The sequence below is a fragment of the Salvelinus namaycush genome, chromosome 8, assembly GCF_016432855.1.
Source record: "Salvelinus namaycush isolate Seneca chromosome 8, SaNama_1.0, whole genome shotgun sequence".
NCBI classification, from domain to species: Eukaryota; Metazoa; Chordata; class Actinopteri; order Salmoniformes; family Salmonidae; genus Salvelinus; species Salvelinus namaycush.
The window spans coordinates 48846474-49093859 of record NC_052314.1 but is presented as its reverse complement, the minus strand read 5'-3'; the positions used below and the strand labels follow the sequence as shown (position 1 = coordinate 49093859).

The window sequence follows — 247386 nt, the reverse complement described above, 5'->3', positions numbered from 1 at the left end:
CCCCCCCCAGCTACCAAATAAAAGCAACATGGTTGACAAACAGCTCGAGAAGAAAATGTTTACTCTGTGAGCGTGGAGTAAAAGTAAGATGTCGCATTCTCATACCACTGAGGCATTAATGAGAGAAACATTTGTATACATTTTTTATTCATTTTTAAAAGCTTGGAATGACATCTCATTGTTGTGCATGATTTAAATGTACCGTCTCGCAGTTACTAATTTCACCTACAAGTACTTATAAAATATTAGATATGAAGGAGGTGTTAAACCTAATTGATAACATAGCATTGTCCTTATTTGAATACAGTGTGTACTTACAGTATTTGTTATAATCATTAAAACGGGTTACATGAAACCTGTACAGGAAGGGCACCAGTACTGTAACAGTTCCATGGAGAACTCATTAGAACAGTCGAGAGCGCTTCACTCGGTGACCATAGCTCACCTTCAGCCCTTATCGAAACCATGTGGAACATCCCCTCTATGGCTTTCAGATGTTTGACAAGTGTGTGGGGAGATGGATGCCAGAGTGCGTGGCAGTGCCCGTACCTGGGAGTCTTGAGGAAAATGAACACAGACGGGATACGAGTTGGAGAAGTTTGAAAACAGTGAACATGCTAGAGCTGGAGTTCACGGTGTTTCACCGGGCAGTCATGGCCTTTTTTTAAATCTACTGACTAAAGCAAGATGGATTTTCCAACTTGAATAAGTGTCTGGGGGCCCAGATAGTTTGCTACTATACGCTTCACGTGTGCCGCTCGCGTGGGGTGCAGTTTCCCTTAAGCACTGATCTGAGGTCAGTTTCGCTGGTTTACCATCTCATACTAATCATTTATTAGGTTGTATGGGGCACTGAAAAAAACATGCTTAGAGGCAACTTGTTCAATGAGCCCAGCAAATACTGCTGTGACCAATTCAAAGATGTTGATAAAGGGACTCTCGAACAAGACTGTTTGGGAGAGGGAGTGAGAGGTGTGGGTGGGTGGGTGGGTGGGTGGGTGGGTGGATGGATGGATGGATGGATGGATGGATGGATGGATGGATGGATGGATGGATGAAGCATCACATTTGCATCTAATCACCCCAGTGATGTTTTTGTTGGCCACCGTATGTAAACAGATGTACAAATAGATGGAGGGGGTTCTTCAGTATGTAGCCTCTTTTTAGAGCACAAGCAGTTAGATGTATTGAATACCCTGGTCTCTTTTACTGATTCAGATAATATATTGCTTTGCTGCTTTTCTGGATCTGAATATTCAGTAGGATGGTTTGCTTTTTTCACACACTGTGGAATAGCGGTTGTAATCTTTTTAAATCATTTACCCTCTTCTAAGTCCCAAGTCTTTGACATTGGATCGTTTTAAGATCAAAATAGATGAAATCTGAAGATTCATATTGATCTCTTTTGCGTTGGGTCTGCAGAATGTGTGGCTTTGCGGTAACCTACCACAAACTTCGTCCGTTTCTCTACGCCGGCCTAATGGATTAACCACAGAGCACCAAGTGAACGTGTCTTAACGTGAATGTCGGACGTGCCGAGTTTTCCTGACTTTGCCTCCCACCCTCCACTGTGGAGTTGCCCGACTCCCGGGCTTTACTAGAGGGGGCTGAGGCCAGGAGCGGGGGCTAGCTGAGAGGTGAGGTCCCCTTAAGGCAGGTGTTCGATCCTGGGTGTTCTCTTGACAGCTGCTCCTCCAGTGACGGATGAATCTGGCTGGGGACGCCTGGCCCCCATGTGGCGGGATCACCCAGCAGGGGAGGCCTTCATCTGGGAATAGAATGTCAAGGCTGGCCCTAGAGGGAGATTTACACCCCCAAGCCCCCAATCTCCGGTTCAAATGGCCGTCTGTGTCACACCATAGGGAGGGTGACACCGACGAACCAGTCCCTACGGGCCAACCGTAGGGCCTGGTTCTCTTTCGGCTCTCTCTCTCGCTCTCTCTCTCCCTCTCTTCCACACCCAAAAAAGAACAAAGAGGACATCCATTATTGTCTCTGGGTGCATCTGGAGGTCCACGGAGATCAAACATCTTGGGGTCAGGTTTTTCCAACCCCACTCTTTGCTACGAAGCAACAGACGTGAGCCATCAATCTATCAAGCTATAGTAGAGAGACCACTGTTTATACATGTCTAGTGTAGCTAAATTACTCTGCTCTCTGACTATGGTTGACAGTCTAGTTGAGAGTCGATTTAATGGTTGTCTGATGATGCAGTACGGCGCAAAAGTATAAGGTCAGTGCTCTGCACTGTACAGTGTCTTCATAAAGTATTCACAACCCTTGACTTTCTCCACATTTTGTTATTACAGCCTGAATTTAAAATGGATTATTTAGAGATGTTGTGCCACTGATCTACAGTACACACAATACCCCATAATGTCAAAGTGGAATTATGTTTCTTAGAAAAGTTTACAAAAGCTGAAATGTCTTGTTATGGCAAGCTTAAATAAGTTCAGGAGTAAAAATGTGCTTAAGTCAAATAAGTTGCATGGACACTCTGTGTGCAATAATAGTGTTTAACATGATTTTTAAATAACTACCTCATCTCTGTACCCCACACATGCAGTGCAATGGTCTGTAAGGTCCCTCAATCGAGTAGTGAATTTCAAGCACAGATTCAACCACCAAGACCAGGGAGGTTTTCCAATGGTTCGCAAAGGGCACCTATTGGTAGGTGGGTAAAAATGTTAAAGACATTGAATATCCCTTATTCAGTTGCCAGAGAGGAAGGAAACCGCTCAAGGATTTCACCGTGAGGCCAATGGTGATAAGAGAACTGAGGATGAATCAACAACATTGTAGTTACTCCACAATACTAACAAATGACAGAATGAAAAGGAAGTGTGTGTACAAAGAAATCTACTGAATACACAGAGTTATGTTTGTGGCAAATCCAACACATCGCTGAGTACCACTCTTCATATTTTCAAGCATGGTGGTGGCTGCATCATGTTATGAGTATGCTTCCCATCGGTATGGACTAGGGAGTTTTGTAGGATAAAAAGAAACGGAATGGAGCTAAGCACAGACAAAATCCTAGAGAAACTTGGTTCAGTCTGCTTTCCAACAGACACTGGAAGACAAATTCACCAAAAACACAAAGACAAAAATACACGAGTTGCCTACCAAGACGATGTTGAATTGCCATAGATTTAAGTCAAAACTGTAACTAAGCCAGACTTAAATGGCAGTCTAGCAATGATCAACAACCAACTTGACAGAGCTTGAATAATTTAAAGAAAAATTGGCAAATATTGTACAATGCAGGTGTACACAGGCTCTTAGAGTCTTACCCAGAAAGAGTTTGGCAGCTGTAATCGCTGCCAAAGATTAATATTTTTAATTACATTTTTACCCCTTTTTCTTCCCAATTTTTGTGATATCCAATCTCTAGTTACGGTCTTGTCCCATCGCTCCAGTACGGACTCGGGAGAGGCGAAGGTCAAGAAGGCCATGCGTCCTCCGAAACACAACCCTGCCAAGCCACACTGCTTCTTGACACACTGCTCGCTTAACCCAGAAGCCAGCCACACCAATGTGTCAGAAGAAACGCCATGCACACTGACACAGTCACCAGTTGTATTGCGCCCGGCCCACCATAGGAGTCGCTATAGCGCGATGGGACAAGGACATCCCGGCCAGCCACATCCTCCCCTAACCCGGACGATGCTGGGTCAATTGTGCGCCGCCACATGGGTCTCCCAGTCACGGCTGGCTGCGACACAGCCCAGAATCGAACCAGGGTCTGTAGTGACGCCTCAAGCACTGTGATGCAGTGCCTTAGACCACTGCGCCACTCGGGAGGCCAGCCAAAGATTATTTTAACATGTATTGACTCGGTGGGTTGAATACTTATCTAATCAAGACACATTAGTGTTTTATTTTCCATGAGTAAAATAAAAATGTTAGAACAATGATAATTAAATGCATTGTAATCCCAATTTGTAACACAACAAAATGTGGAAAAAATTGAGGGTTGTGAATACTTTCTGAAGTCAATGTACATGTCAACGGATGAAGAGACCTATCTGGAGACTTTCTTAACCCCCCCCACACACACACACACACACACACACACACACACACACACACATATATATGAGCATAGGACCCATGCAGTGAGTGGTCGTTCCCAGAACCGTTCTCATACATTCGACAGCTTGCCTTTCCCAATCCACCCCTCCTCGACACACACCACACCCCCGTGCCAGTGGTGGAAAAAACCCAGGTGGCGAGCGGCACGAGTTCAGAACCGCTGACCAATGAAATTTCCCATTGGTTAGCCCATGCTAACGAGACTCTGAGGCCTCTGCGGTCTTTGAAGGGCCTATTAGTGCTTTGGCTGCACTGGGAGGTTGGCGGGAGAGAGGTATCAAACAATTAGGGCCGCCGACCCAGATGTGGGTAGAGAGGAAGAAGGAGAGAGGGGGAGGAGGAGAGAGCGTTGGGGCTTCACAGGCCTGAAGAGTGGCTTATAATGGGGCTGAGAGCATAGCTAGCTTTAGCTTCATGTGGCACTCATTTTACTCTTTCACTGTTCTCTCTCTCTCTTAGAGTATCTGCAGGCATCAAATGCACAAAACCTGGGTGTATTACCAATGCAAATGTGGCATATCCTTTGAGGCCCCAGTTTGGCCCTCATACGGCTGTTAAAGAGTGGAAAAGTGTGTGCTACTGTATGTGCTATTGTTCCAATGAGCTAGCTACAATGTTTGTGGGCGCTAATTGTGTTTTGATAGAACCAGTTGCGAGCTGTTTGGGAAGCCTCTTGTGACAATGACTCTGTAACAAACGGAGCACTTTTGTAATTAGCATTTGATTAACAACCGAGAAGTCTTTTTACTAATATTTCAGCTTTAGCTACAGAGTGATAATAGCTGGTAATAACAGTTGACTGTAAACAAAAGGTTTTCAAAGGACCAGAGGAAAGTATTCCCTCGTCTACTTCCCCTGACGTGAACTTCCTCTAAAGTATTGATTTGTAAACGTATTTGATGTACAGTACTGACATTGGCTGTTACTCACCTTTCTCACATATTCACAATACTATATCACTTCCACTCTAAATTGACAATGAGTGGTTGAGATATCAATGAGATTAGGAGAGTTTGGAATCAGTAAAGACCATAAGTGTTCTCCCCTAAGATGAGAGACCCAAAGTGAACCATGGCTTTTTGTTTTTGCGTTGTTCCCTCGCCACACCATCTACAGAAATACAAACAATACCTCAAGATTCCTGCCTCGCTAGCAGCGAGATCGGGTTTCTGCTGAACTATGTCCACTCGTTCTTTAATATATTGTTTACGAACAGAGATACTTTCCATTGGAATACGACTGAGGCGCCTGAGACGCTTTGCACAACAGATCATAATTCTCCCTTTGAGAATAAGGCGATTGGAAGAAAGCCCTATTTGTCTTGAGACTGAGTAAGTTTGTCACTTGTTATTTTCAATTTTGAGCAGCCCTAAAATTCAGACACAGTCGTGAACATGGAATGGATTAAGATAAAAACATGCGTCAGAGCTTTCTGTAAAATGGTTATGTCATCTTGAGAGGGCAACTAGGGTCTCCCGAAGGGTAGTGTCAGGGAAAGTGTTTGGTTGGGGCCATCGTAATCTAAACATTATCATGATGTCATGTATTGTACAGTAATTCCTTGGATTTGAATATAAGTCCAATGTTCTGATCATAGTCATAAGGTTTGTTTGAACACCAGTTGGAGAGAAGCGGGCCTACCACAGCCTAGCGAACACTGATCACATTGGTGCTGCTTACCTTGACTAGCGGTTACCAACCCCGGTGCAGGTTTTTGTGTGGGCCTACCCCGGGTTTGGCCAGGGTTGGCCGTCATTGTAAATAAGAATTTGTTCTTAACTGACTTGCCTAGTTAAATAAAGGTTACACAACCTTGATCTTAGCACAGAACAAATCAAGATTAGTGTTATTTCAAGTGTGTTCTTGGTTGGAACAAAAGCCTGCACACCCTGCAGCACTACAGAATCAGGGTTGATGACCAACTAACCAAACGTCATAATTAGACAAAGTCAACTTAATTGGATTTCATTTATTGTCGAAAAGAAAATGGTAAAAGCAAGCAAACAGTACTTAATTGTTGTTTAGAGAAGCCGAGCTACCGTCCTACCTCTTTAAAAACAAGACCAAAATGTCAAACAATTAGCTCGTAGGGACTTTGGAGGTCGTCTCATCAAGGTTTTGGAAATGCCTTCAGCGTTTACAGGAGGCCATCATTTAGTTAATGTGCAGCGGCGTGTCTCCCAAATAGGTTAAGGCTAATGCCTGGTCTCTTTCTGCTGCTCCCAGCAGGACTCTGCAGGTATAATGTGCAGTGCCTTGGGCTTGTTCCATCCAAGCACAATTCCAAGTTGGCACACCCTCCTCTTGGCACGGTGGATGAAGGTAAAATAAAATGTACTGTAAGTCAATGCAAAGAAGCTGTGCGGTGTATTAAGAAAGGGTGGGAATTTGGGCTATTCACCTAAAGGTTTATGCTATCTTTATACTAGAAAGCAAATGGAATTCATTTTTGTGGTTTATCTGCAGACAATGTTCTCCACTTACTTTGAGAGGTACAAAAATGTCTTCATGTAATCAAATGGAGTTGAAATCAATGATATATTACAACTCTATATCAAACATTGTTATTGTACTGTGGACCAGGAGGAAGGTAATCTCCTTTGGAACCATATCAATGTTTCAAATGTCAATGTATCCCATGCCGGGTGAGACAAAGACCTTCTTTATCCTTTAATGTAGTGCCTTGCTTTGGTCCATAGGTGCTAAATAATGAATAATGATTCATTCCCCAACTTTGCATTAAAAGTAAGTCTTGCAGACATGAAGACACTGGGTCTTTAAATCCATTTCTATTTGTTCCTAATGAAATACTCAGGCATTTGGATAAAGGTACATTTTGCCTGGCTCTATTTAAAAGTGTAAACTTGGATGGTAAAGTGTATTATAAAACTGCTATTTTCGCCATTGGAATTTAAAAAACACAGTAAAAATGGCAGGGGAAACCACTTTTAGCCATGGTTAAAAAGCCTAAGCAAGCTGCGCTATGGAAAGTTCTCTTCAATATAAAGCAAAACTCCCTTTTCAATATAGACCGTATTCTGACAATAGGAACACCCAACCTTTACAGCAAAACAGTACATGCGATCCCATGAAAATGCATCTTTCCAAAATGTTTAGCTAATTCATTCTTGTGGTCACAATGGTCCAGTTCTATGAGGGGAAAAGGACAGGATGTTCCTCAAATGAGATGATCCAACTCGCCAAGGGAATTATCGCATTGGTTTCTACATGCTCTAGGACTTATTTGAAGTGGTTACACACAGTCATCCTTCAAGCATTGTCAAAACAATTGGACATCTTGGTGAAAAACGTCAACGTACCAGAGCATGGGGGTACTGGTGAGGAACGCACACTGACTGCATAGTGCGGTTCAGTTAGCAAATGGGCAACAAGTGGATATTACCCTCATAATTAAATTCCCCTTAACAAGGTTGCATAAGAGTTAAAGGACATTTTGACATATGGACATTCTGGTGCAACTTTTTGTCATGTTAGACTACAACGCCCAATTGTCCCATTTGAAACATGGATTCTAAATGGAAATTGACCCTTTCCCGCACGTAGCGATAGTATTCGTGAATACACACGCACACACACAGGTTCATGTCAACACCCCCCCCCCCCCCCCCCCCCACACACACACACACACAATAACACAGGTTCACGTCAATACCCTCATGTACTGTATGTAACTAACTCCATGTTAGATGAAATATTCAGACATTATGAATAATTTGATTTGCTGCAATCACATTTTCGCTTGTTTCTCATAGATTCTTATCGAGTGGTTTGCGTTCCTACTATTTCCATGTTTCCAAGAAATCTGTGTTATACTGTATGCTCTGTTTACATTCCTCATACCTCAACACAATCTGCTTCATATCAATCAATGGCATTTCAATGAAATTACCTTCAATTAACTGCTTACAACTAGAGTAATCTTATCACTGATTAATGCAACGAAATCTGGAAAATCCAAAACCATTTCAAACAGACAGAAATGGAAACAAGACCTTATCACAAAATACATCTGCAAAAAAAAAATACAAATAATTACCTAGCAAAAATAAATGTTAGCTTGTAGGCCTACTGTAGTGTTCCTTTTGGATAATTATATTTTGATAGTGACTTCAGAGACGTACTACAGGTCACTTTTCACGTTTCACATTTACGGGCTGGCGGGGGTTTGTGATGTGATGGAGGAGAGGTTCCGCAATGGTTGCTCTCACGTCTGTTTCTGCTCAAGTGAAACCTAATGGGTCTCAGCTGATCCCTGTAAACGAATTCCGGCCTTGTCGCAGTGGCTGCGACTTTCCGAGTGGGAATGCCGGAGCTTTATTTACACGAGTCTGCATCTGGTATTCCGGGGTCACTCCAGGTCACTTATAACACCCACAGTCATGTTGGCAAAAATTAAGAGGGGGTGATGAGGGTTTGTGGAAACTGTCAAATGACACACAATGTCAAAATCCATGACTGGTGCAAGAGCAGTCATTTGTTCATGTCACTGAGACTACCGGTGCTTGTCTTGTAGCACTTGCTTTTAGATAAATACTTTATGGTCCATATTTATGTTGCCTGGAAAAACATCCTGACTTGTTTTATGAGCTAAGAAGTATTTTTGTTTTGGGGGAGTATTTGGGATTTAGTCTCATTCCTCTAGAACGCTTAATCATTGATAGAGTCTGGATCATTGATATCAATCAAATGTAGCTGAAAAAACAGCAATAGACTTGTTTTCGAGTGTCCATCTAAGTAAACCGAGTGATATCGCGTCTCTAACAGCTTCAGAACAAAAAGGTACACTGTCCACGTCGGAATGTACCTGAGGTCTTGACGTTTGATAAATGTGGCGCTCCTTGCCGACCTGTGCATGATTTCAAACTTTTTTGAGTCAGTTAATTAGATACCAAATGCAATCTCTTTATGAACCTCTTAAGCTACCTTTCTGTTTGTTCCAGCATTTTACAGATGGAGCTAAACTCAGACCCTTTCCCTTATCGCTTATGGAGCTTTTATACAGACTCCTTGGCTTCGTCAAGCCAACAGGTTGTCCAAAATACAGTACACAGACTACATATCAACTGATAGGCCTCTAATTTACAGCTAGTCTCGTACCCATCTTTCAACAACAAAAAATCAGCACAGGCCCATGCTAACTCACAACTAACTATGTACATCAACTGAAAGTGCCACTAACTTAAAAAGTTAATAGTTGGTTTCCAAGGGCATAAACATGAGCGAAATGTCAGGAAATGACCCCACCTTTGAGACAATTTTTACAGTTGGCCATAATGGACATCCGGCAGCCACGCCATTTTGTTTAATTGGTTAACGTCTCATCTGTGTTTTTCCAAGCCTTGCTAATAACGATTTAGAGCGGTAGGTAGGTCAGTAGCCCCCTCTTTCTCCACAAGGACTGACTTAAGTAAACGCCTATTGGGATGGAATGCGTCTCAGTCAGGGAGGGGGTCTGGGGGGGGAGGGGGTAGCAAGAACGGGATGGTGGTGCCCTTCTCCGTATGCGATGGAGATCAGGTCTGGGTCATCCAGAGACAGTGCAGTAACCCCAGGGCTGCTCGTTGCTTTGGTGTGTGTCGTAAAAAGTCCCTCTAAGCCCCTCACAGTGTGAGTCTTCCAGCTCCAGTGTCGGTCAGAGGTCAAAGAGCAGGGCCATTCCGAAGCATCCGCTTGTCGTGGGTCGCGGACATCCTGTGAGAGTAAACCTGCTCGGCTCAATGTTTTACGCGCTGCTCTTTATGTTCTGACGCTTTTCTGACATTTTCAAACGGCAAGCTGTTGACTTTTTTTATTTTAAAAATGTACCCCTCCCTTTCGGTCGAACATTAAAGCGTGCCAAGGTCGTTCCCAGAAATATAATCATCACATGACCGTAAGGCTAGTCAGCAAAAGCATGTGGTTTGAATTTCAAAACCACAAAATGTGTTTGTTAAATTTACCAACGCAGAACATTTATGACCATTTCAATGGTAGTCATAATGGTTGACTTTTATCCGTGTGTCCCAACGTGCCTCGCTGGCGAGTTACTCATCTGCCAAAAATGTGTAGCGCCCAACACCTACGTTTATTTGATCCCAACACAAAAACACTTTTCCAGCTCGTCTGAAAGGGGAAGATATCATGTGTACTAACACAGTCATTCATGTAGACATTGTTCAGTTGAAGTAGCTGAACCCTTTATGGTTCTAGGTAAAACCCACAAAGAACCATTTTGGAAGCCTTTTTTCTATATATAAAATGGAACCCTTTTCATCCGGGAGGGGTTCTCCAAAACAGTCTCCATGGGAAAAAACGTCTTTAAGAGGGTTCTTTGTGGGCAAAATGGTTTTACCTAGAATCATAACGGGTTGTTCTACAGGGACAAAACTGAAGAAGCCTTTTTTTTGTACCAAGCTGCTGACTTTGACTCACACAGTATACAAAACATTAACATAATGTTTGAACATTAAAACATTTCCATGACATAGACTGACCAGGTAAAAGCCATGGTCCCTTATTAATGTCACTTGCTAAATTCACAGCTTAAATAAGGATTTTTAAGCCTTGACAATTCAGACATGGATTGTGTGTGTGCCATTCAGAGGGTGAATGGACAAGACACAAAATGCAAGTGCCTTTGAACAGGGTTTGGTAGTAGGTGCCAGGCGCACCAGTTTGTGTCAAGAACTGCAACCCTGCTGGGTTTTTCACGCTCAACAGTTTCCTGTGTATCAAGAATGGTCCACCACCCAAAGGACATCCAGCCAACTTGACACAACTGTGGGAAACATTGGAGTCAACATGGGCCGGCATCCCTGTGGAACTCAATATTAGGAAGGTGTTCCTAATGTTTGGTTTACTCAGTAAAAAAAGAAACGCCCTTTCTCACGACCCTGATAACTTCAGATCTTCATTGTAAAGGGTTTAAACTTGTTTCCCATGCTTGTTCAATGAACCATAAACAATTAATGAACATGCACCCGTGGAATTGTGGTTGACACTAACAGCTTACAGACGGTAGGCAATTAAGGTTACAGTTATGAAAACTTAGGACACTAAAGAGGCCTTTCTACTGACTCTGAAAAACACCAAAAGAAAGATGCCCAGTGTCCCTGCTCATCAGCATGAACGTGCCTTAGGCATTTTGCAAGGAGGCATTGGGACTGCAGATGTGGCCAGGGCAATAAATTGCAATGTCCGCACTGTGAGACGCCTAAGACAGCGCTACAGGGAGACAGGAAGGACAGCTGATCGTCCTCGCAGTGGCAGACCACGTGTAACACCACCTGCACAGGATTGGTACATCCGAACATCACACCTGCGGGACAGGTACAGGGTGGCAACAACAACTGCCTGAGTTACACCAGGAACGCACAATCCCTCCATCAGTGCTCAGACTGTCCGCAGTAGGGTGAGAGAGGCTGGACTGAGGGCTTGTAGGCAGGTCCTCACCGGCAACAACGTCACCTATGGGCACAAACCCACCGTTGCTGGACCAGACAGGACTGGCAAAAAGTGATCTTCACTGACGAGTCACGGTTTTGTCTCACCAGGGGTGATGGTCGGATTCACGTTTATCGTCGAAGTAATGAACGTTACACCGAGGCCTGTACTCTGGAGCGCGATCGATTTGGAGGTGGAGGGTCCGTCATGGTCTGGGGCGGTGTGTCACAGCATCATCGGACTGAGCTTGTTGTCATTACAGGCAATCTCAACACTGTGCGTTACAGGGAAGACATCCTCCTCCCTCATCTGGTACCCTTCCTGCAGGCTCATCCTGACATGACCCTCCAGCATGACAATGCCACCAGTCATACTGCTCGTTCTGTGCGTGATTTCCTGCAAGACAGGAATTTTAGTGTTCTTCCATGGCCAGCGAAGAGCCCGGATCTCAATCCCATTGAGCACGTCTGGGACCTGTTGGATCAGAGGGTGAGGGCTAGGGCCATTCCCCCCAGAAATGTCCGGGAACTTGCAGGTGCCTTGGTGGAAGAGTGGGGTAACATCTCACAGCAAGAACTGGCAAACCTGGTGCAGTCCATGAGGAGGAGATGCACTGCAGATACTGACTGTTACTTTGATTTTCACCCCCCCTTTGTTCAGGGACACATTATTCAATTTCTGTTAGTCACATGTCTGTGGAACTTGTTCAGTTGATGTCTCAGTTGTTGAATCTTGTTATGTTCATACAAATACTCACACATGTTAAGTTTGCTGAAAATAAACTCAGTTGACAGTGAGAGGACATTTCTTTTTTTGCTGAGTTTATGTAGATATTGTTGAAATAGAATTTGAGCATTGTACAGATGTGTAGATCTAGTTGAAGTAGAAGCTGGACAGGGCCATAGCTCTTGGCTAGTGTTCATCTGATTATTATCCCCCCCTTAGCCTGAGAGTTGACTGTGTCACAGCTGCCTGAACCGCCATACTGAAACAATTTTACCTCTATAATGGGGGCATTTCATAAATTACACTCAGGAAGCATTATCTATATGACTCTCTGGAACTTTAATGAGATGAATACATTTTAGATGTCAAAGTATGCGGAGGGATTACTGCTAACGAGCTCATTAGTACGTGTGGTCCATGTGGACTTCAGTACATATCCTGGACTATACGTTGATTCTCTGTTGGGGGTCCCGTGGTGGGCTCTACGTGATAAGTAAAGAGTAGAAGTTCTAGTGGAACAGCCTTGTTGATCTCACGAAGCATCGGTCTAACTGTCACTCAGACCATGAATCATGTCCATACAGTACACTGTGGATCTATAATAGATCATACAGTGCAGATCTAAGATACATCTATGATAGATTGGCACTTGCCGACCACTATGGCTGCGTTCACACAGGCAGCCCAATTCTGATCTTTCTTACACTAATTGGTCTTCTGGCCAATCAGATCTTTTTCATAGCTGATCTGATTGGTCAGACGTGAGAAACTTAGAAAGTGCTTAAAGGATTGTTTTATTTTTTAAATGTTTTTTTATTTACTTTTAAATGTATGATACAGTATGTACCCATTGTTTTTTTGTTTTTTTAGAAAATAACTTGGAAATGCCTCATGAGCTAAGTTCAACAGTCTTACTCCATCAGAACCCATAATATAAGATTGTTTTAATACATTGTTTGTAAACAATGTATTTGTAAACAAACACTGTATAACCTTAAAACATAGATGAAACTATCATTTTGATTTCATGGATGGTCATTCTTTTCATCCATAGCTCTGCCAGCGGTTTCATTTCTCGAGCCACATCCTTCAGCTCTTTACCAAAACAGTGGTGTGGTGACAACTTACTTGTTTGAACTGCAGATTGCCGCTTTAATGACAAGCATTTGTAACTGCTGAATTTTAAACGTCAATCGGCTTTAACAACACCCCTTAGTTGTGATATATTCACAATATTGTTTAATCACTGTTTAACTAGTATCTTTGAACATTAAGTCTTTGTCAAAACTTACACCCTTCATAAAAGCCCTTCTCGAAAGCCATCAACAATTCTTCTGGTACCGTGATTAGAACAGAATGGTGTATCATAATGATGAAAGAGATTGGCTTACATTTTTTCACTGACACTAATCCCAGCTACTATAATTAGAAATATGTCACTAACAACCAAATTACAGTAAACATAGTCCTGACTAGTGAACTCCTTACCAAATAGCAAACCTTTAAAAAAAAATTGGCGTAAACTGCAGACGGGAAAAAAAGAGCTTTCCGATCAAGGAATAGCGACTTTGATGTGAAAACATGAAAGAGAAATCTTGTTTTACATTCGAGCGGGCCCGATGGTCCAAGCCCCCTTCACACCGCAAGGGACTTTATTGACGCTCGATGAATTGATTCCTCAAAGGCTTCCAGTGGGGTTTGGGTTTCTCTTGAACCCGAGGAAACATTCCCTCACTAATGGCTTGTGACAGTAGTCCGGCCTGCGATTCTCAATAAAAAAATGTAAAGAGAGGGTGGGAGGGATGGAGAGGGGAGGAAAAGAGAGGAAGGACGGGTTTCCAGCCTACAGATGAGCGAGTCGCTCCAACAAAGCTGCGTCTCATTTTGATACAGAGTCGTAATGAGAACCTGCTGGTACTTGTTCTGGGGAGATGTGGCCCCTTTAAGCGCAGGTCTAGGAGCAGCTTCCCGATTCCTGACTATAACCTCTAACCATAAAGTAGTCAAACTCCAGACTGACCTGAGATCTATGCTTTGTTAGGGAGCATCTCCCTTGGCTATGGAGGACAAATATGGGCCAACACAGATTGTGCTGATTTGTATGACACCGTTATGCTCTGTTTGGTGTTCTTGGTTGCAGGGTACACCGCTTTACATCACCCTTGTGGTTTTGTGGAACATTGCAATGTTGGTGACACACTGTACTTGGCACAGGGGAGTCCGACAGTTGTGGTTGGAGGTGTGGGGATCACACTAAGAATCTTTTAAAAGGCTCTCTTGAAAATGACCTCTCTTTTACTTGAGGCTTTATACATTTGAGTAAAATGTAAGAGCAGATGCTCTTATCCAGAGCAATTTACAGGAGCAATTAGGGTTAAGTGCCTTGCTCAAGAGGACATCCACAGTTTTTTCACCTAGTCGGCTCAGGGATTCAAACCAGTGACATTTCGATTACTGGCCCAACACTCTTAACTGCTAGGCTAAATTATTAAAACCCAACCACAATGTGCTTTTCCTTTCGCCTAGGTCATTTCACTCTGACATGGGCTTTGTCTCTGGTGCTTTTGAAGAGGTTCAGGATGATGTACAGGCAGTGTGTGGTGTTCTGTGCACAGTGGCGTGTATTCATAGGTGCCAAGGGAAGCCAAGCTTCCCCCAAAAATTGACCTAGAAAAAAAGAAAACACATATACAATAATGTATCTTTCGTGTCTCTGTGTTTTATAATTTTCCTTCAATTCCCAAGAATTCTCTCGCCGGAGAAAGCATCCGAGCGAGCGAAACAGCGCCCCTCTGTCTCTGTATGTCTAGCCTCTATCTGATGCTGTCTGGACAAAAAGAGTATGACATTGTTGCTGTCCGTAGAATTGAATGCAAGGGAAGCCAGCGAGCATTTGGTCTCCCTTGATAATTAAAAAAAATTAAATGATAGTTTAGCTCAACGTTGATTGGCTGAGCGAGCTCAACTGTGAATGGTCCTAGCGGACCAAAAAAAAAAGTTTCAAGGGAAGACAGTTTGGATTTGGCTTCACATCAATGACATCAAAAGCAAATTGTCAAAAAACGTGAATCGTTGCATCTCGTGGTTTCGTTGTCCTCCGGTAGCTAGCTAGCTAGATAAAATTGTCCCTTTCCTAAATTAGCGATGGATGGAGATAACGATTTGGTTTTAATTAATTTTCCATACTGGCCAGTGATTATATAACTGCGATATAACTGTGCCCCTAATGTTAACTAGCAGACTCATTGTTATCCATGAAGGACATAGACTAGCGAGCAAGCATTTTAGCCAGGTAGCCTAGGAGGACAACAAATACTAGGAGTGTAACGTTACTGTACGACCAAGTCACAGACCGTTTCGGTAACATGAAGGAGAGGATGGCATTGGCGTTTCTCTACAAGTAGGGTGAGTCAACATGTTTTTTCTACTTGCGCACACACACACACACACACACACACACACACACACACACACACACACACACACACACACACACACACAAATCAGTACCATGGAAAGCCACATATTTAGCTTGGACTAAATAGTTTTTTGTATCTTTTAGTTGTCACTGTATAAGACTAAGCATAGGTGATTTGATCATTTTAATCTTCAAGTTAAAATGGTGCTGGTGTTTTCTTAGCGACTTGCGGTAACGCTCCGTGGTTCGAAGTCAATAGTAGTTAGAAAATGACAAACATTTAACTTGCTTGACCATGCTGTAGGTTATGTAACTGTTTGTTACATCCAATAGGCTTTGTGGACTTCACTGGACAGATGCTGCTCTCTGGTTTTGTGATGAAACAAAGGTGTGGTTGAATTTATTCTGCCACTGTATCTTCTTATTGTCTCGGCCTTAGGCCTACAGTATATATCACGGTGGCAAGGCATATGACCTAATAGGTTATAGAGAAAACAACGCAATTATCACAACACATACAGGTTGTAATATGGCTTTTTTTCTGGCTTCCCCAGTGATTTTACCCACTCCCCGTGGGCCTGTGAAGCCTCAACGCATTCTATGCCCCTTAGCTTTCCCATTGAATGGGTCCACAACCATTCTCTGGGCCCGTATTCACAAAGCTTCTTAGAGTAGGAGTACACTGATCTAGAATCAGTTTTCCCTTTCAGATCATAATGGATAAGATTATATGGACAGGGGGGGACCTAATCCTAGGTCAGCGCCCCTACTCTGAGATGCTTTGTAAATACAGGCCCTGGTGTAGTGAGAAGTAAAGACTCCCCAGTATAAGCCGTACTCCCGTTTGTAGCCTTTAGATCACCTCGGTAGCCCAACAGAGGGGATTGTCACTTGAACTATCAAACCTTGGGTTTAAACAGTGTTTAAATAGCTGGGCTCGCTGCGTGGCTTAGCCTCAGGACCCTGAGGTTCAAGGGAAGCCCAGTAGTGGGTTAATAGGGCTTTAGTGAGTAAATACGACCTCACAGGTGTCTCCGCAGAAGCTTTTTGTGGAATTTGCACGCTACGAAGAGGAGCGAGTTTGAAGGGAGAAGCGTTGCCCCATAAAAGCATAACACTGGGGGCACCACTGGACTCCACTGGGGTGTAGCTAAGTTACTCTCGGGGACGTGCGCAGTTGACACTCAGCGAGGAGCGGTCTAAATGTTATTGGAGGATGGTTAAAATGGATGTGCCTATAGTCAGTTTCACATTGTCCCAACACACAATTGCCTTGCTTTGACAGCAAATTCATATGTTTATGCATTCTAAATGTGCTCTAGGTGATCTGCCTTCCTGAAATGTGGGCGTAATAGGTACAATTATTTGTTACAAATCCATACAAGCCTCTATAAAGATAAAGAGATTAAATGTGTGACTCAGTAGAAGGTATGCCATCTGCTCATGATTCATGAAATTTCATGAAGATTCATGAAAGTTAAAGTATTTTATCATGGCTTGAGAACAATAAAACACCTAATTTAAGGGAATGGGAAAATGCTCAGCTATTAATTTGGACTGAAAGACAGTTTACTCATGCCAAACACTCCTAGTCGTTTATATTATATTATATAAGTTCTGTCTTGTTTTACCACAGAATAAAAATCCCAAACGTGAGGCATTTTCCCAACGTAACCATCCTCTTTATCCCTTCCTGCTGAAAAATTGGCACACTTAAAGCTATAAACTTTAATGATGGGTTTAATTCAGACACTGTAAACTACTCTCTTGTTTTCAATTGACTTCCATTCTCCTCCCTCTTTTGCCATTTACTTATATCAACTTCTAGGGCGAACGAAGCGACTGCTGTACAGACCTGGTTTTACCTTCAAATACTATATGCATTTGCTTGAGCCGACTGGAGTGCCACTGTGCCAGGTGGGTGGGATTTGAACCCAGATCTGCTGCTGAGTGGTGCTGGAAGGGGGTCTTGAGAATTGAAGTCGAGATTGCGAGACCACAGCAAAATACATATTGCACTTCCTGTCCCAGAAGAAATCTTTAGCGAGGAATCATGTTCATTGCTTTTTCCATCCAAAGGTGGTGAGGGGGGGGGGGTCAATTCTTGGCTTGTTTGTCATGGATGGCACACGGCTAAAAAGCTTTATGGGCCTCATAAAACAGCTTTAGGACGTTTGATAGATTACTCATAGAATTCTTCCCTCTGATTCTTTTTTTAATGTAGTATAATGTTTTCTATGGTAAAAACCCATATAGTACTTGCACATAGGTTGTGTACACTTAGGCCTATTATAGCCTACATACTGCATTATTGTCATGGTAGGTAACATGTCAACTACAAGGCAATAACATCTTTGTGGGACATAGAAGGGAAGTTACAAATCCAATTTGTGCAATATGTTACAATTTCTTGTGCTTAAGGTCCCTGAGTGCATCTTTAACATATCATACAAATTGCAAAATCCATAAGGTATCACACGAAATGGATGACGTAGTACACAATTGATGACATGATACACAAAAAAATGGGGACCCGTTTTTGACCGTGAGCATCATTTTCAAAACTACTGGCTGAAATTCTACAAAATTTGAGAGAACACATTTTTGTTGCTTTTATAAAATGTAAAATTCACTAGAACAATGCACATGCTTCCTTATGTTCTTATTGTGTGTGGCTGAAAATCAACATTCTTCTCAGAGTACTAGCTTTCTAGTAAGGAATTGGAGGCTGACCGTGTCAACTCCAGCGCTCCCTTTTTACCCATTGATCTAGTTATACTTGTCGGAGCAAAGACTCCTGCGAGCATGAACAACATCAACCTTGAAGATAAAGCTCTCACCATCCTTTTCTTTCTCTTTTTTCCCCAAGGAGAAAGTAGGGCAGGATGTCAAGGCTGAGAAGAACCATTGGGCTGTCTGAGCAGACTCCAGCCCAGGGGGTGTTGAGTGGGATGGGAGCCAGGCTAGAGCTGCAGCCAAGGGGGAGATAAAGTTTCACCCCTGGGTCCAATGCGCCAAGCTCTGGTTCTCACACTGGACTATATTTCACCATGTGGTGTATAAACCTGAGGAATGGGCCAGAAGGTTTAAACCCTGGTAATGATGATAAATTAACACATGGATGAATTGAGTTGTGGCACTTTCAACATAGCTCTCCTAACTCCATACTTACTCCCTAAAGACAAGCTGTAGCTTATGGGTTTTAATTAGTTAATGTATTACTATTGTTTCTGGCAGCTGACTCGAAAAGCATAGGAGACTGGAAAGCCTAAATTAAGTGATATAGCTCTACCTAGTAAAGAAAAGTGCAAGACATCGTTTTGTAGCATGTGTGAGGTATTTCTCCCATTCTGCTGGCTTCAATTGCAAATAGGTGTGCTTGGTAGTGAAATAACTTACCATGTAGAGTATATTTAGCTAATTTAAGAAATGAAGAACATTGTACATTAGAAAATATCTCAGTGCACTGCCAGTCGAATGTTTACCTGACACCGAGGAGTGAAACTGGACCAATGGATGAGATTACTTCGCGCCCTTGACTCCTCCCAAACATGCCCACAAGAAAACCCCATGTTAAACTACTACATATTCAGAACATTGTCAGTGGTCCTCTACTGATGCTGAAGAACACCTGAATGAAGGCATTGCAGCTTGAAGTTTCGATTTTTAAAAAAATTACTATTTAGCTAACTATGAATTGCTACATTCTGTCCTTAATATGGGCGATAACATTACCTGCGTGCATGGCCATCCACGGATTATACAATTTCGGTCAACCCGAGTTATTCTACAAAAAGAATAACTGCAAACCCATCCCGGCCAATCTTCTCCTGTGTCATGACATCGAATACACCGAGATGCGCCTCCCGAATCTTCTCGGGCACGAGACCATGAACGAGGTTTTGCAGCAAGCCTCTTCGTGGATTCCACTGGTCCAGAAGCAGTGTCACCCCGACACGAGGAAGTTTCTTTGCTCTCTCTTTGCACCGGTGTGTCTGGACGATTTGGACGAGACTATCCAGCCGTGCAGGTCGTTGTGCGAGAGCGTCAAAGACGGTTGCGCGCCGGTGATGTCCGCGTTCGGGTTCCCGTGGCCAGATATGCTTGACTGCGAGCGCTTCCCGCCCGACAATGACCTGTGTATCCCTCCAGCGGGCATCGATCATTTCATGCCAGTCACCAAAGAAGGTAAGGTATTGGCATAATCCGGCTAGACACTTAAGTTTTTCACAGAATAAACCTCAAAATCGATGATCATTTATTGTAAAACCTGTTTAACTTCCAGTTCTGAAAAGAAAATACAGGGCTTTATTATGGCAACATAACAAAAAGTACAAGGTTTATCTGATATTTACAAAGTACTATATAAAGCAATATTTTACACACACACTACAGCTGCATTTTATTGGCATTCACCCCCAAAAATATACTGATCAAATAAATAAAGTCAAGGCAAAATATGTCTTAGCCTACAATAAACAACATGAAACTACTTTAAACGGGAAACAGCCAATGATACATTTGATGTAGGTGCCTAATGAGATCTAATGCAGTAATGTAATGGAGTCATTTAATACAACGTAATAGCCCAATAGCCATGTTCCTGGAGCTCCATTCCCTCCTGGATTTTCACAAGAGTGAACATCAGGTTAATAGTGGGGAGTCTTGTGGAATCTCCTCCTTTGGGCAGGACCTGAGTTTACTGGGTTGTTCCCTTAATAAGGGGATGTGTAAACTCCACCGGTTACTCCTGACATCCCTCTCAACAGTGGAATGTGAGAAAGAATGCATTGAATAGCTTTACTATTTAAACTGTAATATGCTGCGTTATGTTACAGTCGATAGAACACCTGTTTGAATTTACAGTGGGAGTATAATACATCTGCTCTCGTTTCTCCTGTAGTGCCCAGAGTGTGTGACGCCTGCAAGGAAAAGGAGGAAAACGACAATGAAATAGTTGACAACCTGTGCAAAAATGACTTCGGTAAGTTCTATTCCTGAATTCTAAGTAAATCCACTCTTGTCTTGCTTTATAGATATACAAAAGTTGGCTATCTACAGTAGGCTTATTAGCACTCGGTTTCAAGTCCAACAAATCCAAACATGCACCTCTTCCTTTCACCCCTGGCTGCTTTGCGTAGCCCTGAAGATCAAGGTAAAGGAGATCTCCTACATGAACGGCGACACCAAGATCGTGCCCGAGACCAAGAGCAAGACCATCTACAAGCTGAGCGGCGTGACTGAGCGCGACCTGCGCAAGACGGTGCTCTGGCTCAAAGATGGCCTGCAGTGCGTGTGCGACGAGATGAACGACATCAACGCCTCCTACCTGGTCATGGGCCAGAAGATGGATGGCCACCTGGTGATCACCTCGCTCAAGCGCTGGCAGCGGGGCCAGCGCGAGTTCAAGAGGATCTCGCGCAGCATCCGCAAGCTGCAGTGCTGAGCGACGCAAGACTCAAGATCAGATGAGTCTTATCTAAACTCTAGGAGTCGGATCTGGTCTGATCCGGATGCAACTAGTTCTGTCAGAATTGTTAAACGTCCTGTTTTTAGTACCACGTGTTTAGCACTGCCATAGGCTACTTTTCAACAATTGCATGGTTTATTAGGATCTCATTTGAGCCATCAAATAGTTCTTAAGACAAATCACATACAAATTACAGTAAAATCAAAGACAAACAGGTGCGTCTGTTGTAGGCCTACTACACAGTCCCACCTGTAATGTTGTCTGCATTTTTCAGTGTTTCTGAAAAGATTAAATCATTAGTTACCAGTCATTTTTTCATGATTTAAATGCAGTCTGTTAGGCTACACTTATCCAGACTTGATGATGAGGCTGGATACATTTAGTGCATAGGCCTATCATTAGGTGAGAGGAGAGGTGTGGTTTCTGTGTGCATGGTGTGGTATTTTTCAGATGTATTCTTTAAGATGATGATAGCGAGACTAAGGTATGTAATGAAATACAATGTAATGTGCTTTTTTTTACGTATTATTTTTCTCAAGCAACGAGAGATAGCTGGCTATATTCTCTGCCTTTTTAGATACTACTTCCAATGTACCCCTGGCGTTGGAAGTTCAACGGGCCAAAGCAAGGCCCATATCATTGCAGTGACGACGATCAATTATTTGACCCTCTGCAGTCAATGGACGGTCAACTTTTTGTACATGAGCCTCAATACTGCACTGTTCCTATTTCCACCACAATTATTGATTTATGAAATATGTTTCTGTTTCAAGCTTTTTTACGTAAGTTCCTTTGACATGCCATTTCAGTTTCAACTTTTTTATGACATTTATTCTCACTATGACAGCGTGTCTTAGGTATGTTAACTAAGTATATCAGGATTGTATATTAGTGGTCGATTTGTGTTTTCATTTCATGGGGTGAATGCAAAAAAAAAATGCAGCTGTAGTGTGTGTGTGTATGTGTGTGTGTGTAAAATATTGCTTTATATAGTACTCTGTAAATATTAGATAAACCTTGTATTCTTGTACATAGTTTTTGGGAGACAGCAGAAGTCGAGACAAGTGTGAATTCAGATGGTGATAACTTTTTTTAAATTACAACACTAAACATATATTTGTATAATATTAATCTGAGAAGTGTAATTCTTATAAATGATCTGTTACTGCATCTTTTGGTCCCTCTTAATTAAAGAAAACAATTCAAGGAACCTTAAAGTACAAATCAATGGCATGTTTATTAGGTTTGTAACAGATATGAAGTGAAGACCGGAGTCCCAGACGCAACCTCTTCAGAACCATTCCAGACCAAGACCCAACTTCTTGACAACCAGAGCTAGATTCAGCTTATTGACACTATGACAAGATCTGTTGAAATGTGGAAAAACAAGACCCAGACCAACCCTCTTAAAGTATCCATCTTCCTAAACATTAGCATGCCAATACGGCCTCCACATTTAAAACAAGGTGCCAGGGCAAGAGATGGTACTCAGTAGTCTCATTTATACCTGGTGCTACTGTAACATGCGTCCTTTGCCCTGATTTTGTCCACATCCTGATTATGCCCACATTTGTAGACCGGTGTAGATGATCAAAAAACACATTGTGATCTGATCTTCCTGACCACCTGCAGAGGTAGCAGAGCACGCATTGTGTCTGGATACCTCACAAGTGTAGACAGATCTGGACTATAAAAACATTTAAATCATCATTATCCGCCCTCTAAAGTTAACAGGTGGCACCATTGTCTTAAAATGAATACATTCATATTATTTTGAAACAATATCTGTCAAATAATTTGCATACAGAGAGGGATCAAAAAATCTGGGCACAATGCAGAGAAAGTGGACTGATAAAATACACTTTAATGCCAAAGTATAGATGTGTGAAATTGTGACTGGATCATCTTGATCAGATGAAGAAAACCACATGTGAGCACCAGGTATAAATTGGGCTAGTGATGTTCTGTATCTTGACCACATCATGAGCTGAGACTACAAGCCAAGACCCAGACCAAACCAAAACTTTGGGCACTGAGGCCCTGACCAAAATATCTCTTAGGATAAAATGTATCCAATAATGAAGAGCTCACTTGAGTAATAGCACCATCTGCTGGATATATTTCAAAAGAATACAGCTTGTACTGCATTCCTACATTTATTTTCAAACTAATTATTAAGGAACAGGGACAACGTGATGGTTATGGGGATTTTAGTGTTACCACTATCAATTTATATTTGATAGTGGTATATTTTCAGAATGTGACCCATGTGGGGATCAAATTCATATTAATAAGAGTTAGGGAAATGAGTATTCAGTTTAGAGAAGGGAATGGTTTAATACAAATACTGACCAATCATGCATATCCCGAAAGAAGGAAATGATCTCACTACAATAAATGTTAATAGAAAGTTAGCAAAACTATATCTTACTACCTTGGAAAGGAAAATACCTATCTATTTGTGGAAAAATCACCCTGATTAACTTTTTAGCCTAACCCTAACCCTAACCCAGTTTACCTATTTGCTTATGGCCCTGCCTACGCCTAACAACTTGTTTTTAAAAAGTTATATGAGCAAAAAATATTCTATTTAATTTGGAATGGCAAGTCAGCCAAGATTAAACAGTCCTATTGATATAAAGTGCATTCGGAAAGTATTAAGACACCTAGACTATTTCCACATTTTGTTACGTTACAGCCACATTTTAAAATGTATTAAATACATTTTTTCCTCATCAATCTACACACAATACCACATAATGACAAAGCGAAAACAGGTTTGACATTTTTACAAATGTATTACAAATAAACATAAATACCTTATTTTCTTAAGTATTCAGACCCTTTGCTATGAGACTCCAAATTGAGTTTAGGTGCATCCTGTTTCCATTGATCATCTTTGATGTTTCTACAACTTGATTGGAGTCCACTTGTGGTCAATTCAATTGATTGGAAAGGCAAACACCTGTCTATATAAGGTCCCACAGTTGACAGTGCATGTCAGAGCAAAACCCAAGCCATTGTCCGAGGTCTGGGGAAGGGTACCAAAAAATGTCTGCAGCATTGAAGGTCCCCAAGAAAGCAGTGGCCTCCCTCATTCTTAAATGGGAGAAGTTTGGAACCACCAAGACTCTTCCTAGAGCTGGCCGCCCAGCCAAACTGAGCAATCGGGGGAGAAGGGCATTGGTCAGGGAGGTGACCAAGAACCCAATGGTCACTCTGAAAGAGCTCCAGAGTTCCTCTGTGGAGATGGAAGAACCTACCAGAAGGATCTGCATCTCTGCAGCAGTCCACTAATCAGGCCTTTATGGTAGAGCGGCCAGACGGAAGCCACTCATCAGTAAAAGGCACATGACAGCCCGCTTAGTGTTTGCCAAAAAGGCACCTAAAGGACTCTCAGACTATGAGAAACACTGGAGAGACCTGAAAATAGCTATGCAGCGGCGCTCACCATCCAATCTGACAGAGCTTGAGAGGATTTGCAGACAAAGGAATGGAAGAAACTCCCCAAATACAGGTGTGCCAAGCTTGTAGCATCATAGCCAAGAAGACTCAAGGCTGTAATCACTGCCAAAGGTGCTTCCACAAAGTACTGAGTAAAGGGTATGAATACTTATGTAAATGTCATATCAGTTTTTCATTTTATTTCTAAAAACCTGTTTTTTGCTTTGTCATTATGGGGTATTGTGTGTAGATTGAGGGAATTCAAAAAATATATATTTTTACAATGAGGCTGTAACGTAACAAAATGTGGAAAAAGTCAAGGGGTCTGAATACTTTCCGAATGCACAGTAATGAATATGAATTCGGAGGGCAAAAATGATTAAATATTAAAGTATTAGACCTCTCAAAGGCTTCAGTTATACAAAAACTATACCTAAATCCAAACTGGTTCTCTAGCAGATTAGTATGAATGGCTCACTCAGTGTTCAAGAAGGGCCTTTTCCCCTTCATTCAGATTACAATCTATCATTTTCGGTTATTTGAAAATGAAATCTCCAAAATATTGCTATTTCTAAAACAAGTCATAGAAAGTTGGTTGCAATTTCAGTTTAATCCACCAGAAAAGACAGAACAAATATTACAATAAATATACTAAATAATAAAAAAAAACTGGATTTGTAATTTGTTTTACAGTATAATCTTTGTAAATTATATCATACATAGGACTGGCGGAGTTGTCACACGAGCAGCTAACAAAACTATTGAAATGTCTGCTCTATCCAAAATTACAACAAACTAATTGCAGAATTTCAGTAAAAATGGAAGAGGCAAGTGGATGGGGGAGAAGGTAAGGAACTTGTCTGTCAGCCCTGTATTAAAGACCAAAACAGGTTAAAGAAAATTATAAATCATTTCATTTAAGGACCAAAACATTGACAGCTGTGCCATACAGATAGCAAAAAAAATGTAGTTGGGAAGAGATTTTTGATGTACCGATTCAATGGTACATGGTTTATGAACTGATACACAATATGACGCTGGATTCAAAACTTTTTTCTATTTAAATTATACCAAATTCTTGCAACCAGTAGAATGTTTGTGTGTATATATATACAGTTGAAGTTGGAGTCATTAAAACTCGTTTTTCAACCACTCCACAAATTTATTGTTAACAAACTATAGTTTTGGCAAGTCGGTTAGGACACCTACTTTGTGCATGACACAGGTCATTTTTCCAATAATTGTTAAGACAGATTATTTCACTTATAATTCACTGTATCACAATTCCAATGGGTCAGAAGTTTACATACACTCAGTTGGCTGTGCCTTTAAACAGCTTGGAAAATTCCAGAAAATGATGTCATGGCTTTAGAAGCTTCTGATAGGCTAATTGACATCATCTGAGTCAATTGGAGGTGTACCTGTGGATGTATATCAAGGCCTACCTTCAAACTCAGTGCCTCTTTGCTTGACATCATGGGAAAATCAAAAGAAATCAGACAAGACCTCAGAAAAACAATTGTAGATCTCCACAAGCCTGGTTCATCCTTGGGAGCAATTTCCAAACGCCTGAAGGTACCACGTTCATCTGTACAAACAATAGTACGCAAGTATAAACACCATGGAACCACGCAGCCGTCATACCGCTCAGGAAGTAGACGCGTTCTGTCTCCTAGAGATTAACGTACTTTGGTGCGAAAAGTGCAAATCAATCCCAGAACAACAGCAAAGGACCTTGTGAAGATGCTGGAGGAAACCGGTACAAAAGTATCTATATCCAGAGTAAAACAAGTCCTATATCGACATAACCTGAAAGGCCGCTCAAGGAAGAAGTCACTGCTCCAAAACCGCCATAAAAAGCCAGATTACGGTTTGCAACTGCACAGGTGGACAAAGATCGTACTTTTTGGCAAAATGTCCTCTGGTCTGATGAAACAAAAATAAAACTGTTTGGCCATAATAACCATCGTTATGTTTGGAGGAAAAAGGGGGAGGCTTGCAAGCCGAAGAACACCATCCCAACCGTGAAGCACGGGGGTGGCAGCATCATGTTGTGGGGGTGCTTTGCTGCAGGAGGGACTGGTGCACTTCACAAAATAGATGGCATCATGAGGTAGGAAAATTATGTGGATATATTGAAGTAACATCTCAAGACATCAGTCAGGAAATTAATGCTTGGTTGCAAATCGGTCTTCCAAATGGACAATGACCCCAAGCATACTTCCAAAGTTGTGGCAAAATGGCTTAAGGACAACAAACTCAAGGTATTGGAGTGGCCATCACAAAGCCCTGACCTCAATCCTATAGAACATTTTTGGGCAGAACTGAAAAAGTGTGTGCGAGCAAGGAGGCCTACAAACCTGACTCAGTTACATCAGCTCTGTCAGGAGGAATGGGACAAAATTCACCCAACTTATTGTGGGAAGCTTGTGGAAGGCTACCTGAAATATTTGACCCAAGTGAAACAATTTAAAGGCAATGCTACCAAATACTAATTGAGTGTATGTTAACTTCTGGCCCACTAGGAATGTGATGAAAGAACTAAAAGCTGAAATAAATAATTCTCTCTACTATTATTCTGACATTTCACATTCTTAAAATAAAGTGGTGATCCTAACTGACCTAAGACAGGGAACTTTTACTAGGATTAAAATTCAGGAATTGTGAAAAACTGAGTTTCAATGTATTTGGCTAAGGTGTATGTAAACTTCCGACTTCAACTGTGTATATATATATATATATATATATATATATATATATATATATATATATACACACAGTTGAAGTCGGTGTGAACCTGCTCAAAAAATAAAGGGAACACTAAAATAACACATCCTAGATCTGAATGAATGAAATATTCTTATTAAATACTTTTTTCTTTACATAGTTGAATATGCTGACAACAAAATCACACAAAAATGATCAATGGAAATCAAATTTATCAAACCATGGAGGTCTGGATTTGGAGTCACACTCAAAATTAAAGTGGAAAACCACTCTACAGGCTGATCCAACTTTGATGTAATGTCCTTAAAACAAGTCAAAATGAGGCTCAGTAGTGTGTGTGGCCTCCACGTGCCTGTATGACCTCCCTACAACGCCTGGGCATGCTCCTGATGAGGTGGCGGATGGTCTCCTGAGGGATCTCCTCCCAGACCTGGACTAAAGCATCCGCAAACTCCTGGACAGTCTGTGGTGCAACGTGGCGTTGGTGGTCCCAGATGTGCTCAATTGGATTCAGGTCTGGGGAACGGGCGGGCCAGTCCATAGCATCAATGCCTTCCTCTTGCAGGAACTGCTGACACACTCCAGCCACATGAGGTCTAGCATTGTCTTGCATTAGGAGGAACCCAGGGCCAACCGCGCCAGCATATGGTCTCACAAGGGGTCTGAGGATCGCATCTCGGTACCTAATGGCAGTCAGGCTACCTCTGGCGAGCACATGGAGGGCTGTGCGGCCCCCCAAAGAAATGCCACCCCACACCATGACTGACCCACCGCCAAACCGGTCATGCTGGAGGATGTTGCAGGCAGCAGAACGTTCTCCACGGCGTCTCCAGACTCTGTCACGTCTGTCACATGTGCTCAGTGTGAACCTGCTTTCATCTGTGAAGAGCCAGTGGCGAATTTGCCAATCTTGGTGTTCTCTGGCAAATGCCAAACGTCCTGCACGGTGTTGGGCTGTAAGCACAACCCCCACCTGTGGACGTCGGGCCCTCATACCACCCTCATGGAGTCTGTTTCTGACCGTTTGAGCAGACACATGCACATTTGTGGCCTGCTGGAGGTCATTTTGCAGGGCTCTGGCAGTGCTCCACCTGCTCCTCCTTGCACAAAGGCGGAGGTAGCGGTCCTGCTGCTGGGTTGTTGCCCTCCTACGGCCTCCTCCACGTCTCCTGATGTACTGGCCTGTCTCCTGGTAGCGCCTCCATGCTCTGGACACTACGCTGACAGACACAGCAAACCTTCTTGCCACAGCTCGCATTGATGTGCCATCCTGGATGAGCTGCACTACCTGAGCCACTTGTGTGGGTTGTAGACTCCATCTCATGCTACCACTAGAGTGAAAGCACCGCCAGCATTCAAAAGTGACCAAAACATCAGCCAGGAAGCATAGGAACTGAGAAGTGGTCTGTGGTCACCACCTGCAGAACCACTCCTTTATTGGGGGTGTCTTGCTAATTGCCTATAATTTCCATCTTTTGTCAATTCCATTTGCACAACAGCATGTGAAATTTATTGTCAATCAGTGTTGCTTCCTAAGTGGACAGTTTGATTTCACAGAAGTGTGATTGACTTGGAGTTACATTGTGTTGTTTAAGTGTTCCCTTTATTTTTTTGAGCAGTGTATATATATACAGTGGGGAGAACAAGTATTTGATACACTGCTGATTTTGCAGGTTTTCCTACTTACAAAGCATGTAGAGGTCTGTAATTTTTATCATAGGTACACTTCAACTGTGAGAGACGGAATCTAAAACAAAAATCCAGAAAATCACATTGTATGATTTTTAAGTAATTAATTTGCATTTTATTGCATGACATAAGTATTTGATCACCTACCAACCAGTAAGAATTCCGGCTCTCTAACCTGTTAGTTTATCTTTAAGAAGCCCTCCTGTTCTCCACTCATTACCTGTATTAACTGCACCTGTTTGAACTCGTTACCTGTATAAAAGACACCTGTCCACACACTCAATCAAACAGACTCCAACCTCTCCACAATGGCCAAGACCAGAGAGCTGTGTAAGGACATCAGGGATAAAATTGTAGACCTGCACAAGGCTGGGATGGGCTACAGGACAATAGGCAAGCAGCTTGGTGAGAAGGCAACAACTGTTGGCGCAATTATTAGAAAATGGAAGAAGTTCAAGATGACGCTCAATCACCCTCGGTCTGGGGCTCCATGCAAGATCTCACCTCGTGAGGCATCAATGATCATGAGGAAGGTGAGGGATCAGCCCAGAACTACACGGCAGGACCTGGTCAATGACCTGAAGAGAGCTGGGACCACAGTCTCAAAGAAAACCATTAGTAACACACTACGCCGTCATGGATTAAAATCTTGCAGCGCACGCAAGGTCCCCCTGCTTAAGCCAGCGCATGTCCAGGCCCGTCTGAAGTTTGCCAATGACCATCTGGATGATCCAGAGGAGGAATGGGAGAAGGTCATGTGGTCTGATGAGACAAAAATAGAGCTTTTTGGTCTAAACTCCACTCGCCGTGTTTGGAGGAAGAAGAAGGATGAGTACAACCCCAAGAACACCATCCCAACCGTGAAGCATGGAGGTGGACACATCATTCTTTGGGGATGCTTTTCTGCAAAGGGGACAGGACGACTGCACCGTATTGAGGGGAGGATGGATGGGGCCATGTATCGCGAGATCTTGGCCAACAACCTCCTTCCCTCAGTAAGAGCATTGAAGATGGGTCGTGGCTGGGTCTTCCAGCATGACAACGACCCGAAACACACAGCCAGGGCAACTAAGGAGTGGCTCCGTAAGAAGCATCTCAAGGTCCTGGAGTGGCCTAGCCAGTCTCCAGACCTGAACCCAATAGAAAATCTTTGGAGGGAGCTGAAAGTCCTTATTGCCCAGCGACAGCCCCGAAACTTGAAGGATCTGGAGAAGGTCTGTATGGAGGAGTGGGCCAAAATCCCTGCTGCAGTGTGTGCAAACCTGGTCAAGAACTACAGGAAACATATGATCTCTGTAATTGCAAACAAAGGTTTCTGTACCAAATATTAAGTTCTGCTTTTCTGATGTATCAAATACTTATGTCATGCAATAAAATGCAAATGAATTACTTAAAAATCATACAATGTGATTTTCTGGATTTTTGTTTTAGTTTCCGTACCTATGATAAAAATTACAGACCTCTACATGCTTTGTTAGTAGGAAAACCTGCAAAATCGGCAGTGTATCAAATACTTGTTCTCCCCACTGTATATATATATATATATATATGGGGGATACAAACATCCCAGTTCTGCAGATTTTGCTGCAAAGAGACAATCGTTAGATCACTTCTTTGGTACTGCCCAGATGAAGCATGTTCAGGAATGGTTGAAGAACTGCAATTTACCTGGAGCTAACTCTGCAAATACCACTGCTGGGTGATTTAACAAGTCATATTCAATCGATCAAAATAATATAATAAAATAATAGTCTCAGCCAATTTTTTTTGCTTTATTTACAATCTGTAGAAACTGTGAGAATAGAAAAGTTCAGAACTTTTATGAAACAGCACAGTTTAAAAATATATGGCAAATAGAAATCAAAACTGAATGGTGTTCAGAGATAGATGGGAGGGGGTGAAGGGAGCGCTGAAGGGTGGGACTAAAAAGAAAAAAACAAGATGACTAATGTAAAATGTGTCCATAAAATGTATATAGTGTGTATCAGCAGGAAGTTAAAGCCTACGTATTGTTGTCCATTAGTCGCCTCCAATTAGGGGAGGGATGGTGACAGCCGATAGGGAGGTGGTCAGAGAACTGGCAGTGTGGTGCCAGGACAACAATCTCAGTGTGAGCAATACAAAGGAGCTGATCGTGGACTACAGGAAACGTCAGAGGGGCTGTAGTGGAGTGGGTCGAGAGTTTCAAGTTCCTTGGTGTCCACATCACCAACGATCTACATGGTCCAAACACACCAAGACAGTCGTGAAGAGGGCACGACAAAACCTTTTGACCCCCCATGGGTCCCCCAGATCCTCAAAAATTTCTACAGCTGCTCCATCGAGAGCATCGTGACCGGTTGCATCACCGCCTGGTATGGCAACTGCTCGGCATCTGACCGTAAGGCGCTACAGAGGGTAGTGCGTACGGCCCAGTACATCACTGGGGCCAAATTTCCTGCAATCCAGGACCTATATAATAGGCGGAGTCAGAGGAAAGCACATAAAATTGTCAGAGACTCCAGTCACCCAAGTCAAAGACTGTTTTCTCTGCTACCACACGGCAAGTGGTACCGAAGGACCAAAAGGTTCGTTAACAGCTTCTACCCCCAAGCCATAAGACTGCGGAACAATTCATCAAATGGCCACCAGACTATAACATTAACCCCCCCCCCATTTGTTTTGTACACTGCTGCTACTCACTGCAGTCACTTCACCCCTACCTATAAGTACACATTTCCTCTAACCTGTACCCACGCACACTGACTGGGTACCGGCACCCCCTGTATCTAGCCTCGTTATGTTATTGTGTTACTTTTTATAATTTTTTACTTTAGTTTATTTGGTAAATATTTTCTTAACTCTTCTTGAACTGCATTGTTGGTTAAGGGCTTGTAAGTAAGCATTTCATGGTAAGGCCTACACTTGTTGTATTCAGCGTATGTGACAAAGTTTGATTTTATTTGGTAGGGTTAGGGGAAAATAATAAAGAAGGAAAATACACAAAAAGTATATATACACTACCGTTCAAAAGTTTGGGGTCACATAGAAATGTACTTGTTTTTGATTTTTTTTGTCCATTAATTAAAATAACATCAAATCAGAAATACAGTGTTGACATTGTTAATGTTGTAAATGACTATTGTAGTTGGAAACGGCTGATTTTTAATGGAATATCTACATAGGCGTACAGAGGCCCATTATCAGCAACCATCACTCCTGTGTTCCAATGGCACGTTGTGTTAGCTAATCCAAGTTGATCATTTTAAAAGGCTAATTGATCATTAGAAAACCCTTTTGCAATTATGTTAGCACAGCTGAAACTGTTGTCCTGATTAAAGAAGCAATAAAACTGTCCTTCTTTAGACTAGTTGAGTATCTGGAGCATCAGAATTTGTGGGTTCGATTACAGGCTCAAAATGGCCAAAAACAAAGCACTTTCTTCTGAAACTCGTCAGTCTATTCTTGTTCTGAGAAATGAAGGCTATGCGAGAAATTGCCAAGAAACTGAAGATCTCGTACAATGATGTGTACTACTCCCTTCACAAAACAGTGCAAACCGGCTCTAACCAGAATAGAAAGAGTGGGAGGCCCCGGTGCACAACTGAGCAAGAGGACAAGTACATTCGAGTGTCTAGTTTGAGAAACAGACTCCTCACAAGTCCTCAATTGGCAGCTTCATTAAATAGTACCCACAAAACACCAGTCTCAACGTCAACAGTGAAGAGGCGACTCCGGGATGCTGGACTTCTAGGCAGAGTTGCAAAGAAAAATCCATATCTCAGACTGGCCAATAAAAATAAAATATTAAGATGGGCAAAAGAACAGAGACACTGGACAGAGGAACTGCTCCTCAAGATTGCTCCAGAAAGTTTTCTTCCCATCCCTATGTCTGTTGCTGAAGGATGGGGCTGGAGAAATGTAACCACTCAAATTCATAGACATGAAAATAAGGATTTAAAATGGTTTATTTATAAAAGTGTAACCAATTATTCAGATTATAATAACTAGGTTGTAAAATATAATATACAGCTAGCTATACACTCGGTGGCCAGTTTTTTAGGTACACCCAACTAGTACCGGGTCGGACCCCCTTTGCCTCCAGAACAGCTGGAATTCTTCAGGACATGTACACATTGCATTTTTTTTAAAATCAAGGCACCTAACGTTTGCCAGGAAAAAACATTCCCCACACCATTACACCACCATCCTGTACCATTGACACCAGTCAGAATGTGGCCATGGTCTCATGCCATTTACTCCAAATCCTGAATCAACAGGAAGTGGGATTCATCAGACCAGGCAACGATTTTCCACTCAATTGCCCAGTTGGTGATGGTGTGCCCACTGGAGCCGCTTCTTCTTGTTTTTAGCTGATCGGAGTGGACACCGGTGTGGTCGTCTGCTGCAATAGCCCATCTGTGACAAGGACTGACGAGTTATGCGCTCCGGGATGCTATTCTGCACACTGTTGTACTGCGCCGTTATTTACCTGTTTGTGGACCGCCTGTTAGCTTGCACGATTCTTGCCATTCTCCTTCGACCACTCATCAACGAGCGGTTTTCGTCCACAAGACTGCCACTCACTGTTTTTTGGTTGTCGCACCATTCTCGGTAAACCCTAGACACCGTCATACGTATAAATTCCAGGATGTTTCTGAGACATTGGACCCGGCGTGCCTGGCACTGACGATCATACCACGCTCAAAGTCACTTAGGTCACTAGTTCTTCCTAATTGAACAGTATCTGAATGCCTCGATGTCGGTCAGCCTGCTTTATATAGCAAGCCACTGCCACATGACTAACCATCTGTAGGAGTGAACCATTTGCCAGAACGGGGTGGTGTACCTAATAAACTGGCCACAGTGTATTTACAACTATAACAATGATTTTAAATGATTAGAACTTGAGAAATGTAGAGCAAAAATAAACCACTGGGTTCCTTGTGTTAAATAACTTGATTTAAATAAACAAGAGTGGTCCGTATTCTAAAATGTGTTCTGAGTCCCCCTTACCGGTCAGTGATAATTTGACTGTCCCAAATCCCCTTGGAGCCTCTGTTCCTGCAAGCAATTTACTGTCCAATGGAATGGTTATCTGGCTAAATAAAATGTAGGCTAAACAGCATTTGTGAATCACCTTGTGTGCCACGATGCCATTGGTTTCTGGGACCAATCAGAACGGTTAGAATGTGTTTGCGTTCAAGAAATCGTTGGGGAGGTACTCAGATCCAGACTCATTGCAGAGAAGAAACTAACCGTCAGTGGCGTAGCAATTCACCGTAGCAAGGAGTTTGGGTAGCCAGGCAAACGATGCCAAATAGTGAGCATAGTATTTCCCCTTTCTCTGTCAAACAGTATTTATGGAACAGTCCATTGAGTCAAAAGAGAAAGTGAAGCCAGAGTGGGGACTGGTGTTATTTCTGATTTATACTGAACAAAAATATTAACACAACATGTAAAGTGTTGGTCCCATGTTTCAAGAGTTGAAATAAGATCCCAGAGATGTTCCATCCGCACAAAAAGCGTTTTTCAAAAAAAAATGGCATGAATGTGTTTACATCCCTGTTAGTGAGCATTTTGTCCTTTGCAAAGATATGCCCCACCTGTCAGGTGGATGGGTTATCAAGAAGCTGATTAGACAGCATGATCATTACACAGGTGCACCTTGTGCTGGGGACAATAAAAGGCCTCCACATAGTCTGCGACCAGCCACCGGGACAGCTGATGAAACTGGAGTATTTCTGTCTGTAATAAACCCCTTTAGTGGGGAAAAACGAATTCAGATTGGCTGGGCCTGGCTCCCAAGACAGTGGACTTGGCTCCCAAGTGGGTGGGCCAATGCACTCCCAGCCCCACCCATGGCTGCACCCCTGCCCAGTTAGGCCCTAATCTATGGATTTCACATAATGAATTTATTTAAATTGACTGATTTCATTATATGAACTGCAACTGAGTAAAATAGTTGAAATTGTTGCATGTTGTGTTTATATTTTTGTTCTGTATAGTTCCATTTGTGTTCAAAGATCAACAAATATCCTCATCCTAGAATCTTAAAAATGTCTTACTTTTAATTGATTGACATCAATTGTGCACAGTGATATTTCACTTAGTTTCACTGTATATTATTAGGTCATCACCTGCTGTACATTTGAATTCTGTGTCATTTTCTGGTTATAATTGTTTTTGTAAAGCAATTTAAACTCTGTTACTGCTAAATAGTTGTAGCGTTGGGGACAAAGCAAACAAGACATCAAGTACAAAACTTTTTAAATGTTTTAATTTTCTATGATCAAAACATCTAGAAAAATATACAACAAATGCTTAACCTTTCACAACATTGAACGTTTGAAAGAAAAAAAGGAACATAAAAGTAAAGGAATATTCACATTTTCCCCCCATTATCGATAAAAGCACATTCATTTCTTGTTCCTTTCTTTTATAGCATCGTTTTTGTTTGTTGTCGTCGGTTATGCCAGGTTTTTGTTAAATGTCGCCGCAGTAGCCCGAGTCGTTGGACAGCTGCGAGTTTGAGCTGCGGTTGGATGAGGAGTTCCAAATGTCCAGGTTCATATGGGGGCCGAAAGGGTTGAAGCTGGAGTACTGCTTGGGGCGGCACATGCCCCCGGGCTCCCGGTTGAAGGGGGCGTGAGGCGGGGTGATGGGGCAGACGGGGGACACCGGAGACATGGGGGCTGAGCGCTCGGGTTGGAAGTGGCTTTGGTACGGCTCACTCTGGGGGGTCCAGATGGAACCGAACAGACTGGACATTGGGGACAGGCTCCTGGTGCCGGGGAAATATGGCTAAGGGGGAACAGAGCGAGAGAAACAAAATATGGTTTAGAAAAGAAATGCCACCATTTATTTAACAAAAAAATTATAATATTAAATGTGGCTGGACACTTCAGTGATGGCAAAAATCTAAAAGTAAAGTTTATGAGAATTTCCTAAACACACAATGTTCCCTCTGGAACTGCTGCCATTTTTAACCACTTCATGTGTCTGAAGGTACAAACTCTGCAAATCAAGTGCAGTATAGGCCTACCACTGGCCAATCGGATGGCTCAGAGGACCGCGTTTGCACTAACGTAGCAGGCATAAAAGAAAGCTACAGTAAAGTTGATACTGTGAGATATCAAAACACTTAAAACCATGACTAGAGAGAGACTCAATGATTACAGCAAAGAGCTGCTGTTTTTATGAGTGAGTTCATGTTTAAGTTCTTAACTTAATATTCAACACTTTTATAAGCCTTAAAATACACGTTCTTCCTATTTCCACTCAGCGCTACAACAAGCACTGCAGCAGTAATGAATGAGTAGGAAAGTGCATCTATAAGGCTTCCATTGTTATTATTAGCGGCTTGGGTCTTTTATAATATCAAGGAATATTTCACTTTCTCTGTTCAAAGGAGTAACACACTTGCGCATGAGGCCGAAATAATGCGGTGCGACTCATCTGGAAGACCGTGTCAGTGGAGGAAAGGGAGAGCGGAATGAGGTTGAGAGGCGGACCCTCAGTCTGCTGCCCTCTCCCTCCGCTGAACAAGACCATCAGATGCAGGTACCATCAGCCCAGTAAAAAAAAATAAGAAAAGCTAATGATTTAAATGTATGCTCACTCAGCTGTGCTTCACACGTTCTGCCCCTGAACAAGGCAGTTAACCCACTGTTCCTAGGCCATCATTGTAAATAAGAATTTGTTCTTAACTGACTTGCCTAGTTAAATAAAGGTAAAATAATAAAATAAAAAATAATAATACAACAACGGATCTATTACCGGTGTGATTATATAGCCTACCTCAAATTTCGAATTTGAATTAAAAAAAAATGGCCCGAACAACAGCGCATTGGCAGGGCAATTCAAGCAAAGCCAATATTCGGTCATAACTTATTTGGCCTATAGTTTACTGCACAAACCTCATTGCCATGGTACTGTTGCAAATTGGTTAATGTTGCATAGGCTTAAGTTGTTAATGTCGAAAAAAAATCTAAGCTGTAGATCTCAGCTTGCATTTTGACTCAAATTGATCTCGACTCAGAAAAGGTTCGTGACCACTGTTCTAGAGTTCACTTAACACTATCAACATTTCCCTTTACTGTTGCAATTGTGATCGAATCAACACAATATTAGCCACTTTCAATGCAACATACCGAAACTATGCAAGCGATTTTGTTGTAGACAGAACGCATAGGAGTAGGATTCAATTGCATTGATACGCACTACTCCGCCCGTACTCTACACAGACCGGTGCGGCATAAACAATCAGGGCTGCAGTAGGCCGATATGTAAATAGACCATTGCCATATATGGATCTGTGCAATTTACTATGAACTGGACTTTGTTTACAGCATGAGCGGCCGTAAGTAGATGCGCTTGTTTTGAGATCAAAGCGAGAGCTGCATGTAAACATTTTGTTCATATCCTTTGCTAGTTAGTGAGTTATTAGCCCAGTTATAGATCATTTGTATTCAGCAATAGGGGAGTGATTGCTTCCTACAAGAGCACAAAACTTATACATTTCTATACATTTTTGAAAAGCGAGTTAGGTAAAGAGCTTTTTTTTGTCTTAAAGGGGCAGTGTTGTATTTGAGACAGGCTTGAATAAGCTAAGTGGCCAATAGGCAGAGGGTAGCATAATTTGTCTGATTCTCTGTAATGATGCATTTTATTTGTGAAGTGGTTTCTTGCATCAAACAACATTTTCAGTCACCTTGTCTGAAGGACATGTTGATAAACAGGATAATGTCAAGCCCAGCATGTTTTCTTTTGGAATGTAGACCTACATTGAACGCAACACATTGGCTGCTACTGTAGGCTGAATGATAGAACTGCTATTTCCATGTTAAAATGTTATGGGATGCATTATCTCCATTGTTTTTGGTAGGCCTACATTACGATCAAATAGCCACAGTAGCCTACTTGGCCACTGTTAAAACTGTAACTTAAAGCAGGTACAGCCTCAGTCTTCATAGTAAACGTGCACGGGAAGTTGCACCGAATTTTCACAACATTCAAGTTTGCACTCATCAACCCAGAAATTTGCTCAGCGCCCAAATAACTTTGAGGGAACATTCCATACAAGACATGTTTGATAATAATGGAAGTGGTCAGGATCTTGATAAAAACAAGCATAAAAGCTTCATGTTACAGCCCTGTCGCCACTAGTATGTTGGTATTCACTTCCTGGTTCTTGTTAGAAAATAATTCAATACAATACGTACCACTTATGTGACTTTTACCAAGAATTAGGAAAAGAAAGGTATCATAAATGTCATCAAGCAGTCAGTGACATTGTTTTGGTCTAAAGAACAGGTAAACAATGCTCTCTAAAATAAAGCCTAACCGAAAGACTATGATCTATGTTGTATTGAACCATGCTGAGGCCAGAACCATGGTAGTTTGTGAAAAGTGGAAGTTGTCCACGCAAGAGAAGCAGACAAAGCCTCACTCCCTAGATTCCCAATCAAACCGCAGAGGTTGCAGTTCCTATTTTCTGAGCTCCATTTGCTTTTTTATAAATCACACAGTTAGATTGTGATGTGAAAATGTGATAACCACAGACAGCACAGTAAAAGGGAAAAACAGAGGTTACAGAGGTCAAAGGGCGTTTCAGAAAACAGATTCAGATGAGTTACAATAATACTCACATTGATTATCCATATAAATAATTTCAAACAATCCTTTATACTTTATATTAATATCATAAATATATAACATTAAATACTAAGCTTTACTGAGACAGATTTAGTAAGCGTTTGGACATGGCTTTTTCCACAGGGCAAAATAAAAGGCTTGGAGAAAAAATAAATAATGTTAAGTGTAAACGAAGGCAGTTCCTTGTTTAGCTTCGTCTTTGGTGTGCAGAAGCTTAGTTTACCTGGCACAAAGCCAAGTGGTTAGGACTAAGGTCATTGACTGAGGCAGACAGGGGGTCAGTAATGATAGATATTAGGGGGATTAGGTTGAATGGAGCCAGCAGCGGGTCCCGGAGGTTTACCTTGCTGCCCACACAGCTGGCTGTATCCCAGGTCGAGGGAGCCTCCTGGGAACATTCCTCGCTCCAGCTGGGCTGGTGGCTGTAAGCTACCGTCTGGCTCTCTGGCTGGCATGGGAAATTATTGTGGAAGTTGGTGTTGCCTGCGGACCGATGGTAAGGACACAATGTTAAGTGTTTTTCCCATGATATTTCACCAGGTTGTCCCATTGAGATCAAAAGTCCTTTTTCAAGGGAGACCTGTACAAGACATTTTACACACAATAACACAGTAGATTTGACGCCTACCCGCTGACATGTAGTTGCCCTGGTCACAGTACACGTACGGGCTGTTACATTGGCTGTTGGCACTGTTCCAAGGGAAGCTGTTCGAGAACACAAATGAACAAAAATACAAAATTGTGAATTAGCTAATACACATGATTTCACAATTTTAAAAAAATCTATAAATTGACAGATGACAACATTACAGGGATAAACACATTTGAATTTAAGGATCCCCATTAGCTGCTACCAAGGCAACAGCTACTATTCCTGGGGTCCAGCAACATTAAGACAGTTGCATACAATCAAAAATATTACGTGACATTACATTTCATAACACTTTTCACAACACATTAAGTGTCTGCCCTCAGGCCACTACACTACAACCACATACCTACAATACACAATCCATATGTACTTCTGTGTAGAATGCGTGTGTTAGTACGTGTATGCGTATCTCTTCACAGTCACCGCTGTTCCATAAGGTGTGTATATATATATATAAATAATTCTACTGCTTGCATCAGTTATCTGATGTGGAATAGAGTTCCATGTAGACATGGTTCTATGTAGTCCTGTGCACCTCCCATAGTCTGTTCTTGACTTGGGGATTGCGAAGAGACCTCTGGTGGCATGTTTTGTGGGGTATGCATGTCCGAGCTGTGTGCTAGTATTTTAAAACAGACAGCTACTTCTTACAAAAACTAGTAGTGAGTAAGTAAATATCTCCTCTACTTTGGGCCATGAGAGATTGATGTGCATTCCGTTTACATCTTCTGAGCCAATGTTCCTAAGTCCATCTTTGTGGCACCTGACCACAGTAGTCCAGGTGCGACAAAACTAGGGCCTGTAGGACCTGCCTTGTTGATAGTGTTGTTACGGCAGAGCAGCGCTTTATTATGGACAGACTTCTCCCCATCTTAGCTACTGTTGCATCAACATGTTTTGACCATGGCAGTTTACAATTTATTTATTTTAATTTTATCTTTATTTAACTAGGCAAGTTTGTAAATAAGAATTTGTTCTTAACTATGACGGCCCATTTTTACCTTGTCAGCTTGGGGATTCGAACTAGAAACCTTTCGGTTACTGGCCCAACGCTCTAACCACGAGGCTACCTGCCGCCCCATCTAGGGTTACTCCAAGCAGTTTAGTCACATCAACTTGCTCAATTTCCACATTATTCATTATAAGATTTAGTTGAGGTTTAGGGCATAGTGAATGATTTGTCCCAAATACAATGGTTTTAGTTCTAGAAATATTTAGGACTAACTTATTTCTTGCCACCCATTTTGAAACTGACTACAGCTTTTTGTTAAGTGTTGCAGTCATTTCAATCGCTGTAGTAGCTGACGTGTATAGTGTTGAGTCATCCGCATACATAGAGGCATGCCATTAGTAAAGATTGAAAAAAGTGAAAGGGCCTAGACTGCTGCCATGGGGAATTCCTGATTCTACCTGGATTATGTTTGCGAGGCTTCCATTAAATAACACCCTCTGTTCTGTTAAACAGCTAACTCTATCAACAATATAGCAGGGGGTGTAAAGCCATAACAAATGTGTTTTTCTAGCAGCAGACTATGATCAATAATGCCAAAAGCCGCACCGAAGTCTCAAAACAGCTCCCACAATCGTTTTGCTATCAATTTCTCTCAGCCAATCATCAGTCATTTGTGTAAGTGCTGTGCTTGTTGAATGTCCTTCCCTATAAGCGTGCTGAAAGTCTTGTCAAGTTGTTTACTGTAAAATAGCATTGTATCTGATCAAACACAATTTCCCCCAAAAGTTTACTAAGGGTTGGTAACAGGCTGATTGGTCAGCTATTTGAGCCAGTAAAGGGGACTATACTTTGGTAGCGGAATTACTTTTGCTTCCCTCCAGGCCTGAAAGCACACTTTCTTGTAGGCTTACATTGAAGATATGGCAAATAGGAGTGGCAATATCGTACGCTATTATGCTCAGTAATTTTCCATCCAAGTTGTCAGACCCAGGTGGCTTGTCATTGTTAATAGACAACCATTTCTTCACCTCTTCCAGACTCACATTTCGGAAATAAAAAATTACAATGCTTGGCTTTCATATTTTGGTCAGATATACTTGGATGTGTAGTGTCAGCGTTTGTTGCTGGCATGTCATGCTTAAGTTTGCTAATCTTGCCGATGAAAACAAATCATTAAAGTAGTTGGCAATATCAGTGGCTTTTGTGATGAATGACCCATCTGATTCAATGAACGATGGAGCTGAGTGTCTTTTTGCCCTAAATTACAATTAAGGTGCTGTAAAAGGTATTACCATCATTCATTTATCTTTGTTTCATAGTATAGTTTCTTCTTCTTTTCATTCAATTTAGCCACATGATTTCTCAATTTGCAGTACGTTTGCCAATCGGTTGTGCAGCCAGACTTATTTGCTATTCCTTTTGCCACATCCCTCTAAACCATACAATTTTTAATCAACATAGGAATCACTACAAAACATATTGTATGACTTCTTATATTGTATGACTTCTTATATTAGGCCCAGCCTTTGGAACTGTGGTTTTCCTAGATATGGCTACTATATTGTGATCACTACATCCTATAAATTTTGATACTGTTTTAAAGCAGATTTCTGCAGCATTAGTAAAGATGTGATCAATACATGTTGATGATTTCATTCCTGTGCTGTTTGTAAAGGTTGATTGATAACCTGAACCAGGTTGCAGGCACTGGTTACAGTTTGAAGCTTTTTCTTGAGTGGGCAGCTTGATGAAAGCCAGTCGATATTAAGGTCACCCAGAAAATACACCTCTCTGTTGATACCACATACATTATCAAGCATTTCATACATATTATCCAGATACTGATTGTTAGCACTTTGTGGTCTATAGCAACTTCCTACAAGAATAGGCTTTAGGCAGATGAACCTGTAGCCATTTTACTTTAACAGTATTTAACATGAGTTCCTCTCTAAGCTTTACAGGAATGTGGTTCTGTATACAGACCGTAACATCACCCCCATTGGCATTTCTGTATTTTCTGTAGATGTTATAACCATGTATTGCTACCACTGTATCAAAGGTATTATCTAAGTGATTTTTAGAGATGGTCAGAATATGAATGTCATCTATTACAAGCAAGTTATTGATTTCATGAACCTTGTTTCTTAGGCTACATATGTTAATGTGGGAAATTTTTAAGCACTTCTGGCATGCTTGATGCTTGTTTTTATTGGGAAGGATATGAGAAGTAGGTAGACATGACAACGTTCTATTTGTTAAAGCTAATAGTACAGGGTGAGCACTCCCTACTAGGGCACACCGCCTCAGTGCTATAAACTCTGGTTTATAGGCACATGATTACTGTATAAAATAGCTGGATGATCGACAGACATTCAAAATGGCTTCCTAAGCTACAACATGACTGTACAAAAAGACACAACTAGTACATTTCGCCTTGGCGTAGTGACGTACCCGTTGAAGGGGGCGGGGGCTGAGGCTTGAGGTACGTAGGGCACGGCCTCTGAGGTGTTGTACCTGAACTCATTGGTGAGGGGCACGGAGGGTGCCGACCACGTCTCCTCAGGCAAATAGTGGCCCGCCACATCTGAGAGAGAAGAGGGAAACAATTAAGATAGAGCGTTTCTAACAGGGTAAGCTGTAACGCAGGCTTTATAGTAGGGTAGAGAAAAAGCCTGCGTACTTGGCTGTCCAGAAAGAGCATTGGCCATCCCCGATTTACGACACCAAACATTTACAGCAATCGCACTCATTTGCGAAACGCATTCAAGCAATGACAAACAATACAATACCCTTGATTTTATAGCACTTCCCTTTTTGAGATCAACGTTCTATTTATAATAGACAATACATTTTACACACGGGTTCTGATGTACTGGTATGTCAACATTTATTGACTGAGCACTTCACTCACCCATGGTTCTGTCCATGCGGGCTGCTACAGAAGCGAAGCTGGGGGCAAAGCTGGGGGGCACCGGGGCGGGCTCTGTTGGGCTTTGGCAAGGCTCCTTCCTGTACAGGTTATTCATGCTGCACGCCAGGGGACAGATATAGCACGTTGAGATTATGTGTAATGAAAAACACTTAAAAAATGTACATAAATGATCATCATTATTATTGGAATTTTGACTTCTCCATTAGGGTTGAAAATGACAAAAACACTTTGATCCTAAGGACTTTTAGAACGATAGTACACTTCTTGAAACACTAAGAGCGATACAGTTGGTTAGAGAATGGCCGTGCTTGCCACACTACAGTTGTGGGTTGAACTGTAAGTAGCTTAAAATAAAATAGTCTGCTAAATGACCATAAGAGTACGTCTTCCATTCTATGTGGTTGCTGTGTGTGTGTGTGTGTGTGTGTGTGTGTGTGTGTGTGTGTGTGTGTGTGTTTACATGTGTGTATTTATCCGTCTGTGTGTGATTACATCAGTTAATGTGTGCGCGCGTGTACCTCTGGGCCTTGTAGGTGGAGTTCATGGTCTGGTAGCAGTCCCTCTCGGCTGGGTAGACGCCGTACTGCATGGAGTCCCCTGTGGACACAGACACACAGCTACAAACCGCAACTCTGACCCTGCTTTCTAATGAAAACGTGGTAGTTCATTCATCCTTCTCTCTCCCATATCAGCGCCAGAGGGGGAGAGAGAGCGTGGGAGGAGTAACGTTCATGGAAATTGTTAAAAAGGTTTCAATAACAATTCAGATAAATGCAACAGTGAAAATACTGCAATACTTTTTCGAATGCTATAAATCAAAATCAGATTGACTGAATTATAGCACATAAAACATATTACTGGCACGGACAAATAACGAATGGAGCTCAGGCATTTTGGTAGGAATTCAGGCATTACATTTATTGTAAAACACCTTTTCCCCCCCAGGTTTAAAAAAAAATACTTTGTGATAAAATAAACAATATTATGTGCGTCATTTGCCTGGATGTATTTGCATTCATTAATACATGTTATATAAAGCGGTGGAACAGGACCACAACCAGCAACAAAAACATGCTCTGTCTCTAGGCCAACCTGCACTCCCCTGTGCTGTCTAGACAGCCTCATTAGTTATTCATTACTGTTGTCACATTCTCTTGCATAATTCAACAAGTGTGTCGTGAGGAGGATAACCATGCATTTTTTTAATCAAATGCTTGGCTCTAGATTACGCCCATCTATACATACTTACATTGTTTGCGAGATCAGACATTTTATCACTATACATTTTCAGAAGTACCTTTCATTTCAGCGCCTCTAATTTGGAAACATTTGAACTAAAGCATAACTTTTTTTTCAAATGAACATAAGTCTAAACCTACCAAAATAAGACATTTTTCTTGTGATGCAACTGTCGAGACAGTGTCTTAAATCCCAGACGTAGTGTTAGCGTTCTTATAGAGGCAACGGAAAAACAATGTATTCCATTGAGCCCATTTCAGCTATTACCAGAGTGTGTTTGACAGGTCAATATAAACGTTAATGCGGTCCTCGTGTCAATGAGAAAACACGAGCGGCACTAGCAAGTGTGAGAAAGAGTCACCAGAGTAAGAGATTTAAATGACAAGTGGATTTTGCACCCCTCAAAACACAGGAAATAGATGGCTGAGACAGAGAGAGAGAGAGAGAGAGAGAGCGGTAGACATAGAGAGAGAGAGAGAGAGAGAGAGAGAGAGAGAGAGAGCGGTAGACAGAGAGAGAGAGAGAGAGAGAGAGAGAGCGGTAGACAGAGAGAGAGAGAGAGAGAGAGAGCGGTAGACAGAGAGAGAGAGAGAGAGAGAGAGAGAGCGGTAGACAGAGAGAGAGAGAGAGAGAGAGAGCGGTAGACAGAGAGAGAGAGAGAGAGCGGTAGACAGAGAGAGAGAGAGAGAGAGAGAGCGGTAGACAGAGAGAGAGAGAGAGAGAGAGCGGTAGACAGAGAGAGAGAGAGAGAGAGAGCGGTAGACAGAGAGAGAGAGAGAGAGAGCAGTAGACAGAGAGAGAGAGAGCGGTAGACAGAGAGAGAGAGAGAGCGGTAGACAGAGAGAGAGAGAGAGAGAGAGCGGTAGACAGAGAGAGAGAGAGAGAGAGAGCGGTAGACAGAGAGAGAGAGAGAGAGAGAGAGCGGTAGACAGAGAGAGAGAGAGAGAGAGAGAGCGGTAGACAGAGAGAGAGAGAGAGAGAGCGGTAGACAGAGAGAGAGAGAGAGAGCGGTAGACAGAGAGAGAGAGAGAGAGAGAGAGAGAGCGGTAGACAGAGAGAGAGAGAGAGAGAGAGAGAGCGGTAGACAGAGAGAGAGAGAGAGAGAGAGAGAGCGGTAGACAGAGAGAGAGCGAGAGAGAGAGAGCGGTAGACAGAGAGAGAGCGAGAGAGAGAGCGGTAGACAGAGAGAGAGCGAGAGAGAGAGCGGTAGACAGAGAGAGAGCGAGAGAGAGAGCGGTAGACAGAGAGAGAGCGAGAGAGAGAGCGGTAGACAGAGAGAGAGCGAGAGAGAGAGCGGTAGACAGAGAGAGAGCGAGAGAGAGCGGTAGACAGAGAGAGAGAGAGAGAGAGAGCGGTAAACAGAGAGAGAGAGAGAGAGAGAGGTAGACAGAGAGAGAGAGAGAGAGGTAGACAGAGAGAGAGAGAGAGAGGTAGACAGAGAGAGAGAGAGGTAGACAGAGAGAGAGAGAGAGGTAGACAGAGAGAGAGAGAGAGAGAGCGGTAGACAGAGAGAGAGAGAGAGAGAGCGGTAGACAGAGAGAGAGAGAGAGAGAGCGGTAGACAGAGAGCGAGAGAGAGAGAGCGGTAGACAGAGAGAGAGCGAGAGAGAGAGAGCGGTAGACAGAGAGAGAGCGAGAGAGAGAGCGGTAGACAGAGAGAGAGCGAGAGAGAGAGCGGTAGACAGAGAGAGAGCGAGAGAGAGAGCGGTAGACAGAGAGAGAGCGAGAGAGAGAGCGGTAGACAGAGAGAGAGCGAGAGAGAGAGCGGTAGACAGAGAGAGAGCGAGAGAGAGAGCGGTAGACAGAGAGAGAGAGAGAGAGAGCGGTAGACAGAGAGAGAGAGAGAGAGAGAGAGCGGTAAACAGAGAGAGAGAGAGAGAGAGAGGTAGACAGAGAGAGAGAGAGAGAGGTAGACAGAGAGAGAGAGAGAGAGGTAGACAGAGAGAGAGAGAGAGGTAGACAGAGAGAGAGAGAGAGAGAGCGGTAGACAGAGAGAGAGAGAGAGAGAGAGAGAGCGGTAGACAGAGAGAGAGAGAGAGAGAGAGAGAGAGCGGTAGACAGAGAGAGAGAGAGAGAGAGCGGTAGACAGAGAGAGCGGTAGACAGAGAGAGAGAGAGAGAGAGAGAGCGGTAGACAGAGAGAGAGAGAGAGAGAGCGGTAGAGAGAGAGAGCGGTAGACAGAGAGAGAGAGAGAGAGAGCGGTAGACAGAGAGAGAGAGAGAGAGAGCGGTAGACAGAGAGAGAGAGAGAGAGAGCGGTAGACAGAGAGAGAGAGAGAGAGAGAGAGAGAGCGGTAGACAGAGAGGGAGAGCGGTAGACAGAGAGAGGGAGAGAGAAAGAGATGGAGAAGAGGTGAGGTGAAAGACGGGTGCAACATTTCCATGTCTGATGAGTGTACACTGAGGTGGATTCAGAGAATTTGGGAATCTCAGCCCTTGCCAAGACAGACAAAGTCCCTCAGAGCCAAAGGGCAGGTAAACATCTAACCTAACCCAGCACCACGGTGCTCTGTAGAGGCCCCAGTCCCACTTCCAACCCCCCCCCCCCCCCCAGCTCCAGAGCCTAGGTCCGGACCTACTATTCTGGGATGAAAGGAGGACATTTTGATGAGAAGCACCTGTGTGGGATGGAATGGAGACACATGGCTATGCTGACGAAAGACAGAGCAACAGAGGAGAAGGAGAGAACTATTGGGAATAGTAAAGGAGCAATATGTAGGGACCAGGGACAAAAACACATTCCCTAAAGTCAATCTGTGACCCTGTTCCTGTAGCGCTACCTTCCTGTAGGTTCACGCTCCAACCCCGGTGGGGCGGCTGCTAGCCTAGTGGTTAGGAGCGCTGTTCCATTGTTATTAACTAACCGTGGCGCTAGATTAGGGATAAAGTGAAAACTTAAAGGACGGTAGCTCTCCTGGAACAGGGTTGGAGAGCCATGCTCTATGGGCATGTTCCATGATAAGAGCAGTGCAGTGGTCGCTGCAGTAGCGAGAGAGGGGAGTGTATATACACCGAGTGTATAAAACATCAGTGTTGCAGTTCTTCACACACAAACCGGTCTGACACCTACTGTCATACGCCGTTCAAAGGCACTTAAATATTTTGTCTTGCCCATTGACCCTCTGAATGGCACACATACAGAATGTCTCAATTGTCTGATAGCTTGAAAATCCTATTTTAACCCGTCTCCTTCCCTTCATCTACACTGATTGAAGTGGATTTAACAAGTGACATCAATAAGGGATTATAGCTTTCACCTGGATTCACCTGGTCTGTCGGTCATGGAAAGAGCAGGTGTTCCTAATGTTTTGTATACTCAGTGTATAGATAAAAGTGTGCTTGTGTGCGTGCATTGTATATAGTGCAGTGTGTGTGTTGTGAATATGTGTGTGAGTGGGTATACTGCAGTAGTGGGTCCATACTTTTCCTGGCTGAGGTAGTGCAGTGGTGTGTGTTGTGTATACGTGTGTGAGTGGGTATACTGCAGTAGTGGGTCCATACTTTTCCTGGCTGAGGTAGTGCAGTGGTGTGTGCGGTGGTGTGGGGCGCTGGGGTCCTTGTCTCCCTCAATGCTGCTGGCAGAGCTCCAGCTGCCCCAGCTGCCGCGGCTGGCCCGCACGCTGCCCGACGAGCTGCCAGAGTCTGAGCCCGACTCGCACGCCACGCGCCGCTCCGCGCACTTCCGCCGTGGCCGCACCAGACACACACCTACAACAGGAAGGAGGGCGAGAGATGTTGAGGACTGGAGTAAAACCCGTGGCCTAGCTGTGACACTCCAGTCAAATACACTGCTCAATCCCTGCAATCCCCCATATCCACCCTTCCCACGGTTCTCCCACTTGCCTATCTTCCCTTCTGTTTCCAACTGTTTAAATAAAGTGTCAGGAAAGAAAGAGATACTGAGGACTGTCCAATATTCAATATAAAATGTCAATATATTAACTTTCACTCATTCACTCGCGTCTTTAGCCATCACATTTAATTGGGAATTCCAGTGTTTCTGAAAATGTGACAAAACTGGATATGTACTGTAGTGTCCACCACGGCAATGTGTTGAAAAAGAAAAGGCACGGGGGCAGATACTTGTGGTCAGTCAGGTGTAAATCTGCTTAGAGATGTCCGGAGCATCACAGACGCAGCAGAGGGCTTTTAACATGATTGGTTTAGGTGAGGGGTAGGGTTGAACTTCGGTCAAGTTAGCCACAAGACAGCGATAGCCACACAGGTTATCAAGTGGTTGAGGGGTGTAACCATAGATGTCGCAGCTTTTTGAGTGTGCGTCTGTGTGTTTGTCAAGTGTTTCCGTTATCCGGTAGCTGGCTTTTGGCCTATAAAATATGAAACCGCTCGCATGTGTGGTGACAAGTGTTTTCCTGCGAATTGCATTATGGAACGAACATCCGCGCGTAGTCTGAAACCTTGTGTAGCCTGCTGCCTTGTGTAGCCTGCTGCCTTGTGTAGCCTGCTGCCTTGTGTAGCCTGCTGCCTTGTGTAGCCTGCTGCCTTGTGTAGCCTGCTGCCTTGTGTAGCCTGCTGCCTTGTGTAGCCTGCTGCCTTGTGTAGCCTGCTGCCTTGTGTAGCCTGCTGCCTTGTGTAGCCTGCTGCGCTTATGTGAATAAATAATAGTTGAGCAACATTTTAAGCTAAACGTTGTGATCTGTTGCATCACATATTGTTATGTAGCCTATTAGGCCTACTGGATGTATGAATTAGGGATCTATCGTCCCACAACTGTCCCAGAGTCTGTTTGGAATAGGGGATTTCTTTCTAGACAAGGTGACCAATAGAATAGGTAAATCTTTCTACTATGGGGGATAGTAGATTGACAGGCTAGTGATTTTGTTGTTGGTTACTTGTCTTCGCTGAGGAAATGTAATTTCTCAAATGTCGGGTCAATTAAAAGGTTGCCGGTCAAATGTCCCCCGCCACATTTTCCTAACGGAAACCCTGGTGTGTGTATGTATAAGTACACACCGTTCTGTTTGAGGGGGCTGTCGGGGTTGGGGCTGGGCTTCGGTGCGTCTGGTTTTCCTGTGGAGCAGCGGTTCCGAGTGCGGGTTCCGTTCATATTCAGTTGTTGTTCTCCCATTCTCCACTCCGGTTCCCTCTCCTGCACTGATGTCACAACCACACTGTGTTCAGGTAGCCTGTGGGAACAGCGAAGACCAATGTCACTTTTCAATGTCTTCACCCGCAGCGATTCAACAATCAACAGGGTTACAGACCTGAACGTTCTACTATAAACGGCTGCTGGTGGTAGCTAATTAACGGTTGTTTCTTCAATTTAAATCAACCCCAAATCAAAACAATCAAATTCACATCCTGCCCAGTTAGAAAATATTAACGTAATTTTTTTAAACTTTTGGTCAATGAACAATGGCCACGGTGTGAATAAGGTGCATCACATCTGTGTGGGATGAAGAGGTTCTTCCCAAGTGTAAGGCAAGCAATGACTTATCGAAGATTGTCCTTTGAGTGGTGTCAATTTCGTTCTCTATAGATTTTACTAACGGAATTCTGCACCAAACCATTTGTCAAGAGTGAGCACAGAGTCTATCATCTCTATCGATTCGAAGATGCCACGTACCCAGAAACCCCCTCTGTGTTCTTCTTGCGACTCTTCTTTGCCTTGCTGTTCCCAGCTGGGACACCAGCCTCCGTCTTCTCTGCCTTCTTCCTCTGGATTTTACCATCCTCTCTGGTCTGGAGGGAGAGAGAACGAGAGAAATATTCAATTCACAATTCCACCCTGTACTGAAGTACTTATATTGCACACACAAAAAAAACATCTCTACAAAGCTATAGGAGTAACCAGGCTACAAGCTATCAAATAAAACCAAGTAATAGCCAATTGATCACCCTGTCTCTCTCTCACCTCTAGCTCAGAGTTGTCCCTTTTCACCGTTGTGTCCCTCTTCTCCGCAAACTGCGAATGTGTACGGAGGCCGCACCCTTTCTCTGTCACGGGGCTGCACAGCAGGAGACCCGGTCGGGGGCCTGGGCCCATGGTGACATTGTCGGGGAAGCCGGCCTGCGTTTCCACGGGAAACATAACCGCCGCCGGCCCTTTGCTGTCCTCCCGCAGGGCGGCGCTCTGTGGTGGGGCTTCCTTAAAGTGCTGTGTCGTTTTCTTAACGTCGATTTGACAGAGGAACGTGGGCTCGTTGTTGTTGCAGGCGTCCGTGCTCAGGTCGGGTTCCAGGGTTCCCAGGTCGGGCGTTAGGTCTAGTTCCCTCTCTTCCTCGGTCGCCGTGGCAGCCGTCGCCGCTGTGGCGTAGGAGCTGGTTTTGTACTTGCCGTAGTAAACGGACACCTTGTGTTTCTTCTGCGGCTGGGGGGGGGTGGTGGAGGCACCCTTCTTGGAGGAGGAGGAGGGGGTGGAGAAGGGCTGGGGCCGAGGGGTGGAGCCGTTGGCCACCGCCAGGGAGCCACGCCCCTTTCCTTTGTCAGAGTTGTGGCAGGTGTCCACATATGTCTTGCAGCTGCCCTTCATTTTACTGGACACGGACAAAAACAAACTAGTTAGAGAGACTGTGTAAATCCATAACAGTGCATTATCACCAGCTAATCAAATGGGTGACAAGCTTCATTTATAGAACAAAATCAGTTCAGATTTACGTCGATAACATACAGCTACTTTGACAACATTGTTGTACTGGAGTGTTATACCAAGAGTTAAATCAAGTACCACCGAAACGTCTAACTTTAATAACTCTTTATATTGGCAACTAGAGGTCGACTGATTAGGATTTTTCAACGCCGATACCGATTATTGGAGAACCAAAAAAAGCTGATACCGATTAAATCGGACGATATATATACACTGCTCAAAAAAATAAAGGGAACACTTAAACAACACAATGTAACTCCAAGTTAATCACACTTCTGTGAAATCAAACTGTACACTTAGGAAGCAACACTGATTGACAATAAATTTCACATGCTGTTGTGCAAATGGAATAGACAAAAGGTGGAAATTGTTAATTCGAAATGACACAACGACAAGGTTCCAGTTTAACAAAGTTTACTCTACTATATGAACACACTACAAGGTAGCCATTACACTCCAGGCTAGGTCCAACAACGAACAGACTTCCAGCGCATGCGCACTCTTGACTCCGTGATAGCCCCGTAATAACAGGAGTATAGGGATACTTAAAACATGAACTTAACAATCTCCCCCTTTTCTTTAAAGACAAATAAAACATCAACAACATAATTAAAGGTCCAAGTATTATTCAAGATCCCCATTACAAATGGGTTGTGTTACAGGCTGCCACTTTCCATTACTGAGAGCCTGTAGGAGCGAGAGCCTGTAGGAGCACAAGACCGGATGCTCCCTTTTTAGTCAGACAGTCAGCAAGCTGTTCCTTTGTGGTCGACCACAGAATCCGCTGGATTCTCTGTGCTTGAATAAGTTCCTTGATGCTGCTAATCTCAAAGTCTTTTCTCTGTGACAGACTTGGTTGACTTCACAGCATCAACTAATGAGTAGTTGTCAGTGACACAAACTACAGGTAGGAAGTGCCGTTTTGTCCCACCAGTGATAACCTAGCGAAGCATCACTGAAGACAACTAGTTTCAAAGAGTCATCTTTTCCAACATGCTGAAACTTTAACGTCACTTGTTAACGTCACTTGTTGTGATTCCAGTTTACGAACAACTTTGTTTGCCTCATGAATGGTTTGTACAGTGGCGTGTTTTGTGTTAGATGCCAAGTTGCAACCATCAAACCAGGTCTACTCTGTCTCGCAGCCCATAAAATTTGTCCCATCTTTGACCTCAATTGACCAGCTTCAATTCCACAGAGGGGAATTCCTTTGTACGGCTCTTGAAGAATCCATGTGGATAGGTTGAAGATTCTTGATATAGCTCTCCTGTTGCATCAGTATTTTTCCATCAACTGTAATAAACTCTATGCCAACATAACAAAAATGATCATGCTCCTCACGGCCAACCTAGAAAACAGCTTTGAGGTGTGGAATCACAGTTGAAGCAAAGGTCTGTGAGCCACCCCAGATAAAGTCATCAACATGACAGGCAAGTACTCCAGTCACATTGCAGTCTTGATCAAGCCAATAGAAGACTGCAGGATCCACTTGTGACATTTTTCCACCTGTATTCAGCATTGTTGCCTTGACTTTGTTGTACCAGTAGAGTGATCCATCTGCCAGTCCATACACACACTTTTTTAGTTTCCACAGTGTTCCTTCACTTTTAGCTTCGGGCGGAGGTCGGATGTGAATGTCCCTTGACAGCTCTGTTCCCTGCAAAAATCCAGATTTGATGTCTATGGAATTAAGTTTCCATTTTTTCTGGCAGATCACTGACATCAGCAATCTGAGTGACTCTGAGGCCCATGTCGGTGAGTCTTTTGGGAGTTCTTTAGCAGCCAGCTCCTCAAAAACTCTAGCCACTAGACGTGCTTTGGGCACTATTCCAGTTAAGGATTCTTTAAGGGTACACACCCACCTTGTTGAGACGCACTTTTGGCCAATGTCTTTGACTTCCTCAAACACTCCATTTTTCCTCCAATTACTGAGCTCATCTAGCTTAGCTGAGTCAAATGACACGTCCTTTGTTTCAAGTACATCATCATTTTGAATGTCATTCTGTTTTTCTCGATTTTCCATTGGTTCAATTCTGATATTATCTACAAGTGACAGGTCAGCTGACCCTGTTGTACCAGAAAGTGTAGCTGGTTCAGAGTACTGCAAGTTGTACCAGTTCTGGTGTTTTCCTTTGGCTTTTCCTGCTCGTCCAATGACGGTTGCTGTATGTGGAATACCACTTTCTCTGTCCGTGTATTTAACAGGTTGTCCAGTTTTCAGATTGGAACAACCATGTTCTCTTAACACATGTGGCTGTTGAATGTTTTCCTCATTTGAACGCTCAACAGTATTACCTGTGGCATGGTTGAAGGTCTCTGCTCCATTTCCTATGTCAGTTTCGGTGTCCATATCATTGGATGCGACATCTGGTAGGTTTGTGTCTGTTACTGTGTCCTTTTTGTCATTTTCATTAGGAGACTGATTCTCAGCAACAGCCCCTCTATCTTGTTGATCATTTACTTTCCGCAATCTTGAGTGATGCACCCTGACAATCATGCCTCCGTGCCTCACAAATATCACCACACCATCTTGACCAATGACTACTCCCGGTCCTTTCCACTCTTGACAGTCAACTCGTTTGTAGTACACTTTGTCTCCAGACTCGTACTTCTCATCATCATTATTCCCTGAACTGCTGAGTAACTTTTGAAGTCTGTTAACTGTATCATGTCCAAACTGTTTGTAAAGCTTTAACAATACTTTGTGTTTTTCTTTAGTGCTCATGTTCTCTGTGACTGTCAGAATCTTCATGTGCTCTGTGTCAGTCAGAATCTCATTTTTGCATGGACACTGTGTGATGTCTTTGTCTAAAATGTTTACACAATAGTGGCCTGAGGTAGTAAGTTCAAGAGTCACTGGTTGTTTAAACATCACTGCCTTGTCATTTTTTATGTCTAGTACAGCCTCTGCCTTCTTGAGGGAAGCTTTGCTTAATAGTAAGGGGATATCTGTAGGGACCACCTCTGTTTCAATGTGACACTTAGTCTGACCAATTTTTGCTGGTATCTTAACTCTCTTGGTAGAATGGACAATTCTCCCGTCTCCAAATTTGAAAGCTCTGTTGCTTGGTGTGTCAATCATATTTTGTACTTCCTTCATATTTAGTTCACTGACATAGCTATCAAGCCATTTTGCACCACACACTGTCCGTGTACATGCAGTATCAATCACAGCAGATCCTAAGGATTCAACTATAAAAATCTCAGTATCAGAAGCAGATTCATTTGAAAACAGTGTAATGTTACACTGCTCTATCTCTGTGTTTACATTTTCCTCTGTTAGTTTAACTTGTTCATTTTTATGAGGACAGTCTTTAACCCAATGGTAAGTGCTTTGACAAATAGCACATTTCGATCTCCTTCCATATGTGTCCAGTGGATTTGTGCCGGGAAATGGCGCCCTCTTCTGGTTATCTTGAGAACGTGACTTTTTGGCGCCTTTTCTGTGCTGCTCGGTGTAATATGCTGCGTCACTCACTTGCATTCCATCTGTTATTGGCGCGACAGACGTCTTTTCACCAAATATTCTTTTTAGTGCCGACTTCATAGATGCAAAAGTCAGCACAGTACAAGCAGTCAACGCCAACTGTTTCTCCCTACCATCTAGACAAGCAGTGTCTAGCAACTTGAACCCTAACACTGCATCTGGGAGAACCATGTCGTACTTGCGCATTCTATTGTACCTCTGTTCGAAATCAATGATGTAGTCCGCCATTGCAACCGAAATATCTCTCGTAACACTGTCAAAGTTTGAATATGCCTCGTAGGCACGGTCTTTCTCTTCTTTAAGAAATACAGAATCCAGTGCTGTGATCAAAGTTCCCATACCGTCATCCTTGTTCAAATCCTCAACGGATATCTCCAGTGCTGTATCTCTCGCTCTTCCCTCGAGCGATAATACCACCGCAAGTGCTTGCTTTTTCGCGTCCAGATTAGTAACGCGTGTCCAGATTCCCAGTTCATTTTTCCAACTTTCGTACGACCTCTTCTCGTCGAAGCGAGGTGGCACGTTGTAGTTAGAAGCCATCGTCTGCTACCAATGTTAATTCGAAATGACACAACGACAAGGTTCCAGTTTAACAAAGTTTACTCTACTATATGAACACACTACAAGGTAGCCATTACACTCCAGGCTAGGTCCAACAACGAACAGACTTCCAGCGCATGCGCACTCTTGACTCCGTGATAGCCCCGTAATAACAGGAGTATAGGGATACTTAAAACATGAACTTAACAGAAATTATAGGCAATTAGCAAGACACCCCCAATAAAGGAGTGATTCTGCAGGTGGTGACCACAGACCACTTCTCAGTTGCTATGCTTCCTGGCTGATGTTTTGGTCACTTTTGAATGCTGGCGGTGCTCTCACTCTAGTGGTAGCATGAGACGGAGTCTACAACCCACACAAGTGGCTCAGGTAGTGCAGTTCATCCAGGATGGCACATCAATGCGAGCTGTGGCAAAAAGATTTGCTGTGTCTGTCAGCGTAGTGTCCAGAGCATGGAGGCGCTACCAGGGGACAGGCCAGTACATCAGGAGACGTGGAGGAGGCCGTAGGAGGGCAACAACCCAGCAGCAGGACCGCTACCTCCGCCTTTGTGCAAGGAGGTGCACTGCCAGCGCCCTGCAAAATGACCTCCAGCAGGCCACAAATGTGCATGTGTCTGCTCAAACGGTCAGAAACAGACTCCATGAGGGTGGTATGAGGGCCCGACGTCCACAGGTGGGGGTTGTGCTTACAGCCCAACACCGTGCAGGACGTTTGGCATTTGCCAGAGAACACCAAGATTGGCAAATTCGCCACTGGCGCCCTGTGCTCTTCACAGATGAAAGCAGGTTCACACTGAGCACATGAGCACGTGACAGACGTGACAGAGTCTGGAGACGCCGTGGAGAACGTTCTGCTGCCTGCAACATCCTTCAGCATGACCGGTTTGGCGATGGGTCAGTCATGGTGTGGGGTGGCATTTCTTTGTGGGGCCGCACAGCCCTCCATGTGCTCGCCAGAGGTAGCTGGCAATAGGTACCTGCCAATAGGTACCGAGATGAGATCCTCAGACCCCTTGTGAGACCATATGCTGACACATGCACATTTGTGGCCTGCTGGAGGTCATTTTGCAGGGCTCTGGCAGTGCACCTCCTTGCACAAAGGCGGAGGTAGCGGTCCTGCTGCTGGGTTGTTGCCCTCCTACGGCCTCCTCCACGTCTCCTGATGTACTGGCCTGTCTCCTGGTAGCGCCTCCATGCTCTGGACACTACGCTGACAGACACAGCAAACCTTTTTGCCACAGCTCGCATTGATGTGCCATCCTGGATGAACTGCACTACCTGAGCCACTTGTGTGGGTTGTAGACTCCGTCTCATGCTACCACTAGAGTGAGAGCACCGCCAGCATTCAAAAGTGACCAAAACATCAGCCAGGAAGCATAGCAACTGAGAAGTGGTCTGTGGTCACCACCTGCAGAATCACTCCTTTTTTGGGGGTGTCTTGCTAATTGCCTATAATTTCCACCTTTTGTCTATTCCATTTGCACAACAGCATGTGAAATTTATTGTCAATCAGTGTTGCTTCCTAAGTGTACAGTTTGATTTCACAGAAGTGTGATTGACTTGGAGTTACATTGTGTTGTTTAAGTGTTCCCTTTATTTTTTTGAGCAGTGTATATATATATATATATATATATATATATATATATATATATATATATATATATATATATATATATATATATATATATATATATATATATATATATATATATATTTGTAATAATGACAATTACAACAAAACTGAATGAACACTTATTTTAACTTAATATAATACATAAATAAAATCCATTTAGTCTCAAATAAATTGGTTTAAATAATGCAAAAACACAGTGTTGGAGAAGAAAGTAAAAGTGCAATATGTGCCATGTAATAAAGCTAACGTTTAAGTTCCTTGCTCAGAACATGAGAACATATGAAAGCTGGTGGTTCCTTTAAACACGAGTCTTCAATATTCCCAGTTAAGAAGTTTTAGGTTGCAGTTATTATAGGACTATTTCTCTCTATACCATTTGTATTTCATTAGACCTTTGACTATTGGATGTTCTGATAGACAGCACTATAATATTGCCAGCCTAATCTTGGGAGTTGATAGGCTTGAAGTCATAAACATCCCTGTGCTTCGAGCATTGCGAAAAGCTGCTGGCAAACGGAGGAAAGTACGGTTTGAATGAATGCTTACGAGCCAGCTGCTGCCTACCACCGCTCAGTCAGACTGCTCTATCAAATCATAGACTTAATTATAATAACCACACAGAAATACGAGCCTTAGGTCATTAATATGGCCAAATCCGGAAACTATCATTTCGAAAACAAAACGTTTATTCTTTCAGTGAAATACGGAACCGTTACGTATTTTATCTAACGGGTGGCATCCCCAAGTCTAAATATTGCTGTTACATTGCACAACCTTCAATGTTATGTCATAATTATGTAAAATTCTGGCAAATTAATTACGGTCTTTGTTAGGAAGAAATGGTCTTCACACAGTTCACAACGAGCCAGGCGGCCGAAACTGCTGCATATACCCTGACTCTGCTTGCATAGAACGCAAAAAAATATACTTGTGTATTGATTTTAAGAAAGGCGTTGATGTTTATGGTTAGCTACACATTGGTGCAACGACAGTGCTTTTTTCACGAATGCGCTTGCTAAATCATCACCCGTTTGGCGAAGTAGGCTGTGATTCGATGAGAAATGAAAAGCCACCGCATTGATAATATGCAACGCACGACAAGCTAGATATACTAGTCATATCATCAACCATGTGTAGTTAACTAGTGATTATGTTAATATTGATTGTTTTTTATAAGTTTAATGCTAGCTAGCAACTTACCTTGGCTCCTTGATGCACTCGCGTAACAGGCGGTCAGCCTGCCACGCAGTCTCCTCGTGGAGTGCAATGTAAATCGGCCATAATCGGCATCCAAAAATGCAGATTACCGCTTGTTATGAAAACTTGAAATCGGCCCTGCCGATTAATCGGTCAACCTCTATTGGCAACCATATAAAACGGTTGATTTTATATACAAATATTTGACTGGAAACGGGTCTCTTGTAAAATATATTCCACAGAGTCTTACTTGACTCCGTTGGGGGTGATGTTGTTGACGGGGCCGTTGTCCCGGGACAGGGCAGAGTTGTGGATGCTCCGGGGGGTGGGGCTGGAGAACTGAGTCAGGATGTACTGGGCCTGGTGGAAAGCCATCAGACAAACACCCGCCAGGGAGAAGCTGAGAGGAAAGAGAAAGGATATGGCCGGTTATTCATTGGTGATACCAGTGCCAACAAATTGACAAAGTAGTAGACACTGCTAATCTGGTTGGGGAGTCAAAGTCCATTGTCTTTCAACCTGAAACCCTTTTTATATTTCTGGGGGGGAAAAATCATGAAGCTGTGTATGACATTGGCTTTTCATCACCCAAACTTGGCACTAAGTTGGTACTGGTCTATGCGTCTCGGGGTGGCACTGACCAGGTGAAGATGAGGGTGACCACCCAGAATGTCTCCTCCCAGCTGGGGCCGGGCACCACTTGGGCACAGAGGGGCAGCATGTGGTGGGGCAGCGTCACGTTGAGGGTGAAGGGGAACAATGAGCCTCGCGACGTCACCAGGGTCAGGTCCCGGATCACCCAGGACGACGTGAAGTCTGGAGTGAACCTGGAGGAGGGAGAAAGTGGGTGGAGAAAGAGGGAGATGGAGAAGGTAGAGTAAGAAAAGGAGAAAAAGAGAGAGCGAGCGATTAAGGGGGAAAAGAGGACGGTGAAAAGGAAGTGGGGGAGAGGGGAGACAACCAGAGAGGGAAGAAAGAGATAGAGAAAATAGAAGTTGAGACAGTGGGGGGAAAAGGCGAGAAAGAGATGAGGTCAATGAGCGTTACAAAATGTCAAAACTTTATCTTGATATGTCTCGTATCACAAGAAATGATTTACTAAACAATACAAACGTCATGTTTGCGTTCGGACAGAATACAAAAATGATAGATCTATTTTTCTTTCATTACTTTACTTCATGTACCCTTCACTTGAAAGTAACCTGACGCATGTACACTACTGCTGAGTTAGTACAAAATATGTTGACATAAAAAAAGGTTCAAGAACAATCTGCATCCATTCTTCCGACATTTGACTCACGCAATGGTGATCTCGGAGGAGGAGTTGTGGTCCAGGCTGAAGGACCTGCACTGCAGCACCTCGAAGCCGAAGCCCTGGCACTTGTAGCCGTTGATGTTCATGGACGTGACCGTAAGGGGCAGCTCCCCGGCGTTCTCCACCTTGAAGCTCTTCCAGATGGCAAACAGAGGCTTGTTGGTGCGTAGGCCTGGGAGGTAGATGGGAGGAAGTATTTTATAAAGTAGCCAGCCACACACTCTTAAGAACAGTAGAGCAAGACAAGGGCTGAGTCCCAAATGGAACCCCATTCTTTTTATAACGCACTACTTTTGACCAGGGTCCCTACTTTTGACCAAATACGTCACTATAAAGGGAATAGGGTGACATTTGGTATGTCACCAAGGATTAATTAGCCTTGGTAGGAGAACACACAAGATAAGGCACGCTTTATTGTCAGTTGAATAAATAAAAAAAATCTGCTTTGTGCCATTAAAAGGAGTTTATTAAAGGATATGACAGGTTGTACAGCAGAACTACCACCACTAATAGTAAGACAATGATTAAGTAGCCTAGTTTCAAATTTAAGGGCCTTATAATAGAATTTGAAGTGCAAATTACCCTGAAATGTATTGAATTCACTTTGCCATTACTATGAAGCACCATCATTTGCCTTGACTAATGAATTGTATTAGTAATGCATTTAAAAATTGACAAACATCGAATAAGATCTAGCTACATACAGTACATACTGTATACTTAGGGCGGAGCGGTACAACGTATTTTACGATATACTGTTATTCAACACAGACCGAGCCCCTCTTTCCCCGTCACTCAAGGAGAGCATTTGTTGCTCCTTGACCAGGAGGCACTTGCGTTTAGTCTGCATGCAGCACAGCAACTATGTTGATGACAACGATGCTGTTTTCACGTTGCTTCTTAATATAAATCCACTAGTGTTCTATAATTACACATAGTTTGTGTTTCTTACATCTGCAAACAGCTAGTTTGTCTTTTTTTAGCATGTTGGGCCTAAATCTTGTTAGCCACTAATGCTAATCGCTAGTTAGCTGGCTAGCTAGCTAATAAATGTACTGAGTCAGAGCAAATGTAATTAGCTATACAGCCTGATAATACCAGTGATGGTTTAGACCTAAATCAGCATGCTGTTTGTGCAACAGTATCTTCTAAATCAAAGAGGAATACGCAAAGCATGAATATCTTAGAAGTAACTAAGAGAAAACATTTAACATAGTCAAAGATTATAGGTCCCCCTAGGAAACACATATCAACACTTTGGTTCCTACCCTGTCACAATAACTCCTCCCTGGCATTTTCATTTGTTGTCATGTCAAACAACACTGTATTCAAAGTGCCCACTATTATATTCCAACTATAGAAATAGAATAATCAGTTGTTCACCCAAGTGTTTTGCTCTAAATCGCAATTGCAACATCTGATTAAAAATAAGGCCTAGATTGTTTGCCCATATCGTGCAGCCCTACGTGGCAGTGTGGAAATTATTTCAAATAAGTGCAGGAAATGGAGAAATGTATCAATTATTTTTGGTTGAAGTTGAATTGAACAGTATAAAACAAATCAGAATGGAGAAAGACCCATCGAAATTACTTAGAATGTATGTGTTGCCAGCCTAAGGTCACATATTACTCAAAGCAAATGTAGAACTTTTAATATTCAAAAACATATCATATCACAGTCTTAAAAAAGGATGGTATTTTATTTTGGCCACGTCGCCCAGCCCTACATATACCGCACATAGATTAAATATAATCAAACGCTATTAGAATTTTTATGGAGTAACTCATTGATTGTTGTGATTGCCACTAGGAGCACAAAATTGATTTTCATCTCAATGAGAGAAAGGTGGATAAATGACAAATATTAAAATTAACACAGTGGTTGGCTCACCATCTCGGCACTCCATGAGGGTGGACTGAGGGACATTAAAGCGTAATGAGGCTCCGGGGCCCGGCAGCTTGCCCCCCACCCTCAGCAGCTCCTTGGCCCCATGACCCCGCACCATCACCATGTCAAACACTGTCAGATTGTTCCTGAGACAGAGAGAGAAAAAAAGAGAAAGAGACAGAGTCAGACTGTCCCTAGACTCAGCTCACCGACTCTCACTTCCTCGGGCTCCAACAGTAGAGTGACAGACGACACTTGAAAATAATGGCAACTCGAGACTAGACGGTCACCAATGCTGAGAGTCACCAAAACCAACAGCACATGGCACCATACTCAAATCTGGCAAATGTCATTAAAATACCTGGTGCCATTAGCTTGGCTCCATTATTGACCAAAACAACCACAAACGTGGAATAATATCACGCACAAAGCTACGTGTTCGCATTGTACTGCAATAACTACTGTAATATCAGTGCTCATATCAAGATCTTGCAGGCACGAGAGACTACAACGACCAGTACGCAACAACTGGGGGGGGATTATTCACAGTACTGTTTATGTGGTCATTTTGCCTTTGTATGTACATGACAACATGAAAATCAGAAGACTATTTCTAAGAACGTGTCAAAATGTAGAGGTGTCAATCATAGTGTACCTGATGAGTAGGATGGTGGTGGTGGGTTTGTGTTCGGAGGGGGTGAACACCACAGCCACCTCCCTGCTCTCCCATGGCTGGAGGAGGAGACGCAGCGCTCCCTCTCCCCTCACACTCTCCCCGCCCTGCAGACAGCACACAGGGTTAATATATCACTGCATGAGCACACTTTATATATAGCGAGTATTATTCAACGGCGGTCTCCTGGACAGCTGAAACACTTCTGGGGTTGGCTGTATCAGGCATATCAAGAGTAGGAGTGCTGATCTGTGATCAGGTCTTGCCTGTTCATTCTGATCTAAAAGGGCTGAGACGCTTGATACATACGGCCCCCTGGCTTTCATTCTCTACTAATCATGGACCGATTCAGACCTGGGACACCAAAGCCAATGATTAAAGACTGCATTGGTTTCCCATAACTAGAGCAGTGTTTCTCAATCAATCCCTGTGGGGGGGGGGGGGGGGGGGGGGGGTGTCAGCACCAACCTGTATTCCCTAGGAGTGGATTGAGAAAATCAGAGCTGGAGTGTCAAAAGAACGGAACAACTAAAGTACATGCATCAAAATGCAATAAGGACCAAAGAATAACGCAATAAAAAGACAGCAAATGCTCAATGTTCGCTGCAAAGTCGGTGACTTACCCACCGTAGGTCAACATAATATCACACTTGGGAGCAGTAAACAATGAGCTCTCAAAAATGTCCTGTCATTTCATTGTAATCAATTGCTACGGGGTGAAATTTCCCCTAGGTACAGAACTAGGATCAGCTTTCCCTCCGCCATTCCTAACCTTAACCATTAAATGGGGGAAAGTGTAGACGCTGAACCAAGAGCTTGGAATTGTCAGGGACCTCACGAAACAATATTATCACAAAACACAATACTGTAAAGTGTATTTGGAAAGTATTCAGACCCCTTCTCTATTTCCACAACTTGTTACGTTATAGCCTTATTCTAAAATGGTTCATTTTTCCCTCATCAATCTACACACAATACCCCATAATGACAAAGTGAAAAGTTTTCCTTTAAATTTTAGCAAATAAAATAAAGAAAACCTTATTTAAATAAGATTCCATTGATCATCCTTGAGATGTTTCTACAGTCCACATGTGGTAAATTCAATTGATAAACGGAGCAAAGTACAGAGAGATCCTTGATAAAAACCTGCTCCAGAGCACTCAGGACCTCAGACTGGGGTGAAGGTTCACCTTCCAATAGGACAACGACCTGACCCTAAGCACACAGCCAAAACAAAGCAGGAACGGCTTCGGGACAAGTCTCTGAATGTCCTTGAGTGGCCCAGCCAGAGCCCGGACGTAAACCTGATCGAACATCTCTGGAGAGACCTGAAAACAGCTGTGCAGCGACGCTCCCTATCCAACCTGACAGTGCTTGAGAGGGTCTGCAGAGAGGAATGGGAGAAACTCCCCAAATACAGGTGTGCCAAGCTTGTAGTGTCATACTCAAAAAGACTCAAGGCTGTAATTTCTGCCAAAGGTGCTTCAACAAAGTACTGAGTAAAGAGTCTGAAGACTTATGTAAATGTGATCTTGTCTCTCTTTTTTTTTTACATTTGCAAACATTGAAAAAAAAAGTTTGCTTTGTCATTATGGGGTATTGTCTGTAGATTGATAAGGAACAAATGTATTTAATACATTTTCGAATAAGGGTGCAACGTAACAAAATGTGGAAAAAGTAAAGGCGTCTGAATACCTTCCGAATGCACCCTATATGTATCACGACTGTATTGAGATTCGATACTGTGATTTTATTGTGATTCGATGTTCCAAACATATTGCTCACGTGTTTGCTGCAGAGAAACGAGAGAGCCACGAGAAAACAAGTTTTAAAAAGAAGATGGAAAACAAGCTATAGGATGTGATATACCAGAGTTTTGGCGCAGGTACAGCCAACTAGCATTAGTTTATGTTAACTACCTAGCAATTTATTTATAAAAATCAGCAAAAATAATATCGCTTTATTCTACTGTATTTTCCCCCCATCCCTACCCTACACCTAATACATTACAGCAGCCCCAGTCCCATAGTCAGACAGTGGAACCGCCAACAAACTACATTTCCCAGAATGCACAGCATCCTTACCTTGTGCTCTGCATGCAGCAGAGTGAACTCTGTAGTGCTGATGTTGACAGAGAGGGGGCTGATATTGAACCTGGAAAAACAGGGGAGAGAGTAGGAGGCCAAACAGTGAGACGCCTCATCAATAACACCTACAAGGGACACTCAGAGCTAACTGGTACTAAACTGCAATGTTAAAGGGGCAGTTCTGTCTAAAATCAACGAATATTTGCGTGAACTGTCCCTTTAAGGAGTGGGAAACTAACGCGAAGGAATTTGTTACAATAGTCTGAAGTGACTTCCCATTCCTTCCTCTGCGCTGATCTCAAAACGCACTACAGGTGAAAGCAATATGGTCTAGTTGTTTCACTTCAGTGCAGATGAAGGAAAGGAGATGAGAGGAAGCCACTATAGACTATTGAGACGCACCCAAGGGAGTGCATCTCCTGTGCAACTAATGGTGAGAGGTGTCCTTGGGTTCGTACCATTTGGTGAGTAGGTCAAGGGCTTCCAGGGGGGCCGGGTACAGGGAGAGGGCTCTGATCTCCACACACACCACAGAGGAGGAGGGGTTCTTCAGAGTCAGCAGCTTAACCTGGGGGAAAAGTTCAAAGTTCAAAAGATGTATTGTACATTGACAATTGTATTTGGTTTCCATGGCTCACAGCTGGACCCATAACATAACAAGACATTGCAATGGAAAAGCATACTAAATGTTAAAAGTGTAGATGGTTATTACAAATATCTCAAATCCTCCAACTGCCACAGGTGAATTGTTGACTAGATGTACTACAAAGCTATTCAACTATTAGTGTGTGATAAAAACATGTTTGGGTTACTTTGCTTTCATTGACAGGGACAGCACCAAAGTCTAGAGGGGACGAGGTCTCCGCTGGTAGTCTTGGCCACCTTTAGTGAACAGAAGAAAATAGGAACTGTAAGTGTAGTGTGTGTGTGTGGCCCACCGCCATTATAAGTGATAGGTGTTAGAGTGACTAGATAATGTATAAGTCACTGAGGGTAGGAAAAATGTTGTGTGTGTGTAGGAGTGACCAGACAGAGTAAAGGAGGGAAGTGAACAGCCGTGTGTCTCACCTGCAAGGCAGCTGGTCTTTGCGGATTTGCCAGCGAGCGCAGAGCTCCGAGGCCAGTCTGCTGTCCAGCATCCAGGAGGAGGAGTCTGAGAGGAGAGAGCGCTGCCACTGGACACGACCTGGAAACACCCATACAACACAGCCTGAGTGGACCACACACCTGCACACATATCAGTCAAACACACACTGTACCAACAGCAGAGACCAATGACTCAAGCATGCACGCCACAAGCGTGTGCGCACACACACGTCTCACCTGCTTCTGACAATCTGAGAGGACATAGTCGGCCACACTCCCTCTCCGCTTCAAACACAACATTACCCTGCTGGAGAGGGAACACACAAACACACTCCCATTAGAGAACACACTCCGTTATTTTTAGCTGAACGAATGTCATATCAATATAATGACAGCTTGGACACGCACGCACGCACGCACGCACGCACGCACGCACGCACGCACGCACGTTTTTTAGAAATGTTTAAAAATGGGGAAAAAAATTACACTGAAATTTTACATAAGTATTCAGACCCTTTACTCACTATTTCAATTGGGTTCAAGTCTGGGCTCTGGCTGGGCCTCTCCTGTGTTGAACCTTCACCCCAGAAGGTGAACTTTCACCCCAGTCTGAGGTCCTGAGCGCTCTGGAGAAGGTTTTCATCAAGGATCTCTCTGTACTTTGCTCCGTTCATCTTTCTCTTGATCCTGACTAGTCTCCCAGCCCCTGCTCCTGAAAAACATCCCCACAGCATGATGCTGCCAACACCATGCTTCACCGTAAGGATGGTGCCAGATTTCATCCCAACGTGACGCTTTGCATTCAAGGCAAAGAGTTCAATCTTGTTTTCATCAGACCAGAGAATCTTGTTTCTCCTGGTCAGAGACCGTTAGATGCCTTTTGGCAAACTCCAAGCGGAGTGGCTTCCATCTGGCCACTCCCATAAAGGCCTAATTGGTAGAGTGCAGATATTGTTGTCCTTCTGGAAGGTTCTCCCATCTCTGTCAGAGTGACCATCAGGTTCTTGGTCACCTCCCTGACCAAGGCACATCTCCCCCGATTGTTCAGTTTGGCCGGGTGGCCAGCTCTAGGAAGAGTCTTGATGGTTCCAAACTTCTTCCATTTAAGAATGGAAGGCCACTGAAGAATGATGGAGGCCACTGTGTTCTTGGGGACCTTCAATGCTGCCGAAATGTTTTGGTACCCTTCCCCAGATCTGTGCCTCGACACAATCCTGTCTCAGAGCTCTACGGACAATTCCTTCCACCTCATGGCTTGGTTTTTGCTCTGACATGCACTGTCAACTGTGGGACCTTATATAGACAGGTGTGTGCTTTTCCAAATCATGTCCAATTAAGTCAATTTACCACAAGTGGGCTCCAATGAAGTTGTAGAAACATCAAGGATGATCAATGGAAACAGGATGCACCTGAGCTCAATTTCGAGTCTCATAGCAAAGGGTCTTAATACTTATGTAAATAAGGCATTTCCATTTTTTTTTTTTATATATCCGCAAAAATTTCTAAAAACCTGTTTCGATATGTCATTATGGGGTATTGTGTGTAGATTGATGAGGAAAACAATGTATTTAATCCATTTTAGAATAAGGCTGTAACGTAACATTTGGAAAAAGTGAAGGGGTCTGAATACTTTCCGAATGCACTGTGTACACACACACACACACACACACACACACACACACACACACACACACACACACACACACACACACACACACACACACACTAAGTATATCAGAACAAAGGCGTGAGAGCAGATGTTAAACATTAGTATAGAGATCAGAACAACGGACAGTGTAGTATGTGTAAAGTGTGGTTATTCAGGACTGTAGTAGTATGTAATAGACAGGTGTCTATGGCAGTGTTTCTCAGTCCGGGGCGTTTATCCACAAGGTATCACAGCATATGAGTGGTGATCTAGGATCTGTCCATATAATCGTATTCATTATGATCTAAAAGGCTAAACTGATCCTAGATCAGCACTTCTACTCTTTGTGGACACGGCCCCTGGTCCTGGAGTACACACCCGATTACACTAACAAACTCCTCATCAATCCTTTGATTAGTGGAATCAGGCATTAATCCTCCATACTCTCCTGGTCTATGGAGAGTATGGAGGAGTGTGTATGCAGACAGTCCCTGGGAGTATTACCTTGGCCAGGGTGGAGTGAAAGTGGAGGGGTAGTTTCAGGGCCAGACCCAAGCCAGTGGTCAGGGAGAGGGTGGATAGCAGGTTTAGGGGCAGGCTCCTGTTGAGGAGCTGCAGGGAGAGGAGCCGCCAGCAGCCACCCTGGGGCACGGACACCGCACCGCTGAAGTTGACCACCTTGACGCACGGGGGACAGACGGTCAGCACGGACATACTGATAGCAGGAGATTCAACTATAACTACGCAGATCTCATTCTCTCATATTTGAACTAGAGACTGATTTCAACCTGGGAAACCAGGCCTGTGAAACTTCGAGAGGCTGAGTTGTGCACCTGTACCAATCTGTATAAAGAAACCAAGGCAAACTACTTTTGCACATAGCTTTCGGGCTGAACTCTGACATTTCTATCGACCGTAAGAAAAAAAACTTCTGTTCGACTTCATAAAAATGCCAACGGAATTCATGGAACCACATTTGTATGACGTAGCCATCTTTTGAGATGCCCAGCGCAACTACAAAAGAAGACCACCACCCCTACCTTGAGTAAGCCCTGGGACTCCGGGGAGAGGGTGGCGTCCTGGACGGCGAGGGGGAAGTGGAGGGTGTTGGTCAGCCACAGGTCCACGTGGTCTGCCCCCCTCTGCCTCTGTCTCACCTGGAAGACACTAGACAGCTCCAACCCCCTGGAGAGAGGAGGGACAACCATTGAAAAGTGCTCTGGAGGAGTGAGAGGCACTCTGTCTCTTAAATTGTGTTGATGACGTAACACCCATTCACTACATTTCCTAGCGATTTGTTGTTATCTTGATTTTATACTTTGTAAATACAAACTGAAAACAGAACATAAACGTCGCCTTACACACCTTGAGGGCAGAAAATACAATCGACATCTCCTTTTGAGCAGAGTATGGTCTTACCTGTGTGTGATGTGGAAGCCAGGGAAAGTGTTCAGTGTGTGATTCCCCAGGACCTGTAGGCTAATATGACTGGAGCATCTTCTACCCTGACCTGGCAGAGACCCTGCTGAACACAGTCAACATTGGATTTTAAAAGTAGGAGGTTCCTCTCGGTAGATAAGTTACGTTCCAGCTAATACAGGACAGTTGTATTTTTCATAGTGATAGAAGCTAAATACATATCTAGATTGGAATTAAAAGCATATGTGCCTTAAGAAAGTACTCATACCCCTTGACTTATTACACACGGTGTTACAGCCAAAATTGATTAAATAATAACTGATATTGTCTTGACTCAATAAGTATTCAACCCCTTGTTATGGCATGCCTAATCAAATTCAGGAGTACATATTTGCTTAACAAGTCACATAATAATTTGCAGGGACTCACTATGTGTGCAATAAAAGTGTTTAAAATGATTTTTGAATGACTACCTCATCTCTGTACCCCCCCACCTACAATTATCTGTAAGGTCCCTCAGTCGAGCAGTGAATTTCAAACACAGATTAAACCACAAAGACCAGGGATGTTTTCCAATGTCTCTCAAAGAAGGGGACCTATTGGTAAGCAGACATTGAATATCCCTTTGAGCATGGTGAAATTATTAATTGCACTTTGGATGGTGTATTAATGCACCCAGTCACTACAAAGATATAGGCGTCCTTCCTACTGTAACTCAGTTGCCGGAGAGGAAGGAAACCACTCAGGCATTTCACAATGAGGCCAATTGAGCCCCAGAGTGGAAGTGTCATAATACCCATAAAACATAGCGGTCAAACAGGGAAATGGTACAAATAATTTCTTCTGCCATTCATATTTCCAATAGGGGATTTAAAAAAAACTTAAAATAAGGTCAGTGTTTTGTGTAGACTTACCCTGGTGAGATGTTTTCATAACCACGTAAATCTCTCTTGGACAAGATGACTTATCAATATATTCAGCTCTATTTACTCTCGGAGTCTAAAATGCTAATTAGCCTCAAAGTAGACGTAATGCAAAACTACAAATCAAGCTCCTGCATGTCATCTCTAGCTGATACCGTTGCTAACATGTATTGTGTCAAATTAAAACTTACAAGACAGCTCACAGAATTGTCCATTTCAAGAAATGTTGCAAATGTATTCATTACTACATTTAGTAAACAGATAGTTAATCCAGATTCTTACGTTTGCCTCGATTCGGCAGTCTCGTTCAGATCATCATGGTATTTTTTTATGATAGCTACATTAGCATCTAATTAGAGTTTCATTTTTAGGGGGTAAATACAGGCGAATATATTGATAAAAGTCACCTTGTCCTAGAGAGATTTACACAGTTATCAAAACATCACATCTGGGTAGGCCAACATGAAAAACGATTGGAACCATTTCCCTGTTTGACCGCTAGGTTTAATGGTTATTATGACTTATACTGTGGTACTCTATGGTGACTTTAAAAACATTACAGAGTTTAATGGTTGTAATAGGAGAAAACTAAGGATGGATCAACAACATTGCAGTTACGCCACAATACTAACCTAATTGACAAATTGAAAAGGAAGCCTGTAAAGAATACAAATATTCCTAAACATGCATCCTGTTTGTAACAAGGCACTAATGTAATACTGCAACAACAAAAAAATATGGCAAAGCAATCAACTTTTTGTCCTGAATACAAAGCGTTATGTTTAGGGCCAATCCAATACGGTAGTACTGTGTACCACTCTCCATGTTTTCAAGCATAGTGTTGGCTGCATCATGTTATGGGTATGCTTGTAATCGCTAAAGACTGGGGAGTTTTTCAGGATAAAACAAGAAATGGAACGGGAGCTAAGCACAGGCAAAACCCTAGAGGAAAACCTGGTTCAATCTGCTTTCCACCAGACACAGAGATTAATTCACCTTTCAGCAGGATAATAACCTAAAACACAAGGAAAAATCTACAATGGAGTTGCTTACCAAGAAGACCGTGAATGTTCCTCGGTGGCTGAGTTACAGTTTTGACTTAAATCTACTTGAAAATCTATGGCAAGATCTGAAAATGGTTGTCTAGAATTTTGAAAAGAATAATGAGCAGGTGTGGAAAGCGCTTAAAGACTTACCCAGAAAGACTCACAGCTGTAATCACTGCCAATGGTGTTTCTACAAAGTATTCAGTCAGTGGTGTGAATACTTATGTAAATTAGATGATTTCTGTATTTCATTTGCAAAATTGTCTAGCAACATGTTTTCACTTAGTCATTATGCGGTATTGTGCATAGATGGGTGAAAAAAAAGCACTTTAATTTTGAATTCAGGCTGTAAAAACAAAATGTGGAATAAGTCAAGGGGTATGAATACTTTCTGAAGGCACTGTACTACAACACCTTGGGCCTTATTGCTTAAATATACACACATGCTATCAACTCATCAGCAAAATAGGAAAAGATCTCACACAGCTGAGTTTGCTTGGTGCGGGTGTGTGGGAATAATTTGATGATGATATATCAAGAGCAATTTGCAGGTTTTCCTTTTCTTTTAAGATATCAACATTATTACCACAAACGGCAAACAGACCCAGTATTTCTCTACCTTGCCATTGAAACGTACCTCTGCAGGCTAGCGTAGCCACTTCTGTGAAGTTTGTCGCTGATGCTCTCAGCAGGACTGGGCTGAACTCCAGAGTGCTGTCCACTTTGGATAACAACTGTATTTCCTAATAAAAAAAATAGATACAATATAAACTCCTGCATGGGTAATACTGAATACATATTAAATAGACTCCATATGAGTACTCTGAGTACTCGCACAGAAACTTACCTTAACATAAAGTTTCTTTCCTCCTGAATTCAACATATAAATTCCTATTTTTGGCTCCCCTGTAGGACAGAATGAAGACATAATAGGTTAATGACATGTTATTGACAGGATCTAATAAATACTGTACTGCTTCCCAACAAAACACTGAAAATTGCACTTCTCTCTGTCGCCAGTAGGTGTCACTACGCACAAAAAATGGATACGTCCACCTTAAGACAGACAGTCAATAATCTTCAGGGCTACTTGACATCCTCTTAGGTACTGTGACTATACTCCATGCACATAATCTAAGAGTGTAATGCTGATGCTCTATGATGCCCATTCCAAGGTAGAAGGTAAATGCCCCATCTATCCCATTCATGCATGCCAATCACATCTGTTGTACACGAGACAAAAAATTACTGATAACACTCCTCACAGGAGGTCAGATGACTGTGACAATTAACTTAAAATTAGATCTAATGTTACTCACTAGGTGGTTTCAGTTTAGTTTGATCTGGACAGTAGCACTAAGTGAAAGGAGGTGATTACGTTTACAGTATGCTGTGATCATAAAAACCTGAGTGCTCTACTCTACAGCAGCAGTGCAGCAGTTTCGTGGGTGAAAGCGCTGAGCTGACACTTCAGGGCTGATTTCCTTGGCTCTGGCAATTCCTTTCAACCTCAGGTTTCTCTGCAAGTGAGACTGTGGATTAAAATTACCTGTGCTACCGTTCACGCTTCACCTCCATCGATTGCGTTGCATTGGCAAACCAATGAATGACCAACCGTTCACTGGGAGTCACTAAATTCACCGTTTTAGTACCGTTTCACAGAAAAAAAATGTTGTAAACTGACATGACCCAGATTAAGTCTACTATTAGATTAAAATGGAAATGGAAAACATCCCTTAGTTGTTTATGATGTAGAAGTCAGTGGACAGAAGAACAAGGAAAGAACATCTAATCACCCATGTCTGGCCCCTAGTACAAAACTGTAAACAATGGTTGCATCCCAAGTGGCACCCAATTCCCTATATAGTGCACTACTTTTGACCAGAGCCCTATGGGTCCTGGTAAAAAAGTAGTGGACTATGTAGGGAAAAGGGTGCCATTTGGGACAAATACAATGTTAATCTACCATCAATCTACAGGCCACATGCCTGGTGTGATAGGGATATTCTAGCAGGGAGATGTAGTCTACTCTACAGAGTATAGTCCGGCCTTGATAAGGGAGCACTAATGGTCCTGTGTATGTAATATGGGGTGTGGTGGTGATGAGGATACAGGATGAACTTGCACCAATGGGCTGATCTGAGATCAGTTTTGCCGTTTCCCCTTTAATAGTCAAGATGAGAATTTGGGGAAGGACATGTTTTATTCTACAACTAGCTGTGGTAATATGCTAAATGGCTCAGCAGTGGTAAGGCTCCCAAATCCGAATCAGTGTTTCTCCCAGATGTTTCTTTAGGTGGGGTGCAAAGGTCCCTAAACCCGCAGACTACCAACATTCTGTATTAAAACCAACCAACATCCTAAAATATTTTAAGTTATTCCTAACTCTCATGCCTTACCCCACCTCCACCCCCAAAAACTAGTCCCCTAGCCCCGACACCCACCGTTGGCAGAGCCGCGGCCCGTCGCTGGGGCGACCAACAGGACCAGGATGTGCTCGATGATGTAGGGCTTGAGCTTGTCCAGGTCAGCGGGGCGTTCTGTGCTTTCCGACAGCCTGATCTGGAGGTTGAGTCGCTGCTCTACCCCGGCCGCATGGTCCTCAACACTCTGGAAGCAGGACCCCTGGGGAAACGGCAGGAAAGGCATACCAGTTACACAGAGGGAGCAAAGAGGGAGAAAGGGGGAGGGGGTTGGTTGAATAGAGCAAAGAGAGAATGAAGAGGAGTGTAGAAAGAGCGATTAGTGGGAGAGTGGAACGTGGAGAGTGATAGGGGGGCAAGAAAGGGGGGACAGAAGGAGAGACAAATGAGTAAAATGGTGTAAGAAATGTAAACGAGGAAGAGATGAAGAATGGGAGTATACTAAAAGAGAGTGTGTGTGTGTGCATGCGTGTACAAACACACACACACAGTATATACATAGTCAGCTAGAGGCAGAACTATGGGCAACAAGCTGCTTCTCTCCAGTCCCTCAGCACTGTACCTAACCCGCTCACTAACCCTCCCTTTAATCTGACAAGATCAGTATCTGAGGGGTGCAAAGCCCGGCTCAAACCAGGCCTTGTCGTTTTAAGAGTAGGAGCAACTCAGGCCTGGACTTAAGAAACAGACAGCTATCTATCCCTGGCTAGACGCCACAGGGCCTGAGCCTACAATAACAAACACCAAGCCCCTGTGGATACAACAGACATACACAGACTACCGGCCACTTCCTGAATACGCCATATTAGTGCTTATCCCCCCTGACCATAGGAGTTGGCTATACCGTACTAGAAGTATTCACAAGGCATTATGAACAAACAAACAAAACAAAGTTGGGTTAGGTTTGAGAGATAGAGTGGTGTGTAGGGCTTGCGTCATGGTGGTGATTGCGCCACCTGTGTTTAGGGAAGCTCCCGGCCCAATTAAAGGTCTCGCGAGGAAGCAATTATGTTCCTAGCAAGTGGTCTCACTGTCCTTGGGGTTTCTTGTGGAACCAGACTGCAGTCAGATATCACAACACCGCAGCTCACTCAATAGATGTCCTGTACACATAATCCTTCAAACAATTTCATCACGAGCAATGATTCTGCAGTAAAGTTTAGAGCCACAATTCATGTGACATAGGTAATAACCGACTACAGGAGAATAACCCTTGTGATTATCGTGAAGCCAAGAAGATAGTGAGTACACACAGTTAAGGAGTATTCAGCACTCATGTTGACAATAGTTAGAAAAAAGAATAAAATAAACAGTAACGGCCATAAGTGCTATGAAAATGCCTGTAATATCAACGCTCAAAGTTATTCTTACAGTTTGCATGGAATTTAAACGTTTAGCCTTTAAAACGCAAATAGGTTGTCTCGAAAATATCAAGTGGTCATACACATGCATTTCTGTTAAGTCTGGCATCATTTTTGATTAGATTTTGGTCTTGTGTTCAATTTTGAACTAATATAAAGCATTTTTCAGTCTTTCAATTTACATAGACAACATTATTATAAAAAGTGATGAGATGCCCAGTACCTGCGGCTGGCTGTACATGCTCTTGGGTAAACTGCACTCTAGGAGTAGCCCCAGGATAGTGATGTTGGAAGAATCTTCCTGTAACAGCGTAACAGAGAACAGAGTCAATGGTAGAAACTTACAATCAAGGAGGTTGATAACTCAGCCTTCATTCCAATGCTCTTTGATGAGATGAATAGCTGGAAAGGTCATGTTGATTAGACTAAATAAACTAAAGACAGTTTCATTAATCCAGATTAAAGATCGAAATTACATCCACCACTCTTTTAGATGGAAGTCTAATGGGACTAGTGAAGAAAAAAATACAGGCATGTGTAGCATAACTAACAAACTAAACTAATTATGTGAGGTTATATTAAGCAAAACATTGGTAACATACAGTTGAAGTCGGAAGTTTACATACACCTCAGCCAAATACATTTAAACTCAGTTTTTCACAATTCCTGACTTTTAATCCTAGTAAAAAATTCCCTGTTTTAGGTCAGTTAGGATCACCACTTTATTTTAAGAATGTGAAATGTCAGAAAAATAGTAGAGAATGACTTTTCAGCTTTTATTTCTTTCTTCACATTCCCAGTGGGTCAGAAGTTTACATACACTCACTTAACAACCTCATGCTAATCGCATTAGCCTACGTTAGCTCAATCATCCTGAAGAAGTTTTAATGAAGCAGCCAATTGAGGACTTGTGAGGAGTCTGTCAAACTAGACACTCTAATGTACTTGTCCTCTTGCTCAGTTGTGCACCGGGGCCTCCCACTCCTCTTTCTATTCTGGTTAAAGTCAGTTTGCGCTGTTCTGTGAAGGGAAGAAAGTTATTTGGTTCTGGCCATTTTGAGCCTGTAATCGAACCCACAAATGCTGATGCTCCAGATACTCAACTAGTCTAAAGAAGGCCAGTTTTATTGCTTCTTAAATCAGGACAACAGTTTTCAGCTGTGCCAACAATTGCAAAAGGGTTTTCTAATGATCAATTAGGATTTTAAAGTGATCATCTTGGATTAGCTAACTTCTATTGGAACACAGGAGTTATAGATGCTGATAATGAGCCTCTGTACGCTCGTCGTTTCCAGCTACAATAGTCATTTACAACATTAACAATGTCTACACTGTATTCCTGATCAATTTGATGTTATTTTATTGGACAGAAATGTGCTTTTCTTTCAAAAACAATGACATTTCTAATTGACCCCAAACTTTTGAAAGGTAGTGAACATGACCAGCATTATTGCCCTCAGTCATTGAACCCTATGACCTTTGTGGTTCTAGACAGGGTTATTTACTGTAAAGTCCTTTGTGACATCTGTTGATGTAAGAAGGGCTTTATAAATGCAAAACTGATTGATTGATTTATCAACATGACCTGAAGGTTATCCCAACTACAAGGCAGATCTCTTTGACATTACTATAACACAAGTCTTCACTAGTCAAGGCCTTATACTTAGGTGACAGTATTCATACATGACAGTGTATTTGGATTGGTGCGTAGTGCGTTATTTCATATCAAAAGTGGTGGTGAGCTCAAAGCTACAGTACACGCTGTGAAATAACAGTAACCTCATCCAATGACTTGGTGTGAGAGAGAGAGAGACTTAATTTCAACCTCCCCACTAAAGAACCAGAGAGAAATAAAGATAGAAAGTGAGACAGAAATAAAGTGACAGAGAGTAAAGAAATAAAGGGAAGGGGGAACTAAATTTGAATCTGGCTGCCAAAGCTCGGTCTATATTTAAACCTGTTCATATGTTCAGCAGCTCAACAGGCCGTGATACAGCAACACAAACCACAGACACCGTACAGGAACGACTTTACTCACAACGCCTGTCTACCTCGCATAAAAGTACATCCGGATCAGTGAAGAAACTCTATGGTTATGTCCCAAATGGCACCCTACTCTATTTATAGTGCATTACTGCAGCAAAACCCTATTTTCTATATAGAGCACTGGTCAAAGGTTGTGCACTATATAGGCAATAGGGGGCCATTTATTTAAGACGCAGCCCATAAATTGTCTTGTAAAACTTCAGTGTTGTAACAGAAGAAGAGCGTGAATTAGTAGTCGATTATATAAGTAAACCATTCTGAGAAAAAACAAAACAACCATCTTGCAAAAAATGTTTAAATAAAGACTAGAAGCAAGTCTGAGTGATTGTGAGAACGCAGCCAGGCTGACATTTTGTAACTGCCACCCGCTTCCTGTTGCCGAGGGTAACGCTCATCCGAAGAAGCCTTGTCGCTTTCACTCCTTCCCTTGATGTTTTTGTGGGTGCGAGTGCGTGTGTGATGGGACTGCTTTCATGCTCCCTGTGTGTGTGTGTGTGTGTTTAGGCACAAGTGTGTGATTGTGTATACACAAATATGAACGTGATTGATCATGTGTGTGCATGCATGAATGTGTATATACCTTGTGTGTGTGCGTACGCCTCTCATGTAAGTGTGTGTTTATGCCTCTGTGTGTTTGGTTATCTCTGTATCGGGACTGGCAAAGAGGGGAAGATAGCTGCTGGCTATCAGATGTCAGACAATACAGCAAGGCCTGCACACTGCAGAGCAGGGCAGAGGGCCATGCTAGCAAGTTTTCTGTGGTAAATATTGTGGTAAATGTGTTTGTTTGTTGGTATGGCATGTGTGTGAATCTTTATAGTACTGTGGTAAACATATGTATCCTGTTGCCACATGTTGTCTGTTGACTTTCTTGCCCAGGAACAATTGCCTGTTGGGGAATAAATCAAGTGTATTGAGTTGAATGGAATGGACGTACCTGAGTTTGGCTTAGCTTGATGCTCTGGATGTGGGGGAATATGAGGACACTGTCCTTCCTATTGACCCCATTTACAGAGCCCCGGTGGACACCCAAACCAAAAACCTGGGTGAAAGGACATTACTGTTAAAGGGACAGTAAATATAAATGACAAAAATTACTTATTTTACCTTGAGAGATGTTTAATGTGTCAGAAGAGTGTGCAATCCAAAAGTGGAGTTTCATTTACTTGGCCATATTAAAGGGACTGATTAGACCACAGAATATTAAATCAAAGGGAGTGAATGAATCCAAGGTAGCATGCTAATGTTGCTTATGCTAATAGTGACCATGACGTATACAACACTGGAGAGTGGATCATCATAATATCAAAATCCCCATAGTTTATTTAATGGAAACTTAAGTTATTTAATGATTGGGTGTACTAAATTGTGCCTTTTCACTGATAAACAGAATATATTTAGGCCTAGGCACCCTTACCTCCCTACCAAGAACCATGAACTAATGCTTATTTAACTATTAATAGGGCTGTGGGCTTTAATGTCACTCTGTTAACACCCATCTGCTTTGATGCGTCTTTAAAAGGTCAGGGGTCAATGGTGCCAAATATCACATCACAGCCATTACTTCCTGTGTTTCAAAACGGTTGCAAAACTAACTTCAACATGCCTTCCACCAGGCACACAATGCTCTTTTTGAGTCCATATTAAAAACAGATCCCTGGTTGTGGGTCAGGGCATACGTCCCAAATATAACCCTAGTCTATAGTGCAGGAATATTTTTTAAACAATTTAAAGTAAACTTTTACCCCATTTTCTCCCAAATTTCGTGGTATCCAATTGGTAGTTACAGTCTTGTCTCATCGCTGCAACTCCCGTACGGACTCGGGAGAGGCGAAGGACGAGAGCCGTGCGTCCCCCAAAACACAACCCAGCCAACACGCACTGCTTCTTGACACAATGCCCGCTTAACCCGAAAGCCAGCCACACCAATGTGTCGGAGGAAACACTGTACACCTGGCGACCGTGTCAGCGTGCACTGTGCCCAGCCTGCCACAGAAGTCGCTAGAGCGCGATGGTACAAGAACATCCCTGTCGGCCAAACCCTCCCCTAAGCCGGACGAGCTGGGCCAATTGTGCACCGCCCCATGGGTATCCCAGTCACGGCCGGCTGCGACAGAGCCTGGACTCGAACCAGGATCTCTAGTGGCACAGCACCACTCGGGAGGCATAGCACACTATTTTTGACCACAGTCATACGGGCACTGGTGAAAAGTAGTGCAGTAAATAAGGAGCCGTTTGTGACGTAGACCGTAGAGCATTAGTATCATATGCTCATATCACTACTGACCTGGTAAGAGAGCACCCCGTGGGCTGATGTGTTTATAAATAATGAGTTTTCTACGTTGCCCTCCTCCGTCGGGAGGAAGACTAGTTTAAATGAGGCCTTCCCTCTGGGTGGGATTACCTGAAAGCAGAGAGAACACGGGGTCAGGGTTCGCTGAAAGGCAATGACTACGTTACAATGTCCATACTAGCATGGCTTCATACATGACTTCACACTCAGTAGTATGCTGGTGAGGGACACAACTTCCACCACTTATATGAGAATCATGCTGAGAATGATTTGTGGGTTAATTTCAGCGTGGAATCGTTAGGAGAAAAAGTGATATGCAAGGATGTAACATGCACTGTTGTCAGAGTGTGATGCAACGCTGTTGTGCTTGATTTATTTTCTAAGCAGAGCAGGGAAATGCTGTGGGTTTCAATGGCAGTTTGAGAGTTTAAATAGCTGTACTGGTGGCCCAAGGGACTGACATGAGAAAGAGGGGGGAGTGGAGAGAGGTAGACAAAGAGAGGAAAAACAGTGTGAGAGAGAGAGGGGGGAGTGGAGAGAGGTAGACGAAGAGAGGAAAAAAACAGTGTGAGAGAGAAAGAGAGCGCGCAAGGGAGAGAAACAGAGAAAGAGGAGAGGGAAGCAAAATAGAGATTGTAGCGAGAAGCTGGATGGAGTGGGGTGTGGTTGAGTGAGAGGGGGGGTGGGGGGGGAGTGTCCGAGGGAGGGCACACACACTCACCCTTCTGTGGAACGAAGGCATGTGAAAATGTCTGCTGGATGTAAACATTGACAGCAGTGTCACTGGGAGTTCCTGGCTGGGGTTGTGTATGTATATGGTTTCAGCTCTTGGCAGCCCCAGTGGCCTACAGAGGGAGAGAGAGATAGAGATGGACACAACAAGCACCTCTCATTGTTCTATCCAGGCATAGTAAACATCAAGCTTAACTGAACAAAAATATACATGCAACATGCAACACTATCAAAGATTTTGCTGCGTTACAGTTCATATAACGAAATAAGTCAATTGAAATTAATTCATTAGGCCCTAATCTATGGATTTCACATTACTGGGAATACATATATCTGTTGGTCACAGATACCTTAAAAAAAAAAGGGGCATGGATTAGAAAACTAGTCAGTATCTGGTGTGACCACCATTTGCCTCATGCAGCGCAACATCTCCTTCGCATAGAGTTGATCAGGCTGTTGATTGTGGCCTGTGCAATGTTGCCCCAATCCTCTTGTGCGAAGTTGCTGGATATTGGCGGGAACTGAAACACGTCGTACACGTTGATCCAGAGCATCCCAAACATGCTCAATGGTTGACATGTCTGGTGAGTATGCAGGCCATGGAAGATCTGGGACATTTTTAGCTTCCAGGAATTGTGTACAGATTCTTGCGACATGCGGCCGTGCATTAACATGCTGAAACATGAGGGGATGGCGGTGGATGAATAGCACGACAATGGACCTTGTCATGGCATCTCTGTGCATTCAAATTGCTATCGATAAAATGCAATTGTGTTCGTTGTCTGTAGCTTATGCCTGCCCATACCATAACCTCACCGCCACCAACGTTGACATCAGCAAACCGCTCGCCCACACAACGCCATACGTTGTCTGCGGTTGTGATGACAATCGGACGTACTGCCAAATTCTCTAAAACGACGTTGGTAGAGAAATGAACATTCAATTATCTGGCAACAGCTCTAGCGGACATTCCTGCAGTCAGCATGCCATTGGAAGCTCCCTCAAAACTTGAGACATCTGTGGCATTGTGTTGTGTGACCACGCTGCACATTTTAGAGTGACCTTTTATTGTCCCCAGCACAAGGTGCACCTGTGTAATGATCATGCTGTTTAATCAGTGTTAAATACTTTATCGCAATTGGACATCGACAAAGTAATATTTCTAAACTACTATGAAACTAACTTTTGTTTGAGTACAATTTAGACATTGTCACCTCATTTGCAGTTTTACCATGATTACATTCTAGTTACCGCTGTAGTTATAGAGTAACTTCAGGGCATACGAGTACGACTCAATGCAAAGTGTTTCCGGTTGTGTCAACACTGACATAGCATCAACACTTGACAATGAACTAGAAATGTCCCTTTAATAGTGACGTTTCCTCTAGGGACAGATCTAGGATCCACTTCCCCTCCCCTAATCCTAACCTTAACCATTAGCGGGGGGAAACGCAAAACTGACTCAAGATCAGTGTCTAGGGGCAACTTCGCCCTACACCATTTTATTGAGTACAAGTTAGCACTTCCTGAAAACGAGGAAGTCACTTTTGCTCCTCTGACACTTCTCTGGGGCCGACATCAAAGGAGAAACCGTGACATAGTTCAGATCAACCATAAAAACAAAGCGAGCGCAGCCTGCTATTAAAAGGTCTATGGTGACCTTTGGAGCTATGCTTAGCGCTCTCCATTTAGCATTTTAATATTTTGATGTGTTTGTAATAAAAAGGGGGCCCAGCAACAAAGGCAGGAGTCACCACAGTTCTGTAAATTGTCCCTCTTAAAGGAGAGGTTTGCAGATAAAGTTAATAGCTGCAGGTGCAAGCTTTCCTCATGCTAGTGTCAACATAACCATAAGCAAGGAATATATCAAATACACCTGCTAGTAACTTTTAGAGCTACTGTACAATGTGAAGTCATTGGATAGGTCAAACTCCATTTCCTAACGCGATTAAGTTACAGATAGAGGCGTTTTAACCTCGCCTATTTTATAATCTAGATGTTTCCTCAATTCAATGCTGATGGCAAAAGACAGCAGAAATTCCATCCTCTTTATGCGAAGCTACTGCCTGTCCTAGCCACTCGTATCACATGACTGGGGACCTGCATTGTAGTGGGGACAGGGGGGTTTGTTGTGTGTTTAAACAACGGGATGACAGTAAATACTGTGAAAGTAGTGCACTACACATAGGGAATAGAGTGCCCATATGGCTCTGGTCAAAGTAGTGCATTATATAGAGAACAGGGTGCCACTGGGCTCTGGTCAAAAGTAGTGCACTATATAGGAAAGAGGGTGACATTTGGGACACAACTTCGGTCAATAAAGGTCTGTTTGGGCATGCCTGGTTCCCTCTGCGCTGCCTGGCAAACGGAGAAAGAAGGGTGTGCTAATGTTGCATATCAACACTGTATATTGCCATTGCTGAAATTACTGGGCTGTTGGGTTAGCCTAGTTAGCGAATGGCTAGCAAGGCTAGGGGGTGGGAATGAGGTTGAGTTTAACACCTTGTGCTGGTGTTATGGCGGCTTTGCTTGATGCCACTGTAGCAAAACAAGGGCGTGAGATTTTATTGTTTAAACACTTCAGTCATATAGCAACCATTGTCCGTAGCAATAAGGTATGGACGAGGGTACATCCTAGGTCGGACCTAGTGTTTACTAGTTTGTTAGAGGTTGGGAATGGGGTATTTCTCAGATTTAGAAACAGAACGAATTAACAAATAGATATCTTGGATACTTGGACCAATAGATAAACAAAATGGGAAATAAACAGACCTTGGAGGGAAAAAAATGTGAATATGGCTCAAAATAATTAATAAATATGTCATAGGATACATTTTTTCAGCTGCAAATAGTAGCAGTGGTGACAGCCGTCCAAGCACAACAAAGAGTCTCGCTATTCTGGTGATTGTTTTGGGAGCGGGGAGGCAAACAGCAGAGTTCTAAACATTTCCCCTTGGGTCTGACCCTATTCAGTCTTGCGCTTATGGGAAGAGAGCTGAGCTGCTCATGACCTTATTTGGTCGTCATCTGTCTGTTCCTTTGGCTTCCTCTGCGTTTAAAAAGCCCCTCCGCTTTATACAGAGAGCTTCTCCACTTCTACTGCTTTTTATCATCACTTTCTATGCATGTGCTTCTTCTTGGGGGCTTCCGGTGACATAATCCAGACAAGGTTTGGTAAAGGTTACAGATATTTTGTTGATTTTGGCATACGACGCTATTCTAAATGCTTTTTCCACATTACTCTTATAACTGTCGGATTGTGATTTGGAGTCGGTGTCTTTTGCACCCATGTGTACGTCTAGAAATGAGGTGGTTGGTTATAGTAGCTCCAAACACAGGATTTATCAATGTCTTGACATTGGCTTATGTTTATGTATCCTTTTTTATGAATCCTTTTCTATGAAACCAGGTGAGAGTGAGAGAAATAAACTCACTGTGTCCCAAACTCCAGCGATGGCGGCTGGAAGCGCAGCGGCCTTCCATTCTCCGGCACGTAGAATGAGGAGCTGGCGAAAGAAAGACAAAGAGAAGAACACATTTATGTACACCTATCAACTCAGTGGAGTTCCAATAGGACCTTATCATATGAAACAAGCGAGCGCTCGGGCGACTTGGCAAAACGCTTACTCTCCTATCTAACAACACAGCCAGAGTGATGGCCAAATCTCGAGTCCTCTGAGACACTTGATCGTCCTACTCGTAAAAAACTAAATACATAAAAAATATAACAAAAGGCAGAGAGGGGTGTCAGAGATGATGAATTAGGGGGATTTAAACGGAAGTCTCCCGCTTGCCAAATCCATTTCACACCCCATTGGGGGGGGGGGGGGGGGGGGGGGGACTCGAGTTGAAACACGACAAAGACAATGAGAGTTCTTTATTAAAAGAGCTGCTTTACAGTGTCTTTGGGAAACTCAAGCGGCATGTGTTGGGAGTGTTGGGACTAAAACCTGCTTTCATCAACACCAATGTGGGTCCTTCTATTTGTGATTGGAATTGTACTCATTTCAATAAGGAAGGTATAACCTGGTTTCTGTATGTTTATTAGACACCAAACAGAAGAAAACTGGGAGAGACTGCCTGGACTAGTCCAATGAGAAATTAACAATTTTTTTCGTTGCAAAATGTTTTAGAAAGTTTTTCGTTGCTGTAATGAACATGCCCCTGCATTGCACTGCAAGCGAGCGTCAACGCACGCAGCAATACAACGCAGCCAATCACAAGTGACACCGTTACAACAGAAAGTGGTGGTTTCTAATTCTGAGCTTCAATAAGAATAGCTCTCGGACATCAGACATCACACACATCTACTTCAGTTTCATATTAGAAACTCTAAACTATCAGAGGTGTGAATCCAATGTTGTCAAGGAGATTTCAATGTTGTACAATTGGCGCATGTACAGTATATTCGTTATGCATCTTATTTATCAATAGTGTACAGCATACAGATACAGAGCCTTTGAGCGGAAAATCGGTCAGACAGCGCGAGAGCTGCGGCTACAGCATCTCAAACAGCAAACGCATACATTGGCAACGGAAAGCAGGCTTCATCACTGTCACACACCACTTTGCAATGAGCTGGAGGCAGTATGCATATACTTAATTGTTTGAAACCTGAACGTATTAATACATATTATGGAGGCATGTCTTACCTTGCTTCAAAGTAACCTCAGCCAAAAATCAGTCCATATCCGTGGAAGCAATCATTTAATATAAAACTTTATTTCACTGTCCAGTAGCCACAATCCTAGTCATATTAGCAACCCGTGCTAGTTGTTGCATATTAGATCTCCCCTCTTAAAAATTGTCTAAAGGATACTTTCATCTCGGTCACATGAAACCACTTGCATGTGCGGTGCCCTTTTGACAACGAGGTTATCCCGCTAATTGCATTATGGAACGAACATTCGCAAGTAGACTACTGCCTTGTATGCATGGCTGCGCTTATGTGAATAAATAATAGTTGAGCAACATTTTAAGCTAAACGTTGTGATCTGTTGCATCACATATTGTTATGTAGCCTATTAGGCCTACTGGATGTATGAATTAGGGATCTATCGTCCCACAACTGTCCCAGAGTCTGTTTGGAATAGGGAATTTCTTTCTAGACAAGGTGACCAATAGAATTGGTCAACCTTTCTACTATGGGGGATAGTAGATTGACAGGCTAGTGATTTTGTTGTTGGTTATTTGTCTTCGCTGAGGAAATGTAAATGTGGACAGTTATTCTAACATCTTCAAAGTGCACGTCAGATTTCTGTAAGAAGGACCGCACCTCGTTGCATCCTCGACTTGCATGTTCTGTTGACATTAGTTACCATAATCTAAATGTGATTTGTCATTCTGAGCACCATGGGTGGACGACCTAATCAGGTTACACATCCAATGCATATGGGTCCGATCATTTCTCAAATGTCCGGTAAATGAAAATCCCCCAAATGGAAACCCTGGCTGGGTTCTTGTGTTGATAAACATGTTTATTTGACACGTTGATTGTTGGAATGGATGGGGATGCCCATAAACTAGCTCAGTGTTTCCCAATCCTAGTCCTGGGGACCCAAATTCATGGGGGGATAAAATAAATAGATAGTTACATATAATTTACCATATATCGTATTGTTACGCAACAGGACTGTTAAAACGAGCTGCCTGCTAATTATCTACAGGCTGTTTCAACTTGTCAATTTCCAATTATTTTCTAACAGTTTGAATTGAAGTGTGTTCCGCCTCATTAATTAAAATAGAAGTAGCCCATTTCAGTGTTGAGGACAATTTATGTTTGAGGCTTAACTGAGCCGGACAAACTTCCCTCTTCGAGAAGAGCCCTTCCCCATTTTTTCTGCACATGAAGTATGCAGACATTTGCAGTCTTGCACAAACGGGCACATTTTCTGACTGGCGCTCACATTGTTGCATTGTTGTTTTCCTTATGAATAATATGTGGACATGTGTGCGTTGCTATCAAAGTAATTGCCTTATTTTCTGTATATCGTGTTGTTTCTACTGTAGCATACAGTATGTATGTATATATATATATATATATATATATATATATATGTATGGAGCATAATGTATTCACAGTTTTATTCACGTTTTCAAGTACTGATGACAAATAATGCATTCTGATTATTGCATAGATTGTAATGGACACCTAGGATGTGTGTAAAAATCTTTCTTGATATTTTGTTATACTGATTATAAATGAGCTACTGCTAAGATATTTGCCAGCTATGTGTGGCGCCATGTTTGTTGACATTATACAATGCATTCTGGGTGTCACGTAAACGTCTGTCAGACCAAAGATGTTATAATGAGGTGAAGGAATGGTTCACTTATCTTTCGAGTAAACTTCCAGAAGTGAATGAAGGAAAGTGGATGATCGTAGATGACACACCCCCTTGAACATGCATACTGCAAACATACCAAACTCATCTTATCTTTGGTTGACGCGAAAAAACTAAAATGGCAGCTCGCACATCGGACTACTTCTGATTTCTCGAAAGTGTTTTACTCAATTATTTCCATCAACTGTGAGCTCACCTGTGATGTGACGATTTATAAATAGTAACTGCTATTAGCTGATTCATATTAAAACGAGCGAGTGGTTTCTGTCAGCCGAAAGTTCTCTAAATACGTAAATCTTCCCTTAGTTAGCGCTAGGACTAATGTAGCCTACATTTTCCGGTTTAGATGATTGTGTATGCTGTCACTATTTCTGTGAATCTCTGAACATTACATCCAAAAATAAACTGTTCACATTCAGGACATAACTTTGTATGGACTGTGTTTGTGCAAAATGTTTGTGAAAAAAATTGTGTGGCCAGCTCAAATGCTGACTGTTGCGTCAATCGAAACTGTACGTTCTAATCACACTGGTTTGAGTGTACGCTGTAGAATGATCACACACGTTTGTTGTAGAGGTCGACCGATTCTGATTTTTCAACGCCGATACCGATTATTGGAGGACCAAAAAAAGCCGATGCCATTTGTTTTTTGTAATAATGACAATTCCAACAATACTGAATGAACACTTATTTTAACTTAATATAATACATCAATAAAATCAATCTAGCCTCAAATAAATAATGAAACATGTTCAATTTGGTTTAAATAATGCAAAAACTAAATGTTGGAGAAGAATGTAAAAGTGCAATATGTGGCATTTAAGAAAGCTAACGTTTAAGTTCCTTGCTCAGAACACGAGAACATATGAAAGCTGGTGGTTCCTTTTAACATGAGTCTCCAATATTCCCAGGTAAGAAGATTTAGGTTGTAGTTATTATAGGACTATTTCTCTCTATAAGATTTGTATTTCATATTCCTTCGACTATTGGATGTTCTTATAGGCACTTTAGTATTGCCAGTGTAACAGTATAGCTTCCATCCCTCTCCTCGCCGCTACCTGGGCTCGAACCAGGAACACATCGACAACAGCCACCCTCGAAGCAGCATTACCCATGCAGAGCAAGCAAACTACTCCAAGTCTCAGAGCGAGTGACGTTTGAAACACTATTAGCGCGCACCCCGCTAACTAGCTAGCCATTTCACATCGGTTACACCAACCTAATCTTTTTTTTTTTTTTTTTTTTTTTTGGGGTGGATCAGCTTAATATTGCGGAAAGAATGTTGCTTCCAATGTAATTGTCTGCATCATTTCCAATCCCCCATATTTTTTTGGGTAAATATATATATCCATACACGCATGCATACATATATACATATATACATACACATACCTATATAGACATACATACTTTTTTAAAGAATATACCTTTATTATTATTCCCCGCAACCCTACCACCGCTCCCCCAATTGGAGTAAACTAATAAACACTTCTGCTTTTACCTTCAATTTATACATCTTATACCTATTTTACAGACACAGACTACTTTATAATAGTTCTCTCTTGTTTGTTCTTAGTCCTTCCTCTATTTCTGTTGTCCATCCAATTTTATTTCCACTTGTAACTGTGCTATTTCACAAAAGCTCCGCACCTATACAAATTTCACAGATCCCGTATGCCCTACATTGTTTATCTTGTTATTAGTCCCACCCTTCAGTTCCACTCAACCCTTCCCATCTATCTTCCAACATCATCCATTTCGGATTTTTATTTGCCATATATTTTTCAACTGTGCTGTGATGCTTCACAAAAGATTTGAACCTTCCTATTCTCATAGCTTCTACAGATTGTAAATTAAAAATAAACATTTTTGCTAAAATAATTATTATATTATTGATTGATTGACTATGGCTTTTCAAATCCCCCAGTATTGCTATCTGTAGCGTTAGTTCTAGGCAAATGTTGCAATTCTTCAGCCATTCCTGGACCTGTGACCAAAAACGAGCTACATATGGACAATACCAAAATAAATGATCTAATGACTCTGCCTCCTCACAACAGAATCTGCAGAGCTGGGAAGATTGTATACCCCATATATATAACATTCTATTAGTTGCAAGAATTTTGTACAGTAATTTAAATTGAAAAATTCGAAGTTTTGAATCCGGCGTTGTTTTGCGTATCAATTCATAAACCATGTGCCATGGAATGGGTACATCGAAAATCTCTTCCCAACTATTTTGCAATTTATATGGCACAGCTGTCAGTTTTTTGGTCCTTAAATGAAATTGGTATATGTTTTTATTTATCACACTTTTCTTTAACCATTTATGTTCTTTAATACAGGGCCGACATACAAGTTCCTTACTTTTTTCCCCTTCTACTTGCCTCTTCCATTTTTGTGGTAATGCTGCAATTAATTGGTTGTAATTTTGGGTAGAGCAGACATTTCCATATGTCTGTGTTAGCTGCATGTGTGACATAACTCCACCAGTCCTATTTATGATATCATTCACAAAAATTATACCTTTTTTAAACATTTCTTCGATAAATACAGTTTTTTTATCAATTACTATATTTGAATTTAACCACAATATTTGTTGTACTATTTGTTCCGTCCTTTCAGGTGGATTAAACTGAAATTGCAACCAACTTTCTAAGGCTTGTTTAAAAAATAAGGATATTTTGGAGATTATTTCCTTTTCAAACAACCGAAAGTGAGCAGGTGTAATCTGAATAAAGGGAAAAAGGCCCTTCTTGAACATAGGATGAGACATTCGTACCAATTTACTAGAGAACCAGTTTGGATTTAAGTATAACTTTTGTATGACTGATGCCTTTAGTGAGAGGTCTAATGCTTTAATATTTAATAATTTCTGCCCTCCGAATTCATATTCGTTATATAAATAGGCCCTTTTAATTTTATCTGGCTTGCCGTTCCAAATAAAATGGAATATTTTTTGTTCATATAATTTAAAAAGCAGGTCACTAGGTGTAGGCAAAACCATAAGCAAATAGGTAAACTGTGATATGACTAAAGAGTTAATCAGGGTGATTTTTCCACAAATAGACAAGTATTTTCCTTTCCATGGTAGCAAGATCTTATCTATTTTTGCTAACTTTCTATAAAAATTTATTGGAGTGAGATCATTTCTTTCTTTTGGGATTTTTATACCGAGTATGTCCACATCTCCGTCAGACCATTTAATTGGTAAACTACATGGCAATATAAAATGTGTATTTTTTAGTGATCCAATACGTAATATGGTACATTTATCATAATTTGGTTTTAATCCAGAGAGGATAGCAAAGGTATCTAGATCCTCTATGAGGCCGTGGAGAGACTCTAGTTGTGGTTTTAAAAGAAAACATGAATCATCAGCGTACAATGACACCTTAGTTTTTAAGCCACGGATTTCTAATCCATTAATATTAATGTTTGATCTAATTTTAACAGCTAACATTTCGATGGCAATAATAAATAGATATGCCGATAGTGGACAACCTTGTTTTACTCCTCTAGATAGTTTAAAACTTTCTGAGATGTAGCCATTATTTACTATTTTACACCTAGGGTTACTATACATAATTTTAACCCATTTTATAAGAGATTCCCCAAAATTGAAATATTCTAGGCATTTATATATAAACTCCAGTCGTACTTTATCAAAAGCCTTTTCAAAATCAGCTATGAAAACCAGACCTGGTGTCCCCGATATTTCATAGTGTTCTATTGTTTCCAGTACTTGCCTTATATTATCTCCAATGTATCGTCCATGTAAAAAACCTGTCTGATTAGGATGAATAATATCTGACAAAACTTTTTTTATTCTATGCGCCAAGCATTTTGCTAGGATTTTTGCATCACAACACTGAAGTGTAAGAGGTCTCCAATTTTTTAATTGGACTGGATCTTTATATATACCACTTGGGTCCTGTTTCAGTAATAACGATATCAGACCTTCTTGTTGCGTGTCTGATAATCTACCATTTATATAGGAGTGGTTAAAACAAGCTAATAATGGTCCTTTGAGTATATCAAAAAAAGTTTTGTATACTTCCACTGGTATGCCATCCAGCCCTGGAGTTTTCCCATCCTTAAAGGCCCCAATTGCATCAAGCAGTTCCTCCTCTGTAATTTGGCCTTCACATGAGTCTTTCTGTACAGATGTTAATTTTACATTATTAATAGGAAAAAAATCCATACAATTAGTTTCAGTTAGTGGAGATGGAGGAGCCTGAAACGAAAACATATTCTTAAAGTACTTTACTTCCTCTTTCAAAATATCATTTGGTGAATCATGCGTGACTCCATCATTTGTAACAAGTTTTAATACATTTTTTTTGGTAGCATTTCTATATTGAAGATTGAAAAAGAATTTGGTGCATTTTTCCCCATATTCCATCCAGTTCGCTTTATTTTTATAATGTATTACACTGGATCTTTCTTGAATAAGTTCCTCCATTTCTTTTTGTTTTTCCTCTAACTTATTCTGTGCCTCTATGGTACCGTTTTTATTGCTATCTAACTGTACTGTTAGTCCTTCAATTTCCTTTGTTAATATGGACTCTTTTGATCTAAATTCCCTTTGTTTTATAGATGAGTACTGAATTGCATGGCCTCTAAAGGCACACTTAAAAGTGTCCCATACAATAAGGGGATCTGCTGTACCTATGTTATGTCTGAAAAAGTCAGTTATAAAATCTTCTGTCCTAGTTCTAAACAATTTATCATCTAGTAGACTTTGATTAAATTTCCAATATCCTCGCCCACGTGGAAATTCTGTAAGAGAAATATATATGCCAATTATGTGATGATCCGACCGCATTCTGTCCCCTATCAACACTTTTTTAACTTTTGGTGCCAGAGAGAATGGTATAAGAAAGTAGTCAAGACGACTAGCTTGATTCAGCCTCCGCCATGTATATCTCACTAAATCAGGGTATTTAAGTCTCCATATATCCACTAATTCCAATATATCCATGACATTCATGATTTCCTTAAGTGCCTGAGGGTGATAGTTTGTAGTGTGAATTCCTTTCCGGTCTATAGAGGTATTTAAGACCGTATTAAAATCTCCCACTATAATAATAGAGTCTAGTGTTGCTTGTAGAGTTGATAAATTCTTATATATATTTTCAAAGAAGCTTGGATCATCATTATTCGGACCGTATAGGTTAACAAGCCATATTTGTTTATTGTCCAATAACATATTTAAAATAATCCATCTACCTTGAGGATCTGTTTGGACAATTTGCACATTTGGATCTAAATTATTGTTAATTAAAACCATCACCCCTTTTGAATTTCTTTGCCCATGGGAGAAATATATTTTGCCCCCCCAGTTCTTTTTCCACAAAACTTCATCTAAAACTGTTGAATGGGTTTCCTGTAAACAATAGATATTATAATCCTTCTCTTTTAGCCAGGTAAATACTGATCGTCTTTTCTTATTATCTGCTAAGCCATTACAATTGTAACTGGCTATACTTATTTCACCACTTACCATAATGAGACACACCTTTCATTCTTTTAATCAGAATATATTTTTGTAAACGTACTATTAAAAAGTAACATAATGATTGAGTGTCTATATAGTTGTACCATGATATTTGCATTTCTACTAAGTAAACCTCCAATTGGTCCCTACTATTCCACCCGCTAAAAGGCCTCATCTCGAGATGGCTTGTCATCCCAATGCCCGGTAGACCACCCTCGACCCCCTGTATCCCATAGCCCTGAACCGACTGGGATCCATTCTTTGAAAAGAGCATACAGTGCCATTTACCGAATTGAAGAAGATCAATTACCATATGCATTTCCATTGCCCTCACCTCGATTTGTATTATATATATCTGTGGATCATCCTCTATTGTCCCTAACATCTTTTACTTCTTCCTTCGCAACAGTTGTGGGATACACACATACACCCACACACACTCAGCCCTTACCCCCACACAACCATAAGCTCACTTTCTCAACAATTGCACCATCCCAGAGCCCAACTCAAGATGGGTCATGAGTTACAAATGCACTTGCAGTTGCAGCTGCATGAGAAGGCCTGCAAGACCGCACAAAAAATTAGCAAAAATTGAGAGATTTATTTACCATTGTCATATCCTAGATAATGGAGGTCAAATGTACACCTTATTCCTGAAACACCCACAATACGGCCACCCGTCATGACCATGTCCCCACGCATCTCCATGCAGTCCGACTTTGATTTTGTGCCGCCAGGGCCACAATAATATACCCCCTCTCTGAATGTCCGAGTGTGACCCCCTCCCCATGGGTTACTGCAGCTAGTGTTGCCAGCACTGCCACTGCCTGGGTGGGGGCACCCCACCGGAATCCCCACCGGCTAGGTACAAGGTCGTCAAGGTTCTCATTAGCAGCTTTGAGAATTTCCTTGTATATTATGCTCTCCCTTTATGGGGCTTTGGCTTTGCAGGACCAACCCTGCCAAGCAGGCTCAGAATCTTGAGGGGGCAGTGCTGCTCTTGGTCTCTGACCTCATTTTAGCTGCATACAGACCGCTTACAGCGGGCACATAAAACAGTTAGGGACTTCTCCTTAGTATCTGTGTCATTCAGGTGGGTGTCTAGGGTATAGTGCCATGGACCGTACCATTAAAATAGGATAATAAATAATTAGATATAATTTATAAAAAAATAAATAAAAAATGTAGTTCTCCATGATAGGACAATAAATAAATAAGACGTATAATTCATTATAAAGGTATATCCATCATCTGAACAACATTGAAAGCCCTCTCATACCCGGCTCACAGCAATACATTGGCTCTGGGATATGCAACCATTTCATTACTCACTCACTCAACTTTCCAAACATAACAAATAAAATAAAAAATAAACACAAACCATACCATCCACACATACTGTGCCTTCTGTTTACTTAGTTTTTATCTTCACTATGTTGAATTAGTGCTTGTGTGTTCAATTAGTTATATGTGAAGATTTATAGAAAAGCTATATTTTTTATTGTATTGTTACAATCAGTAACCGGGCTTGAATTGTGTTTATTTCCCTCGTCTATGAGAACTTTGTAATTTTTAAAATAACCATGGAGTAGTCTTTGTGTCTCTGAACAACTGGTTATCAATATATAGTTTATCAACGACGAGAGCTACTCGTTTCGCTTTTAATCTATTTTCTTTGAAAATTGGATACAGAACTTTGCGCCGTTCTGCAATTTCCTTCGGAAACTGATCATTCATGCCAATTTTGGTCCCAGCAAGTCTTTTACCCAGGCTTTTAACCATTATTTTATCTTTAAATGAAGCAAATTTGGCAACGATTGGGCGTTCGTACCTCTGCCCTCTCTGTCCGAAGCGGTGAACGCGTTCAAGTTGGATTTTGTCGATAACTTCGCGTGGAATCTGAAGCGCTGTAAGGAGGAACTCTCTAACTATAGATTCAGGAACTTCTCCTTCTTTTTCTTGGATACCTGTAAGTACCAAATTCTCTCTCATGGATCTAGTTTGTATGTCTAGTAAGGTTTCCTTCAGAACGGTGTTCTCCTTTTTAATTCCATTCATTTCGGTTTCAATCTTATTGACTGTCCCTTTTAGCGCGTGTGTTTGCTTCTCCAATGTCGCAGCTTTTTCATCACTCATCTCTAGGCTTGCCTTCAACTCTTTTATATCCTTACTAACTAATTCAAGTATACCCAGTTTGTCATTTATTGATTTTAACAGATCGGTTTCGACCTTTACCATTCCCGGTGGTGAGAATATTAAGTCATCAGTGTCTGTAGAAGAGTCACGTTTTCGTTTTGTAATCGGTTCCCCTGTCTTACTCTCCGTCATGTTTGGTTGTTGCCTGTTTTCGTAATATTTGTCGATAAATGTCTCTAGTTTTAGGATTTGTTTTGTGTTATTGTCCAGATTGAAGGTTATCACTCACCAGATTAAGTAGTGCTAATATTTTAGTCTAATTTAGCAGATATTTCGAATATTATGTTTTATCTTGAGGTGCTCTACATAAATCCCTTCAGTCCGCCATTACCCTTACGTTACCTTTACGTCATACGTCAGCCCTCTTCTTATCCTCTTCTTATCATCTTATCTTTGGTTGACGCGAAAAAACTAAAATGGCAGCTCGCACATCGGACTACTTCTGATTTCTCGAAAGTGTTTTACTCAATTATTTCCATCAACTGTGAGCTCACCTGTGATGTGACGATTTATAAATAGTAACTGCTATTAGCTGATTCATATTAAAACGAGCGAGTGGTTTCTGTCAGCCGAAAGTTCTCTAAATACGTAAATCTTCCCTTAGTTAGCGCTAGGACTAATGTAGCCTACATTTTCCGGTTTAGATGATTGTGTATGCTGTCACTATTTCTGTGAATCTCTGAACATTACATCCAAAAATAAACTGTTCACATTCAGGACATAACTTTGTATGGACTGTGTTTGTGCAAAATGTTTGTGAAAAAAATTGTGTGGCCAGCTCAAATGCTGACTGTTGCGTCAATCGAAACTGTACGTTCTAATCACACTGGTTTGAGTGTACGCTGTAGAATGATCACACACGTTTGTTGTAGAGGTCGACCGATTCTGATTTTTCAACGCCGATACCGATTATTGGAGGACCAAAAAAAGCCGATGCCATTTGTTTTTTGTAATAATGACAATTCCAACAATACTGAATGAACACTTATTTTAACTTAATATAATACATCAATAAAATCAATCTAGCCTCAAATAAATAATGAAACATGTTCAATTTGGTTTAAATAATGCAAAAACTAAATGTTGGAGAAGAATGTAAAAGTGCAATATGTGGCATTTAAGAAAGCTAACGTTTAAGTTCCTTGCTCAGAACACGAGAACATATGAAAGCTGGTGGTTCCTTTTAACATGAGTCTCCAATATTCCCAGGTAAGAAGATTTAGGTTGTAGTTATTATAGGACTATTTCTCTCTATAAGATTTGTATTTCATATTCCTTCGACTATTGGATGTTCTTATAGGCACTTTAGTATTGCCAGTGTAACAGTATAGCTTCCATCCCTCTCCTCGCCGCTACCTGGGCTCGAACCAGGAACACATCGACAACAGCCACCCTCGAAGCAGCATTACCCATGCAGAGCAAGCAAACTACTCCAAGTCTCAGAGCGAGTGACGTTTGAAACACTATTAGCGCGCACCCCGCTAACTAGCTAGCCATTTCACATCGGTTACACCAACCTAATCTTGGGAGTTGATAGGCTTGAAGTCATAAACAGCAGAGCTGCTGGCAAAACACACAAAAGTGCTGTTTGAATGAATACTTACGAGCCTGCTGGTGCCTACCATCGCTCAGTCAGACTGCTCTATCAAATCATAGACTTAATTATAACATAATAACACACAGAAATACGAGCCTTAGGTCATTAATATGGTCGAATCCGGAAACTATCATCTCGAAAACAAAACATTTATTCTTTCAGTGAAATACGGAACCGTTCCGTATTTTATCTAATGGGTGGCATCCATAAGTCTAAATATTCCTGTTACATTGCACAACCTTCAATGTTATATCATAATTACGTAAAATTCTGGCAAATTAGTTCGCATTGAGCTAGGCGGCCCAAACTGTTGCATATACTCTGACTCTGCGTGCAATGAACGCAAGAGAAGTGACACAATTTCACCTGGTTAATATTGCCTGCTAACCTGGATTTCTTTTAGCTAAATATGCAGGTTTAAAAATATATACTTCTGTGTATTGATTTTAAGAAAGGCATTGATGTTTATGGTTAGGTACACGTTGGAGCAACGACAGTCCTTTTTCGCGAATGCGCACTGCTTATTATATGCAACGCAGGACACGCTAGATAAACTAGTAATATCATCAACCATTTGTAGTTATAACTAGTGATTATGATTGATTGATTGTTTTTTATAAGATAAGTTTAATGCTAGCTAGCAACTTACCTTGGCTTCTTCCTGCGTTCGCGTAACAGACGGGCTCCTCGTGAGGCAGATGGTTAGAGCGTTGGACTAGTTAACCATAAGGTTGCAAGATTGAATCCCCGAGCTGACAAGGTAAAAATCTGTCATTCTGCCCTTGAACAAGGCAGTTAACCCCCCGTTCCTAGGCCATCATTGAAAATAAGAATGTGTTCTTAACTGACTTGCCTAGTTATATGAAGGTGTAAAAAAATATATATATATATATTATTTTTTAATAATTATTATTATTTTTTTTTAAATCGGCAAAATCGTCGTCCAAAATTACCGATTTCCGATTGTTATGAAAACTTGAAATCGGCCCTAATTTAAAATCGGCCATTCCGATTAAATCGGTCGACCTCTAGTTTGTTGGTACATGTGAAAAGGTTAACTTCTTATGGCTTGGGGGCAGTATTTTGACGTCTGGATGAGAAGCGTGCCCAAAGTAAACTGCCTGTTACTCAGGCCCAGAAGCTAGGATATGCATATAATTGGTAGATTGATAGAAAACACTATAAAGTTTCCAAAACTGTTAAAAATAATGTCTGTGAGTATAACAGAACTAATATGGCAGGCGAAAACCTGAGGAAAATCCATCCAGGAAGTGGGATTTTTTTTATGTGGGTATTTTCAATTGAATGCCTATAGAGTATCTAATGGGTTAGGACCCAGATTGCAGTTCCTATGGCTTCCACTAGATGTCAACAGTATATAGACATTGTTTAAGGCTTGTTTTCTGAAAAATTATGAAGAATGAGACCTTTCTGTCAGTGGACTGTAGAATCATGCAGTGCTGGTTTGCACGCCCTTCGTTTTTTTTACCTTTCTATTGAATACGCTATTGTCCGGTTGAAATAAAATCGATTATTTAGACAATTAACAACCTGAGGATTAATTATAAACATCGGTTGACATGTTTCGACGAACTTTACCGGTACTATTAGGATGTATTCGTCTGCATGTTTTGACCGCCTTTGAGCCAGTGGATTACTGAATAAAAAGTGCCAACAAACTGAGTTTTTGGGATATAAAGAGGGACTTTATCGAACAAAACAAACATTTATTGTGTAGCTGGGACTCTTGTGACTGCAACCATATGAAGATCTTCAAAGGTAAGTGATTCATTTTAGTGCTATTTCTGACTTTTGTAATTCCTTTACTTTACTTGGTTGTAAAATGTTTGTATGCTTTTATAAGCGGGGCACTGTCCTCAGATAATCACATGGTATGCATTTGCCGTAAAGCCTTTTTGAAATCTGACAAAGCGGTTGGATTAACAAGAAGTTAATCTTTAAGCCAATGTATAACACTTGTATTTTTTATGAATGTTTATTAGGACTATTTCTGTATTTTGAATTTGGCACTCTGCAATTTCACCGGATGTTGTCGAGGTAAGTCCCTAGCGGAACGCCTGCGCCAGAAAGGTTAAATAGGGAGCCAATTTGTTTTCAGCACTTATTTCCATGACTGATCAATAGTAGTTTTTTGATGCTCTCTCATCTCTCTGAAGCAGTGAGCAAGAGAGTTTGGAACATCGAATCAAAGTATCAACCTGCAATACATCATGAGAAACACCAGCATCGCAATACAGGTCCCTGGCAATTCCCAGCCCTACTGGGAAACCGAATGGGTGCACACACCTGATTCCATTTTTCACATGTCTTGATGATGAGTTGAGAAGTGGAATCAGGTGGGTTAGTGTGCTGTGTTATTGCCAGGGCTAAAACTAAAATGTGCATTGTGCACCTCGTTGGGTCACCAGGACCAGGCTATAAGGCTAGGCTATAAGTAGCGGGCTGGTACATTGACAAGTCCATGTACATCAGCTAGGCTAGACTGTCTAGAGCCCATGGCAACATCCACTTGGCTCCGGGATGAAGTTTCCCCCCAGGTACAAATCAAGGATCAGCTTTCCATCCCCCAAGTCTAACCTTAACCATTAGTGGGGAAAATGCTAAACTGACCCAAGATCAGCATTTAGGGGGATGGAAAGCTTCACCCTAATCCATCTTCCTGAGACTGAGTGGGTTACATTGTCTTGTCACCTGCGACAAGACGGTCAGGTTTGCACTCTAAAAACAGCTATGTTACACAAATAGCGTTTAAAAAAAGAATGCACACCCCCCCCACACACATGCACACCCCCCCCCCCCCCTATCCCTTACTCTCTCACCAAAAATCAACCTGTGCTTTCTATCTACACTATATATGACGGCAAGTACGAGGTCATTTCTGCCACCCTGCTGTGACCAGTGCGTTGTTTGTGGTGGCCATATGTGTGTGTGTGATGTCCCATTCCAATGAGTGACGGAGGTCCGCACTGCAGGGAGCCGGCAGCTGCAGTGTGAGGAGGAGAACCTGATCTGGCCCTGTTGACAGAGGGCTGACACAGCTGTTCAGTGAGTTGACGGCAGAGACGGCATACTGCTTCTGAAGAGCCTAACTAGCTTTAACAATATACAGTGGCAAGAAAAAGTGTGTGAAACCTTTGAATATATTGCTGCATAAATTGGTCATAAAATGTTATCTTCATCTAGGTCACAACAATAGACAAACACAGTCTGCTTAAACTAATAACATGCTAACAATTAAACGTTTTCATGTCTTTATTGAACCCACTGTGTAAACATTCACAGTGCAGGGTGGGAAAAGTATGTGAACCATCAACCAAACGTTTTCTGTAGTTGCGGATCAGACCTGCACAATAGTCAGGAGGAATTTTGGACCATTCCTATTTACAAAACTGTTTCAGTTCAGTAAAATTCTTGGAAGGTCTGGTGTGAAACGCTCGAGGCCATGCCACACCGTCTCAATCGGATTGAGGTCAGAACTGACTGGGCCACTCCAGGAGGTGTATTTTCTTCTGTTGAAGCCATTCTGTTGTTGATTTACTTCCGTCTTTTGGGTCGTTGTCCTGTTGCATCACCCAACTTCTGTTGAGCTTCAATGTGCACTTTTGCAAACTTCAGACGTGCAGCAATGATTTTTTTGGACAGCAGTGGCTTCTTCCGTCGTGTCCTCCCATGAACACCATTCTTGTTTAGTGTTTTACGTATTGTAGACTCGTCAACAGATATGTTAGCATGTTCCAGAGATTTCTGTAAGTCTTTAGCTGACACTCTAGGATTCTTCTTAACCTCATTGAGCATTCTGCTCTGTGCTCTTGCAGTCATCTTTGCAGGACACCCACACCTAGGGAGAGTAGCAACAGTGCTGAAATTTCTCAATTTATAGCCAATATGTCTTACCCTGGACTGATGAACATCAAGGCTTTTAGATATACTTTTGTAACCCTTTCCAGCTTTATGCAAGTCAACAATTCTTAATCTTGGGTCTTCTGAGATCTCTTTTGTTCAAGGCATGGTTCACATCAGGCAATGTTTCTTGTGAATAGCAAACAAATTTTGTTAGGGTTTTTTGTAGGGGTTTTTGTAAGGCAGCACTAACCAACATCTCCAATCTCATCTCATTGATTGGACTCCAGGTTAGCTGACTACAATTAGCTTTGAGAAGTCATTAGCCTAGGGGTTCACAATTTTTCCAACCTACACTGAATGTTTAAATGATGTATTCAAGAAAAATAAAATAATTTACGTGTTATTAGTTTAAGCACACTATGTTTGTCTATTGTTGTGACAGATGAAGATCAGATCAAATTTTATGACCAATTTATGCAGAAATCCAGGTCATTCCAAAGGGTTCACATACTTTTTCTTGCCACTGTAGGTGTAGATTGCAGGGTTCACAATTATACATGAAGTTGGCATGCTCAAGTATGCTGAAGTCAGAAAAGGGAGATCTGTGTTTTAAGAATTTCATCAACATAAACGCCAATCATCACCTATAAAAACAGACCCAAGTATACATCAACTCCCACTAACATCACCAGAACACACAGGGAAACTCTTTGAAACCTCCCTAAAGGAGCACAAACGCAACACTTGGGCTGAAAGAAGACGCTACACACACACACACACACCCCTCCCTGCCTGATAACAATCAAATCAACACATTGAAGCCATGTTTTCACACTTTGGGATGGACAATCTCGCTCCATCAGTTCCAGATTGTCAGTTTCCTGTCCAAGCTTTCAACAGCTGGGATCTCGACTCACATACCCCGGGAGGGGCGCGAGAGAGAGAGTTGAAAGAGAGGCACAGTGGATGGCTACTACTGGGGGCTTATTGGATTGTACAGTGTGTACAGACGTAGGGAATGTTCTGGACCGCAAAGAGATTGTTGAACTGTATGTCCTGTTTGGTGGTGCCTGTTGAGGTGACTCATATCATCAAGCAGACCTGAAGCACTGCTTGCTGTCCTTTCAGTTTCTCTGTCCTGCACTGTCCCTCACTGAGTAACAGGCTACACTGGTCCCAACTTCCTGTAGGGCTGGGCGATATCTCGTGTGGGGTGATACACTGAGGAACATTTGGAATAGGAATTTGGTTTACTTTCAGAATTGACTGGAGTTGAAATAGAACTGATCCCAACCCTGCTAATGATGGAAGCCTTCAGTATAGGCTCCTAATGAGATAAAATGGATTTGAATGGACGCTGTATCAACTAAACTTGTCCAATAGAATTAAATCTGTCGCACTTCATATATTCATATTATTATAATATGCATCTTCTGCGATAAAACCCTAGTCCTACTCCAGACTCATGGTTCTAAAAAGACTTATGTTAAAATGTCTTATTCTTCAATGGTCTCCCACACGCACATAATTTTCCAATAAAATTTAAAAAAGACTGAACATATACCATCCCCGAAACACGCTAATCCACCTGCAGAGGTTCTGAATTTAGTTCAGACAGACACGTTGCGGGTGGTTACGAGTCGAGAGGCATTGTCTACTGGCAGCTTCCCCCGGTCATTAACGTAGAGGATAAAATAGCCTATGAATATATTCAGGCTAGGGGTGGTTATTCACATTATAAACAGCTTCTCATACCAGTCACTGCCAGCCAACTGCTACCACCGCTTATAGCATCCTAGGGATCTGCATCGCTGGGCTGCAATGCGGTGTGCTGTGTGGCGGTATAAAAAGACAACGGGATAGGGAGGGAGAGGTGAAGGAGAGAAAGTTCATGCTGTGGTCACAGGACATTGGGTACATGAAGGGCTTGGAAAGAGAGAGAGAGGCTGTTCGCAGTGGATGTCAGACACTGCTGGCATGAGGCTTGTGACAATTGTCTAAAAGCATTTAGAAGGACAAGCCTGAGAGACTTAGGCCTAATCCGTTCACACACAAAAAAAACAACTTTGATTTATAAACACATACAAGATGGCTGATCTGAGGTAGATAATTACCGTTAGCCGGTAATCGCAGGCTAGTGCCGTAATTTTTTTTGAAAAGCCAATAAATAAAATTGGTGCTGGCCAGTTGTCCAGGAGAAGAATAAAAAATCCCATTACGAAATAATGCTTTTTAGCCTATTCATTGATTGAAATACATTTGACTGGTCATTCTTATCGGTCTATAGGTTAATTAATATAATTTTGTGGAATTAAATTGGCAGCATACAGATACAGAGATTTTAAGTGGAAAATATCTATTAATTTGGGATCTATCATCTCACAACTGTCCCAGAGTCTGTTTGGAATAGGGCATTTTTTTCTCGACAAGGTGACCAATAGAATAGGTCAACCTTTCTACTATGGGGGATAGTAGATTGACAGGCTAGTGATTTTGTTGTTGGTTATTTGTCTTCGCTGAGGAAATGTAAATGTGGACAGTTATTCTAACATCTTCAAAGTGCACGTCAGAATTCAGTAAGAAGGACCGCACATCGTTGCATCCTCGACTTGCATGTTCTGTTAATATAAATTACCATAATCTAAATGGGATTTCTGTCGTCATTCTGAGCAACGTGGGTAGACGCCATAATCAGGTCACGCACCCAATGCATATGGGTCCGGTACATTTCTGAAATGTCCGGTAAATTAAAATGTTGCCGGTCAAATGCCTGGCGCCACAGTTCCCTAAACGAAACCCTGCTCCAAACTGAGGCAGGCCATGTCTTGTGCGAGCTACTTCCCTCAGAAAAACACTGACTGATGAGTACCCAGTGAGTCAGGAGGCTTGCCACAGCCAGTGTAAAAATATATAGCCTAGAACAGCCCAAGGCCATTCACTTTGCCAGCCTGATCCTAGAGATGAAATCAAAATGATGAAATCTACATTCTGCCCCAAGTTAACCCTCTCACAACTAGCTTGCGGCATCAACAGCTACATTAACATCAAGCTACATGTATCTTGTTGTCACTACACCCGTAGCCTACAAATCAATTCTAGAAAACAACACAATCAGGACTTACAAGTTTTGGTAACTCGGTACGACAAAATAGGCTACACTGTTAACTCGTCTTTAACATGTCCAGAATGTGATCCGATCAGAATCATGTTGAAGCTTTCTGACAACAACAAAAAATCCCAGGCTACATGTATGAAAGAGGAAACAGAGCAGCTTGTTGCTTCCAGCCCTCACAATCTAGGCTTATAGATGGCTGCAATAGGGGTGTCTGACACATACAGTCTTTGCTGAGACATGTTTTACGATGCAGGATTTGCATAGCATTGAAGGTTACAACAATTCATCTGTCATCCGGCGTGACAAGAAAGATCAGCCGTCTCCATTTTCACATTATCTGCATTTTGACTAGAAGGAAGAGACATTCGTGGGAATGAAGAGTTTTGGGGGAGAGAACAGTTAGGTCTTAAATAGCTTGCAGACACCTGAAATGCACCACGGACTAAATGTGCTTGAAAAGACAAGGCTCTTACGTAACTCAAAACCACCCATCTCCTTAGATACCGTGGTAAAAGTAGGGTATCTACACATTCACATGGACAGTGTGAAACTGTTGCTCAATATATACACTGAGCCAAAATATAAAACGCAACATGCAACAATTTCATTGATTTTACTGAGTTACAGTTCATATGAGGAAATCAGTCAATTGAAATAATTAGGCCCTAATCTATGGATTTCCCATAACTGGGAATACAGATATGCATCTGTTGGTCAGATACCATAACAAAAAAGAAATGGGCCTCACAACCTCGTCACGGTATTTTTGTGCATTCAAATTGCCATCGATAAAATACAATTGTGTTCATTGTCAGTAGCTTATGCCTGCCCATACCATAACCCCCCCATGGGGCACTTTGTTCAATGTTATCAGCAAACCGCTCGCCCACGCAACGCCATACACGTGGTCTGCTGTTGTGAAGCCGGTTGGACATACTGCCAAATTCTCTAAAACGATGTTGGAGGCGGCTTACGGTAAAGAAATGAACATTCAATTTTCTGGCAACAGCTGTGGTGGACATTCCTGCAGTCAACATGACAATTGCACGCTCCCTCAACTTGAGACATCTGTGGCATTGTGTTGTCTGTCAAAACTAAATTTTTCAGGCAGGCCTTTTATTGTCCTCAGCACAAGGTGCACCTTAGTAATAATCATGCTGTTTAATCAGCTTTTTGATATATCACACCCATCAGGTGGATGGATTATCTTGGCAAAGAAGAAATGCTCCCTAACAGGGATGTAAAAAATGTTGTGCATAACATGAGAAATTTGCTTCTGTGCGTATGGAACATTTCTGTGATTATTTATTTCAGCTCATGAAACATGGAACTAACACTACATGTTGCGTTTATATTTTTGTTTAGTGTAGTAACTTCAGTCAACTAAAATCTCCCTGTGTCACGAAAATGGTAATGAGCCTAAAAAGCATCTCCCTGAGAGAAAACGAGAGACGGAGAGAGCGTGTCTATAACCTGTACAGGTTTCAACAGGAAGTTGGGGTTAATTTGAATATTGCAGGGGCCCACTGTTTCGCTCTGCCCTTGCGGCCTAATTGGGCCCAAACAGATTTCATCACGGCGCAGACTGTTGACAGGGAACAGAGTTTACATACAGGAAGGTTTCTTCTGACTTGGGTTGTATTCATTAGGGCACGCAACGGAAAACGTTTGAAAATGTTTTGCAACAGGAAACGATATTGCCCGTTTCTTATTGGACAAGCCCAGGAAGTCCCTTCCCGTTTCAGTCGTTTCTTAAGTTTGGTGCCTAATGAACAACAACTATGCTAACTCTGCTCTGACACTGATAAACTCTGAGAAACTCTGAACCTTGTTCAGTGATTAATGTCCCGACCCGTGTGGTGCATTATAAGGATAAGCTGAAATTTGTCCTTTGGTTTCCTCTACAGCCAGACATGTACCCAGCCAAACACATTCACTAAAAATGCATGTCAGATGTCCAGATTGAGACCATTTAGTTGCATTTTGCTACCTTTGGACTGCGAGTAAAACATTTTATTGGTTGCACTGATGAGAGCTGCACATACTATCTAGTCACCTCAATCATCCTATTGTTTGGGTGGATGAAACCATGATTTGTTAAATAGTAAACTGCATTAACCTTCCTGCAATAAAAGTGTCTGGCCTTCCGCTGTGCCTGCCCGTTTCGATGGGGCCGGCTGCTGTAATGAGCACCTCGTGATTGTATAACATTTCAAAATGCAATTGCGGGTATTAAAGATATTTAAAGAACGATCATTGGGCTCAAAGCACACTGTTTTATAATCAAGATATCTGATATGGCTTTGAAATACGGAGCGAGCAAAATTTCACATTGGCCATCGTGAGTGCACTTATTTTATTTAACTAGGCAAGTCAAATTCTTATTTACAGTGACGGCCTACTCCAGCCAAACCCTAACGACGTTGGGCCAATTGTGTACCGCCCAATCCCAGCCGGTTGTGATATAGCCTGGAATCGAACCAGGGTCTGAAGTGTCGCCTCTAGCACTGAGCACTAAACTTAAAAGTTTAAAATAAGTCAATACATGATGTGTCCTCCTCCAGTGCTTAGACTGCTGATACACTCGAGAGCCACTCACTAGGCCACATTGCAAAGTTATTTTTAGGACATTACATTAAAACTTAAAAGTTTAAAATAAGTCAATACATGATGTGTCCTCCTCCAGTGCTTAGACTGCTGATACACTCGAGAGCCACTCACTAGGCCACATTGCAAAGTTATTTTTAGGACATTACATTTACTGTTAGATGAATACATAGGCCAAAATATAGTATTAGTGCACACAAAGGCAAAATCACCTAATGAAAAATGTAAATAACAAAAAAATAATCATAACATTGACAGTAAAATAACAACGAAAGCCATATTGTCAACCCAAAATTCCTGACAATCACTGCAGTAGGTCTCAAAAACCTGCTCAACTTAAACTCTACCAAAATTACACTACGCAAGTGCACATTCAGCAATGTATGATGATAGCCTTTTTCCCCTACTTGGCTATGGCAAAACTCGCCTACACCCCTTCAAACAAACAGAGTTGAAGATCTTTGTGGTCGGTCATACAGCATAACCAACTCGTGAAGAGAGTGAAGCTCAGAGATAAGAATTTGAGACTGTGGCAGTTGGCGAATTCTGTTGGCGACCGTCTTGTATCCAACTCCCTCATCTGTGCGAGCGCAATGATCGGGTGTCTGTTTCACGGCTCCGATGACCTGCCTGTAGGGGAGAGCTCTGGCATTAGCGCTGTGTGCTAGCTAATTAAAAGGGGGAAACCTAGTCAGTTGTACAACTGAAATGTGTCTTCCGCATAATATTGTTGTTCCTAACCCCTCTGAATCAGAGAGGTGCAGGGGGCTGCCTTAAAATCAAAAACCACGTCTTCGGCGCCCGGGGAACAATGTGTTAACTGCCTTGCTCAGGTCAGCTTGGGGATTCGAACCAGCAACCTGTCGGTTACTGGCCCAACGCTCTAACCACTAGACTACCTGCCGCCCCAGGAAGAGGGGAGAAAGAGAGCTAAATATATCTACGGTGAAACAAAGCTGTCATAAGTGTGCATTACAATATGAAAGCCCGGCTAGAGCACTAGTTATTAGCGTCCCTCTTGCTCTCGCCAATACAATGTGTTATTATGGTGAGACAAAGCTTTTTCCCCACCGCCAAAGGAGATGAGAGGTAGTAGAATAAAAAGGTGGTGGACGACGTCATTCTATCCTAGTAACCCCTAATGTTCTAGTCTGTAAGACCTCTGACACTGGGATCATTATGACACATCACCGCCAACGTGAATTGGGAAGGGAGAAACCATAAAAGATATTGAGGTTGAATAGCCTTAATAGGCCACTGACAACAAGCGGAAATCCATTTATACTGGAAAGCACCCATGTTTTTTTTTATTTCAATCATGTTGATACTTCAGCATAACTTGATTAGGTAAAACTACCTGCAGAACAAAATAATTTATTTTATACCCTTTTAACCCTTAAAATCTCAATTTGTACTGAGATTTGAAGGGTTAACCTCTGGCTAGTGGGCCTAAATACCTCACTGAGGGGCTGCTGGTGGTGGGTCTATCTGCGTCATGGTGAGCAATAGGAAGCTTGGCTGCCTCCGGGGATGCTGGAGAGGAGCAGAGAGGAGAGTGGGTGCAGGAACGGCAGGAGGTGTGAAAATTAGCACTCCCCACCGCTCATCTGCCAGCTTTGCACTGGGTCATTGCAGATAGGGAGCGAGAGAGAGAGAGGGAGAGACGAGAGGGCAGAAATAGGGGAAAGGGAGACTTGCACGCAAAGCCGCATACACACACTACCCACCCGCACATCTCCTAAAAAACGGTTTGATACAGCTCTATACATTGAGGCCCATCAGTTCAGATAGCGCTTTAGCATAATGGACTCATAGCAACTGCTGCTATGCAGAGAACGCCATTGGAGAACTGACCATTTTCATGCCAAAGCAAAAATGACACCGCTTCAGCACACTGAAAGCCACAGGTTTGACTGACGAGTCAATTCCTTTCATGAGAGAACATTACCATCACTCCTCAGCTCAAAACGTAAAATCACTATCCATTAGATTTAAAGTAAACATGGTTTTTGTTCTCCCCTTATTTAGGGCAATATTGGTTCCTTTTCTTTTCTGTGTTTCTGCTTGGTTTGGCATGAATTGGACATGATTGATTTAGCCACGGAATGATCTCACTCTCGGGTCGGGCGAGAGGAAGGGGGCTAATCTTACTCCCCTTACGCCTCGATCACACCGATACCGTTATAGCGGAAAATGGTACGCAGCGTCATCCGGATATGTGTGCAACAAAAAGTTCAACATTCACCTTCTGCTACCATTTCTGTCAAGCCGTCTACGCATAGTTTGATGCACACGTTCGATAAATCCAACGTACGTGCCACACAGAACGCACTGCAACGCAATGCTGCAAGGCAAACGCATCGTTCCATTGGAAACGAATGTACTTCTGGTGTATCAAAATGCAATGACGCTGTCGGTGTGATCGATGAGTTCGTCAGTGCTAAGTGCTTCTGTGCGTGGGCCTCTGTGCGTGCGCCTGACTCAGCATGCTAAATGCAGAGACTTCACACAGCTTCAATACCCTCTTCGCTGTAGCCGGGAGAGAAAAAAAACACAACCAACTGCAAAAAGGGGGCGATGTCATCACCTGCCTAAACGCTCCAAAATACCACACATTGAGGTTAGTAGTCACAGTAATACAGAGAATGAAGTCCTAGGGCGCTGGTCAAATGCAGTGCACGACATAGGGAATAGGGTGCCATTTGTGACACAACCCTTATACCATCTAAAGGAAGTGAATACAGAGTGGAGTGAATTAATACCCAAGTTAATGTTCATGTATCATGTTCATACTACTTAGATCATTGTTCACACTCTAGATAGATCAGAGGTGACAGAAGTTCACAGTTCATGGGCATTGCCAATGCCATGTGTGTATTTGAATTGGCAATGTATACAACAGTGTCATACACCAGGCCTAGCCTAAACATTAGGGCGATAGTTACAGTACTTATCGGGATCATATTTTTGACAATATATCATATTGCAGGGGTCTCCAACCTTTTCTAGTATGAGAGCTACTTTTTTTTTTTTTAAATTTTGTAAAATGGTAAACGTGTCATGAGCTACTCATCTTATTCTAGCTTTCAAATAAGTGTACAAGAGAACATAATAAACTATGTTCTGTCAATATACGTGGTAAAATAATGGTTCATAAACAACTAAACAAATATATTTTCAAAAATTGTGTTCAGTTCTGTTTTTCAATCTAAAAATGATTGCTCATATAGCGAGTGAGGAAAGTGCTGTCTAATGTGCCGGTCTAGTGATGGTTCTGTACTGCTGCTGCTCATTTCAAAATGTGCAAATAACAAATAATATATACAAATGATATACTTACTCATGATATACTTCTGCCAGGTAAGCTTCATTTGCAGTTAACATTTCATTGATAAGGTTTAGGGGAATGTATTTCTGTCAAGCCAAAAGACTTATCAGATCAACTGGCTACACACGGAGTGATAAACAAATGCACGCATCACATACACGGGCAATATTTCTGGAAAGTAAATGGCAGACATTGTGTAAGGTTTGACTTTTTAAGCCAATAGTGGCTAACAGGCGTGGGATAATGTCAAAGCTGTGTTGATTAGATAGTAGCTGGGAGCTTACGGTGTCTGATACTTGTGAGATTTGTTTATGACAGTTTGAGGTGGAACGCATATAAAATTGCATGCACTTTCAGAATTGTATGGCGAGCTACCTGTTGCTTGGCGATCAACCTGTTGGAGACCCGTCATATCGTATCGTTTTGACAATATCGCAATATTATTTTTGCTCTAGTTGGCTGTACCTACACCAATTGTTTTAGGATTTTTACATTTTAGTCATTTAGCAGACACTTATCCAGAGCGACTTACATACATTTTTGTACTTTTTCATACTGGTCCCTCGGGGGATTCGAACCCACAACCCTGGTGTTGCAAGCGCCATGCTCTACCAACAGCCACACGGGAGGACGGTTCTCCATCTTTTAGCACTTATTTCTATGACTGATCAAAACTTGTTTTCTCATGGCTCTCTAGTCCCTCTGCAGCAGACATATGGTGAGCAATATGTTTGGAACGTCAAATCGCAATAAAATCCATGTATCGAATCGTGAGAACTGCAATACATATCGTATCGGCACCTAAGTATCGTGATAATATCGTACTGTGATAATATCGTGAGATCCATGGCAATTCCCAGCCCTAATAGTAAGGCAATGATGGATGCTGATAGTTACAGGGATGCAAACTGTTGAGGGTTCAAAAAGGTGACTTTTTGTTGCATATAATTTGCACATTTTCAGAGAATAACAAGTACATAATACATATTTCAACAATCTCAATACTCTGGCAACGTGTTCATGGTAGGCTGGCATTGCTTAATTGATTACGTGGGTTGAATTTAATCCATAGAAGTGTATTGTGCCATATCACAAAGTGTTGCTGTACTCCTGAGCTGCATGATTTTCCATGTCTTTTGTTTGGCAAGACAGCTCTGCATGGCTGCTTCTCACTGTAGTAGGTTGTAGTCTATATTTTGGATCTCCATTCGCCTTTTGTTTACTGCGTTTGTTTACTGTTAATGTAACTAGCCTAAACAGATTTTGTCAAGCCTTCATCCATCTGATATTTTGCTTTCTAGGCCTACTTGGTACCACTTTTGTTCTATTCGCATTAATTTGTTCGCATTCGCAGCTGTGTTGGTATTCTAAGCCAAACTGCTATTCAGTATTTTTGTTTGCGTGCATGAATAACTAGTCTACTACTTTCAGCATTTAGTTTGCATTATTTTAGTAAGACAGCTGTGTGTATGGCTGCATTTACATAGGCCGTTTGTAATCTTGTAGCCTATATTCATTACCAAAACAGCCTTTCTATAGCGTGTAGGGCGCTGTCAATTCTGCTGATACAGCGCAGTGGAGATTGGCCTGAAATCTGTAGCCTAAAGCAATTAATTGTCTCAGAGAGATTTGAACTTTATGTTTATTGTGGTATAGTGTGATATAAGCAGAATTCAATATAATTCCAATGCAAGAACCCCCTAAAAATTGTGCCCCCTTAGCCACTTTATCCTGGCGCCGGGTCTGGAGAGAAGCAGATAAGTAGACAAATGGCTGGTTAGGGGATGCGGCTGGCTGCTCACACGCTCATTCAGATATGACATTGACATCACGCTCTGAAATCTGATATTCTATGTGTAGGACACATAGGGATGTTTTCTTTGTCCAGTCATTCATTTTGTAATGAGAAACATGCACCATTATTCATTGGCGGGTGGTAATGTTAGCTTGCCATCTTAGATGCTAATGTAGCTAATGTAGCTAACAGCTTTGTGTGAAATAATTTATAATTTGCTTCCTATCAACTATAACCGCAACATTATTTCTAACACAGGTTGCTTAAATCGCGTTGCATTCGAAATTTCCCAGTCAGGAACAAAGTTTCTTGAGTGGAGTGCGTGATGACACAGCCGCCATGCAACATAAAACATTCACCACCCCCACGTGCCAAGTCGATGAGAATAAGGTCTTAAGCAGCCTATAACAAAATCTTAAGGAACATCCCAGTCTTTTGCACAAGCACTTAAAATGTACACTAGGCAGCAACATCCAGTTGAGAAATAGCTGAAATCCACATTATGGCACACTCTTACGCTCACACTTCCTGGCTATGGCATCACTTCCTCCCACAATATTTCCACTTTGATGGTCAAACAAATGCAAAAAAATTGTGATGAGGGCATTTAAACTATACGGATATCTTCAACACCACAGAAGTGGTTACTATAACTAACAAAAATCTAAACGCAACATGCAACGATTTTACTGAGTTACAGTTCATATAAGCAAATAAGTAATTTGAAATAAATTCATTAGGCCCTAATCCATGGATTTCACATGACTGGGCAGGGGCGCAGGCATGGGTGGGCATAGGCCCACCCACTGGGAAGTCAGATCCAGCCAATCAGAATGAGTTTTTCCACACAAAATGGCTTTATAACTAACAGAATTACTCATCAGTGGTCAGGGTGGCTGGTCTCACACGATCTCCCACGATCGGTTGTAAGGCCAGGAGGACGTATTGCCAAATAATCTGAAACAACGCTGGGAGGTGGCTTATGTATGAGAAATTAACATTCAATTCACACATTTAGAGAAATAAGCTTTTTGTGCATATGGAACATTTCTGGGATCTTTTATTTCAGCTCATGAAACATGGGACCAACACTTTACATGTTGCGTTTATATTTTGGTTCAGTATAAATATTGTCTGCGTTGTGCCCCGTCTAAATTAACCTTTCAATATTTTCTGGTGCCTACCAAATATTGGCTAAGACTACAAAACAATATGCTGAGACTCAAAGCAGTATTTAGCAACAAACAATAAGGAACTAGCAGAGTGACCAATTCACAATAAGAAACACTGCTCTACAAATATTGGAGCTTCCTCCCCTGACCATGTGTAACAAGTGAAAACAAAACAAGGAGCCAAATGTCCCTTGTTTCAATAGAAGTGTAAGGGCTGTACTTCAAGTCGAGCCCAGGACACCAATCAATGTGAGTCAGGCCATTGTTATTCTCCATTACATAAGGGCTGCTCTCTACCTCTTATCTCCGTCCGTCCACAGTAATAATCGCTAGTTAGTTCATACCCTGTCAGATAGCATTAACCCCAGCTCTGTTTGTCAATGCGGAAGAGGTGCGTGCACAGGGAAAGTGAACTTGGGGGGGGGTACAAGCAAACCTTTTAGGATGACGACACTGCACGCTCCCTCACTCTCAAGACACACAGTCAGGTGGCTTTATATAGGTCTACTGTTTGTTGAAGGAGGGGAGAGCAGAGCTACCCTTGCACGAAGCTGCGCGTTTATTTTCAAAAAGCCACAGCCCCTTCTCAGCAAGCATGGTGTGTGCCCCAGACCTTGTTTTTGTCCACAGATAGTGCAGAAATAAGTTACGTTTGGTCATCATTTGATCCCTGGATCTACCTTGAATAAAGCAAACATTAGCGGTGACCTTATTTGTACCAGTTAAACCGTCAAACACGCTTCGAGGGAGAGAGGTGAGGACCAGCCGAGAAAATTGGTCAGCTGTTCATACGACACTCCACCTTGTGTAGAGTATAACATAGGGGGTTTCTCTGACCACGTGACCTGATCAGGAAGAACTCCAGGCCCTGATCAGGAGAACTGAAGAGAAACACTCCAGGCCCTAGTGATAAGACATCACTTGGGGTCAGAAAACTTCTGTCCCTCAGATACTGACACAGCAACATGCAACAGGTTGGTAAAGTTGGTCAAAACCACCATTCAATAATAACAAAACTAGCTAACAAACTAAAATCTTCCAGGCAATTGCAATATGTGCAATGTAGGAAAATAGCTGAGACTATGCATTCTATAATTTTTCTATAATTAACCCAGAACCTAAAATGATGGATGTGGGTTAGGGCTGACCCCATTTGATTGACTGGTCGATTGTTTGGTCGATAGGCTGTTGGTTATCAGAGATTTTAGTCGAGCAGTAGCAAAGTCTAAAGGACTGCTGCATTGTGGAAGCCATGGGGATGGCAGAGTCCATCACTCTATGGCATGTGCTACTGAAATTACATATGGTTACATTATGTAAGAACAACGGTGCAACACAAAAAAAACTGATATTATTTTATAAGAAATGCGCTTTCTCCCGCGTTGGATAGTGGTCGCTGTCGCGGTTCTGAAATGCATCAGTGCGCTGTTGAATTGGCCCCTTTTCCTACACCATTTAACCAGCATATTGGTGTTGAGAACAATGCGGTGGAGGTAGCAGCGGAGTTAGGAGACGAGAATACAGCCCTTGCCTTAATTACCTAAGAAAAGTGAGGAGAGAGGAAACCAACTTAGGTCTATAATCAATAGCCTAACTTAAAAAGGTGCCTGGATTTATAAATCATCCATATATATCTACAGAAATAACACAGATCCTGCTTCTGTTGCCTGTTTGAGTGTGTGTTTAATAGCCTACTGATTCCGTGAGCACCAAGCCTCACAAAATCACGTCGGATAAACAATTTCACAAATCTGGCTGCTTTTAATCTTTGCTATGCTGTCAAAGGCTGGACCAGACTCTGGTATTATTTATTTAGTATTGCTACACTGTTCCAAATAGAACAATTATATTTATAATAACCCTGCTTTTTCCTTGATCTTATTGTTATTATTATGATGATGACCATTATAATAAGTCATGTCATTATCATTAGTAAGTAGGCTTTAGTATAGCAGCCTTGTATAACCATCATTGAGCTGGAGGCCTAAGAGCACATCCTGTTTAGTCTTAATACCGTAACTTACTGAGGCCTATATTAAAATACTTCTACAGGCTACTGTATCAATCAATCATTAATTCGGTCATGTCATCACACAGCATACGAGTCATTCATGATTTGAAATGCAATCAAGCATTTTAGTAGTAAAATAAAATAAAGCGACCACTAAATAATTAGAGTAAACAAACAGGCCTAAACCGTTCCTTTCGGAAATTGTATTAACTTCTCTAGGATAGGGGGCAGCATTTTCACGTTTGGATGAAAAGCGTGCCCAGAGTAAACTGCCTCCTACTCAGTTCCAGATGCTAATATATGCATATTATTATTAGTATTGGATAGAAAACACTCTGAAGTTTCTAAAACTGTTTGAATCATGTCTGTGACTATAACAGAACTTATTTGGCAGGCAAAACCCCGAGGACAACCCATTCAGAAAAAAAATTTTAGGTCACTTTTTTCAATGGGTTTTCATTGGGAATCCAGATTTCTAAGGGACCTTCCTGCGGTTTCTATCGCTTCCACTGGATGTCAACAGTCTTTAGAAATTGGTTGAGGTTTTTCCTTTGAGAAATGAAGAAGTAGCCATGTTCAGAATGAGGTTCCAGTGAAGTGTACTGTTTGTTAGAGGCGCGTGACCAGAAAGCATGCTACACATTGTTTTCCTCCGGTATTGAACACAGATCATCCCGTCTTCAATTTTATCGATTATTTACGTTAAAAAATACCTAAAGTTGTATTACAAAAGTAGTTTGAAATGTTTGGACAAAGCTTACAGGTAACTTTTGAGATATTTTGTAATCACGTTGTGCAAGTTGGAACCGGTGTTTTTCTGGATCAAACGCGCCAAATAAATGGACATTTGGATATATATATATATATATATTAATCGAACAAAAGGACCATTTGTGATGTTTATGGAACATATTGGAGTGCCAACAGAAGAAGCTCGTCAAAGGTAAGGCATGAATTATATCTTTATTTCTGCGTTTTGTGTCGCGCCAGGAGGGTTGAAATATAATGGTGTGATTGTTAGCTGGGGTGCTATCCTCAGATAATAGCATTGTTTGCTTTCGCCGTAAAGCATTTTTGAAATCTGACAAGTTGGCTGGATTCACAACAAGTGTAGCTTTAATTTGGTATATTGAATGTGTGATTTCATGAAAGTTTAATTTTTATAGTAATTTATTTGAATTTGGCGCTCTGCATTTTCACTGGATGTTGGCCAGGTGGGACGCTACCGTCCCACATATCCCAGAGAGGTTAACGAATGAATGTGACTAGTATTTGCTGTAATAATAGCTTTACAAAAAAAACGTTACAGACTCTGGTACGCTTATAATTAGTGTTGTTCCAAACGGTCAGAAAAAGTATTGTAATCTAACAGCATCTGTTTGGCACACACAATATGCAGGCAGCGCTTTCTCCTTACATTTTTTCCCCTTCTATATCTCCAGTATTTTCCACAACTAATCAAATTTATTCGACATCTGACTTCCCCTTTACCTCCTGAGCAACCAGTAAACATTCCCCCATTTCGAGTTTGTCACGTCCTCTGCAACTATTTTACTGCCGCGTGTTACAGTGTTCAGAGTTTGTTATAACCAATTTATTGATGTGATTATATGCTATAGGTCAGGCCCTATTGGTCACGTGTATGTGATGCATGTGTGTCACTTAAAGAGAGCAAGGGTTGAGAGAATAGGAAATATTTTTTCCTAAACAAATTAGGGATTTCAGTAACAACTTTTCAGTCAGAAATGGCTGTAATTATGGGTAAGCTCGATTTCCTAAACGTGAGAGGGCTGTCTAGTGTAAGTCAGCTCTGCACCAGGCTGATAAGGCCTCTGTGTGCTTTTAGAGCCTTGTAAAACCACAGTGCACCACCCACAACACACAACTGCTATGAGATGATAGCAGGGTGGGAGTTTAGTTTGGTGTTCAGCTTTGAACCAAGGGTGGCTTTCACTGAAATAAGTAAGACTGCAAGGGAGCAGTGGGTGGCAGGCATATTCAATGCACCTACAAGATAGTCTTATACTAGACGGCTACCACTACTGCATTCCTTCTCGAGCTTTGCTCAGTGCTGCTATGTATGACTGTACAGACAAGACCGACCAAGGAGCAAGAAGGGAAGAAACTTTCTGCTAAGCCTGCCCTTCTCTAGAATGTTGATCAAAACCATGGAGACGATAGCAATGAGTTGAATTAAGATTAGGACGACCACTCATTGTCAAGGCTCTCGGTCTCTGAGCAACGGATGCTACTCCATTAACTGAATGAAGTGGATGGGAGGAAAGAGGACTATCAACATAACAATGAAGTGGAGAGAGCAGAGAAAGTGTCACACAGCTGGTCCTAGCTCGATCCCTATACTTTTAAATGTTTGCAGATCTGTATGGTGTAAGCGATATGGGTTAGGGCCAAGGGGAATGGGACCAGCTGACAGACAGGTAGACACACACAAACACAGTAGCAAGTGACACAGGGAGAGAGCTAGCAAGAGAAAGAAGCACACACACACACCAAGGTTTCCGTTAGGAAAATGTGGTGCAGGACAACATGACCGGGAAGATTTTAATTTCATGAAATGTCTAGATGAAAGATAAATCTAGATGAAAATCTGTTAAACTTAGAAAGAGGGGGAATCTAAAGATTCAATAACTAGAATGGGTTGCTAATATGACAAGGATTGTGTCTTTGGCTTCTGGACAACGAAAGAAAGTTGATATGAAAACCAACAGGAAATAGAAGTAAATGGAAATTAAATTTGCCAAAATTATATAATTACACCTGCATATAAAATCATTCAAAAGCATGATTTAGCAAGAGGATTCGAGGATCATTAGCTTCTTTTAAAAGATTGCTGTGGATTTTTCAAAACCTATGCTTATTTGGGAATCCCACAGTTTGAGCAGCGCGTGGGTCAATAGGCCTAACTGATTATTGAGTAGCGGCTGTCAGTGAAAAGCATCTAAAATATGTGTGAAGATAATGTGTCTTGAGTTTAATTTCAAATGTTGAGACAAGAAGGGTGAAGATATAGGCGACTCGCTCCAGAATCGATGAGCTGTCTTCTGCCAATTTTTCTGCATTCATTGTGTGAACTGTTTGCCCTTCAATTTTTTATCAATTCCCCATTATATATGGCACCAGTAGTATATGTACCGTTAATCCCCATAATTTGGTTAAATACAGTGCATTCAGAAAGTATTCAGACCCCTTGACTCTGACATGCACTGTCAACTGTGGGGAAGTATATAGACAGGTGTGTGCCTTTCCAAATCATGTCAAATCAATTGAATTTACCACATGGACTCCAATTAAGTTTTAGAAACATCAAGGATGATCAATGGAAACAGGATGCACCTGAGCTCAATTTCGAGTTTCATAGCAACGGGTCTGAATACTTATGTAAAATAAGGTTTTTATTTTTGTCATTATGGGGTATTGTGTAGATTGCTGAGGAAAATATATCAACTTTAGAAAAAGGTTGTAACGTAACAAAATGTGGAAGTCAAGGGGTCTGAATACTTTCTGAAGGCATTGTACATTTCTGTTAATGCGTGTATTAATTAGTCATTTACCGTTCGCATAGTTCACAACCTGCTACACTTGTGAGAAACAAGTTTTGGTTTATTTCATAACCATCATTTACGAGATTTGTCAATTTTTTGTATTATCTTTTGTTTGGAGTAATCATGTGAGTATGTGTCTGGTTTCACTGTCCTGATAATGTTGAGGGAGTGCGTGCACCTGAGCATGCATGGATGTACCTGGCTTGCTGCGTGGAAATGTAGGAAATAATTTTGTATTTTTTTTATTTTTTTCACATCCATTGCAAATTATATAGTAAAACTATTGTTCCTCACAGTAATCTATTTGAAAACACAAACAATCTCTCCCTTAATAATAACCAGTCCTTGGTGTGAAAGAGCAATGGAAGTTATAGGCCTACTGCTGCACTTGCCTATACGCTATGAGTACCATGTGCTCAATTCTTTTAGGCGCCAATGGATCACGGTGTATTATTTAGGGATGCACAATATATCGGTAAGCAAATCGGAATCAGTCGATATTAGCTAAAAATGCCAACATAGGCATCAGCTAGATGTCTAGTTTAACGCCGATGTGCAAAACTGACGTGCATACCTATATAACGTAGGCAGATGACGTACTGACGCCACGAAACATCCAACGCTACACAGAACAAAAGCAGAAAAATACTAATCGCACAATCCCAACAACTAAACAAGTTCAAGTCGAGCAGTCATTTGAAAAGAGTAAGAACATTTCAGCGAGACAACTCAAAGGTGAAATCCATTAAACACCAAGAATGGAATTCATTGCCCTTGACAATCAACTGTTCTGTCGTGGATGATGTTGGCTTCGCCGACTGGTCGAGTACCTCGAGCGCCGGTACACACTACCAAGCAAGAACTATTATTCAGATGTTGCCCTACCGGAGTTCCACAGTATTGTTGGAACGCACATCCATGAGCTACTTGCTATGGGCGTCACTGCCATTAGCTTCACGACTGACATTTGGACCAGCGATGTCAACCCCATGAGCACAATGGGTCGACGAGGATTTCGTACTGAGGAAAGCCGTATTACATGCTCAAGAATGTGCTGGTTCTCATACCGCTGCTGCCATTTCAATGGCATTTGAGAACATGTTTGAAACTTGAAAACACTCCTAGCTCCATTCGAACAACTGACTCGAGAAATAAGCTTGTCTGCAGCAGACGTGATACCCTCTGTCATGGCATTGAAACGCCTGCTCAACAAAACTGCCGACACAGACCGTGGGGTTAAAACTTACAAAAGTACTCTACAAGAGGCTGTGAACAAGTGATTCGGTGGCATTCTGTCAGAGCCTCGTTACTGTGTCGCCACCATGCTCGATGCTAGGTACAAGGACCGCTACTTCAATGCAGACAAGAAACATGGTTTACGTGAAATGTTACATACACAGCTGGACAAGATAGAAACGGACACAGTGGGAGTTGCGTACCGAGGAAGAGACGCCACGGACAGACAGTGATGAAACTTCACTGCTTGACCTGTATGATGAAATCCTGATTGAGACTGAACAAATGAACAACGAAGCAGCACAGCAAGTAAGTGAAATAAATAGGTTTTACTGGTAATGGGGTCATACGTAAATGCCAACAAAATAACTTTTGGGTCAGTGTGTGTGTCAACTATTTAACTGTACTAGAACGCTTAAAAGGCAGCTAAAATGTTAAATATCGGTTATCGGTGGGGGGGGGGGGGGGATATTTGATACCGGTATCGGCCAAAAATGTAATATCGGTGCATCCCTAGTATCAATGTGTCCACATGGCAGAGGCTGGTTATCTCACATTAGCTGACATTGAGATTTTTATCATTTTAATCCAGATATTTATGATTAACCACGTGACAATGATTTTGAGAAAGGAAAAACGTCATTATTGAAATGAAACTGTTCCACGAAAATGTGTATATGAAAATCATTATAACTGGTACGCAGAACGGTAGGATAAATTGTAAGCTTCACCAAACTTTAAACTCACATGCCGCCTAGCCTATGAAGTCTTTATACAATAATTACATGGTCGGAGTTTGCCTATAGGCTACTTTGAAGCAAGGTAAGACATGCCTCAAAATATGAAATAAAACATTCAGGTTTCAAACAATAAAGGATGTTTTCAAAATGCATATTCCCTCCAGCTTCCAGATCACCATGTAAAGTGTTGGGTGATGCACTGATAGCCTGTTGCTTGCACTTGAATGGGAGGGGCACTTCAATTACCAGTTGAAAAAAATAGTAGCTTGTTTTAATCGTTCACCAAAACTGTTAACCTGAGATTGCATTTAGAATTGTCGCGCAAAGAATGGGCTTATAAAAGCACGTTTTTTTAAACTCCAGCAGCAACCAACTGAGGAACTGCAGGAAAAATACCACTCAAAATAGGCTCTGCATGCTGTGCACGTGTGATAGTCATCATTTATCTTATTTATCCAACACAACTAACAAAAAAACACGGGCCAGTTTAAAACATTGACTGATAATACTTTTTATTCATTGATGGGCATATCTTGCAATGGTATTTTTTTTCTCCCAGGCATTTTGGCAGGCAACAGTTTTATTTATCAGCTTTTCATTCTAATTTTTTTTGGGGAAACCAGGCAATTGTTTGTTATCCCTGACACACACAAACAGCGAGGTCATTGGCCAAGACCCGCTCCCCCTATCTCCAGCCTATTTTCAAGGTGGGAGAAGAGTGATGGCACCTTGCGTCAAGAGGTACGATAACCCAGGAACAAGAGGCCCTGGAGCCCTGGTCCCCAGGTCGAGGGGATTCAACCAGCCCTGCCTGTCCCCGCTTTCCTATCACTTCTCTGGGCTCAGAGACACTTCCACACTGGGTCTGCAGGGAATGTGCCTAAGGAAATCAATCAACAGCTATTTGAAGTTAAAATCAAAATGGTGCATCCTGCTAGCACACGGTTAGCTCGTATAGCTACTGATAAGGAGATTGTAGGAAGTCATCAAGTGACACTTTCTACCAATGCGCTGAGGAGCGCGGCACTGTTTAGTATTAAATTCAGTGTTGTTGAATGTTAGCTCTGTCCAAGGACTCCACACCTTCCCAGTGTGTTTATACTGGGGGACATTTTTAGCAACAGCCTAAGATGTAGGCTAGGCTAGGTTAGCTACGTGTTAGCTAGTAAATCAAATGCCAACTTCCCATACAAAACATAATTCCCTTCAGGGATTTGTGAGCGAGCAACTGGGGCCACTTACAGTGCCACAGTGACAAGTTGAGTACACACAGGAGACTCAGGGCTCTGTTTCTTGACTGTCAGGGGGCTTTTAGAAGAAGCTGACACTAACCAGCAGCACGTAGCTAGCCAACAGTGGCTGCCATGACAGTCCCAGCTATATGTTAGATCAAAGAAATTTGATAGCAAAAGAAGTCGCAGTTCTGACTTATCATCTCTTGTAATGTCATTCTCTAGTCACTAGTGCTATGGCTAACCAGAAAACACAAAAGAATAGGCCTATATTCACAGTATGAATGTGCTTGAATGTGGAATGTCCTCACTCATTGCCAAACCAGTTCATTTTGTTATCTTAAACGCAGCACCAGGGTCAACACTTCAAATAAGCTATTGGCATCTATGCTTCCAGTCTTTCATGTAACAAGAACACATTTAACTGCCGTCAAGATGTATTACATATCAATGTTCTATTCGTTAAGAAAGGAGACTTTTCCCAATCTGGAATGAAACAAAAAAACTCTGGTCAGATGGACCTTGACTGCATTTTCTTTAAAGGAGTTCTAAAATTAGTCTGGAATGTATTACCGTGACGCTCTTTCGCTCTCTGCCACTCGTGTTCACGCCCCCCACACTCATACCAACATAAACACCACACCATATTGAAAAGGCCCCAATAAGGCCCTCTTAGAATCCCCTCTGGAACTCCAGTATCTAAAACATCTAGGCTAGGCATAGACTTCAGTACACAATGAATAAATGCACACAACATACATACAATTTATCGGAATACATACACACACTATAAAATTAGTGATGGGCCAATATTACATTTTTTTGGCCGATACCAATATCTGATATTTTCCTTCCAAAAAACCCGATACCGATAATTAAAATTCTAGCGGCCATTTAAGCATTCTAGTACAGTTCAACAGTTAACACACACACACAGATGCAGCGGTCTAAGGCACGGCATCTCAGTGCAAGAGGCGTCACTACAGTCCCTGGTTCGAATCCAGGCTGTACCACATCCGGCCGTGATTGGGAGTCCCATAGGAGGGCGCACAATTGGCCCAGTGTCGTCCGGGTTTGGCAGCGGTAGGCCGTCATTGTAAATAAGAATTTGTTCTTAACTGACTTGCCTAGTTAAATAAAAGGTTACACACACACACACTGACCAAAAAGTAATTTTGTTGGCATTTACATATGTCCCCATTACCAGTAAAACAATCAAAACCTATTTCTTTCACTTACTTGCTGTGCTGTTTCGTAGTTCATTTGTTCAGTCGTTTCATTCTCAACCAGGATTTCATCATACATGTCAAGCAGTGAAGTTTCAGCTGTTTGTCTGTCCGTGGCCTAACTTCCTTGGTGCGCACTGTCACTGTCTCCGTTTCCATCATGTCCAGCTGTGTATGTAACATTTCACGTAAGCCCTGTTTCTTGTCTGCATCAAAGTAGCGGTCCTTGTACATAGCATCGAGCATGGTGGCGACACAGTAAAGAGAGAATGCCTGTTGAGCAGGCGTTTCAATGCCATGACAGAGGGTATCACGTCTGCTGCAAGCAAAGTTGATGAGCTTATTTCCCCGAGTCAGTTGTTTGAATGGAGCTAGCTAGTGTGTTTATGTTTCCAAGTTTCAAACATGTTCGCAAATGCCATTGAAATGGCAGCAGCGGTATGACAACCAGCACATTCATGAGAATGAAATACGACTTCTCTCAGTACGAAATCCTCGACGACCCACTGTGCTGTCAGACTCATCATGCTCATGGGGCTGATATCGCTGGTCCAAATGTCAGTCGTGAAGCTAATAGCAGTGACGCTATTACTGTGCAACTCCGGTAGGACAACATCTGAAAAATAGAGCACTTGGTAGTGTGTACCGGTGCTCGACCAGTCGGCGAAAGCCAACATCACCCACGACAGAGAACGGTTGATTGTCAAGGGCAATGAATTCCATTATCTTGGTGTTTAATGGATTTCACCTTTGAGTTGTCTCACTGAAATTTTCTTACTCTTTCAAATGACTGCTCGATCCACACAGCAGACATTGTGGGCTAGGTTAGGAATGCTGTATTGCACGTGTAGCGCACAATTTTATGTGGCGTCATTACGTCATGTACCTACGTTATAAAGATATGCACGTCAGCTTTGACATCGGTTTTGCACACCGGCGTTAAACTAGACATCGGGCCGATGTTGATTTGGGCATTTTTAGCTAATATCGGCCGATTACGATATCTTCACCGATATATCGTGCATCCCTACTATAAATGCATCTGAATACATGTAGTCTACACATTACAGTGGATGTGAATGTGTGTGACAAGTCAAAATGATGCTTGATTTAACGACACAAATCTTATTCCACTCTGCACACCACCCCCACTTTTCTGTCTTTCGCCCACTTTGGTTCTCTCATCTGAAAGATACACACCTGTCACAATCCAAGCTTCAATTAAACTGCATACTGCTGCTGTGGTTTGTTTCCATAGTCCTAACTTACCTACACTTGGCTGTTTCTACATTTTCTCTCCCCTCAGAGATCAAATCCTTTCGGATCATGGTGGGATATTATTTATCTGCCATTTTCCTCACCTATGGTTGTTGTGGGGCGTGGTGTGAGTGAAACAAATGAGTAACATAACAAGAATGTTGGTTTGTCGTCGCCAAGGGATATCAAGGATTAGAAGATCTTACCTCTCTTCCAGTGGAAGACTGTCTTTGCTGCGCTCTTCCACCTACGTAGACAAGCAAACAAAACAACTAAATTACAAAACAACAACTAAACCTCCATAAAGACATAGCAGGTTAAAGAATGTATATTTGTCTTGTAATTACAGTTTAGCCTAATAGTTTCTATATTGAGTCATTGTATTAAAGTGCAAATTAGTATATGATGAGCATCATTAGTAGGATTTCAGCACTTGATAATGAATAAACAATGGACAAATATAATTAATCAAGAGTGTTAGGCTTACATAAACCCAAATGCGTCAACAAATTAGCTGCCGTCTAAGTTAGAAATGTTATAAACGTACAGTTTTGGATAAAAGGAATGCCGTATGAAAAAAAAGACGCAACAACAAAATGACTATCTTTCTAAATTCTCCTAAGGTGAATGGTGGCCCATTGTGACAACACTGATGCTCAAAGCAGGTGCACGGGTACATTATGTACTTCTTATACGGGTAGGTGTAATCTTGAATGCTGATTGGTTGAAACCGCATCCCAGCCGGTGTCTATTCCACAAGTTACCACCGGCGCAATCCACTGTCATCAAGTTTATAAATTGATTGGCTGATCTCCACTATAAAAAGCATCTAGACATTATCTCACATTTCTTTTAAACTAACCTTAAATTTAACAGTGGAGATTTAAATAAACCTTGCTGTCTGTCTCCCAGACATTTGCAACACGGTTTCAATATTCAAATTCGATCTCCAGCTGTCCCATAGTAATGAACGTGTCGGGACGAGAGACAGGCAGGCAGCGTTTCTCAGCCAGTCAAAATCATGAAAAAACCAGCTATAACAAATGCAAATGCGGCTACTTTGCGGTTATTCTGGCTGCACATTTTGACGTGACTAAGTTAGCCATAGTTGGCTAGCTAGCAAGGGATAAGAATGTTGCCAGCTATTAGGCAATGGAACATTTAGAACGAACGACTGTGTCGCATCCATAGATACAGAACGACTGGGTCGCGTCTCTAGCAACCGAACCGATAGAATGAACGACCAGCCAGCTTGGGTAACAGCCCTAGATGTGTGTCGGGACTTGTGGAAGATTGAAATGGTATGAATAAACTCATAAAAATAACATTTCTGAAAATGTGTCAATCATTATTTGAACATGTTGGTAACCCGTTGTATGACATTGGCGCAGTGGTCAAAGACACTGCATCTCAGTGCAAGAGGCGTCACTGCAGTACCTGGTTCAAATCCAGGCTGCATCACAACCGGCCGTGATTGGGAGTCCCATAGGGCAGCGCACAATTGGCCCAGCACCGTCTGGCAGGGGTAGGCCGTCATTGTAAATAAGAATGTGTTCTTAACTGACTTGCCTAGTTAAATAAAATGTTAAATAAAATAATAATAATGCCCTCGAAGCCAGTGTTACTAATACATCCTCTAAACATTGGATTCTCTGGCATTATCACTTAAATGTAGGAGCCACAGAGATAAAAAAAAAAAAAATGACATACAGCTTTGTAAACCGGAGTGTTAGCCGGACTCTTTGCTACCATTGAACAGCTCACTTCCATAGGAACAATCTGGGGCCCATGACACGAGTCACATTGGCGAGCTCTCAGCAGTACATTGGCTTTTTTGTGCAACAGGAGGAGAGTGGCTGTGTGGGGATAGTGGGTTTTAAAGTACAGTAATAACTTTGTGCATGCAGCCACCTTTTATACAATGGAGGCGTTGGTGTTGCCAGAAGGGGATTTTTTTTATTTTATTCTTTACAGCAGTGATCACCAACCTCCAAGCCATTCCTAGTCAATCACCAAAAATGTATGTAAAAACCCAACGATAAAGCCTTGCGTTCCAATACACCCCCCCTTTGTGCTGTTGACGGTAGGTGCACTTGATTCAGCAGCACTAGCGCCGGGAAGGCAAAGTGTGCTCATTTTGAACCTTTTAAATGTGTCTTAAGGTAGAACTCTGCCTACTCGGCAGGGCCAGAGAGCAAATCAAGTCCACCTATAGGCCTACTGTTGGCCAATCAGTTAACTGCAGACATGGTTATCGGAGCTTCCTCAAGCCATAGACTGTAAAAAGAAGCCTCGGACAGCAAAGTTGATAATGTGAGATTTCAAAACCATGACTAGAAAGAGAGACCCAACAAATTCTGCAAAGAGCTGCTGTTTTTATGAGTAAGTTCATGTTTAAGATGTTATTCAGCACTGTCAACACTTTGTTCAACAGTTTTATAAGCCATAAAATACTAGCCTACAACCAGCACAGCAATGAATAACGATAGCAAATTGTTTTGAGAAGTTTATTAATAGTTTATTATTTGCATCTTGTGTCTTTTTAAATATTGAGGAATATTTCACTTTCTCTGGTCATAGGAGTAACAACATTAATTGGTGCATGAGGCAGAAGTAATGCAGTGCGATTTAAGTTTGTTTCGCTATCAGCTGGAAGACTGTTTCCCCTTTCTCAGCGAAGAGAGGAGGTACGGTGAGTCGGGTTACTGGCAGCCTCACCGCTGATCCCTCCCTCCCCTCAGACGCAGGCTATCAGTCCAGTAAATAAAAAGTTCCATACACAAAAAAGCTTATTTCTCTCAAATTTAGTACACGAATGTGTTTACATCCCTGTTAGTGAGCATTTCTTCTTTGCTAAATTAATCCATCCACCTGACAGGTGTGGAATATCAAGAAGCTGATTAAACAGCATGATCATTACACATGTGCACCTTGTGCTGGGGACAACCAAAGGCCACTCTAAAATGTGCAGTTTTTTCACACAATGTCACAGACACCTCAAGTTGAGGGAGCGTGCAATTGGTACGCTGACTGCAGGAATGTCCACCAGAGCTGTTGCCAGAGAATTGAATGCTAATTTCTCTACCATAAGCCGCCTCCAATGTCATTTTAGAGAATTTGGCAGTACGTCCAACCGGCCTCACAACCACAGACCATGTGTATGGCGTCATGTGGGAAAGCGGTTTGCTAATGTCAACGTTGGGAACAAAGTGCCCCATGGTGGCGGTGGAGCTTTGGTATGGGCAAGCATAAGCTATGGACAACGAACACAATTGCATTTTAAATCGATGGCAATTTGAATGCACAGAGATACCGTGATGAGATCCTGAGGCCTATTGTGAGGCAATCATTTTTTTAAGGTATCTGTATTCCCAGTCATGTGAAATCCATAGATTAGGGCCTAATGAATTTATTTCCAGTGACATTTCCTTGTATGAACTGTAACTCAGTACAATCATTGAAAGCATTGCGTTTATATTTTTGTTCAGTATAGGTTAATCTACCTAGCCTATATGACGTTGCATGCATATACGCCTAGTCACACATGGATCAAACTCAATTTAAACATTTAACAAAGCATGGAAGTGGTAATATATTGTTGTTTCTTCGACTATTCACACAGGCAGCCCAATTCTGAGCTTTTTTCCACCAATTGGTCTTTTGTCTAAATCACATTAGATCTTTTCTCGTCAGATCTATTCAGAGTTGATTGGTCAAAACACCAATTGGTGGGAAAAAATAGATTTGGGCTGCCTATCTAAATGGAGCCAAAGAGACAGACCAAGTTGACTCATCTTGAACAGATATTACGACAATTACAATGGAAGTTAAGACTTCTTAAAATCGGATTAGGCTAGGCCAATCTATCGTAAAAAATACAGTTTGGACATCAGAGCATTTAGGCATAAACGCTATCAAGGAAACAAAACAGATGTATTTCCTTCCCATTAAGACAAGATCTTACAACAGATAATAGGTTGTTCCACGAAGTGCATTTTGCACCCATATGACATTTTATGAAGAAATTGTGCATCGATATTGAATTTAAGACTATTATATTCAATGAAGTTCCCTTTAATATTGACCATATGGAGAACTCAATAAATCAGACGTGCAATCTGTTCACCCCTTGCAATTTGCATACACATACTAACACAAGCACTCTACACACAAGTACATATGGATTGTGTATTGGAGATATGTGGTAGTAGAGTAGTGGCCTGAGTGTGTTGTGAAAAGTGTTATGAAATGTAATGCAATATGTTTAATTGTACAACGGGTGGGTCTAATCCTGAATGCTGATTGGTTAAAACCACATCCCAGCCGGTGTCTATTCCACCACCGGCTAAATCTATGACATTAAAATGCCCATTTACTCTGTTCCATCTGACTGCGCAATCCACTGTCTCATCAGACCAGCAAGGCAATTTATGAAGTTGATCGTCACTATAAAAAGCATACAGACATCATTTAATTTAGACTAACATTTAGTTTTCAACATCGGAGATTTTAAATAATCCTTGCTGTCAGTCTGTTGCCAGCTATTAGGCAATGGAACATTTAGAACGAACGACTGTGTCGCATCCATAGATACAGAACGACTGGGTCGCGTCTCTAGCAACCGAACCGATAGAATGAACGACCAGCCAGCTCTCCAACATGTGCAACATTGTTTCAATATTCAAATTTGATCTCCAGCTGTCCCATAGTAATGAAGGTGTTGGGACGAGACAGATTGGCTGAGAAACGCTGCCTGCCTGTCTAAATCATGAATCAGCTGGCATAATTTTTGAAGAGATTGTGTTGGCGGTGCTGTTGGCTAGCTCCTCCGAACAACAGTGTCCTGACGAGAGCGCACATTTTCAATGCCAGGCGAAACAGCTTAACCTCTTAAATGTAATGGCAAAATGAAGATTTCCATCTAAATAGAAATACCCCAAAATAACTGCTATTCATGTGTGCTTACATGATTCTGACATGCCAAAACTTGGTATATTTGGAAACACGACATCTGGGAGAATATGATCAGAAGATAGACAGGAGTTACATAATTCAGAACACACAAGATCAAGCACACACAAAAGAACCGTTTAAAAAATATATATATATTTTGTAAGTCATCTTTCATTGACAAGCTATAAGTGAATTATTGATGCCCAGAGCTGGAAACACATCAGATGGCTTCCACAACATCAGAAAAAAAATGGGATTGATAGACCTAACTATTAGAAATGGGCAGATGTTTTAGTAGTGTTCCTAAACCTCTCCAAATTGGCATATGTCTGTAAATTAGATAAATCCATTGCTATTACATATTTGCAATCCCTAATTGCCTTTTGTTCAGTATTAAAACATAAATTCTATCATATCAACCTCATTCAAACATTGTGGTGGTATGGGGTATCCAGGCTACATTCAACTGTCCTTTCAACCTCTCCAAAGTGTCCAAATGTGGTAACTGTACTGTTTTTGCACACTGGATGTGCCTAAAAATTATTGTTCACTATAAAAACAAAAAATTCTTACAACACCAGCCTCTCTCAAACATTGTGGTGGTGTCGGGGGACATACAGGGGATATTCAAGTGTTATTTCAACCTCTCCAAAGTGCCTGAACGTTTAGCCTATGCATATCCAATGTATTGGTTCTACATACAAATGAACTACTTACAAAAACAATATAAAAGCAACAGATATACAACAACAAAAAATATACAAAATTGTCTTCTCAAACAAACTTGGTTACACACGTGACATTAGCTGAAATAAGTTGTATTATTTACAAATGGCATTTGTGTTCATTTTACAACCCAGGTGTAGATGATTAGATTTCACTTTCACTGTAGCTTGTGCATGTCGTGATAGTCTGAAGCAGTCCCTCTCTGCCAGGAAACAAAAAGCGAACTGGCATTTCTGACAGAAGATCTGTCATTTCCCCCTTTCCCCCCCATGTTTTGTGCAATGCTTGCAGTTCTTCCTTTTGTCTTTTGACATGTGTGTTGGATAGTGGCACTCACCTTGAGTGCGGGGGGGGGGGGGGGGGGTCTTGTGATGGTTGTGTAAGAAGATTTTGAAGATAAATACACAACGCAGAGTATGATAGGTCAATAGAGTACTAACGATCATTGGAAATAGTGTTTTTTCTGTAATAGGGGATTAATGAGCAACGGGTCAGAGACATGGGAGGAATTTGTCTATACAGTGAGCCTGAAATAGGATACTTGTTAGTTGGCCATTGGCCCAGTTTTGTTGCAAGGAATTCTAACTGGTCAACCACAGGCTAGGGATGGGTTATAAACTACATCCTGTCCCTTTGTTCACTGGAGAGAATCACTCAGGGAGAATCACCTGAGGACAGGGGAGCATGAACATCTACCTCCCCACATGATTCGTCCTTTTTGAATATGAATAAAACCTATTTTCCTCCCACTGATTTGCTTTGGGGACTGTGATATTTAAGAGTAACAAATGCTAACATTTGGTGCCGTGACCCGGATGAATTGTCTGAACAAGAACAACTCAACTGTGTTGATCCAGAAGAGAGAAGGCTGAGCGCAACCCACTTTGGGAGTCACCTCTTAATCTCCTGATTGATGCCATAGTGCTGGCTGAGTCTAGACCAATACCATTTTAAAAGAACCAAATCAGGTTAAAATTAGTGCATGCAATGAGTGATACGTATCTGTGATGTATAAGGTTTAAGTCCTTTGTCTTTGTTCTCTATTATAGGGGTTCAAGTCCTCTATTAAATGGTTAGAGTCCTTTCTTTTTGTGAAACCCTGTTGCATAGGAGTTCCTAGTAGAGTAGCAATTTTTACACGTGGTTAACGTAAGCCTTCAACAAGCTTTTTGAAGTGAACATAACTTTTATGGGTAGCCAGGCCCTACAGAGACTGTGTGTTCTAGAAGAGATTTGAGTCCTCAAAAGGGGTTACACACACATCCTTTGGGGTTAAATTAATATATAAACAGAAATATATGATCCAACTTTTGAAGTTAATATAACGCCATTGTTAAGTGAGAAAAGCACTCTGGAAAAGTACGGAACAGCTCCTCCGGATGTGAGAATGAAAAAGATTTTAAATTCACTGTCTAGTGATATGAAGAACCATTTCAAAGTAGAGAAGTGTAGACAAGAGATAATAAAGAAATATTCTGTCATTGTTGACAAAGATGGAATATGGAATCTGATATACAAAAAGCTTGAGGAAAAATACAGATGTCTAACTCGTTGACTGTTATAGCCAAAGTAGGTTAACGGGATGAGAAATTCTTTCTGGAGAATCATGACAGGATATTGCAGAAAGATAAGGATAGTTTGAAAGCTCTTGGTGAACATATCAAAACCTTGAAAGAAGAAATTCAACAATTACAGGCAAGGGTCGTAAAAAATAGACTTGACCCCCACAAGTGGACCCTTTGTTCCCTCAATCTATCCTCAGGCTGAGTTGCGCAAGGATGATCGGGTTTCAAGCATCTGGTCAGCACTGCATGCCTTTGAGTCAACAGAATCTGACAGCAGTGACGAATGACGTCTTAGGCCAACCAGAACACAGGCTGTAACAGGTAGTGAAGACAAACCTCCGGTGACAGTAATCACACATAAATCAGCATCCCCAAAACAGTTGGACGAATGTTCAAAAACTTTGATGCATCCACAAGACATGGGTATCAAGAGTTGTGCAGGTTCCGAGTGAAACTACCAACATTATTTGTTCAGTAGAAGAGAAACCTGGTGTACAGTGGGGCAAAAAAGTATTTAGTCAGCCACCAATTGTGCAAGTTCTCCCACTTAAAAAGATGAGAGAGGCCTGTAATTTTCATCATAGGTACACTTCAACTATGACAGACAAAATGAGAAAAAAAAATCCAGAAAATCACATTGTAGGATTTTTAATGAATTTAATTGCAAATTATGGTGGAAAATAAGTATTTGGTCAATAACAAAAGTTTCTCAATACTTTGTTATATACCCTTTGTTGGCAATGACAGAGGTCAAACGTTTTCTGTAAGTCTTCACAAGGTTTTCACACACTGTTGCTGGTATTTTGGCCCATTCCTCCATGCAGATCTCCTCTAGAGCACTGATGTTTTGGGGCTGTTGCTGGGCAACACGGACTTTCAAACCCCCCAAAGGGGTTGAGATCTGGAGACTGGCTAGGCCACTCCAGGACCTTGAAATGCTTCTTACGAAGCCACTCCTTCGTTGCCCGGGCGGTGTGTTTGGGATCATTGTCATGCTGAAAGACCCAGCCACGTTTCATCTTCAATGCCCTTGCTGATGGTAGGCTTTGTTACTTTGGTCCCAGCTCTCTGCAGGTCATTCACTAGGTCCCCCCGTGTGGTTCTGGGATTTTTGCTCACCGTTCTTGTGATCATTTTGACCCCACGGGGTGAGATCTTGCGTGGAGCCCCAGATCGAGGGAGATTGTCAGTGGTCTTGTATGTCTTCCATTTCCTAATAATTGCTCCCACAGTTGATTTCTTCTAACCAAGCTGCTTACCTATTGCAGATTCAGTCTTCCCAGCCTGGTGCAGGTCTACAATTTTGTTTCTGGTGTCCTTTGACAGCTCTTTGGTCTTGGCCATAGTGGAGTTTGGAGTGTGACTGTTTGAGGTTGTGGACAGGTGTCTTTTATACTGATAACAAGTTCAAACAGGTGCCATTAATACAGGTAACGAGTGGAGGACAGAGGAGCCTCTTAAAGAAGAAGTTACAGGTCTGTGAGAGCCAGAAATCTTGCTTGTTTGTAGGTGACCAAATACTTATTTTCCACCATAATTTGCAAATAAATAAATTAAAAATCCTACAATGTGATTTTCTGGATTTTTTTCCCCTCATTTTGTCTGTCATAGTTGAAGTGTACCTGATGATTACAGGCCTCTCATCTTTTTAAGTGGGAGAACTTGCACAATTGGTGGCTGACTAAATACTTTTTTGCCCCAATGTATGTCATTATTGCAGGTTTCTGGTCACTGGCAACGAGAATGTCCGAAAAGAAACTGTGTTCTTATGAGGAATGGCCAGGAGAAGCAGGGTCTGTCTAAGGGAAAACGGAAACGGGACAATGATACAATGCTGATGCAGAAATTTAAGAAGCTGTCTGGCTCAGCAGCAAGTTTGCTGAATGCTGTGGAGGGCAACTAATAGACCCCTTCTAGGGAATATTTATGATGTAATTTCGTATTTCTGTTGACTCCAACATGGCGGAGAAAGGTTGTTAAATCTGAGCGCCGTCTCAGATTATTGCATGGTGTGCTTTTTACGTAAAGTTTTTTTTAAATCTGACACAGCGGTTGCATTAAGAACAAGTGTATCTTTAATTCTGTGTAAAACATGTATCTTTCAAAGTTTATGATGAGTATTTATGTTATTTGACGTGGCTCTCTGCAATTACTCTGGATATTTTGGAGGCATTTCTGAACATGGCGCCAATGTAAACTGAGATTTGTGGATATAAATATGCACATTATCAAACAAAACATAAATGTATTGTGTAACATGATGTCCTATGAGTGTCATCTGATGAAGATCATCAAAGGTTAGTGATTAATTTTATCTCTATTTCTGCTTTTTGTGACTACTATCTTTTGCTGGGAAAATGGCTGTGTTTTTCTATGGATATGTACTAAGCTAACATAATTGTTTGGTGTGCTTTCCCCGTAAATCCTTTTTGAAATCAGACATGTTGGCTGGATTCAAATCAAATCAAATGTATTTGTCACATACACATGGTTAGCAGATGTTAATGCGAGTGTAGCGAAATGCTTGTGCTTCTAGTTCCGACAATGCAGTAATAACCAACAAGTAATCTAACCTAACAATTCACAACATGTGTAGCTTTAATTTGGTGTCTTTCATGTGTGATTTCATGAAAGATTGATTTTTATAGTAATATTTGAATTTGGCGCGCTACATTCTTTCTGGATTTTGGCCAAGTGGGACGCTACCGTCCCACCTATCCCAAAGAAGTTAATAACTTTGCAGTAAATACAGGTGGTAGAGTCACTGTATTGCCCATATCTTATGCAAAATATACATGTCCTCAGTACACCGGCAAGAAGATGAGTGTGGGGGGGAGACATATGAAACAAACCGAACCATTATCAATATCTATTGATCCAATGAAGATTGATGCAGGGGTGTGGATAAGCTCATTTGAACAACCTATTTTAGGCCTGTTATTATGCAACTTGACTCTACATTGAACATTTCTGAAGGAAAATGACATGGCAAATTAGACAACTGCAGGGATCTACAGTTCCAAACCATCCTATTTGGACTACGAAGAAAAATGAGGGGCCAATCTCGGGTGAAGAAGCATAGTAACATGCTGACCAGACCGGACACGTTGCGCGAGCGTTGCAAAATAAATTTTTAAATCCATGTTATTCAATTATTGCGACAACGAGCATCTGCGATGCCATGGGCTAAAATAGAACTCCTTTCTATTTCTGATGCAGATCGCGCTGAAAGTCCTGCCTCTCCCATCTCCTCATTGGTTAATAGAAGCAGATACCTACGTGCCATCTCCTCATTGGTTATACCCAGGTGGGTGATTGAAAGACGAACTGTTTTGCCGGTCGTCGTGGTAATACTTTGAAAGTTTAGATGCCGATCACCATATAAGTTCAAAGATGAAAAAGCCTGGAAGGAGGAGAGATGACTAGAAAGGATTCGGTTGGCCATTTTATGTGTGGATTAATTGTCGGAGTAGAGGACCTTGTGCATTTCAGGTAAAATAACTCAATGTTTATATCCCAGGACAAATTAGCTAGCAACAGCAAGCTAGCTAAATAGGACAAATTAGCTAGCAAGTGCAAGCTAGCTAAATTGCCATATATGTTTAATGCTTTTCGACCTGTTCCCAAATTAATGTCATTGGTTCAGAGTTTGTTTTGATATTTTAACCTGCGTGTCGTGATCGCGTTTGGGTGTAGGGGGACAAAATAAATGTATGCACGATAGCGCACACGTGCAGCCGGTTTGGGTTCCGTGTAAAATGATCAGAACCTGATAAGCTTCTATGTTGTACACCGCAGTCATCATATTAGGGATATCTAGGTGAAATGTCCAACGTTTTCCTGAAAATCGGGACATGCTTACTTACGGAAATCTATGTGAAATATCATTCTTAAAACCAGGACAAGTTACTTTCACTTTTTTTGTTTCCTTCGTTACAGGTTATGAGAATCTACAGTCTGAAGCTGAAGCAATATCCCTTGATCCAAGGACTGTACTTGAAATGATACAAGATCACCGGTGAAGTGTTCATTAGAAAAGTCCTTATCAACCAGTGGAACAGAAGAAGAATTCCTCAGTCCTGGCAGACTGTCAGAACATAATTTCTAATAGTTATCTATGTGGGACTGATACCAGTGTGGAAGAGCTGGTCACTTTAAAGGACTTGGTGAATTGCCAATAGGACAATTGAATATTATTGTCTTGCAGACCAATTTTTTTATGTGAGTTTCCTCCTAATACAGGATGTGGTAGGAATTGTAAGGGACATTATCATTACACCTGTTAATACTAATAACTTTGCTTGAAATCTATTTCTTCTTGTAACAGCAAGCACAATATGCCCTTTGTGTTTTATAGAAATGCAAGGTGTTTAATGTGAATGATTTTATGCTTACTGCTAATGTTATTTATACTGTCTATTTTCTCATGTTTTCTAAAAATACCTTTTAAGTACAGTTCTTTTCAAAATGGTCTAGGGGAGAGTAAGAATATTTCGAAGATAAATACACAATGCAGAGTACGAGAGTTCAATAGAGTACTAATGATCAATGGAAATACTGTTTTTTCTGTAATAGGGGATTAATGAGCAACGTTAGAGACATGGGAGGAATTTGTCTATAAAGTGAGCCTGAAACAGGATACTTGTTATTTGGCCATTGGCCCAGTTTTATTGCAAGGAATTCTAACTGGTCAACCACAGGCTAGGTTATAAACTACACCCTGTCCCTTTGTTCACTGGAGAATCACAGGAGATAAATCACTCAGGGGAGAATCACTGAGGACAGGGGAGCATGAACATCTACCTCCAGACATGATTCGTCCTTTTTGAATAAGAATAAACCCATTTTCCTCCACCTGATTTGCTTTGGGGTCTGTGTTATTGAAGAGTAACATCAACTGCTAACAGTTGTGAGGTGGCTTTGGGTCCCCAATTCTGCCATTTCCAACACAGCTGCTCTCGGAAGGCCAACTGGGTGTGAGGGGTTTGACCTTTTGCTTTGGCATTTACTGTATCAATGTCCACAAAGTGGTAAAAAAAAAGAAGTCTTATACCACTTCCTGGTCTGTGGAGGACCTGGTAGTAGCCTATCAGAGCATCAGATAGGTTTGTACCACCATATTGGAATTGATAGTCCTTCAGAGAACCTGGGACTTTTTTCCTCACTCATGCCCATTGGCATTTTTCACCATCATTGAGACATGGTCATTATGGCCTTACGCTGTGTGGTGAGCATGGTTACTTTCCTAGTGTCCTTCCATTTCACAAAAAGCAGCTTGTTAGTCCTGATCCAACGCACTGTCCCCCTCTCCGCTGTATTTTTCATGTCGTTTACCTTGGTCTTGGGGAAAACTATTCTGTTGGGACGAATGGTGCCACAAGCCCATATTTTCTTTTTCAAGAGATCTATGAAAAGTGGATGTAGAACCATCAGACAGGGTGATTGAAACTGCAGTGGGGGGTGGTTGAAGACGAGTGGAGCCTTTGTTGAGTAGTGGATGTAGAACCGTCAGACGGGGTGATTGACATAGCAGCGGGGAAGCTTGCTGGGAGGGGTGGCTCCCAAACATCATCATCCAAATTATTTGCATCCTTCACTCTGCGGTGAATAAAATAAAGAGATATATTGTTGTGAGACACAGAATTACAGTTGACTAAATTTACAAAACCACAATACTGTAAAGTAAAAACACCAAGCCTAAACTTGATCTGGACAGTGACTCACATTAGGTGTGAAGCACACACACAATGCAAACAGTAACACTTGAGACAAAGAGAGGTGAGAACCACAAATAAACAATGGCCATGAGAGTTTAGTGGCCTCTCCAAAGTTACAAGGATGAAATTTAGAACAGCAAACTAATATTTAACATAGACAATAACTACTTTGGCATTACATAACATTGAAATGACTTGTTACATAGGCCTATGTAAACTAAATCCAAATCACAAAAAGCAGACAACTTATAAAAAACAATATAGTAAATTAGATATAAAGTCAAGAAAATAATTGACTTACATATCTTAAAATGGATCCAATCCCTCTAGAAAGCAATCTTCGTCGGCTGAGTCGGAATCCTCTTTGTCCGACTCCAGTATTTTATTCAAAGCTTCTATGTTCGGTATACCGTCTTTTTAGGTTCCTGTTCGATATGCTTAGTTACACCCCCCCCCCCCCGAGAAGCCATCTTTTATGCTAAGGCAATTAAATTAAAAGCAATGGAATCTGTTTACAATGTAATGTAGCGTGTTTGGTGCGTCTTGTCTCTGAGCCAGGTAGCAATACTTCACATAACGCATTGTCCCACCCAGGTCAACTGCATATCCCTGGAAAGCCTCTCATTGGCTACAAGACTGTCAAGGTGCCATAGTAGCCAATCCCATGTGTAATGGATGCCAACGGTGCCTAAGCAGGCAAAATTATATCTTTGCGCATCAAAAATATGATCACTCGTGGACATTCGATGTTACCATTAAGTTATACATCAGATATCTAGCCTATTGCCAATGTTTTGTTCCTACCAACCTAATAATAAATGTTATACCCCCATGTAGCTATAGCTCAAACACAGACCAAATCGAAGCTTACCTTGTTGGTAAAAACATGATCAATAACGGTAGGTCACAAGCAGACAAATAATATATCCTCATGATCTGTGGAGGCCCGGCTTACCCTTTTATCAACATATTCCTTGTTTATTTTGTTTATGCTTCACAACGCTAACCGGTATGTAGGATCGCTGCGATCTTGAAGTGAGGTCATGAGCTCGGCCTGGCCTTTTCAAATTTAACCTTTATTTAACTAGTCAAGTCAATTAAGAACAAATTTACATTTACATTTAAGTCATTTAGCAGACGCTCTTATCCAGAGCGACTTACAAATTGGAAAGTTCATACATATTCATCCTGGTCCCCCCGTGGGGAATGAACCCACAACCCTGGCGTTGCAAGCGCCATGCTCTACCAACTGAGCCACACGGGACCAAATTCTTACTTACAATGACGGCCTACCAGGGAACAGTGGGTTAACTGCCTTGTTTAGGGGCAGAACGACAGATTTTTACCTTGTCAGCTCAGGGATTCGATCCAGTAACCTTTCTGTTACTGGCCCAACGCTCTAACCACTAGGCTACCTGCTGCCTTATATATTCGTATGCCCATATATGGTAGTAAGTCACACCAATCAATAGCCAAGATACTCAGCTTTCCGCAGACACCCTGCAGATAGGGGCTACCGTTCAGACACCAGACTGAATTGGAAAATAGGATCCCCAAATATGGGGACTCCACATTTAAGAGGTTAAACAAATGCAAATCCAGCTACTGTTATTCTGGTTGCACTGTTTGACGTGACTAAGTTAGCCACAGTTGGCTAGCTAGCAAGCAAGGGATAACAACGTTGCCAGCCAGTATGGCAATGGAACATTTAGAACGAACGACTGGGTCGAGTCCATAGACACAGAACAAAAGACGGAATGACTGGGTCGCATCTCTGGCAACCGAACCAACGACCAGCCTGCTTGTGTAGCATCCTTAGACGTGTGTTGGGACTATATCTTGTCGAAGGATTAAGTAGTATCAATAAATTCATCAAAATAAATGTTAATTATGTCAATCATTATTTGAATATGTGGTAATCAGTTGTATAAAAGTGATCAATGCCCTCGAAGCTGGTGTTGAGGATATACGGCGCATTCGGAAAGTATTCAGAACCCTTGACTTTTTCCACAGTTACGTTACAGCCTTATTCTAAAATGGATTAAATACATTTTCCCCCCCTCAATCTACACACAATACCCCATCCATAATGACAAAGCGAAAACAGGTTTTTAGAAATTTATTACAGATAAAAACAGAAATATCCTATTTAAATAAGTATTCAGACCCTTTTCTATGAGACTCGAAATTGAGCTCAGGTGCATCCTGTTTCCATTGATCATCCTTGAGATGTTTCTACAACTTGATTAGAGTCCACCTGTGGTAAATTCAATTGATTGGACATGATTTGGAAAGGCACACACGTCTATATAAAAGGTCCCAAAGTTGACAGTGCATGTCAGAGCAAAAACCAATCAATGAAGTCGAAGTAATTGTCTGTAGAGCTCCGAGACAGGATGGTGTCGAAGCACAGATCTGGGGAAGGGTACCAAAAAATGTCTGCAGCGTTGAAGGTGCCCAAGAACACAGTGGCCTAATGCTGGGCGATATAGCCAAAATATTATATCACAGTATTTAAAAAAAAAAAATAATGGACGGTATGGCGGTATTTAAAAATGTTTTTATACTAAATTTGCTTTATGAGTAGTGAGTGATGCTAGGGTGGCAACACATATTTTAAGTGATTTCAAATGAGTCTCTCCATTCTTATTGAACAGTATAAAACAATTAAACTTCAACCAAAACAAATGTCAGCACTTTTATCATTTCTGCATTTCCTGCACTCAATTGCAGTGGTGGAAAAATTACCCAAATGGTCATACTTGAGTAAAAGTAAAGATATGTTAATAGAAAATTACTCAGGTAAAAGTGAGTCACCCAGTAAAATACTACTTGAGTAAAAGTATTTTGTTTTAAATATACTTAAGTATCAAAAGTAAAAGTATAAATCATTTCAAATTCCTTATATAAAGCAAACCAAATGGCACCATTTAAAAAAATATATATTTACAGATAGCCAGGGGCACACTCCAACACTTTGACATAATTTACAAAGCATTTGTGTTTAGTGAGTCCTCCAGATCAGAGGCAGTAGTTGACCTGGGATGTTCTCTTGACAAATGCGTGAATTGGACCCTTTTCCTGTCCTGCGAAGCACTCAAAATGTCACGAGTACTTTTAGGTGTCAGGGAAAAAAATTGAGTAAAAAGTACAGTATTTTCCTTTAGAAATGTAGTGAAGTAAAGGTAAAAAGTTGCCAAAAATAAAAAGCAGTAAAGTACAGAATCCAAAAAAAATGACTTAAGTGGTACTTAAAAGTATTTATACACCACTGCTCAATTGAGAATTTCCACACTGTAGGGCTTTACAATGTGGGCAAATAATATAGGACCTATTTTTAACCAAATGTTGCAAATGCGATTTGCCTTCCGAATTAGAGCAAAACTGTTGAATGACTATTCTAAATCTATAGTTAGAATATAATAGTGGGCACTTTGAATACAGCGTTTGAGATGACAACGAATTAAAATGCCAGGGAGTAGGGATGCACGATATATCGGTGAAGATATCGGAATCAGCCGATATTAGCTAAAAATGCCCATAGGCAACATTGCCTACAAGCCCTCAGTCTAGCCTCTCTCAGCCTATTGCGGCCAGTCTGAGCGTTCCTGGTGCAACTCGGGCAGTTGTTGTTGCCATCCTAAACTTGTCCCGCAGGTGTGATGTTCACATGTACCGATCCTGCGCAGGTGTTGCTACACGTGATCTGCCACTGCAAGGACGATCAGCTGTCCATCCTGTCTCCCTGTAGCGCTGTCTTGGGCGTCTCACAGTACGGACATTGCAATTTACTGCCCTGGCCACATCTGCAGTCCTCATGCCTCTTTGCAGCATGCCTAAGGCACGTTCACACAGATGAGCGGAGACCCTGGGCATCTTTCTTTTGGTGTTTTTCAGTCAGTAGAAAGGCCTCTTTAGTGTCCTAAGTTTTCATAACTGTGACCTTAATTGCCTACCATCTGTAAGCTGTTCGTGTCTTAAAGACCGTTCCACAGGTGCATGTTCATTCATTGTTTATAGTTCATTGAACAAGCATGGGGAACAGTGTTTAAACCCTTTACAAAGAAGATCTGGGAAGTTACTTAGATTTTGGTTATTTTGGTTTATTTTTTTGCTGAGTTTAGAACACTAGGGGATTTATATTAAGAAGCAAAGTGAAAACAGCATTGTTGTCATGAACATTGTTGCATATGCTGCATTGACCATGCAGACTGAACGCAAGTGTCTCGTGGTTGAGGAACATCAAATGCGCTCCTTGAGTGACAGGGGGCATGGCTAGGTCTGTGTGGAAAGTGGCATGGAGAGAAAGAGCGGCAAGAGATGATTCAAGTAGCGAAGTATCAAATGTATTTATATAGCCCTTCTTACATCAGCTGATATCTCAAAGTGCTATACAGAAACCCAGCCTAAAACCCCAAACAGCAAACAATGCAGGTAGTTGAGGAAGAAGTAAACCATAAAAATGTACATAACACATGGCGTATCACATTTAACAAACCAAACATTCAAATACCGGTATAGAAGGTAAAGTAAAAACCAAAACCTGTCCCTGCATCAATACCGGTATATCATAAAATACGGTATACCGCCCAACCCTACAGTGGTCTCCATCATTCTTAAAATGGAAGAAATTTGGAACCACCAAGACTCTCCCTAGAACTTGCCGCCCGGCCAAACTGAGCCATCGGGTGAGAAGGGCCTTGGCCAGGGAGGTGACCAAGAACCTGATGGTAACTGACGGAGCTCCTCTGTAGAGATGGGAGAATCTTCCAGAAGGACATCCATCTCTGCAGCACTCCACCAATCAGGCCTTTATTGTAGAGTGGCCACACGGAAGCCACTCCTCAGTAAAAAGCACATGACAGCCCACTTGGAGTTTGCCAAAAGGCACCTAAAGGACCCAGACCATGAGAAACAAGATTCTCTGGTCTGATGAAACAAAGATTGAACTCTTTGGCCTGAATGCCAATCGTCACGTCTGGAGGAAACCTGAAACCATTCCCACTGTAAAGCATGGCAGTGGCAGCATCATGCATCAGCGGCAGGGACTGGGAGACTAGTCAGGATTGAGGGAAAGACGAACGGAGCAAAGTACAGTGAGATCCTTGATGAAAACCTGCTCCAGAGTGCTCAGGACCTCAGACTGGGGTGAAGATTCAACAGGAGAACAACCCTAAGCATACAACCAAGACAATGCAGGAGTGGCTTTGGGTCAAGTCTCTGAATGTCCTTGAGTGCCCAGCCAGAGCCCGGACTTGAACCTGATCGAACATCTCTGGAGACCTGAAAATAGCTGTGCAGCGACGTTCCCCATCCAACCTGAAAGAGCTTGAGAGGGTCTGCAGAGAGGAATGGGAGAAACTCCCCAAATACAGGTGTGCCAAGCTTGTAGCATCATACCCAACAAGACTTGAGGCTGTAATCGCTGTCAAAGGTACTTCAACAAAGTACTGAGGAAAGGGACTGAATACGTAAGTAAATGTGATCAGTTTTTTATTCTTAATAAAAGATTTCTAAAAAGAAACATTGAACATCTAATAGTCAAATCAAAGTGTAAAAAGCAGTTGATCTGTTTCTACACTTTTTGGCCATTTTCTGGTGTTTTGTGGTGGAAAACTGAGCGTGTCGAGCATAACACGTCAACCCTGATACCCACAGATAGAGAGGCTAGTATTGTTTTAACAATTTACATTTTTTGTGAAGCTTGCATTCAATTGCCACTCCCTGTTGCACACAACACGCTTCCATAACCCCTGTCACAAGGAGATTTATGGTTGATTTAAGATGAAATCGTCAACCCTGTTACAGTCAACCATGTTACTTTATTTGGCACATATATGTGTGTTAAATGAAGTTGAACATGTGCTCTTTATGACAGAATGTTAAAATGATGTGAAATCAAGTTTTTTGGACCAAGTTACACTCAAAAGGTGGAATGACTGATCCTGATAATAAAAATAAATCTTTTTTTTTTTTTTTGTACTATTCCATTATAATTGTCACAACCAAGATCAACCAGTTATGGTTTACAGAGGGAGTGGTTTGTTGTGGCACGGTTAAAACAAGCTGTGATATCTTTGCACCGAATCACCTCAGTGAGCTGCTAACATCTTCCACCCAACAACAACCTTAAACAAGTACTATACTCATTAGGCACCAAACGGAAGAAAAGATAATGAAACAGGGAAGGGCTACCTGGACTTGTCCAATAAGAAATATTTTGCTAAACTGTGAACCTACTAAACACAGCCAAGTGCAGACAGATTACATAATTACTACATTTCACAAATCATAGTGCTGAGACACAGCTACTCCATTGACAGCACAGCCCTGCCTACCTGAGCCTAACAAATACTGAAGAATGTAAACAATTTCAGCATTCTGTCATTAACTTTAACCTGCTATCAACAGGTCCAAATAATTTGCAACCCTGACAGGATTACCTTGGTTCCCCATTGCACTGAGCAGATGTACGCCTAACTAAGTTGCAATGTACAGTACACACCCTTTTTTTGTGGGAATATGAACCAAAACAACTGGTCTAACTTAGGTGACATTATATGTCAGGGTATGGTTCTGAAATGTACACCCTTTCTATGTGAAAATGGAACTAGGCAAATTCTACTTCCCGTCAAATAGACAATTGAAAGCATAATGTTTTAGTTCTGCGTCGACTGTCAAAAGGTGTACACAACCTAAATGACCAGGTATTTGAAAAGGTTTCAAATATCTTTTATCCTAGGTTCAATTAAAATAAGCCTCTTATCTGCAGGAACATGACAGTCCGTCGTGTAACATGACAGTCCGTCTTAGCTTCACTGACAATCAGTAAAACAAAATATGTAGGATGTTCCTAGATTACATAAAAAGCCAAACATAACAGCTGCAGCATAAAATGCAGACAGGGCCAAAATGCAAAACACACTGCAGCACTGATAACGCATTACTTGAAATCCGGGAGGTGTTTGTGAGGTGTCATGAGAAAAACTTTTGCATCATAGTGCCAGTAATACAGGTGAATTAAATCATATTTACATCTATTTCGACAACTTCATTGATTTGACTAGCTAGGCTATTTTCTCTGTAGCATAGTAATGTTAGATATGTATGAGATGGAGTTCAAATCAAATCATATTGTATTTGTCACATGCACCAAATACAACAGACCTTACTGTGAAATGTTTAGTTAAAAGCCCTTAACCAAGCATTTTACAGTAAGGTCTACCTCTTGTATTCTGCACATGTGACAAATAAAATTGGTAAGATATGTATGAGATGGAGATAATTAAGACAGGGCTTTGCTATGCTGTTCATGGACACGCTATTATTGCACACTTCCGACAAGTAACAGGGCAGGCCACATGGCACCCTCTATTCCTCTAGCAGGTGGCCTTGGCAAATTCTTCCCCGTCTCCATTTGGACTCCTCGCTTCAAACATAAATCCTCACGTTGAGAACAGGAACACGTTTAGCTGACTACGCAAAATAGAACAATAATTAACAGTTCGACGAATTAGAGAATACACAAAAGTGATAGAATGTAGCAGTACCTAACTAATCTCCTTGATGTCATTGAGCTCCAAGGCACGTGCAAACATAAACAATGGGGTAATATACCCATGCACGTGGGAGGTGGTATGCTTTGTTAAAGAAATATAAATGCCTGCCTATCTTTATGTAATCTGCAATCAAGGTTTATACCAGCTCAATAAATTGTGTATTGCATTTACCTGAGTTGGGAGAACTGGGTCAGCATCCTCAGCTTGCCAGACCTCGACCACGCTGGACATTTGACTCAGGGCTTGGTGGGAGGAAGAGAGGGGGAAGAGGTGTAAATGTGAAAGCTTGAGCAGAAACACTCGCTGTCAAACACATCAGATAGCGGTCAAATAAATAATGTCTAGATAAAATGCTTTACCCAATGTTTATAACGGGGGACAGCGCAAACGGTTATTGGTCAACGTTTAGCATAAACTTGTGCAAATGCATGACTGACAAAGGCGTGTATTCAACTGTCCATGATCCCACTTTCCGAGGGTGGCTCAGGGAGAGTTGGGATATCACATTTTTCAATTCACACATGCAGTATTAATACACACTTGTACATGTGTTAAATAGGCCAATAAGCACCCACCAAATTATTATTATCACTGTTGCTTTTAGGTTAGCTAGCTTTGGCTTTGCTAGCTTGTAAACACATAGCTTTAACATTTATAAAAGCCGAACTATACATTTATAACATAACCAATATATACATTTAAACATTTAAAACACCCAACCAAAGTGAAAACAATGGCATCTGGCAAGCTAACTATCATTAAACGGAGTTCCCTTGTAGCTAAATTCGCTAGCTACTGTAACGCGACACTTCACTGAAATAACGTTATGGCTTGCATGAACCAACACAGGAAACTGTCCACTGATTTAAAAAATACTTCATAAAATAGTGTAAGCACTTATAAGTGAACAACGTTAGCAACATTTCTGCAGACATTAACATATTCGAAATTATCACGCAAATTATGCAGAATTTGAATCCACAATACGATGGTTGCAGTAGCACTCCCGTTTTCGCATAGCGACTTGTCCTCACTGTCAACTCAGTAACGTTAGCTGTAACGTTACTGGCAGTTCTCGCCGACATTTTCGCAATGGGTGGTTAACGTTAATTATTGAAGAAAAATGTACTTCACCAGACCTTGCAATTGAGCCCCTCCATGCTGTACGCAGGGCAAAAGTAGCGGTAGAATTCCGAGTATAATATTAATCCACGTTTTTCTGTGACAGCGGCTGCCTTGTTGGAACTCCCGTACCAACGCCATGCTGCCCTGTTCAGCTAGCAGCCTGCCTTGTGCTACGCTAGGCTTTCTCTCGCTGTCGCTCCCCGTCTAGCAAACCCTCCCACCCTGTTCTGTTCCTCGCCCTCTTTCTTGTTGTGTGTATGGAGAGTATGCGCCGACCACAGCCAAGGCGTTGGATTCATCGGCCTGCCTGCGTTGGCTGATTTTGGCACAATGGGGTGGACTTGAATGTGACGAACTAAAAGCACCAAATGATTAAACTCATGGGAATATCGCGTGGCCAGTCCAATACGCAAGTAAATCGTGCAGAAAACAAAGTTTAGGCGAAACATATTTCGTTTTTTTCCCGCGCGGTCAACCAAAGCAAATCTAGGTTATGATGATGCGCTTGTGGACCCATTGTTTTAAAATCCCACATACTACTGAGGTTGAAAAACGTGCCAATCAATAGATCACTCCAAAGGTTAAGAGATTCCATCATGTGGTTCCCATATAGAATAATCAAACTGCAATATTCATAGTACTAGAAGTCCCTCCAACATCCACACCAATGAAGTCCCTGCAAACTCAAATTATGCCATGAGAACCCTGTCACATAAAGCACATTTCTTGCACTTGATCTAATACTAGTTTTATAACTAAGAAGTTATAAAGGACATTGATATTCAAGTTCAACATTGAAACAGGCCATATGCTGTAGGCCAGTGTTAGGTTAGCAACAATGGCTGGTAGACAATTAGTGGAATACATAAAAGTCAATAGCCTATATGTAAATTAAGTACTTTTTGGACACTACTGCTCAAGGATGAACAACATTTTTTGGGGTGCAGACTTCGGGTCAACCTTAATGAATCATAATGGACAGGCTAAGCAGGTTCACGCACAAATATCACACATACTCTTCCATGGTGGGTGTGTCATTGTTCAAACGTTTAGGCCAAACATGTTTAGACAAGGTATGTTATGCTTGAAATAATATCTGCACACTGTAGAGAGTTCAGGTAAAGTATACTGAACAAAAATAAATGCAACATGCAACAATTCTACTGAGTTACAGTTCATTTAAGGAAATCAGTCAATTGATTTAAATTCATTAGACCCTGATCTTTGGATTTCACATGACTGGGTAGGGGTGCAGCGATGTGTGGGCCTGGGAGGGCATAGGCCCACCCACTTGGGAGCCAAGTCCACCAACTGGGGAGCCAGGCCCAGTCAATCAGAATTTGTTTTTCCCCACAAAAAGGCTTTATTACATACAGAAATACTCTTGTTTCATCAGTTGTCCGGGTGGCTGGTCTCAGACAATCTCGCAGGTGGAGGTCCTAAGCTGGCGTGGTTACACGTGGTCTGAGGTTGTGAGGCCAGTTGGACGTACTGCCAAATTCTCTAAAGCGACATTGGGAGGCAGCTTATGGTAGAGAAATGAACATTAAATCCTCTGGCAACAGCTCTGGTGGACATTCCTGCAGTCAGCATGCCAATTGCACACTCCCTCAAAACATGAGACATCTGTAGAATTGAGTTGTGTGACAAAACTGCACATTTTAAGTGTCCTTTTATTGTCCCCAGCACAAGGTGCACCTGTGTAAGGATCATGCTGTTTAATCAGCTTCTTGATATGCCACACCTGTCAGGTGGATGGATTATCATGTTGCATTCACCCTGTTGCTTGGAAATTCGAGGCATATGAAATCAGTTAAGGTACATGTAGGCGTGTGGAAAACACAACAGTTAAGTAAGATAAAACATAACTCTAAGACTTTATTGAAATGTTACCATTCAAAGGGATCATCCATCATGTTTTCAACAACAAAACCTGAACACCTCAGTCTAGACTCTGCAGAACCACAAGACCATAAAGCACATTTACAGGGAGTTATAATTTATGGAGCTTCTAAATTTTGTGAATTCTAAACATATTCCCACTGTACAGCCTCAACGATATTTCAGTGGCGCTTCCATTTGTGTTTCGGTGCTCCTTGCGTCACTCTCCACACCACTGCATTGTCAATCACCAAGCACCTTTTGTCCACAACGACCCTCTCCGTCTTTTGATTTAAACATGAGAAAAGGCAAGTTCAGTCAGTCCTGGTGCCACAGTGGCAGATGCTTCTTTTGTCAAAGTAAATTATGAAAAGAGAGATAAGGGACATGGGGGGGGGGGGGAAGCAAAAACAACATGAGTGGCTGTTTTCATTTCCATCTGTTTAAATCAGGGAAGATTAGATTTTTAACATCGCATGGGTGTTTGATATACCGCCTCTTTTTCTGTGTGTGGAGTGTGTGTGTGTGTGTGTGTGTGTGTGGGGGGGGGGGGGGGGGGGGGGGGGGTTGAAGTGTACACAGCTAATTTCCGTCAACGACACTGGGCTCTCGATTTTCATGCAAACAGGTGTCCCAAAAGTAGGCCCCCCCACCACCACGGAACAGCCCAAAGGTTAGCACAGCGCCTTCTCAGGTTCCACATAAGCGGCATTTGCACCTGCAAGGGCCTTGAGCGAATGCCAAAATGGCAGCTTGTCTGAGTGGATTTAGTGTCCTTTCAACATAAAGTAACATGTTTGACTTGCGTTGTGTGCAATGGAGGTCACTCAATTAACAAAAACAATTCATTGAAATTACAGATTGTGCAGTCAGTCCATGTAATCAAAATCTTCAGGAATCCCGAAGGCTTTATCGATGCGTCCGTCGTCGAAACCAAACTTCCTCTTGGCCCACGACTTGATGGCAAAGACGTTATCTGCAGACAAAAATACAATGATTAGAAAACTACGTTATTAACTGATATTTCTCACTGATCTCATTCATAACTGACTGTGAAATGAATTAATTTGACCAATGGGATCAGCGCATATTGGTGTTCTCACTTTGATGCATCGCATTATCATTCATCAAACAGATCAACAACAAATATAACTTAAATTTAAACAATTCTGACGTGACCTCAATGTTGCCAAAAGGAGATTTGTTGTGAGTAAATGTTGATCCAATATGAGAAGGTTAGCAGAGCACTTTCCCTCCCTGGGGCCCGCAGGATCAATGGATAGGTCTAATTGCACCTTTAAGTTCACTTGTCAGGCTTAACAATAAACCCAGGCCGGATAACATTCAATCGCTAACGTCATGTAATGATACTGTATTTACAGAGTGGGTGGTGGTGTGAACCCTGGGGGTGTGTGTGTGCATGCAAGGCTGTGTGTGTGTGTGTGTGTGTGTGTGTGTGTTTGTTCACCCAGTGTGAACGGGCCGTAGATTAAGGGGAGTTATCCACTGCAACACTATAGCTGGTATGTAAACACTAACCCTGCTCCTCACTACACACCACCTAGCAGCCCCTAACTCCCTGTAGTGCCTCCCCACGATCATAATCACCCTGAGGTCACTGATCGCGCCAGGTTACCGCCGGGTTCACGTAGTGTACAGGAAGCCTGTGCTGGGTATGTTGGGAGTTGACACAGGCCACAATGGGGAGTGCTTAGGGCTGCAGTTAGTTAGTTAGTAGGTACTTTGGGTTTTCAGAACCTTCAGGTGTTGTTTTCTGTGATGGCAAACAAGACCTTTGTCATTACAGAATGGGATTCCCAGAGAATTGCCCCTTTAACGTTTTTTTCCTACATGACTCAAAAAAAATGTCCGGGGAAAAAAAACTTGTGTGTTTGTCTGGATTTCTTGTGTGTGTTTTGAGTGAAAATGGCCAGTAATGGTGAGTGTGTGTGGCTTTTGCCTCCACCACGTTGACTCATCCAACCCAGTGCAATGTCCATACAGTCTAGCGGTCTGTTCATGTTGTGCGTGTTAGTCAGGTTTTGTCTTTCAGTTGACTTACCTGTCCATCTGGACACTGCCTCTTTAGCTGTGACATTAGACTTTCCTGCAAGACACAAACCTACCATCAACACATAGGTACTGTACTTATGCAAAAGTCTGCAATGTTGGACAAAGACCAAAAACAAAATCAGACATTGAGGGTAGGTATCCCTGACACCGTGCCTACTTAAAAAAAGCCCTTTCTAGACATTTGCCATTGAGCATGCATTTTAGTCCAGGAGTAATTTGGGTTTGGGAAACCAGACGATGCATTTAGTATAAAACTCTTACATATCACTTGACTACAGGAAACAAAGGGTACGTTTATACACTACTACACAAACCAGTTCTGCTTGAATTGGAGTCGAGCCCTTTGGCTGAACAGTATATTATGCGTGGGAGTGCGTTTCTTTTTCCAATGCTCTGACCAGAGAAATCCCTCCCGCAGTCCGACTCCCCAGCCGTGACGCCGCTTCCAAGCCAATCCATCACCTCGAGCGCACACCAACCACTTTCAATTCCAAAGTGAGAGTTACCCTGTGTGCCCCATCCATTACAGCCCTTTGTGAATAGCCGTGGCTCGGGGGAGATGGCAGATCAATCTGCTATGTCAGTGTAACATGCTACCCAGCCTAGCGCCGAAGAAAGATTGCAGTGCTGGGGATCCAATTTCTTGGCAGAGGGGCACGGGAGCGCCAGCCAAGGGGGAGCTGGGCCACATAAGCTTGGCCAAAGCCGCATTGTTCTCTGGAAGCCAAGTAACACCTCCGTCTCCAGGGAAAAGATGCCCTCGAAGGGGCCGTTCCTGGATCAGATTTTCGACACAGGTGATGATATACTGAGTGGTTATTAGAAGAGAAAGGAAATCTTGCTTCGGATCAGCAAGTTGAGGCAGGGGGTAATGTGATTTGTACCTATTGCTGTAGCAACGAATGCAACAGTCATCTGAAATAAATAAAATGAAATGTAATTTGTGGCCTTTTTTTTGGTTTGTCACGCAAGTCACAGGCCTATGTCCCCAAAGAACAAGAACTCAATACGGCTCAATCAGGAAAAGGACAGAGCTATACCGTTTCACTCTCTTAAACTACAACTAATTAACCAAACCCATTGAGACCAAAGAATACATACAGTAACTATGTCCAAGTCAACGTACTTACACAGGTTTAATCAAAGGCTGTGTGGGAAATGGTCAAATGAGTAACAATAAGTGAGTCTTCTCATGTAAGAGAGGAAACTAAAAACAAAACAGGTTATGGGGAACAAACTTGACATGTCAGAGGCCACACTTTGAATTGCAAATTTCATTTCCCCTCTTTTGCTTGCTCAACTGGATTTCACTGGCAACTCAAATTTACAAGAAAAGGTTGTATGTGCAAAGAAATAAAAGTAAGCATAAAATGCTCAAGTGTTTAAGTAAGCATAAATGTTTAACGTAAGTAAGCATAAATCAAGGTTTATGTCCACACAAATTACTAACAGATTTGACGCTGGGCCAGTCTTAACACTAAACCCTGAATTTATAACAAAGATTAAACATCCATAGCGGAATTACAGTATATCCATAGCGCCTGTGTGTAAATGTTGTCCCTTGCAATAACGGCAAGAGTTGCTGTGCTTTAGAAGGGAGTTCTGTTTAGCGATCCTTGATCTCTCTGATGCGGGTAAAAGGATAGCAAGTTAAGACAAGCAGCGGTGTAGATCAATTAAAAACTGCTGGAGCTAGTCCAGCTTTAACAACTCTAATTCAGGTTAAACATGGATATGAGCATGTTGACTGATGCAGGTTTTTGAAGTAATCTGCTCTTAGTTTCAGCTATACTGAACAAAAATATAAAAACAGCAATTTCAATGAATAATAAGGAAATCAGTCAATTGAAATGAATAAACTAGTCTCTAACCTATGGATTTCACATGCCTGGGAATACAGATATGCATCTGTTGGTCACATAAAATACAAAGTAGGGGTGTGGATCAGAAAACCAGTCAGTATCTGGTGTGACCACCATTTGCCTCATGCAGCATGACATCTTCTTCGCATAGAGCTGATAAAGCAGTTGATTGAGGTCTGTGGAATATTGTCCCACTCCTCTTCAATGGCTGTGCGAAGTTGCTGGATATTGGCGGGAACTAGAAAAAGCTGTCATAGATGTCGATCCAGAGTATCCCAAACATGCTCAATGGGTGACATGTCTGGTGAGTATGCAGGCCATGGAAGTACTGGGACATTTTCAGCTTCCAGGAATTGTGTACAGATCTTTGCGACATGGGGCATTATGCTGAAACATGAGGTGATGGCGGTGGATGAATGGCACGACAATGGGCCTCAAGATCTCTGTCTGGTACAGTTGAAACGCTGAAGAGCACACTTCTCCAGCGTGCCAGCAGCCATCGAAGGTGAGCATTTGCCCACTGAAGTCGGTTACGACGCCAAACTGCAGTCAGGTCACCTGTCAGGTGGATGGAATATCTTGGCAACGGAGAAATGCTTACTAACAGGGATGTAAACAAATTTGAGCACGAAATTTGAGAAGGTTTTTGTACGTATGGAAAATGTCTGCGATTTTTTATTTCAGCTCATGAAACATGGGACCAACACTTTACATGTTGCGTTTGTATTTTTGTTCATTATAATAAAAGAAAACTCATACAGTGCTTTTCTGAGTCATTTTACCTTTGACAGCAAAGGTAACAGTTTATTTTTGAAACCCTATTGGGTCAATTGAAGAACCACATGTTAGATAGAAGTTTTGGACTCCCAAGTGGCACAGCGGTCTAAGGCACTGCATCTCAGTGCTAGAGGCATCACTACAGACCCTGGTTCGATCCAGGGCTGTATCACAACCGACGTGATCGGGAATCCCAAAGGGCGGCGCACAATTGGCTGACCGTTGTCCGGGTCAGAGGAGGGTTTGGCCGGGGTAGGCAATCATTGTAAAATAAGAAAATGTTCTTAACTGACTTGCCTAGTTAAATAAAAAGGTTAAATAAATAAAAAATTATAAAAAAGTTAGATGTCTCACTCCTGCAGTTATACTGTGTATACAGAACTAGTATTTTTTGCCATCCTTTTAAATGATGTGAATGTGCTAGGCCCACTCTTCAACCGCTTTTTTGGCAGAGCAATCTGGCCGCCTCAACTTAAAATAACCGTGCTACAGCCAGTCACATCTCTCTTCCTGGTATGACAGGAAGTCCCCAACCTCGCATGTCTCTGCACATACACATGGCAGAAACATGTATTAGACAGCAGTAAAGACATTCTGGTTGAATCAGAAGGACATAGGTAGTACATGGAGAGGTCTCAGAGTATCTATGACAACAAAAGACAGCATTGACAGGGGTGAGGCAGAGGAGAGTAAATATGAATATATACAGAAACATCTTGTCAATGTCTACAGAAGTGCAGGCTCCCTCAGGGGTCATGATCCCAGCACTGAGACAAAGGGCAACACCCCAGAGCCGAGCAGGAGATCAGCACTCCAGACCGTCCAGAGTTGCTGCAGTGTGTCTGGGGCTGTTGTTCTTCTGGCTGAGATCATAGGCCTGAGTGTCCACTATAATAAAGTGATTGTCAGCTTTCTGGGCTAGAGAAACTGGGATGGAGACATTTTAGCTCCAGTTTGTACTTCATCTCTACTGAGACTAAATCCTGGGAGGAAAGCAGACCTGGTGATCATAAACATTGGCGGATGACACAACTCTGTCTACAGGGTACTCGTCAAGAGGAGAGCCTGAGTTTTCGGTGAAAGGATGCAGACTATGCAGAGTGATGGACCCATTTTTCTACCCGAGAGGAGAATGCAGTGAATTGCACTTCTGGATCTGTGAGATGGTAGCCAGCCCATACACAAAAGTTATAAGTTGGCTTCTCAAAATAGGAGGGCATCCATGCCTGTGGCTAACTCCTAACTCAAAGCAGACTCACCTGTAGGGACCAAGCCAGCAATGTATGGCTCAGCTGCATTTTTTAACTGCATTGAGTGCTGTTAATGTTTTGTTTTCCTAAAGGTTTTGTATGGATTTCTTATCAATGTCAATTGAAGTACTCTATTTCCTTTTAATGTTTGAATTGTACCCCTTGACTGAATACTTAACATGTTAAAAATAAAATTAATACATTCAGTTTAACCCATAGTTGTATCAAGATCTCTTGAAAGCAAATCTAATAGCTGGTGCTGAAGCTACTCAAGGTTTAAGAAGGGAAATGCAGGTAAAAATGGACATGAGCTTGTTGACTGATACAGGCTTTTCAAATACTCATACTGATGAGGCCGCCTCAAGTTGACAATAACCGTGTTACAGCCAGTCACATATTTTAGACTTTCTCTTCCTGGTACAACACAGGAAGTCCCTAACCGCACAGTTTAATCACACATTCAGATCAGAGACATGTATTAAAGAGCAGTAAAGACATTTTGGTTGAATCAGCAAGCCATCGGTAGTACATGCACATGTCAGAGTATCTATGACAACAAAAGACAGCATTGACAGTGGTGAGGCAGAGGAGCGTAAATAGCTACAGCAACATCTTGTCAATACTTGTGTGTGTGCAGTGTGTGTGTGCAGTGCAGGCAGCCTCAGAGGCATTGACCCCAGCACTGAGACAGAGGGAAACACCCCAAGGAGACAACAAGTATATCGTTTCGGAGATCTCAGTGAAAAGAGCTGCTGCAGTGTGTCTGGGGTTGCTGTGTATACTTCTACTGGCTGGGATCACAGACATGCATGTCCACTATAATGGAATGATTTTTTGGGTGAGTGTTTTTAAAAACCACTGCTCTGCTGAGAAAGACCAGTTACGGGCTCTGCGCTAGAGCAATATTCTCAACGGGGATGGAGATATTTCAGCTCCAGTTTCTACTACCTCTCACGATGGTCAGGGTAGTGTTTATCCTAAATCCTGGGAGGTGTGCAGACAGGACCATCTAAGAGGAGGAGCAGACCTTGTGATCATAAACAGCAGAGAGGAATTGGCATTTATCCATGAATTCATCGACAAGGGATTCGGGATTGGTCTAACTGACCGAGATGAAGAAGGGACCTGGCAACGGGTGGACGGCACCCCACTAACCACAGTGCGCAAGGGGAGCCTAACAGCTATCAGGGCAAGGAAAAGGACTGTGTGGAGCGAAGGACTTTTATTTCTGCCCCAGAGGAGAGCTGGCATAATACACAATGCAGTGAAATGCACCTTTGGATCTGTGAGAAAGTAGCATATGATTAACTGAAACTCCAAACCCATCATTGCTAAGGGGTCAACTGCTAAGTCAAAGCAGGCTCACATGTACATTTAGGTTTGAAGTACCACCATTTACTTTTAACACATCCATTGGAGACACTGTATTGCTGAATTTAAAGTATCTGTTCAATGTTTGAGTTTTCAAAGATAAAATGACCTAACACTACTGGGGTACTTACAGTGCCTTCAGAAAGTATTCATACCCCATGACTTATTCCACATTTTGTTGTGTTACAGCCTGAATAAAAATAGATTAAATAGATTTTGTAGAAGCATCTTTGAGTCATCTGTAATTACAGCTTTGAGTCGTCTTGGGTATGTCTGTCAGCTTGGCACATCTGGATTTGGTGATTTTCTCCCATTCTTCCTTGCAGAATTTCTCAAACTCTGTTAAGTTAGATGGGGAGCGGCGGTGAACAACAATCTGTCTTTCCACAGATTTTCAATGGGATTCAAGTCTGGGCTTTGGCTTGACTGCTGAAGGACTTTCATATTCTTGTGCTGAAGCCATTCCAGCGTGGCTTTGGCTGTATGCTTGGGGTCATTGTTCTGTTGGAACGTAAATATTTTACCCAGTCTAAGGTCGTTTGCACACTGAAGCAGGTTCTCATCAAGGATTTGCCTACATTTGGCTCCATTCATTGTTCCCTCTATCCTTATTAGTCTCCCAGTCCTTGCCGCTGAAAAGCATCCCCATAGCATGATGCTGCCACCCTCATGCTTCACGGTAGGGATGGTGTTAGACGGATGATGAGCTGTGCCTGGTTTTCTCCAGACATAGTGCTTCGCATTCAAGCCAAGGAGTTACTTTGTCTCATCAGCCCACATCATCTTTTGCCTAATGATCTGTCTTTCATGTGCCTTTTTGCAAACTCCAGGCATGCCGTCATGTGCCTTTTTCTCAGGAGTGGCTTCCGTTTGGCCACTCTCCCATGAAGCCCAGATTGGCGAAGTGCTTTAGATTGTTGTCCTTCAGGCAGGTTCTCCCTTCTCAGCCAAGGAACTCTGTAGTTCTGTCAGAGCGGTCATTGTGTTCTTGGTCACCTCCCTGACCAAGGTTCTTCTTGCCCATTTGCTCAGTTTGGTCAGAGGGCCAGCTGTAGGCAGAGTCTGGGTAGTTCCATATTTCCCAATGATGGAGACCACTGTGCTCTTGGAAACTTTCAACACTCTAGAAATTGTTTTATACCTTTCCCCAGATGCATGCCTCCTCACAATTCTGTTGGAGATTTACAGACATTTCCTTGGACTTCATGGTATAGTTTCTGTTCTGACATGCACTGTCAACTGAGGGACCTTCTATAGACAGGTGTGTTTCTTTCTAAATCATGTCCAACAATTGAATTGGCTACAGGTGTCCTCCAATCAAGTTGTAGTGACATCTCAAAAATGATCAAATGAAATTGGATGCACCTGAGCTCAATTTGGAGTGTCATCGCAAAGGGGTTTGAACACTTATGTAAATTCTATTTTCTAACATTTCTAAAAACTGGAAACTGTTGCTTTCCATTACACTGGTGGTTTTCTCAAATCAACGTCAACAGTCAAGTGAGTCAGCTACTCTCAACTCGTCTCCGCACTTAAGAGATGATAACAAAACTACTGGTCATTAAAATATTTAGGCACACGTAAAATGGTCGCCCCGGAGAGCCCTGAAAGTGAGGTAACTTTCTATTAGGAAGTCACAGGGATATTGGAATATGATTGAACAGAATATGAGCTTTTAAGAATGAGTTTCAGTAATTTTGAACATTTGCTTAAAAATGTGGGGAAATTATTTAAAAAACTTTTTTTTTGCTATTGTTTTCAAAAGGTCAAAGCTATTTTTTGCAGAGCAAGGCTCCACCTCAGCCACAAACACTCACAAAGTCAGTGTCTTCCTATCACAGTATCCTGTTTACTGAGGGAGATATGGATCGTACTACCTAACTGGACAATACTGTCAGACACACAGAGCTTTGTATGGTTAGGTATTACAGCACTGTTGGAGCTAGGAACAGCAATAACATCTGCAAATTATGTGAACGTGCGCAATAAAATTAGAGTTGAGCAGAGAACCATGCAAGAGTACAGTGCAGATGTTTTTTGTTGTTGTTGGGGTAACTCAGTGACATAAGTAGTGGAGATATCGGAGTATCTATGACACCACTGACAGTGGTGAGGCAGAGGAAAAGATGATGGATCTCCATGTTAATACAGAGACCCTCAGGGGTCATGGTCCTAGCATCAAGGAGCCGACCAAGAGATCAGATGCAAGATGAGAGATGATCTTCAGCTCTATGGGCAAGAGCAATATTCTGGACGGAGCCATTTCAGCTCCAGTGTGTACTACATCTCTACTGAGACAAAATCCTGTGGGCAAAGCCGACAAGACTGTCTAAGGAGAGGAGCATGCCTAGTGATCATAAACAGCAGAGGGTAAGAGGTATTTATCCATGAATGAATTGACAAGGGGATTCTGGATTGGTCTGACTGACAGACGCAAAGAAGTGATGTGGAAATTAGTGGACAGCTTCCCACTGACCACAGGGCGCAAGGGGAACCTTACAGTTATCAAGGCAAGGATGAGGACTGTGCAGAGATGGAACTATTTTGGGAGAGTTGGGATGATACACAATGCAGGAAATCTGTGCGAAAGTAGCCTACCCATAACTCAAACACCAGCAAGCTTCTCCAAATACGAGGATATCAGTGCTAGGGACTCATTGTTAACTCAAAGCAGACTCACCTGTAGGAGCCAACACAGCGAAGTTTAGCTTAGCTGCATAATATTTACAGTACAGAATAATGTTCATGTTTTTTTACCATATGGTTTTGTATTATTTATTATACAAATGTCCACTGAGGTTTGTAGTCTATTTGCTTTTAATGTTTTACTTGTATCCCTTGACTGGAGTACTTCAATGTAAAATGGGATTAATGAATTCAGTTCAACTCAGTTGTATCAAGTGTCAAAATCTCTTGATAGCAAGTCTAATAGTAGGTTCTTAAATGAACCCCTATGCCCACAGCCTTCTGCTAGACCAGAACCTGACTCTCTAGGGTTGCCTGGTCTCAGCACACTGCAGGCTGAATCCACACCCCATTTGAACCTAGACACAACACGGTGTCCTGTAACCTCACGAGAACCACTAGCAGCTTTGAAAATACAATTAGCGTTTCATGGGATATGTAGAGACGATTATCTGAAAATGTACGCGGGGATAAATGCCCAGCCTTGTATAGCCCCTCCGGCAACGAGACAGCTGCGGGGGGAGACAGAGACGGTGGTGAAAGGGAGGAGGACGAAGCAGTAGGGGCGGAGGTGGAGTCGTCCTTGGCATCCGCCTGCGCCGGGGATTTCGGTTCGCACCGCCGACAACGGTCACCAGAATCAATAAGTTCCTGGAGGACATGTGGGTAAACCCGCTAGCGGGGGGCACCAGAATAGGGGAGGTCCCGCTCATTCTGTCTCCCTCCCTCCATCAATCAATCTGGGGAATCTAGGAGTGCCGTGCGTCTGTAGGATTTGGATCGCGTTATTCGACTTTCACGCCTCATCATTCAGACTTAAGCAGAACACACACAGGGTGAGGGTTTGACATTTCGCCGTGGACTCGTCTTTCAGCGCTCATGGGACGGGCTGTGGGGGCTAGGGTGGGGAGGAGCGGTCGGCATCCACTTTCACCAGGGAGCCACAGTAGACGGGCCACAATTAGAAACCAATTCCAGTCCAATTTGGGGGGGGGGTTCAGATACCAGTCAAGACAAATAAGTGATGGGGGGATGCCTTCAGTGGTTGCAATGCACACAAACATGCACATGCTCAGACATACATTCATGCTACACACACACACACACACACATCTGCTGCTACCAGACTCTTATTATGATTGTAAAATACTGTACAATTAACAGTTGTCCCCCAGTCCCCCAATCATGTGTAAATATTGGACTATAAATTGTGCCCTCCTGTATTACAGTGCCTACAGAAAGTAATCACACTACTTGACTTTTTCCACATTGTGTTGTATTACAGCCTGAATTTTAAATTGATAAAATTAGAATTTTTGTTTACTGGCCTACACACAATACCCTATAATGTCAAAGTGTAATTATGTTTTTCATAATTAAAAAGTTAAAAAGTCTTGAGTCAATAAGGATTCAACCCCTTTGTTATAGAGCCCCATAGGGGAGGTGTCATAATACCTATAAAACCTAGCAGTCAAACAGGGAAATGGTTCCAATTGTTTTTCCACCATTCATTTTTCCCCATAGGGGATTTTCGTGTAGGCTTAACCTGGCGTGACGTTTTGATAACCATGTAAATCTACCGGACAAGGTGACTTATCAATATATTCAGCTCTATTTACTCTGATTCGAAAATGCTAATTAGCCTCAAAGTAGACATCATGCAAGACCACAAATCCCTGCAAGCACGTCATCTCTTGATGACACCTTTGCTAACAGGTATTGTGTCAGTGGAGGCTGCTGAGGGGAGGACGGCTCATAAGAATGTCTGGAATGGAGTCATTGTCATTAAGCACAGGGAAAGCACGTTTGATACATTCCAGGCATTATTATGAGCCGTCCTCCCCTCAGCAACATCCACAATTCACAGAAGTCATGTGCAGACCAGCTGGCTGTTGTGTTCTCTGACATTTTCAATCTCTCCCTAGCTCAGATCTCTATACCCACCTGCTTCAAGATGTCCGCCATCATCCCTGTGCCCAAGGAAGGGAAAGTAACTGAACTGAATAACTACCGACCAATAGCTCTCACTTCAGTCATCATGAAGTGCTTTGAGAGGCTAGTCAAAGACCATATCACCTCCTCCCTCCCCGACCCTCTCCAATTCGCCTACCGCCCTGACAGATCCTACGACGACACAATCGCCGTTGCACTGCACACTGCCCTTACCCACCTGGACAAAAGGATTATATGTATGTGATGTATATGTGAGGATGCTGCTCATCGACTACACCTCTTCCTTCAATACCATAGTGCCCTATAAGCTCATGACAAAGCTCACAGCCCTGGGTCTGAACTCCTCCCTATGCAACTGGGTCCTGGACTTCCTGACGGGCCACCACAGGTGGTGAAGGTAGGCAACATTACCTCCTCCACATTGATCCTCAACACGGGGGCCCCACAAGGGTGTGTCCTCAGTCCCCTCCTGTATTCTCTGTATACCCACGACTGCATGGGTAGTTCCAACTCAATCATCAAGTTTGCTGAAGACACGACAGTAGTAGGCCTGATCATAGACAATGAAGAGACAGCCTACAGGGAGGAGGTAGACACTCTGACAGCGTGGTGCCAGGTAAACAACGTCTCCCTCAACGTTAGCAAAACAAAGGAGCTAATTGTGGACTTCAGGAGGAACCAGGCTAGACAAGCTCCCATCCTCATGAACGGAGACGTCGTTGAGGCGGTCAATAACTTCAGATTCCTCGGCGTACACATCTCAGAGAAGCTGAAATGGTCTAACCCCACAGACACCGTAGTGAAGAAGGCACGACAGCAACTCTTCAACCTCAGGATGCTGAAGAAATTTGGCCTGTCCCCGATGGCCCTCACAGTGTTTGATGGGAGCACCATCAAGAGCATACTGTCAGGCTGCATCACAGCCTGGTACGGCAACTCCACCGAGAACCGAAAGGCTCTTCAGAGGGTGATACGCGCAGCCGAATGCACCATTGGGTGCACACTGCCTGCTCAACAGGACAGCTACAACACCAGGTGTCGCAGGAAGGCCAAGATGATCATCAGGGACTCCAGCCACGTCCTTTTCTCCCCGCTTCAAATCACTCAGACACGGGCAGTACAAAAAGCTGAAAGACTGGCCAATAGTTTCTACCCTCAGCTGCTGAATAGCCACCACTAGTCAGCTACCTGGTCCCCCGTCCTACTCCCCCTATCGACATTGCCCCCACATGGAATATCCCTTTGAGCACGGTGAAGTTATTAATTACACTTTGGATGGTGTATCAATACACCCAGTCACTACAAAGACACAGGCGTCCTTCCTAACTCAGTTGCCAGAGAGGAAGAAAATCGCTCAGGGATTTCACCATGAGGCCAATGGTGACTTTAAAACAATTACAGAGTTTAATTGCTGTGATAGAAGACTGAGGATGGATCAACAACATTGTAATTACTCCACAATACTAACCTAATTGACAGAGTGAAAAGGAGGAAGACTTTACAAAATAAAAATATTCCAAAACATGGATCCTGTTTGCAACAAGTAATACTGCAAAGAAATATGGCAAAGCAATTAACTTTTCGTCCTGAGTACAAAGTGTTATGTCTGGGGCAAATCCAATAGAACACATTTCAAGCATAGTGGTGGCTGCATCTCGTTACGGGTATGCTTGTAATCATTAAGGACTGGGGAGTTTTTCAGGATAAAAAAAGAAACTAAATGGAGTTAGGCACAGGCAAAATCTGGTTCAAAATCTGCTTTCCACCAGACATTGGGAGATGAATTCACCTTTCAGCCGGACAATAACCTAAAACACAAGGCCAAATCACTGGAGTTGCTTACCAAGAAGACAGTTACTGATCCCGAGTGGCCTAGTTACAGTTTTCACTTAAATGTGCTTGAAAATCTACGGCAAAACCTGAAAATGGATGAATAATTGTTTTAATAAATTATTGGGCATATCGTGCACAATCCAGGTGTGGAAAGCTCTTAAAGACTTACCCAAAAAGACTCATAGCTGTAATCGCTGCCAAAAAGTGATTCTAACATGTATTGACTCTGGGGGTTAAATAATTATCTCATCAATATATATTATATGCGTTTTATTTTTCATATTTCTTTTTACAAACGTTACAATTTTACTTTGAGTCTTGTGTAGATCGTTGACAAAATTACAACAAAATCCATTTGAATCCCACTTTGTAACAAAATGTGTAAAAAGTCAAGGGGTCAATCAATCAAATGTATTTATAAATCCCTTTTTACATCAGCAGATGTCAAAGTGCTGCACAGAAACCCAGCCTCAAACCCCAAAACAGCAAGCAATGCAGATGTAGAAACATGGTGGCTAGGAAAACTCCCTAGAAAAGCGGGAACCTAGGAAAAAACCTAGAGAGGAACCAGGCTCTGATGGGGGGGGGGGCAGTCCTCTTCTGGCTGGTGCTGGGTAGAGATAAGAGTGCATGGTCATTGAGGCCAGATCGTTAAGGGGTGTGCATACTTTCTGAAGGCACTCATGCTAAAATGTTTATTCTACTCTACTGAGCCATTTACCTTGTTCGTATTCGCATCCTTTGTTATTGATGCATTGTCGAGAAGTAACCGACAAGTAAGCATTTCGTTGGGCAGTGTATACTGTGTGTATCCCGTACATACGACTAATACAAACTTGAAAACACACACCTCCTAGGGCCTTCATTGGTACGCTTGCGCCTATTATTTTGATGTGCAGAGCAATTTCACAGGCAAAAATGGAGAGAACCCGTTCAACCCATAAAAGAACAGACCAAAAGACTTCCCTGTCGCGGTAGCCACACAGCTGTTGTAGCGGTTTAGCCGTGTGAGTACATCATTGGGTAATGGGCTGTTTTTCCAAGGGGACCCTGTAATGGACATGGGGCCAGCTGTTTCCCCAAGATTCTGTTCAGAGTCTGTGTGTTAAGTCACTCTGGACAGTAACGGCTTCTTCAGTGACACTAGCGGAGGCGTGGAGTGCAGTGTCGGGGCTATTAAAACGACAGCACTGTTCATGTGCTTGACAACTCAATAGCGAGGCCTCGTAGCATCGAGGGACAGGAGAGAGGACGACAAGATAAATCAAATCACACATTTAGATTGTCACATGGGTGCAAATATACACACACTAAAACCTTTTTAGACTCCAAATAGTCAATCGCTTGTCGTGCCTATACCAGTTGAGAGGTGTGTAAAAATAAACAGTCTATAAACTCAGGACACGGGCAGACCGTTAAAAGCTGTTAATCCCGACCGGTTAAGTTCCGTGCAGGCCCAAGAGGTCAGACATGTTGTGTACGCAATAACAGCCATGGGCTTAGTCGGAGTTTCTGCTTTAAGAGATAGGTTAAACTGAGCAAGACTTGAAACCAGAGAAGTCAAGGAGGGGAAGCATAGATTTGGAAAGGGATAGAACGGGCATTCCGATTCAAAGCCATGTTCCGTAGTGGTAGACCGACTGTGTTTGGAATGCTCGATGACTAGATTATCAGTGCATCAGTTCTTTGGCTTTTTTTACGTGCCTCACGCAACAGTAAAGTGCGCAAATCTGAAGGCGTCTCCATTTTGGATGAGCCATGACTAATCATGAGGAGTGTCTGTTCTATGGATCCTATTTCCTTGTGCTGGACTGGAGCCATGTTCGATCTATCGATTCTATTTCTACGCACTGGAGCAGATCCAGATTTGAGACTTAAGCATGGACTCGTAGGCTACTGGTATGGGGCTGCTTGATTGCTTTCTCCCTCTTGGACGCTGTCCAGGCCTCTCCTCAGCCTCTGGGCTTTTAATAGGAAGGCCTGATGAACAGCTGTGGATCGGGCCATCTGTCCAGATGAGGCACCTGATGTTTCATTGGATTCCCTCCTTGTATTAATTCGATCCAAACTTAATTTGTATGGGGAGGTTTCAACAATGGTGAAAGTTCGAAGATATACAAAATTGGAACAAGGTTCAAAATCCAGGTAAAATGAGCTTGTGGTTAAAGCAGGACTCATTGTTGATATGACCTATAAAATACTAAATAGCCTCTTTCTCGAGAACCAAAGGAGTACAGATAAAAGTTAATGCCTGACATTTGGAGGGACATTTTTATTTAACTAGGCAGTTAAGAACAAATTCTTATTTACCATGACGGCCTACCCCGGCCAAACCCTAACAACGCTGGGCCAATTGTGTGCCGCCCTATGGGACTCCCATCACGGCCGGTTGTGATACAGCCTGGAATCAAACCAGGGTCTGTAATGACGCCTCTGGCACTGAGATGCAGTGCCTTAGACCGCTGCGCCACTCGGGAGCCTGAGTGAGCACTTCGAGAGCACACTTCAGGAAAAAAGGTCAGATTATTGGGAGGCAGCCTCCTTGTTTTGAGAGGCTGGTTACACGGTACTCACTCATCTCCTCGATCACTTCAGGGTCACACTCCCTGTACTTCTCCAGCTTTGCCTTCAGAAGACTCCTCTTCTCCCTCAGAGCCTGCAGCTCCTTTAGAAGAGAGGCCCGCTCCTCCTTTATAGGTGGACACACACACACAGGTGAAAATCCAAAGACACACACACATTATGTACACACAAACATATGCACAAGTATACACACACCAAGTCTGCAAACACATATTAGGGCAGGGAATTGCCAGGTATCTCATGATACGATATTATCACCATACTTAGGTGCAATATGATATGTATTGCAATTCTCACAATTCTATATGTATTGCGATTCGATACTGTGATTTCATTGTAATTCGATGTTCCAAACATATTGCTCATATTGAGCATATTGAACATATTGCATATGTCTGCTGCACAGAGACAAAAGAAAATGAGTTTTGATCAGTCAGGGAAATAGAAGTGTTGAAAACAAAATTGGCTCCCCATTTAAAAAGAAGATGGAGAACCAGCTATGAAGGAAGGTGTTTTGGTGCAGGTACTGTCAACTGCCGCAAAAAGAATATTGCCAAAACAATACATTGTCAAAAATAATATCCCAAAATGTAACTATTGCCCCCACCAATCGCTAACACATACAGTGCCTTTGGAAAGTATTCAGACCCGTTGACTTTTTCCACATCTTGTTACGTTACAGCCTTATTCTAAAATGGATTAAATAAAAATCCTCAGCAATCTACACACAATACCCCATAATGACAATGTAAAAACAGGTTTATAGAAATAAATAAGAAAGGGAAACACTTTATTAACAGTACATAAGTATTCAGATCCTTTGCTATGAGACTCAAAATTGAGCTCAGGTGCATCCTGTTTCCATTGATCATCCTTGAGATGTTTCTACAACTTCATTGGAGTCTACCTGTGGTAAATTTAATTGATTGGACATGATTTGGAAAGGGACATACCTGTCTATATAAAGGTCACACAGTTGACAGGGCATGTCAGAGCAAAAACCAAGCCATGAGGTTGAAGGAATTGTCTGTAGAGCTCCGAGACAGCATTGTGTCAAGGCACAGATCTGGGGAACGGTAACTAAACATTTCTGCAGCATTGAAGGTCCCCAAGAACACAGTGGCCTCAATCATTCTTAAAATGGAAGAAGTTTGGAACACCCAAGACTCTTCCTAGAGCTGGCCACCCGGCCAAACTGAGCAATCGGGGGAGAAGAGCCTTGGTTAGGGAGGTGACCAAGAACCCCATGGTCACTGACAGAGCTCCAGAGTTCCTCTGTGGAGATCGGAGAACCTTCCAGAAGGACAACCATCTCTGCAGCACTCCACCAGTAAAAACCACATGGCAGCCCGTTTGGAGTTTGCCAAATAGCACCTAAAGGACTCTCAGACCATGAGAAACAAGATTCTCTGGTCTGATGAAAACAAGATTGAATTCTTTGAACTGAATGCCAAGCGTCACGTCTGGAGGAAACCTGGCACCATCCCTACGGTAAAGCATGGTGGTGGCAGCATCATGCTGGGGAGAGGTTTTTCAGCGGCAGGGACTGGGAGACTAGTCAGGATCGAGGGAAAGATGAACGGAGCAAAGTACAGAGAGTTCCTTGATAAAAACCTGCTCCAGAGCGCTCAGGACCTCAGACTGGGGTGAAGGTTCACCTTCCAACAGGACAACGACCCTAAGCACACAGCCAAGACAACGCAGGAGTGGCTTCGGGACAAGTCTCTGAATGTCCTTGAGTGGCACAGCCACAACCCGGACTTGAACATCACTGGAGACCTGAAAATAGCTGTGCAGCAACACTCCCCATCCATTTTTTATTCTTAATGAATTAACAAACATTTCTAAAAACCTGTTTTTGCTCTGTCATTATGGGTTTGTGTGTGTAGATAGTTTTTTTTCCCTTCATCAATTTAATCCATTTTAGAATAAGGCTGTAACGTAAATGTGGAAAAAGTCAAGGGGTCTGAATAATTTTCCGAATGCACTGTATATGCCACACACACACACCTACCCCTCTCACTGGTGTGGATTCTAGTCCTTTTAACTGACAATACAAAAACTCTAAAATACTGCAGATGAAAACAAATCACTCATCATTAACAAGTCTTAACGTAAGACAGACTCAATTTCAATGATAAAATAAAGGATAATAAATGGCCTGCTTTCCCTTTAAAGTTGGCATGTGCGCATAAATGTACTTACTGTATCTTCACGTCCTACTTTTGCTTTGTCGACAGCCTGCTGCAGAGACATCTTCCTTTGCTTCGCCTCGGTATGCTATGGCGAGAAAGGAGATCTTGAATTACCACCCCATTTAATTTTCACATCAATGTTGTGTTTTGTGGGCTTCAACTTGACACATGTAACTATTCATCACGCACATTAATATTAAAAAAAATAATTATGCACATAACTAAATATCATACATTATCAAATTCTTAAATTGTGCATGAAACAGCTGCCATTACTGTCATTCGGCTAGGGCGATATACCATTTATAATGAATATCGGAGTATTTCGAAATACCAACGGTATTATTTTCAATACCTGCGGGGGTATTGCTTACTTATACGTATAACTATAAGACAGCTAAGGTGTGTCAAATAAATTATATCCAGCTCAGGGCTCCAGCTATGCATTTGGTTTTCTAGCTAAGTAGCTAGATGTCAAGATCAAGCTTCTTGGTTACAGCAGTGACATTCAATCCCCTCCTGGATCAAAATACCTGTTACCGATATTGTTTTGTGTGTCAAAATAAATAGTGCCCCTTGTGTGCACTTCCGGTAATACCGTACACACCGGTATGAAAACCTGGTTACTCCCCAACTCTGTCATCCCATGGTAACAGAAGGCAAGAGTCAGGCAGCTATAATATTTCTCAAAACTCAAATCGAAAGTCATGGCAAAGAACCATGATCCAAAATTATTCTGCACTGGTTAGTATACTTACACATTGGCAGTGTCCCTACACAGAAAACAGGGTGTCATTTGGGGCACATTAATTGACATCTCTTTATACATAATAACTCGCATTCAAACGGTTTGTCTTCAAAAGTTCAGACGGTGATAAAACAATAACTAAAAATACAATTTTAATAAAACTGTACAGACTATAAAACAAAGAAACAGTCCCCTTCCTTGTACTCTGTTTATGGAATGAGACACGGGAGGGTTCTCATATAAATAAGTCACTATAAATAAGTCACTGAAGGATCACCTATTCACGCCACTGTGTTTAATTTCCAACTCGGCGGCGGGCCGCATCAGTGGCACCACTGGCGACCAGAAGCTGTTAATTTGCCTCCCAGTACACTCCTTCACCACGTCTGGTCTGTGGCGTGGGGCTGGGGAACTGGGTCATCACGAGGAGGAAATGCTATCAAGAGGACCACCAACTGTTCAAGTGACACTGGCGCCTGTGACAAGCAACACCACCATCAGCGCCACTACTGATAGCGAGTCCGCCACCCCCCACAACTCTGCAATGAGACTACTAGGTCTTAGATGCAGGCTACTTTGGTTCTGATCCTAGAGCTTCCTCTTGTGATCATGACCAAATGAGATACTGCGTTGAAAATGTACTCCTTACTTATTTGTTATTTTGTTGGGGATAGAGATAGCGAGAGAAAGACAGGAAAGATGGGAGAGAAGATTGTGCCAGAAGGGTGTGGGCTGGATTTCGAACACACGCCGACATGATAGGCTGTGTGTGTGCTCTGAAGACAGCGGTCTTAACCGCTCCCCTCAAATTCAACTCCAGACCTCGAAGCCAGTCTAGGTACATTTTAATTTTGTCTTCACAGTCAATATTTAATTATTTTGAAGATTTGTAAAGTACAATTTGATTAACAAAATGAAATACTGATCACACAACATGTGATCAGTAAGTCTTGTCGCCTGTTTGAGTGTAGTAGTAATTCCTTTACCTCCCACTTACAATAAAAGCAAATGCTTTACTGCAAACAAGTGTGCCTGCTTGGTGTGCTAGCTACAGAAACCAGAGTACAGTTAACCACAGCTCTGAGGACAGAGAATGCATTTGGGATAGGAAACGCACCGGTCTGTCTGTGGGCTTGAGACTATGCATCCCAAATATGGCACCCTATTCTCTATGTAGTGCACTACTTTTGATCAGGACCCAAATTGCCCCCTACTCCCTATGTTGTACACTACTTTTTACCAGGGCACATAGGGTTATTTAGTTAAGTATATCCAATAGGGCCCTGGTCAGAAGAAGTGCACTATGTAGAGAATAGGGTACCATTTGGGACACATTCCTGGTAGGTGAGGTCTATAGGCCTAAGATGTTCTGTAATAAGAACCATGTGAGTCACGGCGTGAACTCCATAAAGAGTCTAGCAAGCTGTTAAAACTGTAGGGGAGGAGAGGCCAGTAGACCTGCAGAATTAGGTTAAGGTTAGAGGTCGGGTGGGGGAGTGACCGTGTACTTTGCCCTGTTGAAAACCAAAATACTCCCCTCCCCTGCGGTGTCAGTAGGGTAACAAAATTCCAGAAACAGAGAAGACAGATCTCACTATTGAGAGGGCAGTCCCACTCACATATTGTGTTTATTGGATAGGATAAATAGAGGAAAGAAAGTTGCTGTAGCAGTGGGTCGGATTCTAACCCGTGCTGCAGCGGTATGCTCTACAGGCTTTGGTTTAGACCGCTAGACCACAATACACCCCTGTTATAATCACCTGCTTGTCCAGGTCCTCCAACCTGCGCTTGCGGGCGTGCAGGGCCTTGCTAGGGAAGGCCCAGTAGTAGTTGGAGGTGCCCACTCTCTCACAGTCCACCATGTTGTCATCCACCAGACTCTGGAGAACCTCCTTCACTGACATGGGTGCTGCAGACAGGAGGAGGGAGGTAAGGGCTCTTTCTCAGTTAATCTTTCCTGGGTTCGTCGCATCCTCTGTCCTCACCTTCTCATAACCCATTGGAGGAAAAATGTCAGAGTGGAGGGACCTTGGACCATCTCCTCCAATACGATTGAAAAGGATGTGAGGAATCACAGAAAGGTGAATTGATGTAGAGCCCAGGAATGTGTTAGTGCCCTAGTTCCCTAATGATCAATTCACACTCCATAAGAAAACAACTGGATTTGTTTCGAATCGTCATATTACTGAGTAAAGCCCATTATACTATCCAGCCTCATATAGCGTCGATCTTCTAACTCTGTGGTCCAGATGTACCGAGACCAGAATCAAACTGCATCCCAAATGGCATCCTATTCCCTATATAGTGCACTACTTTAGACCAAAGCGCTCATGGGCCCTGGCCAAAAGTAGTACACTAAATAAGGAATAGGGTGTCATTTGGGATGCAACCCTAGCACACTCATCTGCCGCGTAATCGTTTTACATTCATTACAACGATAAGGGAAAACTTTGATTTAATTTGCAGAGTCCGGGACTCTTCTGTGTATTCCCTCCCTCTATTAACTGATCCCAAATCAGCCGAGAGTATAGAGGGCTTACGAAGTTGCCCCTAGAAGTTGTTTTTGTGTCAGTTTAGCATTTTCCCCACAATGGTTAAGGATATATTGGGGGAGGGGACGCTGGTCCTAGATCTGTACCTAGGGGAAACTTTACCTCCGAGCGTAATAGAACGTTCTTACATCTGGAACGAGGGCGGCTGGTGAAATGCGATAGTCCAACATCATGGACTGTTCTGTTCCTCTGCCGTAGCACTAATAAAGTTGATCTGGTGTGATTTGGAGCGAGCTGTGTTAAAGGGAAAGTTCAGTACTTTACAACTTAGTTAGATGGCTCCACATCCTGAAAGCAGTCTATGGCCAGGAGAAACTGTAATCCATTGTTCTGTTTCCTCTAAACAGCCACTACAAACTTTAGCTATACTTAGTATACTGTGTATATGTAAACCACTGAATTTCCCCTTTAAGTACTGGGAGGATGTTGGCAGCAGGGAGAATCAAACTAATGGGCCCTGTTCAAGCAAACTCTGGAACGAGGATTTCAGGGGCCTCATTTATCAAACATGCTTAAATTTCTCGATAGTCTGGCACATCTGGACTTGCTAGTTTCTCGTCTCTGTCTCGCTCGTTTGCCTCTCTCTCTCACTATCTCTCTCATGGGGCCTTTTAAAAATATATAATTCCCTCAAATAATCACTGATATAACATAGCTGGATTGGTGGAAGGCAATGTAGTTGAATCCTTGGATTCACTTATCCAATGATTTTAAATGAGTGATTAGGCTACATCAAGGAAAAGGATGGATATATTTTCAACGTATTCAAAGAGGGCCCCTGATCTCCACTCTCTCCCACTAGCTCCCTTTCTCCCCCTCCTTCCCTCTCTGCTGTGTGTGATAAACTGCTGTGTATCACACAGTCCCCCTCCTCCCACCCTGCCCCCGTAACTACATCCCGATGCCAGAGCAGGGCCTTTAAAAACATGTGATTCCAATCAGTCGCGAGCAGCCCGATCAAGTTTCCCCAAATTAATGTAACGTCCACTGTAAAAAAAAAAAAAAAAAAGAAACAAAAAAAGGAAAATAAAGTCCCTTTTGGGTGCGTACCAAAACAGCACAGCTTTGTTTCTCTATGGGACCAAAACCGAGTACTTAAAACGTGTACTTTTCATTGAAGTTGTTTCTCTCTATTTACACAGACACACTCACGCAACATGTAAAGGGTTCATTGTGTGTTCAAGCAAATGCAGTTCAGCCCATACCCAAACTTAGCCGTTTCATCTGTAACATCGCTATGAGAAGTTAGTGCCTTTTGGCAGTAGTGTTGTCCCACTCCATACTACAGCCTAAATATGGGATGAATCATAGTGGTTAGGGCTAGACTTGGTTGCCAAGACGATGATGTCGGGACTATTTTACCATTATGTTGTTATGGGTGCATGAGGGCACCTTTCCGTGTTGACACAGACCGCACATTCATGGGAAGAAAATAACGCGGAACTACTTCAAGCATCCGCAGAATGCTCGGCCCAAAAACATTAACACTATTAAATTCAAGAGGGGAAAAACGACCTCTGGGAATTTTAGTACGCCGGTCTTAAAGACTTGGGATCCATATGCCGTCACTGAGTAGAAAAGGCACCTTGGCATCGCAGGGAAATGTTTTAATATAATGTTTTATTTTATTTATATAGAAAATAAATCACGAGTCCCGGGTTTCACTTGTAAACGATCCATCTGGTTCGTCTCAATGAATCATTACTCACTTATTCCTTTAGTCTTGGGGGCGATTTTCTCGATGTCCTTCAGCTGAAACACCTCTTTCTGGTGAGAAAGACAAAAAACAACTCCATACTACTATATATATATATATATATATACACTGCTCAAAAAAATAAAGGGAACACTTAAACAACACAATGTAACTCCAAGTCAATCACACTTCTGTGAAATCAAAATGTCCACTTAGGAAGCAACACTGATTGACAATAAATTTCACATGCTGTTGTGCAAATGGAATAGACAAAAGGTGGAAATTATAGGCAATTAGCAAGACACCCCCAAAAAAGGAGTGATTCTGCAGGTGGTGACCACAGACCACTTCTCAGTTCCTATGCTTGCTGGCTGATGTTTTGGTCACTTTTGAATGCTGGCGGTGCTCTCACTCTAGTGGTAGCATGAGACGGAGTCTACAACCCACACAAGTGGCTCAGGTAGTGCAGTTCATCCAGGATGGCACATCAATGCGAGCTGTGGCAAAAAGGTTTGCTGTGTCTGTCAGCGTAGTGTCCAGAGCATGGAGGCGCTACCAGGAGACAGGCCAGTACATCAGGAGATGTGGAGGAGGCCGTAGGAGGGCAACAACCCAGCAGCAGGACCGCTACCTCCGCCTTTGTGCAAGGAGGTGCACTGCCAGAGCCCTGCAAAATGACCTCCAGCAGGCCACAAATGTGCCTGTGTCAGCATATGGTCTCACAAGGGGTCTGAGGATCTCATCTCGGTACCTAATGGCAGTCAGGCTACCTCTGGCGAGCACATGGAGGGCTGTGCGGCCCCACAAAGAAATGCCACCCCACACCATGACTGACCCATCGCCAAACCGGTCATGCTGGAGGATGTTGCAGGCAGCAGAACGTTCTCCACGGTGTCTCCAGACTCTGTCACGTCTGTCACATGTGCTCATGTGCTCAGTGTGAACCTGCTTTCATCTGTGAAGAGCACAGGGCGCCAGTGGCGAATTTGCCAATCTTGGTGTTCTCTGGCAAATGCCAAACGTCCTGCACGGTGTTGGGCTGTAAGCAAAACCCCCACCTGTGGACGTCGGGCCCTCATACCACCCTCATGGAGTCTGTTTCTGACCGTTTGAGCAGACATATGCACATTTGTGGCCTGCTGGAGGTCATTTTGCAGGGCTCTGGCAGTGCACCTCCTTGCACAAAGGCGGAGGTAGCGGTCCTGCTGCTGGGTTGTTGCCCTCCTACGGCCTCCTCCACATCTCCTGATGTACTGGCCTGTCTCCTGGTAGCGCCTCCATGCTCTGGACACTACGCTGACAGACACAGCAAACCTTTTTGCCACAGCTCGCATTGATGTGCCATCCTGGATGAACTGCACTACCTGAGCCACTTGTGTGGGTTGTAGACTCCGTCTCATGCTACCACTAGAGTGAGAGCACCGCCAGCATTCAAAAGTGACCAAAACATCAGCCAGGAAGCATAGGAACTGAGAAGTGGTCTGTGGTCACCACCTGCAGAATCACTCCTTTTTTGGGGGTGTCTTGCTAATTGCCTATAATTTCCACCTTTTGTCTATTCCATTTGCACAACAGCATGTGAAATTTATTGTCAATCAGTGTTGCTTCCTAAGTGGACAGTTTGATTTCACAGAAGTGTGATTGACTTGGAGTTACATTGTGTTGTTTAAGTGTTCCCTTTATTTTTTTGAGCAGTGTATATATATATTGTATGTATGGGCAAGTTAGACAGGGTGCCAAGCTGTCCTAAACTAATACTCTAGAAGCTCTACATTTTCAACTAGGCCATAAGATAAAACACCTACAGGCCATATGCATGCCTTCAGTGAGTCAACATCAATTTTTTCTTGGAATGACAGTGAAAACGGACATTTACTTGTGTTGCTTCAAATCAAAGAGGGCATGGAAAACGTTATAGGATACCAAAAACCGTTATAGGCCTATAACTCATGATCAAACATGATATGATTAAGTATGCTTTACACCTAGAAAGGAATTCTATTTCTATGGTTTTAAACCTTTGAGTCACCAGTAAGAGTGCGACAAAGAGGTTGTTTACTCAGGGAAATCCCTGCAGACTTGTCAAACTGCAGACTTCTGGTTTCTTGCAGTTATTTTTCACAGGTGAAAAGGGAGTTGGTTTGGTTGGGACATCTTGGTAACCCGGTTCCCGCTATTCAACCCCAGTGTGCGTCGGCGTCGCACATGGCACCCTATTCCCTATGTAGTGTGCTACTTTTGACCAGGGTCTATAGGGTTCTGGTCAAAGGTACTAAATAGGGAAAAGGGTGCAATTTGGGACGCATTTTGGGTTTGGCTCAGTTTCAAAGGGCTCCGGAGAACCGATATTTCCCATGTGCAGAATTTCATGTTCAAACTAACTTTACTCTGAATCAGCTATACAGCATGTACCGTCCTGAAAACCTCTTCTACTGGTTAACCCCAGCTTAGAAACCAAGTTCCCTGCCCCAACATGTCCAAGGGTGTTTCACTCTAGAGGGAGAGCCTGTGTGTGTGTTTGGGAGATGGAGGCACGCTCAAGGTGCTGTGTTTGGTCTGTTTACTTTAGCTCAGGTGTCATAGCCAACCCTGGCATCCGCGGCAGCTTTCTAACTGCAGTGGGAAACCAGCCCCCCGGTTTCACCAACTGACTCAAAACTCCCACAATCACACTACTCTCCATGGATACTCTTGGACCTCCATACACAGCTTGAAGTGATACTGCATGTGTGTTATGAAATAGACCTAAGTGTCAAATTATTAAAGGGATAGTTCACCAAAATGACATTGGTTTCCTTATCCTGTAGGCCAGAGTTTCCCAAACTCGGTCCTCGGAACCCCAAGGGGTGAACGTTTTGTTTTTTTGCCGTAACACAAACAACTGATTCAAATTATCAAAGACGGAATGGTTGATTATTTGAGTCACCTGTGAAGAGCTCGGACAAAAAACAAAACGTGCACTGAGTTTGGGAAACCCTGCTGTAGGCAGTCTATGGAGAAGCTATGGTATGACAGCAATTCATGCTTTGGTTTAGTTTCCTTGGCACCGTTTCCACATGCTAACATTTAAGAATTTGTGGCACAAATCCCATTCACGTTATGGGATCGATTAGCAAGGACACTCATGTTATTTTGGTGAACTATTCCTTTAACTCACTGTCTCGAAGAAAATCTCCATCATGCGTGTCCTCTTCTCCTCAAGACTGAGACCTTTTTTTTTCGACTGCAAGACAAAAATATAGACGAAATAAAATAAGTCAGTCGTAAAGTGGCAATCTGTAAATGGTACATACATATTTGGACTTTCAAAATTGATTCTTGAAAGTCATTCACTGATTCTTGAAGAATTTAACATATAAATTCCTCATGAGCTTAGTTCAACTGTCATAGCCCATCAGAACCCAATATAAATTATAAAACTGTATAGCCTCAAAACATGGTTAAAACTATAATTTTTATCTCATGGATGGTCAGTCCTTGCATCCGATTTGGCTATACAGCATTTATTGAGATGCTGCCTCTGCAGACTTTAGGGCTTCATACTTCTTGCGCTTAGCCGAGCAGAGATATTGTTTAGGAATTTGTCAAGAAAGTGAGTTCGTGTTTATACTCGACCCCCCCCCCCCCCCACCACCTACCGTTAACCAATCATGTCAATTCAATGTGGAGCCACCCACATTGTTACAAGAGTTTTGAGGCACACGGCATGTGTGTACAGAGCTTTTCATACCTTCTATACGAAGATTCTGACCACATTTTCGGATCAAACATACATTTGGCTTTTAACATACATCTCTCCATCCCTCAGCTATTTACCAAAACAGAGGTGGGGTTGACATTGCACCCCCCCTTTAGAGGCACATAAACAATGTGCCTCTTGATATATTAGTGTAAATTAAGCTTTGCAGACTTTCGCTGAGGGGCCGTGGCAAGCTCGAAGGAGCATGTGAATATAAATAAACGCCAACCACATATAACGTAACATAGTCCTAGCTAGCATATGGACGCAACAGTTTTTTTTTAGTAGAGACATGCCAAGCTAGCATACATGCTAGTTAGGTTTAGGTGAGTCTGCTAACTAGCTATAGTATACTTCGCTAACGTTAGCTACTGTAGAGTTCAGCCAAAGCTTCTTCAATTGGCTATCTAGCTGAGCCAGTTAGCCAGTGTGCAATTCAAATGGAGCAAGGGTGTTGACTGTAAAAGGGTATAACTAACTTACCATTATGCAATGTAAATAACCTACACGGACCGCGCTTATCCTTCAGTGCAAGCAATGAGTTTCCCGCGGTAGTTCAAGGGTTGTCGACAAGGGAAGGGAGGGCGGGGTATTAAACTCGCCTCTCATACCCTGGCGCCATCTGTTGTCTGTTTAGGAGAGCTACAGTCCTACACAGTACGGTCTACTATGGTTATGATCAGTGATGTAGTGATGGAAAAAATGTGGCGAGTAAACTCTGATTGCAGGTCGCGGTGGAAAAAGTAACGTTCCCTATACTTTCAAAGCATTTTTCTGCAAAAGGTGGGTGAACTGTTAGGCAAAAAAGGTGAGTAAACTGCTTTTACCCTCCACTACCCAATGTTTCCCATGCTCTGTCCTGCCCCCCGTGAACATTTAGTTTTTTGCCATTGCACTACACAGCTGGTTCAAATAACCAACTCATCATCAAGCTTTGATTATTTGAATCAACTAGTGTTGTGCTAGGGTAAAAACCAAAACGTGCACCAGGACCAAGTTTGGGTCACCCTGCACTTCACCACTTCCAATGATGTATATAAACCCTGGATTGCTGATGGATGTATTGGCCATATTGGCACTCCCTAGAAGAAGCAGTTCTCAATTAAATCTTTCAAGGACAAAATGTTTAAAATATTTGTATATAATGATGATGCTCATGTCTCCGCCCCTAACAATGTGCCATCTCAATGGCTGAAAGGCAGGCGACAAGTTTAGGTCCAAAATGAGCCCATGGAAACGCATTGGATTTATTTGACCGATTTTGGCGAAAGGAAAACCTCTCGCTTCACTTCTTCCTCTGATGTGTTGAAGTATTTTGTTGTTGTAGTGTGAACAGTAACGTTCGTATTTTCTAAGAATTAAACTTTAAGGAAAATGTTTTTTTAGGTTTGTTTTTATGTTGAGTGCTCATAATATAATTTAGAAGTATGCATTATGATGTCTGTAATAAAAAAATGTTTAGACATGAATAAATTAATTTCTATACTTTCCTAAATGTTTTACAATTGTCGGGGAGAGGCAAGGTAGAGGAACAGTGGCGTCAAAACAGCACCCCCTGTCAGTCATAATATACATAAATCATTGGTTATGACAGTACCAAAGAGGGTGGCAAATCCTCTAATAGCAAAGTGTCTTTGTACCAGGAGTGGGTACATGGAATATAATAAAGGTTAGGATTCTTCCAAATGGACAATTCCCCAATGAGAAGATTTTACCAGAGGCTGCAAGAAAAGTCTACAGAAATAGCTTTGTTATTGATGCCTTTTTGACAACATAAGTGTTTCTTCATTGAAGTTTCTCATCTACAGGCTATTTCTTATTCATTCATTGAAGTGGATTCACAAAAAACTTTTTTCAGGAATGCAATACTTTATTTCTGTGCTGTACACAAAGAGCAAATAAACATCAATTATGGAATGGTCAAACTTGAGAAAATGTTTTCAGATACTGCAAGCATATTAGGGCTTTGGGAAATCTGACTTTACATTTGAATGTTCTGATACAGTGAAAGGGAATAACACTTCAGTTTTTAACAGGGTGTTGTGTAAAGTTGGAATGTATGAGGTGGAAAAAAACATTCTAAGTCCGTGTGTCTGACATTAACCAGGTGCATGACATTCATAACACTTGGAACAATACACAATCTTCAAAACATTTTACATACACATTCAGGGGGTGGAATGGAACAACACAGTCATTGCAATTACCACTAAAACTTACTTTCTGTACAAAATGTTTTAAATTGCATATCACACTTGCTGCATTACTGAGAGCTAAACATACAGGATATGGGCACTTCTTCCATTTGGCATTAGGGTATCAACATGGACGAGGACAACAAATAACTTAACAAGGACAAATACAAAATGGGTGCCTGAAACTATGTACATGAAAGTAATGAATTGATGTGAGTCAAGTGCTTTCGAATCAAAATGGACGCATAAAAAAAAATAGATAAGGAGAGCATTTTTGAAGGCTGAACCTATTATGATGTAGGCTAATTACCTTTTGAAACAGAGTGCAGTCTATTCACACAGATTACATCGACTGTTAAGCCATTTAATGTTTTTTTAGACCAACTATTAGACAGTGTCAGCTACAGTATCAGAATACTACACCTGAGTAGTATCAATAGTTTTTGTGACAACAGAAAAAAAGGGCAGAAAAATTGAGGATGGGAGGTAAGAGATGACAGATTTGTAATATCAGTTTCAATATTGTTGTTATCGTTTCTAACAGTTCTACAAAGACCTACAGTGCAGAGTAGCAAGAATAACACAGATGTATAACTACATTGTTAATTTTCAGGACTCATTGAAAGTGAACTTAACATCCAAGAATGCTTTGAGCCATCATAAGTAGTATCATAGAGTTTAATGTGAAGTGTCCCTTTTTGTATTTTACAGCACGTGCACGCACACACACACGCACACAATATTTTGCATTGAGCAACAATACCTAGTCTGTTATTATTGTGGAAGAGAAGCAAAGTGTGAAACCACCGGACTAGAGGAGATAAGATACTATATCATACATTGAGCAGTATGTGAATTCCTTATTGTTAATATATGTAAATATCAAGTGGTGGTGTGTAGATTGAAAAAGCACTCCCACAAATACAAAGAACTATCTCCTAAGCAGAATGTAACCATTGGGTGATGTCACAAAATGTGTCATCTGATACCAAACTTTGATTGCTTCCTGTAGATGGCTGCAATCTTTGACAAACGTTTTGCAGATGTTTGGGAATGTTTCACAAATGTTTGTGGGAAGGTTTTCGGACAGCGTTGCATGCACTTGTTATAGATACCATGCTTAAAAAATACCCTGATATATTTAAGGTTCTATGTATGAAATTGAACAGGTGAGGTGGGTAGAGATACCTGTAGATAACTTATTTTTACTGAGAACATTTTACTAAAAGCTACTTTAGCCGGAGATTATTTGCAGTGATCGTTGATGCCAAATAATAATCGGGGGATGCCAAGAAAGTGAAACAATCTAATTCATTGAGACATATTTTTGGAGCTAGTCTGTGATTAAAGTCCAGGCACTTTATTTGAGATTTTTACTTCCTTTCAATCTCACTTCCATACACATTGGTGACCGTCAAACTAATATTAGCAACAACTTCCGTACATTAATTTCATTGCATGATAAACATTAATTTCCAGTTTTACATCAAGTGTCATAATAATAAATAATGAAAGGAAGAATTGGTCCAACCTAACCATGATACCCAGTTATCATTTTTCATCATCCCAACAATCCCTTTAAACAAAAAGGAATGTATTGTATATCAGCTCTGGGGTGAAGTTTCCCCTAAGTTCAGATCTAGGATCAGCTTCCACTCTACCCATCCTAACCTTAACTATTGATGGGGAAAATGCAGAACTGAGCCAAGATCAGCATCTAGGGACAACTTCACCCTACTACTTCTGTATATCACATTAGGGGCAGGGGCAGAAACTAGTCGAATAAATCTCCATCCTCCAATCCATAGAGATCTCAATCATAGTCCCTCCTACCTACATCACATGACCGATTCTCCTTCTTCCTCTTCCCCATGGCCGACAGTAGAAAATACGTTTCTGGGAAAATGCAGGGTTTCTCTTATGAAGTCCAGGGGGTCGGTGGAGGACAAGCTTAAAGGTCAGAGGTCACGAACGAGGCTACAGAGGCACACGTCAGGGTGAACAGTTAGAGAGTGGTTCTGTATGGAACAGTGATGGATGGCGGGATTGAATTAGTGGGTGAAGTGGATGAGTGCAACTCCACCCATTACTCCGTACTGAGGATGGTGTGTGTGTGCAAGTCTTCGTGTGTGTGAATCTGTGAATGTGAGTGTGTACGCATAAGTGTGTGTTTGTGTGTACACTAAGTGTGCGAGGGCTACTGCAGGTAACGGTAGACTTTGAAGCAGTGGTTCCCAGAGTCAGCCACCACCACATGGCCATCGGAGGTGAGGGCCAGGCCCTGGGGACCGTAGAGAGGGTCTGCCGATGTGTTGATGTAGGAGAGGAACGAACCACTGCCATCAAACACCTGAGAGAGGGAGAGAGAGAAAGAGGGGGGAGAGAGAAAGAGGGGGGAGAGAGAGAGAGGGGGAGGAGAGAGAGGGGGGAGAGAGATAGAGAGATAAAAGCAGAGAGAGAGATACATTTGAAATACCACTAATCTAACTGACTACTCTAGATGCAAATATAATACTTCTAACAAAAAGATTTGATAATAAAATTATATTTTAAAGAGCATTCTAGAGGACAAGAAAAATGTTTTCATTTAAAGTTTAGTTAACACCAAAACAAGGTCTCCCACTTCCCTGACCTTGGTCTCACTTCCATACTCTTGGCCTCACCTGTATTCGGCTATTGCCCCAGTCTGCCACGATGATGTTGCCGTTGACGTCCACTGCCACCCCCGTAGGGGCGTTGAACTGGCCATTCCCCTCCCCATTGGAACCAAACTTCAGAAGAAACTCCCCCTCAGGGTTGAACACCTGCAGAAAGGTACACATCCTTTTTTCAGAAGGGTACACAATCCCTTTTTATATAAAGAAAAAGGTACATATCATCATCATTTGGTTCAGTGGATGCCATGTTGCTGTGCGATCGCCTAGGCAGAGAGCCCCTGGACATTTTGTAAATATTTTATAATTTCTACATGTTTTTTGTTGGAATCTTATATTTTTTGGAGGGGGGGGTTGAATAGCCAAATGTTTATAAATTAAATCTGGATTAGGTCTATTTGTTTCCTGCCCATGAATTCATTGCAAATCAGCTGTCTCATGATAGCTAGCTAGCGATGCCACCATACTAGCTAGCTAACGTTAGTGTAGATTTGAATACCCCCATCCTATTTTTCATTGTTATTTCTACGGTCTCATGACCCAATGAGGAGGACTAATTCATGGCGAGCTGACAGTGACGACGTCATCGCTCGGGAGGTTTCCTCCGAAGTTATGAGCGGCCCGTCATCATAATATCCTGAGTGAATGGAGACTGGAGAGCTCAAAAATAAACTTCTCTTTCTACGCTACAAGACCAGAGTCAACCGCTACGGAGAAATCGCAGTCAAGCGGAGGGCGGGGGGGACAAGGCGCCAGTGAGATGCCTTCATTGGAGAGTGAACTGTGCGATCTGCCTGCCAGTCTCCGGAGGACCTGCTCATCTCCCCCCATTGACCTCATTTCTCTGCTCAAGCCATGCGATTCCATCTTGACTGTCGCTCCATCTGTTGGAGGCTTGAAACACTCAAAACGTTCAACACTGCCTGAAAATCATAGTCCAGATCTACTATATCCTATAGCGGTTTTATTTTATTCTTGTTTGTAGCGATGTGTCGTTTGAATGTCATGTTGAACAATGCTGAACACAATGTTGAATTGACCTTAACCAACTTTAGATCTCCAAGACAATGGGTCGTACAAATGGCTCGACACCCAGGGGTGATACCACGTGACCTAGCAGGACTATAAAAGTTCTGCTCCTCTATCTCTTACTCTCTTTACTCTGAACCTCCAGCGGGCCGACCATAAGTCCTGGACCTTTGCCTTTCATGGCCAGAACTGGTAACTGATAACTTAGGGGGAAAGTATATATTTAGGGAATAATACCTATAATCCAGTAAATACATTGGGAAGGAAGTGCCCGCGCACTAAACAGGCTCAGAAGAAAACATACGACTTAAAAGAGCTAGTGTAGCTAGAACGGTACACTTTAGCTAACCGTCTTCAAGGAAAGAAGGATACGACAATTAGAGCACAGCCTCTGCAACTCAAGCAAGGAGCCAACAGAGAAGAGCAACAAGCATAAGGACACCAACTCAGGACCAAAGGAGCAACCTGATGGAGGAACCCCAATTCAACAGGGAAAGGACACACAGCCATCTTCATCCTTTGTTCTCCTCTATGCGGCCTGAACCATCAAGAAGCCACAACAGACTTTGATCACAGAGTAGAACATCATTTAATGCTCAGGATCTCGAGGTCTTCCAATCTATTTCCTACTTTTTCATGATCATTCTCATTATGTTTGTAAATATTTTGATTACTGTTATTAAATGTTGATTGTTCAAAGCAATTGTGTTTGTCTTGTTATTCTGTTAAAGAACTCCAGTTGATTCTCAAAAGAATTCATACATTTACATTTACATTTAAGTCATTTAGCAGACGCTCTTATCCAGAGCGACTTACAAGTTGGTGCATTCACCTTATGATATCCAGTGGAACAACCACTTCACAATAGTGCATCTAACTCTTTTAAGGGGGGGGGGGGGGGGGGGGGGGGGGGGGATTACTTTATCCTATCCTAGGTAAGAAGGATTACTTTATCCTATCCTAGGTAAACCAATAATTACTATTGTTAAAATGTTAGTCTTATAGAGTTATTGCTAAAATAACCATATAAGCCTCATTAGTCTTCTTAGAATACAATTGTTGTCCAATACTGGACTGGTGCTCCGTTAATAATATCATAGTAATAAGTATACACACTATTTTACCGTTTTTTCAAGTGCTTTACCTGATGAGGACAGAGGGCGCTGTTGTCACTTTGGGGGAAAAACGTGCCCAATTTAAACGGCCTCGTACTCAATTCTTGCTCGTACAATATGCATATTATTATTACTATTGGATAGAAAACACTCTCTAGTTTCTAAAACCGTTTGAATTATATCTGTGAGTGAAACAGAACTCATTTGGCACAAACTTCCTGACCAGGAAGTGGAAAATCTGAAATCGATGCTCTCTTCTGGGTCCTGCCTATAAATGGGCATGATACCTATTAGTATACATGCACGTCATACACCTTCCCCTGGATGTCAAGATGCAGTGAGAGAAGAAATGGAGTGTTTATCTTGGTCTGAGATGGAATACGTCCTCTTGGAATGACGTGTCACCCATTTCATGTTTTCAGGAAGGCGCGAAGTTGGACCTGGATTTGCCTTCTGAATAGCTGTCGTTATAGGCGACTACTATCTCCGGCTTTGATTTTATTTGATACATGTGACAATATCATCGTAAAGTATGTTTTTTCAATATAGTTTTATTAGATTTTTGAAATTTATTCGGGACGTTAGGCGTGTTGCGTTGTGTGCCTTTGTTCAGAAAGGAGAGCTTCGCGCCACTTGGCCAGTGTGCTTGCTAATTCAAGAGGGAAAAACGATGTTCTAAATCCAAACAACGACTGTTCTGGACAAAGGACCCCTTGTCCAACATTCTGATGGAAGATCACCAAAAGTAGGACCCATTTTGTGATGCTATTTCATATATCTGTCGAACTGTGTACTAGTAGTTTTGCGCCCAGGTTTTGGCCACTCTCTCGCTATAACATAAGCCTTATGTCGTAATGAAGATATTTTTAGAATTCTAACACTGCGATTGCATTAAGAACTAGTGTATCTATCATTTCCTATACAACATGTATTTTTTTGTAATGTTTATGAATAGCTATTTGGTCAGAATAGGTGAGAGTCTAATAGAAATATCCGCACATTCTGGGAAAAAGAAGCTACGTTAGCATAATGGATAACCACTGATTTCAGCTCTAAATATGCACATTTTCGAACAAAACATAAGTGTATGTATAACCTGATGTTATAGGACTGTCATCTGAGGAAGGTTTATGAAGGTTAGTGAAAATTAATATATTTTGCTGGTTTATTCGCTAACGCTAACGTGCCTATTGCTATCGCTAACGTGCCTTGATGAATGAATGCGGTAGTGTGGTAGGCTATTGTAGTAAGCTAATATAATGCTATATTGTGTTTTCGCTGTAAAACACTTAAAAAATCTGAAATATTGGCTGGATTCACAAGAAGCTTGTCTTTCATTTGCTGTACACGATGCATTTTTCAGAAATGTTTTATGATGAGTATTTAGGTATTCCACGTTGGTCTCTATAATTACTCTGGCTGCTTCGGTGCTATTTTTGACGGTAGCTGTGATGGTAGCTGCAATGTAAAACTGATTTATACCTCAAATATGCAAATTTTTCGAACAAAACATAGATTTATTGTGTAACATGTTATAAGACTGTCATCTGATGAAGTTGTTTCTTGGTTAGTTTGGTTGGTTCTTGGTTAGTTAGGTTGGCTTTGTGCATGCTACCTGTGCTGTGAAAAATGTCTGTCCTTTTTTGTATTTGGTGGTGAGCTAACATAAATATACGTGCTGTTTTCGCTGTAAAACATTTTAAAAATCTGACATGTTGGCTGGATTCACAAGATGTGTACCTTTCATTTGCTGTATTGGACTTGTTAATGTGTGAAAGTTAAATATTTCTAAAAAATATATTTTGAATTTCACGCTCTGCCTTTTCAGTGGAATGTGGGAGGAGTTCCGCTGGCGGAACGCTGGAGCAGTAAAGGTTAAGATCATTTTTGTCATGAAAAGCGCTATAGAAGCTGAATAAATCATGTATTATTATATCCCTTTTTCAGAAAGGTGCACATCCTTTTTATGGGAAAATATTAAAAACAATTCACAAGGGTACAAATAATTTGTAATTGGTGAGGTGGTCTTACCTTCACAGAATGATTATGGAAGTCCGTAACAATTATCTCATTGTTATGGTTGACTGCTGCAAAGTGAGGACCTGGATCAAACAGAGAAATAGGAGCAGGGTTAAATGCATGTACTATGGCAATGTAAACAACGAAACAGAGGAAAGTGGAGATGGCTTGCGGTGATGGCAGAGGCTTGAGGATTGTAATAGCCTACTCTGGACTACCGATGAGTAGTGATGAGCTGCCGGGGCATCACCCAAGTGGGTGCTACTTGTTTGTATGGAAGAATGGCTACAAAATTCAAGCGGCTACGCTACATACGGCTGCGGACGTCGGGGACGCCGAGGTGCGCTGCTAAACAGCCTCCCACCGCTCAAGCCATTGTTTGATACCACCAAGACAAACTGCTTCAGCTCCTATCCTGACATACTGTTTTTGTTTCCTTGTTTAATACATTTTATGTGCCGTGTACATACGTCAGCTGCCATGTACCACGGCCTACATGTAAATGTAATACAACTACTAAAGACACCGCTGACAAAGTTGAACATGTCTCGATTTAAAACAATGTATCATTTGATATGATATGTTTATGAAAGACATGCCAAAACATATGTAGAAACTGATTCCACTGTATGCATTTTATTATGTTAAACTGTAACCAAATATCATAATAAACTATGTAATCATTAACACATTTTTAAATTAAACAAATGTATTTAACTGAAATGGAAAGCTATAGGGAAGAGTGTGGTAAGTTGACCCACCCTTGTTTCTAGGAAACCATACAGAAAATTAATAATTTGACCAAATATTTAAGAAGATTCATCATTTCATGGAGTCTGTGACGGAGGAAACCATATGGAAAAAAGTGGTAAGGTCCCATTTTTTATTTTATTTATTTTTTGACAAAAAAAGCTATCGTAATTGTGTTGAATTTTGTGTTTGGGAAATAAAGAGAAATGGTTTTAAAAAGGTAATTGTAATATGTGACCAGTTTCAGGAAACTAGGCACATGTCGCGGGTCACTACTTCACAGGAGATCCATTTGAATGTAATCCTTTTTTTGTGAACTTTCATGTGCTTGAATAACAAACTTGTATGCCATCTGAATAAAATGTTTATATTACGAGCGCCATATAGCACGCTTCTATCTATTTGAGCTGCTTAGTATGTGTAGGTAATCCTGTCTAACGTAGCTTTTCTTAGCCTAACCAGCTCTGCTAGGGCGAGTAATGTTCAGGGAGCTGTTCTCTCATTTTTGTCTGGAAGTAGCAATCAAGTTAGCCAATGCTCAAATCAACCCTTAAATAGATGGGTCATGCTAAAGCTTAAGAGGGTGTGAACGATGGTGAACGGGTGTAGACAAAGAAGAGCTCTCCAGTTGGTACCAAAACATTCAAAGGCCATTTTCTCAAAAGTGAGGTTACACGTTTATCAACTTTTAAAGCAGAATGACTTTCCCATTGTTCCTCAAATGCAGTGTATGAAATACCATTTCGTAGCTCTGTGTCTCTGCTTTTATCCAATGTAAAAAACACCATTTCAAATTTTGCTACATGAGACTGAATCAAGGTCAGTCGGTCTCATATTTCAATCAGTACATATTTCAATCAGCGGCTTAACTTACCCTGTCCCGCAGCACAACAAGTTATGCCAAGAGACCACTTTCTTTATTTTTTTTCAAAACTGTAATGTTTACATTAATTCTGATTATTTCCAGGGATACACAACATCCTGAAATATATGTAGATATTTTTGTTAGAAAGAAAACTGTATTTCCCTTGACGGAGTGATGATGAATATAAAAAATGTCTCAACTTACCCCACTCTCCCCTACTGGAGAGTCCTGCTGTACAAATGGTTGTTTTTGACAGGTCATTTTCTAATTATGTGTACGCTTAGGCCGACTGTGTTTTTAAAATTTTTGACAGTTTTCACATTTTATTCATTAGCTTATTTACATTTACTATGTAAATCATGAACTCTAACTGACTATGATGCAATAAAGAAAGTATTGGATAGATTATATTTGATAGTCCCAGTCGGTATTAGAATGTCACGGTTGTTTGCCGCCTGTGGGGAAAACAACCTGTGGTTACCTAGGTTACCCCATTGACTCACAGCAAAAACTTGACCTTTTTCAAATGCTATTTTCTTGTTGTCTGCTTGTTTTAGTCAATTACAAAACTACATGTAATAAAAGTATGTCTAAAGATTACTTTTCAACACTGCCTGCTCCTGAGCGTTCTGTCTACATAGAAAAGCGTAATATTGTAGGGCTTCAGTCATGATGGTGCTAGCAGCCACGTGAGTGCTAGCTAGCTACCGACCAGAACATTAAGCTAGCCAAGAACAACAACAAACGGACTGTACAGCTACAAGTAGAGAGTGGTGTTACAAACGGACTATACTAAATATGTCATACCTGTGATTAAATGTTTTCCACACACAACTATGTGTAGTCTACTTGGACACCAGGTCCCCACATTTCCCACTTGCCCATGCCGAATGCCCTGAAGCCACAGGGCTCTTCTCGCAGGCTCCATTTCCCCATGTGGGAGCATTGCAAACCTTAGGTTGGGATTTTTTTTACCCCTTTTTCGCCCCAATTTCGTGATATCTAAATTGGTAGTTACAGTCTTGTCCCATCGCCGCAACTCCCATACGGACTCAGGAGAGGCGAAGGTCAAGGGCCATGCGTCCTCTAAAACGAGACTCTGCCAAGCCGCATTGCTTCTTGACACACTGCTCGCTCAACCCGGAAAACACCAATGTGTCAGAAACGCCATACAACTGTACAACTGGCGACCGAAGTCAGACTGCAGGTGCCCAGCCCGCCACAAGGAGTCGCTAGAGCACAATGGGACAAGGACATCCCGGCCGGCCAAACCCTCCCCTAACCCAGACAACGCTGGGCCAATTGTGCGCCGCCTCATGGGTCTCCCAGTCGCGACCGGCTGTGACACAGCCTGGGGTTGAACTCGGGTCTGTAGTGACGCCTCTAGCACTGTGATGCAGTGCCTTAGACTCCTGCGCAACTCGGGTACATTGAACAACATCGCAGCTTTTCAGCATGTTTTGTTATTTCAGTATAACAAAAGAAATCTACGAAGTTGGCTCTTTTACAATGGGGGTCAATTGGAAAGACTTTTCCCCAATTTGTGGGCGTGGTCGAGGGGAATTTCTTATGACGCGAATATCGACTTGAAGTATCAAACATGACTTGTGTTATGAAATAACAAACGAGGGGGTTCCGGGGGTTCCAAAACCTGAGATTCTTTCATTTTCCGGTCATTGTTATCTTGAGCAACCATCAACAGCCAAAACAAACTTTTCAATATCTTTTTTCCCCCCAACTTTACATCAGCAGCAGCAGGATTTGCCAGCAAACCAAAGTGGACAACACAAGAATGTATGCTTCGTTATACATGGCTCCCAATGGGCCCAGAAACCCCAGGGCCTCCCCTTTACATTGGTGATCTTCATCCTTAGGTGACTGACGCGGTTTTGTATTACAAGGGACCAAATCACCCGTCGTTCACTGAGAAGCACTTATGTCAACTTTCTTAGCCCAGCTGATACTGAGCGTGCCCTGGACACGAGTGACTTTGAAAGCATTCATGTTAAACTTATGCGGATCATGTGGTCTCAGCGTGACCCATCCTTGAGAAAGAGCAGGGTATGAAATACTTTAGTTAAGAACCTGGACAAGACCATCAGCCTTCGGAGACATTGTTTCCAGCAAGCTGGTTTGTGACGAGAATGGGCAGTCTAAAGGCTATGCCTTCGTCCAAGGAGACTTCTGAAAGAGCCATAACAAAATAATACAGAATGCTGCTAGTGTAGCACAGTGTAGCGCTTACTCCTCAGCCTAAAGTGGCTCCACTTGCACCACGGAATAGCTAGCTTTTCACATGGCACAGACTGGTAAGATGCTTCAGGAGAGCTGTCACGTGCGCTAGCAAGGCAGAGGTCCTGGGTTCGAGCCTCTGTGTGAGCCGAATCAGGAGGAAGTGGTACTCGCTAAGCAAGCAGTGTAATATCCTTTACAGTGGTGCCTAGTGACTCAAATCTACAGTTGCGCTCAGGTCAATGCTGGGGTCGCTGTTGAGTAAGTTTGAGGGGTGAATGTGGGCACGGACTGGGGCACGGACTGGTAAGACGCTTTAGGAGGGTGGTCATGTGTGCTAGCAAGGCAAAGGTCCTTTGTGGCCACCAAGCCACTATATGTGGCCCCAGCACAAGGTGTCGAGTTCCTCACAAACCAAAACAAGGTGATCATCCAGGTGATCATCTCCTACCAGCCTGCTGCTCCAGCTGGGTACTTCATGGCTGCCACTCAGATAAATCCAAATTATTGGATTTCATGTGGACAATATTTAGAAATGTAAACTTTAGTCATGTGAATTAAGAATACAAAGTGATTATATAGGTCTATTACTCCAGAAAAAGGAAAAAAACAAAGCAACGTCAACAAAGCATTTCTTTTCAAAGTGAAAACACGATGGACTCTGGTAAGGTTAACCTCTTGAGCCTATGGGGGGTGCTATTTCGACTTTGGAAAAATGTGTTCCCAAATTAAACTGCCTCGTACTCAATTCTTGCTCGTACAATATGCATATTATTATTACTATTGGATAGAAAACACTCTCTAGTTTCTAAAACCGTTTGAATTATTTCTCTGAGTGAAACAGAACTCATTCTGCAGCACTTTTCCTGTCAGGGAGTGAGATTTCAGAAATCGAGGTCCCTGTTCTGAGGTCAGTTTATAAGTCCCCATGTAAGCCATCGGGCTACATGCACTGCATACGTCTTCCTCTAGATGTCAGTAAGCGGGGAGAATTTGAATGGAGTGGATTGCGCAATCTGGGACCTTATATAAGACCCTGGAGCGGAAGTACCGTCCTTTTCAACGTTGCGCCTGGCGCAGTAGGGACATCAGAGTGGCCTCCTGCCAAGCTTTCGTTTTGCCAGTTCTATATCTCCGGTCATGTTTTTATTCGTTATAGTTGTTAAAGACATCATAAGGTAGTTAATTTAAACCGACTTATAGCAATTTATATCAGTTTATTGCGATTTTCTGGCATTTCTTTGTGACGCGCTTTCAAGAGTTGGACACCTTTCCGGCACATGCCGAACGTTAGCGGCTATTTCGACAGGACAAGAGGACAGCTTTCAACCAAAAGACGATTGTTCTGGACAAAGGACACCTTTCCCAAGATTCTGATGGGAGGTCATCAAAAAGTAAGAACTATTTATGCTGATAAATCGTTGTTCTGTTGAAAAATGTTAAATGCATAAGCCGCCATTAATTTCAGTGTAGCCTTGCTTTAGCGCACGATGTATTGCGCAATAACGTTAATTTTAAAAATGTTACAAAGCGATTGCATTAAGAACTAATTTGTCTTTCATTTGCTGTCCACCCTGTATTTTTTAGTCAAGTTTATGATTATTTATTGATTAGAATAGGTGACTCTCCAAGATGGCGCCCGACATTTTCTGGGCAGCTTGGCAACTTTTCTCATTGTATAACCACGATTTGTGCCGCTAAATATGCACATTTTCGAACAAACTCTATATGCGTTGTGTAATATGATGTTACAGGACTGTCATCTGAAGAATTCTGAGAAGGTTAGTGAAAAAATTAATATATTTTGGTGGTGAATACGTTATCGCTATGTTTGGCTGGAATCAATGCTGTTGTGTGGTTTGCTACTGTGCTAAGCTAATATAACGCTATATTGTGTTTTCGCTGTAAAACACTTAGAAAATCTGAAATATTGTCTGGATTCACAAGATCTGTGTCTTTCAATTGCTGTACGCTGTGTATTTTTAAGAAATGTTTTATGATGAGTAATTAGGTAATACACGTTGCTCTCTGTAGTTATTCTAGTCGAGTTGTGATGGTGGCTGCAATGGTAAACTATGATTTATACCTGAAATATGCACATTTTTCTAACAAAACATATGCTATACAATAAATATGTTATCAGACTGTCATCTGATGAATTTGTTTCTTGGTTAGTGGCTATTTATATCTTTATTTGGTCGAATTTGTGATAGTTACTGATGGAGTAAAAAACTGGTGGAGTAAAAAAAATGGTGTCTTTTGCTAACGTGGTTAGCTAATAGATTTACATATTGTGTCTGCCCTGTAAAACATTTTAAAAATCAGAAATGATGTCTGGATTCACAAGATGTGTATCTTTCATCTGGTGTCTTGGACTTGTGATTTAATGATATTTAGATGCTAGTATTTACTTGTGACGCTATGCTAGGCTATGCTAGTCAGCTTTTTTACTGGTGGGGGTGCTCCCGGATCCGGGTTTGGGAGGAACTAGAAGTTAACCCATACCTTTAAAGCAGCAATCAGCAGTTGAAACAATTACAAAGCGTACTCCCCACCCCTGTTTCTGTAAAAAGAGGGGGGATGGGGCAGGAGAAATGTAACCGCTCTCAAATTCAAAAGACAGAGCTATGGATGCAAGGATATCCATGAATACAAAATTATAGTTTCAATCATGTTTTGAGGCTGTACAGTGTTTGTTTACATTTACTTTGTTTACAAACATTGTAGTAAAACAAGCTATATTTTGGGTTCTGATGGGGTATGTCAGTTGAAGTAAGCTGATGAGGCACAAGTTATATTCTTTAAGAATCAATGGGTACATATCATTCATTTTTAAGTCCAAAAATAGATGTCGCAACTGCTGATTGCCCCTTTAAGATAAGGTTGGGTAAATTGAAAATTAAAACATTGAATTGAATGGAAACACACACACACACACACACACACACACACACACACACACAGACAAAATAAATGGGCTTCGATATATTAGGAAGAGCATGCGGGAAGTCCCCCTTGATCAAATAAAATGTTATAGCTCAAAAGGTCAAAGGTCACGGTCACATCCTAAAGGTCACTTGCCTGGGGGAGTCCTCATTCCGCATGCAGGTGGTGGGAGCAAAAGACAGGGAGTGGAGAGGGGAGTGCAACACCATTACCATTGAGTGTACCTGCAAACTGCCGGTCGCCGTTTCCGCGGTTACCAAACTTGGTGACCAGCTTGCCGTTGGGCTGGAAGATGAAGACGCAACACGCCTTGTTGTCCACGATGATGACGTGGCCGTTCCTGTCCACCGACACGCCTTTGGGGCCCATCAGCTTGCCCGAGCCAATCTTATTCTGGGGGAGATAGAGGAACAGTCAGGAAGGACAGTGGATAATACCCCAGTATTTCTGTTGGGTATTTTATATAAAGAAATAGCAAACAGGTTCTCTCAAGTTAATGTTTCAGGTTAACATTTTCAAATCAGGCTAACGTCAAAGTCTCTTAGTGGCATGAGAACCTATTTTTCAGGTGCTGCTGGGTAGAAAAAGACTAATCAAGTCAGAAAGCATACCCACATTGAGTTATCCATTATCAGTAAGCATCAGCCATGCAAAGCATCACTTAGGATAAAGCAATTCTGACAGCAGCTATTAGATGACATGATGGAACAGACCGGAATCCAAACTGAATAGACCTCCATTTCAATTTATTTTCACTTCAATGATTAAGTCTGGACCTGCTCCAACTGAGAGGCACTCGGGCCGACAATTGGGGTGGTTAGAAAGCAGCACAAACGATTTCAACAAATTCAGGTCCGAATCCAGACTGAGGGTTCCAGATCCAGAATCAATCAGTAAAGTGGAACAGAGCGATATTTAGTGTGGATTCCAGGATAAATGACGGCATTGTATACATTTTGAACTCACTTTGAACTTCCCGTCGCTGGAGAAGATGCTAACCCACTTGTTGTCGTAGTCAGCTATGATGATGTCACCATTGGGGTGGACCGCCACTCCTGTGGGCCGCTGCAGTTGCCCTGGAGACCGTCCACGCACCCCAAAGCGACTCTTGAACAGACCGTCGTTAGAGAAGATCTGCAAAAGAAACACGGGCCTGAATCATCTGATTGTCAAAATGCTTTGAAATATAAAACTTAAATCAATGGATAGTGAGGGCTCTTTTTTGTTCAGTCCTTTAAGGAAATCATTTGAAAATCCTCTTTGATATGATAAATAAATGACATTTTTAAATTATTGAACTGGAATTGTTAGAGTATTTTCAAATTTGCAAAAGCACAATGATATACAGCAAATCAATACAAAACATCTGAGCAGTCAGAGCTCCTAACCGAGTCTTGTTTTCATCCAGTCTATATCAGAAGAATATTCTTCAGACAATCTCTTCAGACACACCTCAAAGAGCTCTGGTGAGAACTCACAGTCAAAAGATACCACTGTGACTAATTCAAGGCAGAACGACTTCAGAGAGATGAGCTAGACGCAGGGCTGTTAAATTCAGTTTCTGTACGGGCAAAACACTTCTGTTTTTCATCCTCTCCTCCATTCATGGACTAATTCAGACCTTGGACAGCAGGTGAGTGCAATTAACTACCAGGTAGAAACAAAAAACAAATGTTTTGGCCCTCCAGGTCCAGAATTGAACAGCCCTGAGCTAGATGCTAACTACCACTGTTATGTACAGTACCAGTCAAAAGTTTGTACACACCTACTTCTTTATTTTTTACTATTTTCTACATTAGAATAATAGTGAAGACATCAAAACTATGAAATAACACATATTGAATCATGTAGTAACCAAAAAAGTGTTTAACAAATCAAAATATATTTTATATTTGAGATTCTTCAAAGTAGCCACCCTTTGCCTTAATGACAGCTTTGCACACTCTTGGCATTCTCTCAACCAGCTTCATGAGGTAGTCACCTGGAATGCCTTTCAATTAACAGGTGTGCCTTGTTCTTTCCTTCTTAATGTGTTTGAGCCAATCAGTTGTGTAGTGACAAGGTATGCAGAAGTTAGCCCTATTTGGTAAAAGACCAAGACCATATTATGGCAAGCTCAAATAAGCAAAGAGAAACGAAAGTCCGTCATTACTTTAAGACATAAAGGTCAGTCAATGCGGAACATTTCTAGAACTTTGAAAGTTTCTTCAAAGGCAGTCGCAAAAACCATCAAGCGCTATGATAAAACTGGCTCTCATGAGGACCGCCACAGGAAAGGAAGACCCAGAGTTACCTCTGCTGCAGAGGATAAGTTCATTAGAGTTACCAGACTCAGAAATTGCAGCCCAAATAAATTCTTCACAGAGTTCAAGTAACAGACACATCTCAACATCAACTGTTCAGAGGAGACTGTGTGAATCAGGACTTCATTGTCAAAATGCTGCAAAGAAACCCCTACCAAAGGACAACAAAAAGAAGAAGAAGAGGCTTTGGCCAAGAAACACGAGCAATGGACATTAGATCGGTGTAAATCTGTCCTTTGGTCTGATGAGTCCAAATTTGAGATTTTTGATTCCAACCGCCGTGTCTTTGTGATACACAGAGTAGGTGAATGGATGACCTCCGCATGTGTGGTTCCCACCGTGAATCATGGAGAAGGTGGTGTGATGGTGCTTTGCTGGTGACACTGTCTGTGATTTATTTAGAATTCAAGACACACTTAACCAGCATGGCTACCACAGCATTCTGCAGCGATACGCCATCCCATCTGGTTTGTGCTTAGTGGGAGTATCATTTGTTTTTCAACAGGACAATGACCCAACACACCGCTGCAGCACTCCATCACTCTCCTTCTTGGTCAAATAGCCCTTTCACAGCCTGGCCTCCACAATCTCCCGACCTCAACCAAATTGAGATGGTTTGGGATGAGTTGGACCGCAGAGTAAAGGAATAGCAGCCAACAAGTGCTCAGCATATGTGGGAACTCTTTCAAGACTGTTGGAAAAGCATTCCACATGAAGCTGGTGTGCACAATTTCCATCAAGGAAAATGGTGGCTACTTTGAAGAATGTAAAAATATATAATATATTTTGATTTGTTAAACACTTTTTGGTTACTACATGATTCCATGTGTGTTATTTCATAGTTTTGATGTCTTCACTATTATTCTACAATGTAAAAATAAAGAAAAACCCTTGAATGAGTAGGTGTCCAAACTTTTGACTGGTTCTGTAAATGGGATAAACTATTTGAATGAAAGAGTCTAACTAGAGTAGAAACGTATTTTATCATGCCTAACCTTTATTACATGAAACAACAAATTATGTGCTCACTCAAAAATGAATGTGTGCTGTGGTAAATCAATCAATTAAAACCTATTCGTTTGTCAATTTCCATTATTCATCTGGTACTCAAGCCATGTAAATCCACAGATCAACAGCGCAAATCTACAACGACAAAAAACTCAAACACAAGTGCTTGTATGTTCATTTGATGGAACATATTCTCAGCCCTTTTCAAATCAAATGCATTGAAGGGAGGACGGACAGCTGATGGTTGGTCTCCATGGAGATGACAAAGTGCAGGTCTCACCAAGCTAATTATGTTCAATAGCGATGATGAGTCATCCCACAATTCCCTCAGACATCTCCCTCAGGCGAAGAGTAGAAGCATAATGTGCTTGTTGATCCTACCTTGAACAACTGGTATCATCTGAATATAAGACATCCTACTGTACAGTGTTAACACTTTTCACTAGTTCTCAAAGTGGTTATGTAAACGCAATCTATTATCGCAACCCATTATATGACTGCTAGTTCTCTTTTGAAGCCAAATGTTTTTACATTTGTGTGACGGGTAACGTTGCCTTGAGGCCTTGAGACCTCTAACAGTAATGCCTGAGCATTAGCTCAACAGGCCTTGGTTAAAAATTGTTCACTAAGGAAAAGGGTGCTATTTGGGATTCAGTCAGGGTCTTGAGTGGCGTAAATGACATGGGTTTAATTAATGATCTATGAAATAGAGCTAGAGATGACATTCTCCAGCCAGTTCCCTTACCTGAACACACTGGTTATTGCTGTCTGCTATCAACACCTTGCCTACTGAGGAGGCAGCCACACCCTGTAGATTGGTGAATTCCCCTTTGTTTCTTCCCTTTGTACCTGGAAGGCATGAAATAAACAAGTGTCAAATTCCCCCGTGATGCTTATTCATCATATGAGTGTAGATTAAGAGTTTCCAAAGTGAAAACATTTTGACATATGATTTTTTTTTTTTTAAGTGAACTGTATTATTCTTACATTGGTCAGTTCTCTGAGTAACTTTTTTCCAATTCCACACAAAAACTTTGACTAGTAATTCATAACATATTAGTGTTGTCATGGTACTAGAATTTTGACTTTGATACCAATACCAGGTTTAGTATCACGATACTCGATACCATCCCAATACTCGACACCAAAATGATACCACAGCAAAAAAAGGTATTTTCACCAAAGTCACAGAATGGCACTTGATCCAGACAGAAAAACTCAGCTACTGCTCTGTTCAATTGTTTGGCCTCTTTGGATTATTTTTTTTTTTTTTTTTACATCAAAATGTTAAATCAATTATACAATCATAAAATCTATTTGACTTTGTTTTTACCAATCAAACTACATAACATAAATGGTAATAATGTATTTGAATGGTAAATCTTTATTGATAAACTGGGTAAATTTGGTCCCGTGTGGCTCAGTTGGTAGAGTACAGCGCATGCAACGCCAGGGTTGTGGGTTCGATGTCCCACGTGAGACCAGTATGAAAATGTATGCACTCACTACTGTAAGTCGCTCTGGATAAGAGCATCTGCTAAATTACTCAAATGTAAACGTAGCCTAGGCCATTTCACAATACAGGTGAATGCATATTCAACAGGAGACCAATTAAGTGAATGAATAAAGATTTTGATGACAATCAGCTTTCAAATCAGTACATTTTGCATTACAGTCTCCATATTAAATCACAAATAAAGTACTACGGTAGTAAATTGATGTTTGCTTCCGCTGTAAACTAGCAAGGAAAGTTAGCCTACAAAGCTTGACGCAACCGAGACTCCTTGCATTGTAAAGTGATCTAGCCTGTATGGACATTGTTTTGCGAACAGTAATTAACAGTTTCAACATGTCGTTTGCGCATTATTCAAGTGTGGTAGCTCCCCACTCTGCAGAGAAGTTAACATGATGCAGTCCAGACTCCCAGTGCAGGCTATCAATGAGTAAGTGGAGCAGGCACGGTGTGCACCTCACAATATAAGCGATAGAGTTGATCCGTGAAACACATTTTTACAGAAGTACTGAAAGTAACCAACATTCAAGTACCGAACCGATTTTTATGTTCCAGTATCAAAAAAGTACAAAAGTTTCGTTATACCCTATACCGTACAACATATGTATTAGGTGAACGGTTCCTTTAAATGTGTTAGTTGAACCTTCCCTTTAAATCTGTTAAAACACCAATGATAAGGCAACCATTACCAATCCTGAAAATTAGGTCATCTTCGATGGGGTTCTCTTTCCTCTTCCCCGTGCTGTACATACTGGCTGGCCTCTTGATGGCCTTCTGCTTGACGTGGCTACTCCCCGGCGACTTCAACCTCTTCTTAGCGCTCTCCGTACTGGGCGACACATCGGCCGACTTTGTCGCTTTAATCTTAAAGGGACTCCCCTTAATATGCTGGTCATACAGACGCAGCGACAGCGTCAAACTACCCTCTTTCGGCGCCGTGTACAGATACTCATACGTCCCGTTTTTGTTGTCCAGTATCTCGCCGTCGCCCACGCTACCGTCCGGCGTGGCAATCTCCGCCGTGATGTTGGCTTTCCCCATCTTACACAGCTCACCGTCCTTGTCCTTAGTCGTGATGGTGACAGAGGTGGGCAGGCCCACTACGCACTGCCTCAGGCCCTCGCCCGTGGCCACCGTCTCGGACGCCACAGCATTCGTTGTAACTATAGTACCCAGATTGTGGATTGACTTCTTGAGGCCCTCCGTCTCCACCAGGAAGTCCAGCTGGTCGTTCTCCCCGGGCTGGAGGGGGAGCTCTTGGCTGGCCAACTCGCTGAGTCGCTCACTCATCTGCTTCTTGACGAGCAGGACCTCGGCCTCGGTGCCGTGGCTCAGGGCCTGCTCAGTGAAATTGCAGCTGCTGTTGATGCCATCCTGGCCCTGGAATAACGTGTCCAGCTGGGCTTGGAGCACCTGGGAGAAACACAATGTAGAGAGGGGAAAAGAGTGAGGGGGCGGGATAGTAGAGGGGGTGAGGGCGTAGAAGGGTGTCAGGTGGGTGTGAATGGAGATGCACATGTGGGCATGCGTTTGCATGCATCCGTCAGTGTGAGGGGCTGACAACACACACACACACACACACACACACACACACACACACACACACACACACACACACACACACACGTGCAAACACTGTATACAATCTGTCACAATCTGTCACACACACACACACACACACATATATAAACAATGTAAATACACAAACATGGTCAAACGTCGTCTGATCAACAAACACATTCACCTAACAAATGTGTGCACACAGACACATGCAAATATACACTGCAAGCAGGGAACTGGAAACATACACACACAACAAATGAAAACACACATCTGCTTTTAGACAGCTGTCCATATGCCACATGAATACCAGTTAATTTGCTGTATTGAGAATAAAGCTACATTTTCAATTACCAAGAATAAACATAGAATTGCAGACTAAGCTAAGTGGACTTTTGACACATCCACTGGTATAGGCATATGAAAGAGGGTCGACTAACTATAAAAGTTATCACTTGTTAACATAACACCACAGCACAAAAATGCTACAGGGCTGGGTTGAAACACTGAGCATTGCACGCACGCACACACACACACACACAGTCTCACTGTCTCTCTCACACACACACTCACCTGCATCTGGCTATCACACTCATCCTCTTCGACAACACGAGAAGCCATTGAGCTCTCAAAGTCCCCAGCCAAAACGACTTTCTCCACCACTATCTATATCAAGCCTTGCTTCATACTGTATAAGACTCACACTCTGCAAGACTAACACAAAGATATTCTAGATAGAGAAAGAGGATGTCCCAAAGGCAGGGAGAAACAGTGCACACTCACTTAGGGCAGTGCACTGTGGAAACCTACACCACTGTACCTACCCACTTTATCAACCCTTCTCTGCTTTCAAGACTCACCCTCTCTTTAAACATGAACAGCTCAGCTAGCTTGCTAGCTAGAAAGATACAGCACTTTCAAAGACTAAATTACCAACTAGATAAACACAACCCCAAAGCCTAGATATAGAAAAGTAGAAAGTATCCACAGTCCACACCCTATAGGAAAGGGCAGAAAGATTAAAGTCCTCCCTTCCTTTGTGCAGCACTCTGTCTGCTCTAGCCAGCCGGTCCTACTGGTGAATCATTCCCATGTGATGGTGCTCTGCTCCCTAAGGGGAGGGCGTTGGGTGCTAGGCCAGCCTGGTTGATTGGATCTCTGGGCTGAGTGGGGCGTCAGCTTCTCTGCCCTGGCAGTCAGTCTCTCCTCCTTTCCAGCCCTCCCCAAACCATGTTTTATTTAATCATTTCTCAGAGAACAGCCTGATCCACAGCTGAGCCATTGGCATGCAAAGTAGAAACAGTGTAAACAGAGCCTCTGCTGCTGTGTGGGATAGTAGAACGAACGGAGGACTTTATTTATATTGCTATGTTATTAATCCTTTATTAATACAGGTTTAATTTAATATTTTAGGATAGAAATTTGTTTCTAGGAAGGCCCATTGGAATCAGAAAACGTTTCAAAATAATTACCACCTATTGCTTTCAATAAATACTAGATTTTCAGATTGGGAAGCATCTACTTTCAGTATTTTTCTTGTTTACATTCTGAGTATAATGCTGTTCATTCTTGGTTTAAAAACTATGCCCATGTTTAGAAATGTATTTCCTTTATCTCCTAATCATTAATCTACTTACCTTCATTGACCACCTGCCTCTAATTTCGTACAATCAGAAACCCACAAGATAAGGTTCTAATTAATGTCCCACTCACCCCCCCCCCCCCCCCTATTTATCAAATGTTGGGGGCCCCACCTTCTGCTTGAGGCCGTAGTTGACCTCAAGCTCCATGAGCAGGACACTCTTGCGGACGTTCAGGGTCTTCTGCAACTCATCGAACGTGGTGTGGATGTCCCCCTCGATGGAGCTCTTCTGATTGGTCAGCTGCTGCAGGATCTCCGACAGCACCTGCAGGGCCGAGTCGATTTCAGGCAGCCTGAAGGAAGGGAGGGAGTCAGAGGGTGGGTGCGATCAGTCTTAGGTCAAAATTAGCTGACTGACTACATCACTTTGAAGGATGGAGCGCATTGTCCCTCAAACTACTGGGCCATCGGGGAAAATGCTTAGGTTGCCTCTGATACATATACAGTGCCTTCGGAAAGAATTCAGACACTTGACTTTTTCCACGTTGTTAGGTTACAGCCTTATTCTAAAATTGTCCCTCATCAATCTACACACAATACCCCATAATGACAAAGCAAAACTTTTTTTTTTTTTTTGTTGAAATGTTTGTTAATTAATAAAAATTAAAAATATTACATTTACATAAGCATTCAGACCCTTTACTCAGTACTTAGTTGAAGCACCTTTGGCAGCAATTACAGCCTTGAGTTTCCTGGTATGACACTACAAGCTTGGCACACCTCTATTTGGTGAGTTTCTACCATTCTTCTCTGCAGATCTTCTCAAGCTCTGTCAGGTTGGATGGGGAGCGTCACTGCAAATTTATTTCCAGGTCTCTCCAGAGATGTTCGATCGGGTTCAAGTCCGGGCTCTGGCTGGACCACTCAAGGACATGTAGAGACTTGTCCCGAAGCCACTCCGCGTTGTCTTGGCTTTGTGCTTAGGGTCGTTGTCCTGTTGGAGGGTGAATCTTCACCCCAGTCTGAGGTCCTGAGTGCTCAGAAGTGTCACGTTCCTGACCTGTTTTCCTTTTTCTTGTATTTATTTAGTTGGTCAGGGCGTGAGTTGGGTGGGTTTGTCTATGTGTGATTTTCTATGTTGGGATGTTTGTGTTCGGCCGGGTATGATTCTCAATCAGAGACAGCTGTCAATCGTTGTCCCTGATTGAGAATCATACTTAGGCAGCCTGGGTTTCACGTGTGTTTTGTGGGTGTTTGTTTCCGTGTCTGTGTTTGTTGCACCACACGGTACTGTATCGGTTTATGCACTTCGTTTATTTGTTTAGTAATTCAGTATTCAGTTTTGTTTTAATAAATCATTATGAACACTAACCACTCTGCGTATTGGTCTGATCCGTCTCGCCTCTCCTCGTCCGAGGAGGAGGAAGAATATGACGATAGCCGTTACAGAAACACCCACCCCAAAAGGATCAAGTAGAGTGGGAACAGACAGCAACAGCAGCAGAGACCGAGGACACAGGACTCGTGGACTTGGGAGGAGATCCTGGACGGCAAAGGACCCTGGGCTCAGCTAGGGGAATATCGCCGTCCCAAGGCGGAGTTGGAGGCAGCGAAGGCAGAGAGGCGCTGGTATGAGGAGGCAGCGCGGCGACGCGGTTGGGAGCCCGAGAGTCAGACCCAAAAATTTCTTGGGGGGGGGGGCACACGCGGAGTGTGGCAAAGCCGGGTAGGATACCTGAGCCAACTCCCCGTGCTTACCGTGGAGTGAGAGGGCGTCGTACTGGTCAGACACCGTGTTATGCGGTAAAGCGCACGGTGTCCCCAGTACGCGTGCTTAGCCCAGTGCGGGCTATTCCACCTCGCCGCACTGGTAGGGCTAGGTTGGGCATCGAGCCGGGTGCCATGAAGCCGGCCCAACATATCTGGCCTACATGGCACCAGCCTTACAGATGGTGTCCCCGGTTCGCCAGCATAGCCCAGTGCGGGCTATTCCACCTCGCCGCACTGGCAGGGCTACGGGGACCATTCAACCTGGTAGGGTTGGGGAGGCTCGGTGCTCAAGAGCGCGTGTCCTCGTACCAGTCCTCCGCTGGCAGCCCCCCGCACCAGGCTGTCTCTCCGGGTTCTCTCTCCAGCTGCTCCCACCTGTCCAGCGCTGTCAGAGCCTTCCTCCTCTCCAGCGCAGCCTGAGTCTGAACTGCCTGCCTTCCCAGCGCTGTCTGAACTGCCTGCCTTCCCAGCGCTGTCTGAACTGCCTGCCTTCCCAGCGCTGTCTGAACTGCCTGCCTTCCCAGCGCTGTCTGAACTGCCTGCCTTCCCAGCGCTGTCTGAACTGTCTGCCTGCCCAGCGCTGTCCGTCTGTACTGAGCCTTCAGAGCCGTCCAGCCAGGACCAGCCAGAGCCGTCCAGCCAGGACCAGCCAGAGCCGTCCAGCCAGGACCAGCCAGAGCCGTCCAGCCAGGACCAGCCAGAGCCGATCCAGCCAGGACCAGCAAGAGCCGATCCAGCCAGGAGCTGCCAGAGCCGATCCAGCCAGGACCAGCAAGAGCCGTCCAGCCAGGAGCTGCCAGAGCCGTCCAGCCAGGAGCTGCCAGAGCCGTCCAGCCAGGAGCTGCCAGAGCCGGCCAGTCAGGAGCTGCCAGAGCCAGCCAGTCAGGAGCTGCCAGAGCCAGCCAGTCAGGAGCTGCCAGAGCCAGCCAGTCAGGAGCTGCCAGAGCCAGCCAGTCAGGAGCTGCCAGAGCCAGCCAGCCAGGAGCCGCCAGAGCCAGCCAGCCAGGAGCCGCCAGAGCCAGCCAGCCAGGATCCGCCAGAGCCAGCCAGCCAGGATCCGCCAGAGCCAGCCAGCCAGGATCCGCCAGAGCCAGCCAGCCAGGATCCGCCAGAGCCAGCCAGCCAGGATTCGCCCCTCAGTCCGGTGCTGCCCTTTGGTAGAGTGGGTTTGACATGGAGGGTGGCCATTGGGAGGAGACCACGGAAGCGGGGTTTGACTATGGTGGGTTGGGGACCACGACCAGCGCCAGAGCCGCCACCGTGGACAGACGCCCACCCAGACCCTCCCCTAGAGTTTATGCGGGTGCGCCCGGAGTTCGCACCTTAAGGGTGGGGTTATGTCACGTTCCTGACCTGTTTTCCTTTTTCTTGTATTTATTTAGTTGGTCAGGGCGTGAGTTGGGTGGGTTTGTCTATGTGTGATTTTCTATGTTGGGATGTTTGTGTTCGGCCGGGTATGATTCTCAATCAGAGACAGCTGTCAATCGTTGTCCCTGATTGAGAATCATACTTAGGCAGCCTGGGTTTCACGTGTGTTTTGTGGGTGTTTGTTTCCGTGTCTGTGTTTGTTGCACCACACGGTACTTTATCGGTTTATGGACTTCGTTTATTTGTTTAGTAATTCAGTATTCAGTTTCGTTTTAATAAATCATTATGAACACTAACCACTCTGCGTATTGGTCTGATCCGTCTCGCCTCTCCTCGTCCGAGGAGGAGGAAGAATATGATGATAGCCGTTACAAGAAGCAGGTTTTCGTCAAGGATCTCTGTGTACTTTGCTCCGTTCATCTTTACCTCGATCCTAACTAGTTTCCCAATCACTGCCGCTGAAAAACATCCCAACAGCATGATGCTGCCACCGCCATGCTTCACCGTAGGGATGGTGCCAGGTTTCCTCCAGATGTGACGCTTGGCATTCAGGCCAAAGAGTTAAATCTTGGTTTCATCAGACCAGAGAATCTTGTTTCTCATGGTCTGAGAGTCTTTAGGTGCCTTTTGGCAAACTCCAAGCGGGAATTCATGTGCCTTTTACTGAGGAGTGGCTTCCGTCTGGCCACTCTACCATAAAAGCCTGATTGGTGGAGTGCTACAGAGATGGTTGTCCTTCTGGAAGTGTCTTCCATCTCCACAGAGGAACTCTGGAGCTCTGTCAGAGTGACCATCAGGTTCTTGGTCACCTCCCTGACCAAGGCCCTTCTCCCCCGATAACTCAGTTTGGCCTCGCAGCCAGCTTTAGGAAGAGTCTTGGTGGTTCCAAACTTCTTCCATTTAACAATGATGGAGGTCACTGTGTTCTTGGGGACCTTCAATGCTGCAGAAATGTTTTGGTACCCTTCTCCAGATCTGTGCCTCGACACAATCCTGTCTCGACACTCTACGGACAATTCCTTCGACCTCGTGGCTTGGTTTTGCTCTGACATGCACTGTCAACTGTGGGACCTTATATAGACAGGTGTGTGCCTTTCCAAATCCTGTCCAATCAATTGAATTTACCACAGGTGGACTCCAGTCAAGTTCCAGTAAAATCTCAAGGATGATCAATGGAAACAGGATGCATCTGAGCTCAATTTCAAGTCTCATAGCAAATACTTATAAAAATAAGGTATCTGTTTTTTTTATTTTTAATACATTTGCAAAAATTTCCCCAAAACAGTTTTTGCTTTGTCATTATGTGTAGATTGCTGAGGAATCTGTTTTATTTAATCCATTTTAGAATAAGGTTGTAATGTAGCAAAATGTGGAAAAAGTTAAGGGGTCTGAATACTTTCGAAGGCAAAGCCTAAGGTCCAAAATGGGTAGATAAAGGACTTTGAGTCTAATAGGAAAAATCAATACACTAGTGCAAATTGGGGAAGAACATATGATGTATTCTGTGTACAAATACAACCAAAGATGACGCCATTAACCCACTTTCCCCAGGGGTGTGTGTTGGGCCATTACCTTTTTTTGACTGTGTCCAGTGCAATTGGATGTCATAATTATTATTAAATGGTTATTTTCTGGTTGTAATTTGTTTAAATGGATGTAAATATGTCATATAACGTCTTGGTGTCCCCCAGGGGTATGTATTGGCCTCTACCGGTTTTTGACGGCGTCAAGCTGTTCCTGCAGTGAGGCCTTGTGCTGCTCGACCACATCTTTGAGGGGTACAGTGGGGTGGTCGGCATGCTCGCCGCTCGTACAGTCCTGGCACATGGCTGTCTCACACGGTGGACAGTAGAACTCCATCACCTAGGCAAGAGCAAAGCAAGAGTTTAAAGGTCAAGGTGAAGGAACGGTATGAGAATCCATTTTCTCCTTACTTTTTCCTTCCCTCTGACATGATTGCAAATGCATACTGTGCAGGTGTGCGAAAGCACTCCCCAAATATTCCCAGAATATATGAGGGCACAAAACACCGTAGATATTTACTAACCCTAATATTTATTTCCTCTTAACTATATTCAAAAAAACACCACACAAGTAATCTAAAATCCTTTTCCCCCCAAAACATCACACCCTGTTGTAAACCTCTGTATCAAGCATTGAAGCAAGTCATTATCCACACTTAGGAGTTCAGTGCCAGTGTGGTAGTGCCTCCATGACAGTAGCCCATAAAAATAAACCTGTTGCTATGGTGATGAGAGAGAGAGAGAGAGAGATGAATGTCACGGAATCTCCAGGTGAGATTCCTTGACCATCACTGTAATTTCAAGGTGACCTATCGGTAGAATAATTTACTAGAATAATAACGTTATATGGACATTGATGGATGGAAATTATTATCTGTGTGTGTGTGAGAGAGAGTCTGTCTGTCGTTATATCCTACATTTCCTACGTGGTTGGGGCAGGAGAGCGGTTGTCCCGTGGCCACAGAGCTGATGGTCTCCAACACGGCATTCTCCTGGCTGCGGCTGTCGCTGGGGGGCCGCTGCAGCACATCCATCAGGTTGGTGATGAAGAAGTTGCTCTGCAGCGCCGCCACGCCTTTCTCCGGCAGGATGGACGTCTGGCGGCACACGGGGCACGACAGCGTCAGACTGTGGGCCGGGATGTAGTTCTGCAGGCACCTGGAGAGGAGAGAGGCGGAGTTAAATGTCAGATGTGGATATACTTACTAGTGTTTCTAGACTATTTCTATACCACCACAGCCCTAATACCTGTCATGACAGAAAACACAGGCTACACGCCTGCATCCCAAATGGCCCCAGGTCAAATGTAGTGGCCTAAATAGGGAAGAGGTTGACATTTGGAATGCAACAACAGACATATGTATCATACATCTATGTTATTATGACTCTCGTCTAGTATATTCTGCTTGAATCAGGAAAAACTTTTTTTTTTACAGGATCAAATCCTAAAATGTTGTAGTAGCAGACAACAGGGTTATTTCCACCATACACCAACAACACTGACTTCTAATACCAGTGAGTGACTCTAGAACACATTGTATGAAGGGGTGGGACTCACAGTCACACCGCCTAGCCCTAGACAGCGTCCTGCAATACGTTTAGGTACCTGATTTATGGGAGAAGAACAAAAGCCCAGAAAAAGGTCCCACAAAATATATATATACAGTATATGTATATATCAAAAACAACTTTAAATGGCCTATTGAATTGCTAGTTTGATTTCATTCTATCTAGTCATATACCATTTTCACAGAGACGCTGATTCACTGTTTCACCACTGATTAATTAAGTTGTCCGATGGTCATCAAAGTCAACACAGAATTAAAATGGAAGAAAAACCTAAAGTGTCAATCAAGTTAAAGTTTTCTGCCCCTCAAAAACGAATTGAATTTTTATATTCAGCACACAGTTGCCTGCACCATACTGACTCCGAAATGAACAGAGAGAGACTAGACAGATGGAGAGAGCGACAGAGTGGGGAAAAAGAGAATGGGAGAGAAGACAGACAGAAGAAGGGTAGTTGAGAGACAGAAGACAGAGAGAAGGGAGAGAGACAATCAGAGACAAAGACAGAAGGAGAAAGAGACAACGATAGGGAGAGAAAACAAGCAAAAGATAGAGAACGAGCAAAAGAGAGCAAGAGCATCTTGGTACAACAGCATCATCAAATCTAATTGAGTAATGTCACGCTCTAGATGCTATACAGAACAATGAGACAGGCAGAGACAGGCACTGAGCTCTCCCTTCTTCTCCCAGGGACAAAGACAGCTAGTCTAGGAGGGTGACATGGACAGACCAAATGTAGTCACAGAAAAGACAGCCATTTTGTGAAGCTACAGTATTTAGTTCCTATATTCAGCTAAGTTCCCTATCCATGACAAAAGGAGAGACACTTTATACATCTTTGGTTAGGTCATCTTTAATCCAAGGATGTGTGATGAGCAAGCATCACTTTCTATCAACCTTAATTGGCAGAATATTCACACGTTTGCCAACCGATAAACCACACTCTCAAAGACAATCAAGCTCACGCACTCTCCCAAACTGGACATATAGAACAAAAATGAGACAGGCAGCGCGCACACACACACACACACACACACACACACACACACACACACACACACACACACACACACACACACACACACACACACACACACACACACACACACACACACCTCACCTCTCACAGAAGGTATGGAGGCAGGGCAGCACTTTGGGGTTGTCGTAGCGGTCCAGGCATATGCTGCAGATCAGGAACTGCTTGTCGATCTGTCGCACCACAGGGCTGGGGATGCTACTGGAGCCTTCACTGGCCATCCTAATACTCTGTCATAAAGTTCCCTTTTCCTCTCACCCTGCACCCTAGAGAGACACAGAGAGAGGGGGGTTAGAGGGGTTCACACACATACGCAGGGATGCCCATGTTAAGACTTCGACATAGAGGGAAGTGGGTTTTGGAGGTATGCACACACACGTACAGAAGTGTCCGAAATGTTGTTCGCATTCCCAACCAGTACGCATATGCACACACACACACACACACACACACACACACACACACACACACACACACAGAGATCAAAAGGCAAATTCACAGACACACAAATCAGCTGGAAAGAGAGACAAAGGTAAAAGGAGGAGACACACGTCAGCTGCTTGCTTCCTCCCATCCTGCCCCTCACCGAGACAGGAAATGCCAAACACACAAACACACAAATCACAGTTCTGTCACAGCAACAGCAAAACATCTCAACATAGTCCACATATCAGTATGTATATGAACAGCAGAGGGTCCAAGTATTAATGTATGATCTTAAATAATATTTCCCACAATATGGCCTATGGCCTATAAAGCTAAGGACATAACCATCACACACAATGGCATTATGCACACATTATATTGCACTGCTTAGTAGTAGTCATCAACAAGTCTATGAAATAAAATCACCCTCAAAGGACATGGAATAAGACCTAAGAAGTTAACTGCTCATTCAATGACTTACATAAAACAAAAGCATACAGATTGACAACTACGACCATCCAAAAGAAATTAGCCTTTTAGCATTTTGGCTAAATCACAGTCATTTCAAATGAGACACAGACGCTGTGGCTTTGGCTGCTTGGGGAACAGATCTGATACCCAGGGGCACAGATCTGATACCCAGGGGCTGGTCCCAGACCTGTTTGTGCCACCTTGCCATCTTTTGGCATTGCCATGCCAAAAGCACCAACAGATTTGGGACCAGGCGAACATGACACATGGCTGGTAGGGGGAAAAAAGACAGGTAGGAGGTCAATCTCAGGCCATGGCACCAGCTGAATAGCAACAGTAGAGCCAACAACTGGGGACCAAGCAATTCTGGCTACGGATACGAGCCACAGAAGAGTAGAATGTCCCTGAAAAATAAGGAGAGAAAGAAAAAAATATCCACTGTGGTTTTGGGGCCTTGGCCCTTGTCAGTACCCCTCAAAGAAGAACATTTTCAGGAGCCCAAGGCCTAGGCTGGCCATCTGGCATCCCTACCCAGGATCAATAACTCAATTTGGGGCTTGGATGATCTCAAAATAGAGTTTTTGCTATGGCTTCAGTGCTATGCTAGGTGGATGTTTCCAGAAAAAGCACTGAGTTATGAATATTTGATAACAAAGTGAAAGCAAAGCAGCGCATGTACAGTAGAAGCTTAGTGATGCCACTGAGGACAGAGTTGAGTGCTGAGCCATAGGAAAAGTAAAGTACAATATTCCGTTCAATACAAGCAGGCCTCAGACTCACGAGATTGTACTGAGTACTGTACTGTGCTCTACTCACTGTACTGTGCTATCCAATCTTGTGAAACGTGTCTATGATAGGTTAAAATGTGTGAGCAAAGCATGTGTGTCAGCTAGCTAGCTGTCTCAGGTTGTATTTAGGACAGGCAAAGAAACAGGACGCCTCTGCCGCTTGTAGAAAAAAGGCCCTGAGGGAGACTCCCTCCCTCGCTGATATCTTGTACAGTATGTGCCAGAAAATAGCTTGACGGGAAAAAAGAAAACCGTTGTCATGGCTACCGGGATGGAGAAGAGGTCAGCCCCTTCACTTGGTTTAACCCTTTCCATATAGTTTGCTTAAATCTTAAATGCTGACTACTCGACAGTAGACAGCAGAAGTCAAGTCCTTCATAGTGTCTGTCGCAACCTTATCTAAACTACAATATTTACATAACTTTGGTTGTGCGGCCCTTGAAGCTTAGTGGGTTTTAGCCAAGCGGTGGATTGAGATAAAAAAAAAGAAGCTAGATTTATCTGGAAAGCTTTGGTATTACGTCATTACACAGTCCTTTTCACTTCCTTGGTCAACTATGGGTTAACTCTCCACATGTGGGGACTTGGGACCTTAAAGAGGATGGCAATACGGTTCACGGTGTATTGAGATAATCCCGAAGATTTATGACACCATAACACTCAATAAACAAAGAAAGAGACTCGCACACTCTTAATGAAATGCTTCCAACAATTGAATGGGGTAAACCTAATAACCAATGTTTCGGCAACGCAGTGCCTTCTTCGGGGTTACATAATGAATGCTTGAACCAGGTTATGTAGGAATATTTTGGGGTGTGCGTCGGCTTTTTTAAATCATAACACTCAATATCTCAAGGGAATCTAATAAAACACAGTATATACTGTTGATCACAATTTTTACATTGAAAAGTCAACCGGTACATGCAAACACAAACCCAGCACAACGAAAGCCTTGTCAATCAAATAGATGATTGGATGAACCACAATTCGGCTCCTTCCCTGATTGATCAATTCCATTAAACATCGCTGTATACCTAGGTCGATTTGCAGTGCATGAAAGATGATTATGAAAGTGTTCCACAAATCCTTCTTTCAGACTCAGACACAACACAACAACAGACACCACGACGACAACACCAAACACAGACAGAACACATACAAAACTCATGTCATCTCACAAAGGGAGGTCTCGCCGTTACATAATCTTTATATAAGGCAGCGTGAAATGCAACTAAATAAATCCTGCTTGATTAATCCATCAATATGCTTCTAGCAGAGTGTCATAGGCAACAGATGACTGATGACAAAAGGTAGACTTCTGTTAAAGCATACACAGTGCATCGCCCGAATGTGATGACATTGCTAAGACACTATATAAATCACTCTAAAATCCCTATCCCAAACACTCAGTCACAGCAATCAACAGGGGTCCCCACTAAGCCGATATAGTAAGCGACACTGCCACCCACCCAGAGCTACCCGTGGCAACATGAGACTGTGCCACCGTGCCATCTACCCACCGCATTCTGTAGGAGCCCTACCATCGCCGAGTCATCCTCGGCTTAAAACGCAGCGCACGCTTCTGCCCTCTAAAGACACTCCTGTCCAGGGAGCAGAGAAATGATGAGCTGCTTAAAGAGCTGCTAAGCTTGAAAAGAGATGACGCCACATATCAAGAGCAGAGAGTTAGAGTGAGAAGAGGATTAATTGCGAGAGCCAACAGTGTAGACTTATGTCTGGACTCGTAGCCAATCAATCTCTTACATCTCTTTCCCTCTCCCTCCCTCCCTCCTTCTGTTGCTTTCCTCCCTCCCTCTTACTGTCACTTTTCCTTTTTCCCATCACCCTCTTTCTGTCTCCCTCTCTCTCCCCTCTGTTTTCCACTCACCCTATATATCCCTACCTCTCCCCATCCCTCCCTCCCTCCCCCCCTCCCGCTCTCTCAAGTTAATGCTGGCTCACTGCAGAAGAGCAGGCAAAGGATCCTGGGAAAGGGATGCAGCAGCGTCAGTAAGCAGCAGGGAGCGGATTGGCTGGCATCTTGAAGAGTGACCAATGAGACAGGGAACAGCCGGCGTGGGTCAGCTCAGCAACCAATGATGCAGAAGCTAACAGGATCAAAGGGAGCAGCAGTGTGCGTGTGTGTATACCCATATTGCTGACTCACTGCACAGGCGGAGAGAGAGAGACAGGGAGATGGAGATAAAGGTAGGGAAAAAGAAAGGGGGGAGCAGGGAAGAATGAACATTGATTAGGGCATGGGAAAGCCAGGGAGATATTAAAGAAGATAAAAATATATAGAAGGCTGAAGAGAGACTACAGAGAGTGAACAAGACTAGAGCAGTGTTCCCCAAACTCGGTCCCGGTGCACTTTTGTTTTTTGCACCAGACGGCTGATTCAAATAACCAACAAATTATTAAGGTTTGATTCAGCTGGGTAATGCTAGGGCAAAAACCAAAACTTGCACCCCTTGGGGTCCTGAGGACCGAGTTTGGGAAACACATGACGGGCGACAGAGAAGCAGTGGGCTGCCAATCGGCCTAGATCAAAAAGGCAGCCTCAATGGCACATGCATGCACATACACGAATACAGACACACACAAATAAATAAACACGCACACAGACAGTGACTCGCAGACACAGTCGGACACACACACACACACACACACACACACAACACACACACACACACACACACACACACACACGTCAACTCTAAACAGCGACAGCGGGGAATTGAGGTACACAGCAACTCGGTAGGTAGTACGAGCATTAGAAATGACAAGACACTTGATCTGATCACAATGTAACTAAGATATGGCAAAGCTGTTGGCTTCTGTCTAGATAACATAGCCTATAACATTTTGCAGTTCAGAATGACAAAATTTGTGAGGGCATCCAGAAACATGACAGTATGCAAATGTGACTAAAATAATGTAGTCTTAATTCTCAATTCAAGCCTTCTGCGTAGACTTGGGCTGCATCCCAAATGGCATCCTATTCTCTATTATAGTCCCTAAGGTCCCTGTTCAAAAGGAGTGCACTATATAGAGAATATGATGCCATTTGGGACACACGCTCTCTGCTCTTGCATAATGAAACGGCAGGTTTAATCTCACTCCCACTGTCACCTCATTGAGCAGGTCCTTAAATACTATGATTAAAAAGGAAAGTAGAATTGCACTAGCCTGGTCCTTGTCATACCAAGGAGTGGCATGATGGAACAAACAGAATGGTACTCAGGCTAGAATTTCCCTCTTATCTGTAGTTCAGATTAGAGGTCGACCGATTATGATTTTTCAACGCCGATACCGATACCGATTATTGGAGTACCAAAAAAAGCCGATACCGATTTTTTAAATTTATTTGTAATAAAGACAATTACAACAATACTGAATGAACACTTATTTTAACTTAATATAATACATCAATAAAATCAATTTAGCCTCAAATAAATAATGAAACATGTTCAATTTGGTTTAAATAACGCAAAAACAAAGTGTTGGAGAAGAACGTAAAAGTGCAATATGTGCCATGTTCCTTGCTCAGAACTTGAGAACATATGAAAGCTGGTGGTTCCTTTTAACATCTTTAATATTCCCAGGTAAGAAGTTTTAGGTTGTAGTTATTATAGGAATTATAGGACTATTTCTCTCTATACGATTTGTATTTCATATACCTTTGACTATTGGATGTTCTTATAGGCACTTTAGTATTGACAGTGTAACAGTATAGCTTCCATCCCTCTCCTCCCGCTACCTGGGCTCGAACCAGGAACACATCGACAACAGCCACCCTCGAAGCAGCGTTACCCATGTAGAGCAAGGGGAACAACTACTCCAAGTCTCAGAGCGAGTGACGTTTCAAACGCTATTAGCGCGCACCCCGCTAACTAGCTAGCCATTTCACATCGGTTACACCAGCCTAATCTCGGGAGTTGATAGGCTTGAATTCATAAACAGCAGAGCTGCTGGCAAAACACACAAAAGTGCTGTTTGAATGAATGCTTACGAGACTGCTGGTGCCCACCATCGCTCAGTCAGACTGCTCTATCAAATCATAGACTTAATTATAACATAATAACACACAGAAATACGAACCTTAGGTCATTAATATGGTCGAATCCGTAAACTATCATCTCGAAAACAAAACATTTATTATTTCAATGAAATACAGAACCGTTACATATTTTATCTAACAGGTGGCATCCATCAGTCTAAATATTCCTGTTACATTGCACAACCTTCAATGTTATGTCATAATTACGTAAAATTCTGGCAAATTAGTTCGCAATGAGCCAGGCGGCCCAAACTGTTGCATATACACTGACTTTATGTGCAATGAACGCAAGAGAAGTGAAACAATTTCACCTGGTTAATATTGCCTGCTAACCTGGATTTCTTTTAGCTAAATATGCAGGTTTAAAAATATGTACTTCTGTGTATTGATTTTAAGAAGGGCATTGATGTTTATGGTTAGGTACACGTTGGAGCAACGACAGTCCTTTTTCACGAATGCGCACTGCATCGATTATATACAACGCAGGACACGCTAGATAAACTAGTAATATCATCAACCATGTGTAGTTATAACTAGTGATTATGATTGATTTATTGTTTTTTATAAGATAGGTTTAATGCTAGCTAGCAACTTACCGTGGCTTCTTACTGCATTCGCGTAACAGGCGGGCTCCTCGTGAGGCAGGTGGTTAGAGCGTTGGACTAGTTAACCGTAAGGTTGCAAGATTGAATCCCTGAGCTGACAAGGTAAAAATCTGTCGTTCTGCCCCTGAACAAGGCAGTTAACCCACCGTTCCTAGGCCATCATTGAAAATAAGAATGTGTTCTTAACCGACTTGCCTAGTTAAATAAATGTGTAAAAAATAAATACAAATAAAAATAAAAACATTCGGTAAATCGGCGTCCAAAATGACCGATTTCCGATTGTTATGAAAACTTGAAACAAACCCTAATTAATCGGCCATTCCGATTAATCGGTCGACCTCTAGTTCAGATAGCATGAAACCGATATGGAGATAAAACGGAGACACGGGAGGAAGGGTGTAGATCGGGATTGAAGCCTGGTCTCCAGTGAGGAGGCATGTACTAGCCAGGAGGGTTACCCACTTGACCACAGCTCTGGACAGTACTGCATGATTACCAGAATGCTTGGGAGGCTAGTAGACATCTAGAGAAATTAGAATCAGGTCATGTGGGCCTATGTGTGATGGATGGATGGATGGACAGAGAGACTGGAAAGGCTTTTATAGAAGTGAATTGCGTGAACTTTACCAATAAGGGCACAATTGCACAAGCATATATCCAATTCATTGCCTGCAGAATTTCAAGTCGAGATGCATCACAACGAGAAAGTCTCTTTTCCAAGAAGTCCAGACAGAAGACTGAACAAGTGTTTTGTCCAATACCATGATGCTGCTGCACATGCTACACATTCTTATACCTTAATGCCTCCCAAAAACAGAGCATACGCAAAGCCAAAACAGGGTTGAAAAGAAAACAATCCACTAAACAAGACTGAATTCAACGAAAGGATTCTCCTCTTTTATTGGGTCTGAATCAGAACTCACTCGACCAAACTTGACCGATAGTGTCACGTTCCTGACCTATTGTTCCTTTTTCTTTTATTTATTTAGTTGGTCAGGGCGTGAGTTGGGGTGGGTTGTCTTTGTGTGTTTTGTCTAGTTTAGGGTGTGTGTATTGTTTAAGGGGTTTTTTAGTATGTATGGGGTTGTGTTCAGTGTAGGTGTTTAGGAAAGTCTATGGTTGCCTGATTTGGTTCTCAATCAGAGACAGCTGTTTATTGTTGTCTCTGATTGGGAGCCATATTTAAGGCAGCCATAGGCTTTAGGTGTTTGTGGGTAATTGTCTATGTTCTATGTTGCATGTGTGCACTTAGTTCAGATTTAGCTTCACGTTTGTTTTGTTCATTTTGTAAGTGTTTGTTTTTTCCTTCATTAAAAGAAGATGTATTTTTCACGCGCTGCGCCTTGGTCCTCTCTCTCTTATCAAGACGATCGTGACAGATAGCCACAGGCTCATAGCGTAGCATGCTGATGGCGAGTGTTCCAATCCAGTGCTTTACACACAAAAGCTCAGTCTCAAATGGTAACCTACTCCCTATATAGTGGAGTGCACTACTTTTGACCAGGGCCCATAGGGCTCTGGTCAAAAGTAGTACACTATACAGGGAATAGGGTGTCATTTGGGACGCACACATCATCTGGCTTTCAAAGGAGTTCTTGCTGCTAATACTATACAACTCAGAATGAAGAGTCATCAACACATTAGTAACCGCGCCAAAATGCGCATGTGGAATGCCAAGAACGTGCACTGCAAAATAATGATCTTTTACTGCAAGGATTTTTAGGATAGCTTGATATTGGTAATTCCATGGTAACGGAATTGCGTTGAGTCTCAGATTGTTCACTTAAAATGTAAACCAAACAATTGATTGCAAAGTTTAACAAACCATACAACTCTATGCACAAGGACAACTTTTAACAATTTACACTGAACATTTTACAAAAACACATTTACTGGAAGAACTGTGCAGAGGCAAAGTTTGGTAAGATAATTTTGGTAAAATGTCCTTGAGTCCATGTTAAAAATATCTAAATGTTTTAAATATGTTTAAATATCTGCTTCGAATTAAGATTCAGCGACGTCGGCAGAAAGAATGGGATGTTAGCTATAACATGACACATTGACTTTGAAAAAAATCTATTTTGGTTATTGAACTACATTAAAAGTGGATTTACACCCTGTAATGGAAATGTGGTAACAGAATTTCATCAAGGGTCCCTGATCTGTTTTACACAGAAATCCATAATTGTGGATATTAATGTAATTATCTTCATGGTGATGTATCCTAAATAAGTACACAAAAGGTATAAATATGAAATATCCTCCAATGCATATTTGGGTATTATTTTTAACACATTATTTTAATGAGCTCTGCCCCCAAACAAGACCACATTTGGTTGGTCCGAACCAAATATAAATCAATCATAGACATCTTTTTAGACATCAAAGTACAGCACATTAATGTACTTAACTCGTGTGCTCCACTGTGTACTGAACTCCACAGTTCAGTACTATACTTTTCTTTACTGCACTCTACTGTGCTGTACTATACTTTTCTTTACTGCACTCTACTGTGCTGTACTATACTTTTCTTTACTGCACTCTACTGTGCTGTACTATACTTGTCTTTACTGTACTCTACTGTGCTTTACTGTGCTGTCCCAACTTGTGAACCCAACTGTGGTTTGTGACTATTATAATTTCCCATTGTAGCCTATTCAATTGCAGAAATTCTGTTAATGATTTTTTGGAAATTCCATTTTGAGTTTTAAATCACTTAATAATTCATAAACAAAATTGATAACAGTAAAAACACTAACTAATTGATAGGTTTACCTTTACTTGTTACACTTCTGTGAACTTTCATTATCCTCCTTCCTCATGAGGGAAAGAAAATAGAAAATATCTTAAAGATATGTGGGATTTGGTGATGTAACGGTTGTCCTCCTCCTTCTTCCGAAGAGGAGGAGTAGGGATTGGACCAAAGCGCAGCGTGATAGTTTGACATAACGAATTTATTATATCCAGACGAAACACGAATAAACACTTGAATTGATTACCAAAATAACAAAACGACGTAGACAGACCTGAACATGGAACTTACATAAATACACGAAGAACTCACGAACAGGAACAGACTACATACACGAACGACAACGAAACAGTCCCGTGTGGTGCAACATACACAGACACGGAAGACAACCACCCACAAACAAACAGTGTGAACAGCCTACCTTTATATGGTTCTCAATCAGAGGAAACGTCAAACACCTGTCCCTGATTGAGAACCATATAAGGCTAATTACCAATGACCTACACATAGAAACACAAAACATAGAATGCCCACCCCAACTCACGCCCTGACCAACTAAACACATACAAAAATAACAGAAAACAGGTCAGGAACGTGACAGGTGACGGAATTGAGGCACAAGGCATTGTTTCTTAAATGTACAGAAGGCTGAAAAATGTATCCAAAACAAAATATTAAAAAGTGTTGATATTAGTTGGCAAGGGTTTTTACCTCAAAATTGTGTTTTGATGTATTTCTAATACATTTTAAAACTTTTTCTGGTAGAGGTTTTCTAAGACCCCTTTTCCATCTGTTTGACCAGAAGTCAAAAGCCTTTGCTTATTCCTAAAAAAAAAATATAATAAAAAAAAATGGTTGAAATATCTATATATGGGGCCTCCCGGGTGGCGCAGTGGTCTAGGGCACTGCATCGCAGCGCTAGCTGCGCCACCAGAGTCTCTGGGTTCGCGCCCAGGCTCTGTCTCAGCCGGCCGCGACCGGGAGGTCCGTGGGGCGACGCACAATTGGCCTAGCGTCGTCCGGGTTAGGGAGGGTTTGGCCGGTAGGGATATCCTTGTCTCATCGCGCTCCAGCGACTCCTGTGGCGGGCCGGGCGCAGTGCGCGCTAACCAAGGGGGCCAGGTGCACGGTGTTTCCTCCGACACATTGGTGCGGCTGGCTTCCGGGTTGGAGGCGCGCTGTGTTAAGAAGCAGTGGTTGGGTTGTGCTTCGGAGGACGCATGGCTTTCGACCTTCGTCTCTCCCGAGCCCGTATGGGAGTTGTAGCGATGAGACAAGATAGTAATTACTAGCGATTGGACACCACAAAAATTGGGGAGAAAAGGGGGTAAAATTTATTTTAAAAAGAAAAGAAAAAAGAAAAAATTATCTATATATGCCTTAATTTTTCTAAAATATAGACACCCAACAGCAAGATTTAACTTGGGGTCTTTTGTTTAGACATGTAACATTAACGTTAGCTAGCTAAACAATGAACTATAAACCCAATCCATAGAATACTAGCAATACAAATCGATTGTCATAGCTAGCTAAAGTTAACCAAATAGGTTCAATGTTAGCTAGCAAGCCAGCCATCGAACTTCAGCTAGCTAGCTAACAGCAAGCTTTAACCTCCAATGAAAACAGCTTTCTGACAAAATTAGAAACATATAATATCTGAAACTGTAGCCAGTCTCTTACCCGTCGTATACATGGATGAAAGCTTCACGGCTGACTGCAAACCCTTTCATTAAATAAGACGTCCTGTGTCGTTTCCATTTAGTTTGCACATCCTGCTTGGCTCGTTGTGTCAAGTCACTCTGGTTCACACCGACTGTGTGCAATGCCATAAGAATCATCAGATCTTTCTCCCTCTCTGTCTCAGATGCCATGGTTGCCTTTAGTTTGAAGATGCAATCCGGAAACAGGTGTTTTATACAACAGCCTTCTGTGTTTTCTTTTCGACTCCTTGTGCATTTGCAATCAAACGCCAGAATTCTATTAATCTCCTTATCATACTCTGCTTCTACTAGACATTCCACTGATTTCAAAACTCAGTCAACTTCTTCCGTGACAACACTGTTGATCGCCGTTTCTTCCCCATCACTGTCATCAGAAGACTCTACACTGTCTTCTTCAATGAAAATGTGTTTACCTAAATCAGCAATTTCCTCATCGTCTGATTCATTTTCAGAGTCAGCATGGCACGATAGTCCTCCAGAAAGTAGTCCATCACAACTTTTCCCCACTGACCTTTGTCAATAGTGCCTGATAAATTCAGGGCAGCAATGTTATTGAGAGCAGTAGCAACATATTTGCAGTTCTCCATGGCTAATGTTATATCTTTCGAAAAAACTGCAGTAGAAAGGATAATCTACGCATAACGAGCATCTCATTTTATAGACACAAGATGCTACATTGCAGACCAATCTGAAACTCATCTCTCGGCATGTCCAGCCCACTCATCATCTCAGCCATTCCTGACTAGCGGGAAGGTTCCTGACTTTTTCTTTGGCTAAACCAACTAGGCTCGTAATTTAACAACTGTATTCGATGGCATAAAATTGTTATTAAGGCACATGAAAGCTCACATATTCGAGAAGGCATTTCTGCCCCACAAAATGCATTTTGATAAAAACAAATGTTTTACGATCAAACAGCTCTCCTATGAAGTCGTGACTTGCGACATACACCTAGTTTCCTGATACGGGTCACAATTTGAAATGCTCCTATGAACTTCACGTTGGTGCTGTGCTCATGCCACGTTTTACACAGAAATGACCATATCTACTTTGAGCCTGGTTTGAATTCCAAACAAGATAGAAAGAAAGAGAAGTCTACAGTAATTCATTTTAAAAAGGTGGATACACCCCAAGGTTGCCTCTCAAAATGGCACCTTATTCTGTAATTCATTTAACAAAGGTGGATACACCCCAAGGTTTCCTCTCAAAATGGCACCCTATGCTGTATATAGTGCACTACTTTTGACCAGGGCCCATAAGGTGCCATTTGGGATGCAAAACAAAACAATGACCAAACCAACAAAGCTGATGAAACTACAGTTAAACAAATATATTATTGGTGCAATTTAATCACAGGAGGCAAAGCATAACAAGCGTGAACAGCTCTATCGTTTATAATAATTACCATAATTAGTGGGAAATGAAATGTAGTGTGTAATTTATCAGGCCACTGATTCAGAATTTCACACTACACGAATCAAATCACAATGACTCTTACCGAGGGGGAGAGAACACAAAGCATATGAGAAGTTTTCAATAATAACTTATTAGCAGCATGAAAGTAAATCTAATCAAGAGAATATGGCCAGTTAGTCTATCAGCAAACAACATTTGAGTCAATAGCAGAAGGGCTTATGGATATACGTTTTCATTGTCAGTGCAATCAAATTATGTCATTGGTCTGTGTGCATCTGCTAGGAGATAGGGCTGCTAGGAAATAAACTAGTTCTGTGTAACCACAACAGAGTAAGGAGAACCAGAGACTACAGAGAGATCACAGACTAGATACTAGCCCCTTACTGAGATTTTTTTTTAAACTGATCAGAGAGGTTGTAGAGGAGGAGGTGAGGACGCTGGAAAGGGGATGTAGGAGGATTGGCTTGGATATAACAGGAACAGGGATGGTAATTCCCAATCATTACGTTTGCGTACATGTGCATCCATGCTTGTGCACCCACACCACCCAGTCAGTCCATTTCACCATTCCAGCTGTGAGCTCTGTGTGTCTGTGTCTGTGTGTGTCTGTGTGTGTCTGTGTGTGTCTGTGTGTGTCTGTGTCTGTGTCTGTGTGTGTGTGTGTGTGCGTGCGTGCGTGCGTGCGTGCATCTTTAAAATGTGTCCACCCTCTCCTCTTTCAGACGCCAGATTGAGGATTACTTCACCCCATTCAGAGGGAGGTCTGCATGACTGTTGGCATCTGTAGACACCCCCATCCCACCACCCCCACCCCCCGGACACAACAACACTGGGCTGGAAAGAACACTTGATTAAAAAAGAGAAAACGGGTGTTTTTGCCTCTCACAGCAAGGTTATGTGGTACAGTAGGCGTATGCCAACTCTCAACCTTCTCAATTTAACACACCCAGTTCAGTTACATTACTTCTACTGCAAATATAGGCCAAAACCCTGTTCGAATAGTATATAAAGTCTTCATTTTTTCCTTCCTTCAAATAATATCAGATCTGACATGATTGGAAAAATGTGAAAGCCGCTTACTAGAAACTCCAGTTTCAATCTATCCAATCTTGTTTGACCTATTTTTTTTTACAGTCTATGTGTTTGACCCACAATACGTAAGGGGAGAGAAGAAGAAGTACTGCACCACAGCCCAAACTCCAAAATCAAATTCTCATATTCATCAATAATACTGTATATACCACTCACCAGTCTCAATGGAAAGCAGTGTCGGTGTGCAGCCCTGTCTCGCCTCTCTAAGTTTTGGCCAATAATGTCAATACTCCGCTCCGCTCTGCTATCCTTTCCATCCCACAGCTCTTTCCAGAGCACTGACCTCAGCTGTTTCCCCCTACGCTCCCTATCTCTCTCCATCTCTCTCTGGGAACAACACAAACTGCCTTGTCACGCCATCACAACGGTGACGCCGGCCAAATTTTCTAAACGTAAACCAGAGCGTGAGAGGGACACAAACACTCAGTCACACACACACGCGACTAAATGGGACACAACAGGTTAGAGCAGGGGGCCCAACTCTCCATAATGAAATCACTAGTAGCATTAGCAGCATGCTAACACGTCAGTTAACTGTCTGAGACTGTAGACAGACACAGGGCTTGTTTTCAGTGAGTGGAGGGATTCTTTTCAGAACTGGAGAGAGTGTGTGTTAGAAGAGGCCCAGTGTTCCAAAGGGGAATCCTAACAGGTTTTTATTTATTGGGTTTATTAGCAGTGCCAAATTCCGAACACACACACAAACACGCATGCAGGCACAAACAAACACGCATGCACAGAACACGCACATAAACTTCACCTGGCTGGGATACATATTATCAATGACTAGACTGGCCACACAAACAAGGAACATAAATGCTGTGCACTTTGTTACCGAGCAACGACCGGAGCACCCCGCATGGTAAAAGGGCTTTGAAATCACCATAATAACAAAGGACATTGTGGACTTAATGACTGACATTAAAGTCCTCCCATCATATAGGATGCATCCCAAATGGCACCCTATTCCCTACATAGTGCAATACTTTTAACCAGGGCCCATAGGGTCAAAAGTAGTGCAACCATAGGAAATAGGGTGCCATTTGTGACGCAGTTATAGTGTGGGGTGAAATAACAGCAATTTCTGTGAGTATTCATTTGATTTAAGATGAGTCTTCGTTAACTGGGGAATACAAGTCTTGTTCAATGGAAGGCAACAAAGCTAAATTATAGCATTGGTCTAAAATTAAATGGACAATGAAAATGACAACAGTCCATGAAGACTACATCAATCCTGAAACATCGGCACTGCTGTAGATCAACAACTAGCACAAAGCACCTATCATTCAGATGAATTGGGCAGTATACAAAATTAGAAATGACCTATCATTAAAAGAAGACCACTTATCAGAGCATACAAATCTAACCAACATAGCAGATATTTTTCATTGAATTATTCGAGCCAATTTCCATTTAGGCAGTTTGTGAGGCAGACATCAAAGATACAATCTGATTGAGGCATCTACAACAATTATCAGTGACTATAGAATCCATAGTGCTGAATACCATACAGTTGAAGTCGGAAGTTTACATACACCTTAGCCAAATACATTTAAACTCAGTTTTGCACAATTCCTGACATTTAACCCTCGTAAAAATTCCTTGTCTTAGGTCAGTTAGGATCACCACTTTATTTTAAGAATGTGAAATGTCAGAATAATAGTAGACAGAATGATTTTTCAACTTTTATTTCTACCATCACATCCCCAGTGGGTCAGAAGTTAACATACACTCAATTAGTATTTGGTAGCATTGCCTTTAAATTGTGTAACTTGATATGCATATCCTAGCTTCTGGGCTTGAGTAACAGGCAGTTTACTTTGGAAACCTCATTCATCCAAACTTCCGAATACTGCCCCCTACCCAGAAGAAGTTAACTTGGGTCAAACGTTTTGGGTAGCCTTCCACAAGCTTCCCACAATAAGTTGGATGAATTTTGGCCCATCCCTCCTGACAGAGCTGGTGTAACTGAGTCAGGTTTGTAGGCCTCCTTGCTCGCACACACTTTTTCAGTTCTGCCCACACATTTCCCATAGGATTGAGGTCAGGGCCACTCCAATACCTTGAGTTTGTTGTCCTTAAGCCATTTTGCCACAACTTTGGAAGTATGCTTGGGTCATTGTCCACCTGGAAGACCCATTTGCGACCAAGCTTTAACTTCCTGACTGATGTCTTGAGATGTTGCTTCAATATATCCACATAATTTTCCTCCCTCATGATGCCATCTATTTTGTGAAGTGCACCAGTCCCTCCTGCAGCAAAGCACCCCCACCCCCACATGATGCTGCCACCCCAGTGCTTCACGGATGGGATGGTGTTCTACAGCTTGCAAGCCTCCCCCTTTTTCCTCCAAACATATTTATGATCATTATGGCCAAACAGTTCGATTTTTGTTTCATCAGACCAGAGGACATTTCTCCAAAAAGTACGATCTTTGTCCCCATGTGCAGTTGCAAACCGTAGTCCGGCTTTTTTTATGGCGGTTTTGGAGCAGTGGCTTCTTCCTTGCTGAGCGGCCTTTCAGGTTATGTCGATGTAGGACTTGTTTGACCCTGGATATAGATACTTTTGTACCTGTTTCCTCCAGCATCTTCACAAGGTCCTTTGCTGTTGTTCTGGGATTGATTTGCATTTTTCACACCTAAGTACATTCATCTCTAGGAGACAGAACGCGTCTCCTTCCTGAGCGGCATGATGGCTGCGTGGTCCCATGGTGTTTATACTTGCGTACTATTGTTTGTACAGATGAACATGGTACCTTCAGGCATTTGGAAATTGCTCCCAAAGATGAACCAGACTTGTGGAGGTCTACAAAACATTTTCTGAGGTCTTGGCAGATTTCTTTTGATTTTCCCATGATGTCAAGCAAAGAGACACTGAGTTTGAAGGTAGGCCTTGAAATACATCCACAGGTACACCTCCAATTGATTAAAATTATGTCAATTAGCCTGTCAGAAGCTTCTAAAGCCATGACATCATTTTCTGGAATTTTCCAAGCTGTTTGATGGCACAGTCAACTTAGTGTATGTAAACTTCTGACCCACTGGAATTGTAATACAGTGAATTATAAGTGAAATAATCTGTCTGTAAACAATTGTTGGAAAAATGACTTTTGTCATGCACAAAGTAGATGTCCTACTAACCATCTTGCCAAAACTATAGTTTGTTAACAAAAAATTTGTGGAGTGGTTGAAAAACGAGTTTTAATGACTCCAACCTGAGTGTATGTAAACTTCCGACTTCAACTGTACGTAATTAACCCATAAAGGGGCAATCTGCAGTTGCTACATCAATTTTTTTAATTTATAACGATATGTACCCATTGATTCTTGAAGAATACAACTTAATATATACAGTGCCTTCGGAAAGTATGCAGACCCCTTGACTTTTTCCACATTTTGTTACGTTACAGCCTTACATGCTGACCAGACCGGACACATCACGTGCGCGAGCGTTGCAAAATAAATTTAGAAATCCATGTTATTCAATTATTGCACCCACACTGCTCGTGCGCAGCTGTTTTGAACTGTTTTGCCAGTTGTCGTGGTAATACTATGAAAGTTTAGATGCCAATCACCATATAAGTTCAAAGATGAAAAAGCCTGGGAGTAGAGATGACTAGAAACGATTCGGTTGACCATTTTATGTGTGGATTAATTGTCGGAGTAGAGGACCTTGTGCATTTCAGGTAAAATAACAACTCAATGTTTATATCCCAGGACAAATTAGCTAGCAAGTGCAAGATAACTAGCTAAATTGCCATACATGTTTAATGCTTTTTGACCTGTCCCCAAATGAATGTCATTGGTTCAGAGTTTGTTTTGATATTTTAACCTGCGTGTCGTGATCGTGTTTGGTGTACGGGAACAAAATAAATGTATGCACGATAGCGCACGATGGAGCACGCGCGCCGCCGGTTTGGGTTCCGTGTTATTTAAAAATTGATGAAAAAAAATTATATTCAGTAATCTACACACAATACCGAACAATAACAAAGCGAAAATAGGTTTTTATAAATGTTTACAAAATTAAAAACTGAAATACCTTATTTACATAAGTATTCAGACCATTTGCTATGAGATTCTAAATTGAGCTCAGGTGCATCCTATTTCCATTGATCATCCTTGAGATGTTTCTACAACTTGATTGGAGTCCACCTGTGGTAAATCAATTGATTGGACATGATTTGGAAAGGCACACACCTGTCTATATAAGGTCCCACAGTTGACAGTGCATGTCAGAGCAAAAACCAAGCATGAGGTCAAAGGAATTGTCCGTAGAGCGCCAAGACATTTTGTTGAGGCACAGATCTGGTGAAGGGTACCAAAACATTTCTGCAGCATTGAAGGTCCCCAAGAACACAGTGGCCTCCATCATTCTTAAATGGAAGAAATTTGAACCACCAAGACTCTGCGTAGAGCTTGTCGCCCAGCCCAACTGAGCAATCAGGGGGAGAAGGGCCTTGGTCAGGGAGGTGACCAGGAACCCGATGGTCAATCTGACAGAGCTCCAGAGTTCCTCTGTGGAGATGGGAGAACCTTCCAGACGGACAACCATCTCTGCAGCAATCCATCAATGAGGCCTTTATGGTAGAGTGACCAGACGGAAGCAACTACTCAGTAAAAGGCACATGACAGCCCGCTTGGACTTTGTAAAAAGGCACCTAAAGACTCTCAGACCATGAGAAACAAGATTTTCTGGTCTGATGAAACCAAGATTAAACTCTTTAGCCTCAATGCCAAGCGTCACGTCTGGAGGAAACCTGGCACCATCCCTAAGGTGAAGCATGGCAGTGGCAGCATCATGCTGTGAGGATGTTTTTCAGTGGCAGGGAGACTAGTCAGGATTGAGGCAAAGATGAACGGAGCAAAGTACAGAGAGATCTTTGATGAAAACCTGCTCCAGAACGCTCAGGTCCTCAGACTGGGGTGACGGTTCACTTTCCAACAATACAACGACCTTAAGCACACAGCCGAGACAACGCAGGAGTGGCTTCGGGACAAGTCTTTGAATGTCCTTGAGTGGCCCACCCAGAGCCCGGACTTGAACCCAATCGAACATCTCTGGAGAGACTTGAAAATAGTGGGGCAGCGACGCTCCCCATCCAACCTGAACGAGCTTGAGAGGATCTGCAGGGAATGGGAGAAACTCCTCAAATAAAGGTGTGCCAAGCTTGTAGCGTCATACCCAAGAAGAATCAATGTTGTAATCACTGCCAAAAGGTGCTTCAACAAAGTACTGAGTAAAGGGTATGAATACGTAAGTAAATGTAATATATATATATATACAGTGGGGAGAACAAGTATTTGATACACTGTCGATAATGCAGGTTTTCCTACTTACAAAGCATGTAGAGGTCTGTAATTTTTTATCATAGGTACACTTCAACTGTGAGAGACGGAATCTAAAACAAAATCCAGAAAATCACATTGTATGATTTTTAAGCATTTTATTGCAAAAAGCCATATCTCAGACTGGCCAATAAAAATAAAAGATTAAGATGGGCAAAAGAACACAGACACTGGACAGAGGAACTTTGCCTAGAAGGTCAGCATCCTGGAGTCGGCAATCACTGTTGATGTTGAGACTGGTATTTTGTGGGTTCTATTTAATGAAGCTGCCAGTTTATGACTTGTGAGGCGTCTATTTAAAAAGGGACAATCAACTGCTAATTGTCCCTTTAAAACCTATTATGTTGAAATTGTTGCTTAATTGTCAGGATAATCCTCATCTTGGCTATCCTATACCGCAGTGTTTTCATCTCAATCTCTCTTTGTTGAGAGGGATTTGTCGGTTCAATGTGTGTTTGTTGGAAAGGGTGCGTTAAGTCCCCCACCCCCACTCTGTGCGTGGACACACACACACACACAAATCTAAAGCATCCACTGGGCCCACGCAGTAGGGATGGGATGATGAGAGATCATAGAGATATAGGGAGGGGAAGGGGGATGGTACAGATCTCTCTCATCCTCCCACCCACAAGTATATTAAAACCATCTCCCACCCACAGCTATAGATAGAGGCTTTGGTCATTGCGGTTTAAACCAAAAGGCATCCTGATGCTATTAGATGTTGTTACATAATGCCACGGCAGCCATGTTTGTGCCTGCTGGACAATATTGACCCCTAGCAGTTCAGGGAATGTTCCGAATGCTCAATATACTGCATCTCTTCTCCCACTCCCTGGTAGTCAGAGGAATATAGCTATATACCGGTATGCGTGCTTTACTGAGAAGAATACTCAAACATTGCCTACTGTTCTTTGTACTCAATGTTGAACATTGTTTTTCCCCTTTGCTGGCTGTGTATCTGTGAAGGCCTGTCTTTTTCATAAGTGGTCTGTCCATGACAATAACACTCACTCTACACATCTAGCGACAGCACTGTCTGAGGATAGCAGATATGTCAATGAGAAGAGTCAGTGTGTGTGTGTGTGTGTGTGTGTGTGTGTGTGTGTGTGTGTGTGTGTGTGTGTGTGTGTGTGTGTGTTCCAGTCACCTTAAATTAGGGCCTACAACTGTGCTAGCGTCAGGGCAACAGAAAACATGGACTTTGCACATCTGTCAACCAGAGTCAGATACACTTCCCATTTCAGCCCTCACTGAGCAGTCAGCCATACCACGAAATACACTGCATCTGTGAGACTGAGAAGCAGTACTGTTAAAGGATCACTTTACTGAAAAACTGTCTTTTGGTATTTTGTTCATTAGTCCACTGCTAATACTATCCCCCAAAACAGTGCACGCCAGCAGTCAAGTTTTCAAGATAGAGCACGTTCAGTACAGAGCAAAAACTGTGATGAGTTGAGCATGTGTTCATGTTTTTGACGCAAACTATCCCTTAGCACACTCAACCACAAATGTATTAGCTAAATGCAAATAAAAAGGCTAAACGTTTCAGAGCTAACACGAACACAGTGTAAACCACTTGACTCAATATCAACCAACAGAATATCAGATAGATATAAAGAAAACAGTTCATGGAACAATAAGGGAAATAGGCAAAGGAAATATAATTTCACAAGATGAAATACAAAGCAGACCTCAATAAAATAGTTCATTATTTCAAAAATATATTCTAAGCAAGATAAACTCCCATGAAAATAGGACATGATCATTAAAATAGCATATTACATTCCAATTATAATATATGGATGGAATTTGATTGTATCGCATCATAACCCACTTAAGATTTCAGGGCTTGACTCGCTACAGAGCCCCACACCCATTGTAGCCCATATAGCTGCCCATAACTGTCTGCATGATGAACATTGGACCAGTGCAACCACCAGATATCAAGTTTCATCACTCCAGCAATTGATACACAGGCCTTGTCCCAAATGGTACCCTCTTCCCAATGTAGTGCACTAGTTTTGACCAGAGCCCCCCTATTTAGTGCACTACTTTTGACCAGGCCCATATGGCTCTGGGCAAAAGTAGTGCACTATATAGGGACAGTGGTGCCATTTGGGAGACAGACACACTCTCACAGTCCTCCCCCTATCAATGTATCATCAGTGTCCGGTTTCCTCGCATGGGCGTCAGTCTACAGCCTGCCCCCGCTGATAAAACTCAACACACACACACACACACACACACAATGGGAGAACAACTGCAAGTGTCAAACACCTGACAAACAAAACTACTGTAAACGAAAACACACACACACACACACACACACACACACACACACACACACACACACACACTATGTGTACATACAGTAAGATCTAAGTTCAACATTCAGCCACCACACCATTGCTCATAGTGTTGTGATATGATGTTACTATTCAAGAAAATGGTTCCAGTAATATTTCAAGAGATATAAGGTATTTGAGTGAAATGAGGATGTCAACTATGGATCTTTCCCTTGACATTGTATGTGTCTAGTCAACTAATTATCTCTGACTGTTTGTGCTAGAGGGGCAGACCTACAGAGACACACACTTAGTGACGTACACGGAGACTTCACACCACACACTCAACTATCCCCCCAAAGGAGACACCATGCAGATAATACAACTTCCTCCCTTCTTAATTTCTCTCTGTCAATGTCCCTCTTTTTTCCCTTCTCTCTCCATCCTCCCTTCTCCAAACCCAGAAAACACCACTTACTTGAACTCCATGGCTGTTCTGTTTCTGTCTCCTCTCTCTTCCCTCTCGGTATGTAAGAACGTCCACACAGATCTCCCTGTCACATAATCCGTCTCATCTCTGACACGGTGTGTGTGTGTGTGTGTGTGTGTGTGTATGTTAGGGAGCGTATGTGTGTGAGAGGCTGGAGCTGTTACGATAATGCAAACAGACTGACAGAGAAGCCACCAGCTGAGCGCAGCAGGAGGGGGGAGGGGCATCAGTGTCAGGGGAGAGGCATTGACCAATCGCAGAGCTCAGTGAGGCTTGGGGGTGGCCACATGTGTGTGTGTGTGTGTTTGGCTTGTAGCCCCACAGGGCCAGAGGCGTCACAGGCAGAAAACAACAGACTTCACTAGATAAGGAGGGAGAGAGTAAGGGATGTGTAACAAGAGGAGAGGAGAGGGGGGAAACAAACAGGACATGCCGGAAGCCACTCATGATTTGAATGTCATGTTTTAGAAGAGCATGTTTTGCATGGTTAGAAAGGGATGATAATATTTGTATTTACAATGTTGTTTGTGTTTTATACTGACTCACCAGGTGAAATATAGTAAACCTATTTATTTAAGTTCTATTCAATCCAAGGTAAAAGTACTATGATACCGTACATAACAAACGCATTGTCGTAAGATGTGGAACCAATATGGGAACCCATTTGACATAAATGTATGTATATAGTACAGTACTGAATGGATCAGGCACCTTTTCCAGTGCCTAAAAAAACATTGCAGTACATTGAATTTGTCATTGAGGTAATTAACTGGTTTAATTCAACTTCAGGACTTCTACATAAAGCCCCCGATGAAGAGTGGGGGTAAAAACATCTGCACGCTCCATTAGCCCTCAAAACCAAACAAGCGGTCGTTGAGTTCTCCCCCATTACGGTTACATGGTCTTCCACACACCTCTGATGATAGGTCTGAGTAAATGGTTGGCCAAAAAAAACGAATATTTCCTGGGTTTTGGCCAACCATTCACTAACCAGAGATTAGTATGTCGTTGTAATAGAAACAAGATGGTAGTAATGTATTTCACAAAAGGTATTTACACAAAGTGGTGTCCAATAACTAACTTCAGCCTTGCGGCAACAGCACGGTCTTTTAACGGAGAAACAGGAAAAGATAATCAACCTTTACTGCTCTTTGCATGAGTCTTCCATTTGTTTGTTATATGGCAGGCCAGCGGGAGAAGGGCTCAGCAGTGATGTTTTGAATTATACCAGAGAAAATGAATACAAGAACCAAAGTGAGGAAAACAGTACTAAATAGTAGGCTGGGGAAAAGTATGGTTCAACAGGTTGTTAATTTAGGGGCAATGAAGTAGAAAAGTTAGTCCTTGTGGAATAGGCCTTTATCAGTAGATTATTAAATCGACAGGGAGTGTTTTGTGGCGGTTTTGGGTTCGGTTCCATTTAAGTCCCTAGCCTACCCCATATTCTTACCCATTCAGTGTTCATAGATGTGGACAGACTGGATAAGTGGAAGCAATACGGCAATGGCTTCCCCCCTTGCTCACTAAATAGGCTATGCTTAATTTGCACTATAGGCCTACTGTTTTCACTGATCAAGTAATTTCAGAACTGTGAACAGCAGAGGTGGCGGCTAAGGGAAGGGTCTAGTGGCCAAAATGGAACAGGGCACTAGGAGTCCAGTACCAGGCCCCTCCGGCATCTTCTTGGGTCGTGTTCATTAGGGCACAAAGTGGCGAAACATTTTGTAACAGAAAAGAAAAACAAGCATTTTTTATTGGAGTTCAGGAAGTCAAATCAATGGAGTTTCAGTCCCATTTCTTCAGATTGGTGTCTAATGAACATACACCAAGAACACTACCCAGCTGACATCCCAGCATCCTTTGGAAAAGTACTGAGTCACATTGGTATAGTTGTGTGTACAGTCTGAACACAGTTATCGATCATGAAGCAAAGCCACTACACAGCTAAAAGCTGAAGTGTTGTTGGCCTCACTAGGCCTGGAGCAAAAAACTAGTGGATGATGAATGAATAAGCAGACTAAAGTTGTGTCTTCTTGCAAAGTCTTCACTAAAAGAACATACTCATGAAATACATGCTAAAATACAGTCGAGAGCAAATTGAGCACCATTTTTTTTTATTAATTATTATTTGGCTGTCCCAAATGTTCACGTTCTGCTTGTTTGTCTAAGGCAGGGGTCAAACTCAAATCCCGGAAGGCGGAGTGTCTGCACGTTTTCGCTCACTCCCTTGTCATTGATCGATCATTTAAGGTAATTGAATAGTTAGGAATCCCCCTCCTTGTGGTCTAGGTCTTAACTGGACACAAATTGAAAGGAAATAACAAACACCAGCAGAAACACAGCACTCTGGGAAATTAGTTTGACACCCCTTATGTAAGGATAAACATTGTAGCTTATTTATTTGTTCATTAACCAACAGGTTGTCAAAGTAGCCTTGTGGTTTGTAGTCCACAGCTTTGTAAACAACAGCGATGATGCAATGACACAGATGAGCATGGCTGGGTTTCATTCCAGAAAGATGCTCCCTTCTGCCCCCCTTCACAGACCTGAAACGACAGGGTAGGTGTAGCTCCAACTAGTTTTTGTCATGTTGCTTTTACTCAGATGTGTGAAGGGGAGTGAACAAGGGCAGGGAGAAATCTCCGCAAACAAAGATAGGATGTTAACGCACGGGGGAGAGATATACTACTTCCTGAAAATGACTTTACCTACAAATCACCAGGATCAAGGGAGCACTGGTCATAATAACATGCCACTCACTGAAGCTCCCTGGGGTCTTGAAAACAACAGCAAGAGTCTGGTGAACAGTGCTGTGTGAGTGTATATGTCAGACAGCAGAAGGACCACTCTCTGCACAGAGGGCAGAAAAGGCTAACTCAGTCTATCCTGTTTGGGTCTGGTGCCACTGATGCCAACAAAGCCTTCCTCTTAAATAGCCTTCAATCTCCATATCTCTCACAGCACAGCCATTGGAACTGCAGCACCGCACTGGACAATGAAAGAATCACTCATGTTGTCAACACACACGAACAAACATAAAATACATGTATGCAGACAGACATACAGACCGAGAAAAATACAGAGATTAGCCCTATCTCCCCCCTAAAAAAACCCACCACACACACATACTCTCTAGCCAATATTTCCCTATGCCACAGACCTGCCCTTGGGGAATATCCTCTCTCCCTCCTACTGTAATACTATTGGCAGAGCCTAATAATGCCTGCAGCAATCACCAAATGAATTTGTTTCCTCCCTAACCACTTCCACCCTCACTTAAAGGGATTAAGACCCTCTTAAAGAAATGTCTATGAAGACACAGGCCTACTATGACCTATTAGCATCACCATCACATGGCCATAACCAGGACAAGCCTACAACAACATACACAGTTACAATGTTTAGCCTATTTTAATTTTATTTGTCAGGGACTATGTCCAATAACTGTATTTCATCAGATGTAGCCAAATAGCTCATTTCCATCTGTGGTTCCGGGAAAACATACAACATCATGACGTCACAGAATACAGCACACAATGTGTACTTATGTACATCGGGATAGAGTGTACTTGGTTGACTCAACAGAGGTTTGCGTAGAGCCTAGCTGGCCTCTGTGTCAATGGATGGTAGAAGGGCTTCTCTGATAATGTCCACTGGTCATTCTATATAACAAACATACACTTACTGGGATACAACAGCAAGTGTGAAAGGCTATGATCATGCCAAACAGCCGAGGTGATAGCGCAACAACCCTGGAATAAAAAACGTCATGTGTAGAGTGGGTGGATTTACAGGTTTACTCGCTCTGGACTGTCAGTACTGTATGTGTTCTTGGCTGTCGTGCCGTGGCTGTGTCAGAATCGATTGTGAGTTGAACTTATTAGTATGCCTTCCCATAAGGGAGTGCCCGGGGTTGGCTTGCGGATATTTTTATTTAAATAGGCAAATCAGTTAAGAACAAATTCTTATTTTCAATGACGGCCTAGGAACAGTGGGTTAACTGCCTGTTCAGGGGCAGAATGACAGATTTGTACCTTGTCAGCTCTGAGATTTGAACTTGCAACCTTTCGGTTACTAGTCCAACGCTCTAACCACTAGACTACCCTTCCGTGAGAGACGGAATCTAAAACAAAATTCCAGAAAATCACATTGTATGATTTTTAAGTAATTCATTTGCATTTTATTGCATGACATAAGTATTTGATCACCTACCAACCAGTAAGAATTCCGGCTCTCACAGACATGTTAGTTTTTCTTTAAGAAGCCCTGTTCTCCACTCATTACCTGTATTAACTGCACCTGTTTGAACTCGTTACCTGTATAAAAGACACCTGTCCACACACTCAATCAAACAGACTCCAACCTCTCCACAATGGCCAAGACCAGAGAGCTGTGTAAGGACATCAGGGATAAAATTATAGACCTGCACAAGGCTGGGATGGGCTACAGGACAATAGGCAAGCAGCTTGGTGAGAAGGCAACAACTGTTGGCGCAATTATTAGAAAATGGAAGAAGTTGAAGATGACGGTCAATCACCCTCGGTCTGGGGCTCCATGCAAGATCTCACCTCGTGAGGCATCAATGATCATGAGGAAGGTGAGGGATCAGCCCAGAACTACACGGCAGGACCTGGTCAATGACCTGAAGAGCGCTGGGACAACAGTCTCAAAGAAAACCATTAGTAACACACAACGCCATCATGGATTAAAATCCTGCAGCGCACTCAAGGTCCCCCTGCTCAAGCCAGTGCATGTCCAGGCCCGTCTGAAGTTTGCCAATGATCATCTGGATGATCCAGAGGAGGAACGGGAGAAGGTCATGTGGTCTGATGAGACAAAAATAGAGCTTTTTGGTCTAAACTCCACTCGCCGTGTTTGGAGGAAGAAGAAGGATGAGTACAACCCCAAGAACACCATCCCAACCGTGAAGCATGGAGGTGGAAACATCATTCTTTGGGGATGCTTTTCTGCAAAGGGGACAGGACGACTGCACCGTATTGAGGGGAGGATGGATGGGGCCATGTATCGCGAGATCTTGGCCAACAACCTCCTTCCCTCAGTAAGAGCATTGAAGATGGGTCGTGGCTGGGTCTTCCAGCATGACAACGACCCGAAACACACAGCCAGGGCAACTAAGGAGTGGCTCCGTAAGAAGCATCTCAAGGTCCTGGAGTGGCCTAGCCAGTCTCCAGACCTGAACCCAATAGAAAATCTTTGGAGGGAGCTGAAAGTCCGTATTGCCCAGCGACAGCCCCGAAACCTGAAGGATCTGGAGAAGGTCTGTATGGAGGAGTGGGCCAAAATCCCTGCTGCAGTGTGTGCAAACCTGGTGAAGAACTACAGGAAACGTATGATCTCTGTAATTGCAAACAAAGGTTTCTGTACCAAATATTAAGTTCTGCTTTTCTGATCAAAAGTATAAATACTTATGTCATGCAATAAAATGAAAATGAATTACTTAAAAATCATACAATGTGATTTTCTGGATTTTTGTTTTAGATTCTGTCTCTCACAGTTGAAGTGTACCTATAATAAAAATGACAGACCTCTACATGCTTTGTAAGTAGGAAAACCTGCAAAATCGGCAGTGTTTCAAATACTTGTTCTCCCCACTGTATATATGGGGCAACAATCTCATCTCTGTAGATTTTGTTGCGAAGAGACAGAATCAATAGATCATTTATTCTGGTATTGCCCCTATGTAGCTTTCTGGTCACAGGTTCAGGAATGGTTAAAAAAGAAATCACAACATTCACTTAAAATTAAGCTTACAAATAGCAGTGTTGGGCGATCTGGAAAGCCATGGCCAATCAATAAATAATATAATAATACTCGTAGGAAAGGCATTCATCTTTAGCTCACAATCTGTAGATAATATACGATGAGAAAGATAAAAAAAGTTGTAAAACATCACAGCACAATTGAAAAATATATGGCACTAGGAAACCAAACAAGGGCGGTCTATAGTGATAGGTGGGATGGGCTGAGAGTGGCTGAGGGTTGGGATTAAAGAGTCTGTTTGGTAATGTATTGTTGTTATATATATAAAAGCACCATGTATGTAAAATGTATATGTAAAATGTATGTATATGTAGCAAAGAAGCTGTAAAAAAAAAAATAAGATATTTGTCCTCGGAGGAGGGGGGGGGGGGGGTGTGTAGGGATAAAATATATATATATTTTTTTTTTTAATAAAAAAAATAATACGTTCACCACAGTCAGTGGAGATTAGAACAAAATAAGGAGAGGAACCAGCGAGAGGAATCCACATTAGACTATTGAGACGAACTCCTAGAATCACCTTTTGACATACAAAACAATAATCCCCATAATGTGGATGGTGTCACGCCCTGACCTTAGAGAGCCTTTTGATTCTCTATTTCACAGGTGTCAAACTCATTCCACGGGGGGCCGAGTGTCTGCGGGTTTTCGCTCCTCCCTTGTACTTGATTGATGAATTAACATCACTAATTAGTTAGGAACTCCCCACACCTGGTTGTCTAGGGCTTTATTGAAAGGAAAAACCAAAAACCTGCAGACACTAGGCCCTCCGTGGAATGAGTTTGACACCCCTGCTCTATTTGGTTAGGTCAGGGTGTGACTAGGGTGGGCAATCTATGTTTTCTATTTCTCTGTTTGCCTGCTATGGCTCCCAATCAGAGGCAGCTGTCTATTGTTGTCTCTGATTGGGGATCATATTTAGGCAGCCTTTTCCCACCTGTTGTTTGTGGGATCTTGATTTTGTATAGTTGCTGTGTAGCCTGCAGAACTTTACGGTCGTTTTATATTTAGTTGTTTCGGTGTTCATTTTAATAAAAGTAAGATGTTCGCCTGCCACGCTGCACCTTGGTCTCCTCATTCAAACGACGAGCGTAACAGATTGAACAATATCTGATCAGGATTCAGTGGTTAGGAGCCACTTCAATGAATGAAAGTTCACGTATGTTGGCCTCAACGGAAGATGAGATAAGAGAAGGGAGTTGGTATAAATCTGCTTGGAGAGAGAAACAGAGGTTGCGTCCCAAATTTAGTGCACTACTTTTGGGCAGAGCCCATTTGGGATGCAGACAGAGAGCTGTAGCAGACTCTGTTAGCATTGAACCCGGAGAGGATGAGATGAGTGGGCAGAGAGCTTACATGCTATTTCATGCTTGGATTGGTTGCAAGATGAGAGTCCTGGAACTACAGTACGTACACACAGACCTAGACATGTACAGACAGACAGCCAGAAAAACACACACACAGGCAAGCAAACACAAACACACACAATTATCCTAGATACAGCATTGCGGTCAGGCATAGCTCATCCATTTACACAACTACCTTCTTCACTAAGACAACTCATCAGTCCATTCACTTGTCCTAAATCTACTCTATTGCTTCTCTGACTGTAAACAATTACGAGCCACCTTTTCAGGGTACATTGACCCATTTTACCAGCCACCACATCACACTAGACACCACATCACACCAATACATTACGGGTGCCATGGAAACAAGCTATTCTCTGTATGTGTGTGTGTGTATGTGCGCGCATTTACAGTTGAAGTCGGAAGTTTACATACACTAAGTTGACTGTGCCTTTAAACAGCTTGGAAAATTCCAGAAAATGATGTCATGGCTTTAGAAGCTTCTGATAGGCTAATTGACATCATTTGAGTCAATTGGAGGTGTACCTGTGGATGTATTTCAAAGCCTACCTAAACTCAGTGCCTCTTTGCTTCACTTCATGGGGAAATCAAAAGAAATCAGCCAAGACCTCAGAAAAAGAATTGTAGACCTCCACAAGTCTGGTTCATCCTTGGGAGCAATTTCTAAACGCCTGAAGGTACAACATTCATCTGTACAAACAATAGTACGCAAGTATAAACACCATGGGACCACGCAGCTGTCATACCGCTCAGGAAGGAGACGCATTCTGTCTCCTGGAGATTAACGTACTTTGGTGCGAAAAGTGAGAAAAAATCCCAGAACAACAGCAAAGGACCTTGTGGAGATGCTGGAAGAAACAGCTACAAAAGTATCTATATCCACAGTAAAACGAGTCCTACATCGACATAACCTGAAAGGCCGCTCAGCAAGGAAGAAGCAACTGCTCCAAAACCGCCATGAAAAAGCCAGACTATGGTTTGCAACTGCACATGGGGACAAAGATTGTACTTTTTGGAGAAATGTCCTCTGGTCTGATGAAACAAAAATCAAACTGTTTGGCCATAATGACCATCGTTATGTTTGGAGGAAAAAGGTGGAGGCTTGGAAGCTGTAGAACACCATCCCAACCGTTAAGCACGGGCGTGGCAGCATCATGTTGCGGGGGTGCTTTGCTGCAGGAGGGCCTTGTGCACTTCACAAAATAGATGGCTTCATGAGGGAGGAAAATGATGTGGATATATTGAAGCAACATCTCAAGACATCAGTCAGGAAGTTAAAGCTTGGTCGCAAAAGGGTCTTCCAAATGGACAATGACCCCAAGCATACTTTCAAAGTTGTGGCAAAATGGCTTAAGGACAACAAAGTCAAGGTATTGGAGTGGCCATCACAAAGCCCTGGCCTCAATCCGATAGAACATTTGTGGGCAGAACTGAAAAAGTGTGTGCAGGCAAGGAGGCCTACAAACCTGACTCAGTTACACCAGCTCTATAAGGAGGAATGGGTCAAAATTCACCCAACTTATTGTGGGAAGCTTGTGGAAGGATACCCAAAACGTTTGACCCAAGTTAACTTCTTCTGGGTTTCTGGGCAGTATTCGGAAGTTTGGATGAATGAGGTTTCCAAAGTAAACTGCCTGTTACTCAAGCCCAGAAGCTAGGATATGCATATCATTAGTAGTATTGGATAGAAAACACTAAAGTTTCTAAAACTGTTAAAATAATGTATGTGAGTATAACATAACTGAATTGGCAGGTGAAAACCTGAGGAGCAGGTTTTTTTTTTGGAGCTAACCACTGATTATAATGGCTCTCTATGGGAATAGACAAGAAATATCTCCCAGATTGCAGTTCCTAAGTCTGTCTTTAGAAACAGTCTTAGGAAGAGTTTCAGGCTTGTTTTTTGAAAAATTAGCAGGAATTTGTAGTTTTTGTAAGTGGCTCCAATTTTGGCTGTAGTGTTTTCACGCACATGGATGAGAGCGCGCACTTCGTTATTTATCTCCGGTAATGAACATACTATTTTCCGTCTTAAATTGTATTGTTTATTTACATATTAGGGTACCTGAGGATTGATTAGAAATGTTGTTTGAATTGTTTGGACAAGGTTTATTGGTAACTTACGGGATGCATTTTGAACGAGGGAAACCAGTGGATTACTGAGTCAACTAAATTGACTTTTTGGGATATAAAGAAGGACTTTATCGAACAAAAGGACAATTTGTTATGTAGCTGGGACCCTTGTGATTGCAACAAGATGAAGATCTTCAAAGAAAATATTTATTTTATCGCTATTTCTGACTTTCGTGACGCCTCTGCTTGGTTGGAAAATGTATGTAATGCTTTTGTGTGCGGGGCGCTGTCCTCAGATAATCGCATGGTGTGCTTTCGCCGTAAAGGTTTTTTGAAATCTGACAAAGCGGCTGGATTAACAAGAAGTTAAGCTTTTAAATGATGTATGACACTTGTATTTTCATGAATGTTTATTACGATTTTTGTAATTTGAATTTCGCGCTCTGCAATTTCACCGGATGTTGGCCAGGTGGGACGGTAGCGTCCTACCTTCCCCAAAGATGTTAAGCAATTTAAAGGCAATGCTACCAAATACTAATTGAGTATATTCTTCTAACGCACTGGGAATGTGATGAAAGAAATAAAAGCTGAAATAAATAATTCTCTCTACTATTATTCTGACATTTCACATTCTTAAAATAAAGTGGTGATCTAACTGACCTAAAACAGGGAATTTTTACGAGGATTAAATGTCAGGAATTGTGAAAAACTGAAATGTATTTGGCTAAGGTGTATGTAAACTTCCGACTTGAACTGTATGTATGTTTTTATTTTTTTAAATGTACCTTTATTTAACCAGGTAGGCCAGAATGAGAACAAGTTCTCATTTACAACTGCGTCCTGGCCAAGATAAAGCAAAGCAGTGCGACAAAAAACAACAGAGTTACACATGGGATAAACAAAAGTACAGTCAATAATACAATAGAAAAATCTATATACAGTTTGTGCAAATGGAGTAAGGAGGTAAGGCAATAAAAGGCCATAGTAGCAAAGTAATTACAATTTAGCAAATTAACACTGGAGTGATAGATGTGCAAATTATGATGATGTGCAAGTAGAAATTCTGGGGTGCAAAGGAGCAAAAAAGTAAATAAAAACAATATGGGGATGAGGTAGGTAGTTGGATGGGCTATTTACAGATGGGCTGTGTAGAGCTGCAGCGATCGGTGCGCTGCTCAGATAGCTGATGCTTAAAGTTAGTGAGGGAGATATAAGTCTCCAGCTTCAGCGATTTTTGCAAATCGTTCCAGTCATTGGTAGCAGAGAACTGGAAGGAAAGGCGGCCAAACGATGTGTTGGCTTTGGGGATGACCTGTGAGATATACCTGCTGGAGCACGTACTACGGGTGGGTGTTGTTAGGGTGACCAGTGAGCTGAGATAAGGCGGGGCTTTACCTAGCAAAGACTTATAGATGACCTGGAGCCAGTGGGTCTGGCGACGAACATGTAGCGAGGGCCAGCCGACGAGCGCATACAGGTCGCAGTGGTGGATGGTATATGGGGCTTTGGTGACAAAACGCATGGCACTGTGATAGACTGCATCCAGTTTGCTAAGTAGAGTGTTGTTGTTTTTTTGTAAATGACATCGCCGAATTAGAGGATCGGTAGGATAGTCTGTATGCATGTATGTAAGTAATACAGTACAGAGGGTAGTAGGCCACCTGTGAATTATATGCTGCTATGTCTCCAGCACCACCATATTAAAATGTACTTTAACCTCTCCAATGTGTGTGTGTGTCACTCACAATACACAGCATCACAAACAGCAAAAGAACACTCCAGTGTTACACCTCCAGCATCTCCATCATACTCTGGGGTGAAGTTTCACCTAGCTACAGTACAGATCAAGGATCAGCTTCCCCTCCCCCAATCCGTACATTAACCATTACTGTGGGAAATGCAAAACTGACCCTAGATAACCATCTAATTTGTTTGTGAAGGTGTGTGTGGGAGACTTTCAGTACAATGGTGGATTTCATGCATTGACTCATGAGCTCATGCTCCTTTTGTGAGCCATTGACATCTCCTACTGGTATGACTGGGAAATACACTCGTTGTGAGTCGGTATTTGCGTTGCAACCAATTACCTCCATTTAGTCACCCTGCACATTGACAACCACCTGCCAGAACCAACCTGGCTTCCAGCAGCAACCATTGCCATCAACCCACATCCTCACACGGGTCACCAAATGTCAAAGGACAACAGTGTTGTGTGCCTTTTGGGCCAACAGGCTGTGTCCAAACTGGATAAATCAATAAGTGATCAACTGTCCAGTAGCCTAACCACTACAAACAATCAATACTGCCATGATTGAGAGGCAAGGCTATATTGCATGATTTGAGCAACATGCAGTGTTTTCCATACATGCATTAGAGAGATGAACCTACACACTAAGTCTCTTATTGATGTCTTCTTTTAGATCTGATGAGTGAATAATGTGAATAAGCAATATGTCAGAAACTCCATTCAACTAACCAGAAGGCTATGCAGCACTATTACAACTTTCTTATACCCATCCGATCCTTAAAATCTACAAGGGCCCGTATAAAGGAGTGAACTGCATAGTGACTGGTACCTTCCTCCTTCCTAAACATACGTAGCAGTGTTTCTCAATACATTTCTGGAGGGGACCGCCAGGTTGCAATTTTTTTCTCTTGCCGCAGTACTATCAACTGATCACCAAACTCTTGATGAAGTTAATCAGGTGTGTTAATACTAGGAAATAACAAAAACTTGCACCCCCTGGGTATTACCAACCCTAATCCTAACCTTGTGTTAAATGTTAAACTGACCCAAGATCAGTGTCTAGGGGCAACTTCTCCCTACTCCTGAAATGAGAAACACTGGCATATACAATCCCCACAAAATAGAATATATGTAGGCCATGAGAAGAGCAAAACAATCCCTCAGGTCCAGCTCTGGGGCTGCACTGCACTGGTGCAGTAGGGAACCCGCATCCTGCTAACATACTGCAGCACCCGTCCCACGCTACTTCCTGTTTCTGAGAAATAGTTACTGCATTCATGAGCCAGTGATGTGACAGGGAGGACTTTGCCAGTGTGGTGGGCAGCCATCCAAGAAAAGAGATGGGGAGAGAGGGGGGTTAGAGTGAGAAAGAGTGAGAAAGAGAGAGAGCGAGAGAGAGCGAGCGCGAGAGAGACGATACCCGCTAATTGTTAGAATCCAGAAAAGAGACATGAAATTCTACAACCAGCTGAAAGGAAGCGATTCCCAAACCTTCCATAACAAAGCCCTCACCTACAGAGAGATGAACCTAGAGAAAAGTCCCCTCAGCAAGCTGGTCTGCTCTGTTCACAAACAAACAGACCCCACAGAGCCACAGGACAGCAACACAATTAAACCCAGACAAATCATGAGAAAACTCTAAGATAATTACTTGACACATTGGAAAGTACTAACCAAATAACAAAGCAAACAAGAATGCTATTTGGCCCTAAACAGAGAGTACGCAGTGTCAGAATACCTGACTACTGTGACTGGCCCAAAATTAAGGAAAGCTTTGACTATGTATAGACTCAGTGAGCATAGCCTTGCTATTGAGAGAAGCCGCCGTAGGCAGACCTGGCTCTCGAGAGAAGACAGTCTATGAGCCCACTGCCCACAAAATGAGGTGGAAACTGAGCTGCACATCCTAACCTCCTGCCAAATGTATGACCATATTGGAGACATATTTCCCTCAGATTACACAGAACTACAAAGAATTTGAAAACAAATCCAATTTTGATAAACTCCCATGTCTACAGTATTAGGTGAAATAGCACAGTGTACCATCACAGCAGTAATATTTATGACCTGTTGCCACAAGAAAATGGCAACCAGTGGAGCAAAAACACCATTGTAAATACTACCTATATTTATCTGTCTATTTATTTTCCCTTTCGTACTTCAACTATTTCCGCATTGTTACAACGCTGTACATAGCAAGTAATATAACATTTGAAATGTCTATTCTTTTGAAAATCTCAGAGTTTATTTCACTTTTGTTTGTTACCTATTCCACTTGCTTTGGCAATGTGAACGTGCTTCCCATGCCAATAAAGCCCTTTGAATTGAGAGAGAAGCAGAGAAAGAGAGATGAAAAGAGAGCGAGAGAGTTTATGTAATAAGACTGACACAATCTCCTTAGAGGAACTGGGGGTCTGAGGAAAACGAATGTAAATTGAATGACTGTATGAAGCCGTGACTGAAGCAATGTTGTTAATTCATGTGAAGACCACTGGAGCATACCAAACTACTGTGTGAATGGAAGAATGCCTGGATTTCTCACAAACTTCATGAATGAGTCTAAATGAAAGAAAACAACAAATGAGATAGTAGTATGTGCAACCATAGACATAACATCTTATCCAGCAACCTGCAATGACAATAGGGAAATAAGTAAGCTGAAGCAATCACATATTGTGACCATTGCAAGTAAAATGATGCGACAAAAACAAGGAGTACAAGAAATGAATAGCCTAAAATGCTAACATAGCATCAATGGTTTTAATCCAGCGCAGGCCTACATAATCTAGTCCTGTCCTGGAGCTGTACGGATCAAGCATCTCAGAGTAGGAGTGTTGTTTTATGGTCAGTTTAGCCTTTTAGATCACCATGAATAAGATTACGTGGACAGAGGGGACCTGATCCTAGGTCAGCGCTCCTACTCTGAGACCCTTGATACATATGGCCCCAGGTGCATTTCATCCATGTATCCCTCACCTATGATGCCATGTTACCCAATCAGACAGATGATGGCCCTTCTAAACCCTCCAATGACAACATCACCTCTGACAGGGCTAAATGACACCCTACTGTTAAGGTCAGGATACAGCAGTGCATGACAACTGTCCTCAGGCCAGTTTATACTCAGAAGAAAATAGAGGCTCCAGAGGTTACTCCTGATCACTGTTCTGGGATCAGCTTATACCTGGATCCTAAACTTTACCATTATAATACAACTGAACTTGGATCAGTGCATGGAGGTTGTGTCTGTCTGTATAAGGAAGGTAGGGCTATCTCCTGTAATGGTAGTTAGCGGGATTTGATGGATGTGAGCATCACTCACGAGGCATGAGTCTGCATACAAGAGCCAAGCAAGACTAGGCAATTCAGCTCTTCTCCATTCTCTTATGTCAATGCATACTCTACCGTAGATACAGTACAGTATATTAAGAAAAGAAAGGACCTGGCTCACAGACCCTGGGAAAAAGTGAAATGTAAGGATTCATCTACTCACGTACTCATGAGAAGGCATACTTTCAGAACAAAAACAAAGGTAACGCAATAACAAGATACCCAGTAGGCTATAGAAGGATATCTGTTATCTTCATGTCAACACTACAGCAAGCAGACCAAGCACTCAACTCAAAACGAATGATTTATTTAGATTGTTTAAGGAATCCAGGAAATAAGGACAACGACCAAGCCATTCAAGGGGTTAAGTAGTGTGAATAACATTGACCTTGCAAACATATGGCAACAATGTATGAGAATAGCCTACAACAAGTCAAACAAGTCAAACCATAAAAATATATTAAATCAAACAAGACTGCATATGACACGCATTGCTTTCTTGCGCTGATAAAGCAAGTGATGAGAGTAACTGAAACAATGAAACAACTTTCAACATTTAAATTGGCTACTGAAACAATCTTCGAAAAATAATGCATGTGTCCCATGAATGTGCTCCAGACTACATGCATCGTTTGATAAAACTAATTGCAATAATTTACAATGACGCACCAAACAACGAACACATTGAACAGATCTCGGAGTATCCCTCCAAGAATAAACTGAGAAATACTCACGTTTTGTTAGAGCATTTATGTATTGTCGGTCAGTATCCCCAGGGCAATATTTACGAGAGAGGAGCAAAAACTGTGTGCCCCCTGCCTTCTCTGTCAATTTCAGTGGAAATGAAGCGGTGGGTTGGTTCTATGCTGCAGTTTTAAAGGCATATCTGATCTGCCAAAAAAGCGAGGCAGGGAGGCAATCCCAGCGGAATACACACATGCATTAACCCAATCCGCTTTAAAACGCCATCAATATTACATTCACTGGATGTGCGCAGCAGACGTACAAAAATAAACTATATTTCATACATTATTCAAGTGCATGCTGCTTTTGTGATTTTTTTTTTGTGACAGGGTGGATAATTGACTGTTTTGATTGTTTGTTTTCTATTCTATTACAGTCTATGCCTTAACATACAAATATTTAGATGATACATATTACATATTATATATAGATTTGTTTAATTTTTATAATTTTGTAATTGCTCCTTTCCACAGTAATTATTTCACATAGCCTAATCAAACTCAAGAATGTTTGCAAACTCTTTCTCTAAAATCACATAGCCCAACACATGTTGGGCAAATCTTTTGACACTTTTGTTCAACTGTGAAAAGTTTTGTTCCCTTCAATGTCCAACTTTATAACTATTATTATCATGCCCAACCTGAAACATACAGTAACCCTTTCTCTCATTTCTATTCTGCGTGCTGGGGAATCCCGTGCGCGCTCAGTTCACAGCGTGGCCTTGGTTACTAAGCGGATCACTCTGCAGCCCCTCCCTCCCAGGAGGGAGGCTGTTGCTATGACAACCTACATTATGCAGCAGTCCATGAAAGCCCCTTTCAGATACTTTAAAAAAGAAAAGAAAAGGAAGAAGTTATTTTCATTCCTGTTTGATTACAGAATTCCTTGATAGTTTGATAGTGACAGAAAGAGAAGACGCAAGCTGGCTCAGAGTGGGGTGTGTCTGTGAAGGGGTAGGCCTGTCTCCCCTACCTACCCCTATGCAGAACTGATTATAACTTTACAATATATTGTGCACTGTGCTGGGAGAATACTAAAGTAATAAGCATGTGGTGCACAGAACACACTGGTGCGTAGCAGGACACTGCCCCCAAGTCAGACTGTTCTCTCTGCTACCGCATGGCAAGCAGTACTGATGCACCAAGTCAGGACCCTGAACAGCTTCTACCCTAAGCCATAAGACTGCTAAATAGTTAGTTAAATAGTTAACCAACCCAGACTATCTGCATCTGACCCTTTCTGCACTAACTCGTTTGACTCATCACATACGCTGCTGTTACTGTTTATTATCTACCTTGTTGCCTAGTCACTTTACCCGTACCTACAGTGCATTCGGGAAGTATTTAGACCCCTTCCCTTCATCCAAATTTTGTTACGTTACAGCCGTATTCTTAAATGTACTACATTTATTTTTTCCTCATCACTCTACACACAATACACCACAATGACAAAGTAAAAATAGTTTTTTTTATGTTTGAAATATCTTATTTACATAAGTATTCAGACCCTTTGCTATGAGACTAGAAATTCAGCTCAGGTGCATCCTGTTTCCATTGATCATCATTGAGATGTTTCTACGACTTGGAGTCCACCTGTGGTAAATCAATTGATTGGACATGATTTGGAAATACACACACGTCTATATAAGGTCCCACAGTTGACAGTGCATGTCAGAGCAAAAACCAAGCCATGAGGTCGAAGGAATTGTCCATAGAGCTCCGAGACAGGATTGTGTCGAGGCACAGATCTGGGGAACGGTACCAAAACATTTCTGCAGCATGGAAGGTCTCCAAGAACACAGTGGCCTCCATCATTCTGGAAGAAGTTTGGAACACCCAAGACTCTTCGTAGAGCTGGCCGCCCGGCCAAACTGAGCAATCGGGGGAGAAGTGCATTGATCAGGGAGGTGACCAAGAACCCAATGGTCACTCTGACAGAGTTCCTCTGTGGAGATGGGGGAACCTTCCAGAAGGATAACCATCTCCGCAGCCCTCCACCAATCAGGCCTTTATGGTAGAGTGGCCAGATGGAAGCGACTCCTCAGTAAAAGGTACATGAAAGCTCACTTGGAGTTTGCCAAAAGGCACCTAAAGACTCTCAGACCATGAGAAACAAGATTCTCTGATCTGATGAAAACAAGATTGAACTCTTTGGCCTGAATGCCAAGCGTCACGTCTGGAGGAAACCTGACTGGGAGACTAGTCAGGATCGAGGCAAAGATGAACGGAGCAAAGTACAGAAAGATCCTTGATGAAAACCGGCTCCAGAGCTCTCAGAACCTCAGACTGGGGCGAAGGTTCACCTTCCAACAGGACAACAACCCTAAGCACACAGCCAAGACAATGCTGAAGTGGCTTTGGGACAAGTCTCTGAATGTCCTTGAGTGGCCCAGGCAGAGCCCAGACTTGAATCCGATCGAACATCTCGGTAGAGACCTGAAAATAGCTGTGCAGCGACACTCCCCATCCAACCTGACACAGCTTGAGAGGAACTGCACAGAAGAATTGGAGAAACTCCCCAAATACAGGTGTGCCAAGCTTGTGGCGTCATACCGAAGAAGACTTGAGGCTGTAATTGCTGCCAAAGTTGCTTCAACAAAGTACTAAGTAAAGGGTCTGAATACTTATGTAAATATGATATTTCCGTTTTTTCTGCTTTTGCTTTGTCATTATGGGGTATTGTGTGTAGATTGATGAGGGGGAAAAACAATTGAATACATTTTAGAATAAGGCTGTAACATAACAAAATGTGGAAAAAGTCAAGGGGTCTGAATACTTTCCGAATGCACTGTATATGTACATATCTACTTTAATTACCTCGTACCCATGCACATCGACTCGGTCCAGGTACCCCGTGCCAACTTTTAAAGGTAAAGTTTCCCTGAGGTACAGATCTAGGATCAGCTCCCTCTCCTCCAATCCTAACCATTTACCTACGTATTTTTTTATTTTAGCAGACACTCTTATCCAGAGCAACTTACAGTTAGTGCATTCATCTTAAGATAGCTATGTGCGACAACCACAGATCACATTCATAGTAAGTACATTTCTCCTCAATAAAGTAGCTATCAGCAAAGTCAGAGGTAGTAAGGGGGGGAAAAGACAAGTTCAAGTGTTAGATCACCTTAACCATTAGTGGGGGAAATAACTTCATGCAACACCAGTGCATGATGGGATTAGAATAGTTCCAGATTGGCCTGGGAATAATTGATCATCTCATTGTTGTATTCACAGTGTTTTGATTGAGCTTTGGTCAGAGGCTGACAAAGCAGAATTAAAGCGCAGAAGCCTGCTTTTCAGAGGGTAGGAAGTGCTGGGGTTGGTTTGTGATGGCTGAATTTTTCACTCTCTTTTTCTCACTCACTCATCCACTTACTCGTATACGCAAAAATGAGTCCTTGGTCTATCGGTAACACAAAAAATGAGTCCTTGGTCTATCGGTAACACAAAAAATGAGTCCTTGGTCTATCGGTAACAGAAAAATGAGTCCTTGGTCTATCGGTAACACACACTGCGTCCTTGCAAATATATGTTATAAAGCCCTTTTAACATCAGCAGTTGTCACGAAGTGCTTTACAGATACCCAGGCTTAAACCTTGAAGAGGAAGCATTCCAAACTGTTTATAAAAAGTGTAAAATGTACAATATATATTTAATAAAGGAACATCTTCAACTCCATCCTAAGCCTTTGGTCCCAAAATGGAACTGCTTCTCTATAGTTCTCTGCTTCTCTAAAATTGACTAATTTTTTTTTTTTTTTGGGGGGGGGGGGGGGAGGGGGATAACCAGTATCAGGGCTTTTCCTGATAAAGGGGGGAAAAAATTATAGCATGAATTTTAAAAGCCCCAGACCCCTTACTGTGTCTCTGTTGGGGGTGAATCAGAAATGATGGTGCTGCGTTTGAACAGATCAAAGTAGACCTACATTCACTGAGCATTTACATATAGGCTAAGTCATTTTCAAGGAGGGCAATTAGATACAGTGTCTCGGTTGATATAGAATAAGGAACCCAGTAAATTTGCTCAAATGAGCAGGCTAAGCTTGATGTCATGAAATAAGTGAATTGTGTAAACGTGTGTAAGGATATGTATTTCTTTCATGATTTTTTTCAAGGAAACCAGACACTTTGATAGAAAATCTGCCTCAATTCGAATTTGTCAACGCCACTGTTTTTGCAAACAAAATGTAATAAAATAAATAACATTAATCTAAATGTGTCTGACATTATCGTGCCTCAAAAGTTGTCTAATGTTGAACTGAGTCCATATTCCACCTTCATTTTTGTGCATATTCCTCTCCACAAGCATAAGGAGAAATCTGCAATCTTTTACATTATAAAAAACATAATGGAAAAGATTGGCACCATGTAAATGATTATAATACCTGTGAACTATCCATTTCGCATACAGTATCTTCCTATTTTACAGTATGATAATGTTACTATGTTTGTTGAGGTCTGGCTCCATACCCCATGGCTCTTTTCTTCTTGTCTCTTCTCTCTCTGACACAGTCTCTTTCTTTCTGATGTAGTTTGGTGCGTAGGGCGATAATACGACAGTCACCCTCAGGTCACATCATGAAAGGACCTGCAGCAGGAAGAGGCAACCATTAGTGCCATACACCCACATTGACACAATACCTGAATATGGTCACAAGCTTAAATGAGGGTTCCCTTTTCAAAGGCATTCTCTTCGAGAGGGTGAGACAAGATGGCAGCTTGTCATCTATCTGAATTCAGACGGTTTACCTTTCAAGGGGGTATTTCGTTTACTATGCATACTATCTACCTGGCAATTTTTACTACCACTTGTGTGTTTCCCCACCAATATTCACATTGTTGTTTTTATAGGTGTCCATGATATTTTGTGTCACTGAATCCAAGGAGGCCAGGTACAGGCATCAAAACATCAATGCAGCGTAATTATTGTGTAAGGAGTGTTTCAGCACACCAAACCTTTATTTTTTTACACTTGCTAAGACCACCAATGATCATTTAGTCATTAGTTTGTCAAAGACTTTAATAAGAGTGTGACTGAATAATGATGTGGCACCATATGCTAAGGGTTGACCTCCTCATGGTGAGATAAAAACACCAACTGAAAAACTAGATCATTTCAGGGCTCTGTTGTATACCGTGTGTGTTGTGTCACTAATTGTAGCTACTGTCAATGCATTAGCCCTGTAGACTAAGGCATTAGAATCTAAGACAAGACTGAACATCTATTGTTTGCAGGGTTGGGGAATAACAGTCCATTACATGTAATGGATTACATTTTAATTGTATTTATTGTAATCCGTTATATTACCAGCAGAAATATTGTAATCAGACTACAGATACTTTTGAAAAACTAGGATTGCGGAAAAAGGATTTGACACCTTTCTGTTTTCTCAATGACATTTAAATCAGCATAGGAAAAAGGTGCACGTTTAAAGTTTGTTCAGCCTGAGCGAGTCTGACCACAAGTGTGCTTAATGGATCATGGGAAAAGAACAGGAATAGGCTTTTGTATGCTACAGTCCAAGCTGTCTTCCAATGGTGTGATTTCTGTCGGCATCCAAAGACTATCCAACTAACTTGAATAAACGCTTGGAGGTAAGGACGACAGCAGTGGTGCAGGCTTGCAGCCTATGGGCGATATGGATAGCCTATTATTATTATTATTATTATAGCCTAACTTATTATTGATTTATAGGCTACATAGCGCATTGCTGTGAATCTAACTGTTTTCTCATTTAGCTATTTGCGCCTGGATTGTGGTTGTTGTGGATGACTTTACAAATGTAGGCCTATACAGTATCTGTATTTTAACCCAATAATGGATGAATTTAAGAAGTTTAAGCTGACTATCAATCATTGTTTTTGTGACCAGTGGTGTATTCATTACGGAAACCGTTTACCGTTTAGCCTAACCAGACGGAAGCAAACAGCGGAAAATTTGAGTTTCTGTTGGACAAATTCAGGTGTGCTAGGTCCCTCCCAGTTTTGTTCCATTTGCTTCCGTTTAACAACCTTCTGCAACACAATCGGTGTAATGAATATGCCTATGCCCCAGTGAACAGCCATCCAAAAACTTGTTGTACAGGTAACTAGTAACTGGGAATTCCCCTGGGAATTCCCCCCTTGGGAATCAAACCCACAACCCTGGCGTTGCAATTGCCATGCTTTATCAACTGAGCCACACAGGACCTGACTTTATTCCAACGTCCACAGATATTGATTTTTGGTTCAGATTTGGGCCGGACCGGCCTTGATTTGGCCCAAACATAGATGTCTAATTTTGGTTCAGAATCTGAACCTATAATAGACATCTATGCTTCACAAGTTCACAGTACATTAAAGTACATTACTGTCACGCCCTGATCTGTTTCACCTGTCCTTGTGCTTGTCTCCACCCCCCTCCAGGTGTCGCCCATCTTCCCCATTATCCCCTGGGTAGTTATATCTGTGTTCTTTGTTTGTCTGTTGCCAGTTCCTCTTGTTTGTTCAAGTCAACCAGCATTTTGTCTCAGCTCCTGCTTTTCCCCAGTCTCTCTTTTTCTCGCCCTCCTGGTTTGACCCTTGCCTGTCCTGACTCTGAGCCCGCCTGCCTGACCACTCTGCCTGACCCTGAGCCTGCCTACCATCCTGAGCCTTTGCCCCTACACTGGATTACCGACCTCTGCCTGACCTGACCCTGAGCCTGCCTGCCATTCTGTACCTTTGCCCCACTACTCTGGATTATTGACCACTGCCTGCCTTGACCTGTCGTTTACCTGCCCCTGTTGCTGTAATAAACATTGTTACTTCAACACAGTCTGCACCCGGGTCTTACCTGAAACGTGATATTACAGTAGTCAGTAAAGACAAGTACAGTACAGTACAGTACAATACAGTAGAGCATAGTAGAGTACAGTAAAGTAAAGTAAATAAAAGTAAAGTATAGTTCAGTACAGCACAGCACAGTAGAGTATAGTATAATGTACTGTATTACACCCTAATTTACTCTAATGTACTCTACTTTAGTGAACTAAACTGTACTGTACTCTACTGTCCTCTATTGTACTGAACTGTCGTAAGGTACCGTTCAAACTTGTAAAACACAGCCTAGATGTCTACAATTGGTTCAGATTTGGTCTGGTCCAGACCGAACAAAAATTGGATCACACTTTATTTGGAATGTCTGAATAGTCCATACAGATGGTCATACTATCAACAAACTATCTGTTGATAAGCAACTGCTTGCTAAGGTTATGGTTAGGGTTAGGTTTGGAATAAGGGTTAGGGTAAGGGTTACGTTTAGGGGTAGGGTTAGTAGATAGTTAGTTGAAATGTTACATGTGGACTATCCAAATAAAGTATTACCCAAATGTGTACTTGTTTGGAGGCGGAACTCATTC

General features: G+C 42.3%; 4 protein-coding genes across 7 annotated transcripts; 1 reads left to right on the top strand and 3 right to left on the bottom strand.

The window, feature by feature from the left end:
• The first annotated feature begins 19374 nt into the window (after positions 1-19374).
• On the top strand, positions 19375-21128 carry LOC120051955 (secreted frizzled-related protein 2-like). The gene is made up of 3 exons (XM_038998833.1): positions 19375-19870; positions 20586-20666; positions 20824-21128. Exons 1-3 carry the CDS (start codon positions 19375-19377, stop codon positions 21126-21128), a joined length of 882 nt encoding a protein of 293 aa, XP_038854761.1.
• Positions 21129-35249: 14121 nt separating this feature from the next.
• On the bottom strand, positions 35250-143467 carry tmem131l (transmembrane 131 like). 3 transcript variants are annotated; one of them, XM_038999890.1, is made up of 34 exons: positions 143293-143467; positions 142325-142395; positions 121840-121880; positions 82285-82356; positions 78840-78963; positions 78113-78229; positions 76763-76867; positions 74003-74080; positions 72440-72620; positions 70843-70901; positions 70633-70738; positions 68027-68132; positions 67648-67792; positions 67112-67285; positions 65197-65266; positions 64942-65059; positions 64686-64755; positions 64332-64441; positions 63871-63940; positions 61769-61893; positions 61117-61259; positions 59212-59398; positions 58553-58738; positions 58162-58311; positions 50297-50918; positions 50009-50124; positions 49396-49568; positions 47923-48129; positions 43703-43781; positions 43164-43279; positions 42704-42836; positions 39277-39353; positions 38992-39131; positions 35250-35795 (listed from the first exon to the last, which is right to left on the bottom strand). In XM_038999890.1, exons 1-34 carry the CDS (start codon positions 143414-143416, stop codon positions 35478-35480), a joined length of 4713 nt encoding a protein of 1570 aa, XP_038855818.1. In that variant the 5' UTR covers positions 143417-143467; the 3' UTR covers positions 35250-35477. The 3 variants fall into 3 exon arrangements, with proteins under 3 accessions (XP_038855818.1, XP_038855820.1, XP_038855819.1); XM_038999892.1 differs by having other exon boundaries at positions 65197-65263; XM_038999891.1 differs by having other exon boundaries at positions 68027-68129.
• A 1664-nt stretch (positions 143468-145131) lies between these two features.
• Positions 145132-173038, bottom strand: mnd1 (meiotic nuclear divisions 1 homolog (S. cerevisiae)). The gene is made up of 8 exons (XM_038998832.1): positions 172960-173038; positions 171895-171960; positions 168751-168808; positions 166250-166398; positions 163752-163826; positions 161538-161652; positions 147222-147266; positions 145132-146135 (listed from the first exon to the last, which is right to left on the bottom strand). Exons 1-8 carry the CDS (start codon positions 172960-172962, stop codon positions 146029-146031), a joined length of 618 nt encoding a protein of 205 aa, XP_038854760.1. The 5' UTR covers positions 172963-173038; the 3' UTR covers positions 145132-146028.
• A 1293-nt stretch (positions 173039-174331) lies between these two features.
• On the bottom strand, positions 174332-225123 carry trim2a (tripartite motif containing 2a). Of its 2 annotated transcripts, none has more exons than XM_038999887.1 (12): positions 224956-225123; positions 203595-203776; positions 201826-202066; positions 201097-201248; positions 196420-196600; positions 193795-194518; positions 192338-192441; positions 189248-189415; positions 188494-188674; positions 181501-181571; positions 177335-177475; positions 174332-177021 (listed from the first exon to the last, which is right to left on the bottom strand). In XM_038999887.1, the coding sequence occupies exons 2-12, from the start codon at positions 203729-203731 to the stop codon at positions 176869-176871; spliced, it is 2253 nt and encodes a 750-aa protein (XP_038855815.1). In that variant the 5' UTR covers positions 203732-203776; positions 224956-225123; the 3' UTR covers positions 174332-176868. The 2 variants fall into 2 exon arrangements, with proteins under 2 accessions (XP_038855815.1, XP_038855816.1); XM_038999888.1 differs by having other exon boundaries at positions 188506-188674.
• Positions 225124-247386: the final 22263 nt, after the last annotated feature.

What these genes read in the sequence shown, in the direction of transcription:
- trim2a (XM_038999887.1), bottom strand. Translation starts at nt 203,731, where the DNA reads ATGGCCAGTGAAGGCTCCAGTAGCATCCCCAGCCCTGTGGTGCGACAG. An exon ending in CTCCATACCTTCTGTGAGAG is followed by an intron (nt 202,067 to 203,594) that starts GTGAGGTGTGTG and finishes TCTCCTCTCCAG; the next exon opens with GTGCCTGCAGAACTACATCC. An exon ending in CCAGCGACGGGAAGTTCAAA is followed by an intron (nt 188,675 to 189,247) that starts GTGAGTTCAAAA and finishes TATCTCCCCCAG; the next exon opens with AATAAGATTGGCTCGGGCAA.
- tmem131l (XM_038999890.1), bottom strand. Translation starts at nt 143,416, where the DNA reads ATGGCGTTGGTACGGGAGTTCCAACAAGGCAGCCGCTGTCACAGAAAA. An exon ending in GAAAGAAACTTTATGTTAAG is followed by an intron (nt 70,739 to 70,842) that starts GTAAGTTTCTGT and finishes TTTTTTTATTAG; the next exon opens with GAAATACAGTTGTTATCCAA. An exon ending in GTCACCCTCATCTTCACCTG is followed by an intron (nt 58,312 to 58,552) that starts GTCAGTGCCACC and finishes CTTTCCTCTCAG; the next exon opens with CTTCTCCCTGGCGGGTGTTT.
- LOC120051955 (XM_038998833.1), top strand. Translation starts at nt 19,375, where the DNA reads ATGAATTGCTACATTCTGTCCTTAATATGGGCGATAACATTACCTGCG. An exon ending in CATGCCAGTCACCAAAGAAG is followed by an intron (nt 19,871 to 20,585) that starts GTAAGGTATTGG and finishes TTTCTCCTGTAG; the next exon opens with TGCCCAGAGTGTGTGACGCC. An exon ending in CCTGTGCAAAAATGACTTCG is followed by an intron (nt 20,667 to 20,823) that starts GTAAGTTCTATT and finishes TGCTTTGCGTAG; the next exon opens with CCCTGAAGATCAAGGTAAAG.
- mnd1 (XM_038998832.1), bottom strand. An exon ending in CCCCAAGACTAAAGGAATAA is followed by an intron (nt 166,399 to 168,750) that starts GTGAGTAATGAT and finishes TCCTGTCTGCAG; the next exon opens with CACCCATGTCAGTGAAGGAG. An exon ending in GGCAGTGTCCAGATGGACAG is followed by an intron (nt 146,136 to 147,221) that starts GTAAGTCAACTG and finishes TTTTGTCTGCAG; the next exon opens with ATAACGTCTTTGCCATCAAG.